The 288358-nt window shown below is 46.3% G+C and overlaps 2 protein-coding genes across 3 annotated transcripts; both read right to left on the bottom strand.

Annotated features, from left to right (window-relative positions):
- Positions 1 to 87472: 87472 nt before the first annotated feature.
- Edn3 (endothelin 3) lies at positions 87473 to 108744 on the bottom strand. 2 transcript variants are annotated; one of them, XM_036183068.1, is made up of 5 exons: positions 108322 to 108744; positions 107526 to 107829; positions 90728 to 90904; positions 89811 to 89876; positions 87473 to 87686 (listed from the first exon to the last, which is right to left on the bottom strand). In XM_036183068.1, exons 1-5 carry the CDS (start codon positions 108371 to 108373, stop codon positions 87650 to 87652), a joined length of 636 nt encoding a protein of 211 aa, XP_036038961.1. In that variant the 5' UTR covers positions 108374 to 108744; the 3' UTR covers positions 87473 to 87649. The 2 variants fall into 2 exon arrangements, with proteins under 2 accessions (XP_036038961.1, XP_036038963.1); XM_036183070.1 differs by lacking the exon at positions 89811 to 89876.
- A 56174-nt stretch (positions 108745 to 164918) lies between these two features.
- On the bottom strand, positions 164919 to 269876 carry Znf831 (zinc finger protein 831). Its single transcript, XM_036186541.1, has 6 exons — positions 269572 to 269876; positions 223435 to 227087; positions 221684 to 221823; positions 212224 to 212360; positions 167292 to 167449; positions 164919 to 166417 (listed from the first exon to the last, which is right to left on the bottom strand). The coding sequence occupies exons 2-6, from the start codon at positions 227050 to 227052 to the stop codon at positions 165608 to 165610; spliced, it is 4863 nt and encodes a 1620-aa protein (XP_036042434.1). The 5' UTR covers positions 227053 to 227087; positions 269572 to 269876; the 3' UTR covers positions 164919 to 165607.
- Positions 269877 to 288358: the final 18482 nt, after the last annotated feature.

Below are 288358 nucleotides of genomic sequence, written 5' to 3'. Positions count from 1 at the left end.
AATATTTTTAAAGACCTTTGGCATGACCAGGCAGGTTAGATGGACTGGGCTTAACTCAAACATATTGGGTTTGAACCCAAGACTCTGAGATGGTCCATGTAGATTCCAATGTGGGAGAACCTGATGGCAACAGAACATACATGAGCCATACAAATTTTGACAGCTAAAACTTCCCTTCTAAGTATCCAGAACATTCTCTCAGTCTACTTTTGTCTTCGTTTTTGAAAACTTGGGCAAGTACACAACCTGAGGTTTGTTCTTTTGTTTGTTTTTGATAATTTCCCATTGTTTCTGGCCAAGAATCAGGGGCTACACATTAATATACCTACCTGCAGGGTCCTGGCAGGTGGGCATACCTAAGAGAGGCAGAACCCTAAATGAGGGGTGAGCATAGGATGGATGGACCAAAAAATACACACACTACTTAGCCATATAGTAGCAACTGCCCTACATAAAGACATAGTCATTTCTGCTGAGTTCTCTGGCTTCTCAAAGGATGTTGTGTGCACGTGTGTTTGTGTGTGTGTGTGTGTGTGTGTGTGTGTGTGTGTGTGTGTGTGTTTTCTGAGACAGAGTCTCTAGGCTCTGGGTCTTTGTGCTTTGGCCTCCTGTGTACTAGAATTACAGGCACCAGACATGGGCACAGTGCTCCATTCCCCCATATTCTCAATGTAAATGATTCACTGGAAGATAGTAAGAAGAGGAAGGATTGGAGAAACTCCTTCAACACTCCCATTGAGAAGATACTGTGCCCATTTTCAACCTCCAGAGAAGAGCATGATGCAGACAGTACAGAGGGGTCTGTCAGGCCCCCGTCATGGTCTATTGAGTAGGTCAACCAACTTTTGTGATGGTCTCCAGTGTTTTGTTCCTGCCAGCAGGCAAGGGTCCATGTGGTATTGACCTATTTGCCAAGACAGAGGAAGAAATTATGATCATTGCCCAAGAAACCCTGGGAAGCAGCTCTTTCCTCCACCATGGTTCCATCTGCTTCATCTGAGGGTGTGTGCGCCATTCCATGTGTTGCTAGTGTTCCCATCCCTCTGCTAAGCCCTTGGCCTCCTCCCTGGGGCACACCGAGTACATGGCTGGCCAGGGATTCTTAGCTTTCTTGCACAGTGTTAAGTTCATTAAATCCTGCACTTTCCCCCAACCGCCAATAAATTATTTTTTCTCTTCTCCCATTCCCCTTCTCCATGGGGAGAAGATTTTCTTGCAATAATTTCCCATCGTTTCTCTTTTATTTTTAATTTCATTAGGGGGCCCAGCCAGCTGTGCAGCCCAGCCATTTCCCCAGCCTTTTGTGAGCATCATTTTACATAGTTCTGCTCAGGTCCAAGAAAACTAAACAAAGCCTAATCCTCCTGGAGAGGGCCAGGCCTCCCAGCAGATGCAGGGCGTTTCTGCTGCAGCCTTCTGAAGTAGTGGGGGCGGCCCAGAAAGAGGAGCCAGGAGCACCTCCCTCCCTCAGTGCCGGTCTCAGCAGTTTCTTCCAAGGGTCCTGAATACGTGGCTCAAACAGGAGGGTTGACCCTCAGACAGACTCCAGTGGACTTACACAAAAATAAATGTAGCTTAGTGGTGGAAAAACACTCTAGAATCCATGCAAAGGCCATGGGGAGGCTAAGCTCTTCTTCCCACCGTGGCCTCTCTCCTGCCAGACCTGGGTCACCTTCCCTTCCCCATCTTCTCTGCTAGCCTTTTGTCTAATGGTCTGCACAGACCAGAGGAACAGCAGTATGTACCACAGCAATGAGCTCTCTGGAATTGGCTTCCCTGTCTAAGGCTGTCCCACCAGAGAGTGACAAGCAAGGTAGCTAGCTAATTCAGTGCCTGAGCATGTGGATCCCACCCCAGTAAGGCTTAGACTTCTGTGACTTCCCAACCCAAGACACAGCGGGGGACCCTAACCTTCTCCAGAGTCCATTTCTTTCTTTCTTTCTCTCTTTGAAGGTCCTTATTGGAGGCTCCAGGAAACAGGATCCTTTCTCCTCCTTCATCTTCTCATCTCCTCCTCTACATCTATTCATGACACTCCTCTCTGTTTACTCATTGGTCTCACAATTCTCCACAGTCCTGGAATCATCTTGACCCGGATTGACGCTCAACAGTCTATGTCCAATCACTTTCAGGAACCCCAGGGGTTCCCAGGCATAGTAAGTCCCCTCTGAAACCCAAAGCCAATGAGAGGAAGCAGTTGAACCCTAGGAACAATGTGGAGAAGGCTGGGCGGTAAGAATCCCACCATGGGCCTTAGACATGGCTCTGCTACTTTAGGCCTCTGCATCAACTGCACAGCACTCAGCGGGGAAAGGCAAGTCAGGTTCCCTAATCTTTAGCCCCAGGTGCCCCATCTCAGACTCGGATAGCTTTTGCCCTTTAAATGTGTAATTTTGTGACTCTCTGGGGCTATATGGCCAACCTCTGGAATATAACCACAGCAATGAAATGGACTGCTAGATTAATTTGAAGAGGTTCTACCCACAACCATTTATGTAGCAGGGTGAAGGAGAAAACCAGGAAAAAGCAAGTGAAATTCAGGACAGTCGGACCAAAACAGTGATGGTGTCCCCAATGGGGACAAGGACACTTTAATGTGTCCACATTGTGATTGAAGTGTTGGGTAAGAGCCCCACTTTTGGCACCCCAAAATGTTAGGCTCAGTCACAGTCCCAATATGTCAAAGAGTAATAGTTGAAAGTAGAAAGAAAATGTGTTGGGAAGAGGAACGAACAGATGGGTCCAGTGACACCCAATCACTCCAAGCTGCCTTCAGGGCACTGACATGAACATAGTTTAAACAGAGGGAGAATAGAGCAGGGGACAGGAGATGTACACCATTCATTCATCAGTCTTGGTCAAGACGGTTGATAAACCAATTAACTGTTAATGTGTTAATATCCATTATCTCCCTTGTGTCCACAAGATGAATCTCCTGCAGGGTGAAGTTTCTCCAACATATGTAAATGTTCTCATCTTGGGGGTTAGTTCTAGGTGACTTCAGGCAGGTTAGTACAGTAAGTTATTTCTCAGTATGCATTTGGCCTCAAAGGGCAGTGAAACAAGTTAGATATACACTCCTCGAGTGACTTATAATGCCCATGCAGGGTCAGAGTCTGATTCAAAGTAAAAAAGATAGATAACTAAATGAAGGCAGAGGTGCCAGGTTCCCATCTATTTTTAATGATCTTGGGGCCCAAATGAAGAGTCAGTGCTTTGTAGGAAGAGTCCCAGGCCCCAGGAACACCTTCAGAGCCATGATCTTAGAGCTATCCAGCATGGGACTTCAGTCACACACGGGAGGCATTTCTTAGGAATTCGAGTCCTGCTCCATGAAGGCATGTAGCCATGGATCTCCAGGGAAGTAGCTGCTATTCAGTCACCACTCAACAAAGTCAATACTATCTTTGACCACTGACTTTGACCCTTGCAGAACTGGGTGTGGGGTCTAGAGGCAGGAGGAGGACTGATGAATGGACCATGCAAGAAGTTGGCAAACACATTGTTCCTTTGGTGGCCTTATATGGCACCTCTTGGCTTTATCTCACATCCCAACATCTTTGATGTGATGGTTAATTTAAAGTGTTGATCACTGATTGTAATAGCAAACACCTAGGACAATTGTGACACACATATTTGGGTATGCCTAACTTTTCTAAAGAAGGACAGAGACCTGTCCTGACTGTTGACACCACTACCTGCTGGGCTGAGGTACTAACCCAAATAAAAAGAAGGGAGACATGGGCATTCCTTTCCTGACCCCCTGAGATGTGTGTAAGCAGAGTCATATGCCCCCTGCCATAGAGCTGCCTGGTACCATGACTGACCCTTCACAGGGTGAGCTAAAATCAATCCTTCTTCCCTTAATTCGTATCTCAGCACATATTTAAATCACAACAAGCAGGGGAAAAAAATGCTTGACTTCATACTATCGCCAAGAGATCACCTTGAAACTTCAGACACAGCAAGCTTCAGAAAGACATGGGGAGTGGGGAGAAGGACATCAAGACATTTTTCTGAGTGAAAGAAGAAAGTCTGAAAAAAGGGACAGCTACAGGATTCTGTCTACAAACCATGCTGGCAAGTTAAAGCTAGGGAGAGAGTCAAAAGGTCAGCAGTTACCAAGGACTCATGGGGAGGGGCAGGTGGAGCACTGATTTCCCCACAGACTTTCTTCTGTCGCAAGGCATGACACAAGTGTCAAAACCTATGCAATATGGAACACCAAGAGTTGGTCCTAACATTAACAATGGAATTTCACTACAGTGATGCCTTGATGTTGGCCATCATATGCAACAAAGATCTTGCAAATGCAAAATGTCAGCTCAAGGAAAATGGGAAGGGTGTGTAGGAGAGGACACTGTACCCACCACTCAACTTTTTTTTCTAAATGTAAAACTGCTCTTAGAAAAACTCAAGTCTTGCCAGGTCTGGTAGCACTGGCCTGTGACCCATTGAGTTAGAGGGCTGAGGCAGGGGCATTGCAACTTATTTGGGACACAGAGTAAATTCACATCCAGTTTGGGCAATTTAGTGAGTAAATAAAATAGAGTGAAGAGCCTGGGGGTGTTGTTCAGTGGCACATCTCTGGCCTAGTGTGCATGAAGCCTTAGGTTCAAAACCCCAGGACCCAAACTACTAGAGCAACAGAGAGCCAATTGAGCCTTGGAGAAGAGGCCCAGAGGCGGGCAGCTCACTTCTGTGCCTTCTGCTCCCTCCAGGGAGCTCTTGTCTGGATTACCACAGTCAGTTATGACACCCTGTGAAACCTTACTCACTACCCAGAATAAAATCCCTCCCAGACCCAACACTCCCCTTGACCCCTGCCCTCTCCCCTGGTTACCTTTCTAGCTCAGTTCATGCTCTTCCCAGGTTCCCGGCCTCCTCTGTGAGAGTGCTTCACCAGTTCACTGTTGTTGGGTCCAGTGTGATGGACACAGGTCAGAGCTTAGCAAGGCCAGCCATGTGGACTCCTTCCCAGGCATACTAAGCTCTTCAACATATGGCTCAATGCCTTTGCTTACCGCCTGTCTCTGCTTACCTTTTGTCCTTCCCTGGAATGCATAATCAGGCTCACTTGTCCCCAATGGTCCTCAGAGAAGCCCCTGTCTTCCTGGCCCCACACCCCAGCACTCAGCATGACATAGCTTTAGTCTGAGGAGATGGGGACAGGAGAATCCCTGGGGCTTAAGTTCAGTAAGAGACTGTCTCAAGATATAAGGTGAAGAGTGAAGGAAGACATCTGGTGGCGACCTCTGACCTTCAAAGGCACTTGTATACACACACACACACACACACACACACACACACACACACTCATACACACAAGCCTGCACTCACCCTTCCTTTTTGGGGATCCAGTATTGGGATTTTTTTTTTATAACTGTACCAATGTTTACATGTATCCTTTAGTAAAGAGGGATTTAAAAATCATAACTAAGAGTGAGGAATTAACCATGGGGTTGGAAGTTGGGATGGACTCAGGCGTGGAGACCAAGCCCAAACCTTGAAGTTGTGACTTCCATGTCAAGGACTTGGCAGGTGTGACAAAATCACATATTTCTTATGAGATTGGCAGCAAGAGCCAGGTGCTGATACACAGTTGCAGCTTTGAAGTACTGGCTTTGAAGATGGAGGGTCTGACCCTGAGCCAAGGCGGGAAGCAACATGGAAAGGCTGGAAAAGGCAAAAACAAAGATTTCCCCCTGTGGCCTCCAGGGGGAGCTCTCTCTTGCCGACACTCGGCTGCTAGGAACTGTGACCTCCCAAAAGGGGATGATGGTGTTGGGGGCAAAATAATGGATTTGTGTTGTTTGAAGCCATTCTGTTTGTAGTTCTCCAAACAGTGGCCTAAAGAGACCAACACAATGTGTCTATTCGTGAGAATTCACTGGTGCACACTCACCATCTGCAGGTCTGGTCACCCCAGGGGCTGGCTGGTTGGGGTGTGCTTAGAGTCTTGGACACACAGTGGGCAGAAATCAGGCCTGCCGTGACCATCAGAAGTATCTTTAGGTTTTGCTCCATGTTTCCTGGAGGATGTGTGGGGACCTATTGCCGCAGGAATGTTGTACTTCAGAACAAAACATGAATAACTGAAACAACAAACCCTTCCTTCTGGGTTACCTAACTGTGGAACACAGCCCTAGAGAAGCACCCAGAAAACACCGTCTCCCTATGGAAGGTGAGAGTGGGTACCCTTCCTTGAGGAAGAACACATTTCCAGAGTGGGCTCCGGGGCCCAGGCTGGGGTGCCCCACGGATGAGAGTGACCAAGCATGAAGAGCGAAGTTCCCCCCAGCCAGGGTCCTTTCCCTTCCTCCCAAGGTAAATGGAAACACATGCTGGAGGCAGAACTGGCTGAAACCGGAGCCCTTTGAGTGAGCCTGCCATGGCAGGTCTGGGGGGTGAGAGGCTCTTGGGAGCCTTTGAAAGTTCCCAGGCAGCAGCTGCAGCAAGAGTTCCGGGTGGTTGATTAGCTGGAAGGAACACAGAGGTGAGGAGGGACAGCTTTGGTAAACAGTGTCTCACCTGGTCCCCCGCAATCCCTTACCCCCCAAATCCTGGGCTAATTTCAGGAAACCTACCTCTCCTAATTACCTAATTGTTGCTAAGTGACATTTGGAGAGCTCAGAAAGGCCAGGGCAGGGGTGACCGAGTTAATTCTGCTGGCTTTGCAGACAGGAGCTGCAGGACCCCCCCCCCCCCCACACACACACACCCCAGGGTAGGCCCCAGGGCGGTGGGAGAGAGAATGCGGGCTAGTTCGGCCCAGGCGCCAGCTCCTGGCCCTGCACAGCTCTCCCACTTGATGGGGGTCAGCTGGATCTCTGGGGAATTCAGAAGGGAGCAGATGCCAAGCGCTGGAAACCAGGAGATGAGAACACTGCAGGCTGTGAGCGATTGCCTTGGAAACGGGACTGGAAATTTCTGGAACGTTCGAATCCTTCCAATGCAGCATCTGTAGATGGCAGTAGAGCGCTTTCTCAAGCTGCCTGCTGCAGACATTTTCATGGAAAAGACTAGCTTCTTATTTTTACTGCGCAACAAACTGACCTTTTTTTTTTTTTTTTTTCCCAAGCTTCTGAGGTTGTTTTTCTCAGCGTTGAAAAGAGAACACAAAATGGGGCCTCTTACCTAGCCTGTGTGGGTGATGATCACAGCTCTCCTTTTGCTTAGATATGAGTAGGGTTTTTTGTCTGTTTACCCCACCGAGACAGAAAAAAGCCCCCCAGGAAAACAGAAAACTCAGAATCTGTCTCTGTCACTCCAGCCCTGAGCCCCAGTTTTGAAATGAAGCACTCTAGCCCTGTTAAATGGGTTTCATGGATGGAGAGTTCCAGGTTGGGGTCTGGGATCAAGCCATAGCAGCTGGGGTTCTTTGCCACCCAGGCCGTTTCTCTCTCCTTCCAGGCTGATAGTAAACCATGACAGCAGCCCAGCTGTTGGGAAGGCTTCCTGCAGGATATTTCACAGACAACAACTCATGTAGTGAGGTTGAGAGCAAGTTAAACAGACTCAGACAATGGAAGCCCACTGTGACCTTGGCAGCCTGGCTCATGAATCTGCATTTGAGCAACAGGCTGATGCACAGCCTGAATGACAACCCCCTCCCCGAATTCTGGGGTACCTTCTGTGCATCTTGAAGGTGACCCCTGACATGACAGCTGCAGCATTCTACAGGGAGAGGAGTAGGAAGAAACTGGCTCCATCAGAATGGTTAGGAGTTTGGCTTTGGGGTTGTTAAATGTTAAAAAATGTATGAAAATTCAGATATTGCTCTCTTATGCCCCAAGAATGTGAGATTTGTTAGGCAAAAAGCCTTTCCTGGGTTTGCTACCAACTCCCTGATATCAATGCCAAAGGGAAGTGTTGTCCCCTGACCCTGGCTTTTAAAGGTTTATTCAACCAGTTGCTTCAGAGAACCAAGAAAATCAACATCAGTGGATTGGGGATTTAGCTCAGTGGTAGAGTGCTTGACTAGCAAGCACAAGACCCTGGGTTCCATCCTCAGCTCCAAAAAAAGAAAAGAAAAGAAAAGAAAATCAACCTCAGCCGGCCAGAAGCACATGAAGCCTTTCTATGAGGGTCGGGGTCAGCCATTCCAGGGCTACCTCGGGCCCAAGTAGAGAGGGTGGTTGCTAAAATGAGCATACTCTAGGCAGAACCCAGCAGCAGTCTGGGTCAAAGTCCAGCCTGTTCTGTGTCTCTTCAGATGTGTCCCTGAACACATCCTTTTACCTCTCTCTGGTCTGTGAAATGGGTTGATGACGTGCTCACCTGCCTCAAAGACCTTTAACCTCTGTCTGCTGAAAATGACAACCAAAAGTACCTGAGGCTTCCCCCAGATGCCTGCCCTGCCTGACAGTGGCATCTTGAGCATTGGGGGTGGGGGGGGGGAGTGCTGGTAAGTGCTCTGGTGAGCCACGCTAACTTTAATAAAGTGCCCTTAGGGTCTGTGGGTGCCAGAGAGAGGGTTCAGTTGGCACAGTGCATGCCGGGAAGCATGAGGCCTTGTGCTGGATTCCCAGCACTGTGGCCTAGTCAGACAAAGTGATATGTCCTTGGAATCCCAGAGCTGGTGAGGCAGGGACAAGAGGATCTCGGTGAGTCAGCCTAGCCACTTGGTGAGTTTTAGGAGCAGGGAGAAGTCCTGTTTCAAAAGATAAGGTGGATAGACAGGCACAGTGGCGCACACCTTTAATCCCAGCACTTGAGAGGCAGAAGCAGGCAGGTTGCTGAGAGTTTGAGGCCAGCTTGGTCTATGTAGCAAGTTCAGGACCAGCCAGGGCTTCAGAGTCAGGCAGTCTGTCTTTCTGACTGTTTGGTGTCCATCCATTGCCCCCATATCACACAGGCACACACCAAAAGCAAACAAACAAAATGAAAAGGCAGAGTGGCTGAGGAAGACTGGACTCTACATGCATAATCAAACCCCGCACAGACACATAAAGGAAAAAAAAGACAGATGGACAGAAAGAAAAAGATGCCCTCAGGGCCTGAGTAGAGGGTTTGGAGCCTAGGTTCACTGTCCTCAGCTCCACTCTGTGAGGCCCCTGACTCACACTTTCATGGCTGTTCTTGGGGCCCAACATACCTGGAGGTGGCAGATGATGGAAGAAGGCTGATCTCTGTGCCCAGCTTCTCCACAGACATGAGGTTTCGCACACACCTAACAGTGCTGTGAGTGTGTTAGAATCATCTGAAGACCCAGATCCCACCCCAGGGCACATGGTGGCTGCTCCCATACATTCTAGTTCTAGGCACCAGGCAATTTCCTTTTGGGGACAGCAATTATCCAGGAGCAGAATCCTCCCCAAACTGAAACCGTTGAGTTTTCCCACAGGCCTTTACACAGGCGAGGCTGGGGGTGGTGATCCTGGGAGGACCATGGCCAAGACATAGAAATAGCAGCTGGAGACAGGGGAAGAGGGATGGACATCAGGGAGGCCTGTCCAGATCTCACGCTGCTTAGGAGGCCATGCCTCATGCTTGATAAACATCACTGTGCGTCAACACTTCCTCTGGCCCATTTCTGAGGGATAGCCATAGTCAGCCCTGTTTCGTGACACTGTTGTTTGAGATGAAGGCCCAGATGGAGTCACAATTTGTGGCACGTGTCTTTGCTGGGAAACCAAGAGGGTCCAGTCCTGCCATGCTGAATCAGTTCCCAGCAGCGGGAGGTGGGAGTGGGGAAGGTTAAGCCACAGCAGCTGCTCCAGCTTCCGTACTGGGGCCAGGGGGGCCTAGAGAGGGCCCTTGATCCAGGCAACCGTGGATATGAGACTGATTTCTCCAACGAGGGGCAGTCAGCCATGGCAGGGCAGACACTCAGAGGTGTCAATTCTCCATCAACATTTGGAAGAGGATAAATGAATCGGGTGGTGACAGCAGGGTAATGCCCCAATGAGGCCCCCCCCCCCATGCTTATCTCAGCTAGCCCGCTGCAGTCCCTGAGGCCCCCATACTAGGGGCTGTGAATAAACATGAGTCAGCTTCTTTAGGGGCAACTGTATTTGCTGAACCAACATGAACCCTGGTAATTTTTTTTCTAGATTGCTCTTGATGGAGACTCGGGGCCTTTCAAACACTCAGCACCTGCATTTACTTTAAAAGCCAATCTCTCTCCCTCTTGCCCTGGCCCCCACCTCTGTCTCATTAATAGAACTTGAAGATAGATGTCAGGGGTTTTAAACCTAATTTGTATGACTATCTTAGAGGCCGATCTGGGGATGCATAAGGGTCTTCTCACTGTTTTCTAAGCATACCATTTGGTGTTCATCTTTCTTGGATGCACTGTAGAACCTATTATCAACCAGGAATTTTATTTTCTCCTAAATATTTATTTTTGTTAATTTATTTATTGTATTTATTATTGTGGGGGTCAGAGGGCCTGCTACAACATACATGTAGAAGTTAGAAGACAACTCGGTATAGTGGTTCTTGGCTTCTACTTTTATATAGCTTCCAGAGAATCAAATTCAGGCCACAAGACTTGCATCCTTGGGTGGCAAGTGTCTTTACCCACTGAACCATCTTTCCAGCCTCAGAGCTTTCTTTCCTAATCCATTGGGTAATGGATTTGCTTTTTTCTCACAGGTGGCAGAAGTAACATGGTTTTCTTGCTTCTCTCCAAGCTTGTCAGGTCCCGTGATTATAGGTGATCTAGAAGGTTCTACCAGCTGCTTTATAAACTTTCCATGCTAACGAGAATCTAGATACCATGCACTCAGAGGTCTCTCCACTTCTCTTCTTTCTGATAAGTACACTTTTCCCCCAAAGAGCTCTGCCCGGTGGAGGTCAGAAGATAGTTGCAGACACACACTGGGAGCTGTGGAGGATGGCTCAGTCAGTGAGGCTTGATCTTTAGTACCCATGGAATAGCTGGATGTGGCAGTGTACACTTGCCACTCTGGAAACAAGGAGGCAGAGAGAGGCAGATCTGGAGTTTGCTAGCTAGCCATGTAGCCTAATATACACCTCTAGGTTTCAGATGAGACCCCAAAGTGAATGGCATCTGAGGAGCAACATCTGAAGTTATCCTTGGGCCTACACACACACACACACACACACACACACATACACATACGAGTATGTGTATGAATATCTATACATACACGTAAGCTTGTACACACACCTGCATACACTAACACACCTTCCCCAAGACTTGCTTGGTTGGGTGGTTGTATGAACTTCTGGCTCTCTTTTAAAGATGGCTTAAAGCACCACGGTGCACAGAATAGTGGTCTAAGTTGCAACCTTGTGCCAAGGAATTGTGCTCAAAAGATGAGGAGAGCTGGCACGTCCTTGGTTAGATCCATGGGTGGACTCCAGCCTACTTTTCCTCCTCTGTCTTTGTTGTCTGTCTCACTTTGTGCCCTCCCCTTTGATGACCTGATGACTGTAGAACTCAAGGACATCAAGAGCCAAAGGACCTGCTTCTTCTGGAAGCGCAGGTCATCTTCCAGCCTGCAGTTGGGAAGCCACATGCGAAGACCAGAGCCCTGTGCACCCGGTCTTGTTGTACTGAGTCACCCACTAATTGGCTGACAGTGAGAAATCATGACCTTTTACTTTTGCTCTTATCGACAGCAAGCTGATGAATCTAGCTAAGAAGAAGGGAAGGCTTGGAGAAATTCACACTGCCTGAGGAAGTGAGGTTGGAGGCATCCTTCCCACCTGAGAGCCCTCAGCTAGCTTCTGTCACCACAGACCCTCTGTTCACCAGCTCTGAGCACCACCATACCCTCAAATCAAAACAGCTTTCCTTCTTGCCACCTGCGTGCCGCCCACACCTGACCCTAGCTTCCTAGGTGGCATCCTAAGCCTATGTGTTTATGATTAATAAGTCCTACATAATTATAGCCAACGGAACTTTCAGTCTTGTTCTGGGAGGCATTATTAGACCCCCCCCCCCAACCCTAGATTTGAAAAACAGAATTTTTTTTTCCACCCAGGCACCATCTGTCAGAAACAAATAAATGTGTATGAAGAAGTTCAATGTACATCCATGGACTTCTAAATTAAAGAACATGAGAAATAAAACTCCATTCAGTGTATTCGATAAATAAATGCATATGTGTGCACCTGTCAAAGGTCAGAGAGCAAGTGAGGACAGAGTGGGTCACTGACAGGGTAAAGGAGAAGTAGAGAGTGAGAGAGAAAAAAGGATAAAAAGCCAGCCAATGGAAGAGAGAGAGAGAGAGAGAGAGAGAGAGAGAGAGAGAGAGATGCCAAAGAAAAACTGCTGTGTTTCTGATGTAACTAGTGTGGGTATCACAGACACAGAAGGTTCACTGAGGACCCAAGTTAGAACTGTGGTTATGGTCTCAGGATGGAGCATAGTACCCGGTATACAGTAGGCACTCAATTGTTGCTGCAGAATACAGTAGGCACCTAATTATTGCTGACAAAGTTCTGTTTCATTTTTGTAGCTAAATGAACTCCACTGTGACCCTTGACCTTGTCCATGTGAATGGGTTGAGAATCAGCTAAGAGGTTTGAATAGCTCATCTCTCTGGGGTGTCTGTGATGGTGCTCTCAGAGACAATCAGGATAGAAGGGTTTGGGACCAAGAGAATTCATGTCTTGATGAGCCCACAACATGACAGCATTACTGGGAGATGCTGAAATACAGGAGGTAAGACCTGGTTGGAGGAAGGAGGTGAACAAAGTCCTTTTCGGGAGTTGTTTCTTGCTCTGGCTTCTTCCTGCTTGTCCTTTGTTCCTCATGCCTGCACCAGGGAACCCTTTAGGGCAGTGCTCCCAAGGCCACGATGCTCTGTCTCAGTGAGCCCAGAAACAGAAACATGGATTAAACCCTACGAATCTGTGAGCCAAAATAAAACCCTCCTCTTTTTAGTTGTACTTTTGATAATGTGATCATAGTAGCAGGATCTATCACAGGAGAGCTCCCACCTCTGGAGAGTCTCTAAGCGCCAGGCAAAGCGCTCAGTCTGCAAAGACTCACACTGCCCCACCCCCAGCATGTTTACCAGGAGTGTGTTCCTGTGCCCACAGGGAAGCTGGGAACATGGCTTGTTCCTTTAGTCAGGTAAGGGCAAAGCAGAGAGTTGGAGCCTCGTCTCTAGTTCCTCGGAGTGCTTTGCCTGTCAATCAAGAGATTCAGGCTCTTGGTATGGGGTTGGGGGAGAGAAATGTGTTTCACAAACGTGTTAGACCTTCAGCTGGGAGGGAGCTGCACCTTCTCTCCTAAACGTTAGGACTTGAGATTTGGAACAAGCCTGTTTTCTTGGGGTCTCAAGAAAGCTGCCTGAGCCCTGAGAAGCAGGGCCTGATTGACTGCAAAAGGAAAGGCTGGTCGAAGTTTCTGGAAAGGTCTATTACAGTCTTGGGAATGAGCGTTTCCCAAGGGAGAACTGCAGGGAACTTGGCTCCCAAAAGACCCCCTGGCGGCCCTTTGGACGAGTTATCTCAGGAATCAGCTTGCCTGCAGCAGACTGCCTGGCTGCAGTTACGCCGGCAGCCACGTGGCTGCGCTGTTGTGCAGCAAGTGAGCGAGGCGAGTGGGGGTGGCGGCTATCCCCTGGGACTGCAGACCCTCTTTGTGCGTGACTCTCAGTCCGGGTCTGGGGCAAAGTCGTGACTAACTGTGTCGCCCCCCCCGAGAGAAGCCAGATACCGATGGGGTCTGGGAGGGAGGAGAAGGAAGGAGAAGGACAAGCTGGAAGACCCTACCTTATCCAGGCCGAGACCCCCTCCCCAGCCTGTCAGTCCTGATGACAGCCTAGTGTTCTGGGGGGGGGGGGTACTAGGCCCGCTGAGATGGAGGGAGGTGGGTTGTGAGAGAGTCTCCGGTTCCTTTGCGCAGTAGCATCTAGCAAGAAGGGACCCCTAGGGGACTATGCCCCAGAAGAGGAAGACAGGGGTCTCCTTGGCACAGACCAGTGCTGCTAGGGGGGTCTTTAGTCAGGCTCCAGGGAGATATGCTTCGGTCCCCTCTTCCTGTTATGAAGGTCACTGTGTGCCCAGGGTACTATAGTACAGGCTTTGGGCCTGCACAGACAATGACGCAGTTATTTTTCAGCTGAGGGAAAAAGAAAAAGAAAAAAAAAAAAAAGCTGTATGTGAAAAACAGACACACAAATACACACAGACCACGAGTGTGTGTGTGTGTTGGGTGTGTGGGGGGGCACTGGAAAAACCTATGTACTTGTAAGGAAACCACGCGAGACCCCAGCCCCCTTTTCCTCCTTCTGAAAGCTCAGAACTGGGACTTGCAGGTTTCTAGTCCCAGCAAAGCGTTAAAGAAGGGCCCCTGAGTCTGCCAGTGGCAGAGGGTAATAAGCCATGGTTTTCCCACCAGAGAGAGTGACAGAGAGAGTGAGCGATTACTTTCCTTCAAGGACACGCACACACATTTGCACGTTTTCTTGTGTGCAGGGAGACAAACCAACACATTTCATGTATCCTTCTGCATATGTAAAATGCTGTAGCTAGGGATTGAGTGTGGACGTGTGTTTTTCCAACTCAGTCTGTGTTTCTTGGCTGTGGTAGAGGAAACGTTCCCAAGAGGACATTTTCTGCCTAGATACACACACACACACACACACACACACACACACACACACACACATGTCCGTTTCTCCGGAAGTATGCAATTAATGAGAGGGCAGGGGGGCAGCCATGGGGGTGGGTAGAGCCCCGAGTGCCATGTTTGAATGTGAATGTGTGTCTGCCGAGAGACAGACAGTGAAAGGTTCCCCCCCTTTAGAAAACAGTACTTCTTTGGTTGGTTGTTTTGTTTTGTTTTTCAGCTCAGGGGGAAACAGACACAGAGTGGCATGTTTGGTTAGAAACATACACACATGAGCATACATTTCACATGTGTGTGTCACAGTTCACATGTGTTATTTGGGGGAAGGAGAATTATTTTATCCCAGTGATGTAAAGCTTTAGAGGGAGATTTTTCCGAGGAAGGTAAAAACAAAACAAACAAACAAAAAACTGGTGTTCTGCCTGGGAAGACAAATGTGTCTCCATGAGCTGGGAGTTATAGAATGCCCTGCTCTTTCAGTGGGGTCTACTGGGGAGAACACAGACTCACTGCCTAGGTGCACACATGTGTGCAACACAAGTGAGATTGTGTTAGTGCATCCGCACAGGCTCCGTGGACAAGCAGGAAGAGGGGTCTGACACACAGAGGTCCCCCTCGCTGGTGCACACACCACACACACACTCCCTGAGTATAGAAGGGAGGGGAAGGCAAGCTGCCCCCTCCCCCCATGGGGAACGATGTGTTCTGCATGTGATTTTTAAAAAGTGATTTTCTGAGTGAAAATGGAAATTTTTGTTTTGGGGCCTGAGATAAACATCTTTTAAATCTCTGCCGGCTGTGACGCAGCATCTGTTTGTTCTCCAGGGGGCACAATCAGAGAAGAGTCACACTTCCGCTGTGCTTGTGCATGTGCACCCACATGGGTGTGCTTGCACACATGTGTATTGGGTATTTTTCCTTCCTTGAAAAATAACATATTTTCTTTATTCCGGGAGTCATCCTAACACAGACTTTTTAAAAAAATCACAACCACAAGCATACACACAATTCTCTCTCTCTCTCTCTCTCTCTCTCTCTCTCTCTCTCTCTCTCTCTCTCTCTCTCTCTCTCTCTCTGTGTGTGTGTGTGTGTGTGTGTGTGTGTGTGTGTGTGTGTGATGGAGAGGGAGATATTTCTGCCTTGTCAGCCAAGCTCCGGAAAGAGGCTTTTATGAAAGACAAAGGGAATACTTTCTGCCTGGAGACACACATTTTTCTGTGATCCAAGAACCTGGTACCATGTTGTTTTTTTGTTCTCCCGTCAGTGGCCTGTCCAGAGAGAAGCTTCACATCCCTGAGTGTGTGAGAGAGACAGAGGTGAAGACATGGAGAGACAGAGAGACAGTGGAGTCTCTTTGCCTAGAAAAAGGCAATGTTTGCTTTGCAAAAAAAACAAAAAAACAAAACAAAAAAAAAAACACCAAGGAATAATTACACACACACACACACACACACACACACACACACACACAAAACTGCCAGGTGAGGGAGGGAGTGAGGCGGGGGCTGCTTCTCTCAGTGATGAAGGGCTCCAGCTGAAGCCCTTCAGGAGGGAGAGGTCGTTTTTTGCAAATATGCCCACACATTCTTAGGTACCGAGAATTAGAAAGACAGTTGATTCTTAAATGGCCACAGTTGGTGGGCAGGGGGACATTTCTCCCAGCGTGTGTGTGAATGTACATGACATGCATACATGTGAGCACAGAAGGGAGAAAAGACTGACACACACATGCACACTGTCCTTGCTGGGAGCCGGTATGCCGTAGGCCTCCGTGTGTTTGAGGGTGCTTTATTCTGCCTGGTGATGGAGGCTTCAGACATCTTTAGCCTGTGGGGCCATTTTCTGCCTGAATAGACCTGGGAACTACAGAGACAGATGTGGGGTTTTAGGTGTGCTACATTACAGAGAAAGGAGAGGAGCTTATGAGCGGGGATGGGCTTCAACCTGAAGTGCACATTTTGTACTTGTGAGGGGAGATAGACAAATAGATTATTTTTTTGGCTTGTGTTCATGAGTAGCTCATACAGCTGCGCGCGCACACACACACACACACACACACACACACACACACACTCCTATGGGGAGGGAGGGAGAGATAAGTGGCCTTTTTTTCTGGTGTGGGGAGGCGGTGAGAGGATCAGAGCAGACATCCCTGAGAGACAGGTTGTTTTTCAGTTGCAAACACAAAATTTTCCATGAGCTAAGATGCGGCATTTCAGGTGGTGAAGCCACGTTGAGAGACATGTGCACGCTCATGTGTGTGCCTGTTCATCTGACACTTAACCTGTGTTTTCTCAAGTGTCCTGTCAAAGGGAGGGAGAACAGTCATCATACACACACACACACACACACACACAGAGCAATTTTTTTGTGAGAGAGGCAAGGCACTTCCAGGGCTTGCTGATGGGTTCACAGAGGCCTGGGGCAATGGGGGATTCCTGCCCCAATGCCATGCACATGTGTGTGCATGTGCACGTGTGCATGTGTGATGAAAGGTTGCTATTGCTTTTTGTTTTTTCATCTTGACTGTAAAATGATGGGACGTCAGGAACACAGACTCAAGCACAAATGTTTTCCCTACTCACACCATTCAGCTCCCAAGTGTGAAAGAGAGTAGCCTATCTCCTGACCCTAGACACAGGAAAGAGCCAAGGCTCCAGTCCGTACCTGTGTGGAGAGGAAGCCTTGCCCTGAGTGTTCCTGCTGACCTGTGTTTTTGAGACCAACTCCTCTGAGGACTGAAGTACACATAATCTTCCTGTGCCCAGGAGACCACATACAGCCCAGCACAGGTGTGTGAGATGGTGTTGGGTCACACTTTGAGGAGGAAGCATGGAGATCAAAACCAGCGCCTCCTCTGAGACGACCCAGGACAAGCACTGACTTCAGAGGTCTATCCTGTAGAGACAGGATCCAGGTTTGCCCCTGGCAACAAAGCCTGAGATAGTGAGATAGTGTGTGTAAAAAACGAAAGAGAAAGAGAGAGAGAGAGGGAGGGAGGGAGAGGGGGGGGAAGAGGAGGAGGAGGAGGAGGAGGAGGAGGAGGAGGAGGAGGAGGAGGAGGAGAGACAGAGGTATAGAGAGACAAGCAAAGACAGAGAGGCAGAGAGACACAGGAAGTGACAGAGACAGCAACAGCAACAGAAATGGAGACAAAGACAGAAAGAGACAGAGAAACAGAGACAGAGAGACACAGAGATGGAGACAGAGATAGAAAAAGTGACAGACAGAAGGACAGAGAGGTTTTCTGCCTCCACAGTTAGACCCAGACATTCGAGTGCACACACACTTCTTCCTACTTGAGAGTGCTGAGTCTTAAACCTGTTGTGAGGGTATCATTGTGTGAGCAGTGCACACTGGATTGAGAGCCTTTGCACAGAGCCAGAGAGCTCTAGAGACTTTCCTCGGAGGGGAGCTGGAAGTTCTGCCTGGAGTAACACCTGCTGCAGGGTGCTGAGCAGAGCTAGTCTTTCAGGCTGTGTGGACTAGGAAAGAGGGCAGACAAGCTTGCCAGCACACACGAGTGTTTTCCTGTGGATATGGAGACCTAGTGGCTTCCCTTATCACATGGAAAGGCACAGAGCAGGAAGAGATGTGTCTGCACATGTGTGTGCCCCCTCCCCTCTTCTTACACAGATAGATTTATGTGTGTTTTTCTCTCTGGTACAGATTTTCTCAAGGGAGCTAGTATTTCTGCCCAGTGATGAGGTATTAGCGAGATTCTCAGTGAATGATTTTTCACGCGCACACACACAAAAGAAAAGGATCTTCTGACATAGAAGGAAAGAGACATACAGACTCAGAGAGACAGAGAAATGCAAGGAAACAGAAAAAGACAAAGATACAGAGGGGTGGGAAGAGACAGGGACAGAAAGAGACAGACAGACAGACCAATGCAGAGAGGAGAGAGAGAGAGAGAGAGAGAGAGAGAGAGAGAGCGGCAACACATGGGTAAGAATGAGGGGTGGTGTCTGGTTAGAAGACGTGTTTTTTCTGCTGGGGGGGGGGTGAGGTCTGCTGGGACACTGTAGAATCAGCCTGTCTTCCCCAACTGTGTGCCTGCAGTCCAGCCATTTTCCTTGTTGCACAAACAGGGAACCAGAAATCTCAGGATGTTGTGTGTTTCACATAGTAGGTGCTTCTTTAAGGCAGTGGGGCCATTCCATCCTGAGATGCCTCGGATGGACAGTGGCCTCTCTTGGGAGATGGTACTGCCCCTGTGGCTGCAGACTAGGTTGGGGCCTCAGACCAGTGATCATGGGGGCAGAGAGTTTTCATCTGTAGAGCTCTCTCTCTCTCTCTCTCTCTCTCTCTCTCTCTCTCTCTCTCTCTCTCTCTTCCTCTCTCTCTCTCTCTCTCATAAATGAAGAAATGTGAAGATAAGGAAAGTGTGGGTCAGTCTGATTGACTGATGTCTGATTTTGTGACAGGGTCTCACTACATAGCTCAGATTGGTCTTGAACTTGAACTTTTGGCAATTCTCCTGAGTTGGGATTATAGGCTATCCCACTATACCCAGCATAATCTTGCCTAGAGATAGAAATGGATGAAAAATTCCAAGCGCATGCACGCTCGTGTGCATGTGTGTGTGTGTGTGTGTGTGTGTGACAGACAGAGAAGAAAGAAGAGAGTGACAGATGGAAACAGACAGTGTCAGGGCAGAGGGACAGGAACAGCAAGAGGAAGACAGGGATGGAGACAAAGTGAGGGAAGTTATTAGAGAGCCTGGTGGTGATTGGAAATTGTTGCTTTTGGCCTACAATATTACAACATCAACAAAATATGCAGGGGAGGGAGCAGAGGGCAGAGGGCACCCTCCTCCATCCATCATGGCAGCTCTCTGCTTTTCCCACCAGATCTGGTGATATGTGGAATTTGGGAAATAGAGTAGGAGTAGGGCTTGTTAGTAGGCTCCACAGTTCTCATTCCAGCCTTGATTGACAGGTGGGGCATGGTCTCCAGAGTCAGGGAGGCTCCTGTAGGCAGCTAGTACCAAACACACGAGGAGTCATGTGTCTCCTGGCAAGGCAGAATTACAAGTAGCTGCTGTGACCAGTGAGATGGGTCAGTGGGTCGAGTCGATTGCTACACAAACCTGAGTTTGATTTCTGTAGCTCACAGCAAGGTGGAAGGAGAGAATCAACTGCACAGAGTTGACCTCTGACCTCCACACATGCATCATGGTACACTCCCCACCCCCAACATACAAATAATAATAAAAAATAATTTTTAAGTGTTCTTAAGGACAGTTGCTTTTCTGGATCTGATGGCGGGGCATGGTTGCAGCAAAGGTTGGCTGTAGTGCTGAGGATCAGCCAACTGGTCACTGGGTCTTGGTGAGCACGCTCAGCTCTTTCTTCATTTACACAGTCCAGGATCCCAGCTACAGAATGGTGCCACCCACAGTGGGCAGGTCTTCCCTAATCAATTAACTTAATCAAGACAATCCTCTACAGATAAGTCCAAAGCCCCACATTCAAGATGGTTCCAGACTCTGTTAATGTGATGATTAGCAACTGTCCCAAATCATGGCAATCCTCGTCCCTCTGTGTCAGGTGTGGGGGGTGGGGGTGCATTTCACCATCTCCCTAGCATGAAAATGAAGAAGAAAACTTGCAGCTGCTTTAGGAAGAGGTCGTCTCTCCATACAAACGCAACTTTGTGAAGAGAAAGCTTGTTTAAGGATGTGACCTTTGGAGCTTTGGCAGCCCTTTTGTGACTATGAGGACAGCGATGCAAAAGGATGGGGAGAGTGTGAGTCTGAGTCACTTCCCAGTTCTGCCTGTATGTGACTCACCAGCCCTGCTGCTGGAGTCACTTAGAACTGGTTAGTTCATAGACTCTTAGTGGATGTATCAGTCACATACTGTTGTGATCCCCCCTTGGATACTGCAGGTGGGTGGGTGTTTTGAACCAAGCAACAAGCTGGTGACTGAATTACCTTCCGGGTACAATTTCTGATACATGTTGTCATCTTACTTCTTTTTCTTCAAAATCTAAGTGCTGGAAAAAGCTGCAGATGAAGCCCATCCCCCTTGGGCATGGAGTCACAGGGCTAGGCAGTCCCTCCATGCAATGATGGTGCTCATGACTCTGATGGATCCTTTGGTGGCTAAGGTGACTTTCTTCACAGCAAATGGTTCTGTTGAACTTGAAGCCATTTTATAGCAGTAGACAAGGACTCCAAGGAAATCAGTGAGATACCCACAGGCATATACATGCTACTGCAAAGCTTACTGGTCAAGTTCAAGTTTAAAACTGTCTTATTCACAGCCCAGTGTCAACATGGCTGCTTGGGGTGCCCTTTAAAAACCTGCATGTCTCTTTCTTCCATCAGCAAATGCTTACTAGGACTGGGAAGGGGTCAGCAGCCATTGACAGATGCCAGAGTCACTGTAGTGGGTAGGGGCAGGGGGTGGTAAATAGAACTGAGAAGAGGGACCTGCAGCCAGAATGGCCTGGAAACAAAGGAATTATCTCATCATGTTGGCTGTCTGCACAGTGCTGGTCTCACATGGGACACACACACACACACACACACACACACACACACACACTTCTCATTTCACCCTGTTTAAAGTCCTGAGTAGAAGGGACATTGTGATTCACTCTGGGGCCCCAACTGCCTACAGGTGTATTGAAGTTAAGTATTGACTGTTCCTGGCTGAAGCCTGTGCCCTAAACCCCTTGTGGAGCCCCGTCCTGTCTAGTAGGACCCATCACCAAGTGAGTCACATTCTAAGGCTTTGTCATTATTCCATTGTACAAAAGACAAAGAGGAGTCCCAGAGAATTCAAGTCACCCACTTGAGGCCACCCTATTCATAAAAGTTGGAATCCAGGTTTGTCTGTGACTGAAGAGTTGGGTAAGGAATGTAGCGAGAAAGAAAGGGAGGGAAAAGAGAGAGAGAGGAAAGAGGAAGTTTAATTAAGTTTGAATTTTAAATGAACAATGAATTTTTTAAAAGTATACCCTATACAATGCTTTGCTGAAAAATTATTGCTGTCTTCTAGAAATTATAATTTAACATTTATCCACCGCCACTATGTACTCCAGCCTTACCCACAGGGATACATGATAAAATATAGACCTCAGCCAGGTTCGTTCCCTTGATTCATGGCTCCATTTCTTTAAAAGGCCTTTCATTTCTCTCTGCCTGTATCTTTCTTCTGTTCCATTCTCCTTCCTTCATTCTCCACATAGGGAAGAGGATCAACCCTCTTCTCACCTGCAGGGAATCCTTGTGGGCCTAGGCACAGGCAAGGCAGCTGTTCTCCAGAGGATGCTGTCCTGATTTTTCCCTAGGTCTTGGCTGACTATGTCACTTGTTAGTTTCTTAGCAATAGTCATTATGATTCCAAGAATGTTGACATAGGAGCACAGATAGGTGGGTGGGTGGTGAGATGTATGTATGTGGAAGTATGGATGAAGGGATGGATGGATGGATGGATGGATGGATGGATGGATGGAAGTATGGATGAAGGGATGGATGGATGGATGGATGGAAGTATGGATGAAGGGATGGATGGATGGATGGATGGATGGATGAGTGGTTGGATGGAGAAGTGGATATATGGGTTGATCTATAATGGATGGGTGCGTGAGTGATGGATGTAAGAAAGGATAGATAGAGGGGTGGATGAATAGATGGATCTTCAGATGACTGTATGAATGTATGGAGTAGATGGATGGGTGATGGATGGGCAGATGGGTGGTGTGTGTATGTATGTATAGATATAGATAGATGATAGATAGATAGATAGATAGATAGATAGATAGATAGATAGATGATAGATAGATGATAGATAGATAGATAGATAGATAGATAGATAGATAGATAATGGATGAACGGGTGGGTAGATAGATGAATGGGAAATGGATGGATGAGTGTGTGGGTGAATGGATGGATGAGCGGATAACAAATGGACAAGCAGCTGTGTGGAAGATGGATGACTGGGTGGATAAATGATTACATGTATATGTAATAAACATTGATGAATAAACATTGGCATGCAAAGAAGGGACATAAAAAATTGACCTCACAAGTCAAAGGATGAAGCATGGATGCCCCAGCCCTTCTGTGGTGTCCAGAGGGTAGAGCCATGGCTCTCCACTCTCTCTTTCTGGGCAGGCTATGGGTCTAGTGGTTTATCATTTCCTCTCCTGTGCTCCTGCATCATTTACTCTTTAGGAGGGTTTGGAGTGGCCCTCAGCCTGAGTGTGTCCCCAGGAGCCCTGGCTCCCCAGACCCCTGACTGCCCTTTGCAGTCTCTCCAGAGACTGGGCAGCTGAGTCTCTGGGTTTCAAGGAGCTTTGGCAAGGCAGACACACATGAACAGACTTTAGCACGTTGTCAAGAACTTAAAATTGCAGTCATTTGCATGACTTCACTTTAATTGCTGTAATAAATAATTTTTGGTTAATTAGGATACATAAACTTATATATCATTTATTAACTAAAATAATTCACAGGAGAAATTGATGTGTTTTTCCATTGGGCTTTCTCAGCCAGTCTTGCAAACCCTAATAAGTAAACAGTCATCCAAACAGTGGCAAGAGGACCCTAGCACTTGACTATTAAGTCTTTTCAGACCTACTGTGTGTGGTTGTGTGCTGGCTGGGGAGCCATTGACAAAAGAAAGCAAGAAAGCAGTAAGAGCAAAAAATGCACAAAGAGCTCTCTGGCAGGGCTGGAGCCATCCTATCAATTTTTTACTGTGCCTTTGGGCAAGTGACTTAAGTGGCTCTGTGCCTCACTTCCTTGTCTGCAGAATGTAGCAGAGGGTGTCATGATTTGACAGAACTCATTGTGGAGGTGGCTCAGCATGCATTTCCTTTTCTCCGATAGCTGCATGCCAATGCTCATTGGAGAATTAATTCTCTTATTTGGTCCCTAAGCTTTGACTAGGACAGAGGTAGGTTTGCAACCCATGCCTGGATCAGTTTGCACGGTCTTGAGCACATGGTCGAGGGGTGGGCATGTGACTAGATTGCCTGATCAAAGTTAGTTCTTAGTCTGTCTCCCCCACCCCAGAGTCCTGTGCTGACACTGGGGCAGCTAGGTCCAATCAGCCCTAAAGGAAGTCTACCCCGTGGAATTTTAGATCCATGATCTAGTAGCATCCAGGTGGATGTAAGCCAGCTTGAATTTTTCTTTCTGTGGGCCTCACTCAGCAAGACTTCATTATCAACTCTTGGAACCATGTCAGATTTGGGGGACTTGATAGCTAATTAACATTTAAAAAGCAAGAAGAAACTGTAGGGGTCTGGACATGGCTCAGTGGTAAAAATACTTACTGTTTTTGCAGAGGACCCAAGTTAGGTTCCTAGAACTTACATCTCAGAGCTGCCTATAAGTCCAGTTCAAAGGAATTTGATATCCCTTTTGGACTCTGGGGACACCTGCACTCACATGTATACATCATATACATATAATTTAAAAATAGTAAAAAAAACAAAAACAAAAAACAAAACACCACAAACAAAAAACAAACAAACAAACAAATGAACAAAAACCCCACCTGCTACAACTGCCTCCTGTGATTATTCCATGTAGGACAAGAAGTGGTCCCACAATTTGAAGTGATGAGATGCATGTGGGTTTGATGACATTTCATGGTGAAGTAATATCAAATATGGAGCCAAATCTCGAGAGTTGGGCAAGTTTTGAGATCTGCATAAGGAAGGAGACCTTCAATAGGCTAAGTGGAAAGGGAAATATGCTGTGGCCAGTGAGTGTTGGCAACACTGAATGCACCACACTGCCTTTTCCCTTAACTTTTCCCAGGTCATGGTCCACAAGAACCCATAGCCAGCTTGCTAACTGGATGTTTCCAACCATGCTGATGACCTGCCAGTGTCCACTCTGTTGAAGGACTTAGCATACAACTTTCCAGAAAGTTCACTGGAATGCAATTTACTTCTCTTCTCCTCATGGTCACGGTACTCCCTGGCGATACCACAACAGAAAAAAAGTCCTCAGGGTATCCCCCTCTTTCTGACCTTTCATGCCGAACCCCAACTTTTTTAGTATCCCCCCAATGACACTTGCCACTGTCCTTCTCAGAGAGGACAGTTAAATTGTTCTGACTCTACCAATGTCCTTTGTGTGTAATGTGTGGCCTTCTGGTGGCCACCGAGGTACAAATTCATCCCGAATCTGGTCCTCCTTTAATAAGTCAGCCAAGCGGCCTTTCCCTGCGCTCTTTCTTTGAAAGGATATGCTGTGGGTGCTGCATGGATGTTCCATGTCAACCCAGTGCCTCTTATGATGCAAAGAAAAAGGCTGAGGACCACATGTCTACTGAATCAGCAACTCCATGCCATCTGTCCCCTCTCCCTGTACTTCCCTCTCTCCTGTCCCTCAGCAGTGTGACTGTTGCCTTCAGATTAGATGTGACCATGGCTGTCTTGAAGCAGAGTGACAATGACAAACTACGGGAGGCCTCACAAGATCCTTGTGGAGGGAGAGAAAGGCTCACAGACTCCCAGGAGGTCTTCAGAGGCCCTCACAAGGTTCCGGCTCTCTGCAAGGATATGTAACTGCATATAACTACGTAACGGCAGTATCAAAGTCTCCAGAGAGCCTGTGGGGGTAAGGAGCCCAGACTGGCTGCTTCTGGGAACACTGCCATGGTCTGAAATTGGTGCTTTTTACACATCATCCCAAAGAAATGAGTATGGTGGGGCTTTAGGTTGCTGCCCTCCCTGCGTAATCTTTTAGGGTACCTGGGAACTTGGTTTACCTTTTTTTCCTGGGGTCAGTGTAATAGGAAATGTGTTTGCATGGGTAGGGGTTTGGTCAACATCTCATGGGGATGTAGGAAGTGCCAGGAGCAAGAACAATGGGCAGGTTTGACATCTTAGCCTCAGCTGAGAACCCACCTATGGAGGGTTTCCTGATGAAGAGCTGGAACCAGTCCTAAGGAACAGACCTTTGAAGTCAGTGCGAAGGGCCAGCAGTAGGGACTGCTGGAGGAAGAGGCTTGGAGGCTGAATGGGGCGGGGGCTGGGAGGGTGGCCCTGGGAGCTGGAGGGATCATTCAACACAGATCTGATCATGGGGACTCAAATTTGTTAAAGAGGGTCCCATATTTCTGGCCTAGGGAGATCCTATCCTCTGAGGAGCAGTGGTTGAGTCATGCCCCACACCACCCTGGTCAGAGGCTAAATAGCAGAAAGCCTTTCTTTCCCAAAGTCCAGAGGATCTGGTCAGACAGACAGATGTATGAAGGTACACACACACACACACACACACACACACACACACACACACACACACCAGGCCACACCAACACATCCACTCAGAGTCACAAGATGTGGGGATACTGGGGAAGTAGCATGGCTACCACCTGGTTCCTACTCTGATCCCTTGGAAACTCAGACAGCTGGTTTGTGCAGACAAACGTGTGACCGTTCAGCCCATCAACCAGGCCCCAGTGCGTGGGCTTCACTTCTTTCCGGAAGAGACTACTTCTGAGAGATGCCCCTGTCACATTCTCCCAACCTCCCTGTGCCAGAATCTTCAATGCTGGAGGCGAGCTACTCAATAGAACATTTTGCAATTAATTTGGTTTCCACAACACTGATCAATAAATCACAGAGAAGTCTTCTGGGAACAATTTGTTTCTCTCTCCTAAGGAGCTGCAGGATGATGTTGGCTTTACTAGAGGAAGCAAGTTCGGGTCACAGGTGTCTGTGTGGTACCGTCACCCAGTCCACCACTATGCCTCATTGTAACCACTCTTACAGATTTATATAAGTACACAATGTTTTCCTCACAAAAGTAAACTCTTGACCACAGAAAAAGCTACATACCGGATAGTGCTTATATGGGCATGACCAGCCTTAGCAGGTACCTGCTGAGCAGAGGCAAGATGGCTCTTAGCAGACTCATCTTTCCAGGAGAGAGAATGGGTGCCAGGTATCAGAGGGGTGGAGATGAGATCCTGGGCACCCTGGTGGGACAGAGCTGTGCTGTGTCCCTTTTGTGCCTAGTAGGAGTTGACAAACTCTTTCAGAGCACAGCACCCCTGGAAGTCACCCCCACTTACACATACACCCCAGAGTACAAAGAAACCAGATAACCCTTGCTCTGCTCTGGCTCTCAGGACCCAAACTCCATCTTGCGTTTTTAGGTATGGATCTTCTCCCTCAAGTGACTGTAGCAAAACCCCAAAACCCTGAGGCTGGGGATACAGCTCCAGTGATGAAGTCCTTGCTGTACAAGCATGAGACACTGAGTGTAACCCCCAGAACCCATGCAAGAATACTATGCATGATGGTATGTTTTCTTCCTTGTGCTGGGGAGCCAGATACAGGAAGATCTCTGTGGTTCACTGTCTGGCCAGTCTAATGGAATATGGAATCCCAGGCCAATGTCAGATCCTATATTTTAAAAAAACTGATGGTTTCTGAGGAACAATACCTAAGATTATCCTCTTTGGCCTATACACAGGTGGGGATAGCCCCCATACACAAGAACAACAACACACACACACACACACACACACACACACACACACACACACACACCCTGGCCAAGCATGTTTCCCGAGTCTTCCTGTATCTCCACAGAGCATTTTGAAGATGAAGTGGGCTCAGGGGTCTCTCTGCTCCCTATTTTTTGTGCTTTTCCCATAATAGTGGAGGCTGCAGCTGTCCTGGGAATGTATCTCAACATCCCCAGGAGGGTACTCAAGTGCCTTGGACTCTAAGTGATTCACCAATGATCCACTTTACTCCTCCAAGCACAAAGGCTCCAGGAAATTCTTAGAGTCATTTATGGAAAATATGGCGACTTAGTCCAACTACCAGGAAAATGTATTGGTGAAATAACTTTGAAGCAGATGTTAAGTCAGTTTCCTGTCTCCATCCTGAGGCCTGTTGGTAGCTGGTATCTGAGCTTTCATGGTCAGCTGGACTGGGAACTGGTTGATAATTGCCCCCACAGGAAACTCTAAGCTTGCTGGGGGCAGGCGTCACATCTGCCTACCACCAAATCACAGACTGCTCCTGTGGAAGAATGTCTGGGGTCTAGAGAATGCTTGGTAGCTATTGCAGGAACTCCTCAGGGACAGAGCTGATTAGGAGACACATGGGTGGAGGTTGTCTAGCCTTTGGGGTGTTCTGGAAGGTTCTCCCCCAATCATGAAGGACATGTTAGATAATTCAAGTTCCTTCCAATTGCTAATGTTCTAGAATTCTGCAAAACAAGAGGTCAGCTCTGTGCACTAGGAATGAATGTTACTAATTGGACCCTGAGTTGTTAAGAGCCCTGAAAAATGCCACTTGTGTGCTGGTAATGAAGGTGAGAAGCCGTCAGTGACGTCTGTCAAGAGGAGCCACCAGGAGCAAAGTGGGGGCTCAGAACGGATGCTGCTTCCCGCCAGGAACACTTTGAGCCCTGAAAAGGCCAGGTGTATAGCATAGCTGTCAACTTTCTAGATGACTTTGCCGAGTTCTGATGATCTTTCTTGTGCTCATTTGAACTATTGATTAAAATCAGCATTTCCCCTTGTGCTTCATCTTTTCAATAATGCTAATTTCAGTAATTCATTAAGTTAGACCCGACAGTGCATTTGCTCCTAACATCCATAATGAGCCAAGTCTTGGGATTCGGGCATGGGACAGCCCCAGGATGAGGTAGCACTCTGCCATGGACACAGCTGGCCCCATCACGTATGGAGCCCTGCAAAGACCCCAAGTCCAAACTGGTTCCAGCTCATTGCCAGAACCAAACATTCCCCAAGAGAACAAATGAGTCATCTTGCTTTCAAAGGTCTTTGCATTAGAAAGACATTCTGCCTTGGACTCCCTCATTCATTCTTGAATTTAATATCCTGAGACATCAGGAAGTCATCCGCAGTATCTAAATTAAATTCTTTTTTCTGAAGCACAGGTCCATTTCCTTCTCAGGAGATAGCAAACTGCCAGCCACACTGTCTGTGTGATAACCAGAGATACATCAATTCTTAGGATGACCTGACCTAACCTCTCTTCCAGAAGGAAGGCACACTTGAAGGTGGTCAAATGTTTCATAAAGACTGCAAAGAGAATTATATGCAGGGCTAGGATTAGGGGCCAAGATTCCTGCAAACCCTTTAAGGACACCTTCCCCACTTCAAGCCCACTCCCCATGGCCTCCTTCAAGGAGCCCCAAAGAGCATGAATATGCAATGTCAAAGATGCGAACAGCCATGTCACAGGGAAGGAAACTCAGCTGTCTGTGAGAGGATAGGAAAAGATACTCAGGTTTCCTCATAATAAGAGCAATGCACACAAGTCACTACCAGTGCAACTGAGGCATCCATCTGGTCGACCACATCCTGTGCTTTCTCTGCTCTGCAGGGCCTCCGACTTCTGCTGAGGAGAGGAGAGCTTCTAAGAGCCATGATGGTATCCACTGAGGTCAAAATGGGAAGGCCCTTGGACTGGAGGGCTCTTCTTCCAGGGATTTGTCACATAGCATGCCTCACCCTTGCCCACAGACATTGGAAACACAGATGTGCAGTGGCAGGGCACATCCTTCATGAATTGTGGCTTTCCATGCAAAGCCACAAGCCACCATTGAGAGCCAGTGCAATTCATCTGTACTAACTGGAATCTGAGAAAATCAAGATTAAGAAAAAGATACATTAGACATACCTATATGCACAAAACACAGTCTTCATGCACAGTCTGCATGGATACTTACTTCTGCATGCTGTATTCCTCAGACGAGCTCAGTGCTCTCTGTGGTTGCTTATCAGGAGTCTCTGAAATCTGTAGTACTTGCAGTCTCCTCTCTGACCTGGCCCTGGTCCCTTGTGGTTGTGTCTTGTGCAGGCCACACCCTCACCACTTAATCCTATCAGCTCTTCAACTTCTATCAGACAAATTGATATACCTACACATCCATATACCCATGTACCCTGTATCCCTTCAAATTTGGATTCTTTTGTCTGGTATCACTAACATTGCAAACATTTCCTTCCTTCTGGAGCCCACTCCATCTCATTTCACATCTTTCCTCTTCAGATGGCCTTCAAATTCTCAGATAGAGCCTCAAACCTGGACCCCTTGGAGATCTCAGGCAAGTTTCATCTTTAGCCATTTCTCCCTCCATGGACTATTATTGCTCAAGGGAGTGAGAACAATGTGCATTAGCAATCAAGAGAAGATTAGCAAGGTCACCACCACCATCTTCATTCTTCATTTCATAACTGATGTTTGTAAACAAGTGTGAGATGTCTCATTTGAGAGCAGAAGGAAGCCACAGCCCTCTGCAGTAGTCTGGAGATAGACCTAGGACCAGACCTTTCCCCTATGCCTAGGGACACTCAAAGCTTGACATCCTCCCATGTGGCTGGAGCCAGGGACAGACTCCTGGCATTTCAAAGGTATCTGTCATGATAGAGCTTGTGCTGGGTGAGCATTGCATTGATCTTGTCACTCACCATAGTCTCCTGCACTATGAATGTGATGCTCTTCTTGGCAGGAGGCCGCCATCTTAGTCAGTAGAGACCTACTTTCCACAAATGTATCCATGCAATAAGGACATAAAGGATGAGGCATCCAGGTCTCTAGTTGTGGTGGTATTGTGTTCCCCAAAATATTGTGCACCCTAATAAACTTACCTGGAGTCAGAGACAGAACAACCACACACCTTTAATCTTAGCATTCCAGAGGCAGAAATCCATCTGTTCAAGGATGATGACTCATGCCTTTAATCCCCAGGGAGTGATGGTAGAAAACAGAAAGGTATATAAGGCATGAGGACCAGAAACTAGAAGCTTTTGGCTGGTTAAGCTTTTAGGCTTTTGAGCAGCAGTTCAGCTGAGATCCATTCGGATATGAGGACTCAGAGGCTTCCAGTCTGAGGAAATGGGATCAGCTGAGGAACTGGCAAGGTGAGGATGCTGTGGCTTGTTCTGCTTCTCTGATCTTCCAGCATTCACTCCAATACCTGGCTCAAGTTTGATTTTATTAATAAGACCTGTTCAGATTCGTGCTACATCTAGGAGTTGGCTGTGGGGCTGTGGGATCATGTTCTGGGTCTTGGGATGGGGCTGAGTGACTCTGACACATGAGTCAACGAAAAAGGAATGAAATTAGAGAAGGGTGAACCCACCCCTTCCCATATCCCAGATTGATCCCTCAATGTGGAGGACTTTGAAGGTACAGGAATTCTCCCAGGCTGTTCAGAGTCAAAGATGGCCCCTGCCATTCCTGTCTGTACTGCATAGCACTTCAGAACTTCTGCTGAGTTTCCTAAAGGAACTTCTGCCTCAGTGGCCCATCAGATCTTCCCAACTGGTCCTCCCTGGGAGACTATCCAAACCTAACTGCACCCATCCTGGCCAACGTGCAGACATCCTGAAGAGATTCTTGAGCCTGTCCCTTCAGCTCTCAGGCTATCCGTGGACCCCAAATAATTAAAACATTCTCCAGGAATCTTCTTCTGGGAAAGAGAAAGGATGAAGCTTAGGGCCAGCCTGAGGAAAGATCTCTTTCCCAGAAAGAGAATGCACATAGTTCTGACAACTTGGAAAACAGCCTTGCAGTGTGGTTGAGACCATGAGGGTGGGCGGGACTACACACTGACCTCTCTTCCTCCAATTAACCCTGAACCCCATGGCAGGAACACAAAGATAGAGTTGGGATAGAGGTGGATCATCAGTGAGACTGCTTGTTCCTTGTCACAGTGTGGCCACACTGAATAAATCCCTTTCTCTACTTTTGACCATGATTTGTCCCTTTAATAAGGGTGTTGGGGCTGGAGCCCAGGCTTTTACCCCCAATTTCCAGAAACATGGTTACAAACCCACTTCTCCCATTAATGGAACCTCAGAGAACCATCCTTCCATTCCCACAAGAGTGACAAGAATTAAAAAGCTACATCCAAGTGTTGGCAAGAATAGGGAGCAGTAGAAACTCTTAGAAACCAAAGAGGGGGAAACAACACCCACACTTAGGAACTTTGCAACTGGTCTTAACATGTCTAGCCATTCCATCCTGGAGATCTACTTGGGGGGAAATAAAGGCCCACAGAAGAGTGTTCTTAGCAATAGGTCATCCATAAAAGCTCAGATGGCCATAACTGTAGGATGTTAAGTATATTAAGGGGCAGATACATGATGAAATATTAGCAAGAACACACAAATTCCTGACTCTGTAAGCATTATGCTGAGTAGAAGAATCCAGATGCAGGCAAGCACAGCTGTATCTTTTGAGAAAGGTGAAAAGCAGACAGAATTAATTATCACATTGGCATCAGAATATTGTTTGCCTGGGATAGGTAGAGGAGGGGTGACGAACTTATGGGGGAAGAGGGCTTTCTGCTGGCTCAGTTGTGACTGTCGATGAGAACATTGCCTGGCAGTGTTGTAAGGTGGGGCACAAGGGTGACCCATGGTCATGTTGGTGGCTACATGGATATGTACACATAGTAGAATTTATAGAGCTGTAAACTTACACTTTGAGCATGTTACTGATTGTAAATAGACCACAAGCACACAGAAATCTGGAAGGAAACCCACCTCATTCTACTAGATCCACTGTCAACTTCTTCCACTTTAAATTGTGCGCGCAAAGGTGGCACTGTTGGTGAGTTCTGTATTCCCAACGTCTGTATTTAAAGTGTACAAGCTTCATGCAGTTTGTGGCAAAGGCAAGAATAATTTCAGATTATTGTGAAGCTACAGTTGACGTGGTGTGGAATTGCTCTGCGTACAGGAACACTTCTGGGTATTTTATTGCCTAATAAGGAGAAAGTTATACATGCCATTTCTCAGCCCGGGGATTGCTGTCAGAGCAATATACGGAGGCAGAGGAGGGTTTGCATTATCAGTGGTGGAATTTTGTTTATGGAGAGACAGGTATCCTGGAGCCCGCCCGGGAGCTAGAGGTGTGTGGGCAGCCACTCAGGTGATTGATGGACCAGTTTAATTGCTAAGAAGCCTGCAGGGCTGCAGCTGGGGCCTGGGCCTCCATAGATACCCCAACACCTTAGCAAGAGATGGTTGGGCTGGCCTTGGCTACACATTCCTACTTTTGGGTACTTTCCTCTCCTACCCAAACTTTATCTTGTATACCACCAACTCTATTTTAATGGGGGATTTTTTCTGAGGGATAGAACTCAGGGCCTTGTACATGCTGGGTCAGCATTCTACCTACCACCCAAGCTCTGTAGTATTATTTCTTCTTCTTCTTCTTCTTCTTCTTCTTCTTCTTCTTCTTCTTCTTCTTCTTCTTCTTCTTCTTCTTCTTCTTCCTCCCCCTCCTCCTCCTCCTCTTCTTGTGTGTGTATACCTACCTTGAGTGTTGTTCCTCAGATGCCATCTACATTGTTTTTTAAGACAGGGTCTCTCATTGGCCTGCAATTCACATGCCAGTAAGCCCCAAGGATCTGCCTGTTCCTGCCTCCCTGGAGCTGGGATGATGGGCCACCATGACCAGCTTTTTTACTTGGGTTCTGGGGATCAAACCCAGCTCCTTGCACTTTTTTGTCAGCTATCTCCCCAGCACATATCCCCAATGTTTCACTGCTTCATGGTCTCCCTGAGAATTGGTAGCCTCTTTTCTGCTCCCCACACCCAACAGCAGCCCCGGGAGACAGTGTCAGAAGTGGTCATGGAAGAACCTGTGAGGTCTACCCATGTGGGACAGAGGCAGGTTACCACCCCGAATGGCCCCTCCCCTGTCATTGTCCTCTGACGTTTATCCTCTCATCCACTTTCCCTGCATGCCTCTGCTGATTTGTCTACCAAACTCTCCTCCTCCTTGCATCTGACCATGCCTTAAATCCTTTCCCCATTTGATATGACTGTGTCTTCCTGATGATGGAGGGTCTAGGACTATAGAAGTCTCCTGTAATCGAGACTTTTCACAGCACAAGGTTCAGGGCTGAACTGACTTGGGGGAGAGGTAGTATGTTGATGGGATGTTGGGTAATAAGCACCTCTTAACCAATCTTGCCAATCTTCTGTGGGTCCTCATTGCACACAACCCTCCTGGGCAGGCTTCTACTCTTGTCAGTTGAGGTCGCTGAGTGTGAGCATGTCACATCAGTCAGAGACAGATAGAGCATTAAGTAATGTTTAGTGCCTGCTCGGAAGGAAGGTTTACCTACTGAGCCTAGATCCCAGGTCTAGAGACAAGGCTGGGAAATAGCAAACACCTTAAGCAGTGCAGACATTCTGGAGTGGACCCACATGAATCAATGGCCCACAATGTTATTATCATTCTGCTGAAGACAGCTCCACCAGGCTTTTGCTCAATGGGCAAGGGCATTTGGTCTTCATTAATCCATTGATTATTTCCTACCCCAGAATTAAGCAGTGAAACATGCTGCCCGAGTGAAAACAACATGGTGAAGTATGTGTGGCTCCCCAGCTGTCAACTCAGAAGACAGGGCAGGTTGGGGCAGGTGGCTCTGCACAGGCAGTCTCATCCTACCTGGTGGAACCTACCGGCGAGTGCTGGGCTTTGTGTTGTGTTGGTATAGACTCTTTGCCTCTCCTTTAGCCCCATCTCTTTCTGGCAACCATGTGGTATGTGCACGTGGATGTGGGGATACTAGCCCCTTGTGTGTGCATGTGGAGGTCAGAGGTCAGTGATGGGTGTCTTCTTCTGTTGCTTTCCACCATGTTTTGTTGTTGTTGTTGTTGTTATTATTTTTTTTCAGGCTGGCTGGCCAGCAAGATCCTGATACTTGCTGTCTCTGGCTACCCTACCCAGCAATGGGGTTACAGATCACACCACCACACCTAGCCTCTGAATGGGTGCCGGCGATCCAGACTCAGGTCCTTATGTCCTTATGCTTGCAAGACAAGCACATTGCCAACTGAGCCATCTTACGCACCTTTCCATTTCTTGCTTAATACTTTCAAAACTTCACATGCTGAGGGAGCAGGCTGGAACAGACTGATGTGTCAGCAGATAGATCTGCTGGGCTGTGATGAAGCCCACTGTGCCTCAGACCTTCAGCACCCTCAGACGTTCGTCCTAAAGGAGCCCGGCTGAACCATTGCTCTGCTCAGTCTTGCTGGTCCACATTGGTAGCCTCCACTTTTTTGCTCACTCCTTCCCTGCCCTAGTGAGGAACAGCTAGACCCACAGGGAGACAACAGGAGCGTGCAGTTCCAGCAACCAACCTTATTAACCGCCTGAACTAGCAAATTGGATTCATGATAGTATAAATTAAAATTATGCTAACTCTTCCTTCAAAGCGCCAGCCCTAAACACAAACTTAAATTAAGATGCTTGCAGGGACAGTATGAGAGGAGGCCGTCCTGAAAGTGGGCCCAGTGAAACAGGAGGTGTGACACAGCAGTTCTTTTCAGCTCAGGAGTCTGACCACTCCAGAAAGTCCTCAAGATGCAAATGTCTGACCCCAACAGAGGAGCAGGCATAAACAAGGAGAGCGTGCCTAGCAGCCGTGCCTGAGAACATCCGAGGCTTCTTAGTTCCTCTGGGTTTAAGCAGAAGTCACTGTGAGGTGGGGAGATCTAATTGGGAATTTAATGAGTCTCTGGTCCTGGGCTAAGCAGTACTCTCCACAGGGGCTGCGGCTTGCTCTCTGCTCACCCCCCAGTTTACCCAACAAAAACACTGGCCCAAGTTTTTTGCTTCTCTCACCTACCAGCCATGGCTGTCTGTCCTCAGAAATTGACTTGATTGTATCATGGCCTGTCAGGGAAAGCATATCATCCCAAGTAATCTCCAGGCTGAGGCAGGGGGATTGCCAAGTTCAAGGGCAGCTCCTCTAACTTAGTGAAATCCTCTTTCAGAGTGAAATCTAAGAAGGTAGGTCAATGATAGAACACTTGTCCTAGGTTCAGTCCTTAGGAAAGATGGACAGACAGACAGGAAGGAAGGGGTAGGCCAGCCACATGAGACTGTCAGAGAGAGTAGGGTAGGGGTGGGGCTCAAGTGGCTCCCTGACAGCCAAGACAATTACTTCAAAAAATTTTGGCTAGAATGCTACCCTGCCCCATTCATGGGTATCTTCATTCTGTGTTCAGAACCTGTGCCCAGAATACAGTGTTTTCTAGCTAGGTAACTTCTGGGACTTTGGGAGTCTGCACTGCTCAGGGGTTCTTCCCCAGACCTGGCTTTGCTGTGAAGTGATTCAGGTGTGTGTGGAGGCGGTCTATGGAGAAAATATTAAGAAGAGAAGGTATATCCATGTAGGGTTCGAGGGCAGAGGGGGAGGAGAAGCATTAAGCTCTTTTTCTGACTGGACAGTGCACCCGTCTTCACTGGGAATCTGCCTGATCTCCTCAGTTACCTGAGATTGCATCCTCCCGTCCTCCCATCCTTCCATCCTTCACAGATGTGCAGATGTGTGACAGGCATGCAGAGAAGTATATAACTCAATGACGTCACTCACCCCAAACAAACCTGTGTTTGAACCTCCCTGGCCCAAGAACCCAGCAGGGTCAGGGCCAGAGGTCTCCCATCCTCCAGGGCAACAGCCACGATCTTCCTGCTCACAGTAATAGTTATCAGGTTGATGAGCTCTGTAAGTCTGCTGAATGCCATTCAGAACATACCATGAGTATACACATGTGTGTGAGCAAATGTGGAGAGTACATGCATGCACGTGTGCTCTACAAAGGCCAATGCTTTACTGACTGAGCTGTCTCCTCAGTTCCACATATGTTCATGTCTGTGTATTTGATCATGTGACAGACAGTTGCTGGTTGTTGGGTCACTGTAGACGCATACATTGTGTCACCAGAGAAAACAGGGTCCTCTCTCTGACTCAAAAGGAAACTCAAGGACAATATTATTAGAGTTTGAAGAAAAACTCTACAGCAAGCAAGCCTAAAACATACCACTCAGCAGAGGTATAAATTACACAATATTTGCGTAAAATATTTGCGTAAACTATAAAGATGTGACTCTGCGTAAGGCACTTTCTGATTGGTTTAATAAGGAGCTGAATGGCCAATAGCTAGGCAGAAGAGGATAGGAGGGACTTCTGGAGAGAGGGAGGAAGAGGAGGAGGAATCTAGGTGCAAGGTTTTTACCAGAGACTCTGAAGAGGTCAGGCATACAGTACAGAGCCGAGGTAACTGAGCCACATGACAGGGTGTAGATTAATAGAGACAAGTTAATTTAAGTTATAAGAGCTAGTTGAGAGAAAAAGCCTAAGCTAAGGCCACGCATTCATAATTAATATTGTCTCCATGTCTTATTTGGGGGCTAGCAGTCTTGATGAGAAAGCACTACTATACAGTGGCCATCTGGAGGTAGGAGAGGAGGAGGAGGAAGAACTGTGGGGTTTGAGCTAAGCTTGCTTAGAGGCCAGCCACCTGGAGGGGAGAGGAGCTGTAGAGAAAGAATACAGAAGCCCAAAATACCATAAAAAGCCTGTCCAAGGCTCAAGCCAGCATCCAAAAGAAAGACAGAAAAGAGAGAAAATTATACCAAAGGTGGGACAACTCAGTAGAGCCTCATGGTGCTATTGGAGCAGCTGCTCAAGGGTAGGGAACTCTGGGAAACGAAGTATGTCCACTCATTAAAGGGTGAATTGACCCTCCTATTTCTTTAGCCTGCTTGAGGTGAATCTGACTTTAGGAGCAGGGATCCCAGGCCAGGTGAGAGACCTGGCTGACTGGGTTACCCTGTGAGGCACGAGGCAGTGACATGTCTACTGTGGGAGGCAGATTCTATCCTCCGCTGCAGCAGCTGTTGCATGGAAGGTTGTATGACCCCCAGGTCTAGCTTGTCGGCACACGGGGCTATGAACCTTTAACACACGGCTTCTGCTGAGCCCATGCATACATTTGTGTTGGTTAACTGGTGCCTGACTGAGAAGCCGTTAGTCTGTTGGGGAGGTCACTGCCAAGCTTCCAGAAGACTAGAGCATTTAAAGCACCTGGGTAGCCATTTCAATCCTAGAGGAGCCTCCGGCCCCTGCTGACTAGAACTCCTCAGTAAGACTATGCCTCTTCCCCCGAGGCCTCATATCTGGGTGTCGATGGCTAAGGTCCAAGACTCAGAACACTCATCCTGCTGTAGTTAGTTATTTTTGTGTTTATATTTAAGGCCCCTCTGCCTACAACATACCTTCGTGGGGCTTGATGCACCCATATACTCCACCAGCATTCATTAAGCACCAGTTGTATACCAGGTACTGTGTAGTACTGAGGGTTAAACTATTCACAGCCAAGTTCCGTCTCCATGCAGCTAATGACCCCAAGCCAAGTAAACACATGAGAAACATGGTGAATATGCTTGGAGTAAAGGGACATGGAGACGTAGTGGAGATGACGCGACAGAAAGCTAGAGCACAGGAAACTCTGAGGAAGAGAAGTCCAGCATTCAGGGACGCAAAGGGCCTCGGAGGAGGAGAAAAAATATTCTTTACTATTTAGCCCTGGCTCACTTGAGCTCACTATGTACATCAGGCTGGCCTTGAATCCCTGAGTTATACATGTCTTTGCCTCCCAAGCTGGGATCATGGGCATGTGCTAACCATGCCAGGTCTGGCCTTTTAAGAAAGAGCAAGAAGTCCAGAGTGGCTGCAGTTGAAGGGGGAGAGACCCAGTAGGATGAGTGGGACTAGAGTGGAGGAGAGCCCGGCAGACCTGGCCAAGGGCCCGACTTGGCTGTGGTAAAAAGAGCCAGGAGCCTGCTCAGTGTTTGATGGGTATTTGTGTAGTGAATGAACAGCATCCTCCTCACTACTCACACTTGCAATAAAACCCTGGACTCTGCGATTCTGCCACTCTGAGGCCCATCCTTGCTCAGGTTTGGAGAGATGAGAGATACCTTGGCATCAAGAATAAGGATTTGCACCTAGATTCTTAGTGCCCACATAAAAATGTTGGGCATTAGCCGGGTGGTGGTGGCGGCGGTGGCGCACGCCTGTAATCCCAGCACTCGGGAGGCAGTGGTAGGCAGATCTCTGTGAGTTCGAGGCCAGCCTGGTCTACAAAGCGAGTTCCAGGAAAGGTGCAAAGCTACACAGAGAAACCCTGTCTCGAAAAACCAAAAAAAAAAAAAAAAAAAAAAAAATGTTGGGTATTGCCTGTTCTTAACCCCGGCACTGGGGAGGCAGAGACAGGAAGATCTCTGGAGCTTGCTGGCTAACCTGTCTAGCTATCAGTGGGCTCTGGGCTTGGTGAGAAGCTGTTAGAAAACAAGGTGAAGACTAGCTGAGGAAGCCACTGAGGTTGACTTTTGGTACCTACATGCACACACACACACACATACACACACACACACACACACACACACACATACACACACACACACACACACACACACACACACACACACACCTACAAGTGCATGCACTAACACATACACACAAAGAGAACACATGAAGCTCTAATTTAGAGTTCATTGAACACATTTGCACTGAAGCAGTCCCCAAGTTTACCTTGGTGGACTGTAGCATCCATGTCTACTATGCCCTCCTGCTAACACCATTACCAGTGATGTTGAGTGACCCAAACCTTTTTGCTAGTATTTACTAAAAAGACACACTGGCCCTGTAGATGTAACCATCTTGTTAAATAAGAAACACAGAGCCAATTGCAGAGTTAAATCCAAGAGGTCAGAGCAATAGCTGAGAGCTATAAACCTTACCCTTCACTGATGTTCTGTCTTTCCTTTCTGAAAGAGGCCTACTTCCTGTGTCCTGTCTTTTTTAAAGACTTTCTGTTCTGCCTTCTCATTGGTTGTAAACCCAGCCACATGACCTCCTCATCACTGCCTGTCTGTACAGACTTCCAGGTCTTCTATGGTTGGTATTGAGATTAAAGGCGTGTGTCGCCATACTGGCTATATCATTGAACACACAGAGATCTGCCTAGCTCTGCCTCCCAAGTGCTGGGATTAAAGGTGTGCACCACCACCACCTGGCTTCTGCTATAGCTTGCTCTGACCCAAAGGCAACTTCATTAACATACAAATAAAGTCACATTTCAGTACAAATAAAATATCACCATATGGCCCACTCTGTCCCAGGATGTATGAAGGTAGCGGGTTCCCAGGACCTGCCATATAGGCAGCTGTGACACCAATGCTGGCTGCTGCAGCTGAGGGGTCATAAGCTTTGGAGTGACTGCCCAGAGTCCCCAATTCTTGGTTGTCCAGTCTGTTATCACTGTACATTTCCATTTTCCAAAACCATGTCTGCATAGACACTTTCCATCAGGACCCTTGGAGGTAGTTATGGTGTTGGACTCCAGCCCTGTGGGCTCCAGACCCCCAGGAATGGTAACATTCAGCTGCCCCTTTCATGGGAAACAACCTCAAAGACCAAACAAAGATGGGTTGTTATGGCCAAGCCATTTTGGGAGCTGAAGGTCTCATGATAAAGGATGCCTGGTTTCATAGCTCTGGATAAAAGATTGTCTCCCGCCAGCTGAGGAGATCCAGGTCAGCATTTGGTTGTTCAGCTGTCTGAACACTCAGGAAGGCCCTGCTCCACCCTAGGATGTGATTTGTGGTTTGGATCCTCAGCCCAGAGACTGGAAGCCAGGATGAGAAGAATCAGGGAGCAGGAAGTGAAGGAAAAGCAGAAATAACTATGGACAGGAGACTGGAAGACATGGCCCAGGTGGGGAGGTGGAAGACAGGTAGAGTGTTAGAGCTGTAGGTCGGGAGGTGGGTTCTCCCGACACTCCCACCTCTCTTTTTCTCTTGCTTTTAAGAAACAGCCAGTGAATTTGGGCATGATAAAATGTGCTTGTAATCCAAAAGTGGAGGAGGCAGAAATAGACACATCCCTTGGGCTCACTGGCTGTCCACTCTAACCTAATTGATGAATTACAGATTCAAAAACAAGATATGGAGCCTCAGTGACACACATACACATACGGACACACATGTACATGCATATACACACGTACACATATGCATACACACATACACAATACACACACACACACACACCACCACCACCACCACCACCACCTCCACCACCCAATGGAAAGCACTCTGTTCAGGAATGCACAGTGATTTGTGGGTAGATGTGGGTGGAGAGCTGTGTGGATGCAGCCTCCTGGCCTCTGGCTTTCTGCATCTGAGGACCCTGGAGAAAGGCTTGGGCCATTCCCTTCCTGGTGCCACCCTTGGATGCCCAAGTCTTTCCAGAGCAGAGGCAGTGCCAGCTCCTCCTCCTGCAGCCTACAGGGAGTTGGAGAGGTGGGATTCCACAGAAACATGGCTCACTCACTGTCTACTTCATAATCTGGAGCTCTGGTTCACAGATACTCCACCTTTTACATATCAACTATTACCCTGAACTGAGAGCTATCAGTTGGGTCCTTGGCATTCCTGGTCACACCCAAGACATCCTGCTGCTCACACCCTCCTTTGGACGCCTGGGACACGCTCATCTCGGGACTTTCAGTCATTTCTTCTCTAGCAGCACATTTTTAAAAATGCTATTTATTCATTATTTCTACCTTGGCTATACAATACTTCTTCCTTAACTCACAGCAACTGCCTACAGAAGCATTCTTTACAGTCAACTAGGGGATGGGGAAGGAACCAAAGCTGTCTCATGAACATATTGTTTGGGCATAAAGTGGACACCAGTGCACCTGCAGCACCAGGCAGAGAGACTTTGACATAGAGTGGTGAACAAAAAGCATCTCCAGACAGCCCTGGATGGTGTGCCTGGTCGTTCATTTCTATATGGGAGAAAAATGTCTCCAAGTAAGAATATGTGTGGACTTACAGGCAGAGGCGAACAGTGTTACCTCTGACAGGTAAACATGGACATGGATATTTAGAACTAGGAAGTCCTTCAGCAAAGGAGGTAGGCAGTGCCTATATGAATATGGATTTTACCAGTTCTGTCTGTCACCCAGTGTGTCCCAAGATGCTACCAATGGCATAGAGTGAAGGAATGGCATTCCCAAGGGACCAGTTTACAGATCATGCCCTGATAGGCTAGAGCACAACCTTTCCTCAGACAGTGAAACCTCTGACTATCATGTGATGCTGTGGCCTCATCTGGGTTCAGAAGCCAGGGGTGAAGCTACCAGTGGCTCACTCTAGTCATCATTGTTCCTAGTCATCCACTTGGATGGGACTGTGCATCCTAGGTTGGGGCTCTGTGGATCAGAGCTTACACTAATAACCCCATAGGACTGCAAACTTCACTTGTTTGAGGTCGAGAGGGTAACAAGCTTGCAACCATCCATGGCTTCAGTCACTTGGAAAGCAGAGGTGTTACTCAAGGGAGTCAGGATTTGGAAAGGGTAACAGAGGACGGTGACAGCTATGCGTCAGGCCGTGGCAAGAATGGATGATTGCCCTGCAGTCCTGGAGGGCATGTACTTACATCAGAGTGGTGCAGGGACCAGCCTTGGGAACAAAAGTCCACCCCTCCCCCGAGGCTGCCAGTGTTAACATCCCAGGGTTTATGGTTGAGTTTCTCTCCAGGGTTGGCCTGTGGCTAGGAAGGTGCTCCCCTCCCATGAACAGCATGCACCCATGGCTGACTCACAGTAGTCACAAAGCCAGTGACTATTTCCTCTAGGGAGGAACACTCTGTGCTCCATGGCTGCCTGTGTTAGGACCCATCCTTGTTTGCTTCCACCCCCTCGATTGGCTTGTCTTCATTTTCCCGCAGGTGTCGGTTCTTAAAGCGCTTCCGGTCTTTTGTCTGTGTTTAAAACACCAGTACAGAGTTCACTGCCCAGGGAAACTGAAGTGGACATGAGCTATCCATAATTCATCTATCAATTCAATGTCTAATCACTGATCCAGCCCATCCAACCCTTTTTACTGACACTCTTCCATTTATCCACCTGACTATATCCATTGGTCAGCCCATCTAACTACCCAGCATCCGAACATCTGTTCAATCATCCAATCTATTCCAACAACAAGCGTTTCATCTGTGCTTGACTATGCATACATAATTCATCAATTTAACCAATGGACCACCCACTTTTTTGTTTTGCCTTTTTTCCATCCATCCATATACTCATCCTAGCCACTCACCCACACATTCTCCCACCCATCCATCCATCCACCCACAAACATCTGGCCAACTATGCAGACACTAGCCATGCAATCACCCACCCTGCCATCATACAAATGTGAATTTTACAACAACTGTGTATCAGACATTGTTTTATGTGTGATGGACAGGAGAGACCTAGCCCTTTGGAAGCATTTTTCCTAGTAATAAATAGAACAATTATTTTGTGCCTAGCTCTGGAAACACAAAAACAAAAATGGTCTGAGCCTGTAAAGGGTTCCTAGCCTAGAAGGTGAGACACAGAAAACAAGACTTTAAAATCCTGAGGTTCAACATCTATAGAATTTGAGTGCCCAGGGAGATGTCACAGTCAGTAACTGTTGATTGTTCAAGAATGAGGACCTGAGTTTAGACCCCCAGGCCATAAAATCAAGGCACAGTGGCAGGCATATGTCACTCAAGTGCTGGAGAGGCAGAAACAGGAGGATCCTAGAACATACTGGCTGGCCAGACTTGTCTAATCAGCTAGCTCCTTCATTGAAAGATTGTATCTCAAAAAAATTATATGTGGATAGATAGCTCAACAGTTAAGAGCACTTGCTGCTTTTTCAGAGAACTAGGTTTAGTTCCAGCACCTACATGGCAGCTCACAACTGGTTGTAACTCCAGTTCCAGGGGGACCTGTTGCCTCTCTGACCCTCTATAGGCTGCTCCTGCACACACATGGTGCACATACATACACTCAGACACAAACACATACACATAAAGTAATATATATGTGTGTATACACGCATGAATACATGAACAGGTGTACACACACACACACACACACACACACACACACACACACACACTCACACATTGAAGAAGACCCTGATCCTTTCTACCTAGTTCAGGAAAGCCTCTTGGGAGAAATTATGTCTAGGTTCTGAACCCAAATGAAGACATAGTACAAGCACAGGTGAGTGCAGTGAGCACCTGCAGGGTGACAAAGGAGGAGAAAGAGATGGACTTAGCACAGAATGCCAGCCATGTTTTCAGTAGAACTGAAGATGTTAGAAGGCAGAACACAGGCTCAAGTGGGGAGGTGGTTACCTACTTTACAGGGCTGCAATCAGAATCACAACTCTTGAGATACTGGGGGCTGGTCACATGACATGTAATACTACTATTAATAAATATTGTCAGCTAATCATTAATAACATATACAACAAAGTATAATGGTAATAACCGTCGATGACAAATTAGCATATAACTTCATCATACTGTAAGTCGAGGGCATTGCCTGGGTATTTGTGTACAACTTTGAAAGGAAAAGTTTGTTCAGGGACCCAGAAGGGCATGTTGCCTTTTGATGCCTCTTTTCCAGTAAGACAGTGTTTAAGAGAAGCCTGCAGGACTCACGAGGCTCTGGAGGCCACATCCTTGTCTCATGCTGTTGTTCAGAAGTCTGCAGGGATGGGCAGGGAGCCCCACCTGGCAGCAGTGGGCCCAGGCTTCAAGAGTTCAGCCCCCATTTTATCATATCATTATGGCAGCCACCCATGAATTTTTCTAAAAACCTTTTCGGGAATTGCTTATATTTTCAGATGAATGACCTCTTGGGGTAATGAGTTTCCATAACAACTAATGGATGACCAGTATGCTTCCGTCCTGGGCTGGGTCCCTCACGCTCTTTGATTCGCATCAGCAGTGGCTGATGGGACTCAAGTGGTTCCTGTTTGCCATCTCTGTGCACAGGGGTGGGCGATGGGGCAGGCGCGGGCTCCCAGGGCATCAGCTGCCCTGCCACGTGCTAGCCCGCAGGTGACAGCGGTCTTTGGCCTTGCCCCAGCCACCTCTAACAGGAACCTGCCCCTATGTAGGTTGAGGGGATCTACCTACAGCTAACTGGACACTTCCAGAAGATGATTCTGGGCAAAAGAGAAGCATCTGTTCAGCTGTCGCCCTAACCATGGACAAAGGGACCATTCAGAGCATGGGGGGCGGGGTAATCACAGAGTTTGGATGGGATTTTGGTCCTTGATGGGAGAGAGAGAGAGAGAGAGAGAGAGAGAGAGAGAGAGAGAGAGAGAGAGAGAAAGAAGAAGAAGAAGAAGAAGAAGAAGAGAGAAAAGGAGAGAGAAAGAGAGGAGAGAGAGAAGAGAAGAGAAGAGAAGAGAAGAGAAGAGAAGAAGAGAAGAGAAGAGAAGAGAAGAGAAGAGAAGAGAAGAAAAGAAAAGAGATTTACAGGCATCATAATAGGTCACCTAGGTGGGGACAGAGTGTCAGGACAGGGTAGCTTCACTCTGAAACACATGGCCAGCAGCCCTGGTGCCTAGAACAGTTCACTGGGGAAGGGAAGGCTGGGTTCAGTGTCCTTACAGAGCCCTCCCAAGTGAGGCCACTCACAGAGGAGGACCAACCGCAAAATGTTTTCAATGCAGAAATGAACTGGTGGACATCTCTCAGGGAAAAGGCTTAGGAGCTCAAAAAAGGCCAGACCCACTTCCCTGGCTGCAGAAGAGCCACTCTGTCTCCAACCTCCCCTGCCTACCAGCAGGACATGCACAACTGCAGTCCCAGCTGAGTCCCTGGCACCAGTCTAGCTCTTGTTTGTGATGGTGAGATTTTTATCATGGACAGGACCAAGTGTCTCCACAGGCTCCAAGCATCCTCTGGCTGGACTCAGAGGCTTCATAGCAGCAGCCTGGAGCTGCCCAGGGTGGATGTTCTAACAGCTCTGGAGGGGACATCTAAGTTAGACCTAGACCTACTGGGCCCTGGGCCTCCTCATTGTAAAAAGAAGCTGAATCCAGAGGAGTGAAATGTCATGGCTGAGAAAGATCTTCAAGGAGGATGCATCTCTTCTCCAGTGCTGCCAACAACTGCTTGGTCAGAAGCCACTCATATTTTCACTTCCCCAGCCCCAGGTGTCAACAAGGGGCACGTGAGAATTCTAAAGTCAACAGACAGAAAGCAGGAAGGCTAGGGCCAGGATGAGCACCATGAGACTCACATTAAAGGGCAGAGGTTCTTTAACAACATGACCGGGCCATGTGTGGAGGAGACCACAGGCCAAGGTGGCAAAAGAGTCAGAGGCCCTTGGTTGAGTGCTCAGCTGGGGAGTTGGGATGTGCCTTAGCAGAGGTGGTGGAGGAGGAGCTGCTTCAGATTGTAGGCTAAGATGGAGATGGAGACCCTGTGGTCTAAACCCCAACTGTGGGTTTCAGTTTGAGCAAGGTGGTAGCCCTGGAGAACTCCAAGCTGGATGGACAATTGAATGCAGGCTTGATGGAAAGGTGGGCCAAGAGAGCCTGAGACAGAGGCCCTGGCAAAGCCGGGCTGGAGATGATCCTGAAGATCTGAGACTTAGGCAAAGGTGGATATAGTTGCATCTCCAAGCCCTCAACTTTAACTTTGGAAGCAGAGATCTTGGGTTCAGGAGTGGGGGACAACAGCCCTGTAAACTTCCAAGGTCATCCCAGAGCTTCTGAAGTCATAGCATTTGCCAGGCACAAAAAACTGAGCTCGGCCAACAAAGGTGAAAACTCAAAGCAAAAGACTTTCTTGGCCCGACTTAATTACGCCTTGGCAATTGGGGAGAAAAGAACTCAGAAATGATGGAGGAGGGTCATGAGCAGCCTAAAATTGGGCTTATAAAAGGCAGAATCAATTTGTACTCTTTCTGAGGAAGAGGACTCTGTGCAGCCTGAATTATGCCTCTGGGTTATTTGGTTTTGCTTTCAAATCAGAAAATTGTAGATATTACATCCCCAGAATTGATTGGCATGGAAGCAGCTGTAAGTCCACACCTCGGCCTCTGTCTGCTGGGACTCTGAGTGGAGAGTGGATATGTCCCTTCTGGGAGAGGGACACAGTAGAATGGGAGAGAGAGCAGAGAGAGCTGATAACTTGGCAGATGGGGCCTTAATGCATCAGAGCCTTGCTTCTCTGAGTTTGATGTACTGTGTACTTTTGATGTTAAATGAGGCCAGGCTGCCCACCTCCTCTGCCCACCCTCCACTGCAATGGCCCCTCCACTGCCTGAGTAATTGCTCATTGATCCTCTTCAGAGTTCACCCTTAATTTCTCTAAGCTTTAGCAAATAGCCCCTCACTTACAATCACCTGAAATGCTATTGATTTTTTTTTTTAATTTAACTTGCTGGAAGTTTCCAGTCATACTAAGAATGAAGGCTTTTGATTGCATACATCCCTCCTAGAACCCCTGAAACATTCCTTCTTCCCTCAGAACACCCCTATCTCCTCAGCCTCTGAAGAGGCTCCTTCCTTTATTCTCATGGCAGCTCTGTCACCTTTCAAACTCACAGCTTGGTGAGCAGACCCAAGTAGCCATCGTGCACTTATTTGGTTATCTATTACTTGAGACCATCAGATGTCAACAATGTTTCCCCACAGTATGATGGACTAGCCACAGTGCCGGACTTCCCGGTGAGGTGGGTTTCATTTACCAGTGAGTCTTCCTGGATCTCAGGCTACCCCACCAGGCAGCCACACACACTTCCTCAGGCTGGAGCTCAAGGCTCCCCACTCCCTGGACTCCATCAAGGTCAAGCACAAGCTGGGAGGCATTTTGGGAGTGTCATGTTCAGAGAAATAAATCACAAGAAGACATTTTTACTGCCAGCTGTAGGTGGGGTTTTTCCAAAGGCTATGTTCATCTGTAAGTTGTCTTTTCATGTTAAGTCTGTTCTGGGAAGAAAGGGCTATGGAGAGCCTAGAGAGGAGGGTCTGACCTCAAGTGTAGTTTGATCTGTTACACCTAGCCTGTTATGAGCCATGAGGAAGGAGAGAAGAGACAAAGATTTTATTAAATAACCATATAAGCATGTCACGAACCAAACAGGAGTGCAAGACAAGGACTTGGGAGGCTTTTCCTCCTCACAGCCCCAAGCAGGGGCAGAAACGGGGTTTATAAGCACAAAATCACAAACATCTGTTGCCAAGTTATAGTCACAGTTTTCACCAATCAGGATTTAGAGATTAGGGGCTTCCTTGAATGTTCAATCATTGTCAACTGATACACAATACAAGCCTTTCAGTACAACCAACCAGATTCATTTATAGCTGTTCCTAAAACAGAAGGAACAAATGAATCCTTCTGTTTTAGGAACAGCTATAATGTTTTGTGTAGTTGGTTGTTTTTATTCTTTAGCTCTTTGCTCTTTTGGGGGGCCCACCACTTAAATTATCCCATCTATCTTTTGCCTCTGGGCTGTTATCTTTCTCTATTTCTGTATATCTTTTCTTTACTTCTTACTCTGTGGCTGGCTGTGAAGCTGGGTGACTGGGCCCTGGAGTCCTCTCCTTCTTCTCTTGCTTCCCAGATTCTCCTATTTATTCTCTCTGCCTGCCAGCCCTGCCTATCCTTTCTCCTGCCTTGCTATTGGCCATTCAGCTCATTATTAGACCAATCAGGTGTTTTAGACAGGCAAATTAACACAGCTTCACAGAGTTAAACAAATGCAACATAAAAGAATGCACCACATCTTTGCACCATTAAAACAAATGTTCCACAGCATAAATGAATGTAACAGATCTTAAAATAATATTCTACAACAGTTTCTAGAGAACTAAAGGTGCATAATAACTATTTCTATGGTTTAGGGACGAGGTTGGTCAGCCACTGGAAAGTTCTCAGCTCCCCTATGGCTTGAGAACCTGACCTTTATTTCACCCTACAGGTAAAATGGAGTCTGGAGCCAAAATGGCAGTACTCAGTGTGCTTTTACCTGCTCCCTTCAAATCACGATTTTAATCTGAAATGCGGTCCCTCCCCACTGGCCCATAGGTTCATGTTTCAAACACTGCTCTCTAGATAGTGGCATTATTTTGAGAGGCCTCTAGAAGCTGGGGTTGAACTGGAATAAATTGGCAACCTGGCTTTGAAGGGTATACCTCACCTTCTTTTGGCCTTGCTCTCTGTTCTGGGTTGACCTTGATGTGACTGGCCTCTGCAGTGTGCTGCCAAGTTCCATCATTTCTCCCCCATTCCCTAGAGCCAACAAACCGTGTATATATTATCAGAGGAGACTTTATTAAATTGTCTTGCACAGTAGGATCTAAGTAGCCCAGTAATGGTCCTCTGTCCACAAGGCTAAATGCCTTACCATTTGGGCACAGAAGGTCTTAGGTTCTCTGGAGAGTCACTAGTATTCAGTCTACATTAGAAGGCAAAAGAAGCTGGAGTCTAGTGGCCATGGATGCAGTAACATATGTGCTCAGAAAGAAGAATCTAGTGCAAGCAGGCAGGATTGACCTTCTTCACACTACTTCATACATGGGCTGTCTGTTGGAAGGCACCTATTCTGAGGTGAGTCTTCTCCCCTCAGACAAACCTCTTTGGGAAGGTCTCCACAGATGCACCGAGAGATTTGCCTTCTAGGTGATTCTAATCCTCATCCAGCCATCATGTCAGCCATGACGATCTAAGACCCTCTGAAATCATAAGCCAGAATAAACTCACCTACCTGCAAGTTGTTCTGTTAGGTGCTTTGGTCAGTGACACAAAAATAATAAATACACTTGGATTGATGGCCTTTGGGCCAACCCTTTCCACAATGTTTCTCACCTGTGAAAGGGGGCCAGTGGTGACCAAGCTGCATATAAACACACACACACACACACACACACACACACACACACACACACACACACATATGCACACCTGTGTAAACACAAATGGTTCCTATAAAATGGTGAGATCCAAAGAGTCAAGGGTGGGATGGTGTCAGTGCATGCATTTGATGATGCCCTGTGGTCATGTTAGATGTTACCATTAGGGGGAGTAGCAGGAAGGACACACACTGCCCTCTACTATTTCTACAATTTCCTGCAAATCTATCTTTACTCCTGAATTTTAGTGTTGGTCGCTTGTGCTCAGGTGTGTGTTCAGGTGTGTGCATACATGAGAGGTTGACATCCACTATCTTCCTCAATTGCTTTGCCACCATGTTTTTTGAGACAGGGTCTCAGAACCTAGAACTCATTGATCAGGCTAGGCCAGTGAGCTCCAGGGACCCTCTTGTCTTCGCTTCCCCAGTTTGTAACTAGGGTTACAGGCGTGCCCTGCCACACCCTGCTTTTATGTGGGTACTTTTGCAACAAACACTTTACCTGCCAAACCATCTCTGCAGCTCTAATGTTGGTGGGTGGTTGGGGAGGGTTAAAGGGAATGATAACAAAACCCATTTCACAATTTTTAAAAGGGATTTTTCAGAGAGCTAAGTCAATGTTGAATACTGAGTGCCCAGCCCAATATCCATATGTACTTAATAAATGGGATTTATTTTTGACCCTTAAGTCTATTTATTTAAGTCACCAGTGATTTCTTTTCTCATTAGGAGCATCCAGAACTCCCAAATGGGGTTTGTTAAAAGACTGTCTGTTGCGCTTGGCAAACATGAAACTTGTGCTTTGGGTTGGTTGGTTTATTCTCAAGGTTAATTGTTGCTAATTTCACTGCTAGATTGCCAACAGAAGTATCAACATACACCCAAATAAGAGGTGCTGGCTGTTAACTGGCTGAGAGAGGTGGGCTAGAGGCAGACCCTGTGGGCAGAATGTGGCTCACAAAACAAGACTAATGGAGTCCAAAGGAGAGAGGTTGGACACTGCAGCAGGGTGCAGTGCTCAGAACCTGCTTTCCCTCCAACCCTCAGGACTTCAAATCTCAGTGCCTTTGCACCACCACGGCCGACTGGACTCCAGTGAAGATCAGGCTCTCTGGCTCCCGAGTTCATGGCGCATAGTGAGCACCTGCTTCCTCCTTCAAAGCCTCTGGAAGACAAGGCTTCATGCTGGATGAGTGTCAAAAGCAGAACTCAACCCCATCCAGGCTCAGATCCCACCACTGCTGTGTGGCCTGAAGCTCAGCCTTCCCGTCCGTCCACAGATGGCTAACGAAAACACTTACTTCACTGGAGGAAGCTGGGTGAGGGGTCTAAGGAAGGTTTAAAATGAATTAACAAAAACATGGACTTTCTAGCGTGTCTGAAACTGCAGGTGACAAGGGCGCAATGCCCAGTGTGTCCACCGACTTTCATGCAGCGGAGGCTGCAGGAGGGCCATTACTCTGTTCCTTGTTCTTTATCATCCTTTCTCTGTCCTGGGTGTCTAGAGTGGGAAACAGATTGACCCAGTGCCAGTGGGCTATTAGGACTGAAGACCCATGCACACAAAAGAACGTGTTGACACTGGGAGAGGGGAACCTATGCCCCCGGAACTGTGATCACATCCTTAAACAAGTCGGGAAGACAGCTGGCTAAGCCTCCTGCTGCTTCTCTATCCCACTGAGGGCTGGAGGATACAACAAAGGGAGAGGAGGTGGCTTTGGCCAGGAGTCACATCCCTAGGCCAGCAGGAACAGAGGGGCTTGTCTCCTTTCCCTGTGTCTGGTCCCTTGCTGCTCCCTTGCAGGTCACCACATTGTGTGTCTATGAAGCTGGGGAAAAATGGTGGACATGGCAACTTGGTTTCAGTCATTAAGGCAGGATAAGTCCTTGACCATGATTTGGGGGGAGTTGGCAGAGAGAAGGCAATTCAATTAAGCCAAAGGCAGGAGAAGGAAGGTTGATGCTAGAATGTCTCATCCAAAGACGACTCTGCCCTCCACCTGGACACTGAGGAGAAGCAGAGGTGAACAGCACAGAGATATGCAGCCCCAGGCAGGACCTCTGTTGGCTATCAAATGGTGCTCTCTCATCAATATTGGTGTGAGCTGCTGGACTGTAGCATGGACTGATGCCCACTCAGAAAAGTCCCCAAGTGAGAGAAAATGCAACTGAATTGCATAATGAGGCCAGGTAATTGGATGGACTGGGCAGAATGTCCAGCAAGTATATTCAGTCTGGCGTGTTTGTTAAAAACCCAACATGACAAACACCACTCAAAGAAGCCCATTCATTATTGCTTCAATCCAAGAGTCAGATATAGAGGATGGATTATGATAAAAATTCTTGAGCTAGGGTGGGAGCATCCCTCACCTAGAAGCTAAGGACATTCCTGTCTTCCTGTTAGAAGAGGGACCGCAGCCCTCTGTGACCTGGGTGCTGTATTAGCCCATCTAAGGAGAAACCACAATGAAGAGGTATTGACCCCACACAATCTCCACACTTGGGGAGGCAGGGTGGAAAGATATCCTGTGGATTTACCCAGGCGGTGAGAGCTCACACATCTCAGAATGTATGAGAAGATCCCAGTGTAGTCATTAAACATAAGATACACAAACCAGTGAGTGGAGACATATATGGAAGTTTCTGGAATGTAACTTTAGGGTGAACACGATGGGAACATTTTTCTTTTTATTGTATTTCCTTTCTCTATGATTAATTTGTAGATGTACTATCAAAAGCACGTGGGATTTCTTTATACTTAGCTGGGGAAAGTCTAAATTTCAAAGTTCTACAGCTAGCTCCGCTTTTTTCTGGAAGAGATGCAATTCCTGTTTGCTCCCGCAGCAGAATTTCTCCTCCTGCTTTAGGGCTCATAGTGAACCCCACATGCCCCAAAGTTCAGAAGCCACTGAACACCCATCCCAAGCAGCTCTGAGAATGGCTGGCTATTGAGCCCACCACAGCACAGCTATTTATTTAACTGATGGCTGCTGTCCTCATTCCAATGATGTCTGCCTTGTTAGAGATGAACGCCATTGAATCTGTCACCATGACAAAGTGCACCTGTGTTTATCCTTCTGTTGCCAAGGCTGAGAGTTCAATATTTTGCTCATTAATTTTTAACACCTTTAAAAAAATGAGGCTTCAGCAAAAGAATGAGGGGGCTGTTGCTTTCCCAGGCTTGGAGCCTTCCTGCTTCCTCCCTCTCTGGGGACCCTGTTGGATACAGGGCAGCAACACATTCTCAGAGGACTTTGCTGTTCAAAGGCCATCTTCCTCTAAAGCTTAAGTGATGAGCAGACACATGCTGGTAACTTGCTGACTGCCAAGGATAACCTTGCTTAAATCATATGACTCTAGCCCCAAAATTCCCTCTACCTTTAGAAATACCCAAAGCTTGTCCAGGTGACCAGATGCTTGCTCTCCTTGCTCACCTGTGCTGCCTACCAAGACCTTTCACTTTTAGCCCACAGTGAATGTCTATCAAGAAACCAAGTTGATTCTATTTCCATGAGTTTTGCCATGGCTTTGTGTTCTATAAGCTTATGTCCTCTAAGGAATGATGTAGTGGTCCCCTGACATCCCAGCTAACAAATTCATTCATTCATTCATCCATCTATGTATTCATGTATCCATCTGCTGATTCATCCATGAATGAATCCATCCGTGAATCTCTCCATCCATCCACCCACCCATCCATACGTCCATCCATTCACCCATGCATGCATCCATCCATCCACCCACCCACCCACCCACCCACCCATCCACCCATTCACCCATGCATCTATCTATCCATCCATCTATCCATCCACCCATGCATGCACACATCTATCCATCTATGTACTCACTGACATATGTCACTTAACTGCTGAGTATTAGGAGCTGTGATAAACATATCACACGGAGCCCCCAATGAGCTAACTAAGTTCACCAATGGAGCAACAAAAGGAAGTGGCTGGACCAAGTGAAACCAGGTGGGACCTTGGTTTTATGGACTGGAAACAAGATGGTGACCAGGGCACACATGAGCCCAGACTCTGACAATAGAGAGTACTTCTGAGGAGCCTGCCAATGTCTGACCTCCTGGGCCACAAAGCAGGATTCAGAAGCACCTACATTGCAACAGTAGTGTTTGCCTTCCTCAGTATACATTGCATGGTGCTCCTTCAAGGGTATGTTCCCTGGCACCATTCCTTTGGAATTAAACCAAATTCACCTCCTATAACCTCCTTGGGCCTCCACTGCCTTATTTGTCTGATAGGATGGAAATAGCTACTGTTTTTGAGCATGGCCATGTGGCACATGTCAGTGAGCTCTCTCTGTGCTCGGGTTCTGATGTCCACATTGACACCTAGTCTCTGCTCTCCTGTATAACACTAACAAATAATCAAGACTTGTAGAGGGTGAGGGAGAGCCACAGCCTAGCCACAGCTTCCAGCTGGGAGAACTGGGGTTTGATTTTATCTATGCATGGAGGCAGAAGGCCCTCTAGAACCTCGCTCTCCAGGTGGGACAAGGCTTTCCTGAACACTGTGTGGCAAGGCCAGAGCTTCACCTGGGAAGGCTCTGTAGTGGCTTCTTTTCTTCAGATGGAGGGCTGGGCAGGCCATATGTCTGCTTGTGTCTAGTCAGCATGAAGCTGATGATCTCACCCATCACTCCAGTTGTATCCGGGATATGGCCTTGGGGGAGTATCCAAAGAGATCCTGTCTTGAGTTTCAACACTGAGCTATACTGTGACCCCCACGTTCTTCAGAGAGCAGTTTCAATCAACCCACCTCAGAACCCACCTGGCAACTCCAGGACACACCACTGGAAACACCAGGGTATTTGCTCACAAGTCTGCAGCACCTCAGAGGCTAGTCCTGGTACTGGGCAGAGATGAAATGGAGGAACAGAGTGAGATACACAGGAATAGAGGACCCCCATGAGGCTGAGAGGTGGGGAGAGGGCTGCATCCGCTACACAGACAATGGCCAGGAAGCCTGGGCCCTGGCCCCCAAGCCCCTACTTCCACAGAGGCTGAGCCAGCCACGGGAGTGGGGGCATGGAGGGTCAGGGGGCTGCCACAGCATTTCCTTTCTTCCTTCCTGGATTCCAGTAGTTACCTGGTAAATGTTCCTGAGCCTCTCATCCGCCCAACTGCCCTGCAGTCTGCAGATAACACCTGTGACAATGGAGGACCCTGGGGTGGTGTCTTCCTTTCTACCCATGTGCTCTAGCAACAACAATACTAAGCTATTAAATACAGCTCATATCAGCCTTTTGTGGGGAGTTGCATGGTCAGACCGATGTTAAGAGAGGAAAACTGCCCAAGGCTCTCACTGGGAGGTGACAGTGTTGAAGCCTTGTAGGTTGGATGCCCACCATGCACTTTTCCCCAGAGGTACCCACATCAGAGAGTCTGGAGGCCCATTCTTTCAGAGTGGCCACCTACTACTGGGACCCAATGGTATTTGCAGAACACATGCTTATGGGACTCACAGAGGCTGGAGACCTCTTTGGAAGAAAAGGCCCAAGGAAGGCCTGTCTCCTCAGGACTCCCACACTATGATTGACTACTGGCCTGCTTGGGAAAGGGGGCTGTCCCTATTCTCAGCTCCACCAGCTAATGTTTACCTGCACACAGTGATACTGGGTGTTTGCTGTTAAAGGTATTGATCTAATGTTGCTTGTTAATTTAAACAATTCCATTTGTTTAAAACAGCAAAAATTAAAAATGCCTGAGAGGTGAGATATTCGAGTAGAGACTGGAAGAAACATGCTCTGGTTGTGTAGGTCCTGTAGCGGAGAAGAACATGGAGGAACTTCATCCTAAGTACTGGTACATGGTTAGAGATGTGACATATCCTCCCCGGGCAAGCAGAGAGACATGTACCACTGTGTCTCATCCAAGTCTCCAGATAGGTCCGGGCCTGCATATTGAATTCCAGCCTTTTTGACTTGGCATCTCATGCATCAGGCAGGGAAACACAAGGTACCTCAAGGTGCTCAGAAGGGTGTAGTGGATAGCCATCCCAGCATTGGCCTGGAAGTTCCAACCCCCACTGAGGCTTCAGTAATGATCACGCCCACAAGGCGGGGCAGAGGGGGGAGCAGAAGACCGAGGATCAAGAGGAGGTCGCTCTCTTGGTTCGGGGACCCTGGACGCAGGAGGTAGACCGAGCAGAGTTCTCCAGAGAACACCGCCAGACTGTGCTATACCTTTGCCAGACCCTGAAACCTACCCCTTCATTTGTAAGTTACCCCACAAAATAGACCTCCCTTTTAACTACGTGGAGTGGCCTTAATAATTTCACCAATAGAAGGGGACAGGGAAGCTGAAATGGAGAAAGAGAAGCTTAGACTGCATCCACTCCGACCTATCTGACTCCAACGATGCATACCGTTAACAAGCAGCAGAGGACCTGTGTGAGCCAGGCCTGTGCACAGCACGAGACTGTGAGGAGAGAAGATGGCTGCTTCCCTGACTGGCACTGTATAGCTCTTTCCTCCAAATTTAAACATTTCCTCCTGGAGGAAGCAAGGAAGCTCCTTAAGATGCAAGAAGTAAATAATACTTAAAAGCTCCAGGAAGCTCCTAAAATTTACAAGACCTACAAGGCCCCTCCCCATGGTTATATAAGCAGTAGAGATTGCTGAGGCAAGGAGACTCTCAACAGATAGCAGAACTGCCTGCTAGTGATTCAGGGATCTCTGGAAACACAGCTGTCCTGGGTCATTGACCATGTTCCAGTGGGTTTTTCAACTGTTTTTGAGTCACTCATGTTCTTGTAAGTAATGCAGTCACTGGTGCACTAAGCAAGCTTGGGTGGGATTAGTTGTCCCTTTCTCTAACATTGGTGCCTTATTTAGGCTGGATAGAATTTCGTCACCATGTTCCCAGGAAAAGACACACAGCAACTGTAATTCAGGTGGCAGTGCTGGGCCTGGGCCACAACCAATGCAGAATGTGAGAGCCTCTCTGTCCGCTTCTGTGGTCAAGAGTTCCTCAGAGGCTGTCTGGTCACATTTAGAGGTACAGAGAGAGCTTTGATGAATTTTACCTTCACATGTCCATCTGCCAGTAGATGCACCCTGAGGCTACCCCACGGCTGTCAAGGTGTGAGCAGGAGCCATCTGTAGGAGTGACCTGGTTGGGTCTACCTGTACTGGTCACTATGGAAGTGCTCCTGTCTCTGACCACAAGCTCAGACTTCAGCTCCTATAGTCTCCTACCTGCTCCTCTCTGATCCACCTATCCCCAATGAGGGTGGCATGGCTTTCCTCATTCCTGCCACCCTCCCTCTCTGATAAATTACCCCTTGTCCCTCTTCCCAGTTCACCTAGGATGTCCAGTCCTAGTTCTATAATTGCCCACTGTCAAGTGGGGAATGCAGTGGTTGGACAAGGAGATGCTGTCTGAAGATGGCACCTGACCATTCAGATGTCCACTGTTGTCACTGGGAGACAGAGGGCAGCACTGGCCCTGGCCAGTTCACAGCAGGCTTGTTTGGATGGAAAGGAAGAGGGTGACATCCCTCAGCATCTATGACATACACCTTTCTGGAAAACAGGATCCAGACATACAAGAAAAAATAAGAGAAAGTAGCTTGTGACTTTGTGGCATGTGTGTGTACATGTACATGTGCATGTCAGTGTGCAAAACCAAGCGTGCATGTGGTGGAGAGGCCACAAGTCAGTGTTGGGTGTGTCTTCCTCAGATGCTCTTCAGCATATCTTTCTCTGAGTCAGGATCTTTCAACCTGTAGTCTCTGATGCAGCTGGTTAAGGAGGCCCAGGGTCCTCCGGTCGTATCCTCACTGCCAGGATTGCCAAGCACAACTTCTTATGTGAACCCCAGGCATCTGAACTCAGGTCTTCAGGCCTTCACAGCAAACATTTTACCCACTGAGCCAGCTACCCAGTCCAAGTGACCATTTAAATAAATGATCTGCCACATTGTCATAGTTCAGAGGAGAAGAGGGGATGCATCAGCGCTGGAACAGGATGTCCAGGGCCTCCAAACTGTCCTTGGACAAACTCAGATTGGAGGAAGGCTTTAGCTCCTGCAGAGGGCCAGAGGAAGCATCTCACTATCAAGGGCGTTTATCAGCTCCACCATCTCCTCCTGGGAGAGAATTATTAATGACTCAGATTCATTCCGGTGATGCCAGCCCCAAGTCCCTCTGCCGCTCCCACGCTGATGCCAAGGCACAGTGGATAAACAGCTCCCGCCTGGAGAGGAAGACAGTGTCTGCATCCTTCAGACGGAAGATTTCCAGATAGGCGCCCACGTAGTTATTGCCATGCTCCATTAGGTAAAGAGAGTCTAAACTGCTCAGAGCCCTCGGGACTGTGATCCTGCCGCAGTGGCAGACAGAGATAAAGCCTTTCTTCTTGTTTGTTTCTTTCTCTCTTCAAACTTTGTTCACCTGCTATGACCTGCATTAAAGTTTCTTGCTAACAGGATGGATCCAAACCCCACAAATTGGCTCACCGGTCACCGTAGTGTAACATTTTTTACCTGCTACCCAGTTGTCCTACCACTTATCTGCCCTTAGGACCTTGGGGGTCCCCTCCTCTGGACTCTATCTTCTGCTGCTACCCCTGTTCAGATAGAGTAGAAATGTAGGGTTTTATAAATTATCATTCCTCAGAATTATTAGCTAAGGACTTCGTTCATGAAGGACTCAGTATTGCATCCCCACAGGCCATGTACTGAGCTCCACAGACCCCCCACATACACACATTATGTAGGTATTTAGTGGCATTTGGGTAGGTAAATAGATGAAGGCATGGATGGATATATGGAGACTTCACTACCACTGATGTTATCCACCATCGTTACCAAAATCCTCAGCATTCCATCATCATCTCCACTGTCACTGCTAGTACCACTACCATCATAACCACTATCATTGTCATCATCCCTACTAACCCCATCACCAAGATTCATTACTACCATCAACACCATAGCCACCATCATCACCACCGTCACTACCACCATTCACAATTATCACCACCACTACCACTACCACTATTCACAACTATCATCACCATCATTTACCACCGTCACCATTACCACCATCCCTGCTCACAATTCTCCTCACCATCGTTTCCGTCATCATTGCTAATGCCTCATACAGTCTTTGCTGTGTGTCCAGTACTGTCCGGATCGAACCAGTCCTCACAGGACTCCTTTGTGCCAGGTGCTGTGCTTAATACCCCATACTTCATAGAAATGTGGAAAGCTGCACTGATTCTAGGCTCCAGGTCCCACATCTCTGCACTGGAAGACTACTGCTCTGCCCTGACCTCTCACTGCACTGCCCTTGCTGGCCTGGAGATAGCCATGGATCCAGGGCCAGTCCATCATCATGTGTAACCTCATATCAAGTATGGACCTGAGTTCTCGAATGGGGCCCAACCAACCCTAACTGAGTCTCCAAGCATTTCGGGACAGTCTTAGAGCCTGCCATCAACTCTCCTCAAAGCATGTTCCCCATTCTGGCCTCCTACCTCAGCCCCATCTTGTGTGGCTAATGCCCCTTCTCCAGGACTGCCCAAGGCATTCTCATTCCTGATCTTGTTGATACCCAAGCCCCATACCTCTTTAAAGAGAGGAGAGAAGCTGTATTTTCCCCATCATCCTTACCCCGGAAGCTCTGTGTCACCTAGATCCCGAAGAAAAGCTGCCTGAGTGTGGAGGTTCATAGCATCACTGTTATCACCATCCTCTCCCATCTGTGCCCTTCACTTCCTCACACCATCCTAGCTGGAGCACTATGTCGGGGGACCATCAAGGCAAGCAAAAAGAAGTTGCTGTCTGGAGCACAGCCTAATAAGTGTCCTGTGCAGAGCTGCCCTGACCTCTCCAGGAAGCTGGATTTTGACACTTGTTAACTCATAAAATAAGCGTCATCTCTGGAGGGAACACAGCAGCAAGGACCCAGCTACTCAGCTTTCTCTCTATGAGACCAAATAGAGAGGAAAAATGAAAGATGACCTTGAAACATTGTGATGATCAATTTTGATTCCTGAAGCTCACTGCTGAGTGTGTTTGAGGTGGGATTGGAGCTTTTAATGAGAGGTTTAATTGGGGAGGAAGACCTGCCTTGAAGGTGGGAAGCTTCATCCAATGGGCTGGGGTCCTTAATAGAGTCAAATGAGTATAAATAAAACACCAGTTGAACATAGGTGTTTCCTTATGCTATTCCCTAGTCTTCATGATGTGAGGGTCTCAGTCACATGCTGGGTCACCATTGCCTGCCATGCCTTCCCCACCATGATGGATTGCACCCTCGCACACTGTGAGCCAAAGAAAACCTCTACCCCTTAAATTGCTTCTTGCCAGGTGTTTGGGCACAGTGACGAGAAAGCCACTAGACAGCAAGAAAATACAAAGTACTATTGGATCATTCTCCCAAATGAAAGCAAACATCTGGAGACTGTGGCATGCAATGATTGAATAAATAAATATATTGGGGAAAAACACACAGCCCCCATGTTCTCAACAGTGTGTTCAGACACTGTGCCCCCAAAGAGGTGGAGAGTAGTGGCTGGCTTCCCTTGTGGAGCCTATGATGACCTCCTTCTCAGAGGACTGACCTAATTCAGCCCAGATCTGAGGTGAAGGCCCTATCTGGTTGTGTGGTCAAGATGGAAGGGAGGGTGTTACAGGCTCAGGGAACTGAGCAGGCTAAGATGGAGGAAAAGGGATAAGTGACTTGTAGAGGCAACAGCCAGAGGACCAAGCACACGACTCAAATCAGGGAGCATGCGTAGAACAAGGGGGCAAGCCATCAGTTGGGACACAACTGTGTCTAGGTTTGAGGTATGGCTTTAGAACTCCCTCCCCAGACAGCCAGGCTCTATGGATGAATCTGATGAGGTCCTAAATCTCCCACGGAGGAACTGAAGATGCTGACACCTATTAAGCACCCAGCATCCTTTCCCAGGGATGACAACATCTCATCAGTGCAGGACCACACACAGGGCTCCCATAAGGCTTTTCTTCCTGACAATGAGGTGTTTACATGATTTATGTCATCAAATAGCCTGCTTTGATTTGTTTTCCAACCTCAGTGGCTGATCAAAGAGCCAATATTTTATCTTGAAGGCCATCAGGAGCCTGAAGTAGGATTTGGGGTCACCAAGCCCATCAGGCCTCAGTCACTTGCCTCTCTGGCCCTAATGCTGCCAGAACAGGAAACTCCTTACCCCAGATTTTCTCTTTGGATTTTCCAGAACCCTGAGGATGGAAATAATATCTGCCTCTTTTAGTAAATTCCCAATGACAAGCCAACATTTTTTTTCCATAAAGCCCATCCTGGGGAGCCAGCAAGTTCATAGGACTTGTATGAGCAAGGGGTCACCTACTGCAGGAGCATGGGGTTCTTAAAGCAGCTTTACTGCCAAGTCTTCATCATGCATGGAAGGCAACCCTCTGCAGTCGACCTTCTCCAGACTATAGCATCTCCAGAGACCCTCAGGCCACAGGCAACTAGGTCAGAGTTTCATTTAGAAGCCTAAGAGGAGAAGCTTCAGTCTTGGGTGAGAATACAATGACCCTTCACCTCCAGCGTGCGCACGCACGCACGCGCGCGCGCACACACCCTCCTCTGAGGGACTATCAACATTCAACAAGCCCAGTCAATCCTGATGGACCCTGGCAAACAGGCACAACTGATCTTACGAGGAAGGAGGCTGTTTTGTTTGGAGGACCACATTCTACGACCCATGGAATGGCAGCAGAAGAGGCTCAGACTTTGTCAGGAGTCCCTGCTTTGGAATGCATCATCCAGCAGGGATCCTGGGCTGCTGCTGGCCTGTTAGTTTGCCACTTGACTCAATTCCATTATGAAAGGCTCTAGATGGGTCACCATTTGGCCTGCCTGGGAATCCAATGGGCTCTGACCCCACATCTGGAAGCTGTCACCCTACAGCTGCCCCACCCCTGATCTGATCTTATTAATCCTGAAACAACAAGGGCAGGGAGACCATCTGCCCCAGGAAGGTTTACATTGGAAGTTAATTATCAAAGGCAGCTTTTCTGACCACTGAAGGATATATCATAAGAAAAGTCAGACAAGAGAGACTCACATCTTCTTTGGTCCAGAGACCCCACCCCAAGCATCATCAGTCACAGAATACAGTTATTAAAGCTCCTTTGAAGAGATAGCATTCTAGGGTATCCATGTCTGATAACAGAGTGGGCAGGTGTGTGACAGCAATGTCAACATGTCCTTCCTTTGAACCTACATCTTAGACTCAGCCATCACCCTGCAGCAAGAGCCCTTGATCCTAGGACAAAGCTCTCATCCTGGCCACATATCTATCTCTTCACTCTTCCATATTGGTGAATTCTTTTTTTTTTTTAAGATTTATTTATTTATTATGTATACAGAAGAGGGTGCCAGATCTCATTACAGATGGTTGTGAGCCACCATGTGGTTGCTGAGAATTGCACTAAGGACCTCTGGAAGAACAGTCAGTGCTCTTAACCTCTGAGCTATCTCTCCAGCCCAATGAATTCTTTTGAAATGTCTCCTGCATAGCTGTCCTTGTACTCCACGGTTGCATCCTGACAACCTTCCTTTGCCTGGCTCACTCTCTATCATCTACAACCATCAGGCCATATGCAGAAGCCTCTAACAACTCCCATACTTTTGCCTCTGAGACCCCCATAGCATAACTGCTACTGACTGGCTAGCCACATCTCTGGAAATTCTTCTTAAATACCCAGCACCTCATGGCCGCAGGGCCTTTGCACCAGCTCTTGCTGCTGTTGGCCACCTCCTATTCTTTTGGTTTCCTTTCCATCCACAAAGACCAAGACTGTCTCCTGTAGCTGAAGTTTTCTCTAATCCTGCCTGGCCCAGGGTCAGGACAAATCTCTCTCACCTGCCAGTCCCGCAGCTGCTCAGACCCAACCAAGGAAACACACAGAGACTTATATTGCTTACAAACTGTATGGCCATGACAGGCTTCTTGTTATCTAGTTCTTATATCTTAAATTAACCCATTTCTATTAGTCTATACCTTGCCACGTAGCTCATGGCTTATGGGTATCTTACATGTCACTTGTCATAGTGGCTGCTGGCAGAATCTCTCTGACCCATCCTTTCTGTTCCCAGAATTCTCTTCTCTGCTTGTCCCACCTTTACTTCCTGACTGGCTACTGTCCAATCAGCATTTTATTTATACAGAACAATATCCACAGCAGTCTCCCCTGCTCTAGACCTCATGATCTCGAATATCTCCAAGTGCAAGCCTTATCACAATGGTCATCTAGTGGGAAATCCCCTCTTTTTCTGTTCAGCACAGATCTGGATCACATAGGAATACACATGTCCACTCTTCCAAGCAGGACAAGCCACTGCATTTGTGGGTCCTGGTACGAAATAAAAAATGTGTGTGGGGGGGACCTTTGCCCAAAATTATGGAGCACTACACAGTGTGGCAGAGCAATAACTTAGTGTGGGGACCTTCCAGAACTAGGTCACTGTATGAAAGCATGGGCCATAGTATTTGAAGTGGCCTCTGGTGGCAGCTTGGATAAAAGGACACAGAAGAAGGGAACTTGGCTTTTTGCCTGCATGCTCTTTCTCTCACTGGCAAATTCATCTACTCTGTTGCTGAGGTTCTCTTAGCTGGTATTAGATCTAACTTCTTAGAGATTCTAGTGTAGACTGAAGACCAGAAGTTCTCCAGGACTCTTCCAGGCCTCCAGCACCAGACTGAAACTGCAGAGACATCCAGCATGATGACCTGAACAAATGTCTTAGCCTCTCCAGTGTGAGACAGCTATTCTTGGTCTACCGGAAAGGCATCCCATGAGCCAATCCTATTAAATCTCATGCCATTATGTGTCTTAGTCACTGTACTACTGCTGTAAGAAGACACCACGACCAAGGAAACTTATAAAAGAAAACATTTAATGGGGGCCTTGCCTACAGTTTCAGAGGGTGAGTCCATGACCATTTCAGCAAGGAGTATGGCAGCACTCAGGCAAGCATGATGCTAGAGAAGTAGCTGAGAGCTTCTACAAGTTGGAGGCAGAGGGAGAGAGACTGGGCCTAGTATGGACTTTTGAAACCCCAAAGCTCACCCCCGGTGATACACATACTTCCTCCAACAAGGCCACACCTCCCAATCCTTTTCATTCTTTCAAAGAGTGTCACTTCCTGGTGACCAGCCAATCAAATATATGAACCTATGGAGGCCATTCTTATTCAAACTATTATATTATGTGAGGAACCTAATCCCTGAGTGACATCCTCTGTGTTTAGCCTGGAGCTGAGGTTTCCCAGGGTCTTGAGGTCCTCACAGATTACATTTCCCACCAAATGGACTTTGCTGACACTCCAGTCAGATCTGCTTTTGGACTCACTGTCTCTCTCATGTTCTCTCACATTGCTGACACCCAATCTGTTTGTCATCATGAGCCAGGAGCTCCTGTGAGGTGCTAAGACACAGTCTGTGTGGCAGGCATGTCTAAATGTTCTCTTGCTGCTTGGCTTGGGAACTCAGAAGAGGCTCCAACCACATGGTCAGGACCAGAAGCTTCTTTGTCTCATATTTTAAGGTTTCTACTCTGGCTGCAGTATCATGGGGATTGAGTCCAAGAGGATTAGGGTCTACATTCAGGCTTTCACACTGGTAAAATCAAGAATCTTCTTGTCACCGGTGAATGGGCACAGAGGCACAGATCTACACCATTCCTTCAGAGGAGCCTGAAGCAAGGTTCTCCCTTCCTTCTGGACCTCCATTCAAGCAAAGTAGGGAATCGTGGCCTCACCACCAAAAACAATTTCAGGATGAGACAGGACAAGCATATTGGAGTTTATTAAAGATGTTTTTGAAACACAAAGGATAAGATAAAGAAAGACACTCAGGAAAAAAAGAATTGCCCATTGTGGAGTGGGCTTCTCAAGGGAGAGTCACAATCAGGCATTTTTACAATGGGTGTTAATGTGACCTCGGGGGCTCTCAACTTCCATCTTTTAGAGCTGCTAAGACCCACCCCAGACTCTTTTAACATTTCTCAGAGTGTGGACAGCAGCAAGGTTTTTAGAAGTTAAGGTTTTTGTTTGTTTGTTTGTTTGTTTTTTTCTGAGCAGAGTTCATGGATTTATGGAGGGAATTGATGAGTTTCAGGGATGAGAGGGATATGACAGAAACTCAGTCATATCGTTTTGGCCCCAAGTAAATTCAGTTTAGTTACTGTCATTGACAAGATGGCTCTTGCCTCCATGGGTGACTGTGGACTCAACAGCGGTGTCTGGAGATTTTTGATCCTGTCGGTAGGACAGATGAGTCAGACTCCCTTTCATCCTGGTTTCTCTCTTGTGTCCCCATAACTTTTCCTGTCTTTTGATCTCACCTTACTCTGAGCCCACTTGTTGTGTATCAGTCAGCACTTGCTATGTAACAAACATGTCCAAATGGCTTATGAAGCAAGCACCTGTTGTCCATGAGGCTATATAGGCTAGCAGGCTTTCAGAACTCTAGATCTGAAAATTAATCAGTGGCCAGCTGCAGTTTGGAAGATAGCTCTGATGGACTTCAGCATCTTATAGTATGGGATTTGGCTGGCTGTTGGATGGCTGTCAGCTGGCTGTGGTAACCTTGTTGGGACTGCTGTGCTCTCCATGAGGCTCCTTGTCCTCTGTAGGTAAGGCAAGGCTGGTTCTCATGGCAATGGGGAAGGCCTCTTGATTCCTAGGATGCCAGGATGACTCATAGTGCATTCTGCCTTATTCTATTGACAAGAGTCACAGGATAGCTCACACTCAAGGGTGAGGAACAGTTGGGAGAAGCCACACAGTTACATTGCTATTGTTACAGCAGGAGAAGGCATGCAGCCAACAGCAACCATATGTATCCCTGGCCACAATATGTTCACCTCATTGACATCTCAGGGTAGAAAATTCTTTGACTGGGTAACCACAGTACTAATTAGAAAAACAATCCAATGGTCTGTGGTAATGATAATAGTAACAGAGATGTCTATACTCCCTGACAGAAAGAAGGAAGGAGGCTATTAGACCTTCCTGTCCTAGCCCCTACTCCACCTCCCACCCTCTGTAAGTGATCTTAAGAGATGCTGGAGTATATAGTAAGACTGAAGACTAACAAGCAGGGATCCATGACACAGCTTCCAGGAGGTGTCATCTATGATGGGGTAGGAGTTTGTGATTGTGCAGCTGTTTGGGGTCACCCACACTCCTGTAAATAACCCCTTCCCCATGCACTCTAAACAAACCCAAGAAACTCATGGCTCACCATGCCTGGCTCTGTTCCCAGTGTGTCCTTGAACTCACAGAGATCCAGATGGATCTCTGCCTTCTGAGTGATAGGATTAAAGGTGTGTGCTACCATTGCCTAACTTCTATGTTTTCTGTAGTGGCTGGCTTTTTCCTCTGATCCTCAGATAAACTTTATTGGAGGACACAGATAAAATATCACCACAAATATGGTGCTGGGATATCATTACTTCTGTAGAAGTCTTTGCTTTTCCCCATTGTCCGCCATTCTGATCTGCCTCCAACTTTGTGTCTGCAACATGACCCTGCCTTTTCTGCTAAGAACACAGCATCCTTCAACGGAATTGAACATCTTTGTCTTTAACAGTGATGCCATGATAGAGTTGGAATCTACCCATTTCTTGATTTCCCACCATGGCTGGGGGAAATAGCTTCAGAAAGACATTTCTGACCGCAAACACTCAATGATCCTGGACTTTTGTTATGCTCCCCACCTTTTTTGACAGTAGGACCTGAATGTGACCCAAGGCTTCAGACAATGGCATTTGAAGATGCTGGAAGCTTGTTTAAACACCTCCACACAGCTTACCTAGGAAGAAATGGAACAAATCCAGGTCAGATGGAAGGTAGAAGTGTCGGTATCCAGATGACCTTTGCTTCCAGCTTGGCTCTGGCAGGTAATGGAGTTCTGAGAGCTGATTTTCAGGACATTCATGTCTGATGATGGGCTTAGTCAAAAAGGGGGAGCCAGAAACAGTCAGTCATCTGAGTTTCTCCCTAAGGTAAAGTTTTTCAATTCCCATGAATGCTGCCTCAAAGGGGCCATTTGCCAATGTCTAGAAAGTTTTTGCTCTAGTAATTGGCCAAGGATGCTGATAATCAACTGAAGTGTGCAAAATGCATTCAGTGTCCTGGTCAGGAGTGATGGGCTGGAGAACTCCAGAGGACGGAAGCATGAAGGGCCAAGCTTGTGGGCTCCTAGCTTCCTCCTGTTAGGAATTAAAATGTTCTAAAGAGTCATGTGTATCCCTCCCTTCCAGTATCAAACTATTGAGAAAATGGACCCCCACCACCACCAAACTGGAATTTCTCCAAGGATCTCATGTTGAGCGAAGGGAAAGACTGAACAATGGGACAGACCAGAGGAACTTGTCTCCCAGGAAGAGATTTCAGTCAGACCTTCTTGCAGGAGAAACAAGAGCCCAGATAATGACGAGTCAGTGATGGGCGGGACCACACCTTGACCAGGAGTGTAGCATCTTTGGCCTCCAACAACTAGATGCCTCATGTCAAGGCCCTGAAGTCAGATGGGGTGGGGGGTACTGTCATGTGACCTCTTCATTGGTTTATCTTTGCAATGTGTCTCTTTTTCTCTGCTTTTCACCTTGACAGACAGGTGACTAAGACCAACTTGGATGGCTGCTAGGAGCTCTGACTCTGAAACTTGAGGAGAATGAGGTCAAAGGTCTTAAGGTCAAAGGCAACCTGAGATTGCTCCAGGACTCCTTTCCTGTCCCTGGTCTCTTCACCCATGGCATGTCTGGAGGAGAGCTATTCAAGCCATCAATATCCAAGCAGCCAGGGGCTGTTCTATAGAACCATCTCCAAGCCCGCACCCCACAGTCTGCTCCCCATGTGCAAGGCGAGCTCTTGTCAGAGATGATGACTGGCCAGATGCTGATGCCACTGCCACCACCACCCAGATGACAGTCCCCAAACCCTTGTCTTCATTTTCTTTCTCCACAGCATGTCCATCTGCTTGGGGTGGGATTGTCCCAGATGAAAGGAGGTTGCATGACAGAACCCAGGGGCATCTGTAGGGACAGCTGCCACTTCCTCTAAATCACAGCTACTCTGTCGAAGGATGGGCTCATTGTTTTCAAGAATGCCCCAGTGGCACTTGATATGACAAAAGAACATGGGGGCTCTGCTTGATAAGGTTCTAGAGTCTTGTTGGACAAACTGGACTCTGTACACACCCAAGCTCAGTAACAGCCAATGTCCCCCTACAGAGACAGGAGAGTAGCCACCAGCCATAAATCTCTCCTGAGGAGGCTTTCCCTACTAGCATGCTGAGTAGCCTGGAGGCCTAGTGGGGCAGCCTTCTCCTGCTTACAGTCCTGGCCATTTCCTAACTGTCTGGGTTATTGTCTCACAACTCTGGGGGACTCTGTATGATCCCACCCATACCCCTAATGTGGATGATGTCTCTTCCTAAAGTGTTAACCTAGCTGTCACCTTCCCTTTGTACCCCTTTTGCTTTGAAACCAGGCTTGACTTTCTAAGACTTGTCAGAAAAGCCAAAAACCCTTCTTCCTGGACCCTATATGGTCATAGTTGCCTCTCCCTTTTGTATACAGACAGACATACACACACACACACACACACACACACACACACACACACACACACACACACACACAGCTCTCAATCCTCAAGTTCTAGGAACACTGGCCTATATGTCTTCTCTCCCTCTTCCTTCCCCCTGTGTGAATTTCCTTCCATATTTGGACACACCAGTTTATCTTTTGAATTTTCCATCAAGATTCCCTTCTTTCAAGAGGCCTTCCCACCTGATGATGCTTGAATACCAAGGCTGAATAATGGTACCAAGGAGGTGGTTGCTGCATTAGCTCAGAAAAATCATACACAAGGAACCCAGAGCACTAGGAGGTTGAGCATCCTGCCTTGACCATCGGGCACTCAATGTAGAGCCAGGATTTGTCTCAGACCAAACTTTCCCCGGGCCAGTAGGCTCCAGAATAGCTTGTCATCCTAGACACTCATCATACCTCAACATCTTTAGCTTTTTTGCCCTACAGTGGGCTTTCTAGACACTTCTACCCATAGGACCAGATTCTAGTAGGAGAGCCATCTTCAGAGCCCTGGCCAAGCCCTAGGTCTGGCACCCAGTGTGTTTTACATAATTGTGGATAGGAGGCCCTTTTGGCTCCAGGGTCCATTGAGCTCTCTGGAGGATTGGCTGGAAGGTTTTCTTTTCATCAGCATCCATCTCTCCAACCACTCTCTGGCAGACACCCCAGCCTGCCTTGCTGAGTACAGATGTCCTTCACCGCCAGCAAAGCCTTTCCCCCCAACAGCAGATGTGCCCTAACCAGGCAGTTGTTAGCCTGGGTTCACAGCTCACACTCTGCTAATGCAACTGCTTCATGATGTCTGGTCTAACCTGGAGCATTCCCAAAACACAGAAAGCAATTTGAAGCCAGACCTTGTCCCCACAGGACTATAGGAAAGGCCTTTTCTCCTTCCCATCTGTTCATTGTATTTCTCTTGATGACTCCTGCTTCACAAGTGCTGTTCAAGGACTCATAGACCTTGCTTTGTTTAAATGGCAACACCATCCCAGACAAAAGGGTCACCGTTGCCTCACATCACATGTGAAGAAGTCATGGAGTGGTCAACAATCCTCCAACCCCACAGTCTGGGGCACTCAGACCTTCCCAGGCATCTTGGGCTACAGAGGGGCTAGCATGCCAGAACTAGAATATTTCTGTAACATTCCCTTCTTGGAATGCCCTTCTAAGACCACCCAATCGCCATCCAAGAAAGTGATGCTTTTATTTTCTCTCTCTCTCTGTCTCTCTCTGTCTCTCTCTGTCTCTCTCTGTCTCTCTCTCTCTCTCTGTCTCTCTCTCTCTCTCTCTTTCTCTCTCTCTCTCTCTCTCTCTTTCTGTCACTGACAATCATCAAGGGATACCTTGCTTCTACATGGAGATTCTCCCTGGAGAACCTAGAGGATGTGGGTCAAATTATTGACATCACTGAAGCAGTGTTTGCCCCTAACTCTTTTATGCTAGTAAGTAACCCGGTAGTTAGCTTTGTCAACAAAAGTCAGAGTTTGAATACTTTTGAGTTCTCCAATCATTTGGACAAACTGTTTCCATACAGATCCTTTCAGTTTGCACTGTTCTGGGGTTAAAAATGCCAAAATAAATTTTAGTACCAAAACAAAAAAAAGATGTGTCTTTCATTAGGGAAGAAAAGACAAAGCATACAGGAAACAGATGTCTCTCATGCTATGGGGGACAGAGTCTTTTTTATTTAGAATTGCCAGCTAAAAACACAGACCACCATTAAATTTGAATTTCAGACAGTGAGTGATTTCTCAGTATATATCTCAATTAGTGCATGAAACATACTTATACTTCAATTTTACTTATTCTTTATTGAAAATTTAAATTTTACTAGATTTGCTCTACTTTTATTGGTTAAATCTGAAACTTCTTTGTGAATATGTGTCTACATTAAAAAACAAAAAACAAAAAACAGGAATTTATGTTCTCACTGTCCTGGAGCATTCAGGGCCAAATCTAGCAAGAATGGGTTAAGGGAAAGGTTTTCTTCTTGGCCTTCTATTTATTTGTTTATTTACTTATTTTTAAGCAACAGAGAAGGCATAGTATTGCTCATATTAATGGGTTACCTGTGATTTCTTAATTGATTTTTTAGAACTTATTTTATGTGTATGCTGTTTTGCTGGCATGTACATCTGGGCACCACATGTATGCTTGGTGCAAACCGAGGTGAGAGGAGGGTGTCAGATCCCCCGGAACTGCAGTCACAGACAGTTGTGAGCTACCATGCAGGTGCTGGGAATTGAACCTGGGTCTTCTGGAAGAGCATCCAGCATCTCAACCACTGAGGCATTTTCCAGACACCTTCCCTTGTAATTTTAATATATATATATATATTGCAATGTCTAATCAAGGTAGACTATCCATTTCAACAACGGTTGAATTATTGTTTCTGATGAAAACATTTAGGACTTGTTTACTCACTTTGTTACTCGGTTGGTTGGTTAGTTCTGAGACCAGCTATTTCTGAAGTCCACAGCCTCTTGTCTCAGCCTTCCAAGTCCTGGGATTACAGGCTTGTGCCATCATGCCCAGTGAAGTGTGCCCACTTTTCTGTGTCTCCTTTTCTTTTTGAGCAGGGTCAGGTGTGTACTCCCCAGGCCATCCAGGAGGAGCCCTCACTCTCTGCCACAGCCATGTCAGCCTTCCTTCTGCCTTGGATTGCTTATCCCTGTGACCCTGTGTGCAGCGACTGCACTTACAGTAGTCATATGTGATCTTAAATATCTGTCTTCTGATATTCAGAGGACTTGACAGGTAAGTCTGACATGGGGTACTTCATTGTCTCATGGTCTCTATGTACCATCATGTTGGTGCCACCTATTGGCAAGAGGCCTCTGATCCCATAGCCACCCTCATTTTACATGTCAAAAGATGGAGACAGAGGCCCTCCACTCCTCCTCACCCTGTGCATGGGTGAGGAAGATGGCGTGGTACAGGAAGCCCTGTGCGCAGTCGTTGCCTGGGACCTTACTTATGACATCATCGTCATCGTTTGTTACTGTCTCTTGCATGTGGTATGTGTACATAGTCATGTGGGTCTGGTGCACATGAATATGCTTAAGGAGGCCAGAGGTCCACGTTTGGTATCTTCCTAGATTGTTCTCCATTTAATTTTTGAGACACATCTCACTGAACCTGAATCACCAAGGCTGGCTGACCAATGAGTTTCAGGGATCCTCTTGTCTCTAGCCCACCAATGGTGGCCTTTACCACCCCCGGCACCCTGCCTGGTTGTGGGCAGATGACGGAGACAGGTACTCATTATTGCACAGTGGGCATTTTACCAGTTGAGTCGTCTCCTATGTATGGCTTTAAAGCAAGCGCGAAGGGAATGCCGCCCACCAGAAGACTCACTGGCAATTACCTTATTAATTAGTGACAGCAACAGATGCTCTGGATGGCATCAAGAGTTTGTTCTTGTAAGTGGGCATGTCCCATGCAAGCAGGATAAGGCTCTTAATCTGCTTTTCATAGATAATTCAAAAAGATGATCCAGTCCACACCCTGTCAGAACAATTATGAACTCTGACTTTGGAGCCCACATCACACTGTTGACCACACACCACTGCAGGTATAGAGAGACGTCAGAAGAGTCTCCATCAACCACCACTGGAAACAGGACACATTCTGCTCTTCTGGCCCGGGGCTGTCAACCCAGAGTGCTGGAAGTCTTCCAGGATGAACGCCCATCTCCCTAATCCCTTCAGCAAACGGTCTTGCTCTAGTCTTCTCCTACATTCCCCACCCCTGGGAAGGGGGTAAAGACTAGGTCTCCGTGACAGGAGTGGGAGACACTTGGTAAGAGACACAGGTGCCTCCACCTGTGGCTGGCTCCAATTCCAGCCCCACAGCTGCTGCTCAGCTGCAAAGACCCAAATCCCAAGTTTTTCTGAGGCTTTTCCCACCATCTGGGCCCAGAAATTCCCATGTACAGAAGCTCCTTCCTAGGCCAAAGTGTCCTGTTTCAAATACTCCAGTGTCCTCCGAATCCGTTCACAGCCTGCCTAGTCCCTGAAACATTTTAATCCTTTCCCACGGAGGCCCTGCCTCCTCCCACACTCACATCTTATCTGTGTAAGAGGGGCCTCTGCACAGCTCCTCTTTCAAGCATTGTTTAGGATGATCATGGAGCCCCTCCAGGCACCTCCAGCAGCCTTGGGTGTCCACATGATGTAATTGCTCTAACAGGGAAAGGGTGTGTTTTGAAGTTCTGAGAAAAATGTATGCCCTTGCCTTTCCATTGTCTTGGGTTACTCACTTGTTAGCAGTGTAACAGTCTGGGCATTTGACACCAGGAGGGGATTACAGGGAGACTTTACTCCTGAGGAGACCCCAAACTGCCAGGCAAATTGCCTTCCCTTCTTTCCCTCACACCCTCTCCCCGCCTCAATTTTAGAAAACAGCTAAACTAGGCTTGTGTCACTAATTAATTAATTAGACATGTCCCTGACGGCAAACTTGTTTCTGGGCCCTGGACACCAACAAGCGCTGGAAGAATGGCTGCCATTTCCTGAGAAACTGGAACCAGAGAGGTTGGTTCCCATGCTCAAACAACAGCTGGATAAAAAATACTAAACTGTGGCAGCACATCCCATGTGCCCCAGGAGCCAGGACTTCCAGAACACCAGGGGCAGTGTTTGCACACTGGTTCCACACAGCTGGAAGCTGGGAGAGGCCATTCCAGCTGATGCACATATTACATTCTTGCCCTAAGATCAAGGTGGCATTGCCTGTGTTGTAAGGACCAAACAGAATTTGAGTGTAGTGGAGTCATAGTTCCCAGTGGGACCCAACATCCTCTTAAAATAGGACACACAATGCTACATTTGCTACTGGGCTATGACAAATACAAGTACGTTTAATTACCAATTCCCTTCTTTTTCCATGTCCATGCCTTTTATAATGTGATTGTGTGGCTCCTGCTACTGGAAGGTAGTTTCTTCCCATTCTTCTCAATGAGGGATGGCCTTTTACTTTGAATAATTCAAAGTAGAAGTATCTGCAGCCCATTTGCTCTTCTACTCTCCCTTGCCTCCTGTCTCAACCATATGGACAAGCCCAGGGAAGCATACTGGAAGAGGGTTGACTCCAGAAGGCTGAGCCAAGTCACCCCAGCCAAGGCCACACTAGATCATCCAGTCAAGCCACCAACTGACTACAGACACCTAACAAGTCCAGCAGAGATCACCTGAGCATGACTTAGCTGAGCAGAACCACCCCAGCACCTATAGTCTTGGGGGAGAAGAACGTTACTTTTGTAAATGATGTGTAGCTGTGTCTTCCAGGTTGCCTATGATCATCAACACCTTGAATCAGAGTATCTGTGATCAGTGATCAGTGAGAGGTGACCTTACCAGATGTGACCCTATTAATAATCTCTTGTGGAGGGAAGGGAGAGGCTCACAGGCATGTCAATCATCAAAAGACCTTCATAAGGTCTTGCCTTTCCCTGAGCTTATATGAGAAGTTAACAACTGGCCAAAGAGGGACTCCTCAGTGATGCAGCTTTTCCTTGATTCATCACTGCACTGGGTCGGGACTCAGCTGATCAGAAGTCACCCACACTTCTGTAAGCATCCCTAATGAACTCATTGTTTTCCAGGGGTTGGACTTGGGTGGAGCTCAATCTATGTTGGAATGGACAGGTATTTCATTAAGTCACCCAAGCACTTAAGCAGGAACTTGGTCCTTTTTTTTTTAAGTTGGGCAGGAGATGCTTTTTTTAATTAGATTTATTCATTTTACCTTATTTTATAACTGAGTGTTTCAGCTGCATGTATGTATGTGCAGCATATGCATGCTTGGTGCCCATGGAGGTCAAAGGAGAGTTACAGACATTTATGAAACACTGTGTGAGTACTGGGAGTTGAATCTGGGTCTTCTGCAAGAGCAGCCAGTGCCCTTAACCCCTGAGCCATTTCTCCAGTCCCAAGCTGTTCAAGGAAAAGTCACATGACCAGTAAGCCCCTAAAGTATAGGATGACCCAGAGTAAGGCAACATGTAAGTGACAGAAATAGCCTGAACATGAAGCATTTTACTTGATCTCTCAAAACTGACCAAGTGCTTTTAGGCAACATGTGGACAATAGGAAACAATACTGGCCACCCAGAGCCACTGCACCCCTGAGGCATGTCCTTGAAGGTCAGTCACCATGGCCTAGGAGCCCTTTGAGGTCTGAAATAAGTAGAGACTATTGGTACTGAAGTTCAAAACAGCAAAGGATAGTGCAAACAACCTTGCATAACAAAATTGAGAAATTCTTCATCAAGCCCCTTGAAAACCTAGCATTAAGGCAGCGAGCAAGCTGTAACTCTATTAATATGCAATCATACGAGTTGAATAAAATTTAATGTGTACAAGCCAAATGAATAATTCTTCCCTAATAAAATCCAAAATTAAAAGAAATCATGAGGAAATTCAAATTATTATCTTTGCCACTTGTACTGTGCCAAACTCCACACACAGTTACAAAGAAAAATAATCTACTTTGCAGAGAATTTTATGTCCCTTCCCAGTAGCTGCTCAGCGTGGTTGTGTGTGCCCTTTCATCTACTCAATGTGCCTTGGCTTCTGACAACAAGCAACCCTGTGGACAGTAATCCCTGGGGCCTGTGGGAATCTTACAAGAAGCCCCAGGGAAACTTCTTCAGTCCTCAGATGGAAACACTACAAACTTGGGCTGAGAAGAGATAGCTCAGTTTGTAGGGCTCTTGCCTTTGAGGCATAAGGACCTCAGCTTGACCCTCAAAAGTTAGGTAAAAGCCACCATTAAATATGGTGGCTTGTGCTAGTGATTTCAGTTTAGAGCGTGGAAACTGGAGAATCCCCGGGATTAGATAGCCAGTAGCCTACTCGGTGAGAGACTCAATTTCAGCAAACAAGGTAGATGGCTCTTAAGGAACAATTGAGGATGACCATCTCTGGCCTCTACGTGCATATACAAACATATGTATGTATACCCACCTCACCCTCACAAACCTTCACCCACATGACTACACACACACACACACACACACACACACACACACACACACACACGACATTTACTATGGGTATGAAGGGAGGGAGAGGCATGTGCTACGTGGACATTGAAGGTAACTGGCTAAGGCCCCCAAGGAGAGCCTCATCAGGGCACAGGTGTCTGTTCTGCACCTATCACAGAGGAGCCTTCTTTCATCTTGGCTGAGTAAGAGCCTATCAATCACCAAGTCACTGGTCTTTTTTGCTTGTTCCCTTTCCCACTAGACTCCAAGTCCCTCAAGGCAAGGGTCATGTGGGCTCATCTTTGTGTCTTCATTTGTTCAACAGATGCTCATGGAGCTCAACCAAGTACCAGGTTCTTGTCTAAACAACAAATGGAGCACACACCAGCTCCACCCTCAGTAAACTGGGAGGATGAGAAAGACAAAAATGACAAGATGAGCTTGATGGGGGCCATTGGTGAATTAGTAAGGGTCTCTGTCCTCAACTGACACTTTGCTCTCCCCTCTCCAGGGAGAATCTTCATGTCCATGCTGTCCAAGCCACCTGCGGTAAAGTCAAGGCATTAGCTGAAGATGAGGAGCTCCCTCTGTGGAGAGACTATGTGGTATAGGATGTTGGACGTGAGGATGAAAGTGTGTTGGTACAAGCTGCTGCAGGGCGTATGAAGCAGATCAGGGAGATAGTGGGAGAATCTCTTCCATGGCTGACCCATGAACCTCTCTGCTGGGCATTTGGGAAATCATAGTTGGTTGACAAAGCTGCCTTTGATCCCTGAACTGCTCCAGATATAGCTTTTCTCTGAGACCAGACCACACAACATAGGTGATGTTGTCACATGAAAAACCATGATGAATGCTGTTGGGACATAAAGCCACAAGGCTTCAACCCAGTTGGATAGGGATGGAGTAGATGTGGTCTGGGCAGAGTGGAGCTGGTGGAAAAGGAGAATATTCCAGAAAGGAAACAGTCTAAGTGAAGATCATGAGATGGGTAAGGATTTAAGCAATTTCAAGGAAGGAATCTCTGAAGTAGCCAGGGGAAACGAAGCTGTGGGGGCGGGAAGGGGAGCAGGGACTTTAAAGCTACCAGGACGTCTCATACACCTGGGAAAGAGGGGAGTTTACGAATGGGTTTTGACTTTTAAATACTGACTTGATGCCAAGTGAAGAAAGCAAGCCCATCAAACTTCACCTCCTCCAGTTTTCAGCAAAGGATCCAATGGGATGCATCTCTATTACCGTGAATAGCTTTGAAGAATATTCAATGACACATCTGGGTTGTTTCCTGATCTCTTCTATACCTAGGAGCTGGGCTTCTCAATCCTATGCCCAAATATAAATCATTTATTTATTTGGAAAAGATTTCCCCTGGTGTTTGAATGCTAATTAAATCAGTACTTAAGGCAGCGAAGTTTTGAAATCCAAGACACTCTGATGCCAGGGGTGACTGGGACCTAGCTGTAGATAAAGGGGTTTGGGGCATCCCCATGGCAGCCGTGTCATTGACCCCTGACTTATGGTTATGATGTGACTGCAGGAGGGGCTGCCCCTTCCATCACAGTGTGAGTTTTCCCATTGAATAGTTGCCACATACACACCCCAGTTCTTGGACCATGGGATGAGGAGAAAAATAAAGAAGATGTTTTGAATCTTTAGAAACTTTGGAAAGACATGCTTGAAGGAAGTGTCTGAATAAGCCTGTCAGGGTACATTTCCTATTGGTAGTCTGGAAATTGATGAAAACCATGGGTTTTATTATTTTTTTTAACAAGCACTCCACTTAATTCAAGACAGGAATGATGTCTTAATCAAGGCTCTTGTGTTGCTAGGCACCTTCAGTGGGCCCTTGGTGGTCTTTTCTGCCTGTCACTCATTTTCTTCTCTGGGAAAAATATCTTTTGGATTCCAAGGCTGGTTATCAGACCCACACCCTCTCTTACCTTGTGACTTCCTATGCCAGTGAGTAGTTCAAAGATGGACACGTGACCCACTTTGACACAATTACAGTGGAGCCAGAACCATTTAGGAGCAGCTGAGAATGATGTTTTCTCTTTGACCTTGGAAGTGGAGCAATGAAAGCCAGTGATTAGTGGGTTCTCTGTGAGTTAGAGGAGGAGGCCCCACTGGGTTGTTAGCCAGTTACTGGAGCAGAGGGGTCTGGGGGGGGGACTACCATTTAAGGAAACTGTATTGTTGCATGCAACCCATGGATAAAGTAGAGCCAGTCTTGCAGGGAGATGAGCTGGAGATGAAATGTCACCAAGGACCAAGGAATTCCTTTCTTTCCTTCCTCCCATGCCTGCTAGCCTATCTCTTCCACATGTGTGGATTCTGATGCCCTTTCACTATGTGCCACACCCAAGGGAGCTAGCTGGCTCATGATGCTATTAAACTCCAAAGACACAGATTTGTGAGGTATCCAGCTTTGGTTCAGTAGGTAGGCCAGGGCAGTGACATCATATAATATATCCTTTGTCACCCTGGGACAGAGATTCAACCCAGGGGTGGAGTGGGTGGAGAGGTGGGTAAATTGTTTAGGGGACTCTTGGGATAACACTCAGTATATCTGGTGTCCTTGGATATGGACCTGGTCTTTTGTATTCTTGATCAGAAATAGATGTTCTTTGTAAAACAAGACACAAGAGTGTGTGTGTGTGTGTGTGTGTGTGTGTGTGTGTGTGTGTGTGAGAGAGAGAGAGAGAGAGAGAGAGAGAGAGAGAGAGAGAGAGAGAGAGAGAGAGAGAGAGAGAGAGAGAGAGAGAGAGATGGGGGAAGGGAGAGAGGGAAGAAAAGAGAGAGCACACAGGCATGTCTATGTGGAGGCCAGAGGTTATCATCAGGTGTATTCCTCAATTACTTCTTAACCATAGCATTTTAAAATGTTTTATCATTGTATTTATGTGTATGTGTATGATGCATATGGGACACATATATCATGGTACATATGTAGAAGTCAGAGAGTCCACAGAACTCTGTGGATACAGTTCTCTCCTTTTACCTTATGCAGGCTCTAGGGGTCGTCACATCAGGCTTAGACAGCAAACACCCTTACCTACTGAGCCTTGTTGCAAACACACCATTTTTAAAGACAGGGTCTCTCACTGAACCTGGAGCTCAACAATTCAGACAGACTGGTTCTTTGGCAAGCTCCAACGTTCCTCTGTCTCTGCCTTCCAGTCCCGGGATTATAGGCACATGCCACCACGTACAGCTTCTACCTGGGTGTTGGAGATCAAAAGCAGAATCTCATGCTTGTGTGGTAAACACTTCACCAATTCAGCTATCACCCAAAACCTCGTGAATGTGCATGTGCATGTGCATGTGCATGTGCATGTATGAGTGAGTGTGTGCGTGCATTTGTTGCTATCTAGGAAACTCTGGTTAAATTAGAAATTTAGACCACAGAGGTACTCTCACCTTCACCTCCATAGCTCTGAGATTCCACATGAGGCACAAAAGCTAGTTCTGAGATGTAGACTGAGCTGGTTCGCTTTTGATACCCTGACACAGGCTAGAGTCATCTGGTAGGAGGAACCTCACTTGAGAAAATGCCTCCATCAGATTAGCCTGTATGCAAGTCTATAGAACACTGTCTTGATTAATGATTGATATGGAAGGGCTCAGCTCACTGTGGTGGGGCCACTCCTGGGCAGATGGTCCTGGACTGTATAAGAAAGCAGGCTGAGTAAGCCATGGAGAGCAAACCAGGAAGCAGCAGCCCTCCATGGCCTCTGCATCAGCTCCTGCTTCTAGGTTCCTGCTTTGAGTTCCTGTCCTGACTTCACTCCATGATGGGCTGTGACATGGAGGTATAAGACAAAACAAACTCTTTCCTCCCCAGTTGTGACTGGTCATGGTATTTGTCAATTTCAGCAGTAGAAACCTGACTAGGACAGGAATTTGGTGCTTCTGAAATTAGCTGCTGTCCTAGACAGACAAACTGACTAGTCCACTCTGAAAAGGTACCTGGTGGTAGATGAGTCCATGTCACAACAGTTATGTTGGGGTGTGTGTGGGGGTACACTCCCAGTTCAGTGGTGGAAGAGAGCTTCCTGGTTCAATGGTGGGAAAAGCAAACACTTTCTGGTTCAAAGGTCTCCCTTGTGCTTTGCCGTGTTATCAACACTACACAGAAGAATGGTCTCCAGGGACACTGTAGATCAGGGAGAGATTCTCGGCAGCCTTCAGGGGACTCTACCTCTTTCTCTCCTGCTATTTAAAAATACAATATCTTTTTAGTTCTTTGAGAATTTCATATAGTATATTCTAATCTTATTTCTCCTCACTCTTCCCAGATACACTCTATCCTTCCTAACTCTGTGTCTTCTTAAAAACAACAGCAACAACAATAACAACCACCACCAAGTCCAACCAGTGCTGTCCATATACCCCTGGGTGTGTGGCATCCACTATAGGATGGCTCCTACTTATAAAACTTCATCCCAGGGGCTGACAGGATGGTTCAGTGGTTAAGGATGCTTGTCATGCAAGTCTAGTGACCTGAGTTTGATCCCTGGAGCCCACATAAAGGTGGAAGGAAATAAGGACTCCACAACGCTGTCCTCTGACCGCCACACAGGCACCATGTATGTATGGTATGTTAACCCCCCCACACACACACACAAATAATAAATGGGATTTAAAAACAAAATTAAATTTAAAAACTTCACCTTGATTTAACCTGAAAGCTTCCTATTCTCCCTCATCACTCCCCGACTTCATAATCATCTGTCTATTTCAACTTCCTATTTAGTTAAATTACTTGGGGGGACATATTTCACCATTTGAGCCTCAGACAGACATCTTATCCACAGATAAAGATGACAGCAACACGTGTGTGAATCTGACAAAGTCTGTCAAAAGTGCAGATGAAAAAAAAGTACAGGTGAAGTTAACTTTTGATATATCAGTCTTGCTGCTGGGAATGTAGTCTTCAGATAGACCCTCACATGCGGAAATGGCATTACAGGCTTAGTCATTGCAGTATTAATTATTATAACAAAATATTGGGAACAATTCCAATGGCCACCTCTAGATAGCAGTTGAATAAACCTTGGCATAGTCATCCATTGCAAAACCATTGAGCAAACCAGAAAAGTATTTTTTAAGTATGTATTGTGATATTTTTTTAAATACATATTTTAAGCATTTGAGGCACTTGCTGCTCTTGCAGAGGGACCTGGGTTCAGTTCAGAGCACCCACATCCAGAAGTTCACAACTGCTTGTAACATAACTGCAGTTTCAAGGGTAGCCAATGCCTTCTAGCATCTGTGAACATCTGCACACATGTGGAGCACACACACACACACACACACACACACACACACACACAAGCACAACATGCATACACAAGAAAGAAAAATATATCTTACAAAAATGTTTATTCTTTGTTCATTGGTTCCCAGAAGGGTTCCCAAACCCCTGAAAACCCAGTCTTTTTGTTTGCTAATGAGACAACTAATGGAGCAGGGTACAGGCTTTTGACAGAACAGTTCTCAGAAAGACCTCGAGTAGAGGGCTGTAACTTTCTGTTCTCATGAATTGGTCTTTGAGGTTAGATTCAATAATGTATAGTTAATGGTGAACCTGGCGGAACCCTTACACATTGTATTCAAAAGGCTGCCATGCTAGGCAGTGGTGGCTCACGCCTTTAATCCCAGCACTCGGGAGGCAGAGTCAGGCTGATCTCTGTGAGTTCAAGGCCAGCCTGGGCTACCAAGTGAGTTCCAGGAAAGGCGCAGAGCTACACAGAGAAAAGCTGTCTCTAAAAACCAAAAAAAAAAAAAAAAAAAAAAAAGGCTGCCATGTTGGTGAATGTATCAGGGTATGCCAGAAAGTTCTATTCCATCCTGCCATACCTCGTCTCAGAACTCTTGCCTGTGTTTCTTTCCAAGCTGTCTCCTTTCTAATAAGGGCGTAACTACAGTCATACCACCCTGAATGTACTCTGTCTTGTCATTGGGGGCATGCCTCATGGAGCTAGGCAGAAACGTGGGTCATATGGAGACCCCACTTGTGGCTGATGTCTATGGTGAGAGCAGCCTTGTTTTGAGACTTCAGCTTGTAAGATGAGGTGCTACTTCTGGTAGACAACATCAGAATCGAGTTGCTGGACACTCAATGGTGTTAGAGACTTGGTGAAGAAAAACAGCATGCATTTGATGTCAGGAAAAAAAAAACTGTGGCAGAAGAAAAATAACATCACGTTGTTAATTCTTCTGTATGAGAAACAGGACATGTTAATTTTTCTGTATGAGAAACAGGATGAGCTTCTACATGACTTTTACTGGCACCAATGAAAGCATTTTCACCCAGACAGGGCACCCCAGTGATAGACCACAGGCACCATGCTATCCAAGTCTGAGGAACCTTACTGGTACATGGATGAAGAGTTACTTACTGGAGGACAGGTAACTCCCAAACAGCTGCATCACTGCAAAGTCCCACCCCAGGATGGGAGATGAACTCCCAGAAACTGCATAGATGGCATACCTCTTCCACAGTCCTTCTGTGGGTACAGAAAATAAAGAGTGGCTGGAATCTGCAGTCAAGCTCTCCAATGAGCGTCTGTTAACAAGTCTGATCTTTTGAGGGTATCCTGAGTGTGGACAATCACACTCTAATGTCAAGATGGCCGTGGCCATGTCATGCACAGAAGACAGGGTTCTCTGAGCATTGACACTTGTTCATACCTAGATGTTGAGATGGAGATGGTAGACCAGAGAGTCATAAAATGCTATCAGAGGTAGTAGTAAGATGGTAGCAGAGTCAGGGCTGGGCTCACAACTTCTGTATAGTTTTAGGGTGGTTTCAGTGTTTGAATCATGTGAGGGTTTTTACTTAGCTATTTGGCCAACACCATCTGCATAGAATCAATAGCAGCCTTAATCCCCCAGGGTCACTTACTCTAGCTAATTCCTTATTTCACAGAATGAGTGAGCACTATGTGTGCAGGTGACAAAAGGGTCTCTGGTGGCAGTTGTTTGCCCATGGAAGAGTCACCTTCCCAGACCCCCAGCTTTTGTGATTATTTCTAAAAGTAGGACCATAGCAGCCCTTAGACCATGGAATTATACTGGGGAGCTAATGATAAGATAGTGCATACTTTGAATAAATAAGAGGCTTAATATGTGATGAGCTCCTCCCACACACAGCACATGAGAAGACCTCCTAGGAATACCTGTGGATTGAAAGTTGGGCAGTTTGACACACACAAAAACAAAATGCTTACTTAAAATAATCTTGCATTTTTAAAGGTTTAGTTAGATTGTGTGTGTGTGTGTGTGTGTGTGTGTGTGTGTGTGTGTGTGTATACATGAGGCCAGAGGAGGGTGTCAGATACCCTGAAACTGAAGTTATGGACAGTTGCTAGCCATTCCACAGGTCCTTTGCAAGTGCAGCAAGTGCTAGAAACTGTTTAACCACCTCTCCAGTCCCATCACTGGATTTTTAGTGCTAAATTCAAACTCAAGGAAGAGAATACAGACAAACAGAAGAGAAATGGGGAAAGTATGCACTTTCAGTGGAATACATTTAATGGGTGCCAAGAGAGTGGCAGAGTACCAACACTGGGTCCAGAGCCAAAGGTCTCCCAGAGATAGAAGGGCATGACTCCCTTGGATTGAAAAGTCATCCCAGGTGCTTACTGGTATAGATGGAATGATACAACATAAAAGCTCTGCCTAGTCACTTTCTAATGCAGAGCATCAAGCATAAGAGGAAAAATATTTAAAGACACACAGAGAAAAAACAACCCCCTAATTGAGAACATTTCTAAGTGATGCCAAAAAAGAAGAGAATAGCATCCTCCAAGAAGAGTCATGCCCGCTGTCAACGGAAAATTCTATCTCCAGCTAAACTATCACACATACTGTACGAGATAAAGACATATGCAGACAGGCGAAGGTGTAGAAGAACATGACCCTTAGAGTGCTGTATTGACCCACTAGCCACTTGGTCCACTGATTAATGTCAATTAGAAACATAAAACATGACCAGGCCCATTCATTCACAATGGCTGCTTGTGAGTCTCCATGGCAGAGGGGTTGCAGTAGACACTATGTGACCCCAGTGCTGAGAATATTTACCTTGTACAAAAGCAATAAAGGGTCTGCCAACAGTAACTGTTCATCTTATTAGTGAGTCTTCTCATTGCTGTGACCAAACACTCCACAGGAAGCAACTTATGGAGGACAAGTTGCTTGTGGCCTGTGGTTTAAGGATATATAGTCCATTATGGCTGAGAAGGCACGTGGAGTTCACAGTGGTAGGAGTGCTGGGCTGAGAGTTCTCCAACTGCCTTGGATCAGGAAACAGAGATTGGAGAGGAAGTTGGGCTATGGAGCCTTAAGGATTACCTCTAGTGTAACCCTAGAGCTGGACAGGCGGATGTAGAGCTTTGGAGGAAAATGGCTAACAGAGGCCCATAGAGGATGGCACTATAGGAGGTGGCCTTGTTGGAGAAGGTGTGATTTTGTTGGAGGAAGTGTGTCACTGGAGGTAGATTTGGAGGTTTCAGATGCTCAAGCCAGGCCCAGGGACTCTCTCTGCCTGATGCTTGCAGATCCAGATGAAGAACTCTCCTCTACACTCCAGCACCATGTATACCTGCTTCCCACCATGACTATGATGGACTAAACCTGTGGACTGCAAGTCAGTCACAATTAAATATTTCCTTATAAGAGTTTCTGTAGTCACGGTGTCTCTTCATGGCAACAGAACACTGACTAAGACAGCAGAGACAGGTAGATTCCCTAGTGCTCACTGGCCAGCCAGCCTAGTCTAATTGGGGACCAGTAAGAGACCCTACTTAAAAAAAAAAAAAAAAAAAAAAAGCTTGGGGTAGGGGGAATACATCCCGAGGAACAACACCTGTGGTTAACCTCTGCCTCCATATGCATGTGAACACACAGGCATGTGTGCACTCACACACACTAAGGCAAATAAATAGCCAAAGGGAGCATTCACTATGATATCCAGAGCAAAGGATGAGGCAAGAACTCCTTATGGCCAACATGAGAGAAAGCTGTGAAGGAGACGTGATGGTCCTGCAGAGACTATCAGCCCCCTCCGTGTCTTACTGAAGACTCAGCCAGTGCTGAGCAAACCCAACCCTACTGTTTCCCATCAGTAAATAAGCGGTACTCATGTGATGGGTCCATTCAAGTAGAGTTGGTGGAGTGGAAGGGAGAGAGGAAGAGGGCAAGACAAAGGTGGAGGGGGAGTGCATTCATGTTCCTTGGCCAGCCTTCCTGGCCCACAGCTCTTGTCATGTCTTGATACCTTGTTCTGGAATGCTGGGGGAGGGGAGGATAAGGAGGTACACCTTGCAGAGGGACCCTTGCATTCATAGTCACTTAATCTTATAATTTCCCTGCATGGAATACCACTCAGACTGCAGAAGGCAGTTCCAAGCCTTTCTGTCAGCCAGGGAAAGAACCAGATGCTCAGTGAGGGAAAGGCCCTGGTGGGTTGACAAAGCTCCAAACAACAGGTAGCTTGATACACACAAGCTTTAAGATACCAAAGCCTCCACATCAAATAATTTGGGGGTTTGGAGAACTTACATCTTCCAGGGATGAAGGAGCAGGGTTTGCTGATCCTGACAATACCAAAAGTTAATTCCGTTACTTTAAGGTACATCCTAAACTCAAGCTATGAATCCACAAGAAACTTTTTGTTTAAAACAAAACAAACCAGAAGCCAGTAGGAGCTGGGAAGATGGCTCAGTGGGTGCAGCATGTGCCATGCAGCACAGGGACCTGAGTTCAGATCCCCAGCTCTCACAAAAGGATAGACATAGTGATGCACAAATGAAATCTGGGAGGTGGCCACAGCAGGATCCCTGAGACCTGCTGACCAGCTAGTTTAGCCCAGTTAACGAGCTCCCAGCTCAGTGACAGACTCTGTCTCAAAAAAGGTGGAGGTAACTAAAGATGACACCTGTCATCAATCTCTGGCCGCCACAGGTACATGTACCTAGGTGCACACTCAGCTGTTCATACATGTATACACATTAGATACCACGTACACGTGCACACATTCATTTTTAAAAAGGGTGGGGAACTGGTGCCTTGTTTTTGTGTGGGAGTGTTAAAGACATAAAGCTTAGATTTGACCTCTGCATCCACTTTGGAAATAAGGGAACTGAAGCTACAGTTGTTTGAGATGAGTCTGCTCCCTAGACTCAAGGCCATCCGGGCAGGCCTTTAGAAGAATGCCACTTGGTTTCTCTCTCTGCTGTGGCCATCTTGAAATCCTTCACCTTTATGAACTGGGACTCTGCAGCCAGCCCTGCTCACCTTCCTTGTGAACGGCTCCTCAGATGCTCTTCCCAGATGCCAGGAAAGCCTGGCCTATTCAGGATTAGGCTGTCCCAGGAAGCTCCTAGACCCTCTGGCCTGCTTGCTCTTGTGGCCTGCAGCCTCTCCAAGGGCTGAAGGATGCCAGGCCCCATCAGTGCCTCCCAGGAACACCATGGTCCCTGCTGTGTACATCCTGCTGAATAAATTAGTGTTCAACTCTCTCAATTCATCAGAGTCAATACTCTCTAAAATGAGTTTAATTAAAACAAGAGGCTCTCAGGTTCTCTCAGATTAGATAGAGATCCAGCCCACTCTAAACACTGGGTTTCTTGGTGTGTGTGGGGGGGGGGCAAGGGTGACCCATGTCTTTGTCTTGGTTCAATTCGTTTCCTCTGACGGCCTCTAAGAGTATGGATTCAAAAGTGGATTCAAAAGTGGATTCAAAAGTGGGGCAGAGACAGGGAAGAGTCCTTGCACCCAGTCCCTATAGATGCTTTAGAATCCCTTTTAAAAGTCTATTAGCATGGATCATACAAAGTGATGGCTTTTATAATGGCTTTTGCATTAAAATACAAGACTCATCCCTCCACCCTCCCCTCCCTTTGTCCAACAGTCTCACCTTTGCTTTTCTGCCCTATGTGGTCTTGATACTGTGCTCACTTCTGGAGGTAATTCTAATGTGAGCAACAGGCCTGTGACTGTCCCCCTGTGCCAGGGGAAGGTGTGCGGTGCCAGGGGAAGGTCAGGGGTGCCAGGGGAAGGTCAGGGGTGCCAGGGGAAGGTCAGGGGTGCCAGGGAAGACAACAACTTCCTCCAAACCTTCTTCCCAGCTGTCTTGATGTTTACATTCCAACACCCCACTCCACCCATGTCTCACGTTATACTTTCCCAAACTCTGGCTCCCTCCTGCCCTCTCCAGAGGCCTACAAAGTATGGATATGGAACTGTGTATGCAAGGAAAAGCCCACAAACCAGAGCAAACTTTTAGGTTTTTATTATTATTATTATTATTATTATTATTATTATTATTATTATGTGTTTGACGTATCTTCTGAGTGTTCTCACAGCGAGTGGATTTGTCTTTGAGATACAATCTGGCCACTGTGCCAAACAGTACATATGTGCTTACACGTACTCTAGTTCTAAGGAATATGAGTTTGGATCCTGAACACAATTTAAAATCTATTTGTCTGTCTGTCTATCTACCTATCTACAGTGCTTTTACTTTTAATAGATCCCATAAAGGAGTTAAGTAGAAAACAGTTCCCCAATAAATAATTGCTTCTCTACACTATACATCCCCGTCCCAGCAAGCAGTCACTTTCACACACACACCCCTGTCAAAAGACGGGCACGTTCACACCTGTAATAACTTAGGAGGCCCTCCTCTGAAGTTCAACATCTGGTTAAGGCCCCACTTCACACACCAGCTCAAGTGTCTCCGCATGGTGCCCTTGGCACACGCCCAAAGACAGGTTCTCATTGCTGGGAGGCCTGGTGGGGAGGTGGCCAGACTGTCCCCAGCTGGGTCTGCAGAGCAGTTTACATGGGAACTCACAGTCCACCCCCCAACACACACACACACACACACACACACACACACACACACACACACACTCACCATGAACACAGCAGAAAGAGTTCAGCTAAAAGATTTTGAACCACCAGGAGTCACAAGTCCCAGATGTTGCCAATTCTATAGATAAACAGGAATTTACACAATGTACAAAGAGTTTGTGTTTTCAGCCTATTTTGAAGCCACTCCCTAAAGAGCCACGTTTATTCATGAAAGCAGATATTCAGCCTAATAGTCTTGAGCCAGACTCTCCTCAGGGCAGCTCCCTGCAAGGCAGGCTTGGGAGCTCTGACACAGAGGCCATCCTCAGAACCCATGGTTCTTTGCTGCATGCCCCGAGTTCAAAACCATCAAGGATGCATTTTCTCTTGTCTCATGCACATCGAGGTTTCTTGTCTTCCTTCCCTTCCTGTCTTTGAGATCCACTCTTTTGGTGAATACCAAGCACAGATAGAAGTTTCTAGATCCTATGAACTGCAAATTCACAGAGCAGAGCATAGTGAGGACCCAGATCTCAAGCAGACAGATGCCTTGCAGCCTCTAACTCACACAGGCCTGGCAGGCTGCAGACGCAGGGCTGCTCCAGCCACATGGGTATCCTGCGTCTTCTAAGAGATGGATGCGTGTTTACTTCTGTAAGAGCCAGCCTGGTGTCCACTTACTCTCCAAGAGCAGCCATGTCAAAAGCCAGTAAGTAGCTTTCTGACTTAACATACCTCCCAAACAACTTCCTTGTGAAACTGGAGCCGAAGGCATCTGGCCCCCAGGGCACATCTGGGATCATTTTTCCCATTAAGGAAGCTGGGGTCCTTTGGACTTGGGCATTCTTGGAGTAGGGATGTACTGGTAAGTGGGGGCTCTTTAGATGGGTCTTTCTTTTTTTTTTTTTTTTTCACTCAGGTCAATTCTCCCCTTGTCCCTAAAGAGGAAATTTGAACCTTGTCAGCACAAGCACAATGGCTCTTTCGTGGAAGGCAGTTGGCAGGCAGAGAGAGCGAGGGTGAAGTCTGCTGCAGGAAGCAAGAAGCATTGGTAGTGGCCTGCTATGGCCAGCCTGCTTTATCTGTCCTTGACTTCATCCTATTTCAAGGAAAGAGAACAAAAGAAAAAAGAGAGATGTTAATGACAGCACACCAGCTCTTCCAACTTGAGGAGGTGATTTCTGACCACACCTCTAGCTGTCTTTTGCCTGGAACTTCCCAGTACCAGTGCTGAGCAACTTCAGAGACTGAGTACAAAGGTGTGAAAAGATTAATAGCAGCAGGTGTGGCCACTGGGAGCCCCCCCCCCCTTTTTTTGGGGGGTTCACTCTTTGTGTGACTCTGGCCTTTACTAACTCATGTCTTACAGGGAAGCAGGGAGACACACCGGCTGAATTAAAGACTTTGAATTAAAGGCTTTCCTCTGGCAGAAAGTGTCTTCCAAGAACTTTACATGAATTAGAAGGTTCTGGAAGGCTGCCTTACAAGCTCCAGTGGGACACCTGCTACGAAATCCAATCTCATTTTTGATTGGATGTGTAGATGGGGTGAGGGGGCACACACACACACACATGCCTGAGGAGGTCAGGGGGCAATCTAAGGTGTCACTCCTCAGGATTAGTTGCCTTTTTTTTTTCTTTGAAACAGGGTCTCTCACAAGGACCTGGGGCTGTTGGTTTAGGCTGGGCTAGCTGTCCAGAGAGCCCCAGGAGCTGCTTTTCTGCCACCCCAGCCGTCACCCTCACTCAGGCTTGCAACAGTAAGCACTCTGCTGGTTAAATCATCTCTCCAGCATCCCCAGCTCCTTGATCATGTGACAGATCATAGCAGCCTCATGTGACAGAACAGGCACACCAGCAACAGCCTGGAAGGAGGCATCTTGTGCTTTCTCTGCCCACAGCTCCTAGGATGGATAAGACCGGTCCCTCTAGTTCCCCGTCTCCCGTCTCCGTAGCTCATGCCTCACCTCCTGCGTCTGTGCTCAGGTCACCTGGCTGGTGAGATGGCTTCTGTCTACCAAATCACAAAGCACAGCCACTCTAGCACTTTCTATCCTGTTTTTCTTTGCTTGCTTCAGTTTGTATTGTATATATTTGTCTGTCTGTCTGCTTCTGCCCCTAAACAAACTAACAAAGACCCAGTGCCTCATTCTCTGTACATCTAGGATAGTGAGGACCCAGCATGTAGCAGGTGCACAACAGATCTTGGCTGAATGGATGCATGAGTAAATCAATAAATGATACAATGGATGGATAGCTTTAATCACACCAGACTTTCACCAAGAGAAGTTTGGTTAGGGGTAGAAAAAAAGTGATAAAGAGAGGGAAGGAAGGAAGGAAGGAAGGGAGGGAGGGAGGGAGGGAGGGGAGGGAGGGAGGAAGGAAGGAAGGAAGGAAGGGAGGGAGGGAGGGAGGGAGAGGCTGAATGGGACCAGCTGAGGTCTGGTGCACACTCCCTGAGGACCTGCTGGCTCCTCAGCCTCTCTGCTTCCTTTCATCTTCTCTGGACCACTGGAGGCCATCTCATGGATTTGGGAAACTCCTGTACACAGGAGTTGGTTTAATCTTCCCTTGATCATTCCCTGTAGGAACTGAAGCCACCTCCAGGCTATTATTATGAACATAAATTACCATCCCATTGCAGATATGCAGCTGAGCCATTATTAATAATGACTTCTGATTGATAGAATGTCAAATAAGCCCATCTTGGTTGCAGGAAGCCCTCAAGATTGCTCATATCAAAAATTAACCAAAAAACAAATATACACACAGATGCACACACACAACAAACAAACAAAGAAGCAGGTATTAAAACAATACTAAAATGAGCTGGAAGTGGAGGGGGCAGGGCCCCACTGCCCATGTGCACATCCATTTCTACTGAGAGAAAATGATTTAACAGGGATCACTGGGTTACAGAAGTAGAGGCCAGAGTGGTATTGGTTGTCTCAACTCAGAGAGCTGTGAGAACCGCAGGTAACTGGCTTTGCTGTGAGAGCAGAGCTGGTTACCAACACCCTGAATGAAGAGGGACACAGAGGGTTACTCAGGACCAGAGAGCTGACAATAGCCATATACATCAAGAGCTGACAGACCCAAAGTCGCCAGTGTCTAATGGTGGGGACCCTTGTGAGCTCTGGAGTTCCACTGGTCACTTAAAATTGAGATCAGATGCTGCGTCTCCATCCACTCTGTGCCCCTGAATGAATGTACCCCATCTTCACCTCTGGTGTGGGCCTCTGGTCTCCCCCTTCTCTTCTGCAGCTCGTCTTCCTGCTCTCCAGGAATCACTGTGGGGGACACGGCAGTTTTCAGGAATTGGCATTTCCATATGGCTGGTTTAGGGGTGTCAAATTATGACTTCCTCTTTCCCACCAACAAAGAAATTAGTGTATTGCCCAAGGACTAAGTCCCAAGCACCAACCATAGGATCAATGTCTGAGTACCAAACACACTCCTCAGTTACTCACTGGATTTGAAAAACCCCAGTAGGGAGAACAAAGCACGTAAGCACCATGTTCTCCAGACGGCAGAGCCTGCTTTGCTTTGGGGTCACCCTAAAGGAGGACACATGAAGCCCATCTACAACACACTCAGCCTTCCTTCAGTCTAGCTTTTGGCTGCTCTGCCTGCCTGGCTTGATGAATCTGCCCAATGTAAAGGGAAAAGGAGCCAGGAGCTTTTAGCTACCTAGGGAACAATAGTCCAGGTGGCTGCCTCAGGGCAAGTATGGTGACTTCCCACTCAAAATGGAAACATGTACTTCCCTGTGCAGCTGAGAAGACAAAGCAGTTTCAGACTCAGAGAGGAGATCCAGGGGCTACAATGAAACCAAATGGGTGACCCAGGACAAGGAGTCCTTTGTGTGAGGTGGTGAGAACATAAACTCCTGATGGTTGTTTGCAAAGAACTAAAAATACACATAGAGATGGGTGGGCTCCTCACTCGTTCAATGTTTCCAACTCTCTGGTGTGTTTGTGGAGCTCTAGGCTGCAGAAGCTGTGGCCACAGTTCTGGAAGGCAAGGGTGGTTGAGGATCTGGCCAAGTCACTCTTCACCCACCCTTGTGAAGCCCCGGGGTTAGCGTTGCCCATCAGTGACTTGTACCTCCATATGAGTGGGGCTAGAAGGTGTGTCATACCTGTTGACATCTGCAGTGTGCACACAGAAGTGTGCACAGGCCTTGTCGTCCATCCCTGTACAAGCACAGCGCAAGCGTGTCCGTGGAGAAGGCTGAGAGCTTTCTGGAAATGGCCCTGAGGACCGCTTTCCCCGAAGGCTTCTTCTGTAGTTGGACAGTCCATAGGGCACAGTCTGTCTGCAGGGCATGGAGAAGTGTGAGAGGTGTCTGGTCTGAAGTGAAGCACCCCCACTATAGCATGCTAGCTGGGAACTGTCTGGAATGAACCCAACATCCAAATGGTCTGCTGAGATGGAGAGATGTGCAGGAGGCCTACCGAAGAGCTGACTGCCCTAGTAGCCATGCAGAGCTGACGCAAGTCTATGAACTCAGGAACACCTCAACCTAATTGAGGTGCCTAAAGCCAGGTTGCAAGCTCCTCCAGGTTTCTCTCTTATGGATCAAACAATGAAGGCTCCTACATAGCAGGTCCTAAGAACCCAGCCTGAGCCTCTAGCTCATCCCCAGCCTCTCAGTTAAAATCCTCTCATACATGAGGACCTGAGTTTAAATGCATACAAAAAAGCTTCGTGTATTGGCATGTGTTTATAATACCAATGCTAGGGAGTTAGGACAGTAGGATCCTTGGGGCTTGGTCACCAGCCAGTGAGAGAACCTGCCCCATAACCAGGTGAGCGGCTTCTGAGAGTGACACCTGAGGCTGACAATGGCCTCCTCATACATATGCACACACACACACACATGAACTACTAGACTTTCCCACCAGGAACCTGTCCTTCATTTACACAATGCTCCTGACAAAGACATCTGATGTGACCCAAGTGCTGGCCCTTAGCTGGGGCCTGACTTGGTGTCTATAAGTGCCTTTTGTACCTGAGGCTGTCCCTGCAACTCTGTCCCTGACAACTTCAGTGCTAACTGAACTCCAGGCTAGGTCTCACAGCTGGCACTAAGGAAAAAGGGGCAGATGCAATTACAGTTATTAGAGATCCACCCTAGCCCCCAGCTTCCTCAAAAAGGCAAACCCCAGCGGGTATATCCGGTGCTCTCCAGGAGCCGTCGCCACCATCTAAGTGGGGTGGCTGAGAGTGGAATTCACCACAGGAAGGTCTTATTGTGCAGCAAAAACTGTCTGAAATGATCAACCACTTCTGGTTATGGTAGGGATTGGGAGGCATGTCATCTAGAGCAATAAATGTTTAAATCTGGTTTTAAGAGCGAGCACAGCCCAACCGTAGCTCATTCTCCAGAGAGGAAAGACGTCTAGAGTTGAGTGAGAAGGAGTTAAAACCACATGCTTAATTCATTAATGTAACTGGACATGATCTGGGGGATGAACTACTAAGAACTTGAGGATGCTTATAGGGCCAGAGGCCCTTTTCCAGTAAGTCTGGACCTTCTTATTCATCCCTGTTTCTATGAGTCCCACAGAGTATCACCAATTATCCACCTCAAAGGGTGGCCTTGAATCCTCTCTGTGTTTTCAAAATAAAATCAAATTGAATTTCTTTTCCTTAGAAGCATGCAGCTATGAAGCCTTTTTGGGGGTGTTGAGGAGAGTCAGGCAGGGTGGCCTGTGGGGACCAGATGCTTACACAGCAGCCTCTTCCCTGCTGGCTTGGAGACTTGAGAGTACCCCATCCATCCCATGCCCCTCTGCTTTTGCCCCAACTCCTCCCTACCAAGCACCCTAAGAGGCAGCAGTAGAGCGAGGTTCCCTGCCAACCCAGATAGGCCCAGCTGCTGAGCAAGGCAGAGGGAAAAGGAAGGTCCTGTTGGGACCTGGATCTTTTCTCAGGAACAGGAGGGGGTCGGGGAGAATAATGTGGTCATTGTTGTGGGCCCAGACTTGGCTGAAGGTGTATTTTTCCAGGAACAGGGTTACGGTAAATCTCTAAGTGTTGACATTAAAGCTAGTCCTTCGTTTCTTGGTGAAAAGTATACATGAGGAACAGTGATGTTCCTATTCCTCCATCAACATCAAGACCTGCAATTCTAAAATTGCCATCAGCTGATTTTGCATTGCTGGGTGTCAAGCCGCTCAGCTGAAGCAAAATGCTCTGCCTAAACTGTTTTAAAAGTAAGGAAATAAGATGGCTGGGTGTTTCTTCACAAAGACGTGTCAGTGCTTCCACAGCAACCTCAAGGAGTGCCAGTACATATGCCCCCAAGAGCTTCAGAGAGTGTTTACAGAGCTGAGCCCCTCCCCAGGGTATGGAAGGCTCTTAGGAGCTGGCCATGTGAACACGTACAGGGTGTGGAACAACTGTTCAACATGGAGGCCCACCTACTCTAGGTCTAAATATTAAAAGACTATTGGTCAATCTGATAAATGCTTATCAAATAATCCCGCCCCTCAACCTGGAAAGAGGACATCCATAATACCTCAGAATAGCAGCCTTACATTAGGAATCCAGGTCTTCCTTGGAATTCTCAGATGAAATATAGCAACCAAAACAACACTGGCAACTTCTCTTGCCTTCTGCTTCATCCCACACCAAGGCAGACTCATCCATTCCCAGGCCCTGTCCCAAGAGCTATCTACTCACCATCCTACAAGCACCTATTCTGCAGGTTGAGGTATATGTGCCTGGGCCCTTAGTGTCAGACACTAGATAATATCTACATACACAGGCCCTAGAAGGGTCACAGGCTCAGGGACCTTCATGTAGGAGGATCCCAAGACTCAGAATACTCCGAAGATTGTCTGAAAAAGGTGCTTTTTACTTTCAGAGTCTCTTTGCAATGGGTGGAAGATGCATGGCCAAAAGAGAGCCACCAGGGGGCCTCTAAATCAGAGCCAGGTCAGGGTGTTTCCTGACCAGATCTGACTGCCCAATACCTGTTCCTTAGGAGCAGGTAACAGAGCTGGGTGTGGGGCTCACAGCTGTCCTCCTAGCACTAGGGAGGTGGAGATGGGAGGATTGATGGTCAAGGCTAACTGTGATGACATAACAAGTTTGAGGCCAGGTTGGGCTATAAAACTGTCAGAATACCAAAGCCGACAATGCAGAGCTCAGAGCTGATTCTCTACTTCTTCCGTACCAGCTCAGGGACTGAAAGCAGATTAGAATTGGGGCAGGCGGATCACTTCCAGTTAGACCTTAGCCTCAGCTACACAGACTAGGATGAGCTACAGAGTGAGATCTTATCCCAAGAGAACAACCACAACAAAACACTAAAAGAGAAGTGGGGGAGAAGAAAGAAAGAAAGAAAGAAAGAAAGAAAGAAAGAAAGAAAGAAAGAAAGAAAGAAAGAAAGAAAGAAAGAAAAAAGACATTGACTTTGGTTGCTAATTGTGAGGTAATCCCAACTTGACAAGACCAGATCCTTTGCAGTTTAATGAGCTCAGTCATGAAAAACATCATTACAAAGAAACTTCACGGGCTCTTAAGCATCCACCATGTAACTAGGATTATTTTAAGTATGAAATATAGATACACCCATGCCTACAAAAATTCACATGCTCCTGGGAGATGAAAACTGATAAAAGAGAAACATCAAGCACTATGCTCAGGCATAGAAATGGTACACAGAGTGCAGGGAGATTACCTGGTAATTCCATTATTAAGTTGTAAAGCACTTACAGGACCAGCACTCCACCCTCTCGGTATACAAAATGATTGTTAGGCATTTGCTGGAATGAGATGCTGCATGGGTAAACGCTCAGCAAAGAGTTAGCAGTGGATGAAAATTAGCTCCTTTGATTATTTAATTGGTTTGAGAAGTTGTGTTTCATCAGCAGAATTCCACTCATCAGCCTGCTGTGTTTGTGACGTGTGACTAAGCAATAAAGGAACCAGAAAACCATAGCAATGCCTGTCCCTGCCCTCCCTCATCCTGGCAGGCAGGGCGTATACCACCGCCCACTTTGTAAGAGTCTGTACTTCATTTTTGTCATTGCCCTTTGTCACCATGCCCTAAATGAGCAACATGAAATACTTAATAGTGGAACCATGAAAATGAAATTAAATTGGTGGAGAACCTTGGACCAGTACACTCAACCCAATCGTGACAGCCTACAGTTGAGCAGTAGAGTTTGATAGTGCAATTCCTCATTGAGACAGGCAGTCCTTCCATCTGTTGATGTTAGTTACACCAGAGGCCCACACAAGAGAAGCAGATGAAGGGATGGATAAACAAAACACGCTCCACCATACCTACATATGCAATGTCTAATGCTCTGCGTGTTTGTATAACAAATTATCTCTCAACTTATGTACTGAGAACACTCATTATTTAATCAGCAGTGAAGATGCCAGAATCTTATTTATCACAGTGTCTTTATTTTTTCAAGTTTTCCCAAATGTCATACATAAATGTTATTAAATATTAAACTCCAAATCGCCTGCATTCAGCCTTCATCTGCAGCACCACACCAAACACCCATTTATCTTTTGATGAGAAGTTTTCAAACAAGGAAAATGACTTTAGGAAAAACAAAACAAAACAAAACACCTGTTTCTGGTTCTGGGGCTTTTTCCTAGAAAAATGAGTGAGCTCTGCCTCTCTAACAGTGAGGTTGGCAGCTGCACGTGATGTTTAAAAGGTGGGCACAGATATGACAAGGGAGCAGCTAGAAATCGGCAGATGGGCATCACCTGCTGAGTTCAAAACCATACAGAGAGTGGATCAAACTGAAAGAAAAATCACTCCTCATTTCCACACTCAGTGGCATTTAGCAACACTTGCTGGAGAAGGGTCTGGGCAAACACTAGGAAGCTGTTAGGAGGTCCTGCATGTGAAGCAAGAATTCACATTCAGGTTAGCATACTGGCATGGCCAGCTTCCTCCATCCAACAGTGTGCTGTTCATCTCCTCTTGCATAACTAAGGCTGCCTGCACAGTAGCCCCACATTTCACTGTGGAGGTGCCAGCCTTGAGCTGGCTGCAAGATAGCACCGCACTCAGCCCAGGCTTTAGTCAGTACTTGCAACAGTTCTGTGCCTGCCACTTCCTGCTCGGTTGTTGCAGATATAGCTATAGTGAGCATCTGAGTTTAGAGCTCCAAGGTTAGTGACTTCTCTCATGAGAAGCCAGCCAGGCAGAGGAAAACACTGGCAAAATTAGTACCTATTATTATTTGGGTATGTAAATATAGTTGTTGTTCTAAGTTTAAAAAAAAAAGAACTCAAGTTCTGGTTGAATGTCTCCCCAGCAGTAGGGAATGTTCATCTACTCTCGGAACGTACGTCAAGTTCATGATCTGTCTCCTTCTGTTCATGCTTTCCCTTCTGAAACAGGAAAGCAAAGACAGTGGGGTAGCACAGCATGCAGTTCATAGGGCTTTGGGGAGCATGCTGACAGAGAGAGGAGAAACAAATGGTTTCCACTAGCTAGTAGGTGGTCAGGAGGCAGCAGCATCACTGGATACAGCCTCCTGCCTCCCAGGCTCCAGACAACCCCCTCTGAGATCCTCACATGCTGTCTAGCCATGGCTCAGTTTGGATTCTGTTAAAGCCTTCCTTAGATGGAACCTCTTGGCCATCATCTTAAACCTTCAGGCAAGGATGGTGGTGTCTGCCATGTTGTTGACTAACTCTGAAACGTTAGCCAGTTGGAACTGTGTTCTTTCCAGTGTTACAGGATGCACAAGTGCCAGGAAGTACTTGTCTAAACAAGTGGACCTGAACAAGGTATCCCACCAAGCCTGCACTCTGTCCTTAGGAGGTGGCAACCACCTTCTCAGGTATGACAGGAAGGCCTCTATGTCTCTGAGATGTTTTTCACTGCACCAATATACTAAAGAATTAGGATGAAGCCAACAAATGGAGCTGAGTAGCATCCTTTCCTTCCATCTGTGCCACGGTGGAATGGCAAGTTCCAGGTACCATCCCTGAGCAGGTAGAAGCAAACACACTCCCTGCCCCCATCCTCCTGCTCAGAGCCCAGCTCCAGACAATTGGTTGAGTCAATCGGGAGCCTTGACTTGTACTCACACACTTCTTGTTCACTCATCGTGCACAGACAGCCCACCTTCCTTGGAGGCCTTCCAACCTCCACCAAGGATGAAACGGTACAGGGAGTCTAGGTTCTGCATGTCCTCAGTCAAGCAGAAAACATGCATGTACAGTTGCTGGCTGCATGGGCTCTCACCCACACCTCCGGTTTCACAAACGTGGGAGCAGATCAACGTTGGAAAAGCCCATGGCAGAGTTCTCACAGCCCCCTGGAAAAGCTAAAACTATAGAGAATTTAGAGCTATGAGACACTGAGGGTCCTGTACTGTGATTGACGGATGACATTTAAGACATTTCCAAACAATGGTTATCACTACTGAGCATTGACCCCCTTATCATCAGTTCCAATACAGACGGACATATCTTCTGAAGGTATGGTATCCTTGGGGACTAGCCTTGACACAGTCTTCTGGGGTCAAAACAGCAGAACTTTGTCCAGCTGAGTCACTGACCGTGTCTGCCTGGTCACCTCTGCGCAGGTATGTGGCTCATGCCCTTCCTCAACACTATCACAACACAATGTCTCAGTAACAGGTATCTGCTTGTGCCAAGGGTGACTCTCTGCTCTGTCTCGAAATGTACAGAATTCCTGACTGGCTGAGTGGCGTTCTACTGTTCTGGTCCTCCATCCATCCTCCCCTTTTGGAAGATATGCTTAGCTCCCTCCCCATACTGGGAATTGAACTAGGGCCCCATGCAACCAGCAAATACTCTTCAACTGACCCGCCTGTCCCGCTGCGGTTTCACTTTTCCTTCTTGCTGTTTTCACTAAGCTGCCTACTCCAGCCTTCAACTCATTCTATTGCCTTTAATTTCCCATCCTCTCATCTCAGCTTCCGTAAGAGGCTGAGATTATAGTCCTGCAACACCAAGCTGCGGTAATTAATCTTAACTGTCAGCTTTATTGGATTACAAGCCCCTAGAGGATTAGTGGTCAGAAGGGCTCTGACTACTCAAAGGATTAAGCCCTGGCTGGAGTCATAGTATGATGGTATCACTGAGAGTTGATACAGAGGGTTAGAAGTATGTGACTGAACTGGGGGGTAACCCCAGCACTCAGGAGGCAGACGCAGGTAGATCTCCAAATTCGAGTCCAGCCTGGTCTACAAAATGAGTTCCAGGACAGCCAGGGCTACCTGACTTGAAAAACAGAGAAGGAAGAAGGGGAGGAGGAGGAGGAGGAGGAGGAGGAGGAGGAGGAGGAGGAGGAAGGCCAGGGGAGAGAGGTGTGTCCCTTCCCATGAACAAAACAAATCCTTCCTCCTCCTGCTCAGGACTATTCTTGCTACGATCACATAGCTGACAAGAGCAAGTCAAGGAAGGAGAATCCTGTCGGGCTCACACAGACTGCTATGGCGGCAGGGAAGACCCTGGAGCAGGAGCGGGGCCGGCAGACAGAGGTGAACTCAGCTTGCTTTTCCTTTTTATATTCAGTCCAGACCCCAAGCCCATGGCATTAAGGGAGAGTCTACCCACCTCAATGAACCCAATCTGCAAACTCCTTCAGATATGCTAGAACTTTCTCAACTAGACTAACTGGTCCTAGACCATCAAATTGACAGTATGAATCACCACACCCTCTTAAGTTGTTTCAGATGGTTATTATGATGACAGCCAAGGCCAACCATTAGTGCTAAGAGGGGTCTCCCTGGGAGAAGTGTGATCTTCAAATCCCTCCAAGTGGAGGGTCTCCACCTCGGAGTAACCACTGTGCTCACACATACACCACATGTGTGGGCACCCAGGACAAGGCATGAACTGGACAGGAGGTGGCCCCCAATAGGGAGGCCCCAGGCTCCAGCCTGATGGCTCTCTGAGATCCTGGGTAAGGATCTTCCTTGCTAGAAGATCTGAGAAGTGGCAAGTTGTTTGTCTACTTAGAAAGGCCCACCCAATTCCACATTCCACCTGATCTTTTTAAGAATCCTTTTGCCACCACACAAGTATCAACGGCTCCATCTTCAGAGAAAGCCCTGGACTACTCCAACAAAACCACAACTCAGCAACACACACACACCATCCCACCACTCTGAGAGGTTCCCAGGATCTCACCAATCATATTCAGAAAGCTTTTGCCCAACTGGGCCTTAGAAAAACAAACAAGCAAAACCCAAAGCCACAGAAACCATCAGCTCCCAGCTCACTGGGACACATAACCAACTCTCCCTTCTTCATACAGGGGGTCAGAGGGACAGGGGAGACAGGAAAACACTCTGGCATGTTTATGAGGAAGCTTAAGAGTTAAAGTCTCTGTTCTCCCTGAAAAGCTAAGAGAAATAAAGTATGTAGAAAAGAAGACATCTAAAGGATCCTTGGAGCAGCAAGCTTGCCCTCTACTGTATGACCAAAGGCATCAAAGGAGCTAGAGTTTCTCCAGCCCCGCCACCCCTATAACCCTGGCTAGCTCCAAGTCCGATGTAGGCATGAGACCTGGCTTCATTACAACTTTATGCAAAGCTGTAGACAGATGAGGCTCAAAATAGCTGCCAGATGCAGAGCCAGGAGAGGCAAAAGGTACTGGAAGGAGGGGGCTCCCTGTAGAGGGGTTTTTCAAAAACGCTGACACCACCATGTCCCTTTAAATCATCTGTGGCATGTGAGTGGAGCCCACCTAGCTACTTTCCAGGGAAGCCCATGTCAGGACAGCAAAGGTGACCAGACTTGCTCAACGACATCACGCTGATGACAAGGTCTTACTTGTGGCCTGTCTCTTGGTGCCATCTTGCAGTGCCAATAAATCCAACACTTCCTTCAAACTAAAAGTATCTGGGTCCCTGTTAGAGAGAAACAGGCTTTATCCTCAAGTGGGAAGTCGGGGAGGGAACTGGAGTGAGGTGGGGCAGGCAGGCTCAAGGTCAGCAGCTAACCTGTTGATTTTTTGCAGGTATGGACTTTTGCACTCATTTTGACCTTATGAAAATATCTTGCCTTCCCATGCTGAGGTCCGGGGCCTCTGAACAGCTATACTTAAAAATATCTTGCCCTCCAGCACCAATGCTGTCATACAAGAAACACACAGAAATCAGATCTGTATTCTCAATTAGTTGCTTCTAACTTTCAGCAAAGCAATTTCCCCTCCGCTATCCACCAGAGGCCATTTGTCCCTCTGGCCATCCCTGTCTCTAGGCCTTTCCAACAGACTAGGAAACAAATCTGTTTCTGGTTTTAAACTTACTGGGTTGGGATACAGGGCTCTGAGCCGAAATGTCCCAGTCACTGCTTACTAGAACCTCCTGCTAAGTCTGCCTCCGAAGGCCATAAAAGTAGGGCAGGCTGAGTGCTGCCAATTTCTACAAGAGCTTTTGGCTCTAAGACTCTGTGCCAGGGCTGAGGCATATGCAGCATCATGGTCCTGTCCTGTTGGTCTATGCTAGGGAGACCTGTGGGCTGCTGGGAATTTAACCTTCTAAACTGTTCCTAGACAAGCAACCTATTCCTACAGCAATCATCATCCACCACATCCAGCCATTCTGCTCGTCAGTTTTCCCTTTGAGCACAGTTGATTCTAAACCCAATGAGGGGCATAAGTGTTTGCACCCATGTAGACATGTTGGGCATGCACACGTGAGTTTTTGCATGTGTGTGTTTCTCATCTTCAATACTGTTGTTCTAACAGAGAACAGGAAGGAGTAGGTCATCTTCTCCTGTGAAATAGACCTGAGTGATGGCTAAACAGGGTCTCCTACAGTGTGGAATGGACCCTGTAAAAGCTCCCCAGCAGACATGCTGAAATGCCAAGGGTGCAACTTGGGATTGAGAGCTGGAATGCTGAAGTCAGGCGGGTCCCAGCCATGGCCATGGAGCCTCCTTGAAGAAAGCATTGTTTACCTCCCAGCTTCCTTTGTTTTAAATTCTTGTAGGAATAAACCACACCAGAGATGTCAGGGACTCACAAAGGCCTTCAGATTTAAGGCCAAGTTCCTAGCTGCAACGCCCCTTTCATCTAGCAGAAATCCAAATGCTCCCTTGGAGTCACGTAGGGTCACAACCTTTTACCAATCTTTCTTGCTTCAAGTCAAGCTACCCAAGAGTTTCCGGCGGGATTCAGTGGCACTCCAGCCTAGCCTGACTTTGCTCCCAGGCATCTCTCATCCCCCTTGACCTTAGGGCTTTCAGCCAGTGGGAACTCAAGGGAAAGGTCACCTTGAGTGGCTGACCTTTGCACCTACTCTGAAATTGAATCCCAAGGTTCTCCAGTAAAGCACATTTCTGTCAAACGATCTAAGAACTAAGTTATTCAAACTCAAACTGACATGCAAGGTGTTAAACTCCCATGGGGGAGGTGGAAATGGATACATGCAAAAATACAAGCTCGGGAGTTGGGGCAAGTGTGAGTAGTCAGAACCTTGAACTTGGCATCACTGCATCTGGCCAGCATCATTTTCTACACATCCTTCTTGACAGTATACCATGGAATTATCTCTCAGCAGGCCTATGTGCACAATCTTCTCTGCATCATTCCTAGTGACTCCCTGTCTCTTGTACCCACTTCAGGGCCTGGGTCTGAAGAGAGATGGAGAACGGAAGTTCTCAATCCTGGGGGATCGTCAGCTACAAATTCCTTGCTTGGGAGTTCACTAGACTCTCCCAGGTGAAAAAGCATTTAACAGGGAGACTCCAAACAGAGCCTTCATCTTTCTCTGAAATGGCAAGGTGCCACCTACAGTGCCAAGGGAGCTGGCACCAGGGACCTCAGAGAGCACCATGCCCTAGTCCCCAAGCCTTCAGATTATTTACCAAGAACAAAGAGAAGCAACAGGAAATAACAGAAGAGGGTGGAGCAAGAATCCCTTCCCACCTGCAACAACCTTTGGCCACAGGTGCCTTTATCGAGCTAGTTATCAGCCACTGGGACAGCCAGACACGCCTTCTCCCAAGGTCTGGAAACCTTTATGCTAACTGGACACCAGTAGACTGTGAACAATGTCTCCAGAAATGCTGCCGGTCGGAGAGGGAAAAGCGTAGGCACTTACTGCTGGGGACTCCTGGCCAAGAGAGAGATTAGGGTAAGATGGTCCAAGAAGTCCACTTCCCTAGCACCAAAGAAGGGATTTTTCTAGCCATTGATGCCTTCCAAGCATGAGATGGGGGCTAGCAAAGCAGTCACTTTGTAGAGAGGCTTGTCTGTACTGATGGAAGTTGTTCTGGATGGAGATGGCTACATTTTTAAGACCTTGCGTGTGACAAGTCAAAGCACCGTGCTAACCTGTCCCCAGATCCTTGTACCATTCACCTTCATACACTCTTCACTTCCTACTGGCACATAGGGGACTGAGGCCCATGGAGGGACATCTTCAAAGTGGAATATACAACAAGTTTAAGCTCTCTAATGACAGGCGGGTCTGCTTCTCCTGGTTGTAGAAATGCACCTGAGGGAGCCCTGAGGTCCCTCTTTCTAAATGCCATAAGTCTTTCACCCAAAGTGCACAAGAATCTGGACAGCGAGGAGGGATGGAGTGAAGCAAATTCATCTCTCTTCTATGCATAACCTTAGTGATGGCACCAGGCAGTGAGAAGCAGGTCAGGGCATGGACTTAGAGTGTGAAGTGCAGGAAGCCAACAGTCAGAAAAAAGAAAATCCCACCCGGAAGATAGAGCCAGTGGGCTAGGAATCCCTCAGACCCAAAGAACAGAAGCGGCCAGAGATAAGAGCCTTGTCCCAGAGCCCAACCCACTGCCACAGAGACATGGCCTCCATGAAAGGGAACGGGGCGACGGCTCAGCCAGTGAAGCAGCCCAGGCATGAAGTCCTGAGTTCGGATCCCTGCACCCACATAAAAAGCCAGGCGTGGTGGTGTTGTGTCTGTAATCTCAGCATTGAGAAGATGAAGACAGGGGGACCCCCTGCTGAGTAGATACTCTAACTCAATCAGTGAGCCCCAGGCCCCAGTGAGAGACCCTGTCTGCAAAAAACGAATATGGAAAGTGACTGAGGACAACATATAATATTGACCTCTGGCTCCCACCTCTACAGCCATACACATATTAACATGCACACACACACCAAATGCATGGATGAAGGAGTTAGTCATAGTACATAAGGGAGGCCTGTGCTGGGAAAGGAGAACAGAGGGAGACTGGGAGAGCAGATCTAGAAGCCACACAACTGTCCTGAGTGTCCCTATAATCCCAGGCCAATGGCTCAGCCTCCTGCAAACTATGGAAGACACACACTTACACACACCACAGTTACACAAAATGATGTATGACCATCCCACATTGCCATTGTTATCAGGACTGGTCAGTCACTCACTACATGTTCCCAACACCAGGAAAAGACACTGTCCTTTCTGTCTCAAATAAATGCATCTCCAGGCTTGATCCTATCATGGCTGACTCACAGAACAGGGGGACAATGGTGGGTGTGCAGCTGGCTCCAATCTGCAGGAAATCATGGCCCCAGACCAACAGGTTCTATTGGGATCCTCTAACAGTTGGGTAGTCTCTCTTAGAAACCTGGTAAAATGCCTTTCTTGAAGAACACAGATGGCGAAAGCATGGCTTGTGCTTTTCTGTGGTAGAAGACATTAAAATGCAAGTTCAAATGTTGTGTTAATTATTATTATTATTATTATCCGTCTACTCTTCACTTCTTTGGGGAAGGAAAGAACACAAAACAAATGTGTTTCATTCCTGCAGGATTAAGTCAGTGTGGCATGCTTTGGCAAAGGCCAGGCAGCAGGCTGGACATCCTTAGGAGAAGTCAGAGAAACTCAGGGAGACCCCCTTGGGCACTGCCTTAAAGCTGGACGAGAATCTGTATCCTACAGAGGGGAAGCAGAGAGCTGATGCCACCTCCTACCAAACAGAGAAATATGGCCATAACTCCAGGGCATAGCTCTGGGCTGCTGGAGTCTGCCTCGCGAGCCAGTGGAGATCAGAGTTATCAGGCTTTCCACCATACTAGTCACGATTCCCAACGTCTTGCCCTGCTCTTTCCATAAATACATTCCTGCTTGTCAGCCATGTGGCTCAGATTTTTGTTTGGGAAACATAGTAGCCATCACAGCATCACAGTGCCTCTCTCAGATGTCCCTAAGGGATTAACAGATGGTAGGTCTCCTGGTGCAGAGGTGGAGAAGCACACATTGGGCTCTTTGCTTGGTGTCCTGTCTGCTCTGCTGCTATTTGTAGGGCTGGTTTTCAGTCAGCTATCTACCTCAGAAGGAAACTACCTCTGTGTGGTATGTTAGAGGCAATGTCCCAAGAAGGTTAATTTTGTTTTAATGTCCAGCTGTTTAGTCAACCACTGACCTAGACACTGCGACTGGGAGGGTGTTTTTCAGATGTCCTTGTCCCTTATATAGACCCTCTGAGCAGAGAAGATTGCCTTCCACAACCTAGACAGGCTTTGTTTAGTCAGTTGGCAGCCTTAAGAGTCAAGAGTGAGGTTCCCTAACAAAGATGGAATTTTGATTCTGGGCTCCCTTTGGTCTCAAGTCTATGTCACTGGAATTTTCAGTCATTGGTAGCCTTCAGCTGTGATCACATAGTAGCATTTTCTCTGTCTCCACACAGTCATACATGCATACCCTATTGTTTCTGTCTCTCTGGTGAAACCTGAGTGGTACAATCTCCTGCCTTAAAAGGAGGATATATATTTTTTAAGTACATGTATGCAAGGAAGCCCCAAGCATGCAAGTGTGTATACACATGACATCCTATGCATCATCTCCCCACTCACTGTCTTAGGCTTTTCAAAATTTCCAGGACAAGATGGGATGGGTTTTCCTTGGTTTGGATTTTGTTTCTTTGTTGGCAATGTTGGAATTGCTCATAGCTTGTGGGGAACTGAGGTTCCTCACATGTCCAAGGCAAGTTTTAGGAGGAGGCTACTGTGTCATTTGTTAGCTATGATCTCAGATGCCAAAGAGTACAACTGATAAATGGAGAATATACTTCTTCTTCAGGACTGTGGGTTTTGTTGGAGAAGGTGAAGAAGTTACAGGTAAGGTGCTTGGAAAGACATGCACCTTCACAGTGCAGTGAAGTGCAGGGTCTCTAAAGAGGGCCACACACCCTGGACAAAGAGACCTCCTGGGAGAGAGAAAGCCCTTCAGACTGGAGCCACAGCAACAGTTAATTCAAGAAAACCAAACCGGGTTCAGGGGTTAACCCAAAAGTCAGCCAACATCGATGGAGCATCCACAGCATGCTGAGAGATGCCAGAAAAGGATGACTGGGCTCAGGGTATGAGGAACATGGGAGAACCAGAGAATCTCAGATCCTCTTGGAAATATAAAGGTCCCTTAAGCCTAAATTAGCAGTTAACCTCCCATGAGGATATGAAATGGGGCTTGATGGTAACTTCCGACATTACTCCTGCAGAGTGTTGGATGTAAAAGTAGGCCTACTGTCAACACGATTTTCAGAAGGACCTCCCTAGTGTCCCTCAAGGACAAAGGCAAGGGGTGGACTTGGTCTCCACAAAGCTAAATGGGCAGGGAGAGGAACACCATGAAAAAGCAAAAACACCCAAAGTTTGAGAGGTTCTTAGTTTAGGAACAAGGGTCAAGGCTCCTCCTCCAACCTGAGCAAACAGCCACAGGGACCAAGAGCAACCACATCCTGGTGAGGACATTTGGGGGAGTGAGAAGAGGAGGTCTGCTTGGGACAAAGATGGTAAGAGGGAGGGACCACTGGAGAGGAGAGGCTGAGACTGGGGGATAAGGAGTAAGCCACAGACCTGTGTGCCAGTCGGTACCTCTTCTGGAGGCCCACTGAACTCTTTTTCTCTCATTGTAATATTGTTCCAAGAATTTTAAAGATAGCAACTGGATCTACTTACTGGAAGGAAGGAGAAGAGGAAGGGAATGAAGAGCGTTTGTGTGTGTGTGTGTGTGTGTGTGTGTGTGTGTGTGTGTGTGTGTGTGTTTGCATGCATGCACAGAAAGAGAATAAGTCCATTCAGGAAACATCTCCCCACTAACATATTTATCTTGTCTGAATTCAAAGTGCTCAGGTCTGGCAACTGTCGTTTTTCTTTCCCAAGAGGTTGAACGGGACACCAGACACTGGGTCACCCCCTTTCTCCCCACTGGCTAGAATAAAACAAGGTGGGGGGAGACAGGAAGAGATCAACCAGACACTGAGAAAGACTCCTCCAGGTGACTGGTAAAAGCAGAAGACCCACAGCTTCCTTTCCGACAGCCCAAGACAGCTCAGAATTCCAACACAGGACCTCAGATATCGCTGGGTGTTTATGGAGCCTCTGGGACACGTCCCAGGTACTCACTTCCTGCCCAGGTGGTGCTCAGCAGTCTGGAGCAGAGGCAGAGACCCCAGTCACTTACTGCCGAGTTTCTTCTTTCTCCTATGGGATTCTAGCCAAGACCAGGACCCAGGGCCACTACTGACTGTCCAGTGCCCCTGTCTCTGCAGTGCTCATTTGGTGGGATCATGATGGCAGATGGTTAGGAGTCAAGGAGAACAATGGTCAGGGTGCTGGTGGCTCTAAGAAAGGAGGGGCCTGAGGCTCTCTGAGAAGAACAATCACTCCATGACTGCATCCTTGTTATCCTCCCATCTCCCCACTGTGGGATGACAGGTTGTCCAAGGGCCTCATCAGACACAGCAGGAAAGCAAATGATATCGTTAGGATCATCTCCAGAACTGGTGAGACCTGGGCAGCCCTTGGTTCAGTAAGGGACAAGTTGCAATCCAGCAGCAGCCATGATTAAACAAACCCAGGGTCCAGCTGAGCCCAGGACCTATACAGGAGTCTGGGTGGCTCATCACTGAAGCCAACTCTGCCATTCAGGCAAAATGGGGAGACTTTAGACCTACCTGGATGTGGTTAGAGATCTTGTCACCAGGTCCAAAAAACACTGGATCCCACAGGGGACCCCCTCTCCTGTATACTTCATCATTGGGATGTCTAGGTGAGTGAGTGACCCCTCAAAGCCACAGGAGAGAAGAAGTCACAAAAGAGAATAATTAGTTGCCTTTCCAGACTGAGGCTTTGTGCTCAGCCATCTCCAAACTCCCAAACAAGAATCCCTAGGCAAGTTCAATTAGATGTCCCAGGAGATGCAGAAAACACCCAAGGAACTGATTTTAGTAGCATCCAGACCAAGTCTAAGATTGAAGCAATCAGAGAGGCAAACACTGGAGATAGTGGCCTGAACAAGGTCAAGCCATCTATCTGCTTACAAGCTGCATCTTAGTGCAAGATGATCCTAGACGTTGAGTGGAAGTCATGTGGAAGATAAGATAGCCAAACCCTCCCTGTAGCCCCAGGGGAAGGTGGTCCTCACCAAAGGCTGGTGCTAGACTTCATCGGCACCCTACCACTAGGTCCTTATAAGAGATTTTAAGGCTGGACAGAGAGGCCTCTGTGGCTCTGGCTGTGGACTCTGGGGTCAGCCATGGGGAATGGCAGTCATGTGAGGTTCGTGTGTCACTCTAGCTTGGCATCCAAGATGGGCAGGGAAGGAAGAAGCCATTTCACAGGATGGATGCCATCCGGTCTGCCAAGCCCACCTTCCTGCTTCCCCTGTGCCCCAGACTGCTCTTAGAGAATTCCAAGGAGGCTTCAGAGCAAGGCTCAGACCATTTAGCCCCCTAGGGCAGGAGCTCAGACACTTCTCAGGCATCTAAAGCCCCTGCTACCACATCTGAAACCCAAGATTGAGTTTCTGCAGGGTTAGGTCGTCAGAGGGAAGGTGGGTCACCCCTGGCCAGGGATAGGACTTGTGCTGGCTGGGGACACTGCAAGATCTGAACTCTGCACCATGGCAGATTCGGGGTCTGACTGAGGTGGGCTGAGGGCCATGCAAAGAACCTGACACCTCAGGCCTGGCACAGAGCCATGCTCCCTACCCCCCAGGCCAACTCACTCAGGAGTGTTGATCCAGATGATGTCCAGGTGGCAGTAATAGACGCACTCCTTGTCCTTATAAGTGAAGCATGTGCAGCGCCGAGGACGGTGGGGCGCAGGGGCCCCCTGCTCCCCAGAACTGCCTGGTCCCTGATCCTGCCCAGAGCTTCCAGGATTTGCAGGCTGTGCAGCTGTGGAAGCAGCAGTCCTCTCACCGGGGCCAGTCACAGTCTCTTCACAGTCCCCCTCTGACCCAGCTTCAGGGGGGCCCTGGGACACGCTGGTCCTGCCAGAGCCCCCAGGCTGGGGGCAAGGGACAAATCCTGCAGGAGGCAAATTGAAGGGCTCCTAAACAGCTGAAATAGAGTTCTTGGCACCCACTACCCCCGCCCCCAAACCGGAATGAGAATCAACCAAACTTCTGGGATGTCTAGGGCTGGCTTATGGTTGCATGTCGCCTGCGGTCTCCACACTAAGCCAAATGCCTAGAAAAGTTTACAAAGCTCTGTAAAAACTTGCAAGCTATTTTCAGTCCCTGTGAAGTCTGAAAGCTGTTTGCCCTTCTCTGGTGAAAACTCGATTTTGTATAGTCTCTGAAAAGTGCCCAAAGAATAGCCTAAGTCTCCCAGACTGAAACCCCCAGACTCAGTCAGTGGAAGTAATCGTTGTGTCTTCAGGGCCCTCTGCCCGCCCCTGGGAGACTTCAGGGTGCAGAGCTGGGCTCATTTAGCTTTTCCACAGCACAGACCCGCGCCTGGTTCCTTTTGTGTGCACTCCCGCGTGGAGAGGCGCGCCGCCCCGCCCCTCCCGCTTACCTGCAGCGGAGGTCACTGTGAGCCCGAGAAGGAGCCACAGCCCGGGCTCCATGAACCCTGATCAGGCGCGGGAGCACCCGGCCTAGATGGTGGCCGCTTGTGATCTCGAAAGGGCACTGGGACCGGGTACAGCTTTCGAGTCCTGCCGCTGCCTGAGCTGTGCGACCCGGCTAAAAGTTAGTTGGCTGCGGCGGTCACGAACTTTCAGAGCTCGCTGCCCATCCCTGCGCTGGGCTGGCCGGCTGCGGCTCGGGCTTTTCTGGCTCCCGCACCACCCCCTTCGCCTCCCCGCCCCTCTGAGGGGCTGGAGCTGCCGCGTCGGGCCTTTGAACCCGGGGCGCACGGGGGTCGCTTTCCAAGCGCAGGGGAGAGCCGACCAGAGGCGCATTTGCCCCAGGCGCACCCAGGGCCAGTTAGAGGCGGGCGCCGCGCTCCCAGTGGTGGGTGGGGTAGGGTGGGGGGCCCTGAACAGCTGCACGAAGGCCACACCGTCTGCCCCTGTGCATCCTGGTCACTTACACTCAGATTCACACGTGCAGCACCCTCCCCAGCCCAAAGCAACCCTACCCCACCCCAGGAGCTCCAAGATCATGAAAGGGCCTCAAGACAGAGGGTTGCTGGCTTCTTGTTTGTTTGAAATCAGTCTAAAGACCTGTTCACCAATAGCTTACCCTTGCCGAGGCCTACTGGCCAAGGCTTTGAGTGTACTTTACACTTCTGATTCATGGGTGTCCCAGCCAGCTCCCTGCCTGTTGAAGTTCTGATGGTGGGTAGGGCAGTGGGAGCAGAGCAAGGACACAAAGATTTCACTCAGCATGAGTAGCAGTCCTGGGGAATCGAATTTCCTCACTGCTCCCTCAGTGAGGGGCAGGTGCCTCTCTCTAGAGGCATACTCAGCCCTCAGCTGCCCTCAGGAGTCTCAATTCTCAGGTGGTTTCATGGGTCTGCAAACCTTTGACCTCATAAAAGGTGGATTTTCAAGGTCATCCCTGCTAACCTCCTCCCCACCCCCATTACTCCTGATGACTGGCATTCTAAAATGTAGAATCCTCAGAGGTGACCCAGTTGGCTCCTGAGGCAAGCCGCGAAAGGGGTACAATTTTCACTAACTGGCTGAATCTCTCAGGACATTTGCCCACTGAACACAGTCACCATGCCAGGAGGAAGCCCAAACCAGCCAAGCAGAGAGGCCCCAGAGAATTCTACCTGAAGGGAAACTGAGGCCTCACAACCAATGCCAGCTACTGACTGGAAACAGGGAGAGTGACTCAAGGGCCTGCCTTCAAAGATGCCAGCCAGGGTCAGTTGGTTATGGTTGGTTTATGTCACAAGACACTTTTGACTGAGGTACATACAAAACAGAAATGTACTGCTCACAATTCTGAGGCCTTGGATGTCCAAGCATGCTCTATGTCTATCATGGGTTCCCTTTCTGCCTCGTGGATGGCTCTTCAGTGGCCATTTGTGGTGGAAGGCCAAAGGTGCTCCTGGGGCCTTATTTATCAGGTCACTAGTCTATCCTCGAAGGCTTTGCCCTTGTGACCTGGCCACCTCCAAAGCTCCACCTTCTAACACAGTCATCTTGGGAGTTAGGATTTCAACAGGTCAAGGAATGTATCTATTATTATTTCTTCCCTTGGAGTTAAACTATCCATCTGCAGCAGTGGGCGCTGACAGACCAGTTGTCTTCCCTGGCATCTATAGGTGGGGCCAAAGCAAACCACTGCCTGGATCAACATGTGCCCTGGATCTTCACTCCAGCTGAGATAAGAAAGGTTAAAGGTGAAGAAGCAGGGTTAAGAGCAGAAGACATTGTACAACAGGGAGGGCAGAGACAAGGCAGCTGGCTCTCAGGAGAGGCACTTTAATTGGTCCTTACACTTTAATTGGTATACAGTGACCTGCACACCATCATTGTAGGAATTCCCAAAGACCCTTCCTTTCCTGTTCTGCTCTTGCTGCTGTCCCAGGAGACTAATGGGCATATCCTTAACAAGTTTCCAACCAGCACCACCCTCTCTGAGCCCGAGGAGAGCAGGCAGTGGCTGGGCTGGGCAGGACTGGGGTTCTTAATGGTGTGCTCATTTTTTATTTATGGCAATCAATGGTGGCTTTCCTTGGCTCATAGAGATAGAGCATTCCTTTCTAAGTTAATTTCGTTAAATCAAAGGGAAGTAAACTGGGTTGGAACTCTGTAACTCACAGCTCAGATGGTTTGTTGGGGCAGAAAAATCATGAAGCTACTCTGCCTGCCACCAACTCCTGGAAAGACAGGCTCTAATGGGTGGAGACTATAAAACCAGGTGAACGGGACATAAGGAAGCTATGGGGACCAGCTGATGGCGGTGTCCCTAAGACAGCAGTGTTTACCACCAAAGAATTGGCATTGGGAAGGGAAAGTCACATCATATTTGTAAGTCGACCTTCAGGATCTGTGCAAATTAACAAAACATTTCATATATTTTGACAAATTAGTATGAAGGAACTCTACCAACCTAGCAGTCCGTTTCTGGTTACTGGCTGACCTAGGAAGGCTTTGGGCAATCAAAGACTTCATCCTCATTCTCTGTGCTTTGACAAACCTGGAGGCCTGTCATGAGGAAGGCAGACCAATTAATCTTCTCTCTATACCCACACAGTCAACGAAGCAGCCACTGACTCCTTAGCAGTCACCTTGAAGGCCACAGTGGTGAACCTTGTTTACTGCCACCCCAAGACCTTCTCTCTGCCTTGCCATTACATCTAAAGATTCCGATTCCTCATTAAGACCCTGCCCACCATTTGGTTCAGGTAGATCTTCTACCTCCTGAGTCTGAAATTTTAAGGTAGGATACAACTGACACAATCCATCTATCTGGCTCCAAGTTCAAGTCTGAATTAGGCATGTGTCTATTTGTTGGGCAAATCAAAGTCAGTCTCAAGACCTAGGCTAGACCCTTTAGGAAGTTCTTAATTCAATGGTATTATAGAGAAGAAAGAACTCATACTCACAGTTCCCATGAGGCACCTTAACACAAGACTGCCTGAGGATGAACAACCCCAACATAGAAGAAATGGGAGTTCAAGAGATGGAAACACTGGGTTTAAGCTTTAATTCATCATTGAAGTTCCTGGATCCAGTTAGACCTGAAATCTATACTGCCTGTGACTTATTTATAATAGGTTATGATTCTTTCTTACATAGCTTCTGTGGGATTCTATCACTTTCAACCAGAGGAATCCTGGCTGGAACATGCCCCATTCTCCAGGACTCCAGTCTAAGCAAGATGTAAAGGAAGCATGCGCCTTCAACAGTTCAGCTGTAAACTGGCAGTGAGGGTTTTTTTTAGTTCAAATGTTTAGACAATCTGGCCTGCCATTACAACACTGTTAATTATCAGAGTCTGGATTCCAATTCAGTTCTATCTCATTCCAGGTCAGAGTCATACCCATTAAGCAGTGCTAACTCTTGAACTCATGCCCTGAATTGATACTTGGTTCTATCCTATCTAGTGTGTTCCTGGCGAGTCATGGGCTCTGCATCTCTTCAATGTCCTGATTCATCTCTCATAAAAAGCCAGGCTGAGGAATGATGACCGTGTGTCTCCTTCAGAGGATACTAGTAAATGGTCCTCTCCCCTCTGAGGTCCACCAACATCCCTTGATCTTCCCTTGGCGGCTCTGCCACCAAATGTGTCCCCAAAGGAGTCATCTATCAGGACACTGCAGAGCCTCTGCCAAGGGCATGCCTCAGCCACTTGGTTTTTCATCTGCTTCCTCTCAGTCGGCAGATGTGTGCCATTGCTTTGACACTGTACCTCTTATGAGTTGATTCAAAACCCAGAGTTGAGAACATTGCAGTTTATCTCAGTTAAACGTCCCTCCAGTTGCCCTGGTCTGTACTTTATGACTCTTTTGAAGATTGTTTTCCCTTAAATTTAGGGGATTTAAGAGACAGGAACAAAATACATTTTGTAGTTTTCCATTATCCTAAAATTTCTCCCCACCCCCACCCATCCTGAAGAGCAGGACATGCCTGGGACTTGCTCAGAAGTCAGCCAATTAAGTTCCTTTCCATGTTCTTCAAGCAGAGTTGTGTGTCCTGTAGTCATTATAGTTCATCCTAAGGCTCCAGATTTCTGGCTTTAAAAACAATTTACATTGCAATTACGATTCAGTGAAATAAACCGTCCCAACAAGCCAGACTTGGTGCTGCAGCACATAAGCCCAGCTACTTACTCAAGATGTTGAGTGAGGCAGGAGAATCAATTCAAGGCAGCCTGGCTAACTCAATGAGACCCTAACTTTTATTTATTTATTTTTAAGCCTTGAAATATATCTCAGTGGTAGATCACTTTCTTACCTGTGTGAGTCCTCAGATTCTATCCCCCAAACCACAGACAGACAGACACACACACACACACACACACACACACACACACACACAAACACACACAGAGAGAGAGAGACAGACAGACAGACAGAGGCAGAGACAGACAGAGAGAGATCACAGTGAATTTTAAACTTTGGTCAGAAAACAGGCGATCTCCAGGAGAAATCAGACAACTCCAGCCAAAATTGTTCAAGAGAGCTGGCTAGTCAGCCCCATGAGCTCTATTGTGGACATCAGCTCTCACTGGCCTTCAGTATCACATTCCTATGTATCATTCCCCCAACTTTCTTCCACTTCTGATGGCACTCCAGGATCAGGCTTGAGACTCTGTACCTACCAATCAGAAAATCCTGTTCCCTTTGATGCAAGCAGGATAATAGGTCCCCAAAAGTCTGCATCTTAGTCCCCAGAACCTGTGGTCATGTCACCTAAAATGGAAAAGGAACCATTGAACAGGAAGCATACAGGTTTACTGGTGGATGCCAACATCATCATACATGTCCTTGTACGTCAGAAGCAGGAGGCAGGTCATAGAAGGAGACGTGAAGAGGGAAGTCCAGGGATGTGGGGCCAAGAACCCTCCCCTGCAGAATCTATAATTGTTCCTTCCAGCCTGGTTTTCACCCTGACCCCAGAGTGCAAGATAATGAGTTCATATTGTTTACAGCCACTGTTTGTGGTAACTATAGAGCAACAGGACTCAACACAACCTACAGAGATCGCTCCAGGAATGCTCCTAAGAGCGGAACCCAGCAAGCCAGAGTCAAAATGACCCTTTGTCTCCATGGAGTTCCTAGGCACACTAGTTGGAGCCTGGGGCTGCTGGTAGCTATGCACACCATATGGTGAGATGTCAACCCGTGAATGGAAACGAGAGAGAGAGAGAGAGAGAGAGAGAGAGAGAGAGAGAGAGAGAACAAATGGGGTGGAGGGAGATACAGTAGGGAGGACAGACTAAGATATGAGTACTTGGACCCAACATGGCTCCACAGAACTTATCATCCACTAGCCGAGACACCGCCTCTTTGCTTCCCCCACCCTATTGGGTTACTTCCACTTTCTTCAGAAGTCTCTTACTGTAGTTATCCCACATTATGGTTGGCCTGGAACCCAAGGACCACAGGAAGGAAACGTAGCAGTGGAAGCTGTCAGGAAGCAGGTTGGCCATAAAGGAGAGAGCAACACATACCACGAGTCTAGGATGTCTACAACTCACACTTATGGCCAGCAAGATCTATGTACTCCTTCAAAACCCCTTCTTGTGGGAGTCAACCATACTCAGAGGAAGAGAGAAAGGTTACATAAGCCCTGAGGCTCATACTCTAGGGTTATCAGGTACAGTGCTGAGCTGACCACAGGCACTGCCCGGCACAAGTACCCATACCCAGATGGGACTATTTCCATCCTTCCACAGATGAGGAAACAGTCTTTAGGGGGAAAGTCTGCAGGGGATAGCTTTGGTTTGGGAATTAGAGACTTCTTCCTCAGCAGCATCTCCAACTTATGTCTTTCCCAGTCCTCCCAGGAAGCCCTACCCAGACTTCAGGCATAGATGTGCTCATGTGCACACACACACACACACACACACACACCACTCTTCTCAACATACCTCAAACACTTGTGCATTCTTTCTGGCACCTCTGGCTAAAGGTGAGAATTTTAGGCATTCCAAAAGATGAAGAAGAGGACGCTTCTGTGTAAGTTAAGTTGGCACGATGCAAACACACCTGCCTGTCTCACCTCTTTGAAGCAGCATTGGTTTTTAGCACAGGAAATTTTTTCACCAAATGCATCTTTCTGAGGTTGATAGACTGGTGGATTCCTGTGTCCTCCAAATGAGCCCAGTTACTGGATTTGGGAAACCTGATTCCAGCAGTTCTTGGATACCTTGATCTGTTTGCAGATGAAAACTGTCTATGTACATGCTTCCTGCTTCTCACCTTGTGGCAGGAAACCCTACGCAAAGCCACTGCAAAGCCCAGTTCTTGAAGTCCCCATTGCCCAGCTGTGCAGTCTCTCTCAGTCTGTGAAATGGGCTAATGATAGAATACACCTAGGAGGGTTGTACAGATTATAAGTGTATATGGGTATATGTAGTGTATATGTATAGTGTATATACAGTGTTTGTGTGTGTGTGTATGTAGTGTATATGTATTCATGAGTATATATGGATAAAGTTTTGAGTTTACACCTAGAACAAATAAAACAAGCACTTAATAAAAATTACTCAGCACTAGCAGCAGACACAGAAACTGTATTTCTTCCACTAGAGTAGAAGCCCTTTGAGCAGTGGCACAATAGTCATTTTTTGTTCATTTGACTGAATGATTCAGGATCTTACTATATACAGCATATATACCAGGTTGGCCTCAAGCTTGTGGCTCTCCTGCCCCTACCACCTGAGTGCTGGAATGACAGGTGTGCACCACCACCTGGCCCTAGTTGTCTCTGGACACAATAATGGACATTGCAGTGTTCTCCAGTGTGGTAGTGATGGTCATCAAGGCATCTGTTGTCTGAGTGGACCCGTGACACTCAAAGCCCACTTATCTGTCTGAAGGTCAGCTGCTGGAGAACTCACAGTGTCATCAAAAGAGACCAGAATGATCCAGCTCTGTTGCATGTATCCCTCATTCTCCACAAGCTTCCCAGAAGTGTCCTTAATAGGCAATATGGACAAAAAGCCCAGTGAACAATCTATTGGCAAGTTCATCTGGTTGCCATGCCTAGGAACATCCTATAGTCAATCCCTTGTGACCCAGGAAGACACACATGGGAAAGGATCACATGGTATGGGAAGTTTTATGAAGAATTGGGGCAACCTCCAACCTACCACACCAGGAAATGAAATCTTACAACATGATACTGAACTGGGGAAATCCATCTGCAAATAAATGTTGAATGAGTCAAACAAGGGTCTGGGAGCCTCCCACACCTAAGTGACCGATGCTAAACATCAGAGTCAGCGGCTAAAAATAGAGGAACACAAAGGTATAGGTGACTCATTGCTCCTGAAATGTATGGTTGGCACCTTTTTCATTCATACAACACTTCTTACGGTTTTGTTGTTTCCAGTGTGACGAGAATGAGAGACTGGAAGGCTCAGCACCAAATGGCACACTTACATACTCCCTCCTCCCAAGGCTCTGGGATAATCAAGGAAGAATGGGCAGAAAGAGTGTAAGAGCCAGAGGCAGTGGCCATCAAGTCCTACCCCTAACTGAAAAATTATTGACAACTGATGGCTATAGGGAGACTGGAAGTCAGTTTTTGTGAAGGGTGTGAGCCCTGGTGGATGGCCACATACCCAAGAGTATATGAGCAGCACAAACTGAACTTGATGGGGAAATCAAAAGAACAGAGTTGTGTGGGTTAGGAAGAGGAACTGGGGGGAAGGAGTGAATATGATTAAAATACATTGTATGAACTTCTCAAAAAAGTAATAAAACCCTTTAATTAAAACAAAGAGAGAGAGAGGGATCCTGAATTTGCCTACTAATCTCCACCTCACCTGAGAGACAGTCCAGGGTTCTAGAAGAAACCACTGGCAGGAAGGAAAAGAAGGAGTGGGGGCTGAAGGCAAGACAGTGTCCTGTGTGGCCGCTGGTTCTGGTTCTCCTAAGACTCAACCCAAGTCGCTCCTCGAAGTGTCTCAAGCTAGGGGCCTGATGAGTTTTTTCAGAAAGAAATTTCACAATTGTGCTTTTAATGAACTCCACATTTTCTCGTGTGAAAACCATTTCCTTCCAAAAGACTGGAGCAACGGCCCCAGCAGGACAGCAGTTAAACAAAGGAATGATGCTGTTCAGTCTGGAAGTCATAACTCAGGTTCAGAAAGCCGGAGAGGGCAAGGTTTTGCCCTGCCACCTTCTCAGAGCCCGGGAGCCGGCCAGAACCCTGGGAAGGATCAGAGCAGCAGCAGAGAGTTTGGTTTTATTTTTCCTAAAATCTTCAGCTTAACCTCACAGTTTACAGAGCTGTCAAGCGGAGTCACCATGAAAACACATTCATTGGAAAGACGTCTTCTGTGTCTGTTCCTTTGTTCATCCCCCTCTTTGTTAAGTACCTACAGGGAGCTGGCACTGTGCTAGAACAAGAAGAGCCTCTGTGGAAGAAAGACAAGGAGGCAAAAACAAATACTTAATTAACACGATGCCAGGGCTGGCGTCTTGGCTGTTCCTTTCTGTGATGGAGAACTGAGAAGAAAAGTTAAGAGAAAATGGATTTTGTTTTGTTCATGATTTCTGAGGTTTCAGGCTATGGTCCCTAGGCTCTGATTCTCCTGAGCCCCCTGTGCTAAGCTGAGCACCATGGCAGATGAACATAGAATCCAGCAAAGTGACCCACCTCACCTCAGTATCCAGCCTTTCAAGGCTGTAGCTACAGTGATCTTCCACAGCCAGACCTCACCCCTAGCTTCTAGGGTCCCCCAACAATGTCATCAGTTTATGACTCCATCAGTATGTTAACCCTTTATTTGGAAGAGAGTGCTGATGATCCGGGAACCAGAGGCTTTTGCCTATGAGCCTTTGGAAGGACACCTCACATCCTAACCAGAACACCTGGATGCGTGCTAAGGAAGAAAGGATTGGGCATTAGCATGGGTGGAAAGCTGTCAGTGGGCTGAAGAGAGGGATGCCATTTTGAATGAAAAGGAAGAGAAACCTCAAGGTAGGCTGAAACCAAGGTAAGCACCATAGGGGAGCATGTGCCCCAAGGGCTGGATGGCCACAGCGCTCTTTTTGATTTGCTCCAGGAAGCACTGTGAAGTCAGTCTACATCACACCTTCCATCACAGATGATGGGCTGCTTACTGGGAAAGACTCCACCAGCCCCTCTGACTGCACTGTGCCCTCCATTACTGGCATCCTTAGGAAAACCCAGGACCTTTCCAGAGGCCATTTGTGGTGGTCTGAATGTGAAATGCTCCCTCCAGGCTCATGTGTGTGCACACTCGGTCCCCAGGTAATGGCATTGTTTTGGAAGGCTGTGGAACCTAGCCTCACCAGACATCATGGGGGGCCGGGGGTGGGGGGAAGCTGTGGTTTTGTTGTCTGGCTCCACTCCATGTCCCTGTCTGCTTCCTGATTTCAGAGACAATGTCAGCTGCTTTAGGAGTCTGCCACCAAGTCTTTCCCACCAGAATGGATTGAGTCCCTTCAAAGTGGGAGCAAAAATAAATACATTCTCCCTTACGTTGCTTCTTGTCACATATTTAGTTTCAGGACAAGAAAAGTAAATGTTAGTGCACTATTCAGAGTCGTTACAAAATGCCCACTTCTGTGATGACTAGTGATGTCATTGGGGGACATGGCTCCCACCTATCTGTAGACGTAATTCTGAATGGTTTTATAAAAGAAGAAACACAAGCCAAATGCAGAGTTAAAAGCCCCAGAGGTCAGAGAGCAGTAGCTAAGAACTGAGACCAAGATCACCTTCTTACCCCTGAGACTACCTACCACTGCCATCCTTCCCCTGAGAAAGAGACCTGCTTCCTGTGTGTCTGTCTTTTTATTGACTCTCTGTTCTTCCTTCTCATTGGTTGTAAACCTGACCACATGATCTCGTCGCTGCCTGTCTATGCAGATCTCCAGGTCTCTATGGATGGTATTGAGATTAAAGGTGTGTGTCTCCATGCTGGCTGTATCCTTGAACACACAGAGATCCGCCTGTCATGTGATCAGGATTAAGGGCATGTGCTACCCTGCCAGACTTCTGCTAAATGGCTTGCTATTAGCTCTGACCCCCAGACATTTTATTTATTAGCATACAAATAAAATCACACTTCAGCAAAAATAAAATATCTATATTACTAAATATAAAATAACATACCTATCTGACCCCTGCTGTGCCCCAGACCCCACCCCTAAACTTGACACTTAGTGGGTACTTCTTAGTTTGCTCACAACCCCCATCTACCAAGTGGGTGCTATTTCTCAGGTAAGAAGACTGAGACCTAGGAGGAGGTGAGTTGGCTAGAAAGGTGGTGGAGGGGCCCATGGGTACTATACTAGGTGTTATGAACCCCAAGGGCCAATAAACATTCCTCGCTCTCTAGACAGGCACGCCACTCATTTGATGCCATGGACATACCAGGAGGCACTGACTGGGTATTCAGGAAGAAGTCAGCTCTCCACCTGGGACCTAGGGTTAAATGCAACAGAACACAGTGGACAACAGCATGGGGAGCTGGGTCCACGGTGGTACCTAACTTTGAGGACCCAGATCAAACCTTACTTGAAACAGACATGCACCTGGACATGCCTCTCTTTGCCTCCTGAGACAACTTCAATCTGTGAAACACTAAAGCCTTTATATTTCTACCTGTTGTACCTTGCTGGTTGTCAGTGCCCATCACCAACATCACCACCAGGGTTACTTTTTACAGAAGAAACTAAGATACAAAATGGATTAAGACATTAGATATGTATTTTACCAAAGCTGCTTGCACATTATGTTTTCTAGAAGAAATACCCCTGGTTCTTCACCTCCCCTTGCCCTCTAGAGCCCAGAAGCCCTGGTATGTTGGTCATTTCCACTCCTACCCTGGCCACCACAGCTCAAGCCAGGCCTTTAAAGGGAGGTGATGCCTGGTGACTCCTATGATAAGCTCCGAGCCTGGTACCTGTTTCTGTTAAGGTGCTGTCACGTGACTACAGTTAGGCCCACCAGAGATGAATCTGTCAATCATCAGGGGTCCCCGAGCTCAGCGCCCTGCAGCTTGTAAGGTCTGACACACTCTGCACTCTAAAAGCCTGTGATTTGCCAGGGAACTAAAGGAAAAGGTAGAGAATTTCTCTCAAACAATGGGAGACAGAAGCAATTGGAAGAAAGTGCAGTCTCTGTCTGTGAAGGAGGCATTCAGCAGAGGCAAGGCTAAGTCTCTGGGTTCTTGGGGCTTGGCTGTCTCCTACAATCTACCCAGAGCTTTGCTGTAACTGGGTGCTCTCCTGACCCTGGCCACTTTGAATTTGTCTTTCACTTAAAAAAAAATCCCCTTCAAAATATTTGCTTTAGAAAGAGATGGCATCAGTTGCACAGATGGAAACCAGTCTCACGTGTAATAACAGAAAGGATTTATAAAATTAAATACAATGAAAGCCCAAACCATGACTATCAACTGACTACCTAACCGGATATCATTGTGTACTAAGGATTAAGGTTTTAGCTGGCCTTTTCCACCTGCTTTTCCAGGTACTGTGGGTGAAGGCTTTAGCACTCCAGCTTGGGTTCATTCAGGTGTCCCCTGAATATGAGCATGTGGCTCAGTTCCCCAAGCCTTAGCTTCCTCCTTGGAAAAAATTGGTAGCAATAACAATGCCTCAGTGGCTCACAACATTGTTGGGAAGATTTTAACTGAAATGACATGTGTGTGATAATATGCTCCTCAAAATAACTCCACATATGGATACCATCATCCTTTTTGCTACAAGGCCAATGCCAGTACTAGTCTTTGGAGACTTCCTGCCTCTGCTTGATGGTGGCGTAGCAGACCTTAGCTCCAACAGCACTCCTTTCTCATCTAGCAAACACTTAGCCATCATTCTAAGAGCTAAGACTTTAACAGGAGGGCAACTTTAGTCTGGCCAAAGTCCAGGCTAGAGGTGACAATGGACAGAAGGCTGAGTCCAAAGGGCTAGTACCAGCAATTCAGTCTCTTCTGTGGAAGCAGAGAAGGGCCCAGCTCATTCCTTGGTGCTGAGATGGAAGGAGAACCCAGAAGAGGGAACAACCTGCATGCCAATGAACAGGTACAGGCAGCCAATGGAATAGGAGAACAGCCCTAACAATCTGTCCCAGTGTGATTGCTTCCAGACAACTCTCAACTTGAGTCCTGGGGATCTCCACCCAGTGCCCTCCACTCTGGGCGAAGGCCAGTGGGGCCTCCCAGGTGAAGGTGTGTCCACACCAGCCTCCTTGGCACTGGTTCCAAAGGGCTGCTGGGGTGTGCCTCACAGTCACCTAGCAAAGTGCTGCCACAGCCTCTGTTCCCATCACCCAAGGACCCACGGCTGCCCACAGAGAGCTCACGCTTGACCGGATAACTGTAGGTGATGGAAGCCGTGTTCAGGTACTACTAGACAATCTCTCTAAACTATCTCAGCTTGCAGAGTAGTTGGGGGATCACTCCTTTTGCAAAAATCTAAGAATTAACTACAACACTAAAAATGTGAATAGAATGAATCTGCTTCAAGGAGGTGGAACTTGTAGGCAGTCTACTTCAAACTACAAGTTGGACTTTAGCACCCAACATGCACTGATGTGAGTTCTTCACAGTAGCACTACTTATGTATGGGAAAGGGTGCATCCCTTCCCCTGGCCAGGGGCAGAACTAAAGGAAGGTTTTGCATGTTGTAGACAACTCCATCTGATGAGTCATCCTTTAGCTCTAACATCTACACAAAGCAGATGTTCATGAGCATGTCCACCACCAGGGAAACCCAGCAACTCAAAGATTCAGTGACTGGACTTGGGTCATAAAGCTAAGAAATGAGATGCTGGGGCCAGAGCTTAGGTCTGTCTGCTGCCAGACTCCCACGTTTCCTCACCTTCTCCTGCTCTGTGGTCATATCTCTTCACGCTAGCATGACCCTGGGATGTGAAAGGACCTCTTTGAGGGTCAAGTGCATACTCTCATCATTTTTATGACTCTAGCACTTGTCAGTATTGGGTAGCTCATCAAATGATTTTGCAGAGCTGAGCTGATATCTGCGCATGGATAAGATGTGCTCTGACACCTGAGATGAACTGAGTGCCTCCCTGAGGACCCTGCAGGAGTCTTCTGGACTTGGGGGACCTTGTGCCTTTCTCCACTTGAAACTGACTCATTCAAAGTGCATAGGCTGGGAACCTGCACTCTTGAAATGTCACCAGAGGATGCCAGGGACTCCCCACCGCTACCCAACCAGGTGTACTGTTTATGAGACTGACCCCCAACTACTGGTTTCCATGGTCATCTGAGTGTTCCTCCCATCCCCAGCTAGCCTGTGTTTATCCCAGAGATAAGAGGCAGGTGAGTCACAACATTAGACCACTTGAGAGCATGTTCACACCCTGCTAAGTATCTGTGGCATTTGTTGGTCTGTTAACACATAACACACTCCCTTCTGTGTTCAGCACAGGTGTCTGGCAATGACCTCTCAAAGTGGAACTATACAGTCTTAGACAAAATGGAGATTGGTGACTATTAACTTGTTAGTCTGAATAAGGTGATCTCGACTTTCAGGGAAACTGCCCCTGTGAAAGAGAAGAGCAAAAAAAAATTGATCAAGGCTAGACAGGATTTCTTAGTTAGGGTTTCTCAAAAGCAAATTGTAGAGGAACTGGTTATTTTGCTTATACTTACATATCACTTTTAGTCATCAAAGAAAATCAAGGAAAGAGCTCAAGAAAGGCAGAAACCTGGAGGCAAGAGCTGATACACAGGCCATGGAGGGGTGCTGCTGACTGACTTGCTCCTAATGGCATGCTCAACCTGCTTTCTTATAGAACCCAGGACCACCAGCCCAGGGATGGCATCACCCACAATGGGCTGGGCCCTCCCCCATCAATCACTAATTAAGAAAATGCTTTATAGGCCTGCTACAGCCCTGATTTTATTGAGGCATTTTTCTCAATTGGGGTTCCCTTCTCTTAGATACCTATAGCTTTTGTCAAGTTGACATAAAACTAGCCAACACACAGGCTAAGAACAAATAACACATCATACGACCTCACCAAACTGACAATCAGAATCCAGGCAGCCATAAGTGACCGGAGTATGGGAGAATGGGACCTCTGCATCCCTGAGTAGGCTTCAGTGCCAAGAGAGGAAAGAAGAGAAACATAGCCCAGTGAGGAGGTGGATGCCTTGCAGGTTCCCAGGGTCCTCCAGGTACACTAATAGTTCTGCCATATCCCTGTGCACATCTTTCCTCTGTACACACTGAGGAAGGGACAAAGGTCTCTGATCTCATCCATTCAAGCCAAGCCCCACTCACCAGGCACTGTCCACTGCACAAGAGAGTGAGGCTGCAGCCCTCTGGGCGTGCTTGATGATGGTGGAAAGAGATCGGGCAACAGGTAGGTAAATAATGTGGAAAGAAAACACAGACCTGGATGGGACGAGGCAAGGTGGAGCAGCTGAGGGAGGCCACTGACCAGGCGTGGTCTGCAAAGATCTCCCTAATGGTAGACATTTGAGAGCATCCTAACGATGGAAGAGCCAAGCATTTCCAGACCTGCCAAAGGTGTTCTCAGCAAAGGATTGGTGAGTATGGAGAGTCTGGTTGGGTGGAGTTAGGTTTAGCATAAGGAAGAGAAGAAAAGCTGGAATAAACCTGGTGACAGCCCAGGCTGCTGTCACCAATGACCACACAGTTGGTGCCTTAAACAGAACACTTCTCCCACTGGCAAAGATCTAAAGCCAAGGTCTCCACAGCTGAGCTCACTGCAAAATCCTAGGGCAGAGACTTTCCTGTCTCACATCTGGCTTCCGGTGGCCCCAGAACCACCCCAATCCCTGCCTTCATCCTTGTCTGGCTTCCTCCTCCTCCCTGCCCTGTCTCCTCCTTAATGTAAGAACATCTGTCTCTGGGTTTCAGCCCCATACTAACGTAGAATGGTTTAATCTTGGTACTTTATTATATCCCCAAAAGATCCTTCCTCCGAGTAAATCCACATTCCCAGGTTCTGGGCACATCTTTGGGGGAACCACCATTTCACTCACTATAATCTTCCCTCTGGCTCCCCAAAATGCATATTCATCCCACATGCAAAATGTATTTACCCCTTCCCAACATCTAAAGTCTAAAATCTACCCTGTGTCTAAAATCTCATCTGGGTATCATCAGCTCAAGAATCGCAAAGCTCATGGTCTAACCTAGGCAAAGGTGAGAGACTGGGCATGCTCTGATCTTCAAGTTACAGTTCAAAAATGTGGTGGTGGGACCAATATAGGAATGACATTCCCATACAAGAGGGGAGGCCTTGGAAGAGACACTGTCTCTGAGCAAGTCAGAGATGTGGGAGGGTAAGGCCATCTGGTTGAAGTCTCCATCTTGTAAAGTTAGGAACTGCTCTCTGAATCTTGGCTCCTCAGTCTTGGGTAAGGCTGGTCCTCAGTAGCTCTCAGCCCACTTTCTGGGCCAGACCCTACCCTTGGTGGCTCTCAGAAACTCCCTCTGGATCCTCTAGGGCAGGTTCTTAACCTTCCTAATGCTGTAGCCCTTTAATACAGCTCCTCATGTTGTGCTGACCCAACCATAGAATTACTTTCATGGCTACTTCTTAACTGTAATTTTGCCACTACTGTGAGTTGTATTAGAAATATCTGTGTTTCCTATGGTCTTAGGAGACCCCTGTGAAAGAGTTGTTCAGCCCTCAAAGGAGTCGAAACCCATAGGTATGAGAACTGCTGCTCTAGGATGTAAGAGAGTGGACTGTGTCGACTGAAGAGAAAAGAAGCCACTTGGGATGCTGGTGCAGATAAAACAGGAGCTGCTGATGGCTTCGTCTGGAGTCATCAGTGGTCAGAATACAGGTCTACGGTCAGATCAAGAGCATTATATGGGCAGAGACAGCTGGGTCTCTGCATGGGTTGAAGTTGAAAGACAGAAAAGATTGTAAGGAGGGGGTTGGAAAGGTTTCCAGTACTGAAGGACCGTTGGGAGGAGAGACTGCTGGGGAAATGTGAGCTGTGCCAGCAGAGCTCCCACCCTGCCCCCTTTCCCAGCAGCTGAAACTAGAGTAGGCCCCTCCAGCCCCTCTTTCAGACTTGAACATAAGAGGTTTTGGGGGGAAAGATCAAAAGAGTTCTTCTCAAAGGCCAGTCACAATAGCCTAGCTTGCTGAGAGGACTTGCCCTAAGCTCTCTGTGTTCTCATACACACTCAGCTCTTCTGATGCCTTCTAGAACAGGCTCAGGTTTACTCCAGGAACCCATGGCTCCCACCAGGCCACCTGCTCTCACTGACTGCCACTAGCGTTGTGAAACCAGTCATCTTAATGTCCTCTAACACTGCTGGGGACAGAAGAAAGTGACAAATAAACCTCTGGAGAGAGGAATGGAGTGAGTGTGAAGACACACATCTTCTACCCAGAGGCACCTGGGAGCTGCCTGCTCTACACACAGTGTTCAGAGGTTCTGGAATCTGCTGTATATTTATTCTTGCTCTCCTTGTTCTCAAGACCTCCTTCATCAGGCAATGTCTGATGACATCAGTGGTCTTGGAGGGGTGCCTCCACTGAGCCACTTCTGAGGTGCCCAGCACTACTGCCCAGCCTCTCTTGTACACAGTAGAATGGTCAATCACTATTTTATGGATAAGGAGACTAAAGGCTCAGTGGAACCACTGCAGAGGGACAAGGAAGAGGTTGGGTCTGGAGACTTGGACTCAGGACCTGTATGCAGACAGATTTCACTTGAGGCTTCAGGACAAGCTCACCTGCCAACAAATCAGTACAAAAGGTGTCTGGACACAGAGGCCTTAGCTGACCCAAAGTCCAGAATAGGAAGAGGGAAGAGATCTAGAAAATTAGGACTAAGCGGGGCGGTTTTTAATCCCAGCACTCAGGAGGCAGAGCCAGGCGGATCTCTGTGAGTTCAAGGCCAGCCTGGGCTACCAAGTGAGCTCCAGGAAAGGCACAAAGCTACACAGAGAAACCCTGTCTCAAAAAACCAAAAAAAAAAAAAAAAAAAAAAAAAGAAAGAAAGAAAGAAAGAAAGAAAGAAAAGAAAAGTAGGACTAAAGAGGAGAACCTAGCTGTGGCCCAACCCTGTCACATATCCTCATACAGTGGCCACTTCCACTGTCCCAATAGCCATCTGTCCTTGGCTCATTTGTTTGTTCAATTTGTTAGGAAATGAACCCTGGGCAGCCACCCTTGCTGCTCCCTGAGTAAAGGAAAGAGCAGTCACCAAGGTTCCTTGTGGAGGCTGTATCCACAGGTCCAATCAACCATGGATGGAAAGTGTTTGGGGGCCAAATGCAATCATAGTGAATGTGGATAGACTTTTCTCCTTGTCATTACTCCATAATCAATGAGTATAATGACAACTTATGTAGCACTGACATGGTATGAGGTGTTACCATACTCTAGATCATTTAAAGTATGCAGGCATATCTATCAGTTATGTGCAAATACCGTGTCATTATGTATGAAAGACTTGAGCATCTGAAGACTTTAGTGCCCTCAGGAATAAGGGGAGTCTTCAGACAAATCCTTGTGATCCCAAGGAATGCTGAGGGATAGCTCATTAGCTGCGTCCAGCATGCCAAGTACCAAATACTGATTACTGTAGCACACTCAACAGGCAACGGGCTGATATGGTCCAACAACACTGATCAAATTAACTCTAGCAAATAAAAGGAGAAGTGCTCAGTTACACCAAGGTACAAAATAACAAGAAAAGCCCCGTTCTCAGTGTCTGTAATAGAGTGGTACAGTTAGGTGAATGTGGAGATGCCCTGGGATCTATGAAGAGGAGAAACCAAAGGAAGTCTCCATACAAGAGTTCCTAGGGTAGGGAAAAAAAGCCCTAAACAGATATTTCATCAAAGTGCCAAAAACTTTCAATGGAAAAGGACAATCTTTTTGACAGATTTTAGTGGGAGAGCTATCTATGAGCATGAGAATGAAGGTGCACCTTTACTGACACTACTTGCCAAAATTAGTTTAACCTGTGAGCTATAGGAATGACCAGTGTGGCAAGAGGTGTCCATAGGTACAACAGTGGCATTACTGTTATAGGAGTAACTGTTTTAGTTGCTTTTTGATTAGTTCTTATTTATATTTATATTTCTTTTTTTTTTTGTTACTTTTCTATGACAGAACACCATGAACAGGTAACTTATAAAAGAAAGCATTTAATTTGGGGCTCATGGTCCCAGAGGGTTAGAATCCATGGCCACCATCGAGAGCATGACAGCAGGCAGGCAGGCATGAATGGTGCTGGAGCAGTGGTTAAAAGTTTATATCTGAACCAAAAGCTTGAGGCAGAGAGAGTGAGAGACAGAGACAGAGACAGAGACAGAGAGAGACCCCAAAGCCCACCTCCAGTGACATACCTCCCTCAACAAAGCCATGTCTCCTACAACTGAGGTCAAGCATTTAAATATATTAGCCTATGGGAACCATCCTCATTCAAATCATTAACATGACCAACCACTTTCTCATTGGGTTTCAACCCTGTCTCGCAGTAGGAAACGCATACCTGATACAGTACATCTCACCAAGAGCCCATGGTTGAGGAACTCACAAGCCCCTGGGAAGAATCAACAACTGTTATTTTGTTAAGTGGACATATAATCAAACTGCCCTTTAAATTCATGTCTCTAGAGCCACAAATAAGCGCAGCACTCAGATCTCATCAGTGAATCTTTGTTGTGCAGTTGATGGTAGTTATGAAGAAACTCAGAGCTGGTCCAAGTGCAGAGAACACATGCTAGAGAGTGCTCAGCCATGGGACATCTGAATCTCTGCGTTCAGAGACCATTGAGGAAGAAGGAGCCCAAGGATTTTAAGAGTCAGAGGCTGGAGAGGACTAAAGAGAAACAGTGACTTCAGATCATGTCAGACTCATGAACTCACAGCAGCTGTAGTTGCCTGTGTAAGACCTGTGCAAGATCAAGGCCGCTGACACTCCATCATGGAGGCAGAAGCCACTCCTAACTGAGGAGCTGTGAACAGCCTCTAGGAGGAGAAAATCAGTTTTCTTTGAGGATTTGAGGCCCTTGGTAGGTCAACCCTGCTCCAATGGGTAATCCTACACTCAAGAGTGTGTGGGCAGCACCAATTGACCTGTGGGCTAATAAAGAAAAAAGGAGGACAAGGAGTTGGGAGGGAGTGGGGCTTGAGGGTAGGAGTAGATCTGGGATGGGTAGGTGGTGAATATGATCAAAAACATTGTGTTTGTGTATAAAATTCTCAAAGTAGTAAAGTATCAGAATAAATATTAGTGCAAAATGTAGCAAAGGTTTGAACACATAAAATGAAACTATAACACTAAAGCCACAAATTTCTTAGAAGAAAATGTACAGGCAACAAAAGCAGAAAAAAAGCTAACCTGAACCACGTGAACTCTAAGCCCTTTAATGCATTGAGAGCCGCCAACAACAACGAGAAGCAGCAAGGCATTTGCAGGCCGCTTTTCTCAGGAAGCAGATGTCCACAATAGGCCAGTGCGTCCTACAACTCAGCTATCACCACCGCCACAACAACAAATTTTAAAGTGGCGAAGAACTTAAAGAGACGTGTTTTTTTTTTCCTCAGAGAAAATACACAAACAGCCAATTAGCACATGAAAAAGGTGGCTATCACTGAGCATTAGAGAAACGCAAATCAGAAGAACAAGCGGGGTAGGTGAGATGCTCAGCAGGTAAAGGCACTTGCTGCCAAGGCGGAGAGCTGATCTCGGTCCCCGCCCCCAGCTGGTAGGAGAACAAGTCCCTCCAGGTCGTTCTCTGGCCTCCACAGCTGTGGCCCATGGCCTCCGCCCAGTAAATAAATGTAATTTAAAAGCTTTTTAAAGGAGCCACAGTGAGGTGCTCTTCTGTGCGCATTAGGACGGCAGTCATTTGTTTTGAAGGGAGAGGCCAGCAAAGCAGGAGGGGAAGGGAGGGGAGCAGAGAGCCTTGGGTTCTTGGTAATTTTAATTTCACATCCTAGTTGGTACATATATAACGGAAGGCCTCCCTCCAGCTCAGTGTTTGTTTGGAATAAATATGTCATTTAATAACATTTTTGGAAAAATATCTCAAGTTAAGGAATTCTTTTGATGTTCAAAGAAATTAAATGACAAATTGTTCCAGGGAGCTGGCAGAGATGGTGGGGGGGTTGATTCTATGCTATTTACACTTTTTTTTTTTTTTTGGCTTAACTATTCTGTATCGGTCCCTCAGATTTCCTTGAAAAATAAATCAGTTTTTATAAAATAGATGTTTGCATAGGTTCATCCAGGCAGGACCTGGGCTCAGCCACTGATTTGATCAGGTCAGTTTAAAAAGCTGGCATATTGACCAATTGGTCTTGCGGGCCTTCTGTCTTCCTGAGTTGACCGATTCAATTAATTTAAAGTCAACCTTTTGGCGTGTCACAGAGGCACACAGGATTGCCTGTGACATTTCCTTTTGACCACTGCCCTGCTGCTCCTTCACCCAACCCGTGTTTCGGGTGAAGAGGAGGCAGAGAGATGTCTGGAGAGCTGGAGATCTAGGAAGAGCCTCAGCAAAGTGGGTGTGATGAGATTAAAGGCTTTGCTGAGAACAAGTGCCCTTAGCAATGAGATGTTTAAGTTGTCCTTTGCCATGGGACCATGTTTACAACGCTTTTCTGAGAAACAGAAAAGCATTGTGGGAAAAGGTTGGGTGGGCCTGGAGCTGCTTTTGGCCTCTGCTGAGGCCATGTTGACTTGGAGCCTTTGTTCTGGCTCACAATGGAATCCCCAATAAGACTTCACGTTGAGCAGTAGCCTTAGACACTTGGGAAAACAAGGCGTGGGGCTCCGGAGAAAACACTTACATAAAGCAAAAAGCAGGCCAGAGGTTGTCTAAATAAACTTTGGGAAACAGTATTTCTCAGATCCACTGGGACCAGATCTGGGGAGCAACAAGCTTTCAGAAGCCCCAGATTCAAGAGAGGAGATAGGTTGTAAGGGGAGAGCAACATCTGCATCAGAAGCCAATTAAAGCATCGAGGTGTTGAAGGTTTGGCCTGAAAGGTCTGCTCTCTTCAGGCAAACACAATGGAAACATCCACCTTGCAAGGCCCCTTCTGAGATTTTTACACACACCAAGCAGAGGATGGAGGACATGCACCCCAGTGACAGGGGCCAATTAATTACAGGGCCCATTATAAACAGCCTGAGCATACCTTCAGCACAGAGCAAATTTGTCATCGCAAGAGGAATTTGACGGTCCAAATAAATAAGCACTATTAAGATGGCAAGCAAACTTCCACCCCCTTCAAACCTCTCCATTACAGAGAGAGACCGGGTGGAAATGAGAGTAGGGTGGGAAGCACTCAGGACGGAAGGAATTGAGTCCAGGTGGACCAGCAGGCAAATGGTGATGAAGCCTGGGGCGAATGAAGCCAATTTATCTCCCAGAAACTTCAGTAAGGCAAGTGGCTGGGTCAGCAGCTGCTTCTGCACATGACAGCTGCAATCTCATCAAAGCCATTAAGTAACAGTGAGAACAAGATGTGACTTTCCCATTGCACGGCCTCTCATCTGATTCTATTTTCTTTTTTTAATATTTATTTGTTTATTATGTATTACAATATTCTGCCTGCATGCCTGTAGGCCAGAAGAGGGCACCAGATCTCATTACAGATGATTGTGAGCCACCATGTGGTTGCTGGGACTTGAACTCAGGACCTCCAGAAGAGCAGCCAGTGCTCTTAACCTCTAAGCCATCTCTACAGCCCCTGGTACCATTTTCTTTTCTGGGATGGAGTCCAATCCATGTAGTACTGTTTTCCCCACTCTCCTTCTTATGTATATGGTGTGTGTGTGTGTGTGTGTGTGTGTGTGTGTGTGTGTGTGTGTGTGTGTTTGCATGCATGTGGGTGCATGTGAGTAGTGTGTAGGGGATGTTGAGTGTGCACATATACTGGAAACCCAAGATTGACATCAGGAATCATCCTTAATCATCTGCCACCTTATTCTTTGGGGCAGAGTCTCTCCATTGAACCCAGAACTAGTGGATAGGACTAGTCTAGTTAGCAAATTTGCTCAACTGAGCACTATCATTACAGGTAAGCTGCTAAAATCCATAGCATTTATATGGATTCAGAGGATCCAAACTCTGGTCCCCACAATTACATGGCAAGGACTTTCCCTGCTGAACCATCTCCCCCAGCATCTCTGCATAGGAGTTTTAGGGACATGCTCAGTAAATTACATTTCTTGTTAGTGAGGTACCTTCACATATGGGCACATGCATGTGGAGGTCAGAGAATATTAGTGGTCTTTCTCTATTGCTTATATTTTGAGACAGGGTCTCTTCTGAACCAGATACATACCTGTCTCTCACTCCCCAGTACTGGGATTATAACTGTGATGCTGGGAATCTGAACTAAGATCCTCACTCTTGTATGGCAAGGACTTTACCAAGTGAGCCAACTCCTTAGTCCTGGTAAGTTCCTCATGATAACATACTTATTAAGTGTGCTTATATGACAGTGATTTGCTCCTTTGGGGACAATTGGCAACATCAGAATACACTTTGCATTGTCATATCCCTGTGTATTTGGGCATTGTTGGCTGCTGAGATGTCATGGGTAGAGAGCAGGGATGCTGTAACCACTTTACACAGAAGAGAATAAAGAGGCATCTGGCCTAATGTCTACGGGCAAAGGTCTGGAACCCTAGTCCATTACAGCATCCAATGAGTCAGGTAGCAAAGCCTTACTGGGCACCACTTTTCATTCCAGGGTCTGGGTACACCAACCAGAAGAAGGACAGGGATTGAGCACCACCTAGGAAAGCTCAGGCAGATGAGACTTGCCATGCCCAGCCACTCCCATCTGTGATGGTAACCTCTGTAGTCAGTGTGCCTGGAGCCCTCGGAGGAGCTCTGCTTCGATAGGCCACCACATTAGGGAACCAAACTGCATATAGGCCTCCCTTCTATGTTCCTTGTCCTGAAGGCACCATCTGACCCAGGCAAGAGGCTTCTGTTTCTCATCAGAAGCTGGCCCTGTGAGCTTCCTACTGTCTCACACACTGGGACTGGTTAGTATCTGTCTAGGATCTGGACCTTTCCCTGGAAAAGAGTGTCAGAAATAAATGCAATACACCGTGCTTTACAAAGCCATGCCTAGAGATTGTGTGCTGCCTTGATGAGGAAGACAAAGCTGAGAATGTCTGTGAAGCTCTGGAGAGTTCCCAAGTCCTGAGAGACTGTTGGATCTTCCTTCGCCCGCCCTCACCAATATATAAGAACTTGGTTTCTTTTATGACCCTGGATATGCTGTAAGGTTCTTTCTTTAACAAATAGGAAAATATAACTTAAAATGGATATTTGTGAGGGGGAGAAAAGGCAGATCACACATCTGCTACTTCTAGCTCGAAGATAAAAATCTCATTTGAGTTCTTGAGAATGAGAGACACCCCCCCAAAAGCAAAGGGACGATAATGGTGGGACAAGGTGGTTTTTTTGTTTGTTTGTTTGTTTTTGTTTATTTATCTATTTATTTATTTATTTATTTATTTTTGAGCTGATGATTGAACCCAGGGCCTTGCACGTGCTAGGCAAGGGCTCTACCACTGAGCTAAATCTCCAACCCTTTAACACATTTGGAGACAAAGCATTCCATAGGAAGTGTACCTTCAACATGCAGGCAAGCACTCCATTTCACTTCCTCCTTTTAGTGTGTGGTGTGTGTGTGTGTGTGTGTGTGTGTGTGTGTGTGTGTGTGTGAACAAATGTATGCAGGCTTCCCTGGAGGCCAAAAGTGAGTGCTGGGTCCCTTGGAGCTGTAGTTACAGGCATTTGTGAGCTGCCTGATATGGATGCAGCAACCTAAAATCTTCCTAATAGAGCAGCCAGTGCTCTTAACCCCTGAGCCATCTCTCCAGCCCCCGTTATTACTTGAAATACAGTCTTCGATATAATAGCCTTTGTGAGAGATGATTTTGCCCAGTTTGAGGCTAATGTGGGTATTTTGAGTTAAGGATAAGCTAAGAAGGCTGGTATGCAACTTAGAAGCTTTCAATTTCTGAGTATTGGTTACTTTTCCTGTTGCTGGGACAAAATACCCAATAAAAGCAACATAGGAAGGGGAAACTTCGTTCTATTTCACAGTTTGAAAGCAGAGCTCAGCATGGTGGGGAGGGCGCAGTGTCAGGACCACAAGGCGACTGGCCACTCGTATCCCCAGTCAAGCGCTCAGGTTCACTCAGTCTTTGTCACCAGTAGTTGTACCCCAGTCTATGCATGGTGTCAACCCACATCCAGGATGAGTCTTCCCTCTTAGGGTAAACCCCTCTGGAAACGCTCTCACAGATAAGCTGGGATGTGTCTCCCAGGGGACCCTAGATCCCATCAAGCTGACATGATCAGTTTATTACGGGGATATTTTCCTATCATGAGCTGAGGAGTGCCTGCACATGCAACCACATGTTTAGACGTTTCAGGCTCACTCTGTGGCCCAAGCTTCCCTCAAACTCCTGGTGAGCCTCCTGCCTCAGCCTCCTAAATTCTGGAATTACAGTGTGAGTTGCCATTCCTAGTTTAGTTGCCTTGGAAACAATGAAGTTTGCTGTGCTGACGTCATTGAACTATCTCCTGAGAGCAGACATGCTGGACTTAAACATAGCATAGTCTAGCAGACTGTGTGTCTCGGGAAGAAGCTGGTCATTCAAAAATCCTTTACTTCTGGTAAAAAGTGGAGGTAGGGCTTGTTCACTGTGTTCCTATGGTTACCTGGGTATGGAGATAGGTCCCCAGCAGAGAGCTTTCTAGTTGAAGGTGACTTGGAGGACAGTGAGAAGATGCTGTCAGAGGCCAGTGAGGCCTCCTCTTCATTCACTCCGTGTCTCACATTTGTACAGAAGTTCCTATTTTTCAAAGTGACATTTACATGTTTTGTGCCTTCCAGGACTTACAGTATTGCAGGACTGACACATCAAAGGGACTTTGTCTTCATATCTGTACGCATCAAAGACCTTGGGTTTCAACTTAGGTCGAAGAAAAGCTGATGAGAAAGTGTTGCTTATGCACCAAGAATGAGCTGCTTTGCACAGAACCTTCCACAATGGTCTGAGAAGTTAAGGACAGCCGCAGCGGGTGTCCCTCCTGGCCACACTGTCCTCCTGAGAGCCATTCTGCTATACAAAGGATCTCCCTTCTTGTGGCTTGCTGTCCCCACCGCATGCTGGGCTGTCGTTCTAAGTGTCTGTCTTTTGTCTTCTGGGCTGTTCATCCCAGGCCAGAAACTGCTATGCTGGTTCACATTCTGGGTCCCCACAAACCCCGGGTGCCAACAGCTCCAGCTTTTGCTCTGAGCAGCTACGATTGTTCAGGAGCTGTCAAACAAAGAGAATAGAACATGCCTAGGACAGAGGTGAAGGCGCCATGGAGTCCCTGATTTCGGGTTCCTTGAGGATAGGACTCAGTCTGACTGATTCATCCTTGTGGGAAACAGAAATTGAGGTTTTCACCTGAAAAAGTGAAAAACTTTTCAAACCCACTTGCTCCATTTACCCAGTCATCATAGACTTGCTATGTGATCTTCTCAGCAAGGAAATTCTGGGACAAATCTTAGATTTGTCTAGTTAGTGGCTTTTTCCTCCAGAATTTCCTTACTTTTGACGACTATGTTGGACTTTTTGTTGCTGTGATACACAACCAGGGGGTCTTCTAAAGGGGGAAGGTCCGTTTTGGTTCCCCGACTAGACAAATCTAAGAAGACATTATACCTAAATATAATATGGTGTCCTGGATGAGGCCCCAGACCAGACACGAGACATCAGGAGAAAACCAGAGGAAGACAGATAAGTATGTGGTCAATGGGAATGAGCCAGTGTTCTATGCAGTCTGTAACAGATCCAGCCCACAGAAACAGGGGTCATCAGTGGAGTAAACTAGATGAAAGGTTTCTGGGAGTTCTGCATTGGCTCAGGAACTTATTTTGTAAATATAAGATGATTTTAAGATAATTTGCTAAAGAATTAATTAAACCCTCAAGGATGGGGAAATAGCCCATCCAGCCAAGTGACTGCCCTGTAAGCATGAGGACCTGAGTTCAATCTTCCAACAGGTAAATAAGATAATTTTTTTAACTGAGCATGATGCATCTGGAATCCTAGCACTGAGGAGACAGAGACGGGTGGATTCCTGAGGCTCCTGGGCCAGCTAGCCAAACTATTTGATAGAATCTGATGGAAGACCCTGTCTTGAAGGAAATATGGCTATCACCCAAGGAACAAGACCTGTGGTGGTCTTCTGGTCTACACACACACACACACACACACACACACACACACACACACACACACACACGAACACATACATACAAAGGAATCTATCATCCAAAGGAAGGTGCTCTATTTCATTCTAACTGACAGATAAGCAGACCGTCCAGAGGAGTTCAAATCATTGTCTCCTAACCTGATTATCATTATGGCAATTTCTCAGGCCCTACACAATGAAGCTTCTCTTTACCCTGGAGCTCCCAAGAATTAGATCATGAAAGAAGAACTTGACGAGGCAATATCTCTGCTCAGAAGCCTGAGTGACCTAAATTGCTCCAAGGGAAAAGAGAAGTATGTCTGTAAGCTCCAGATGCCGAGAGTCTCTAGTGGTAATCCAGTCATCAGAGTGCTCCATGGGAGAGAAACATCATGACATTGTTTAGAGGGACGTTTCATTACCATCTAGAACCTATGTAAGTCCTGGCTGCCTGAGAAAGTTTAAAAACGGTTGTGATTCAGTAGGGTCTTGGTGGCAGGAAGTTGTCTGGAATAACCTCTAAGTCCATAAAGACACCAAAATTTCTGCTCTTCCAAGAAGTCAAAAGCCCACAGCTGCTTCCAATCAGGAAAGTCGGCTTTCCACCAGAGCCCCAAGTTCTCACACATTCCCCTTGCTGGATCTTCAAAGCACAGTTCCCTTGTCCCAGTGCAAGGAAAAACACACATGTCCTTCTGAGACCCTGGCTGCCCTCACTACGATACCTATGATACCTCCCTAGTCTTCCGACGCCTTGGAAGGTCTCTCCATCTGGACACTTGCATCTGCCCACCAAAATCAAACAGTTACACCTCCCTAGATCATGTTCCTTCTGTGCACTGTAAGAAAATGGTCATGACTCTCTCCACTCACAGGCTTGCTCCTGTCCCTGAGGTTCTGACAGAGGTTGGCCCCTCCCTCCTCTAGTCCTGGCTTCGTCTGAGTCCGACTGAATGATAGAATCAGGAGTGGAAATGTGAAGCCACCAGGTTTGTCTGGGACTTACCACCCAAAGAGGAGAGTCCCAGTGCAATTCAACAGAAGGCCCAATCCCTGACATACATATTCAAGGTGTCCCAGGTTGTCGCGTGGCTTCGGGTCACTGCCCACTGCACTAGGTTAGCCCAGGCTCCTGCCTTTTCTGCTCTTAGGATTAGCCCTTGTGGGCCCACTAGGCAACAGCAGAATCTGAGAAAATCTGCACCAGCTGTTGACACATGGCTCCCCACTCTCCTGTGTGCAGCTTGGACATCTTATTATTTCTTCCTTATTTCTACAAAGATCTGGCTATGGAGAAAGGACTCATGACAGGCACCTATCCACTCATTCTCTGTGATGCTGCAGACTTTCCCATGGCACTTTGAATGACTGTCTAACACTGCCCTTTGGAGGAACATGTCCTCGTTCCTACTCTATTGTAGTTAGATTTTTCCTGCCTGGCCCAGTCAGGACAAATCTCTCTTACCCGCCAGTCCCATGGTTGCTCAGACCCAACCAAGAAAGCACACAGAAACTTATATTGCTTATAAACTGTATGGCCGTGGCAGGCTGTTTGTTATCTACTTTTTCTATCTTAAATTAACCCATTTCTGTTAATCTATACTTTGCCACATGGCTCGTGGCTTACCAGTGTCTTTACATGTTGCTTCTCATGGCGGCAGCTGGCGGTGTCTCTCCCCAGCCTTCTACTTCCCAGAATTCTCTTCTCTCTTGTCCCGCCTATACTTCCTGCCTGGCCACTGGCCAATCAGAACTTTATTTACACAGAGCGATATCCACAGCACTTCCCCTTTTCTTTTTTTTTTTTAAGGAAGGTTTTAACTTTTACATAGTACAATTACATATAACAAAAACAATTATCAAGCAAGAATTACAGTTACAATATTAAAGAAGATATCCTATCTATCTTATATTTATGAGTCTAAGGTTTTATATCTAACGTACCTTTTATCATAACTGAGGAAATTATATCTAGTCTTCAACCACATCAAAGACCTCAGAAGGATATAATATTACCTGAGAACCGGGAGAAGGATGCAAGCATTTTTCGGGAGTCTTGCAAGAGTAGACAGAGACAGCTGGCAGCCTGGACAGTCACCTAATGTTCCTTTGTAAAGTTGGGGCATTTGTCTTCAGCCCACAGGGCTAGAGTCTCTCGGTCACTTCTCTCAGTGTCCTGTAGAATGTCTGGCAGTTTCCTCTGCAAAGCAGGAACCTGAAGGACCATTTTGTCAAGCAAAGTTTAGTGGTCACCTTTCTATGGGTCCTGCATGTCAAGTTGATCAAGCAGTCCAGGCAAGAATAGTTTCTTGTCCAAATGGCTATTTTTGCCAAGGTGAAGATAAACTCCATATGAAGTGTCTTCAATGCCCATCTTCCTCTCTGAAGTAAATCGGTGCTGCCAGGAGCAGACATACATGTCTCACTGTCCAGAAAGTCTAAATTTTAAAAGTATTTTAAATGCCATATTCTGTAGGTCTTTGAAGTATTTGAAGATTACCTATCTATCTGAAATATGTCTATGTATATCTAGAAGACTTAAACATGGCTACAAGTATGATTATCATAGATGACTAATTATTAATCTATTTTTAATTATCCATTACAATTCTAAATGAGCTATATAAACATAATACCTTAAACAAGAGTAGAAATATACACACAATATAACACAATTAACTTTAAGTTTGTATCAATAGACTAAAATCTATACCAATGCAAAACATTTTAAACAAGTTGTTGCTCTTTAGAAGTAAGTTCCCTAATCTACACTTTCATCCTATTATATCTATATCATATCCCCCTTTCTTCTTTAGAAAGAGATCTCATTTATAATCAACCTGCTTTAAAGAAAAATATTGGTTTTTCTCTGTCCCACACCAGAGTCAGCTTGCTAATTTTGGGAAATTAGGCGTAGTTTCTCTTACTACTTCCTGCTGGAGGGGGGCACTGTATCTTATGGGGACACAAAGAAAATTTTAGGATTGTGGAGTAGTCCATTAGGGTGAACCTCTGAGCCAGTTGCCTTGAAACCATTCTGGATATCAGATCATCTGGACCATGGTGTCATCGGAGACCTTTCAGGTGGTCTTGGCTGATCAAACCTGATATATCTTAATCTGTAACAAATCCACAGCCTCTGGCTTTCTGTGGAAACAAAAGCAGAGACTCTTTTCCAAAGCAACATATCCTTATATCCAAATTTTGAAGTCAAAGTACCTTTAAAATTTACATATTTGTTTAACTCAACAGCTTTTACAATCAAATCTTTTTCTGTGGTTAAAAATCCCAAAGACAACATAAACCAAATTCTCTGTGTAATATCCATCTTTGTAAGACTGAAGCGCGGCTGTGGCTGCTGGCTCCGCCCACCTCAGCTTTCCAACATGGCGGTGGTACAGTTTACTGCCAGCTCTGGGTCTGGAGCCATGTATACCATCAACTATCAGAAGCAGTTCTATCAAAGCAGTGCATAGCCCAGAAACTTTTTTTTTTTAAACTGGCAAAGACTAAACCTACCACGCAGCAGAGTAAAGTGCCACTTGTAGATTCCTCATTCCCGCCACACTGCAGGTCAGACGCACACGCCAGGAACCCGCCATAGTAGCTCAAACCTGCAGGCTGCTGCTAACTTGAGAGAGACAATTAGGAAGCTGTTTTTAGCTCTGTCTTAAAATCTTTTTTCTCAGGTTTTAGGTGGAAATTCTTGCCAACACGTTGGGCGCCATTTGTAGTTAGATTTTTCCTGCCTGGCCCAGTCAGGACAAATCTCTCTTACCCGCCAGTCCCATGGTTGCTCAGACCCAACCAAGAAAGCACACAGAAACTTATATTGCTTATAAACTGTATGGCCGTGGCAGGCTGTTTGTTATCTGCTTTTTCTATCTTAAATTAACCCATTTCTGTTAATCTATACTTTGCCACATGGCTCGTGGCTTACCAGTGTCTTTACATGTTGCTTCTCATGGCGGCAGCTGGCGGTGTCTCTCCCCAGCCTTCTACTTCCCAGAATTCTCTTCTCTCTTGTCCCGCCTATACTTCCTGCCTGGCCACTGGCCAATCAGAACTTTATTTACACAGAGCGATATCCACAGCACTCTATCACTGTTACTACTCATGACACGGTCTCGGAAAAGCATGTCAAGCACAGACATGCACGTCAGTAAACACATCCCGTGGAAGGGAAAATGTGCAACCATATCACTGTGGGTCACCCTCAATGGCTCCAACATCACTCATCCAACCCTAGCAAGTGGCTACTACCCAATGGGACCATGTGTCTGTCCCTGTGAAACCAGAAAGTTCATATGTGGTGTGCTGGGTGGAGCAACGGTGCTGAAATCCAGGACTTAGAGTGTCTTTAGCTCGGGGAAGCAAAAACATTCTCACTCATTTTATAGACAAAGACACTAAAGGTTGGGAAATGGGAGTCACCATCCCCAATCACTTCAATGTTGAGGAAAGGCAGATTTGGCTGAGTCTTGTCCAACTCCAGGTCTATCACCTCCAAACTTGTCTACCAGTATCCATGTGCTTAGAGCTGGGTGCTACTCTAAGGCTTGCAAGGACCCACTCCACCTTCAAGAGGTCTGCTGCTGTCACTGCCACAGCAGCCAGATGGAAAGGCCCAGGGCTGGGTTTGAAGTTCTCCTCATCTGGCTTGAATTATCCTGAGATTGAGCTGTGTAGATGCTGTTTGTGCTGTCTGGGGAACTGATGATTATTTTCCTTTATTCATTTATTTTCCTTTGCTATCAATTCAGTTACCAAATCCTCTTTTGTAGAACCTTCCTGATCTTTCCAAAATTACACAGGATGAGGAGGATTTGCTGCTTCCTCAGAGAGTCAGCCCTGAAGGGCTGGGTTCCAGGGTCTCTAGGACAGATGGGTGGAGGCAGAGGCCTTCTTGACCTATGCTCTACTTTTTCCATAGCATCTGGCTTGGTAAGGATCACCCACGGCTCCAGCACCACTATCCACACACCTCTGTAAGTGGTTTCCCCAACTGGATGCATTGAAATCCACCTGTATTAACTATGTTTCTCATTGGGTTAAAAAAAAAAAATTAAAAATTAAAAAAAAAAAAAAAACACCTGAGAAAAGCAACTTAAGGAAGGAAGGATTTGTGTTGGGTTCTAGTTTGAGGTTACAGTACATCGAGAAGGGAAAAGCAGGATGGCAGGGCAGGGAGGCTGCTGGACACAGTGCATCCACAGTCAGGAAGCAGGGGGAGATAAAGGCTGTAGCTCAGCTCATTTTCTCCTTTTCATTAAGCCTGGAAACCAACCCATGTGCCAGGACATGGAGAGGTTTAAGCACTTGGTACACAAATGTGAGAACCAAAGTTCAGATTCTCAGGAACTCATGTTATTACCAATATGGCAACATGCCTATAATTCCAGCCCAGGAAAGCAGAGATGGGACTCCCCAGAGTAAGCTAGTGAGCAAGACTAGCTATATCCATGACTTCTGCATTTGACTGAGAAACCCTGCTTTGATGAGTAAGGCAGAAGAGCCATCAAGATGTGTCTTAGTTAGGATTTCTAGTGCTGTGATAAAACATCATGACCATAGAGCAAGTTGGGGAGAAAAGGGTTTATTAGGCTTACACTTCCATATAACTGTTCATCACTGAAGGAAGTCAGGATAGGAATTCAAGCAGGGCAGAATCCTAGAAGCAGGAGCTGATGCAGAAGCCGTGGAGGGGTGCCACTTACTGGCTTGCTTCCCATGGCTTGCTCAGGCTGCTTTCTTATAGAACCCAGGGATGATACCACCCACCAAGGGCTAGGCCCTCTACCATTGATCACTAATTGAGAAAATGCTTTACAGCTGGATCTCATGGAAACATTCCCTCAACTGATGGACTCTAGCTTGTGTCAAGTTGACACACAAAACCAGCCAGTACAAAATGATTCCCAACATCAACCTCAGGCTCTATAAGCATGTACATACTAGTACACACATACACACTCCATGCATGGGTCCACCCATATGCAAACACACGTATACACACCAAACACAGGTAAAAAATGGGAGGAGGGGGAGGGGGAATCTGTGTCAATGATGACAGCCAGAAAGTGTCTATTTCTGAGTAATGGACTGAGAGGGGCATGAGGGAGCCTTCTGGAAGCTGGGGGTCTCTTGTATCTTGACTTGAGTAGGGCTGTGCCTGGAAACAGGTAAGGTCCAACACGGGATGCACTTGGATCCTTCTGCATGTGTGTCGGTGTCTGCATATGCTCAGCAACAGCAGAAGCAAAGGACCAGTAAGTGTGTTTGTGTGATAAGAGCCCTAGCCAATGGCAGTCCTATTAGCAAGGAAGAGTATTTACACAGTCACCCCCCAAAGGGGGGCCCAGATCTCTGCATTCTCCAAGGCCAATTCTGAATAAAAAAGCGGGAGGGGGGAAGTTTGATTAAGTTTAGGAATGCAATAAAAAAAAGTTACATGTTAAATATTAATGGCATTTCTCCTGCAGGTGCTACTGATTGAAGCTGCAGTGTTTACTCATGTTTGGGGCATGGCGGTAATGAAGTAAAATCCCCATGCTTCCTTCTGGTCTCACCCAGGGCAAAAACTCTATTCCACATAGTTACCAAAGTTAAATGTGTGGAGGATATGACAGGGCCTCGTAAATTGCAAAGCATTATGCAAATGGAGAGAGATATTATCATCATCCCCGAGTGTGAAGGTCTCTGGTGGGATGGAGAGTGTCTTACGTGACAAAGATATATGCTTTTTCTGGGCTGAATTAATAATTCCGCTTATGCTAATAAAACAAAGAAATGCAGTTGCTGGTGTTTCAAAAACAATCTCATTTCTCCCATGAATTCTAATGTGACTTTTCCCCCTCTCCTATTTTTCTTTTTGATTGGCAAATACAAACATGTAAGGTGCGGAGGCTGTGAGGTACTTGAGGCTGAAGAATAAATGGTCCATGGGCGAGGGAGGGGTGCTGAAGAAGGAGAGGGGATGGGGGGAAGAGAAGAGGGGACTGGATCTGAGGGAAGAGGGAGGGGTAAGGAAGAGGGAGAGGGAGAAGAAGGAGGGGGAGAAAGGGAGGGATTATTTTGCTTGGCTTCCAAATGCACCCCTAGTTGCAAGTCATTTTGATAAACTACCCACCATTTTTGTCAAATAAAGCAAAGCAAGAGAGATCCACGCTCCTTGCTGGAATGACATTTTATTCAGCCTTCAACATACCTGCTTCTGTTGTTTGCTGTGAGCACATCTGGAGTCAATCCTCCACAAAGCAAACCAAGGAAGAAGCTGTCTAGTGACCATGGGGTTCTGAAACTTCAGGATGGGTAGATGGATATACTTATCCACTGTGAGTGGCGTTTGGTCCTTAGGGGTGCTCTCAGATCGGGATTCAGGTCATTAAAGAAATACTCAGATACTTAATGACTCTCACTTCCAAAGTGCTATAGCAGTGACTTTGGTGGACCGCGAAGGGGTTTTTGGAGGCCCAGTAGGGGATAACTCAATCTCCATATCAGAAAGATGTCATAATGCTTCATAGCTGTTCCAAGGTATTTACAGGAACCCAGACCTCCCTTTACCTGCCAGCATTATACGTGAATGGTAGAGGTAGAAACAGATCCTACAGGCCAAAAGTTGGGTCCAAAGGCCAGCTTAACTGTTCCTCCTCAAGTAATAACACAGAAGTTCTTAGGGGTGGCGTGGAGTCCCTACCCCACAACCTTTTAGGAAGCTGGTCCACCACTTGTCCAGAGTTGGTAAGAAGTAACCAATATTTAATCTATGCACAGAGTGGTGTCTTCCAGAGGCAACACAGAATGAAAACTTGCAACAGACATTAAAGAGAAGTACAGGGGCTGGAGAAATGGCTCAGGGATTAAGAGCACTGGCTGTTCTTTCAGAGGACCCAGGTTCAAGTCTTAGCACCCACATGGTAACTCACAACTGTCTGTAACTCCAATTCCAGTGGATTAGACACTCGCTCCTGAGGGTACTGCATACACACAACACACTGACATGCATGTGTGCTTGCAAAGCACTCACATACACAAAATAAAACAGAAAAGTGAATGCATCTAGAAAAAGAAGAAATTAAAGATATGTGCAAACACAGTGGGCAGTGCCTGTCTTTTCATGAAGTTGTTTTGAAAAGTGTTATTTTCTATTTTAAAATATGTGGTAGAGTTAGCATTGTTAGCTCAAAATGGATTAACAAACAAATTTACATGTTACCATTTTAATTTATAACCTAATAAACGCAAGTGGCTATTCCATAATAGAGATCTCAGAAATTATTATTCTTCATTAATAATCTTTAGTTCATCTACAAAATACAATAAAGTTTTTGTTTTTGATTTAGCTGATGCTCTCTGAGGTTCTTGGTTGTTTTTTAAGGTATTGAGGACCACAGCTGTTTCTGTAGGGATGTCCTTAACCTGGGAGGTGTTTCTTATGGTTCCTTTTTCACTGAGGCACAGAAGAGGCTCAGAACCAGCCTAAGCCCAGGGTGGGCCTGTGGTGCCAGACATCAAACCCAGGAGAGGTGCAGTGAGATCAGGTTGGATTTTAGAAGGAGGTCCTCTTCTCTCTGGAAGCAAAAGTCTTTCTTGGTAGAGGAAACCAGCATCCATCCCTAGAATTAACTCTGTCACAGAAATCTCTATGAACACAAAGAAAATTCTGGAAGCTTAACAAAGGTTCCAGTGACATTTGATGCTGAAGAAGTCATAAAATTAGAAAAAGCTCTCCCATGCTACATTTATCTTGACATTTAGAGAACTCCTGAATGCCATTCAAAGCCAGACATGATCTACCTTTTGTCCCTGTGACTTCCAGGGGACAGACTGGCTGAGAACAACTTTAGGTGCTCATGTGTAAGGCAGATGTGAAATCTATTCAGACCAGAGCTACTGCAAGGGTGTGTAGGGAGGGAGGGAGCACTCTGCATGCTTTCACAGAGCACCAGCACACTGGGACCCTCACAATGGTGAGCTATCCATGCCCCCACGGCACCTACCTTGTTCTCTAATTGCACCTCTTATAAGGCTTATGGCTCTGTTCACACCATCAGGAGTGGCTGAGGCTCAGGGTTGTATGCTTGCTCTCAGGTACACCAGGTAGTCATTTGAAACTCATGTGTCTGTAATTGAAGGCTACATTTCCTCTTGCTGTGTAGGAAACCAATAAGGAGAACCCACCATGGTGATTAACGATGTAGCCCTCACCTCCATCCCAGCTCCTTGGTTTGGGGTTGCAGTCAATTCAATTTCCACCTTTAGGCTCCCTGCTGCTTTGAAGCGTATCATTTTGTTCAATCTGTCTATAATTTCCAAAGAACTGATTATAAAGTCAGACTATTATCTGTAGTGTTACCCCCACCCCGACACACACACACACACACACACACACACACACACACACACACACATTCTATTTTCCTGCTGGCTCTTTCTTCCTTCAATAAAAGATGATGAAATCCACACAGTGAGGTTCTGATGATTCAGAGTTCTCACCTGCACCCCTGTCTACAGGCCTATCCTGGCCTAGGGCCGCAACAATCTCTGGCTCTGACAAGGCACTGTGGCAGATAGGTCCCATGGGGTAGACCTCAGCTTTACTTCCATTGCCACTTGAGAGAACTGAGTTACCTCAGCAGGAGCTTGCTGATCACTTATAAGGCCCCATGGGGGAGCATCAAGCTTTGGGTTAGCTGCTCTAACCCAGTCAGGGACCTGGAGGCTGGGACAAAGAGCCCAGCCCATCTTTGTTCCATAGACTGCCTGGGAGCCACTGATGGTTAGAGATGCTGAACAGTCTGGATGCTCAGCAGTTCCTCGTAGCTAGACACCAGTGTCCACCTGCTGCTCTTGGGCTCCTAGCCTATATGCACTGAAGACAGAGCACTTTTAAAAGTGTGTGTGTGTGTGTGTGTGTGTGTGTGTGTGTGTGTGTGTGTGTGTGTGTAGGTTGTAGGACAATTTGTGAGCATCCATTCTCTTCTTCTCTCATCATGTGGTTCTCAGGATCAAACCCAGGCTGAGCCTTGGCAGCATACATATTTCCTCACCTGCTGAGCTAGCTCACCTGCCCAAAGCTAGCACTTCTTGAAGTGCCTTTTCCCCTAGAGCCCCTTGGTGGATATGGACCGTTTTTGATAAGCACCAAATAAAAGACGAGCCAGAGACAGTGACCTATGAATTGGATTTTTAATTGGATGATCTCCACAGGGAAGAGCTCAGCTACTAATTGAAAAGATTAAGCTTTTCAAAGCCTAAATCTATGTTAAACAAAGTGTGAGCCGAACAAAATAAATCAGCCAGCAAAGGCACCGAGTGAATCCCAAGCAGGACTACAAACCCTCTTGGCCTGCTTCCCCCACCACAAACAGGTATTTCCAAAACTCTCTTCTGCCATTCTCTGAAGAAAGATTGTTGAGAGCAATGGAGGACATAGACAATCAGATATGAGTCTAAGCTTCTAGAATGTTCTTAGATTTCAATTCATGTAAGTTCTGTTCCTAAGTCCCCAGAGACATCATTAGATTGTGAGACCTATAAGACACAACAGTTGACCAGACATTTGGAATATTCTCCATGTCAGAAGAACCTTTCCTCTGTTCATACAGATGAAAGCAAAAACTTCAAGGCCATCCAAGCCATGTACACTTTTATTAGGTAGATTATGAACTGAGGTTTTCAAATCTTGTGGTTGACCAACCCTTTCTGAGTTTCACTTCATCATCTAGATTGTTCCATTTTAGATGCACTCTTGTGAAATTATACAAATCAGCATACATGAGATAGCAAGACAAAAACCTCAAAGAGGTCTACAGGGAATTTTGCTCAGTTTCTCCAATTACTTTGAATGAAGATGTTTTCAGCTCAACTACGTTCCTTCAGAGGAACATCACAATCCATCTAGGATTGTCCATTGACATTCAAGCCAGGACTAGAACTTTTCTCAGTAGAGTAACTGCTGAGCATGCTCGAGGTCCTGGCAGCACTCAGAATGACAACAGCAAACTTGAAGCCAACTTCTAGATTTCCAACTTCATGAAAATGTTTGTCACAGGTCCCCAACCATGGTATAAAGTCTTGGCCACAATGTTCAGGATAAAACTTTCTCAATCTGCCCTCAATGTTCTCCAGAACTGGCCCTCATCCCTGAAAATCCACCTCCAGCTCCTCAGCCCTGTGCTATGCCCAGGCCATGTTGCTCTCTAGTTCCTCCAACTCCAAGCTCTCTCTACCTGGAAAAACCATTCCCTTCATTTTAATTCCTTTTTCAGAGTCAGGCCTGAAGGGCTCCTTATTCTGTGGGTGACTCCAGTGGTCTCCTCTGCTCTCACATGGCATGGTTTCTTTCTAGAATTTACCATATGCTGTAACATTCTGCTTAATGGTGTCAAGTGTAACATTCTGCTTAATGGTGTCTCCATGAGACTGTGCCTGGGTGACAGATGGCAGATCCTTGATGGGTATTGGCTGGATATCTAGAAGCAGGGAGGAGAGGGGGAAGAAAATAAGGAAATAAAAAGGGGAGGAAGGAGAGATGAAAGGTGGGAGAAAGGAAAGAGGACTGGGAGTGATGCTGAGTGGAAGTTCATTACAGTGACACACACGTACTGTGAGATGCCACCGTGGTTCCTCTTAGCAACAGACTACAGCCCCAGCTACTGGGAGGGCTGTCTGCAACCTGCCTTCAGCCACTGGCTTCTTCAAATACATAAGGCTGCCTCCCTAGGGTGTAGCTAGAGTTTTCCTGCCTGGCCCAGTCAGGACAAATCTCTCTTACCTGCCAGTCCCACAGTCGCTCAGACCCAACCAAGAAAGCACACAGAAACTTACATTGTTTACAAACTGTATGGCCGTGGCAGGCTGCTTGTTATCTACTTCTTCTGTCTTAAATTAACCCATTTCTGCTTATCTATACTTTGCCACATGGCTTGTGGCTTACCAGTGTCTTTACATGTTGCTTTTCATGGCGGCAGCTGGCGGTGTCTCTCCCCAGCCTTCTACTTCCCAGAATTCTCTTCTCTCTTGTCCCGCCTATACTTCCTGCCTGGCCACTGGCCAATCAGAACTTTATTTACACAGAGCGATATCCACAGCAGGAGGGTTAGCAGGTCTTTCTAGGCGATCCCAGAAGCCCACGTGCTGTGAGGGACAGATGCAAAGGTCTGGAGTTCAAGCTCAGCCAGCTGACAGAGCCATTTAGGCCCTGGAGCATCCTTGGTTGGTCAAAACTGTGGTTATCCATGTCAGCATCTCTTTCCACCCATCCTGCTTCCCCAACCTCCTTTGCTAAGGTGTGGGTATCAATAAGCTCCCCGATAAAACTCACAGACATACTGACTTTTCCTTTACCCTGATTCCTTGAGAACTTGACCAGAAATCCTCATTAATCCTAGTAAGTAATCCAGGGTCCTTCTTTAAAAATGGGTGCTCCCCAAGGCCTAAGATAAACCAGCCCCTTCCACACACTCACAAGACTCAGGCTCCAGGTGTGAAAAACAGTATATAATATTCCCAGCTGCACCCCTAGGTTGAATCATAATGATTTTGAAAGAAAAAAAAACTGAGAAGAAATGACCTTCCCAGAACCACTTTTGGAATCAGTAATGAGACATCTAGAAGTTTCTTTCTCATGGTTGAAAGTAATTTTAAGAGTAGAAAAAGTCACAAGAAGTGTAGCCTGGTGCCTGGCAACATACTAAATTACCAATCAATGTTTGTTGAAACAATGGAGGCTTCTTGTTCTTTTTCCTCCCTTAAAAATTTAAAACCAGAAAAACATAATAAGATGAACCTATTCAGCCCTGTGTGGTTATTTTCTCCAAATCACTTGTTTTTAGCACAAAGGGGATAACTACCTGAGATGCATTTTTCCATTATTTTCTTTGTGCAGGAGGTTTTTAAAATTAATTTATGCTATTTCAGCATCAGGTTGCCTCATAATTGAGGATGCGAAGTATCTGTCTTCCAAAGGCTTTCTGGTGACGTCTACTTCTCACATCTTCTCCCTTTGTCTACTCTTGTGGTCTCTGTCAAAGAGCCAAGGAATGTCAACTGAAGTACATAAATTATGAGACTGCATAGGAACCATGGACATCTCCGTGCATCTAAATGTCCTCAGAGAACTTTTATTTTTACAGAAACAAGCACAATGGGATCTTGATGAACTGGAGCATTTTGGGGACAGGGGAGAGTCCAGAAGATTTAATTTTCTGGGTAATTTCCAGTTGACCAGAAATCCATCGATATTTTCAAAGCCCAAAGCAGAACATCTCTTTTAAAAACGTGTCATTTCCACACAGTGGAAAATCTGAGAGGGTAAATGTGGCCTTTGCAGAAATGGTAGACACAGCAACAGCTTTGCTTCATACTCAGGGTGACAGCAAACCCCTCTTGGCCTCAGTTTCCCCTAAAAGAAGGGAGGCACCAACCAAAGTCATGGGTCATCACAACCAAACCCAAAGAACCCATAGGTGCTCAGGACCAGACCGTACCCACATGCATTTCACTGACGAGATCTGTGGAGTTTGAGTTGCACTGTTTTTCTTGGGCACACTGGGCCTCTGACGTAAGCTGTGTCAGACATGTCTACTTGGTGTTTGATAGTTACCACTAATTGTCAACTGAATAGTGTCTAGAATCACCTAGGAAACAAACATCTGGGCATGTCCATGAAAGGGTTTGTGGTGGGAGTGAGAGGACCCATCCTGAATGTGGATGACACCATTCCACAAGCTGGAGCCCTCAGCTGAATGAAAAAGAGAAAGACAGTAGCGAATTGGCGCTCATCTCTCTCTTGCTTCTCCGCTGCAGACACAGTGTGACCACCTGCCTCACTTCTGACTGTCCCATCATAAGGGTGCATACCTTCAAACTGTGAGTCACTTTGTCAGGTGTGCTGTCACGATGACAGTACAGCAGCCAAGGAGCAGTTGTTGACTGTTCAGTGGTGGGAAAACAAAAGCAGCCCTTGAGTCACCTTCATTTCACCTGAAGTTTTTTTCCTCAAGGAAAAATGGAAAATGGCAAATCAGTAAGTGAGAGTTGGAGTTAGGTCTGGGGACAAGGAGCCTGGACACTCCAGAGCATATGGAACAAGCTGTTTGGTGATGCTTGGTAGACTGCAAGCTTGACTCCTTATTCCAGGACTTCTTGGCTTGTCACCATGGGCAGTGCAGTCCAGGACCTTCTTCATTACTTAGCTATTTCAGTTAGATTGCCTTCATATATGTGATATTTTAGGGAGGTTTTACTGTATTAGGTTTCCAAACTACCCCTCAAATGGCCCTTAATTTTATGTTTCTCCTTCATCTCCCTCTTCCCTCGCCCTCCCCATGTGATCCTCACACTCCCGATTCTTCAATCATCACTAACTATTCTATTTCCCTTTCCTATGGAGATCTATCTGTCCTACCTAGTGCCTTACTCTGTCCCTAACCTCTGTGGTTCTACAGATTGTAGTTTACTTGTTATTGACTTAACAGCTGATATCCACATATAAGCAAATGCATACTGTATCTGTCTTTCTGGGTCTGGGTTACCTATGATGATTTTTTTCCTAGTTCTGTCCATTTACCTTCAAATTTCATGATTTCATTGTTTTTTAATGGCTGAGTTGGTGATGGCACACACCATTAATCCCAGCACTCAGGAGGCAGAGGCAGGTGGATCTCTGTGAGTTCAAGGCCAGTCTGGTCTACAAAGTGAGTTCCAGGACAGCTAGGGTTTTTATACAAAGAAACCCTGTCTCAAAAAAACAAAAACAAAAACCAAACAAAAAGGCTGAATAATACTCCATTGCATAAATACACCATGTTTTCCTTATCCATTTTTCTGTTGAGGAAAATCTAGGTTGTTTTCAGTTTCTAGCTATTATAAACAGAGCGCCATAAACATAGTTGAGCAAGTGTCTCTGTGGTAGAATGAAGAGTTCTTTGCATGTGTATCCAAGAGTAAAAGAGCTGGATTCTGAGGTAGATCATTTTTCATATTGCTGAGGAACTACCCCACTGATTTCCATAGTGACTGTACAAGTTTGCACTCCCACCAGAAGCTAGGAGTGTTCCCCTTCATCCGCATGGCCACAGCGTGAGCTGTCACTTGTGTTACTGATCTTACACATTCTGATGGGTGTGAGGTGAGATCTCAGGGTAGTTTTGGTTTGCGTTTCTCTGATGGCTAAAAAATGTTGAATGTTTCAGTGTTTCTTGGCTCTTTGGGTTTCCTCTTTTGAGAAATCTCTGCTTAGCTCTGTACCCCATTTTTAAATTGGGTTGTTTCCTTCTTATTTATTTATTTGTTTGTTTGTTTGTTTATATTTTTCAAGACAGGGTTTCTCTGTAGCTTTGGAACCTGTCCTGGATCTCGCTCTGTAGACCAGGCTGGCCTCGAACTCACAGAGATCCACCTGCCTCTGCCTCCAGAGTGCTGGGATTACAGGCGTGTGCCACCACCACCACCTGGCTATTATTTTTTAAAGTTCTTTCCGTGTTTTGGATAGTAGTCTTCAGTGGATCTTCCTATTCTGTAGGCTGCTCCTTTGCCCAAATGATGGTATCCTTTGCCCTGCAGAAGCTTCTCAGTTTCATGAGATCCCATTTATTAACAGTTGATCTTAGCCCCTGTGTTAATGGTGTTCTGTTCAGAAAGTTTTTTCCTGTGCCAATGAGTTCAAAGCTATTCCCCACTTTCTCTTGTATTGGGTTCAATGTATTTGGTTTTGTGTTGAGGTCTTTGATCCATTAGGAGTTAAGCTTTGTGAAGGATGATAAACATGGAACTATTTGCCTTCTACACACAGCCACCCAATTTGGCCAGCACTGTTTGTTGAAGATGCTGGGGTTTTGTTTTTGTTTTTGTTTTTGTTTTCAGTGTATATTTCTTGCTTCTTTGTCAAAACTCAGGTGTCCATAGGTGTATGGATTTGTATCTGGGTCTATTGATGAACGTGTCTGGTCTTGTGCTGACACCAGGCTGTTTTTACTATTGTAACTCTGTAATACAACTTGCAATTGGAGGTAGTGACACCTCCAGCAGTTTTTTTATGATTCAGGATTGTTTTAGCTCTCCTGGGTTTTTGTTTTTCCATATGAAGTTGAGAATTATCCTTTCAAGATCTGTGATGAATTGTGTTGGAATTTTGATAAGGATTGCATTGACTCTGTAGAGTGCTTTTGTTAGGACATCCATTTTTACTATACTAATCAATCATATTGGTCCATGAACATAGGAGATCTTTCCATCTTCTGATACCTTCTCCAATTTTTTTCTTCAGTGTCTTAAAGTATTTTTTTTTAGATTTATTTATTTATTATGTATACAGAAGAGGCACCAGATCTCATTACAGATGGCTGTGAGCCACCATGTGGTTTCTGGGAATTGAACTCAGGACCTCTGGAAGAGCAGATGGTGCTCTTAACCCCTGAGCCATCTCTCCAGCCCATCTTAAAGTCTTTGATCATATAAGTCTTTCACTTGTTTGGTTAGAGTCACCCCAGGATAGTTAATATAATTTGAGGCTGTCTTAACTAATGTTTATATTGCTGTGATGAAACACCCTGATCAAAAAACAAGTTGGGGAGAAAAGGGTTTATTAGGCTTACACTTCAGCATTGCTGTTTCTTGCTGAAGGAAGGCAGGATAGGAACTCAAACAGGGCAGAATCCCAGACGCAGGAGCTGATGCAGACAGAGGCCATGGAGGGGTGCTGCTCACTAGCTTGCTTTTCCTGGCTTGCTCAGCCTGCTTTCTTATAGAATCTAGGACCACCAGCCCAGGGACGGCACCACCCACCAAGGTCTGGGCCCTCCCCCCTTGATCACAAATTGAGAAAATGCCTTCCTTACAGCTGGATCTCAAGGAGGCATTTCCTCAACTGAGGCTCCTTCCTCTCTGGTGACTCTAGGTTGGATCAGGTTGACACACAAAACAAGCTGGTACAGAGGCTATTGTGAAATGTTTTGTTTCCCTGATTTCTTTCTCAGTCTGTTTGTCATTTGTGTATAGGAGAGCTATTGATTTTTGTGAATTAATTTTGTATCCAGCTACTTTATTGAAAGTGTTTATCAGCTGCAGGAGTTCCCCAGTGGAATTTTTAGGGTCATTTAGGTATACTATCATATCATCTACAAATATATTTCTTCCTCTCCAATTTGGATCCCCTTTATCTCCTTGGGCTGTCTTATTGCTCTAGCTAAGACTTCAAGTACTATATTGAATAAGTATGGAGAGAGTGGATAACCTTGTCTTATTCCTGATATTAATGAAATCACTTTGAATTTCTCTCCATTTAAGTTGATGTTGGCTATGGGCTTGCTGTAAACTGCCTTTATTATGTTAAGGTATATCCCTTGTATCCCTAATCTTTCCAGGACTTTTATCTTAAAGGGGTGTTGGATTTTCTACATCTCATGAGATGATGATGTGATTTTTGTCTTTCAGTTATTTTATATGGTGGATTATATTTATCAATTTACTTATGTTGAACTATCCTTGCATCTCTGGGACGAAGCCTACTTGACCATGATAGATTATATATTTGATGTATTCTTGGGTTTAGTTTGCAAGTATTTGTTGAGTTGTTTTTTTGTTTTTGTTTTTTTTTTTTCATCTATGTTCATAAGGAAAATTTATCTGTAATTCTCTTTCTTCGTTGGGTTTTTATGTAGTTTGGGTTTCAGGGTAACTGTGGCCTCATAAAATGAATTTGGCAATGATCCTTCTGTTTCTATTTTGTGGAATATTTTGAGGAGCATTGGCGTTAATTCTTCTTTGAAAGTCTGGTACAATTCTGAGATAAAACCATCTGGCCTGGGCTTTTATTTTATTTAATTTTTGGTTGGTGGACTTGTAATTACCACTTCTATTCCATATGGGTTATAGGTCTGTTTAATTTGCTTGTCTGCTCTTGATTTAACTTTTTAGTAAGTGGTATGTAAAAAAAATTATTCATTTCTTTTAGGTTTTCAAATTTGGTGGAATATAGATTTTTAAAATATGTCCTTATAATTCTCTGGATTTCTTCAGTGTCTGTTGCTATGTCCCCCTTTTCATTTCTAATTTGTTAATTTGGATATTCTCTCTCTGCCTTTTAGTTAATTTGGATAAAGATTTGTCAATCTTGTTGAATTGTCAGAAAGCAACTCTGTTTCATTGATTCTTTGTAATTTTTTTGTTTCTATTTTATTGATTTTAGTTGATTATTTCTTGCCATCCTTTCCTTTTGGATGTTATTTTTTCTTTTCATTCTAGATCTTTCAGATGTGCTGCTAACCTACTAATAGGAGATCTTTCCAGTTTTTTGTTTTTGTTTTTGTTTTTGTTTTTGTTTTTAATGTAGGCACTTAGTGCTATGAACTTGCATCTTAGAACTGCCTTCATAGTGTCCCATAAGTCTGGATATGCTGTGTTTCCATTTTCATTCAATTATAGAAAGTCTTTAATTTACACACACACACACACACACACACACACACACACACACACACACACATATTTTCTTTCTTTTTTTTCATTTTTCTTTATTAAGAAATTTTCTACTCACTCCACATGCTATCCACAGACACCCCCTCCTCCCTCCTCCCACCCCCAGTCCTCCTTCCCAAGCCACCCCGCATCCCCACATCTCCCAAATTGAAGTTTCCCACAGGGAGTCAGCAGAGCCCAGTACACTGAGCCTAGGCAGGTCCAAGCCCCTTCCCACTGCACCAAGGCTGTGCAAGGTGTCACACCACAGGCACCGGATTCCAGAAGCCTGCTCATAGACCAGGGATAACTCCTGGTACCCCTGCCTGGGTGCCCCCTAAACAGTTTGAGCCCAAAAACCTTCTTCCATATCCAAAGGGCCTAGTCTAGTCCCATGGGGGCTCCACAGCCACTAGTCCACAGTTCATGGGCTTCCACTAGTGTGGCCAGTCATCTCTGCATGTTCTCCCATCATGATCTCAACATCTCTCACCAGCAGTATCTCTCCTCTCTCTCATCAGTTCGATTCCTGGATCCCAGCCTGGTGCCTGGCCATGGATCTCTGTATCTGCCTCCATCTGTCACTGGACAAAGGCTCTATGATGACAGCTAGGTTATTTGCTAGGCTAGACACCAGAATAGACTGGTCCAGGCACCCTCTGGACCACCAAGGTGGGGTCAACCTTGTGGATTCCTGAGAGCCTCCCCAGCACCCTGCCTCTTCCTATTCCCATGATGTCCTCATCTATCATGGTATCTCCATCCCTGCCCTCCCACTCTGTCCCTGTTCCAGCTTGACCCTCCCATTTCCCTATGTTCTCATCCCCCTCTCCTCGCCCTCTGTCCCCCTCCTCCAGTACGCTCATGTAGATCTCATCCACTTCTCCTTCACAGGATCATCCATGTGTCCCTCCTAGGGTCTTTCCCTATTAGCTAGCTTCTCTGGAGTTGTGAGTTGAAGTCTGGCCATCCCTTCCCTCCCATTTAGTATCCACTTATGAGTGAGTACATACTATCAAAATAACTCGGAGATACCATCTTATACCTGTCAGAATGGCTAAGATCAAAAACACTGAAGACAGTTTATGTTGGAGAGGATGTGGAGCAAGGGGAACACTCCTCCACTGTTGGTGGGAACTCAAACATGTATAGCCACTCTGGAAATCAGTATGGTAGTTTCTCAGAAAATTGGGAATAAGTCTTCCTCAAGACCCAGTTATACCACTCTTGGGCATATACCCAAGGAATGCTCAATCTTACCACAAGGACACATGTTCAACTATGTTCATATCAGCATTATTCATAATAGCAAGAACCTGGACACAACCTAGATATCCCTCAACTGAAGAATGGATAAAGCAAATATGGCACATAAACACAATGGAGTACTACTCAGCAGTAAAAAAATAATGATACATGAAATTTGCAAGCAAATGGATGGATCTAGAAAATATTATCTTGAGTGAGGTAACCCAGACTCAGAAGTACGAACATAGTATGTACTCACTCATAAGCGGATTTTTTTTCTAAACAGGCTTTCTCTGTGTAGCAACCCTGGCTGTACTGAAACTTGCTTTGTGGACCAGGCTGTCCTTGAACTCACAGAGATCTGCCTGTCTCTGCCTCCCAAGTTAAAATAGGTCTGTCTTGACCTATTTTTCATTCAAGAGAGATTTGTTTGATTTCCACGAATTTGTAAGCTTTCTGTTGTTGTCGATACCAGTTTTAGTCTGTAGTGGTCAGATAGGATGCAGAGTATTATTTCAGTTTCCTTGTACCTATTAAGACTTGCTTTGTGTCCCACTATATGGTCAGTTTTGGAGAAAGTTCTGTGAGGTACTAAGAAGAACATCTATTTTTTTGTGTTTGGGTGAAGTGTTCTGTAAATAATTGTTATGTCCATTTGGTTTATGACATCAGTTAGCTCCAGCCTTTCTTTATGTTGTGTCTCGATGACAAGAGTGGGGTATTGAACTCTCCCACTATCAGTGTATGAAGGTCAATACACATTTAAGCGGTATCCTTGCGTTTGGTGCATTCATGTTTAGGGTGGATTTTTTCTTTGGTGAGTATATAGTGTCCTTCTTATATCTTCTGATGAGTTTTGACTTGAAGTTTACTTTGTCAGTAATTAAAATGTCCATGCTGACTTTTTTTTGGGTTGATTAGCTTAGAATGTCTTTTCCAACCCTTTGGCATGGAATGATCTCTTTCTTTGATGTTGAGACGTGTTTCTTGTATGCAGCAGAAGGTTAGGTCCTATTTTCACATTCACTCTGTCAGTCTGTGTCTTTTTATTGGGGAACTGTGATCATTAATGTTGAGAGATAGCAATGACCAGTTATTGTTAATTCCTGTTATTTTGTTTTTATGGTGTGTGTGTGTGTGTGTGTGTGTGTGTGTGTGTGTGTTTCCCCTCTTTTGATTGCTGGTCTGGGCTTCTTTATTCACTTTATTTTCTTGGGTGTGGCTAACCCATCTAGATTGGAGTTTTCTTCTAGTACCTTCTATAGGGCTGGATTTGTAGATATTGCTTAAATTTGGTTTTATCATGGAATGTCTTATTTTTTCCATCTATTGTGATTGATGATTGCTCTGAGCTCGCATCTGTGGTCTCTTAGGGTCTGTGTAGAACATCTGTCCAAGTCCTTCTGGCTTGTAGTATCTCCATTGAGAAGTTAGGTATTATTCCAATAGGTCTGCTTTTTATGTTACTTGGTCTCTTTCCCTTGCAGCTTTTAATATTCTTCCTTTGTTCTATATGTTTAGTGTTATTATTATTATGATGTACTGGGGGGGGACTTCCTTTTTCTGGTCCAGTCTATTTAGTGTTCTGTATACTTCATATACCTTAATTGATATCTTCTTCTTTAAGTTGGGGAAATTTTCTTCTATGATTTTATTGAGAAAATTTCTGTGCCTTTGACCTGGGTTTCTTCTCCTTCCTTTATTCCCATATATTCTTGGATTTGATCTTTCCATCTTGCCTCAGATTTAATGGATGTTGTGCCAGAATTTTGTTTTAGATTTAATATTTTCTTCAACCAAGGTACCCATTTCTTCTACTGTGTCTTCAATGCCTGGGATGCTGTCTTACATCTCTTGTATTTTATTGATGAGGTTTTCTTCTGAGGTTCCTCTTTGAGTTCCTCAATTTTTCATTTCTAGGTTTCCCTAAGTTGGGGTTTTCTTTATCAATTCTATTTCCACTTTCAGGTCTTGAACTGTTTTATTCATTTCCTCCCATTGTTTGTCTGTGTCTTCATAGGTTTCTTTAAGAGATTTATTCATTTCCTCTTTAACAACTTCTGTCCTATTCATAGAGGCTGTGTTGAGTCCCTGTCTCATGCTTCAGCTATGCTGCTTTTCTCAGGGATTGGGGGTCATTCTGGGCTCTAGTGGAGACATTCTATAAAGGAATTCTTCTGGGCTCTTGATAGGTGTGGCCACTGGGTGTAGATGAATTTCTAAAAGGTCTTATTAATAAAAACAACCCAGAAACCAGGTATTGGGGTGAATTCTGAAAGATCAGAGAAGCAGAACAAGCCACAGCTAACCTCACCCAGACAACTCTTCATCAGATCCTATTTCCACAAATCCTCAGCCTGAAAGCTTCTGAGTCCTCAGCCAAAGGGATCTCAGCTGAACTGCTGCTAAAATCCTCAAAGCTTAAAAGCTTCCAGTTCCTAGTCCTCACGCCTTATATACTTTTCTGCTTTCTGCCATTACTTCCTGGGATTAAAGGTATGTGTCTTTCCCAAGAAAGACATGAGATCTCAAGTGCTGGGATTAAAGGTGTGTGTCACCATGCCTGGATGTTTCCAATGTGGCCTTGAACTCACAGAGATCCAGATGAATCTCTGCCTCCAGAATGCTAGGATTAAAGGCGTGTGCTATCACTGCCTAACCTCTATGTTTAATATAGTAATTGTTCTGTTCTCTGATCCCCAGATAAGTTTATTGGAGTGCACAATATATCAATCACAACTGGGGGGTTCTGGGTAAAATGTGCTTCCAAGTATTGGGAGCTGACATTTGGGAATGGGAATGGGCTAGGAGCAAGACTAAGGGAGTTTATAGGAGGGAGGAAAGAAAAGTGTTACATCAGGACCTGATTAGTCCTCTGGAAATTAGGAGAGAGAGAGAGAGAGAGAGAGAGAGAGAGAGAGAGAGAGAGAGAGAGAGAGAAGAGGTCACAACAGGTGCCACAGAGCTGGTGATGAGACTGGGGGATTGGATTTGGAGGAGAGAAGAGAGAGTGCAGAGCTGAAGATCGCCTACCTGCTTCACAGGTCTACTTGCTCTCCTGGCAGGCTTAGCTGGTGGGTTCCAAGGAATGCCTGCCAGAGTCAGGGCTGTAATAGAAGAATGAGTGCAGAGGAAGGTTGGGGGAGAAGATCTGCTGGTCCACTGGAGATGGGGGCAGAGAAGTTGGGAAGGTCTGCTAGAGAGATAGGGTAAAAGTTGGGGATTGAATTTGAAGGAGAGAAGGGAGAGGTAAAGATCCACAGTTAGCTCACCTCAATCCCTGGCCAGAGTGGCCTATGGGTTCCCAGGGAATACCTGCAAGAGCTGGTGGCTGGGATAAAGCAATGTGGGGGTAGTTAGGAGGGGAAGATCTGTGAGACCCACTGGAAATGGGGGACTGGAGTGGGTGAAGGGAGGCTGCAGCAGATGATCTGCAGAGCTGGCGATGGGATTGAGGGGTTGGATTTGGAGGAGTGGAGGGGCAGGTGAAGATCTGCAGTTCACTTAGTGGCCTTTTAAATAATTTGTTATGTAATATATTTTGATAATATTCTTTCCTTTCTCCCAACTCCTCCCAGATCCTCCTCACCTCTCTTCCCACCCAAAACAAACAAACAAAAAATTCAAACTCAAAACCCCAAAAGACAAAATAAGAAAGTCAAAACTAAACAAAAATCATACAAAAAAACAAAAAACATGGAGTGCATTTTATGTTGACCAACTATTCCTGAGCATGGGGCCTGCTCCGGATTGTGGTTGATGTACCCAGTAACATTCTGTCTTAATCACAGTGCTGGGTGGGTTTTATGTCAACTTGACACAGGCTAAACTCATCTGAGAGGAAGGAACTTCCATAGAGAAAATGCCCAGACAGGTGGTAGTGGCCTATGCCTTTAATCTCAGCACTTTGGGACGCAGAGCTCTGTGAGTTCAAGGCCACCCTGGTCTACAGAGTGAATTTCAGAGTAAACAGTCAAGGCTACACAGAGAAACCTTGTCTCAAATTTAAAAAAAAAGAAGAAGAAGAAGAAGAAGAAGAAGAAGAAGAAGAAGAAGAAGAAGAAAAAAAAGGAAGGAAGGAAGGAAGGAAGGAAGGAAGGAAGGAAGGAAGGAAGGAAGGAAGGAAGGAAAGAGAATGCCTCTGTAAGATCAGATTATAGGCAGGTCTGTAGGGCATTTTCTTAATAAGTGATTGATGGGGGAAGGCCTAGTACATTGTGGGTGATTCCATTCCTGGGCTGGTGGTCCTGGGTTCTATAAGAAAGCAGGCTGAGCAAGCCATGGGGAGCAAGCCAGTAAAAAGCACTCCTCCATGGCCTCTGCATCAGGCCTCCAGGTTCCTGCCCTGTTTGAGTTCCTGTTCTGACGTCCTCCAATGATGGACTATGATCTAGAAGTATAAGTCAAATAAACCCTTTCCTCCCCAGCTTGGTTTTGGTCATGGTGTTTTTATCACAGCAATAGAAACCCTGACTGTAGAGTAGTCACTGTTCTATTGTTGTGAAGAGACCTCATGACCAATGCAACTCTTTCAAAGGAAAGTAAGGCTGGGAACTTACTGACACTTTCAGGCCTTAGTCTATAATCATGATAGGAAGCGTGGTGGCATGCATGTGCAGTGCTTGGAAAAGTAGCTAAGAGCTACATCCAGATCCATAGGAAGGGGATGGGGATAGGCAGGGAGAGCACACAACTGGGTCTGTCATGGGCTTTGGAAACCTCAAAGCCCACCATTCAAATAGTACCATATATTTGAAATAGCATTCAAATAGCTGAGCCTGAGGGGCCATTTTTATTCAAACCACCACATACTCCATTGGAGAAAACTGTTTCCCCTCTCCCAGGAGCCTTCAATTGTAAATAACTTCTAAGTGGGACTTCTTCCCCACCTCCCTTCATTTATGCTGGCATTTTGTCCAGTTTGAACCTGTGTGGTTCTTGTGTGTGCTGCCACAGTCTCTGAGGATTTATCTGTGTGCATCAGCCCTCCTGTGTCTGGGAAATGTTGTCTCTTGGAGTCATCCTCCACCTCTGGATCTTACAATCATCCTAACTCCTCTGACGCGTAGACCCTCCAAAGCCTCAAGGAGAGGGGCTTGATAAAGACATCCCATTTGGCATCAAATATTCTAAAATCTCTCAGTTTCTGAACATTGTCCAATTGTGGGTCTCTGTGTTAACTACATCTACTGCTTCTCTAATGGAGACTGAGCCATGTATTGACCTATGGGTATAGCAATGTGTCATTATGAGTTATTTTATTGCTCTGTTCATTTAGCAGAATAATACTAGTAGGTTATCCCCTAGCCACATACACCCAAAAAAAGATAATAATGGGCTACAGGTAAAATAAACTCTTTTTTGTTTTCTTTTGAGATAGGGTATCACTGTATACCTATCTAGCTGGCTGGAACTTGTGGAAATCTGTCTGCCTCTTCCTCCTGGATGGTGGGATTAAAGGCATGCACTATAACACCCATTTATTTAGTTATGTATTTTTAACTACATGCATGTGTGTGAGGCTGTGTATGTGTATGTGCATGTGAGTACAGGTGCCAATGGAGACCAGAAAAGGTCACTGTTTCTTTCCTGTACCTGGAGTTATAGACAATAGGGAGCCATATAATGTGGGTGCTGGGAATTGAACTCAGGTTCTCTACAAAACTAATATAGCACTCTTAACTGCTGAGCCATCTCTCCAGCCCCTCAGCTGTAAATTTTGATGGAGAAAACTCATCTGTATATATACAGTTGTACATGAGGTCACCATGTCAGCATCTTGGAGAGAAAACAGATAATGGCAGAAACTATGCTTACTAGAATAGTTGGCGACTCTAACTGCACCTACACCTTTTATATTATCTCAGTTTCCCCAAGTGTAAGAAGCACACCAGTGGCGGCATAAAGCTGATATTTAAGTGGTACATGGATGAAAGATTTTGATGACTTTGTGTTTAAATGTGTATTAGAACAGATACCTAACTATTGCACTAAACAAGATATTTCACAGACATTGTTGCTTAAAGCAATAATCTCTCCTGCATTGCAGAGATTTTTTTTAAATAAAAAGATTAAGTAAATAATATGCCCATGAGTGTTGTATTGAAACATATCACCAAAAAACATTGAGATGGTTTTCAAATGGCTAAAGTTTGAAAATTAATGGACTAATTTCTTATAACCAGAGTTGGAGGAGTTAGGAAATAAGCAGTTAAGAACCATCAATTAGTACGTGTGTTCCAAGTTTCTTCCAAAGCAGCAGACCCACTGACATCACAAAGCTGTATGTGCAGAGGGATAACATTGTGCTGGGCTGGAAAACATTCTTGCAATGAGCACATTTGCTATCTTCATAAAGAGGTATGATTTTGATGTACAAATGTTTTCTTTGTTGGTGAATAGCATCAAGCTTCCAAGAAATATTAATTCCAAGGGGGAAAGTTTTGGATTATTGCCCTGTGGATAGTACTCTCATGTGGTTTCAAAGTTTAGCTACACTTAAGAATCTTAAAAAGCATTCTTAAGTTAAAAACTATAAATTAAGGCAAGTCATATGACAAATGAGGCACATGAGGACAAGTAACAGCACAAGAAAATAGGGTAATTTGCTATTATCTCACCTTTTTGTTGACTGAAATGAAATTCCAATATGGCAGACAAAGTGTCTGGTTAATGAGTTGGGAATAATCAGAAGTTAAGTCTTATAGGAAGTTGTTGTTTATGGTGGATGGTTTGGGTTAAAATTAATAAATCACACAAGACATTTTCATTTCTAAGTTTTATTTTTATCAAAACAAAATAATTTAACCATATAAAGAAGGGGGAATATTCATCAACCAAGAAGCCAAGCACTTCCTCATCATGAACAAAGGGTAGAGCAGTGAGCCCCAGCAAGTGAGTCACTCCCTAGTGCTCCCAGTGGCCAGGACTGGCTCCCCCCCACCAACCGCTCCCCTGTTCCTTCTCTCCATAGTGATGCAATATGCTCACAGGTTTATATATCCCTACAGAACAAATTACACATATTACCACATCAATGCAGAGTATGGAAAAGATACACACAAGGGTTGAAATTTTGATTGGTCTAGACCCTGACATCTATACTCAATGAGTTTTGAAAGAGACAGTCAGTGTTTCCAAAGCCAGGGCTTCTTAAACTAAGAACCGGAGTAAAGAGAAACACAGGCCCCTTTTGTTGCAGTTGTAGGAATCTGACTGCCCCAGAGCCAGGTGGGCCATTTTCCCCTCTGCCTATTAAACGACATCTAGGGAGCTGAACACTCGCACATTGCCATAACTATAAAAATCTGCTGTACCAGGCAAATTTTGTGCAAAATGCAAATTTCTATGCTGGGCAAAAAAAATGAATGATGCTATCATTCTAAGTAATGGATGTGAGTGCAAGGAAACACTTCATAGTATGAGACTGAGAATCGTTTATCTTTCATGCTGAGGACAATGGTCACACCACACTGTTGCAAAGCTAAGCTTCCTTCAGATCCCAGCTTTAGAAGGCAGCATTTAGCAAAGGGTAGCTCCAGCTGGTTCTCAGTTACCCACCAAGTTATTGGCTGTGCTTTTATTAAATCCAGAAGATCTCTCTCATTCCTCTCACCCTCCCCCATCTTTCTCTCTCCCCTGTTCCCACCCCCTCTCTCTGTCCCTCTCTGTCTCTTTCCTGCCCTCACCCTCCCCTTTCTCTCTTCTGTTTCTCTCCCACAAACACTTTGAAAACAAATGACAGATTGTCCTGGTTACTATGAGTTGTGAGTCTTGGGTCTTGAGTCTTTGCTTCCTCTGAAACACCAAGCCTATACTTAACAGGAGGCAAGAGCTGTTCCCATGGCACCTTACAACAAGGAGGGTAAGACTGGCAAAGAAAACTCACAAATCTTTGAGTTGGCCAAGTGGAGAGGTGAGATCTTGTTACTCCATGCATCTCAAAATTCGGCCAGACACAGCAGTTAAGGAAGACAGTCAACAGCCAGTGACAGTTATCATGAACAATGGCACTTGCATGGCAAAGAATCTGAAGCCTCTTTCTCACAGTCCATGCAGGTATCCCTGGAGCTAATATCCATGCAGGAAGTTGGGGCACCAATTGCTTAAGACTCCTACATGAAGGTACATAAGGGTAGCAGTACTAGCCTTGTTGTGAAACATTTTTTTTTCTGTGTGGTGCTGGAAATTGAACCCAGGGCTGCATGCATGCCAGGCAAGCACTCTACCACTGAGCTCCATCCTCAGCACTGAAAAGAGATGTATTTTCCCTGATCCATTATGTGATATGTGCTTATAATATTGTCAAACTGCAACAATGATCAACTGGTAATACCAGAATTTTATTTTAATAACGCAAGCTGAGTTTTGGGTTTTATGGGTAAATGTTTTCTCATAATTTTCTTATAATTGTATTTTGCCTTAAGAAAATTAGATTTATAAAAACCAGTGACTGTTTGTTATATAATATATATATAATAAAAAGGACTTCTCATTAAAACCAAACCAAACCAAACCAAACAATATCTTACTTTACGATAATTTTCAGCAGCTAGCTCCTCCCAAAGTCACTCAAAATAATAGTTTGATTTTAAAAAATCTACTGAAATACAAGGTTCACAAATTCATGTTGATTTAAAGTAAAGGACTCCTGGGAAGATTGAAACTCACTAAATGACCAGGTGAAGTGATGGGTCTGGTGAGCTGCCTGTCTGTAACAGACACAGGGCTTTAAAGACTGAATCAATATCTCACAGTGTTGCCTATAGGCTTGGTAGTGGCAGCTGGTTATGGTGGCCCAGAAGAGGCAGAACTCCCACTGTGATATGTGGAACAGTGTGCTTTTTAGGGCTACAGTTATGACATGGGCATGGTGACCCTCTTAGATGTCAGTAGTCAACTGGAAATAAGGATCTAGGGCAGTGGTTCTCAACCTTCCTGATAGGGTGAGCTTTAGCACAGTCCCTCATGGTGTGGTGACCCCCAGCCATAGAATTATTTTCATTGCTACTTCAAAACTGTGCTAAACCATACTGTTTATGAACCATAATGTAAACATGTGTTTTCTGATGATTTTAGGTGACCCCATGAAAGGGGTCTTGACCCCCAGGTTGAGAGCCACTGATCTTAAAGGTAATTTGTCTTCTCTTGCCTTGTACCTGCTGAGGCAAAGGAGCCAGTTCCTCCTACATACATGTCCTCTTCCACTCAGTCTATGTTCTTTGTTTTATGATTCCGATTTATAGGGTGATTGTACCCCAAATCAAGAATTCTGGTGGGGGAGGAACTTGATGAACCTTCCCTCAGCTCATATACTACATAGCAGTAATATCCTAACAGTATTTGTGAATCAGTCCCCCAAATGACAACTCTGGAGCAATAGCTTCCTTGGGGACATTTCCAAGCTATGAAGGCACAGATGTAAGGGAGCCATGGTCTCTCTATCAGCTACTCCCACCAGGACTCAGCCCCCACAAACACAGTTAGCTCCTGTGTCCAGGTCTCATTCTCATCCAGGGAAACATGCACAGAGGCAGCTGTCACGAGGTCTCCCAGCCAAAGATCTGATCAGGATCATGTCTCTCTTCCATGGGGCTCTGACAGCTTCCTCCAGTGCCCTTCGCAGGCACAGGCCATCCAAAGGGCAGCTGATCACCACATCACTCTTATTTGATTTAAGAAGCATACAGAGGTGATGTCTAGTTTTTCAACTCCTGTTGGCTGGATTTGAGATCAGTGAGATATTTCTGAACATGTGTATGATGAACACAGACATAGGTACATAATAAGAGGAATCTGCTCTTGCATTGAAGCTCTCTGTGGATAACAGCAAAGCTGGAAAGGTTACATGAAAGTATCTGAAATTGTACCATACTTCCTCACAGGTAAGGACTTAGGAAACTATGTTCACGAGTGTGAGATGCTTCTCATGGCTGCCTTGCCTGAGAGCACAGGATGTCACATGAGCATCATTACCTCAGAGTTAAGCCGAAAGTTTGGCTAGAAATCACAAATTGTACAAAATCTTACCAAGGCAAATAGAAAATCGTAGAGGAATGAGCAGTGTAAACTTCTTGAAGTTTCCCTCTCAAATAATTAAGGGGAAGGAGAGAAAGCCTGGGAACCCGGGGCCTGTGTGGAGGGCTGGCTGACACAGACCCATTTGCCTCTACACAGGGGTGCACCAGCTTGGAATACTGGGAGATTTGATCTGTGTTGTTCTGAAATGCACAATATAAGGCTGATTTAATTAGACAGCAAAATAACACCAAGTCCCCAAAATAAAATTACCAAGATGTAAAACAGCGTCAAAACTCCAATTAGTTTTATGTCCTGGAAGCTTCTGGAGGAAGCCTGAAAGACTCCATCATGAGGCACAGGCATCAGTTCAAGCTGTACAGATTACTAAAATGTAACCCTCTAATTGAAATTGCTCAGAGCCCAATATGACAAAAATAATCAGAGGAAAATAAGTGAATTTTCCCCCTTTAAAAAAATGACTCATTCCAGTGACTATTTTACTGACTTAATGCAATGTTCCTTTGCAAGATCTAAAAAAAGAAAAACAAAAACCACCACGCTTTTTTTTTTTTGGGGGGGGGGGGTCTATCACAGAAAAGGCACCAGGTACAAGGGCCATACATGCTTATGTTTGGGACCAGAAACAGGTATTGACCATCTGTGCAACATTGAAAAAGGCTTTAGGTATGGTGAGTGTATTTACACTGTCCATTGGGGTGGCTGGCCATGACCAGTTTTTGAATGCATCTGGATTTAGTCTCCAAAGTTTGCAGAACCATCCTGATGCCCAGCTCACACCCCATCCTTTTTCCTCAAATCCCACCCCCCCAACCAGTGACCCAAGTGTGCTTGCCACTCTTCACGTTGTGATGAAGAGGTCAGGGGCTTGACCTTGCAAGGTCTCCCTGGTCAGGAGCAGTGTCACATATGGCTCTTCCGGTCAGTGTCATTTTACTGGATGAGGCAGTGCAGATTACTACATCAAGTTGGAGCCCCTTGAGAGTGTACTTCTGGCCATCTTGACTCTTCCAGGTGATAGTGGGAAGAGGGCAAAGTCTGTCTGAGAGAAGCTAAAGAAGGTTTGCCTGGACCTGGGCATGCCATTAGTTAGAGCTGGTTTGCAGGAATCTCAGATGGCTTTCAGAATCTGTGGATGTTTTATAGAGCTCAGTGCCCATTCCACTTGGTCGTGTTGTCTTGGAGGACCTCCAGTCCTTGGCCATCACCACCATCTTTCTCTGGAAGCGCATCATACCTCTATGACCAGTCTGTCTTCATCATCACTGCTGGAGTCACTGAACTCCACCCGAGTCTGCTTTCTCATTCCTTCCAAACTCCTTTTTCGGATAGATCTCAAGGGGGCTCCAGAGACTTCTGAGGGTTGCCCTTGGTCAGAAGGAGCCATGACACTCTTGGGGTTCATTAACCCTTCAGTGTAACATGCCCTACTCTCACCCCCTAAAGCAGCACACTGCATGGCCGTTTCCCCATGTCCATATTGGCCCCGGGAAGGAAAATCTGCCTGGGGTCTCACTTCCTCCTGTTGTGAACTGGTTGAACTTGAGCCTGATGGCAGTATTTCTAAATGGGTTTCTCCAGGTAATATTTTACCAGATGAAGGTCTCCCTGGCAGAAGCGCTTGTGCTATGCTTTCTGGTACGGCTCTCCTATCTGGGGAGCTTTGTGCCAGAGCCTCCTCTGCATAGGACTCTGCACTGTGAACCCCCAGTGTTTTGTGTCCTGTTCCTGTCCCTGCAGAAACACAGATGGCAGCCACAGAGGTAACAATGTCATGGTGGGGAAATGTCCCTTTAGATCGAAAGGATGGAGGCGGCTCTGAAACATCTGGGGAGACACACAGGTTGGGAATTATGGGGACTTGTTCCTGGGAAGGTGGCAGTGGCGTCCCTGGGGGTCCAACATCAAAACTCTTGCCCTGGAGCAGAGGATCTTCCTGAAACACTGCCAAGTATGCATTACATTGCAGAGATAGTCCTGAGCCATCAACATACTCCTCCTGAGAACAGTCATTATGCTCACCAGCAGATAGAGAAACATCCTACAAGAAAGTGCAAAGGAAGAGAAATGGGGGGAAAGGTTAATTGGCATAAAGAAAACTGTGGTCATAAACACAGTCCACAATGAAAGCAAAGTCTTGAGGTCCTGATGACTCCTCCCTGAGCGTGAACCTCAATAGGATGCCCTCAATAAGTTTCCATTAATAACTAATCAGCACATTAACCTCAGCCAAGCTCCTGATTGATACAAAAGAGGTCTCTGCGTAAAGCCGAACAACTCTATTATCCAGCTGGTCCCACATTTCCTGTCTCTGCCTAGGGAGCTTTCACACTGCAGTAGCACTCAACATGTACTAGCATCTTTCTTCTCAGGGGAATTAATTACACGGACTTGGAGTTTTCAAGAAAACTTACCAACAGTTTCAAAGCCAGCCAATTGTACATGTGACACATGAAAGTCAGCGGACAGCCTCAGGTGTGTGTCAGCCTTCCACCTGGCTCATACCAGGCTCTCTTGGTTGTTTTTCAGTGTGTATACCAGACTAACTGGACCCAGAACTTTTAGAGTTTTTCCTGTCTCCACCTCCCATCTTCCTGTAGGGCTGAGGTTACAGACCTTCAAGATGTGCATCCAGCTTTGATGTGGGCACTGGGGATTTGAACTCCATTCCTCACACTTGAACAGCAAGTGGTTTACTTACTGAGCCATATTCCCCAGCCCCAAAGTTATCTAATTTTTTAGTGTAGTCTGTTTGGGAATGTTTTCTTGGTTGCTTTGTTTTGTTGTCTTGTTTTAGGTTCTGGGGAGCCCCAGAAGGAGACCAGGAAATTTTACCACATAGATAGTGATATGGAAATAAAGGCACAAGTCTAGATGATAGGTAGATAGCAGTGCCTCAGAATGGTGGTTCCCACCTTCAGAGTTGAATTGTCTCGTTCCAGGATGGTTTTAGAGCTTGTGTCAGGAGAGATGGGTTCTGAAGTCTCTTGGGAGTCACGTTCCTTCTCTTTGTTCCCATGACCAACAGGCAAGTCTGTGCTGGCACAAGATGGCTCTCCCTGCAGATTTAGACCTGAAAGAGAGAACATGGTCTTTTTTTTATACATCTAGAATCATGAAGTGAGTCAAGAATGACTAGTAGGCTGTCCAAGTCTCCACAGTGAGCCTCAGCTCACATAATGTATACAGGACTCTGGTTACCTCCAATTCACACTTAGCAAACGCATTGTCCTCACTTCCTCCAAGGAAGAAAATGATAAAACCAAGGCACCAAGTTGATAACTCCATTACCATATACATTGTAAATAGTGTTTGTCATGGTGTCTGTTCTCCTCACAGAGCCACCCTCCAGCTAGGCTTCTTTGGATTAATTTGAGATCACTTTGAGTCCCTTGGTCCTGGAGCCAGGTGGCAAGATTAGAGAACTTGCTAGACCACAGGTGAGAACACCTTAGTGATGACACGTCTTGGTGTCTACCAGAATGTCAGGCAGCAGGGGGTGAGGTGGGTACCTGGGATTTGTCATTTGCTGTGGCAGTTGTCTCCATGTGGGAAAGGAAGAGACAGAATGACCTCTTAGACCTGCTCTCCCTTGCCCCCCCTTCCTTTTTTTTTTCCATTTCCACACAGAAACCCACAGTCAGGCCAAAAGAACCACAGGGTAATCCTTTCCAAGAAAGTAGACTGCATTATGAGATGAGCTGAAAAGAAAAAAAAAAAAAAAAAACTTTCTAGAATGCCTGGATCCCTGGAAGATGCACTGGGCACACTCTCAAACCTGCTCTTATTTTGATTAAAGTTCTATATGCACAGAGTTTGAAAACATCAAACATTTCTACTTATTAGGAAAGCTATCAACCTGTCAACCCAGCCATCTTTTTTTTTTTTCTTTCTTCATTTTGGAGTCTTCTGAGACTTATCTCTCTCCCTCTTGGTTCTATGCTTACAGGCTAACTTAAGACTTCCCTCAAGGCCAGGAGAGAGTAGCTATTCCTCTAAGGCCCTCCCTCTAAGACTTCAGCTCCCTTTCACACAGCACACCTGTCATGCTCCATCCTCTTAACCTTCACATGCGGAGCCCTGACTCCACGCCTTGTTTAGATGGCTAGTCTAAGCCAGGTACACACCTGTCACAACTGAGCTGTGTTGAACATTGAGATTGCATTGCCTTTTTTAAACAAAATTGTCTTCCTCAGAGTTAATAAGTTTTGAAGTCCCTGACACTTTCTCTGTTTACCTTTCTACAGACATATTAAAACCACTCCCCAGACTCCCCAACTGTCTAATGCTTGATTTCTCTCTGGATGAGCTAAAGCTCATGCATTAAGCTTGTAGTAAATGTTATGGGTTCTCTATTCCCATTTTTAAAAATGGAAGGAAGGAAGCAAGGAAAGGAGGGAGGGAGAAGAGACAAGAAAATTGAAGGAGTAAAGAATGAATGGAGGAAGGAAGACAGAAAAATTATGATAATAATAATAATGATAATAATAAATAATTTGGCAGTCTTCACAGGTCGTTTTTCCACTGTAGTCCTCACTATCACAGGGTCACCTGGCTACATTGTCAAGTTAGAGACCTAAAACCAATGTTGGGTACATACTATACACTTGCAAACCCTGCACTGGGGAAACTGAGGCAGGAGGATCACTGGGTCCTGCTTGCTGGCCAGTCTAGCCAAGTGAGTGAGCTCCAGGCCAGGGAGGGGGGTGCTATCTGAAAATAAACCAGGTCAATGGCACCTATGCCCTCTCCACAAATGGTGCCACCTCCTCAGTCCATCTCCTATGGGCATGGCTATCACAAACCCATTGATGCCTAAATTTTCCTGGGCTTCTAAAAGCAAACAAGGTGTGTAGAAATATGCCACCCCTTATATTTAATCACAAAAATCTAAAAAGATTTTCCATCTGCACAGGTCAGCTGCTAGGTTTACTGTGCACACTGATCCTGAACAAACCAGCTTTGAAGATGAGCAGGGAAGCACAAAGGGTTAAAGAGTTGTGGGCTTCCCTCCTAGGCCACCTCCATGAGCGGGTGTAACAGTGCTGTGAAGATGGGGCAGCCAGCTGCTGGCACACCTCCTCTGGTCTCAGCAAAGCAGCTGATGCACTGCCCAAGAACCCAGAGCCCCCACAACTGAGAGGGACCTGGTCCTCAAGGGACTCTGCTCTAACGGGGACAGGGGACCTGTGACGAGGGCAGGGACATGGAAGAGTTGTAGGTGATACAGGGCTCATGAAGACACCAGACAGAGGGTAGGGATATGGCAGAGTGACATAGGAACAGCTGTAGACAGAAGAAGACACAGGAGGTAATGGAGAACCATCCACAAAGGTGGGGAAACACTGGAGAGATGGTTAATGCATTGAGAGTGATTACACTGTCCACATGCCAAGGATATTCTAGAAGATGGAAGAACAAACACTAAGAAAGAATCTAGGGACTAAGAGACTATAGCAAGGCCACTGATACCAGTGTGGAAGGAGGGTGTGAGCAAAGGGGGTGAAGTAAAGGTAAGGTGTCAACAGGGATTTTTGTCTCAGAGTACAAATGCCTTCTGGGAAAGAGCCTATGTTTTCATTGTGGGTCAACATTTGTTTTTTTAAAGATACATGTTGATGAAGATTGGCTTGGTAGGAGAAAAGCATCTGAGGTAAGAAGCCAGTCCCCAGGTCTGTAGGGTCTCCAGGGGGCCCAGATTCTATGTCTCAACTAGGATGATGCATGTCAATGTGAAGAAAGTGGGTTGATTCGGGATCTGCTTCCATCCTAACCAGGAAGCTGTCACAATGGCCGACATGTCTATAGCTCCATGGTCTGCCAAAGACAGCTACTCACTCTTAAGTGGATCAAGCTTCATCCCCACAGTGACGAAATGACCAGGCAATTCATTAAATTTAATGAAGAAATAAAACCAATTAGTATAGAGAAAATAATCAGATTGGCCAAACGTCTTCCCAACAGGTTGTTTGGGTTTTTAAGCTTAAGCAGAAAGGTCATATGCACATTTGACTGATAACTTCTGGCTCATCTGAGAGAGCAAAGGAAGAAAATCTATTGATTTAATTTGCTTTCAACCCTACAGTCTACAGAGAAAAGTGAATTATCTCTAATAATTGTGAAAAATGCCCAAAAAATGTCACTGAAGTGTGTTAAACTAATTTGGATTATTGAAGCAGGACACTAACTTGCTTTGAAATGAATGGCCCCTTCCCAAAAGCAAGCCTTGCTCTGGTCAGATCTTAAAGTGCAAAATGCCATCCTGTTTAGGCTTCAGGTCCATACCCTATGAATCACTTCCCCATCTTCAGAATTACAGATTCTACCATCTCCATGCATCTTCAGAACCCGTCTGCCCACACTCAATTACAGGAATCTTATTAGAGAATTCTCTCACCAAGGCTCTCTGCTGCGTGTTCTTCCCCTGATTAAAGGCCGCACTCTTAATAATTTCTCTCAAAAATAATTGCGGTACCACGTCAGGAGGAAGAGACTGCTTAAGCAGTTACAGCAATTGCAAATTTAGCCCTCTTAAGAAGGCTACAAGAAACTGTAAAATAATTAAAAAGAAATGCAGGCAGCGACACCACGACCAACTGACAGTGGCATCGTCAGCCTCTTTAATGTCAAATCTGCTCCGGGCTGTCTCATTTCCAGGCCTTATTAACATGCTAATAAATGTATTACTCAAATATCATTATCTCACAATGTGAGTAATTTGAATAATTTCTTTTGGTTCATTCCAATAGCTCCCCAAATTCCATTCATGTGTAGTCCACAGACTCAGAAATCTGAAGTTGGAATGTAAGCCTCCAGTATCAGCCTGCTGCCCTTCTAAGCGAGCGGAAATTATAAACAGGAAGGTGGGTTCATCTCTGGAACTCGTAATTGATTTGAGATTAAATTGTTCAAAAGTGTCTCTGCCATTAAAGAACACACAATGTGCTGGCAATTAAAACAAGCAATCGCTTACAAAAAAAGCTGGGCAGATCTTTAAAACTAATCACGTTTTGAATGGTTATTTGCTCATTTATTCGGGTATTTATTGAATCCATTTTAAGTCTATATTTTTGAGCCCTTATTGTCAAGCTTGAGTATTGACTGAACACTGGCCAATATTGTTCCAAGAGCTAAGGCGTTCATTCAGCAGTAAGGGAGGCTGATACCCCTCATGGAGATTACTACCTAATAGGGACAGAGATTTGTTTTATTCTTAACATGTTGTTATTATTATTGTTGTGGGTACATGTACCACAGTGCACATGCAGAGCTCAGAGGGTAACTTTCAGAAGTTGGTTCACTCCTTCTACTGTGTGGATCCCTGGATTGAACTAAGATCATCAAGTTTGACAACAAATGCTTTTACCCACTGAGCCATAATCACACACACAAAAATGTCACCAAGCAGGTGTCATTAACACTGTGAAAGATGTAGCAAGAAGATGCTCAGACATCAAGGTGACGTCCCAGCCCCACCGCTATCCACAGAAAGACTTGAAACCATCCAGGCAGTGCCTGTCCCCAGGGCCATGCCACTCATAAATCTGACTTATTCAGCCATGTAATTATCCCACCATTTTCTTGAAGTCCCTATTGTATAACCTGGTGCATTGTCTGAGGGGCCCTTTGTTTGTTACTGACATGTGACTGTTTATGTAATCTCTCTAGGAAACAGTATGGTGCAAAGTGGTGGCAGAGGGCCTTTGGTCCTCTCAGCAGACAAGATGAGCGATGTTGGATGCTGACAGCATCCAGGAAGTAATGGGAAGGCCAGAAGCTGGTGGGTGGTTGGAGAGCTGGCAGAGACAGCTTCAGCCTCCAGTTCTACCAGCAGGAGGGACCCAAGAGAGGACCAGAAAAGTGCATTTAGCAAGGGGAGCCTCTGGTATTTCTGTCCCAATGCAGTCTTTGGAAAGTTCTCAGAGTCACCACGAGTCTTTTCGATCTAAGGTCACTTTCTTGGCAGTCCTCATCACTGCAGTTTGATGAACGGCAATCAGGCTCTCCTCACAGACATCCTGTACCTTGACTATGTTTAGGACAAAATGGTGCTTAAAATCTTGCCTGGAGTCTTTAAAAAAAATTTTTTAACATGTCCATTCTCCAAAAGTGCACCTTTCAAATACAGAGTCAAGATAGGCTTCTGAGATCATAATGGAAAGTGATTAGAGAGATGTCAGCATTGAATGCTGAGGTGAACCCAGGCTGGCACTCCACACGTTCTGATTTTTAAAGTCTCTTGTTGCTGAGTGGAAATTGTGTATGGGTCTCTTCCTGGGATGCAATCAACATACCTGTGGCATAGAGTCATCACTCCTTAAGATTTATACAGACAGGAATGGGGAAAAATTATTCTGTCTCAGCAATTTCAGAGAACTGTGATTTAACCAATAGCTTTAGAGATAGAATTAATACTCCTCCATTAATCCTAATAATAATAATAAAAGTGTAGGGAGGTCATTAGAAGAGATGTAGGAGGGCCTGTTGGAGAAGGACAGTCCTCCATACCTCAGAAACTCCTTCTGAGGACAACCCCACAGAACCCCAGGCCCAAGCCTAGAGGCCAGCCCCCAGAGCAGGTGAGATGCCCAAGGCAGGCACAGCGGTCAACAAAGGCAGGGCCTAGTTTTGTACCGGGTCACCTCAGCCATCTGTACACAGTATTTAGAAAAGTGTGCTCTTTATATGTGTAGAGTTAGAAAACTTAAACTTTAGGACCACCTGCCATTGTCACGATCCACAAGTCTTGTTCCCAGGGTGAACCAGCATGTCTGGATCACACAATCCTCTTGGCTTGTTTCAATTCTGTGAATGGGGCTAGTTTGAAATGTTTTAAAAGCTACTTGTGAGATCGAATTCAACCCTGCCAGTGAATTAATCAAAACTTCCCTAGCCCCATCACTGGATTGCTTATCTTACATTTGCTGAGGAAAATCACCTACACAGTCTAGGTGGTCTGTGTAAAATGGTGGTTCATAAGCAGAAAGTAATCAGAGTGTAGGGCGCGTCCGAGGTGTCCTCACTGGAAAAGACCTAACAAGTAGCACATTCAGAGAGACTACCTGGGTGCAGGGACACATGACCAGACCCCTGGAGAAGCTGTCCTGAACCTCAAATCCCCCAGAGAAAGACAGGGGAGGACGGGGGCTCTTGCTCAGCACATTGGCCCAGAGCTTGCAAGGAAAAGACTAGAAATTGGTATTTAACTGCCTTTTATCATCACTATTTTCTAAACATCAGCTGTGTTTACCCTACATGCCTATGGCCTGAATTTGGTCATCAAAAGTCAGCACTATGATCCAGCTTCCTCCCCCTAGTATCTAAGATGTTCAAGAACAGGGACCATGAAGGCAAACTCAGCCTTGGATTGCTTTTGAAAAAATACTATTTAGCTAGGCATGGTGGGCCTCTGGGACTTGTGAGGTAGAGGCAGGAGGATTGAAAGTTTAGTGCCATGCTCAGTTAAATAGTGAATTTGAGACCAGCTTGGGCTATAGGAAGCTTTGTCAAAAAAAAAAAAAAAAAAAAGTCAAACACCCAAATAAAAATTAAAAATCATCTTATAAGCAAACAAATGCACAAATACTGGTGAACTCTTATTCACTGCTTGTGGTAATCAGTATTTAGGTTCCTCAAACAACTAAAGACAGACCTACCATAAAACCAAACTATTCCACCATTGTATATTTATCCCAAAGATGCCAGGTTAACTTGTCACAGAGATAATTTTATGTTGATGTTTGTTGCATAAGTAAAAAGTTTACAATGGTTGTGGAACAAACCAAAGTATCAAATCAACAATGGACTGGAGAAAGAAAACGTGGTGCATATACACAATGGAATAGTTTCAAGTCAAAAAAGGATGAAGTTGTGTTGTTTGTTGGAAAATAGCTACAACTGATGACAATCACATTAAATAAATTAGGTCAGCCTCAGGAAATAAAACAAATACTGCATGTCTTCTCTCATTTGTCGGTCATTATCTTTGAATAGACATGAAATTATATATGACATTTGATGTGAAAGGTAAAGCAACATTGTCTAGGAGAATGGGAGCAGGAAGAGAAAGCAATGGAAAGTTCCAGAGCATAGAGGGAAGTGTGCACATAGACTATTGTAATCTGGCATGAAAATAGCCTTATGTAGCTGTATAATGTAACAAAAATAAAAGTAAAACAACAACAAAAAAGTAATCTAGAAGATATTTGCCAGACTATGAAAACTGCTGGTAGTGTAATAAAGTGGGATAATACTCACACCACTATCCAAGAGACAAGGGCCATTGGTTAGAACAGGAAGGAGGGAGACAGTAGGGACCAACATTAGGAATAGCTGGCAACAGAGTCAAGAAAGGTTGGGTAACTAAATGACAGGGCCCCCACGTAAGATTTGTATGCCACTATATAAACAACCAATATTATCTATTATGTGCACAGAAAGAACGTCTTATAAGATGTGGGAAGAAGGAAAGAACTGCTGGCCTCTGCTAACCTTAGCTTCCTTCCCTGCTGCCATGACGACTACACGTTCTGACAAAGGCAACTTAAAGGAGAAAGGGTTTGTTCTGGCTCACAGTCAGGTACAGCTCATCACACAGTCCAGAAGCAGAAAGCAGTGAGCACATGCTGCTCATCTGACTGTCTCCATCTGAACCGATCACAATACCCTGTCCAGGGAATGGAGCCACTGACAGTGGTCTTCTTACCTCAGCTAAAGTGTATCTTCTTCGTGTGTGTGTGTGTGTGTGTGTGTGTGTGTGTGTGTGTGTGTGTGTCTGTGTCTGTGTGTGTCTGTGTGTGTGTATGTGTGTATGTGTATGTGTATCTGTGTGTGTATGTGTGTATGTGTCTGTGTGTTTATGTGTATGTGTCTGTGTGTGTATCTATGTGTCTCTGTATGTGTATCTGTGTGTATATGTATCTGTGTGGTCTGTGTGTGTCTGTGTCTGTGTATCTGTGTGTGTCTGTATATGTATCTGTGTGGTCTGTGTGTGTGTGTCTGTGTATCTGTGTGAGTCTGTGTGTATGTGTCTGTGTGTCTATGTGTGTAATCTGTGTGTGTCTGTATGTGTATCTGCGTGTCTCTGTGTCTCTGTGTGTGTCTGTGTGTATCTGTGTGTATGTGTCTCTGTGTGTATCTGTGTGTATGTGTATCTGTGTGTAGACACAGATTACACACATAGACACACAGACACACACACACAGACCACACAGATACATATACAGACACAGTGTGTATCTGTGAGTGTCTGTGTGTGTATGTGTATCTGTGTGTCTCTGTGTGTGTATCTGTGTGTGTGTGTCTCTGTGTGTGTTTATACTGTGAGTGAAGCTGAGAAGTGGTGTGTTTTCCTTTGCTCCTTGTCATTACTGTTTATTATAAAGAAAAAAACTAAAAGGCAAATTATGATGTTGCCTCTAAAATTGGGGCTGAAAACAATGAGGATACCTCCCAGCAGGTGCCCTTATGTGTTAAAATGTACTTAAAAGTCAAATCAGCGCCCAAGTCACCCAAGGGCCAGAACAGGTTGCTGAGAGTGAGATAGACCCTCCCAGGCCAGTAATTAAAGCACAAATTCTCTAGCAGAGTTGAGAGGCTCATGAGAAGAAGAGGAAAAAGTGTTTGTTTGATTGTTTCATCTCCGACCGAATCTGTGGTATTTTTTACTGCTTCTTTTCAGCCTTGCCTCTCCTGAACTGTCTCTTTATTCTCTTGTATTCCTCTTTTCTTTGATGAAAGTTAATCAGTATGAGAAAACTTCACTTACTAACCTTCCTCTACTTGGCCAAAAATCACCCATATTTGAGTGGGAAAGCATACTTAAATTCTTTTGCTAAGTCAAAACTTTAACCATGCCCAGACAAAAAAGAGAATGCACCAAAATAAAGAAAGGACAAATTGTAGAGAAGAAAGGAATCCAAATGAAGGGGGATGTTAATATTATTTGAATCCTTTAGTGTCAAAATTAATTCAAGAGAATCTACTTTATGGGTCATTAATTTCAAACTTTCTTAACTCTAAATGAAAATGGTAGAGGGAAAAGCTCAGGCTTTGGAATATAATTGATGTGTTTAAGCCATTGCTCCATCGTTTCTGAAGATCTACACCCTGCAGAAGGAGGGGGTCCTGCTTCAGCAATCCTGTAAGCAATATTACTTCAATAATAGCTTTGGGAAAGAATATCTCCTATTAATTCTGACAGGAAAAATAATGTTGCAGATCCATTAGCTCTCGTCGGAGAAAAGGGAGGGAGTCAGTGGGTGAGGGAGCCCTGCAGTTCAGGCTGCCATCTTGATTCTGCTAGAAAAAAAAAAACATTCTGGGATGGTGTGTGACAGTACGGGCTCCAACCCATAACCCCCATGTCTTCATGGTACACACAGGTTGTAACACACACACATAACACTTGGTTCTTTGTCTCTTATGCATAATAGGTAAACATTTCATCTCTGAATGTGCCTGTCAGAGCAGATAGGCAACTACATGAGGGTGTTTGTGTGTGTGTGTGTGTGTGTGTGTGTGTGTGTGTGTGTGTGCATATGTGTGTGCATGTGCACGTACATCCAGTTAAGAACTTCAGTTATGTGATAATTCCAAAGAATACATGCAGACAAGGAATAAGGACAGAAGACCTCCCTCACCCCACCCTGCCCTGGAGTTAAATATAGGTTCATTGCTAATGATTGAAGGAATGGAGTTCTGCACAGTTGATGTAGTGTTCACATGACTGAAGAGAAGGAATTAAACCTAATTATACAATGATTGCTGCCATGGTAAATGCCACAAAAAGATGGGCTGCAAATTATGCCTTAAGAGCTCCTCATCTGATTCAAGTGTCAGAAGTGGACAGCCTAAGGAATCATGGAAATGTCACCTCCCAAAACCATTCAAGGAGAGACATCATGGTCACAGAGCCTCAAGCCCAGCTCCCCAGAGAGATGGGGTCAAAGGAACAGAAAAACACAGTTTTCACAATCTCACTTTGTAGCAGAACATTCCCTCTTCTGAGTGTCTGAAAGTTTGTCTCTCTGAAGTAATCACACATTTTACATCAGAGTCTGCCTTTCTTAGTAGTATTCAGTTCCTTGTTATTTAATTTAACGTTTACTTTAGCCAATTGGTTTAACATTTCTCTTTTGAGGGTTATTTTTCCCTTTTTCTGAAAGACATATCCATGTATGTAGAGTCATGTTCAAAAATCAGTCAAGTAGGGGCTAGAGAGATGGCTTAGTGGTTAAGAGCACTGAGGACCCTGGTTCAATTCCCAGCACCCACATGGCAGCTCACAACTGTCTGTAACTCCAGTTCCTGAGTCCCAACACCCATGGCAAAAACACCAATGTGCATTAAATAAATAAATAAATAAATATTTTTTTTAAAAATCAGTCAAGTTAAAGTTTTTGCCCAAATCATAGCCTGTACCTAAAATTAACAAGAAGAAGGTGGAGGAGAAGGAGATAGGGAGGAATAGGAGGAGGAGGAGGAAGTAGAATTTTTTTTTTTTTTTGAGACAGGGTCTCTCTGTAGTCCTGGAACTCTGTAGACCAGACTGGCCTCGAACTCACAGAGATCTGCCTGTTTCTGCCTCCAGAGAGCTGGGATGAAGGGCAGCTGTAATAGCATTATTGAAATGCTCTTTGAGATCTGTAACACCACAACTGAGCTCCAGTGACCCTCCTCCAGGCTGAAGGGGTAGCTCAGGAGGAAGCGCTTGACTTGCAAACATGACGACCTGAGTTAGGACCCCCAGCACCACATACGCCAGTGTGCACTTGTAATCCTATTGCTGGGGAGGCAGAGACAAGCAGCTTGATGGTTTAGCCTAATGGTTGAGCCCCAGGTTCCAGGGAGGGAGATTCTATCTCAAAACATAAGGTGGACAGCTACTGAGAAATGACACCTGAGGTTGACCTTTCACCTCCATGCTCATATGCCCACATACACATGTTTTCGCACAGACACATGCAGACAACACATGCCCTTCACACACTCATACACACTTAGTCTGAATCATTACTTTTTAATGTTTCTTACAGCTGAATGAGCCTGTGAAAGGCAGGTCCATTTCTCAAAATATAACTGAGTTATTTGGAAGAGCTCATTTTTCCTTGCATCCTTAAAAAGGAGAAATTGATCCATTTCAATGATAATAGCCAGGGAGAAAGATCTTCCCTTGGCTCCCCCATTAATCCTGAGAGGGCGTGGGTGGGGGGAAGCTTAAGTCAAAGGAAAGGCAGAGGCAAGAAAGGAAACGTGGGAGCTGGCCCATCAATTTTGGTTTTCCAATCACCTTAGGGAGAAACAAAATTAGGTGTAGTCTTTTTGGAAAGATAAATGTTCAAAGAGAACTGTGGTCTTTGATCAATCCCAAATTTCAGAAAAGGGGGGGGGGGCGTTGCTTTCACTTGTTCCAAGTGTAGAGCTTGGTGATTTTTCCTCACTTACACGGCTCTCATCATCCCTCCTTTCTGTGCTGTAGGAGAGGGGCCTTGGGAAAGCTGGCACAAAGAAACTTCTTCTAAACAGGATTAGTGGAAGAGTGGGAGCCTGAAATATTCTTAGGAGTGAGGGACTGAGATAAAGGGAGAAGAATAAAAAAGAAGAAATGTTTACGCCAAAACTCACTCAAGGACACTTTCTGACTCGGGAGTGTGGGAAAGAAATTAAGCGGGTAGACAAAGGGACCACTGAAGTGTTTTCGGCTTGGCTTCATCTTGCAATACAGCTGCGCAACAACCCACTGAAGTAGTGTTTTCTCAGCAGAAGCACGGTGTGGTTTCTATGGATTCCCATAAGAAAACAAAGGGGGCAGTCACGAGTTCCTCCAGACCCAAGTGGAGAAGACATATCAAGAGCAGCGGAGCGGGACTGAGAGTGGGTCACATGGTCCTGAGCTTGGAGGTTGGGTCTGTTGCTTCAGAGCAACAAGAGGGATGGTGGTGAAGATGAGCCCTGACTCCTAGAGACTCCTACACAGTCACTTTGCAAACTCACACCAGCTTTAGGAATTTCATCTTTTGTGACATGAAACTGTATGGAGTGCTTTCTTCCCCTGGGAGCTCTTTGTTAGACTCACTCTAAATGCAATCAGTCTGGTTAACCTGAACTTGCAATCCAAAAACTCAGTAGTGCACAAGCTGGCAAGTGAACTCAAAAATATAGGTGGGAAAAGAGATACAATGCAAAATTGAGAGAGAGGGCCAAAAAATCTTAGAAAGAATCTTTAGCCCAGGCTGGAAGACGGCCTGGGTGATAAGGTGCTGGTCCTGCAAACAAAATGACCTAAGTTTGGTCCCAAAACCCACATTAAAGAAAGAAAGAAAGAAAAAACAAACAAACCTGATATGGCAGTATCTGCTTATAATACTAGATCTAGAGAGATGGAAGACAGGCAGGTCTGGTCTTTGGGGCTCACTGGGTATCTCCAGGCCAATGCAACACCCTGTCTCAAAAACCAAAGTGGGCTGGGCATTGGTGACCCAAGCTTTTAATCCCAACACTTGGGAGGCAGAGGCAGGTGGATCTCTGTGAGTTCAAGGCCAGCCTGGTCTACAGAGCTAGTTGCAGAACAGCAAAGGTTACACAGAGAAACCCAGTCTTGAAAAAAGAAATGAGGGTAAAGGGGAAGTGAAAGGAACTGAGGAACAACAGTCTGGATTGACCGCTGACCTTCACATGGTGCGTGAATGTATACCCAACTGGTAAAATCATAAACACATTTCTAGATTTTTCCTTTTCCTCTTTTTAAAGAGCAGCAGTTAGAGGCAGGTGGATCTCTGTGAGTTCGAGGCCAGCCTGGTCTACAGAGTGAGATCCAGGACAGGCACCAAAACTACAAGGAGAAACCCTGTCTCAAAATACAAAAAAAACAAACAAACAAACAAAAAAAAAGAGCAGTAGTTGACATAAGAGAACCACCTAGAAGTATACACAGAGGCATGTAAAAAACAAACAACAAACAATCAATTCAGAACAGCAAAATGATTTGCCTGGTAAAGAACTTGCTACCAAGCCAGATAACCTGAGTTTAATCCCTGGAACCTACAAAGTAGAAGGAGAGAAACTTGTCCTCTGACCTCTACATATTCACTGTGGCACGAGCAATACCCCCCGTTCCTACATAAAAATAAATAAATGTGCCAGGCGGTGGTGGTGCACACCTGTAATCCCAGCACTTGGGAGGCAGAGCCAGGCGGATTTCTGTGAGTTTGAGGCCAGCGTGGGCTACCAAGTGAGTTCCAGGAAAGGCACAAAGCTACACAGGGAAACCCTGTCTCGAAAAACCAATCAATCAATCAATCAATCAATCAATGTAATTGAAAAAATACATCTGATCTTTCCCAAAAGATTTTACTCCAACACGCAACAATGGAGTTTGTTTTGTGATTGATGAGGCTTGGAGGAAAGAATGCAGAAGGGGTCTTTTCCTTGGTGAAAAAAATGTAAACGACACAGGTGCCCTGAATATTCCCCATGGGGAGGAGCTGGCAGCTGTTCTGAGCTGAACTTTGGAGATTATATAAAGAAACTGAAGGCATATGGTCAAAAAAGAAGAAGAAGAAAAACAACAACAAAGCCAATGCTGAGGCCTTCCTAGAGAAAGAGAAGGCAACAGGCAGCAACTTCAGCCTGCTCCCAGACTCCTCTCATGGTAATGGTCTTGGGCAGAGCTCAGGCACCATGGCTCACCTGAACCTACAAATATCTGTCCACTTGGATGTTGTCACAGTGTAGAGACAATCGTGTACACAAGATGACCCTCCTCATCTCACAACTCCCTCAGAGAACACTGACGCCTGAATGGACCAACTCTAAGATCCCATAAAGGCAACAAAAGGAACCCCGAAAGTCAGACATGGCTGCCGAGGTTTTACGGAGGAATTCATCCTGGTTTTCAAAACACAGAAGTCATAAATTTAACCCAGAAAAGGAATGCACAGCTCAGGGGCTCCTAAATCAGCACATTGGTCTTGAAATAAAGTAGCTTACCCTGTGTGCCTAAATGCTGACAGAAATATAATGAGAAAATTCACGCGTGACCATCAAGGAATGAGGGCTGAAAACACAGGAAGTGGGTTGGGCTGAGCTTCCTCACTTAGGCCTTTTATGAACTTCGATTGGGAAAGGGAGGTTTGGAATGGACAGCAGGAGGGACACCCCCAAGGCCTTCTGGGGAGCAGTGTGGTAAAAGTGACACTGTCCCCTACATGCCTGCTTGTCACTTCACGAAGTTCAGCTATTAGCCTAGGTTATCCCAGCTACTTGTCCCCTACAGAGAAAAGCAGGGCTAAATACTTTCTCATAAGGACATCTTCCAACTCTGCAAATGACTGTCAAGCATACTTCATTATTGCAGAAGTTCCATCCAGGAAAGAAAGCCATACCCAGGTCTAATAAATACAAGGTAGAGAGGGTGCAAGGAGATGAAGTAGTGTGAGATGGATAATAAAACATAGAGTAGGCTTTCCTGCAGAGATCTACCTGGCGATCAGAGTCCCTGATTGCTGCTTCTGAGTGTCTTTCTCAGCCTGGAGTCACACCTTTGATGTTCTCCTCATCCATTTCAAAAAGAACTGGCAATTAACCCTTTCCCTTCAGCATATTAGCTTTTAGAAAGGAGGAAAAGGGATGCAGGGTGGATATCTTCTATCCCTTGGTCAACCACAGAGCCTTGCTGAGGTGGCCACATCCTGAGCAGGCAATAAACTCATCAGAGCCTGGACGTCCAGATGGACAAAAAAGAGAGAGAAATCAAAAGCACTGATTTCAGAGACCCCAGGAGGTCAGGACGCCCGGCAGGTGGGAAGCAGTTTCCTGTCTCATGAGAGGTAATCAGCTATGTGTAGGAATAACAGCCTAGAAATCAACCTGGCTGGAAGAAAGACCCCAGACAGCCTGGGCAGACATGAGCAAGAAGTCTCCAACAGACCTGGACGAAGAAGAAGAAGTCAGATTTGAAACTCCCCACAGGGGCAGCTGCACCCAGAGATGAGAGATGCCCTCCCCCTCTGTGTTGCTATAGCGATGAGTTGCCAACAAAACATAAATGCTCAGTCCACGTGAATCCCAGGCATGTAACAGTTCATGGTGAACACAGGCGTATGTTATATAATATTTGGGACACATTTATGCTTAGAAATACACATGCCAGGGTGGAAAGTTGGCTCCATAGTTAAGAGCACTTGTTGCTTTTGCAGAGGAAATGGACTTGGTTCCCAGCACCCACATGGTAGCTTACTGCTATCTATAACTCCAATTCCAGGTAAACCAATGCTCTCTCCTGACCTCCATGGGTAGCAGGTACACAGTGCACAAACACACGTTCAGGTGAAACACTCACACATACAAAATAATCAAATCTAAAAATTTGAAAGAAATATGTACATGCCTGTTGTCCATTTAGAATTCAAATTTAATATCTAGAATTCAACTTTAACTGGTACTGGTATTTTTTTTTCTAGATCTAACCACCCTACCTTCGGATGGAGGGCAGGGACATGGGTCAAAAAGAAGTCTGTTAGAAGACTGAGTTGGACAGCCGACCATTGTACCCACCCTTGCTCCAAGCTCTGTATCATTGAGGGACTGTTGGCCTGGGATTGGCTATGGGGGACCCAGTTAACTTGGAATGAGCAATAATTATCAATAAATATTCCCTTATTGAAGGTGGCACTTAACAAAAACTTCTAAGTGGGGGAGTTTTTGATGGGCCTCAAAAGAAAACAGCTTATGGAGAAACTCAAGGCACCATGTTGACAGGCAAAAAAGCACGGTGAAGCCATGCATGGCCAGCATAGTATTCACATCCTTTTGCAGTGGAATATGTGTATGTGTGTATTTAAGACCAACATGAAACACAACCTTCAAAAAGTCCAGTTTGTAAAATGATTAGTACATCTGATCTCAAAATACATTTCTGTTCTGCCCTTTATTAGAGAACCCAAGGCCATCCATTTTCTTCCCAGATGGCCCCTAACCACTAGGAGAGACTGTTAAACAGGGTCTATTACTTTGAAGGTTCTTTCAGGGTAAAGAGCCCGAACCAGCCTCCCCTAAACTCCAGGGAAAGGATGAGAGAGTCATGGTGGCCAGATGGGAATAATAACCTTTAAAAAGCACATTAGAGAGAAACAAGCCTGCAGGTTCCAAACAGGGCGGCCAAGCTCCAGTAATTGCAGGTTCGAGGACATTTTCTACATGAGAGTTTTGTTATGCTCCTAACTTTCCCCTCAAGATCTTTAAAGTGGAGGAGAAAAAAAAGAAAAAGAAGCGAACAGCCTTCTCTTAAACTAGGATAGACCCCCCCCCCCCAAAAAAAAAATCCACAAACTTTAGCTTTTGTGGTAGAACTTGTCCACAGCACATATTTCAGAGACTGGCAAGAGCAAATTTTTTCCCCAGCAGAAACATCTTTGCTCAACATCTGAGGTCAAGGGGCTCATAAGAAAAGCCCCCACACTCACAGGAAGAGGAAGGATTGGTCCTGAAGAAGAAAGGCTTTGAAGGGCTAAGTCAAGACCCCTCTGCCAGCTGGGCCTGATGGCTCACTCTGTAATCCCAGCACTCAGAAGGCTGAGGCAAGAAAATTATTGTGAGTTCCAGGCCAGCCAGGGCTCTGAATAAAACCACGTGTCAGCACAAACCAAGACCCATTGGTGGTCATTTCTCCCTCCACACCTGGAGAAGGGACAAGGGAGAAGAAAGTTGTGATATAAAGTGGAGTACTGGCTGGGCTAAAGATATATATATCTTGTGGCTGTATATATACCGAAAAGGTTGCAACCTAGCCTAAACAGAGAGACCTTGGGTGGGAGGGATTTATCTATAAGGATACCAAACAGACTCAGGTAGGTTGATGGTAAAGGTAAGGGCTCACCAATGGCCAGGATGAGAAAAGTCAGTGCTCTGTATTCAGGAACCTAACTCTGCTGTCTCTGAGTCATTTGAAATTTCTGTATACAAATTCAACCTTCAAAGGCCCTATCTTTAAAAAGTATTAGTCTATTTGCTTCCAAAACATGTCTCCCTCCTTATGAAGACCGGGGCTATCCATCTTTGTGCAGTAAACATCACTAGCCCCTGTTTACTGGGAGAGAATCAGCTCATGAGCTGCTATTAGGATGCTTGTTTGAGGGAGAAAGCTATACCTACCTTCTGAGAAATACGGAGCAAGGAGATGGGAGCTGCTGAAATAGTATGGGGTAAATAATAAAATCTTAAAGAAATGTACCCCTGGTTCTTTACGTTCTATAGACCTCATCTCTCTGATTATAGGTTTGGGGTATATTTTCTCAGTGAGGATTTTAATGTGGTTCTTATCAAATAATTTCAAGGAAAATGTAAGTAATTTACTTCTCCAGTCACAGTTTGTTTGGTAAAGACTGTGGTGACCTCAACTTCACACCATTGTTCTGAAAAAGTGTGTATTGACATTGCTGCAGGGATACTAAGTAATCTCATATCAGAGGAAACAGGAATGGGGTGCAGGGGGAAAACCCCAAGGATGTAGGGCAGAGTGTGTCTTTGAAGGAAAGCTGTAGAGTAGGAGAGAATGACCCTGGCATTGGATGTTTCTAGGATACACACACACACACACACACACACACACACACACACACACAGAGCAGAATAAGAAGCCTGCCTGTGGAGAACCCAACAAGTGTGACCTTGGCCAGGTGGTCAGGGACAACAACCACAGAGTTGGTGAAATGGCTTCCCTCTCTGTGATCCCTCTCTTAGCATCACAGGCCCTATCTGATCATGAGGGAAGCATCAGACAAACCTGGATGGAGGGTTCTCCTACAAGATTACCAGTACACTCCTCAACCATCATCACAGAGACATTCTGAAAAAATAGTTCAACCAAGAGGAACCCAGAGATACAGCTGTATGTCACATGGCACTCAAGATGGGATTCTAGGACAAGGAAAAGATTGTGAAATTTCTTAATGATCACAGTTAATAGAATGTCACTAGCTATCCCACAACTGCCATGCTCCCAGAAGATGTTTACAACAGGGGAAACCAAGTTCTTCAAAGTACTGCCAACCTCTCTCAAAGAGTGTATTTAAAGATGAAGAACAATCCACAGCCCTAAATGTCCTTCAAAGGACTATACAAAACCCTTTCTCTTGGGGAAGAAGATGAAAGTAGCATCTTAGAAGACATACTAAGAATCTTCAGAAATCCACATCTTTTCTTTGTTCTCTTCTAAGACATGATCATGACCCATCACTCCTTCCCTGATGGTCTTCCAAATAAGCACATGTTTGCTTTCTTTGTTTTTAGCGGTCTTCTTTAACAATCACAGGACATTGTACTGTCAGGACCGTTCACTAGTAGGGCTCCCACAGCAAATATGGGGAAAGCAGCAAGAACTTCAGGGCTGGGAAGATGACTTCACTGGTAAAGTGCTTGCCTTGCACACAGGATGACCTGAGGTGGAGCTTCACAATCCATGCCAAAAAACTGGGCATGGTAGGATCTCTGGACTTGGACTTGGTGGAAACCAGCCTAGCCCCTTGGATATCTCCAGGCCAGTGGAAGACCCTGCCTCAAAAAACAGGGTGATGGTTTCTGAAGAACAAGATCTAAAGTGATCTCTGGCTTACACACACACACACACACACACACACACACACACACGCACACGCACACGCACACACGCACGCATGCACACGCATGCACAGAGAGAGAGAGAGAGAGAGAGAGAGAGAGAGAGAGAGAGAGAGAGTGAGTCAGCAACAATCCAGCAGCAAATCTAGTGGAGTCTTGGACCTACCCCTATGAGACAGCTAAGGTAGAAGAAGGGATTGGTTGCTTATGATGAAGGTCTGATGCCTGCAATGTCAATTAACAAAACAGGAAGTGCAAGAGCTGTCCCAAGAGCACATGGCACACAGGCAGACCACCCCTCCAGCCACTATCACAAACCACAGGGGGTAAATTTCCCTCTACTCTTTTTCAAAAGGATGGGAGGTGCAACCCTCGAAACATCTGCCCTGAATTAGGTCGTCAACTACAGACACATGAGTACAGTCGTGGTTTCTGGCCCACAAGATTGAAAAGGCCCCAGGATGTCCTTTAAAGATCTTCCCTTGGTGCCTGTTGCACATTCAGCTTAAGCAGAAGTATGAAGTAGACTGTGGCCACCGTACACACAGAGGGCTAGTCACTTGGGTAGGTCTGCTTACTGGTCTTGTTGCTTGCTTCAACAAAATGTCTGACAAACACAATTTAAGGACAGTTGATCTCAACTAACAGTTCAAAGACCCAGTCCATCATGGCAGATAAATCGTGGCAGTAGGTACGTGAGGCAACTGGTCCTGTTGTGTCCACGGTCAGGAAGCAGAGAGAGGTGAATGCTGGTCCTCGCTCACTTCACTTTTTCATTTAATTTGTCTCTGCCCATGGAATGGTGCAATCCACATTTATGATAGGTCTTCCCATCTCAATCTGGAAATGCCCTCATAGACATGCCTGGGAATTTGTCTCCTCAATGGTTCTAGACCCTGTCATGTTGGTGATTGATACCCTCACATCCAAACCCAAGGTGGAGAGCATAGAGCTGACACTGTGGCTCTTTCTTCCTTATTCTTCAAATGCGACCTCATCATGGATAATCTCAGGAATTTCCTTCTAGCTCATCAACAGCTACCAGAGTGCTTTGTCTCAGTCAACACAGTTTCCAACATGGGTGCTAACTCAAAAACAGTTCAGGGCTGGGGGGATGGCTCAGAGGGTAAAAGCATTTGCCATCAAGACTGAAAGGGTTATCTCCTCTCCTCAGGACCTACATGGTGGAAGGAGAGAGCCAAGTCCTGAAAGTTGTCTCCTGACTGCCTCATGTGTGCTGTGGCATTCAAGATGCCTTGCACACACACGCACACACACACACACACACACACACACACACATCACATCACATCACATACATAAATCTAATTTTTAAAAGCAGTAAAATGAATTTAATGGATGGCAACTAGCCTGTCTAGTTATTTCCAGAATTCCAAATCCAGTCTCTTCATGGAGCACATCCCCCTTCCCCACGTTTATCATGACCTATAGATTCGGAAGGAGGCTTGTCCCAGGGTGGACCAAAAACACAGCATCTGAGGGAGCCCAGGGCTGAGGTGGGCTCTAGGGAGGAGGTATAGTCAGATCAGCATTACAGAAAATCTCGTTTACTGATTACTTTACAACCACTCTCCCCTCCCATCCATGCATGAGCAACAGCGATAATGACGGACTAGGTCCCTCTCTTCTCGTTGATTATAATGATATTGTAAACCTTGATCATTTTTTTCAAACTCCATTTAATGTCAGTGTGCATTCATCAAGGGTTGTTGTTGTTTTTCTTCCTTCTTTTAAAGAAGTAGTTTTATTTAAAGACTAAATCCGAAGTTTAAAGGTAACAGAAGGTATTTGAAGAGCGGCTGATTACCAGCTCTAGGATAGCAGGCACCCGCTGGGATAGGAAGTGCCATCCCACCCAAGCCTGTTGTACCCTTGCTGATGGTGGTTCTAGGGAGGGTCTCCCTCTTCAAATCCCACACAGTGTAGACATCTCAGCAGCTCTCCTTGAGTGACAGGTGAAGGGGGGGTGGCTGGGAAGGAGAATAAACATGAAGGAATCATAGGACGCTTTCCTAAAGTTTTGACGACATTTCATGCCTTGTTCCACATAAACAAAATAGCAAGGTGTTTCTCTGCTGTTATTACTGAGGCTCACCATATCATTTGAGGCTTCTTCAGTGGTTTATAGTGGGAAGCAGTAGCAACTTTATGGAAATGGCATGGCAGAGGACCAACCATGGCAGTGTGGAGACAAAGAAGAGACTTCACTCCTGGGGTACAGGAGGGGAAACAGGAAGAAGGAGGAGGAGGAGAAGGAGGAGGAGGAGGAGGAGGAGGAGGAGGAGGAGGAGGAGGAGGAGGAGAAGGAGAAGGAGAAGAAGGAGGAGAAGAAGGAGAAGAAGGAGAAGAAAGAGAAGAAGAAGAAGAAGAAGAAGAAGAAGAAGAAGAAGAAGAAGAAGAAGAAGAAGAAGAAGAAGAAGAAGAAGAAGAAGGAGAAGAAGGAGAAGAAGGAGAAGAAGGAGAAGAAGGAGAAGAAGGAGAAGAAGGAGAAGAAGGAGAAGGAGAAGAAGGAGAAGGAGAAGAAGAAGAAGGAGAAGAAGAAGGAGAAGGAGAAGGAGAAGGAGAAGGAGAAGAAGGAGAAGAAGGAGAAGAAGGAGAAGAAGGAGAAGAAGGAGAAGAAGTGAGCAGGGGTCCCCAATCTCATGACCCATGTAGCGCATTTGATAACAAAACTTTTAAAGTGGTTTCAAAGAATGGTGAGAGGTGGTGGTGCACCCCTTTAATCCCAGCACTTGGGAGGCAGAGGCAGGAGGATCTCTGTGAGATCAAGGCCAGCCTGATCTACAGAGCAAGTTCCAAGACAGCTAGTGCTACACAGAGAAACTTTCCCTCTCTCTCAAAAAAAAAAAAAAAAAATGAAATGAAGTGTGTGTGTGTGTGTGTGTGGGGAGAGAGAGAGAGAGAGAGAGAGAGAGAGAGAGAGAGAGAGAGATGTCAAAGAATCAAACCCTTCAAAGCCCTCTCTTTCTCCAGTTTGACCTTCACTGAAGAAAAGTTTGCTGTGCTTGGGCAGACACAAGGCCCAGGACTTAACAGTTTGGGCCAAAGAAATGAGAAGTAAAGCCCAGTGCTGTTTAGAACTTCCTAGAACACCATTCTGGACTCTTCAGCCAGTATAGCCAGCTGACCTTCTAACCAGATCCAGACAGCTGCCAATGTAGGTATTACTGGAAGTCCTACAGAAAGCCATCTCCCAGCAGCAGTGCACCACTGTGGGGCTAAACTGTTGTTTCTCAGTTTTCCTTGTAGCCAAGTATGGCCTGCTAGCTCCTAGAGTTCATGTCCTTTCCTCATCTCACACACAAATACGAGTGCCTCAAGAATGCCACAGCAACCCTGCCACACATAGGAAGTGCACCACAGCACAGGTGAGCTGAAGGATGCTGGGCACTGGTGAGACTGCCAATCAGCTGTCCTGGCCATTTCTTCATCTTTAGGAGTCTAAAGCACCTGTATTCTTGTCAAAAGAAAGAAAGAAAGAAAGAAAAGAATGGAAAGAAGGAAGGAAGGAAAGAAGCAAGCTTTAAAATGCAACTGGAGGGATAGCACAGTGGTTAAGAGTGCTTGCTGTTCCTCTGCAAGACCCGAATCCAGTTCCCAGGACCTAGATCAAGGAGCTCCCAACCACCAGTAATTCAAGCCCCAATGAGATTTGATACCCTCTTCTGGCCTCTACAGATAACTGCACTCTTGTGTACACACACCCCATACACATACACATTTTAAAAAAATGGAAAAAAAGGTTTAAAAGTAATGCTGATAGGGCTCATTGCTATAATCATTCTAGAGTAAATGCTCCACGGACATTAACTAAGAGGACCCCTGCTTGACCCTTCTTAGAGCATATAAGACAATAGATACTGATGACATCATGTTGAACAGTGGACAGCCCTGAATTACGATGGGGCTGGGGAGATGGTGGTTGATCAAGCTCTTACCATGCAGACATGAAGATTTAGGTTTAATCTCCAGAACCCATTAACAAGCACTAGGGAGTCAGAAGCATGCCCCAAGGCTCACTGATCAGCCATTTAACTGATCAGCAAATTCAGGGTTCAGTGGGAGCCTCTACCCTAAGGTGGAGTCTATGAGGGAGACACCTAAGTCAACTTCTTGCCTCTATGTGCTCTCATGCACATTTTTTTCTTTTATTGAGAATAGTTTTTTTTTCATATATTATATTCTGATTACAGTTTTCCCTTTCCTAATCTTCCCAGTTCCTCCTAACCTCCCTTCTTCCAGATCTGCCTTTCATTAGAAAACAAACAGGCATCTAAGGAATAATAATAAGATAAGATAAAAACAAAAACAAACTAATCAGAAAGGACAAAACAACCAAACAAGAAAAAGAAGCAAAGAAAAAGCACAAGAAATACAGACAGACACAAAGACACACATGTTCTCAGACATCGGAATCCCAGAAAAACACAAAATCAGCCATAAAGTATACACAAAGGATAAGTAATGTTTTTTTTTAATGCCCTGACAAAATTATGAAACAAAGTACCTACAAAGATAACACTGAGTTCATTTTGTATTTGTTCATTACTGCTGGGCCTGGGGCCTATTCTTAAGAGTGGTTTGTGAGCCAGGCATTGGTGATACACACTATCCCAGCATTCAGGAGACAGAGGCAAGTGGATCTCTGCAAGTTTGAGGCCAGCCTGGTCTACATAGTGAGTTCCAGGACAGCCAGGACTACATAGAGAAACCCTGTCTTGAAAAACCAGATGATGAGAAAATGATAAATAAATAAATAGAGTGGTTTGTGTCTCCAGTTAGACTCCCTTGAAGAACACTGTTTTTCATTTGCAAGTGGCTATCAATTGGAGATAGCTTCTGGGATAGGGATGGGGTCATGTGCCTACCTCTCCTTTCCGCGCTAGGATCTCACCTGGTGCAGACCCATGTAGGTCCTGTGCATGCTGTCACAGTCTTTGTGAGTTCATCTGTGCATCAGCCTTGTTGACATGCACATTCTTAAGGAAGGTTAAAATGGGTGATTATTTAAAATAACACACAGATGTAGAACTGATCCTGAACAGACATGTGCAGGGTACTGTTTAAGTGGCAGGTCTTCTGTTTATATTAGAATAAAGCAAGCATTCTTGCCCCATGTCCAGTCAAATCTCATCTGACCTTCAGACATAGCACTCTAGTCTAGCAAGAGCCTCCAGCCCCATTTCAGTCCATAGGAACTCTCAGAGAAAATGTTGTGCTAAAGACTCTCCACAAAACCAGGTTCTCCCCCCCAAAGAAGTTACCCTCAGAAAAGAGAGCATGACCAGATCCATACAGCCTTCCATTTGATAGGGAGTTCTCTCAACTACCAAATAGTTCACATCTTACAATGGGTTGCCTAGGTGACTTTAGAGTTTCACATTGGTGAAAAGGTAAGTAAGGTGCATTCAGTAGCCACTGAGCATCCTCCATTTTGGTGCTGATTCTGTGGGGTCCTACAGTCTCTTGAAGGTGACTGTAACCACTTGTCAGCCCCACCTCCACAAAGGACAACTGCCACCCCACAGTGTTCCATGTCAAGGATGGGTGTTTGGTAGGTAAGGTAGGAATTCGGTGCACACGTGGGCTTCAGGTGTTCTCAACTTAGCCGTGGGCATATCAGGACACAGCCCCATCCTGAGCCGAGGAACATGAGTCCTTTACTTTGAATTACAAAACGCTACTCAGAAAAACACATTAGCCTGATATGACGCCAATGGATGCTGGTTTGGTTTATTCAGAGACATTATCTGAGAAAATTAGTTTTGGAAAAGGTAATGGGGGTGATTTTAACACAAATACAGTCATTAGTCCAGACATTTGGGATACAATTATAAGCCCTACATGTTGCTCCAAACAAATCTCTTGAAGGCCGCCTTAGAAAAGCAAAATAGAACATATTTTGTGAAAATTGCGAGCAGGCATCTACTGGAAAAATGGAAGTGACTGCCCTAATGTTGAGTGAAATGGGCTCTTAGGCTGAGGATAAATCTCTATGATGGCATTGTCCTCGGGATCTAAAGGTTCTAAATCTCAAAGAGCTGGGATGAAAGCAGAGAGCTGTGCCCTGAAAGCCACATTAGGTGACTCAAGCCAGCAGCTCCGGTGATGACAAAGACGTTATTAAAGACGCACATTGCAAGTTCAGCTCAGCTGCCTCATGAAATGTGAGCAGAACACATGTCACCAACTAACACTTTATGTAACAGGGACTTAAAGGGACCCAGGCCACCACGGTAATCAATACAGCGTCAGAAGTGGAAGTTGGCCTGTTTCCTCTAATTTCTGTTGTGTTTTAGTTTGTCCCCCAGACCCTTTGCCTTCTTTGTGTTGAGAAAAAAAAGGGGTATGGTTCCATCTTGGGACTTATAGATAACTGGTGTCCAGTTCTCCTGGAGATGATTTTCCAGAGGTGCACTCCTGGGAGAAGTACAGGTCAGGAAGAAGCTAGAGAGAAATGGCTTCTGTTGATCAAAAGCAATCCTTCAGAGAGGTGAGGGCTATAGACAGGACAAGGAAATAAAAACTATCTGGGGCAGTGCTCTCCTTTGCCAGAATCTACTAAGACCCCCTTGACATATGGTCCATGGTGTGCAGAATAGAATTCACTGGCTGTGAAAGTTCCTGCTCTCCTCTACCTCTTTGGAGGTGAAAGTACCCCCAACATCTGTTACCCTATGTTCAAATTCCTCCCAGATTCTTCTTTAGAAAACACCTTTTCTCAGAACACTGTGGCCCACTTGACATCACCTCCTATTTGGTGAAGGAGTGGATCCAGGGCACCCTACAGCTAGAGCTTCCCCAAATTAGACTCCATCTGGGGACTTTGACTAGTAATCTCCCTACTGCAATTACTAAGTGGAGAGGATTCTGTGGAGTCACTAGAAGCCACTGGAAGCCATCAGAGATAGGATAGCCTAGAGATAACCAGAGGTATCCAAGAAGGACACTAACTCTGATTTTATGAATGACATGTAGGGCCATGGCTTAAGTCCCTAGTCTAGCTAAATGCCCTCAAAACAAACAGACTTGCTTAGTGCTTAAGTCTTTTTGAGTTGGATTTTAGACTCTTGGTACCAGGAGTAGTGATGGATATTCAATCATTCTCCCAACCCACAGGAATACTGATGTTTCCTGAGACCCTAGAAGATGAAATGGTTGTTTACCCTGCATGTCAGGTGACCCCCAGCACCTTATGCTCACACCAAAAGTGAGATAAAAGATTTACCTAACATTACCTAATGGCAGACACAAAATGCAAGGCTTGGTAATCTGCTCCTGTCTCCCAGGAAGTATCTAATGGATCTGCATCTGAAAACAAATCATAGACTTAGGGAAGAAGCTGGTCTTTTCTAGAAACAGCTGATTCCAGCCGGCATTGATTCCTCTGGCTTCCCATTCTGCTCTGCACACTGACAGAAACCATCAATTCCTTCCTTATCTAACTCTTCAGATGACTGCACAGCAGATCTCCAAATTTATGGAGAGGCTAGATGAGGAGTGAAGAAGTATGCTCCATGTCCTCGGGAGCTTCTGGAAACTCAAGCTGTTGAACCTCAGTTGTGGCAAAGTAAACACAAAAGCAAACAAAATGAGAAGCTTAATCCTGCCCTTTAGAGAAGCTTCCAGAATATGCCAGATCTGGTTCATTTTGAGCCTCAAAATGCAGTTACTCAGAATGGACCAAGAAGGTTTCTCATTTTTTCAGTTTTTCTAAATTATGCATTGCATCTATAATGAAATGTCACTTCAATTAATTAAAATTAGATACAACAGAACACAACAGATAGAAATTAATAACTGAAAATGAAGAGCTTCCTCTGCCACTTAGCAGCATGCAGCATTTCTCTCTACAGAGGGGTGGGCAGGAATGACAGAAATGAAATCCCTGCAGAACCCGGAAGCAACTGTAAAAGAAAAATAGTTGCTTTAAGATTAAAACATATACTACTAATTCTTCTGAGTCATTAACCTGTGGGTTTGTGAGAGTCAACAAGATATTCTGCATAACTCTTTTGGGCAGAGGTAGATGCAATACATTCCCTTGGTTAATGGTCTCCATTGCAACGTTCAATGATTTAGGATACAATAAGATGTCAGGTTGCCTTTTGTGAGAAACAATATATAAAGCCCGGTGGGGTGGCAACTATGAGGCAGGAGGATTGTCACAAGTCTGAGGCAGCCTGGACTACATAGCCCTCACGTCGAGAGGGAAAATGGGGAAGGAACAGTTAGAACCTAGTTCCCTAGGAAATGGCTTCTGGACCAAGCAACAGGGTGCTATGCTGGAGTCCACCACTAGAGGCATCAGAACACCAGGTCCTACCATCAGGAGGCACAGAGAGAGCCTAGGCTAGATCAGAGCCCTTCTCTCTCTCTGGTGCACCGGCACCGGAACCTTCAGCATACTCAGGAAGAGTCCGTCTTAGGAAAGATGCCCCCAAACCACAAATGAACCTTTGGAGCCAAGGGCCAAACTTGAACCGGGCCTGGTTCAATGAGAAGCTGGGAAGGAAGAACACATGCCCCCGGGGGGTGGGGGTGGGGATAACAGATTTTTCCCGGATGACAAGAGGAAGCACCCCTCCCCAAGGGCAACCGCATCCCCCAAAGGACTTCTAAAGAGTTGCGGCTATGGAAAAGCTACTGTCTTCCTACAGTCTCCCAGGCTGGGGTAGGGGGAGAGGAAAAGGAACGGTTTCCCCTCAAATCCAACCCATGGACCCCAAAAAAGGGCACAACTGGACTTGCCCTTTGTCTTTCCTGAGCCGGATGCTGGATGTGTGGGTGTCAGGTGACAAGGAGAGCCCCCCACCACAACCTCAGTCACAAAGATCTCCTGACAGTGTTGAAATGGGGGGGGGGGGGTTGCAAGGGCGCGCACCATGTAAACACTGGAAGATCAATCTAGTATCAAATTCTAGATGTTTCCATAAAGATCAGATCTGGCTTTCTCCCTGTTATAGGAGCTGAGCTGAGGTTACCGGGATTTTTTTTTTTTCTTTTTTCTTCTCCTGGCACTGTCATTGTCTTTCTCCGGCGAGACACTGAGGCACAGAAGCAAAGCTCAGTCTTCACCTACAGGACTCCAGGTGTGAGGGCCCAGACGCCCTGAGCCTGCCTGGCTGCTTGCTGCTGCCTCGGCTGGGCAGGCTGCAGAGCCAGCTCCTCTCAGCCCCAGCTTTACATTTGCTTTCTTTCCCCCCTGTGTACTTCGTAAAAACATGGCTAGTTCTGAACGAAAGCCGATGTGTTTCGGGGGGGAGGGGGCGCTGGCCACATCCAGCATTCTCCTCGCAGGGACCCTCACCCCATCTCCAGGTCGTTCCCACCTCTCACCCTGCTCTCTGCAACGCTGAACTTCTCTGGGTCTCGGCTCCAACCAGGCCCCCCGCCTGCACCCCTGTCCTTTCTTCCTCTTGGCGGGGGGTGGGGGTGGTCATCATTCTTCCTTTAGTACATCTGGGTGGCATTTACGTGAAAGCAGTGAAAACGAATAAACAAGCAAGGGTCGCCTGCGTGCTCAGACTGTGCGTGTCGCCTGTACTGCAGGGGTCCAGCTCAGGCTTGCAGTACAAGCCCAGCTGGCGGTCGGCCTGCTCTTAGTTTAGCCACGTGAACTCTGACGAATGTAAGCTAAGGCCTAGCAAGGGGTCCGAGTTTGGTTCGGAGCAGCCCCGGGATGCAGTGGTGGGGGTCCAGACACCCGCTGGGGACCAGGTCCCCAGCAGCCTGCAGTCCTCGGCTCCTGCTGCAGTCGGCACCCGCTATTGCTCGCAGGCGGCGGTAGGGGGAGCCGTTGAAGCTTGGAAGACGATTTTCCAGCAAATACAGAGTCATGCTTCGCTTTTTTTCCAGATAATAAATCCACAGAGCTTGTTTTTAACCCCCACCAGAGGTTAAAATAGTTTCATAAAAAGTTTTTGGTAAATTCATGGCTAACTTTTTGAGGTTATGTGAGGTTGTTTTTAAAAAAATAAAAAGAAAGGGGAAGAGAAAAACAGCTTTTAGTTGTTGTTCTCTCTGCTCATGTAAGACCAGTCACAGGAGAGCGGATGGGAGGGGGCTCGGAGCTTCGTGTTTTTCCAGAACAGTCCACGCACTGCCGCAGCTCCCCAGTCCCCCCGGAAGCCAGTCTTGGGGGGGAGCTGGGGCCCGTGGGCGGCTGCCCAGGATGTGCTCTGTACCCAGCCTGCAGACAGCTGCCCCCAGTCTCTGCCCGCTCCCCGCTCCTGAGCTGCTGCGCCACAGCCTTCTCGATTTCCCTACAGCTTCCAGCCCGCAGCCCCCTGCCCAAAGCGAGTGGGGGTGTAGAGAGAGCTGGTCGGGGGCTTTTGCATTCATTTCTCGAGTGGAAGTCGGAGTAGGGGTTAAAAGGAATAAGAAGATTATCAGATTGATAGGAAAGACGACAGAGGAAGCAGCGGGGAACAGTGCAGTTAAGGGAGGGGGCGTCGCACATTAACTATGATTCAGAGACTCAAATGCGTGGAGTTCGTTTTTCGTCTGCCTTTAGCTAGAAGAAAAAAATAAGGAAATTACAGAAAATTGAGAAGCAAACATCCCTGAGAGTGCTGTGCACCCGGGGGTGCTTTAATGAACACTTAATAATTTCAAACGTTTGTGCTTAGAAGTGGCTTTTGTCTGTCTTCGGCATGCCAGGTGCCTTGTAGCCATCAAACACTAATGCCTTTGAGGCTGGGACACACAAAAAATACTTAGGAAAGTTAAAGAAATAAGCCAACATTTTAAGAGTTTTTGGGGGGTGGGAATCTAAGCACCTATGTTTTCCTCCACGTATGAACTTGGGCAAGACTCCCTGCCAGTGAGGATGGGGAGGGGGTGGCCTCGATGGACACCTCTGACCCCATGGGCCATATTGAAAATCAGATGAGGGAAAACATTGGACAAAAACCCTCAAATGAGGAAACAGGAAGCTGCTTATTGTTGTAGCTGATTCTCCAACCTCCCTGCCAGCATCCAAGGTTGGGGTGAAGGCCAGTAGGAATCGGGGCGCCTGTCTGGAGGCTAGGGACCTTGAACAGAGCACCTTGGGCTCCCTCTGGGACAGCCATCGGAGATGTTCATGAAGCGTAACTGGCCTTCCCTGCATCTCCCTAGATACCCACTCCCTGGTCCCAGAATGAGATTCCATAGCTCACTCCTATGGGCGCAAATCATTGTCTCTGGGGTAAAAACGGTAGTGCGCCCCCTACTGTCTACCACCATGGTCACCATGCTACTGAGTGCCATAATTCTATAGACAGCACTAGGACCTTGAGGACCCCTGAAAGGTGGGCCTCTCAGCAATCCTCTCTGCACCACCCCCCCTCCCTTGGTGTGAGTCAGGACTCCTAGACAAGAGCCAGATTAGATGAATCACAGGAGCGGTGACTATACTCCATTTTACAGATGAAAGCCTCGGGCAAAAGAGACAGATGTCCCTTGACTTAGAAACAAATGAATTCTAAGTCCACAAATGAAATTACCGGTCTTTGTGTGCCCCCTCCACTCCCGCCCCCGCCCCCGCCCGCGGCTTCACAGGAAGCTGAGAGGTGAGGACAGCGGCTTCCCAGGTGAGCTGGGTACAAGTTGGGGGATTCAAGGCAAAGCCTTAGGACAGCAGATGCTCGGGCAAAAAACAAGTTTCATCAAAACAACCTGTTCTCAGCTCCCAGCCAGATGTGGACACCTAACCCCTCGTGATGCAAAGGGATTAGGAAAAGGTTAGGCAGGTGGCAAAAGACTATTAGCATCAAAATCAAACGTTCCCCATGACATCATCAGGGCGCTTAAAGGACTGAACTGCAAATCCCCTTCTCCTTGTGATTCTGTCACCTAAGGTTGGTGGCACATCACCTAACTTGTCCCCTCCAGGACTCACTGTCGAGGACGTTTTCTGTCTCGATTTTCTGCTAGCATCTTAGAATTAATCCTAAAGGTTCTAACCAAAAAGGCTGCTTGGGAACTAGAGGGGTGATGGTGGATGAGAGTGGGGGGCCCTAAGGGATGAGGATGCTGAGGATTCATCCTACTCCATCCTCTGCTTTCATTTGGTTGCTTGTTCTAACATTCCACATGAGAAAATTCTAGAACAAAATTCAGACTTTGATTGTAGTACCTTTGGGAAGGGGACTCTCCTAAACCAAAGGTATAGTTTACAGAAAGGCTTTCAGAAGCCCTCTCCCATCTCCATGAAAACATGCTTGTTGTTTCAAGTAACCCCCATCTCAACCACTCCTTCAGACTCCATCCTACCTGCCCATCTCCCAGATGATCTGGTCGTTAATACACAGGGCATTTTTGCCTTCTCACTTTCTTGGGGCTTTGGGGCAAGGGGGAGGGAATCATCAAAATTCTGAGGGCTGGGGATGTGGCTCAGTTGGTAGAGTGCTTGCCTAGCATACACAAAGCCCTGGGTTCAATTCCCAGCAGCACATAAACAAGGCATGATGGTGTACATCTATCATCCCCTGCACTCTGGAGGTGGGAGGCACAAAGATCAGAAGTTCACAGTCATCTTGTACTACATAGGGAGTTCAAAGCCAGCCTGGGCTACATGAGACCCTGACTCAAAAAACAGGGAATGAGGAAGAGAGAGAAAGAACAAGTTACCCCAGTACACAAGACTCTATTAATGATTCTAAGGAAACAGAGCTTTAGATAAACAAGTAAAGAGTGGTTACATGCTATTTGCCTCCATTGGCTGTGTTAGCAGTAAAGTTTAAAAAAAAAAATCTTTATGGTTCAAGGAGGAAAGCGAGGAGGATGGAGATAGCAGCCATCCCCCAGGCCTCAGCCCTCCATCTGCAGTGGGGACTGGATGGAGAGGCCTTGGGGATAGGTGCGGCACTGCAGCCCTGCCCCAGTTCCTGTTTGGCCAGCCCCTCCTTCTCTTCTAGCCGGCCTTGTCAAGACCCCTCATTCAGAAGCTTAATCACATCAGCGAGCTCATCCACATTGCATCTGTAATGACTTGTTTACCAGTCTCTGTCGGCTCCCCTTGCCAGACCCTGCTTTCCCAAAGGACAAGGGCCATGCCGCATTCTCCTTTGTCTGTCTTCTGCGCCCACACACTACCTGGCACACAGCAGGACCAGTAATTGCATGCAAACCTCAGGACTCATCTCCTTCATAAAGGTGTCATGGTCCTCTAGCTGGTCTCTGAGCACCTACAGGAGAGCCCTCGGCATCTTCTGCCGCCCCCCTCCCATGGGTGTCAAGGCAAGCACCTGCTCAGAAGAACTTGTTTCCTTGCATTTACCTAGGGGCGTGATGCCATCCCCAAATTTGCATGGATAAACAACATCATCTCTTGTCACCCTCCTTTTTTAGGCAGCTCCACAGAGGTGATTAAATCCCCACGGCTGGCCATACAACATCTCAGTGGCTGGATTAAAGACAGGCAGCGACCCAAGCTAGGCTCCAAGAGATTTATTTTGGGACTTAGGCTGGGGTGAGCAGCTGAGGTCACAGAAGCATGGGGAGTCTGTGGAGGTTCCTGTTGCCCAGAGACAAAGTAACCAAGTCCAGCAGACATCAGTAAAAGCTGACCCAGGCAAACCTGAAGCCGTTTTTTATTTTCCTTTTACATGAGGAATGTAATGACTCCTTCCTTCCTTCCTTCCTTCCTTCCTTCCTTCCTTCCTTCCTTCCTTCCTTCCTTCCTTCTCTTGCTGCCCCCTTGCTGGTGTGTGTGTGTGTGTGTGTGTGTGTGTGTGTGTGTGTGTGTGTGTGCGCGCGCGCGCACAGGCACACTCACACACATGCAGACAAACTGGAGTCTCCTTTCCTCATAACAGAATCTTCCTTACATAGGTATACAATGTCCAGTGTTAAAATCATACAACAGGCATCAGCTAAGCAGCAATGAAAGCTTTAAAGGGCTTGGGAGATGGTTTAGGCTCTAGGTGCTTGCCCCTCAAACAGGAAGCCCTGAGTTCTACTTCTAGCACTCCCAGAAAAATGCCAATGTGAATTTTAATTATTTATTAAATATTAATAGAGAGATGAGAATTTGAGAGGAATTTCTAGTTAGTCTGCCTAATGGCCCTGACTCAAAAAATAAGGTGCAGAGGGCTGGAAGAATGGGTCAATGGTTAGAGGCACATACTGTTCTTGCAGAGGACCAGAGTTCTATTCCCAACACCCACACCAGGCCTGTAACTCCAGTTCCAAGGGATCTGAGAGCCCTCTCACCTCCTCCTCCTTCTTTTCCTACACACACACACACACACACACACACACACACACACACACGTCATAATTAAAATTTTAAAAGAAAGAAAGAAAATGGCTCAACCGGACTGATATTATACGCTTTTAATCCCAGCACTGGGGAGGTAGAGGCAGGCCAGCCTAGTATACACAGTGAGTTCCAAGACAGTCAGAACTACATCATGAGACCCTGTCTCAAAAAGCAAAAAAAGAAAAGAAAAAAAAAAAAAGGTGGAACATGTGTTCATCTGCACACATTGGTACACACACACACACATACACACACACACCACAAAAAAAAAAATTAAGAAGCCCACATTTTCTATGGCCAGTCTTCTTGTTTTATTCCAGAAGTCCCTTCTATGAGCCCTACATACAACCCTGATCCAGAAAGGACCAAGATAGCCATGTCTAAACTCCTGTTTGTGATGAAAAATGACCCCCTCCCTAGTCTTTGCTCACAGCCTTCCATATTGCTGTTGGCTCTCTTGGGTTCCCAGGGGTGGCCTGTGCTTCTCTGAGCTTGCTGCCAGGAGGGGGCTGACTAACACTCAGGGCTCAGCAGCCTGCAAATCAATTAATCTCGTCTGCAAATTGCTAACCGGGTCTAATGAATTGGCCAGGCACAGAGGAAGTCCTGTGTGGCTCTGTGTCCTTAGCAGTGACAAGACTGTCCCTGAGCAGGGCTGAGACATCATGCCTCTGCTGGAGAACAAATCAATTAATATTTGGAAAGAACATCAAATTGTGCCCAGTGGACTTCAAGTTTGCTCAGGAGAAACTTCTCTGAGATCTAAACAGAAAAAGATTCTGAGCAGAACTCTCAGGTTCCTGCCTGTGATGATGCTCACTACTCTGAGGCATGGGGAGGAGACCCTGGGAGAAGCAAGCAGAGAGGCCTGGGGTTTATGGGTTCCAAGGGCAGCATGCTCCACATTGCGGGGGGGGGGGGGGGGTCAGAAGACACAGCTAGGTGAGATGAAGGGGCAGAAGCATCTTCTAATATGCTATAGGCAGAGATTAATTAGCAAGCAATTTGGAAGTCTCTGCTGAAACTGTGCAGCAGGAGGCTGAAGGGAGAGTTCAACCACGGACCAGAATTCACTCCTGCACACAAGTAGAAGCCAGGCATAGCACCATGCGCCTATAGACCCAGCTCTGGGCAGGCAGAGGCAGGCAGCTCTCTGGGGGATTGTTGGCTAGCTGCCTACCCAAATCTTCAAGCTCCAGGTTCAGTGATTAACCCTGTCTTAAAAGTGAGATGGCGAACAATTGGGAAAGAGACCCAACATCAACTTCTGACCTCCACACCAGCACCACATGATCCCTCAGGAGGCATAGATCAGGGCCTGTGTCATTCTCCAAGCTCCAATCTTACCGGCAGAGGTGCTGGGTGGGAAGTGGTTGCCAAGCCTCAGCCTCATTTACTGTATTACAACATTCTGGAGGTAGTGTGGAAGTCATTAAAGAGAAATCTCAATCAATCTCTCTCTCTCTCTCTCTCTCTCTCTCTCTCTCTCTCTCTCTCTCTCTTTAAATTGGAAGACAAAGTCTCAACTCTAGCTCCCTCCAGATCATTCTGAACGTGTGCCTGGAGATTGCCACCAGTGTTACAGGCAGAAATTGGGGTGCAGGGGGCACACAAAACTATCACTTCCAGATCCCTGTGTCCAGAACAAGGAAATTGGACCAGGGACACATGGAGAACAACAGACAAGTTTTATTAAGGATGACATATCTGAGGACCGATGGCCAGTGCTGCTGGGAAGACCAGGACCCACTTTGGGTTCATTCTCACAGCATACGATTTTTCTGCTCATCTCTGTCCCCAAGAGCCTTGGTGGTGGTGCTGGTGGGGCCCATATTTCTCTGCCAACAGGAATGTTTTCATATGCTAATTTGACCATTCTCTGTATCTTTCCCTCCTGCCATGCCAACCTAGTTCCTCTCCACATTCAGATCATACAGAAAGGTCTCCACTGGTCTCTGGTGCTCCCCACATTAGCCAGTTTCTTCAGAGGCACAATGTAACTTGAGCTCATGGGCCTGAGCCCACAGGACTCTGGCTAGAATGTATTCACCAAACACCTTGTTTGTAGTGCTTAGCTGTGTTACACTGCCTTGGAGTATACCACATCAGTCTTCTACTTGCTGAAATGGTAAAGAGTTTCTGTTGTAAATAACTGTAAGGTTTGGAATGGTTTTTTGTTTTGGTTTTTTGTTTTGTTTTTTTGTTTTGTTTTGTTTTGGTTTTGGTTGTTTTGTTAGTTTGGTTGTTTTTGGTTTTTGTTTGTTTGTTTTTTGAGTGATCTTGAAACAGAACATAAGTAAATAATTACTTAGGGGTCATGTGGATGCAACCCTATTTTTCTTTCTTTTCTCTTTGTTTTGTTTGTTTCTGGCTTTGTTATTGTTGTTTTTGTTGTTGTTGTTTTTTGAGACAGTGTCTTACTCCATAGTCCAGGCTGGTCTCAAACTCACAATAATCCTCCTGCCTCTGCCTTCTCAGGTCTGGGATTACTGGTGAGTGTCACTACCCACTCCAATTCAACACCATTTCTGAGGGAACACGTGAATGGTTTGAACTGAGTAAAGCCCACTTTTATGCTGTCCACCAGATTTCTCATCTGAGGGATTGCAGACAAGTCAGTAGACACACATCTCTGTCTGCAGTTTTCCTATCTGCACAATGAGGACAAGAGTCATTCTTCCCAAATTCGCCCAGAGATGACAGAGATGAGCCTTCTAGACTGCGGAGATTGCTTCCTAAACTTAAATTTCAGAGCTGTTTCTACAGACTCCCTTTAGAGATACAGCGAGAACATCACCATGTTTACTGCTGTAAGCCATGCTGACTGCCGGAAACGGCAGATCATAAACCCAATGTACTTCTTATCATTCCATAAAACATCTCCTTCGATCAGTATGACTTCGGATGTGTCATCAGGCACAGGCCACACTCGGTTCCTCTTCAGTGTTCCAATTTTAGTCTGTGTACTGAGAAGAGCGGCAGGCCTTCCAATCCACCCAGGGGGAAAAAAAACTCAAATAATTAACCTCCATTACATCAATGTTCTCCCTTCGCTTCCGCAAAATTCGTTTCTAAGGAAATATATAAGAGTAATCTTTCTACCACAGAATGTTCTAATGTACCCCTGCCCCAGCTCCAGAGTAAACAGGACAGGGCTCACTTAATGGAAAAGGCCTTTTTACTGCAAAGAATCTCAATAATAATAATAATCAAGGCGGATATGTCATCCATTCGAGAGAGATGCACATAGAAACACAACAGCCGCCCAAACTAATTAACAGATTCTTTTTGCAGCCCTGGGTCAATAACTGCAATATTAGGCGAATGATAATGAGACTGGAAGTGGCTTCATTTCCAGCTCACTGAGAAGAGAATGTCCCACTGGAAACACAAACAAATCCCAGGGATGCAGCACCCATCGCCCCTCCCCCTATTATGCTATGAAAGCCAGGTACAGAACATTGAAGCAGTGCGCATACTGTGCCACGCAGCAAACACCTCAACAGCCTCGCTCAGGTGGGGTCTGCCCTTTGTTCAGACAGATTGACGGGGTTTTCAGATGCGTTTTTTTCTTTTCTTTTTTCCCTTTGTGTGTACATGTGTGCAGGTATAGATATGGGTGTGCATGAGTATGTAGGTACTCATGTGTGCATGCATGTGAAGGCCAGAGGTCAACCTGGGGGTATTATTCATTCTCTCTTTTGAGACAAGGTTGGACCCTAATTAGGCTGATTGGCCATTGAGCCCCAGAGATCTTCATGTCTCTACCTCCCCAGCACTGGGATAGGTGCACCCCATCACACCCAGCTTTTCAAAAACAAGAAAGTGCTATGTGTCTGTGCAAGGGTATGTGCATGTAAGTGCAGATGCCTGTAGAGGCCAGAAGAGGGTTCAAGATCCCAAAGCTGGAGTTACAGACAATAGCCAGTTGCCTAAGGTGCATGCTGGAAAACCAACTCAGGTCCTCTACAAGAGCAGGCCACAGTCTTAAGTGCTGAGCCATCTCTCCAGCCTCAGACCCAGCTGGGGATTGAACTCAGGTCTTTGCACTTGTGTGACAAGCACATTATCAACTGAGCCATCTCCCAGTCCCTTCTGGAATATAACACCAGAACCTGTGGCTGAAATGTTCATATATACACACAAGCTGTACCCACAGTGCTTCTCAAGTGAGACCCCAGCTTGGGAAACACAGTGGAGAAATCATTTTCAGAACAAGGTTTTTTGGTGAACTTCCCCCATGGCCTTGAAAGGTCAGTCTTGAGCGAGACAGTTCTAGCTGGCTCAAGCTGGCACTTGGTGGAAAATTGCCCCCCTGTCTCCAAGCTGGTAAGACTCAGATGTGCAGGGGAAAGGCTAGACCCCATCACATATACATGTAAATGACAAATGACATGGTGACACCTGAGTCTCACCACCCCTGACCTGGGAAGACTTGCAACTCTATTATCTTGCCTAATCCCCATCACAACAAACCACTCCATTAAGATGTCACAGGCCTTTCTGAGGCTTAGTGCTAAAACCAAAGGCCATGGAGAGAAGCAGGGACACCTGAGACCTCCTCAAGCCCCTGTCTTCTGTGGCTGGATTTACTGCTTAGCATCAGAGCCACTGGGTGGGTGGATGACCGGATGGCCTTTCCCTTCTTCTTTTAGCTTATCCACCAACGCACTGTCTGTGGACATCTCTGCTTTCACTTGTACACACAAATTCATACCCAAGCATGGATTTTCAGGAAAGACAATTTTCATTATAGGTTTTTTGTTGGTGGTGATGGTGGTTTTTGTTTTTTGTTTGTTTGTTTGTTTTTGTTTTTGTTTTTTGGCCTTAGGGGCTGGCCCACCCTTCAAAACTCTGGTTCCCACCACAGTGTAGGATAGGCCTGGAGAAGATGAAAGAGGCGGTCACAAGCTGGTACTAGCTACCTTCATCTCTCCAGAGTTTTCATCTGTGAGAATGAGGTGACAGCTGATGAGCCCTAAGATTGAAGATTATGTTCGATCCCCAGCTCAAAAAAAAGACTGAAGATTATGATTCTGTGAAATTGAATTATGCTGGTCTGCCCACTGCCATCCAAGACACCCGCTGTCAGGATTCTTCCTTGATTGACAAAACTTGAAAGCACAACTAGAAACCAAATGTCCAAGCCTACACTTGGTCTTATTCAATCTTACTTATATACTAGTTATTTATTTATTGGAGGCAGGCTCTTCTATATCCCAGGCTGACCTCAAACTGGCTAGATAGCCAAGGATGATCTTGAACTCCTGATCCTACTACCTCCAACTGAGTGCTGGGATTGCAATCATATGCTGCTATGTATGGTTTGACATAGGTTTCCTGAAAAACAGTGAAGCCTAAAGTGGGGGGGGGGGACAAACAAACAACAAAAAAACTAAGACATGGGCCCACAAAGTTAAAATGAAAGTAAACCCACTGTTAGAAGTTATAAAAGCAAGCTCTGCATTAACTAAGAATATCAATAAAAGCCAATTAGGTATTGATGAATGTGGAATCCATTTTGACACCCTTCATTGTCAATTGACTTCCATAGCAGGCCCCCCTAGAAGGATGCACTTTTTATTTCCCTTCATAAACACATTACAGGATTTCATCAATATCTTTGAGGTGCTGAGTCTGAGACCCCTGAGTCTCTTTCCCCACTGTCATCCTTGCTGGGTTTCTCCTGTTCGCTTTTCACCTGGCCTGACTCCCCCATGAGTGTGAATGAAGTGGACTTCCCATGGTCACTTCCATCAACTCCACGACCTTCAACATCCTGGCTGTAATTTTCACTTAACAATCAATTCACAGCTGTCCCCTTACTCACAGGGAATATGTTTCAAGACCCACCATGGGTGACCAAAACTTCAGACAGTATCAAGCCCTAAATTGACTCTGTGTTTACCTGGACACCATTGCCTACAATTGTGTTTGGCTTATAAATTAGGCCCATGAAGAGATTAACTAGAAATAAAGTTGAATATTTATAGCAATATGATGTTATAAAAGTGGCTAAGAACTTGCAAACTGTTTATTTCTAGAAGTTTCCATCACTCCAGGTGATAGGTAACTGAAACAGCAGAAGGTGCCACTGTGGAGAAGGGATGTCTATTGTGAAAATGATTCTGAAGGGCATGTGTGAGTATGGGATGAAGACAAAGAGGCGAGGCAGAGAGAGACGAGGAAATGGGGAGATAAACTGGAGGGAGACATGGAGGGGCAGAGAGATGGGGCTGCATTTGCTGGCATTCATCTTATTAGAGGCAGTTGGGGAGGTTCTCCTGTTCCCAGCTAAGCAGCCACCCTCATGGTTGGGGCACACCAACCATCTGGATTATAAGGTAGATATTTGCTTTCTTGAGATATTCAGTGACTTACTATTTAAAAACCAGTCTTTTTAATGAGGTAGTTCAAGCCTGCACAACTAAATCTACATAACTGTTTCTTGTGATTGGATGTAGACACACACACACACACACACACACACACACACACACATACACAGAGAGAGAGAGAGAGAGAAGAGAGAGAGAGAGAGAGAGAGAGAGAGAGAGAGAGAGAGAGAGAAATACACACATTGGATGTACATGCAGACACATACATAGTCTTCACATTTGTTGGACCAGGAAGCCTGGAAAATCTTGTATCTACCTAGGAAGTTCTAGATCCCTCTTTGCCTTGCTGAACAGTTGGCTGAGATAGTATTGGGTTTAGATTTAAGGCAGTTAAAAAGGGCTCTGTTCTCAGGAGTATCTCACTGCCTGGAATCAGTGTAGAATCTTTTGCCTTGGGTCTCCCTCCTTGCTAAGTTTACTGGCCTTCTCTTATAGACAGCTTCATCCCACACCATCTGTTAATCTGAATGATTAACTCTGAGCTATTGGAATGGTTTAGAGAGAAATGAAACATCTTTAAAAATATTTTTTAAAAACATCCTCTCACTCTGTCTCATCCTAAGTTATTGACAAGAAGAGTCTTCAAAAACTAAGAAAAAAAATTAAGTCTAACTTGTGCTTGGAAATGTGTGCTCTTGACCAGTATTTGAAATGTCTATTTCTTGGGTGCCTCCAGGGCCAGAAGCCGTGATTTTCCTATCTTCCAACTAGCAAATTCCTTACCCCAACGGTGACATTCTCCAGTTCTTCTCTTGATCCCACCAGTTTTCTCCATTTCCAGGCTTTTGGGCTGCCCACACAAGTCACCGCATATCACTCTGCTCTGGGATGTAAGTTCCTCCTCTCTCACCCCCAAACAGACACACACAGTCACAGGCACAGCTCTACACAGTTCCAGGGACACATAGTCATAGGTACACACAGTTGTAGGCCCACACAGTCAAAGGTACACACAATCACAGGTACACACAGTCACAGATACACACAGCCACAGGTACATACACAATCACAATACTCACAGTAACAAGTACTCACACACCACAGTTGCATACATAATGGCAGGCATACTCCCAAGTCATCTTGATCACTGGGAATTAGCTCAGGTCTCTTCGTCCAGCACCCACTCTGTCAATGACACTCAGCACAGTCATTTATAAATGGCAGACCACCAAGGCCCTGCCTGGCTTCCTTTGAAGTTAGAGCATTTTGTCTTCCACACCTTTCAATTCTGAGTGCCCTTCACTTCTCTAACATGGACATACTGGTGAGCAGTGGTAATGAAACCCTTTGGCCCCTCGGTTTCCAAGCAGTGTTTATTTTGACATGCTTTCCCATCCCCCAACTCAAGTGTCCATCATACTCTGTCAACTCCAGCTTGCTGGGCTGCCCTGCCACCCCTTCTGAGGTCCCCTCTGACACTTCAATAAAGACACACAGTGGTTAATTCTTCCCAGGCCAGTGTGTAAACTTCACCCTGCAGGCTCATGCCTGCCCTGCAGTGGCCATGTTTCTGGCTCTTCCTAATTGCAGGGGCAGGAGGCCTTTGAAATGGGCACTAGGGACCCCATTCCCAGGCTCAGCCTGCTGCTCAACTATCAGACAAAAGAGAGCAGACACCTGAGAGCCCTGCAGGCTGTTCAGGGTACTGTTACCTACATGGGGTGCAAGCAATTCCCCCTGGGATAATTAACTCAGCACCCTCAATCCTTGGTTTCTGTTTCTGTTGACACCTGGTCTTATTCATTAGCCTACAACTTTGTTCTTGGGACTTTATCAAAGCCATGGAAGGCTACTGTTGAGTTTGGACTATAGAGAATAGATTACCCCCAAGTGGAGGGATATGGGGGGGGGATGTCTAAGGCCTCACAGATATCCTGCTGGGTAGATACAGAGCCTCCCTCTAGGTTGAGAGGAGCCTTTAAGGAGATCAAAGTGACATCCTGCTCTGACCATCCTAAGACCCCTGTATCTTCACAGTCAAGCCAGTGCATGCACACCCATGAGCAGGGCCAGCACTTCCCAGGTGTGCCTAGGAAGGCCTAGTAGAGGGTAGGTGCTCTTTTCTTTGCCTTACATAATTCCCAAGGCTGAGGCCACAGGGTAAAGCTAGGCACACTTTCGGGGAATGTTGAGCTGAATGTCTATTCGGCCCACAAAGTCACAGGCTGAAGCCCTGCCTATGGCTCTCCCAGCCAGTCTCCCAGCCTTCTCTTGAAAGGGACACTGATTTGTCCCAAGGTTCCTGAGAGGGATGCTACCTGAAGTCTGAGAATCCTGCATCCCAAAATATTACAGAGCCTGCTGCTAAGGGTGTGTGGAGGTGGGGACGTGTGTGTGTGTGTGTGTGTGTGTGTGTGTGTGTGTGTGTGTGTGTCTGTCTGTCTGTCTGTCTGTCTGTCTGTGTGTCTGTGTCTGTCTGTCTGTCTTATTAGATATTGGTAGATGCCTGGAGTCAAGTGTCCCCTGCAATTACTTGCCACCTTGTCTTTTGAGACACAGTCTCTCATTGAACCTGTAGCTCATCAATTTGGCCAAATTGGCTTCTCAGTGAACCTTAAAGAGTCTCCTGTATCCACCTGCCCAGTGCTGAGATTATGTGCCTGGCTTTTATTTGGGTATCAGGGACTGAACTCAGACATACACCTTTACCCAGCAAGCACTTCACCTAGTGAGCAATTTCCCCAGCCCTGTGAGTCTGTTCTTATGGCATAGATGAACTGGAATGTTCTAGCAAGTGTGTTTACTATCAAGGAGACCCCAAGTGGTGTCCCTGTCTACACTCTGATGTCCACACGTACCACGCCCTTTGTTTATTCAAAGACAGTTACAATCACTCTTGTGAGATTGGATGGGGGTGAATTATAAAGGCCTGAACACCTCTGGGGATCTGTGAAAATGCTGTTGGTAGGTCTGCAGAACTTATTAATTAATTAAGATGAGGTGACCCTGGGTTTAGTGAGGACTCTGAACATAGTAACAGGTGTCCTTGTAAGTAAAAAGCTGAGGGTAGTTTTACCTATGATGACACCAGAGATAAGGTCATGTGAAAATGGAGTCAACTACTGGAAAGAAAAGGCCACAGACCAAAGAAACTAGAATCATGGGGCTTGAAGAACAGGGAGAAGTCTCTCTTTTGAACCTTTGGGGAACACGAGGCTCCAGGGCTGCCCGGAAGAACCATGAGGGGACAGGAAGCACTGGGCTTGTGATGGCATCATATGGGAAACTAGCACAAGCTTCCGACATCCAATAAGCATGCTAGGTGAAGATGCACCCTTAACTGGACCACCCCACAGGGCAGCTCCCACACTCTTCCCCACACTCTTCCTTCCTGGCCAGTCTGCTTCACATGCCCAATACCCAGGCAGAAAGCCACACCCACCTTTCCAGAAAAAGGCCCTGCTCTGCAAAGGGAACCTCCTACCAAGACTCATGAGAGTGGTCTTAGATTATTCCTATTAGCATGAGCACTAGTCACTATGGGTCTCTCTTTCACTCAGCGTTCTGCATATGCCACTGTCACACACATATGTGTATTAACAACCAACATCATTGGCTACTTTGGATGCTGCAAAGTAAGGCTGCACCCAGAAGCCACTGTGATCACATACTGAGCATTTGGATCTATAGGCCAGACCTTATGTGTCTTAGCTTTACAGTCAAAATCCTCCGTGGGGAAGTGAACAGGTCACCGATGCCATTCCCAGTGCTGTCAAAGATGGACAAGGAGCCAGCCAACCTGTCCTCCCTGTTAGCAAGAGCAGGGATTCTCTTTGGCCCTCCCACCTGCACAGCACAGAGCCTAGGGCTATAACTAGGCTGGTGTAAACACCCAAAACAGCTGGAGTCACCATTCCAACGTTGTTAGGGAAGAGAGCTGGAGACATCCATTCTGGAGGACAAACGGCAGAGTTCACCTGTGACTGCTAGCAACCTCTTGCCTATAGATAGCCATGACCATCAGCTCCTTGACAGATCAGCAGCAGAGGCCAATCAGGGATGTTACTGGAGCTCCATGCCACATGAAGGAAAACCCTAGAACCAAACCCTGATGGGAACATATGAAGATGGGGCACATGGAGACAAAGAATGAAGAGCCAGACAGCAGGGGCCACAGTTCCGACATGGGGTCTCTTCAGTGTGGGACTCCTCTGTCTATAGTGCTCTGAGATCTGGGTTCACAACAATGGGATGCAAACTGAAGAACCTCTCAAGGAATGGGAAGAGGCATGCCCTAAAAGTCTAGAAAGCACAGGTGCCATCAATACTGTCATATGAAGGCACACTGAGAAAGCATAGTCACATAGTATCCTGAGGCCCTTGTATGGAAGACTCTTCTCTTGTTCTGATATACAGACAAACCCATATGTAGCTCTGAGATGTCCTCCACAGAGGATATCACTGAGCCTAGTAGCTGATTTCACTGAATAAAGAACAAAGGGATGGAGATGAAGATGAGTGCCATGGGCAACTGAGAAAGAGTAGGGTTGAGTTCCTTCATCCTTCTGTAACCCAGCCTTCCCCTTGAGATTCTTTCATAAAAACAGCATTTTGCCATCTGCAGCTGGCCATCCAACAGTAAGAGTGAATACCTATATCGGGTTGATTCTGAGTAGCAAAACATTAGGCCTCATCTTCCTCTCTACATGAAGAGAAGACTTTGGGGACAGGGGAAGGGGGAAGAAGGGTGGAACAAGTGCCCTTTGCCTATAGGGGGTGCTGGAGCTACACAGAGATGGGGTAAATGCCCCACCGTGGATTCTAAGAACAAAGCCCAGAGTCAACCCTTGAACCAACCAGTCAACAACTAGACACAAAGAGATGGTAATTCAGATGCTGCTGGCCAGATGGGCCCCACAGCCTCTCACAGGTAGCTCCATTCTTCCCAGCCAAGTCTCTGCAAGCAAGACCAAGTCTGGAGTCATCACTGTTGGGTGGAAGGAAGGAAACATGTTGGCCCAGAGTTCACTGACTTGTCCTAGCTGCTTAGGGATGGGAGCTTGAAATGTCTCTTTTCCAGGAAGTAGCCTCTGGGAGTTTAGGCTACATTTTCCTCTGGGCCTGGTCCTCACTGCTGCCCAGGTAAGCATTGGACATGTACTTCTCACAGAACTATCATCCTATCTGTGGGCTCTGACACCAACCACAGCCCCTACTGCCTCCTCCCCAGAGCCTTACAACAATGGTGTTGTGCAAAGAACTGAGCTCACTTCCTGTCCACAGATGGGGGAGATAGAAGCACCAGGAGTCCTAGTGTGTACATTCCCAGATCATTCCCAGATTCCAGACGGGATCTGTACCTTTACCCACAGGACCTGTTGTTGCCTGGCTTGGCCGGTGCTGTGTTTGCACTGCCCAGAACTAGCATCTTGACGTCTTACCCCATGCCATTTCCATAGATTGGGACTGATTGTCTCACAGATAAAGACCTCATCATGGCCCTTCACACATGTGACCCTCTGGATCTGGCCTGGCACCTGCCCATTTACTGCTATCCCAACACAAATGCCAGAGCCTGGTGCCTCTGTGCTCCTCAACTGGATTCACCTCCAGGGAAAGTGTTACCTGATGCTTCTGCTGAAGCTGTCCCAAGGGTCCCTCGTGGCTCCAACCCTTCAAGTTGTTGGGGTAGACAGCTTCTTCTTGGCAACCAGGGTGGCTTGCACAGTCGTTTGGTTCTCTGCCAGAAACGTCCTTCGTACCTATGGGGCAGAGTGGTGCATGTTTAGCATGTGCCAGGAAAGCCAGAGAGGCCCTGACAGTAGCTGGGAAACTTGGAGCTAGACTTGGAGTTGATCAGCTCTGAGTAACTCCTCACCCACCCACCCCCACTCATCTTCTCTCCTCACCTCACTCTCCCAACTCACCTTCTAACCACAGGATGTAAGGATTGAAATCACACAACTCACGAGGCTGTGTAGGGACTAAGTGAGATGGGGTTGATATTTTGTTTTGAAACATAGTCTCATGGAGCCCAGCCTGGCCTTGAACTTCCTACATAGCTGAGGATGAGCTTGTACTTCTGATCGTCCTGCCTCAACCTTCTGAGGGCTGAGATCACAGGTGAGCACCACCATGCCTGGTTTGTGCGATGCCCAGGCTGGAATCCCTGAACTTCGTGCATGTGAGGAAGGTACTCTGCCCACTGAGGTACATCCCCAGCCCAAGATCATGTTTAAATGTTACTCATGCTGTTTAGAAACATCTTGGGAAAATGATGTTGTGGGTAGATATTGACGTTAGATTCTAGTCATTCACTACTTGTTAACCAGATCACCGGATAGAATTTTGTGTGAAGATGAAAATGTTTTATAATCAGCATGGATCTGCATGATAGCTACTACCCCCTGGGGCTACTGAGTGTGTCAACTACAGTTGTGTTAAGAGCCACACGTGGTCACTGCCACCATCATGGGTGGTGTTGACAGCTTGCATCTTGAGGTCTGTACAGAGTCCCCATCAGAGAGTCCCTTCCAGATCATCTGATCTAGTAGTCCCAAAAACAAAATGCACTCACAACCCAGAGGAACTCACCACAAGGATGGAGAAAGAGAAAGGGCTGGGAGTTCACTTTATTGATTGTCATAGAGATTGTACACTCCTCTTGGCACGTGCCCTTTGTAATGCATGCCATGTATCCAGCGAGTAACCCGTTAAGGAACTTGTACCCCTTTCTTAGGATGCAGGTTCCCAGTGTTCTACTGACAAGCAGGTAAAGCCCTAAACAGACCAGCCATCTGGTCTAGCACCCATATCTTGTGGGTGAGCAAACTGAGACGAAGGTTCACTGCCACATGCCTGAAGCTCTTTGCACTGGTTGCAGATGCTGTGGGAGACCCCCACCCCCCACAGGCTTCAGCTTCCAAGCTCTTAACTCCCATGGAGAGCCACAGACCTCCTGGAGAGGAGACAACGTGCTTAGCCACTCTCCTGCCTTGTTTGTTTGAGCTTCTGCCAAGACCCTGGTACCGGACCTAGTCACAGGGGCTGATTGTAGAACTTTATTTAAATAAGGGCTGAAGAAGGCAGCATCCTCTCAGACACTGACATTCTCTGACACCGACAATAAGACACTGGCTTTTAGTTCATCTTTCCAGGTGTCTACATTTGAAAAAACTTGTCTTGCTCACCTGGATCAGGAGCTGTGGCCCCTGGGAATTGGGGTGGGAGTAACTGGCTCCTTCCCTGAAGCCTCTGTCCCTTTTGTCAAGACCATAAATTCCCCAGAGCACCGTCAGGGGAGGGAGGGCAGGCTGCTACTTGACTCCTACCCACCCCCAAGCCCACTGGAGCCCCAGCAGAGTGATTTCAAAGCACACAGACAAAGGAAGGAAGGAAAGTGGGACTTGTGGGAAACAGGCTGCCAGTAAGTGTGCAGGCTCACCTTTGCCCCTCTGCAGGCATTAAGAATGGCACATAACCTGAACCTTGGGGACTGTCATTCAATCAAAGTTGCTGGGGGACTGTCAGGAGAGTTCCTGGCCCCCAAGGCAATGTTACCAAAGTGGGATCTGGTCCCCGTCATTCTTGAGAAGAGCCCACATGGACCCTGGTGCTATTGTTGGCTGGAGCTGTTCCTATCTTGCTTTGGTCTTCTCAGAGGAGTCTTTGTGTGGAGCCCCTCCCCCAAGCAGCTACATTCAGAAAATTAGCCTGACCAGGCAGTTCTTCATCTCCTGTCATTCAGGGACCCCCAAGGCATGCCAGGTGCTGTGAGGCAACATCTAACAGTTCTCCCTCAGGGCTACACATCTCTTCCCCTGCTATTGGTGGGGGAACATGCATATCTTCTGGGTCAGTGGGGACTCAACTTGCTTATGTATGCCTAGGAAACTTCCCACCTCACCTCCACTCCCTTGTGGCAGACTGGGTGGTGTAGGATGAGGTGGTTCAGTCACACTTACCTCTAAGTAGGACAATCTAAATGGTACAATTCTCTCTCTGGAGTCCCTGGAGGCCCAGGCTGAGGCCCCCATTACATTACAACATATCTCTTCTCCCCTTTCCTTGCCCTTCTCCTCCTCCTCCTCCTCCTCCTCCTCCTCCTCCTCCTCCTCCTCCTCTCCTCCTCCTCCTCACAGCCTTCCTGTCCTAAGAGCTCACCCTCTTTAGTCACTTAGCCTTAAACCCTCACCTCAAGCTCCACTTTCTAAAGAATCCCACTCAAGGGTTGGATATGAGGGCCCTTCTCCTCCAAATGCTTGCTTTGCTTTGAAGGACCACAGCCACTCATGTGGCCGATAGTAGGTACACGTCAACCTCGTACGTGATGTTAGACCTGTTCCTTCTCGCTTTGTTTCCTCAAGGCTGAGTTTAAGATCAACTCAGTTTTCCAAGATCACATCTAATTTGCCACACAGAGCTGATCCGTTTTCTCATTTATACTTCTAAAAAGAAACCCCTCTTGATTTGGATTTTGAACTGGACTCTTAGGCTCCATGCAAGCTTCTTCTCTGTCCTTTGGGTCCTCTTTATGCATTTCATGGTCCATTTCTTCCTCGGTCTTATGGAGATCAGTTATGGGGAGCATTTCTTGCCCAGGTCAGTTCAGCAAGAATTCCTGAAGACTGTTTGGTTAAGTTACTGAGCTCAGGGGCTTCAGTTTGGACTGGAGGTCCTTGGTTGACTCAAGAAAGGGAAGGCTGAGGTTGTTGTCATGAATCTTGACACTGGTTGGAATGTATTAACCCCTGGTTCCTCTAAACATCACTGCATGTTTAGCTATCTAAGGGGAACTGGCAGGTTGGTGTGTAGGCCAGCCTCACATGTGCTCACTCAGGCACAGACCACGTTCCATCCTGCCATTTGTGTCTCTGGGCCCCTGTCACAGCCCCAAGGACATATCAAAGCAAAGAGTAGAAGCTGGGACATGTATGTGACCATGCTCAAAGCTCTGCTTCTGTGGCTGACAGGTCAAAGGGTCTCAGACATTTGTGCAGCAGAGCCCATGTCAGCTTAGGACCACTATCTACCTGCCTATATCCCATACCTCACAGACTCCTCTAACTGAATACATTGCATCATGACTGAAGAATACCCCCACAGCCCTCAACAGGAACAGCAAATGCACAAGGAAGGCCCTCATGATGACTAGAATCCTGTCTTCAGGGCCTGGGGTGAGCTTCACTCCTTTAGTGGTGAGTGTACCTTTTAGGACTGTCCTTCTCCCACACAGCCTCACCCATCTCCCATCACTTGGGGCTATCTATGTAGCATGTGCCGGAAGCTTCCTTAGCCAAGCCTCTGAGCACTTCATGCTTGTACACCGTCACAAATTCATCAATAAAACCCAATTCCATGGTCCAGTGCTTGCTGTAGGCCCAGAACAGATAGATTCTGAGAACTTTATGAACCTCCAGGCCTCAAGTTAACACAGGAGTAATTAGGCATACAAGCATAAAGTTTCTATGTGTTTTCATTTCTACTCTCAAGATGGACCCCATGCTTTTGACTCCCTATCCCTTAACATGTGTAGTTTCATTAATGAAACCACCATTTTCATTACAGTGTTGAGAGAGAGAGAGAGAGAGACAGAGAGAGACAGAGACAGAGAGAGACAGAGACAGAGAGAGACAGAGACAGAGAGAGACAGAGAGATTAAACAGAATGGAAAGCCCTGAGATGAACTTCAAGTATAAACAAGGATCTAAACACAACAAACAGATAAGGTACCATATTTATATATGGGTCTGAGAGGTTTTTATATAAATTACACATAATGTATTAGAGTTTTCCAATAAAAAATCTCTATATGTGGAATATGCATGAGCAATATATAAGCATATATGTATTTTCAAACATACGAAGTCATACCTAGTTGCTAAAAGAAATGAAAAATCACATTTGATCCATGTTCCCTGGTTGTCCAGGTCACAAAAAGCAAACCAAATCCTTCCATATATATAAATGCATATATTTATGTATGTTAGAAAAAATATCAGAGGGAGTCTTTATATGCTCATGACATTAGAAGATTGAGAGTTAGGGAAGGCTTCTTAGACAAAACCAACAATGAGTAGCTGAAGAAGAAAAGGTAGCCTTGTGGATATATCAAAATGTGCAACTTTTCACACACTATCCCAACTCTCAGGAGCTCATGAAGGAAGATCAAAAGTTTGAGATCAGCTTGGTCAAATTAGTGAAATCACAGCTTAAAAAATAAGAAGAACAAAAACAAGCTCTTTTTTTATTTCCTTTTTTGGTTTTTTGAGACAGGGTTTCTCTTTGCAGCATGGCTGCCCTGGAATTCTCTTTGTAGATCAGGCTGGCCTCAAACTCATAGAGATCCACCCGCCTCTGCTTTCTGAGTACTGGTACTACAGTTGTGTGTCACATGCCCAGCAAATAACTCCTTAATGATAAGGCACGGGAAATTAAGTGAGAACTCCTGACCTGACACTCTAGTCATATCACAGCCCTCCTTACACTGAAAATACAATTTTGTTCTTTTTCTTAATGATTTATTTTTGTTTAATGTACATTGGTGTCTTGCCTGCAGGTATGTCTGTGTGAAGGTATCAGATCCCCTAGAACTGGGGTTATAGACATTTGTGAGCTGCCACATGTATGCTGGGAATTGAACCCAGGTACTCTGGAAAAGCAATCAGTACTCTTAACCACTGAGCCATCTCTCCAACCCCAACCAAGTTGTTCTTAAAAATTAAATATACTTAAATGTATTAGTAGACTGATTGGAAGGTACCAAACAGTTAAAATTCACAAGAAAGAAAACCTGGGTGGGTAGGGTTGTTTTCATCCCAATGGTTTTGCCAGACCAGGCAAATTCTGAATGCATTCCCTTGCTCAGGTAGGACAGGACTTTAATGGAAGTCAAAGGGCAGTTTCTGCTACTATAGAGAGTTGAGGCAACATCAGGCCATGCACTCACCACACAAGTGACTAAGAAGTGAGTGCTCCTACCCTCACATCCTGCCCCAGAGAGAAGGGGGAGAAATCCCTCCAGTCAATTTTATAAAGAGAAGAGACCTTCCTCAATTCATAGGGTCTCAGACGTCAAGAACTTTGCTTAGCCTAGAATCTGACAGGTACTTAGCAGGAGTAAATCAAGCATTCTCCCATCCACTACGTGAATAGTGCTTTCCACTCAAGTCTCAGAGTTCCCATACCATGAACATGAGGGATTCAGATGCTGGAAGTGAGAGTTAATATGTGGAGGCTTTAGACATTGGGGTCTTCAAGAGCGAACTCAGCAAACTCTAAAGTATGATTTAAAAAGAAAAGGATTGTGGGACTGGGGAGATGGCTAAGTCAGAAAGGCACTTGCCATGGAACTTACTCAGTTCAGATCCTCAGCACCAGCACAAAAAGTCTGGTGCAATGAGTAGTGGGAGTCTGCAATCCCAGAGCTGGGGAGGTAGAGACAGGGGACTGTGCTGGCCAGACGGCCAAGCTGAATTCATGAGCTCTAGGTTCAGTGAGAGACCCCCACCTCAAAAGATGAAGTGAAAATACTCTGAGGAAAAGGCTGGATAGCAACTTCTGACCTCCACATGCATGCATATACATACAGCACATGTGCACGCGCGCGCACGCGCGCGCGCACACACACACACACACACACATATGCACGCACATACACACACATGTTTGAAAATAAGAATAAAGAGCAAGAGAACAAAGCAGATTTTTACCAAGCAGGTTTGAAAATTAATTAAACTTCTGGGAGATAAAACAATATCCATGAACAATTACATTTAAGTATCAGTAGACCTGCCTTGCAAGATGGCTCAGCAGGTAAAGGTGCTTGCCACCAAGCCTGGCAATCTGAATTCTATCCTCAGGATCCACACAGTGGAAGGAGAACATCTGTTCTGCACATTGTACTTTGACCTCAACAGACACAGAACAAACAAACAAATACATATAATAAAATATTTAAAAATCAGACCAATAAAGACAGGATGTTAATGAAGAAGAGGCCACACAGGAGACTACAGACTTCTGATCAAGATGAGAGAACATTAATTAGATTTGTATCTCAAATAAAACCCTGGAAAAATGTATAACCTGATGACATTGTATGAGGAAGCCATTGCTCCCTAGAGCAGAGTCTCATGAGATTCCCTCTCAAGGCTTCCTTCCACTTACCACGGAGATGGTCTCCAGGCTGGACACTATAGGTTGAAAAGACCATCCTTCTCCCTGTCTCCATTGATTTTCCTTAAAATCTTATCAAAAGTCTCTCTCCACCTTCTTATTTCTCCAAGCAGTCTTTGTCTATCCTGATAGAAGCACTACACTGTCTTGAATTCATCAGCCTTATATAGAAAATCCTGGGATTAGGTGGTTTAATCAAAATGGTGTGATATTTATACCAAAATAGACAAATGGGTCACATTAGGGCAACCAGGTAGCCACCTGCAAAACTCAGAGCATCTATCTATAACTCACATCATAAATAAAAGTTAGGCGGAATTTGAAAAGGCTGGAATTTGAAACCTAAGGTAGAGAGTGACAGAAGAAAATGTGTGATTGTGGTTAGTAAGAGACTTCTAAGTTCTCCTACTATGTGCATGCTCAACAGAAGGGAAAAGGGAAGAAAATGAGTCATTAAAATTAAAGATGGTCACTTTTTAAAATAAATGTTATGAAAATAAAAGGGTGGTGACTAGAGATGTAGCACAGTGGTAGACCATTTGGCCAGCATTTGTATGGCCCTGGGTTTAATCTCAAGCACCCAAATAAATAAATAAACAAACTAATAATTAAAGAAATAGAACTATTTGGGCCAAGCATGGTAGGTAGCACATACCTATAGTCCCACACTCAGATGACTGAGACAGCAGGATCATAAGTTCAAGCACTTGTCTCAAAAAACTTAAAATATTTAAGCAGTCATGTTGGTGAGACCAGAAAGCAAGCAAGTAAGCAAGTAAGAGAGAGGGAGAGAGAGAGAGAGAGAGAGAGAGAGAGAGAGAGAGAGAAAGGAAGAAAGAAAGAAAGAATATAGATAGATGGAATAGATGATTGATAGACACATGGATAAATGGATGAATAGATGAGATAAATGACTGACACTATAGGAATGGATGGATGAAATAGATGACTGACGCATGATGGATGGATGGATGGATGGATGGATGGATGGATGGGATAAATGACTGATATATACATGAGTGGATATGTAGATAGACAGATGAATGAATAGATAAGCTACTACTGTAGTTCCATGCCTGCCTGCTTGCTGCCATGTTCCCCATCAAGATGGTCACTGAACCTAACTCTCTGGAGCCATGAGCCCCAAATTAAGTACTTCCTTTTATAAGCTGCCTTGGTCATGGGGTTTTATCAAACAATTAAAAACTTACTAAGACAAGGCCCTTGCTTAGAACTTCTTTGCTTCCTTTTGACCAACTCCACATGTTCACCTTTAAGGCACTTATAAAGTACTTCTCTAATAGAGATGCCCTCTCTTGGCTCCCACAAGGTCAACTATTAAGATCTTCAAATTCAAGTGTCTGTGGAGGTAGGCATATAACACATCTAAGAAACACAGATGAAAATCCAATTCTGGAGAGAGATGGGGTCTGAGACATTTACAAAGCATAGCTCTCACAGCGTGGCTACTACTCCTCTCTGGCCACCCATGGCCACTCAAGAGGGCAAGTCCCATGTTCTCAGAACTTCTGATAACTTGAGAGGAGTGAGAGATACAGACACTTGTGTGAAATCTGATTTTTATGATGTGGCTGCAACTTTAAGACAGACCCCTTGCTTGATGGACTTGTCCCAAGAGCTGCTGCTGAGCTTTTAAGGCCTCCTGAAAGATGTCCCTGATCTTGTCTAGAAGACAGTGATTCTGAATGTTCAGAGAATTATCCCCAATCTTGGGATTATTGAGAGATTCTCTTTGCTTCTCTGAATTTTTATTTTTTTTCTCAAAAGGCACATTTGCTTGCAAATATTAAAAGTGTATTAAAAACAATAATTACCACATACTCTCTCAAGACTAAAATTAGATTAATGTATTTTCAACCTGGTTATCTCAAATATTTACTGTGTTCCTGCCTTAGAAAGACACCAATAAAAAATTACAAGGTCAGTGTGATCATGCTGGCTATAAAGGCAGGTTTGGAGCAGCAGAACTTCAGACCAATGGAATAGAAGCCTCCCTCTGGGGGTGAGATGCAGTCAGAAGGTTTCTCTCATCCAGCCTGGCCCTGACCAGCCCTACAGTCCCACAGCTACTTATAAAAAAGTCACTCAGAGGCTTAATATTATTTACAAACTATATGGCCTACAATAGGCTTCTTGCTAGCTAGCTCTTGCTGTGGGATGTTCTGTATGCCAAATGTGTTGATCTGATTGGTTAAAATAAATAAAGTGCTGATTGGCCAGTAGCCAGGCAGTAAGGATAGTATAGGCGGGACAAGAGAGAAGAGAATTCTGGGAGGTAGAAGGCTGGGGCAGGCAGACACCGCCAGCCGCCGCCATGGCAAGAAGGATGTAAGGTAATGGTAAGTAATGAGTCACATGGCAAAGTATAGATTTATAGAAATGTGTTAATTTAAGATAGAAGAAGCAGATAACAAGAAGCCTGCCATGGCCATACAGTTTGTAAACAATGTAAGTTTCTGTGTGCTTTCTTGGTTGGATCTGAGCAACTGTGGGACTGGCGGGTAAGAGAGATTTGTTCTGACTGTGGGCCAGGCAGGAAAAATCTAACTACAAGCTCCTATGTCTTAAATGAACCCATTTATATTAATCTATGTTTTGCCAAATGTTCTGTGGCTTACCGGTCTGCTGGCATGTTCTTCCTTGGGTGGCAGGCTGGCGTCTCTCTGCTTTTCTTCTTTCTGTCTGTCTCTTAGATTTCCTGCCTTGCTATAACCTGCCTCACCATAGGCCAGAGCAGCTTCTTTATTAACCAATCATAGCAACACATATTCACAACATACAGAAAGACATCCCTCAGTAGTGAGCTGCCATTTGAATGCCACATTCAGTTCCTGGGTTCCTGAAATCAAGCCAGCATGGAAGGGGAAGAGAAGGCCACATATTTTACCTCTTGGAATGAAACCTCAGTTTCTTCTGCTTGCTGTTTTCATGAGATATCTTCACCCTCCTATGGCACAGTCCTTTCTTCCACTGTGCACTGGATACCTGGTCCTGGGACCTTGTCCCTGAGACTGCTGGGTAGGGAAGCTGAAAATACCAAGCATGTTGTCATCATGTCACTCAAAGTCCTCATAGTAGGGAACACCATGATGGGTTCTCTCTCTAAAGAGAGGATACTTATCTATGAAAATCAAGGCACCAAAATGCTGTGTTATCAAATAGCCTGAGCCTGTGAGATATTCTTACCCAGCAACTAGTTGTACGCCACATGGAACCTTCCAGAACCATGCCTAGACTGGATATCCAGTGGAAATGCTGGAGACTTGAAATGAGTGAAGAGTTACCTAGAGCCATAGTCCATATCACCCACCGCAGGAATCCCTACAATTTGGAGGGAGGAGATATAAACCAGACCTTGGATCACCACCCCCAGCCCCTGGGGATTGCTTAAAAGTCTCGGGTCCCATCCTTGTCTTTGTTCCATAAATCCCAACTAGAACTGAGGCCTCAAGGCTCCTTTTAGCTCCCTGACCCAAGCCATCTCCTAACAGGATAAGACCTCAACCCTTTCAAGATGGGGCCATAAACTCATAGCTTAACTCCCTGGAAAGACCCTTCTTAAACTTCCGTCACATTCTCCTTCTTATCATTGCTCCTAAGGACCTCAGATTTGATCTGAGACCGGTTACTGTGATGGTATCGGAGCTATTTCTCCAGCGTACCCAAGATAGTGAGCTTCTCCATTTAAGAGCTTTCCTTAGTTTGTTCCATTTTTATTCTGCTCTGGTTTTCTGTCTGGAGTTTATCTGTTAACATGAGTTTCTAGTTTCTGGAGCGATGACTCAGTAGTTAAGATGACTGAGCTGAATGTGAGTCCCAGCACCAACATCAAGTAACTCACAACTGCCTGCAACTCTAGCTCCAGAGGAGCTGACAACTTGAGAATCGCCTACCCCACATACATAATTGAAAACAAATATATATATTAAAAAAGGATAGTTTTGATTCTTAGATGACCTAGAGAGTTAAGGACAGTGTGATTTTTTTTGTTTGTTTGTTTTTGTTTTTGTTTGTTTGTTTTGCTTGTCACCAGGAATAGAATGAAGTTTCATGTCTAATCACAAATATCTTACCTGGCTGCTCTACTGAGATATTTCTGTTTGTGTGTGTGTGTGTGTGTGTGTGTGTGTGTGTGTGTGTGTGTACATGCATATGGAGGCCAGAGAGCAGTCTTGGGTGTCTTCTCTCAAGAGTCATCCAGCTTGTGTTTTGGGTCTCTCATTGGCCTAGGATACACAGCTTAGGCTAATCTAAGCCAACCTCAGTGATCTTCCTGTCTCCACTTCCTCAGTGCTGGGATTAGAAAGGCCTGCCATCACTCCAGGCTTTTTAAACATGGGTCCTCAGGTCTTCAAACTTGTGAGGCAAGCACTTCAACTCAGCCATAACCTAGACCCTTGTACAATAGATCTTTATCATTTCATTTTTATGAATCTGTTTGGTTTTGTTCATATCTAGGGCCTTTACTTCTTCCCACCCCATGTATGACCACCTGAGCCTCCTTTAGAAACAGAAAACATCATAATGGTGGTGATACCCACAGGGATAGATCCACTGCTTTTCCTTTCTCCCCACTTCCCTACCTCTCTCTCCCTGTATCTTTCTCTTGCCCAAGTCCCCAGGCCTAGCTGGTGTTACCTCAGATGCCTTCGAAGTCCCTCCTCCTTGGCTTGTCTTAGTCCTTCTTCCACTGCTCTTGGGCAGCAGCCCTTTGTCACTCTTACTCTGGAGGCTTCTATCAGGTGAGTATGAAGACACGGGCCCTGGAGCTGCCTCTGCCAGGGGCAGGTTGTGACTCAGGCAACACCATGTGAGCTGGGGCTCAGCCTTAAGTGAAGGGAAGGAGCTTGAGGCCTCACGGCTTCTGGGGGTCCCTAAGTGGTGTGACAAGGCCAGTTTCTGCTGGCCCAGGGATAAACCCTGGGGCCTTGTGAAAGATGTAGGGAAATAATGTGCTTGGGAGGGAAAGCAGGCAGGCAGCCCTTCCTTGGTCTCTGAAGAAGGACCTTCTAGGACATTCCTAGGTGTTCCCAGCTTCTGGAACAATGTCCATGGGTTCAAGAGATTCCCATATGTTCTAGCTCTTGCTGGTGGGCTGTCTGTGCAGAGGCAATCGATAGCATGGCTCTCACCCACTACATTCTGGGTCACATGACTGTCACATGTGTGAGCAGGCACAGTGGAGGCTGTCTCCTGGGTGGTGCCAGTGTTGGGGTCAGAAGAGTGCTCAGCCGTGGGGATGCTGCTGTTGGACCTGTCTCTTTTCTCTCTTCCTATTTGTGCCTCTTCTCTTCCATCCAGTGACCTGGACCAGCTAGGATCCTCTGAGCTGCTACCAGCCTCACCTGGGCCTGAGTGTGCTCCAAGTAGCTGGAGCATTCCCAATTCTGATCCAGCAAGAAGTGTCTGTTCTGCAGGCTGTGCACTTATACACAGAGAGTTGGGGCCTTTCCCAGTCCCCAGAGCAACATGTGGTAAGGGGTTCTTTCCTTGAGGTAACCTGAGGAGGTACTTGGGAGCAAAAGAGCCCCCTGAAACAACAGTGGGAACACCAGGATCCTGGGGCTGGGCAGGCAGCAGGGAGTGGTACCCAAGAGTCCCAGGTACAGAAGGCAATGTGGGATCCTTGTCTCCTAGCCCTGGCCACCTCAGGGCAACAGCAGAAAGAGCTGAGGAGGCATCAGAGGACTCCAGGGTCACGGTCACATGCCGGATACTCTCAGCTGAGCAACCCAGAACCTCCTCAGCATCACTGACCTGTGTCTGGGGTGGCTGGGAGTCAGCCCGCAGAAAGCCACTTGAGGCCTCAGCTTCCAGAGGCCTTAGCTGCTCCTGATGGTCCAGCTCTCCCACCTTTAGTCGCTTTCTCTCTGAGGGTGACTTGTCCTCTGCAAGCTGGGGACTCTCAGACCCACCACTAGGCTGCCAGAGGACAATTTGGTCCCCAGGGCAGGTTTCTTTTACAGCCTCACCAGGGTCTGGCAAAGCCATTTCAGGAGCTTTTAAGTCTCTTCCTTGGAGGGGCACAGGCTCTGAAGGCAGCTGGCATCCCAGGTCAGATTTCTCACATGGAAGGAGCAGAGGGCTCTTGCTGCTTAGACAGAGGGCATCTGTGCTGCCAAGGGTAGGAGAGGACTTGGCTCTGGCCACTGCCTTCAGTTGTTTAGGAAACTCAGTCTCCAACAAGTCCTCCAGGGGTAGTGGACTTCCCCAAGATCCTGGCTTGGCCCCTGCTGCGGCATCCCCCAGGACAGGGATTCTACTGTCTGGAGACAGGTTTGCACCCTCAGTCCCTACTACCTCTTCCTGGAGAGGCAGGTCCAGTTCTGACCTCTGGCCCTGCTTCACCTCCCTGTGTTTCTGTCCTCCCTGGTGAGTGGTCTTCATCTTCTGGTATATTCTCTTGAACGTCTCATTCCCATATACCCGCCATTTCTCCTGGGAGAACATCTTTTGCTTCTTCTGGTTACACTTCTTACCGGCTCTGCCCTTGCACACCAACCCCTCCATTACTGCACCTCTCTTTCCATTGAGGTCTTCCGCAGCAACCCAAGGGTCTCCAGTAGGGGTGCATGGCAAGTCCTCCACAGCAGCCTGTCTCACCAGGGCCCGAGGGTGACCACTGGGGATACCTGCCAAGGTCAGTCCTGGGCGGTCTCCCAGCCGAGCTAGGGTGAGCCTGGGGCTCAGGGCCTTCTGCATCCTGGGAAAGGCATCCTGTGGGTCCTGTGGGTCCCGTGGCTCTGGCCACAACTTAGAACCCTCAATGAAAGGCAACGAGTTGCTTCTGGTGACAGGGACACACTCCACAGTGGTGGAGAGCTGTGTGGGAACAGAGTGGAAGAAGAGGGGTCTGGCCTTCTCCAGGGGTGTGTAGGTAGAACGAGCTGGGCTCAGGGCAGCCCTCCTGCGGCTGGGCTCCAGCGCCCGGATGTCAAAGTGGAAGGAATCCTTGTAGGTATATGGCATGGGCAGGTCGATGCTGCCCTGCTTGGACAGCACAGTCTTGCGGGGCCGCACGTGGTCCAGCTGGGGGTCATCTACCACTGCCTGGTTGTGGGAGATGAGCTGGGCAATGCGTTCCTCCAGTCTTTTCTTCTCTAGCTCCAGGGTGGCCTCTGGTGTCCCCTGCTCCATCCTGTTGCCCGAAGACCCACAGCCAGGACCTCCTTCCCCTTCAGACTCTGCACTGTGCTCTGACAGACTGTGCAAGGGGCTGGAGGTAACAGGAGGCTGCTCCACGCTGTCTGAGCGGGACAGGTAGCCCGAGTCTGTGCTCTCACACTTCCTCAGCTGGCCCTCCAAAGCCTTGGAGTCCCAGGGCTTCTCTGCGCATGTCTCCTGCTGTCTCTGCAGGGAGGATGGCTTTGGTTCTAGAAGCTTCCGCCTAGGCTGTGGGCTGGCTAGTGGGAACTCAAGCGACACCATCTGGGGCTGGTCCACAGGGCCCTCCCTGTGGGAAAGGGTGGCCCCAAGAGAGGGAGTTGTTTCTATCATCCTTTCCCTGTTCTTGGTAGCAACGGTGGGATGGGCACCTGGGGAAAGAGGTCTCTCTGGCGCTCCTTCATCTCCCCGGCTATCCACTGAGGCACTCTCTCCAGGCCTGTCTCCTTCCTCCAGAAGGCTGCTCCCACTCCCCTCAGACTCTAAGGACAGTCGAGAGTTGTTGAGATGTGTCTGTGTCCGCCTGTGTTTATATAGGTTGCTCTGGGTCTTAAAGGCAATACCACAGGTGGTGCACGGGAAGGGCCTCTCACCCGTGTGGGATCGGATGTGTTTCTCCAGCACACTGGGCTTCAAGCAGTCCCGGCCACAGTGCGGGCACAGGTACTTCCCAGCATTCTTCACCCTGCCTGTGCTGACCAATGTGGACCCCACACCCGGGGAGAGTACAGGCAGTGTGCCCACAATGTTCACAGTCAGGGCCGGGGTGGTCGGCTTGCCCATCTGGGTGGGACTGGGCCCTTCAGGCTGCAGCAAGGGGCTGAGGATGAAAGGTATACTAGGCCCCTCCAGGCTGCCTGTCACCAGGGGTGCACGTGGCTGGAGACCCCCAGGAGGAACTGTGTGGTACAGTGGGACAGGCAAAGCCTTCAGGAACACAGTTGGGGGCAAGCCCTGCTCTGGTGGCAGGATGACAGGGCCCAGGGTCAGGCGAGGTGAGGCCTGCCCACCTGGGCCCCCTGGACCACCAGGGGCAGGAGCTGGCTGGTCCCTGGAGGATGTGGTAGGATGGGTAGGTTCTGAAGCCTCCATTCCTCATCATCTGCGTGGCCCAGGTTTATGTCAACCTGTGAACAAGAACCACAGTTACCATGGGTGTCTCTCTTCTCCCTGTCAGAAGTCAGAAGGCGTTATAGTACCCTCTATGAGCACTAACAACAATCCCACAGCACTCTTGTTCCCAGGCTAAGAAAGGTGTGGTGTTGCCAAATGGTAATCCTAACTCCTCAAGAGACTGAGCAAGAGGATTACAAGTTCTAGTCCTGTTTGGCTAACAGAGTGAGATCTTCAAATAAAACATACAGAACAGGCTGCGTGTATAACTCAGTGATAGAGCTCTTGCCTGGCAGGCAACAGGCCTCTCAGTTGAATCCCCAATTACACACATACCCATGTGCGCACACATACATTCACACACCCACCACACACACACACACACACACACACACACGCACGCACGCACGCACGCACACACACGCACACACACACACACACACACACACACACACACACGCACGCACGCACGCACACACACACACACCTACACACAGGCACACACACACACACACACACATGTACACACAAGTCCACAGTTACTCATGATGGCTAGTACTCTAGTAGGTTCAAATCCCTTCCTTGCCTACAATGACATGAAGTGTCCAGAGCCAGGCCCTTCTCACTCTGAGGTTCTGAGCCTTCAGCCAGGAGGGTATCAGTAGGAATCAGAACTGACCTTGGTGGGGACTTCCTGGATTAGGAGACTAAAAGGCAAGACCGTGAAACAAACTTGAATTTCAGAAAAATTATGCTCCATTCTTTCAACCCACATAGTGTAGGATGAATTCTCACGGTATAAGTTTCTCCCCAAACCCGATGGGTCACATGTGTGCTAAACATTATGATGTTGTCAAGTTCAAACGTGAGCGGGAACCCTGGATTTGGCCTCATGGCATTGCAAGGAGCTCTCAGCCAACCTCAGGATGAAGATTAGGTCTCTACTCAAAGTCCTGCCACATGCAGTTGAGATGAAGTCAGCTGCCGCTAGACCAGGAAGAGTAGATAAGCTAATACCAGGCCACATTCTGTCCTTCAAATTAGAGAGGGAAAGTCAGGCACTGGAGGGAGATGTTAGGTGGGCTGATGACACCCATCCCCCACCTGAGCTTCTGTGACCACTGTCCCCCCCTGAGAGTGCCTCAAGGAAACTCCAAACTTCAGTCTTCTGAAAGTTGTCTACAGTCTGGGCAGCAGTGCTGGGGTGACAGGGCCAGTTTGAGCAAGCACTGGTTTGAGAAAGCTGGTGTTAGATTTTCCAGGAAGTTTGCAAGCCAGCTGTTAAACATAGCCTTACTTAAAGTCAAATTGTTCCAGATGCAGTGCTACATGCCTGTGAACCTAGCATCTGGAGGATCATGAATTCTAGGCCAGCCTGGGCTAAATAGCAAAGCCCTGCTTTTTAAAAATTGGGAGGGGGAGGGGATTATATAACTATGATTATATATGCTATGAAATAAATTATGTTGTGGTGGTGGTGCATGCCTTTAATCCCAGCACTCGGGAGGCAGAGGCAGGCGGATGTCTGTGAGTTCGAGGCCAGCTTGGGCTAAAGAGTGAGTTCCAGGAAAGGCGAAAAGCTACACAGAGAAAAAAAAAAGAAGAAGAAAGAAAGAAATTATGTTGAAAGAAAGATACTACAACTACATATATTCTTAAAAAAAAAAAAAAACTATTAGTACTGTGTATGCATGTGTGCATCATGTGTGTGGAAGCAGAGAGGTCAAAGGGCAACTTTGAGGAATCAGTTCTGTCCTTCTATCTTTCTGTGAGTCCCAGGGATTGAAATGACACCAGATTTTCACAGCAAGTCCCTTTACCTGTTAAGTCTTACAACTTGAGGCCTTACAGCTAGATATATATGCTAGATATATAACTGAAGTTAGCCTCACCTTCATGCCATTTGCAAGAGAATAATTCAAAAACAGATCAGAGACATAAATGAAAGATCAAAAGTTCTAAGACTCTTAGAAGACATGGAGTTAAACCTGGGCTTTGCATTTGGCAGTAGCTCTAAGATATGATGCCAGAAGCATGGGCAGCAAAAGGAAAAGTAGGAAAAAAAATGACTCATTAAAACATCAGTGTATCAAAAACACTATCAAGAAAGAGAAAGGATGCACAATGGGAGAAAGCGGACCATCTGATGTGTCTGAGAGGTATGAAGAAGAACGTGATTAGCTGAGGTGATGGCTCAGTTGGTGAAGTGTCTGCCATGTAGGCACAAGGGCCTGAGGTAAAAGCCAGGTGCAGTGATGCACACCTGCAAACCTGGTACAGGGAAGGCAGAAACAGGTTGATCCCTGGAGCTCAGTGCTCAGCCATTCTAGCCAAATCAATGAGCTCTGGATTCAACCAGAGGTTCTGTTGTGCATGATAAGGTTGAGGGCTCAGCAATCCTGTTCAGAAGGTGAGGATACTGGTGGGACAAGTTTGATGACCTAAGTCTGATCTCCAGAACCAACAGAAAGGTAGAAAGACAGGACTGACTCCACAGTTCTCTTCTGGCCTCCATGGGCCCACTGTGGTACATGCACACCACTCCCCATGATACATATAGTCACATAATAATAATAAATAAAAAAGTAAGAAGCTTCAAAATAATAAAAATAAATAAAGCAGTGAGATGTTGTATAACAGGAATCTTAACAGTTCTTATTAATAAAATCAAACCTGAGGCCAGTTATTGGGATGAATGCTGGAAGATCAGAGAAGCAGAACAAGCCACAGCTTCCTCACCTCGACAGTTCCTCAGCTGATCCTGTTTCCTCAGACTGGAAGCTTCTCAGTCCTCATCCAGAATGGATCTCAGCTGAACTACTACTCACAGCCTGAAAGCTTAACCAAGCCAAAAACTTCTAGTTTCTGGTCCTCACGCCTTATACACCTTTCTGCTTTCTGCAGAAACTCCCTGGGATTAAAGGTGTGAGTCACCATGCCTGGCTGTTTCCAATGTGGCCTTGAACTCACAGAGATCCAGAGGGATTTCTGTCTCTGGAATGCTGGGATTAAAGGTGTTAGTGCCACCAATTTCTAGTCTCTGTATCTAGTGGCTGTTCTGTTCTTTGACCCCAGATAAGTTTATTAGGATGCACAATATTTTGGGGAACACAATACCACCACAATGTTGAGGAATATTCCCAGGGTTGACGTCTGACCTTCACATGCATACACACATGTGATCACGGACATGTACACACACATACATGCACAGAATTTTATAACTCAATGAAAAAAGTCCAAACAACTCCATTTTAAAATCAGCAGGACTTGCAAGATGGCTCAGCAGGTAAGGGTCCTTGCTGCCAAGGCTGACAACCTGAATTTCATTCCTAGGACCCACATGTGGAAGGAGAGAGAATTGTTGACTCCTACAAATAGTCCTCTGACCTCCATACATGTATCATGTCACACGCACATGCCCACACACACACAAAGAAATAAATTAACTAAATGAACAAAGGCAGTGGAGAGGATGAGATGAGATTATCCCAAGATTGAAGTTAGTCTAAGCTATCTAGAAAGAGCCTGCCGCAAAACAAGGTTTAAAGTAAAAAACAAACAAGCAAACAAAAACAGTGGGATGATTTCCCATTCACTAGCATGGCATAGTAAGGGCAATAGACTGAAAATAACAAATCTTGCTGAGAGTTTCAAGGATGAGAAATCCTCACACACTGCTATAGGAGTAATCCCATATGGCTTCTGCAGAACACAGTTCTTTAGTTTCGTGGCTACCTCCTCTGAATTCAAACACTCTCTCCTGCAGGAAGGAAGCAGGCTCCTTGGATTCAGGGTTGGTGAAATGAGAGGAGACTCTTTAGTGGAGCTGCCCACAGGCTGGGAGTGAGCTGCAGGGAAGCAGCAGCTTTCTCCACTCATCACCCATGCTGGGCTGGGCTTTTAGGTGGTATGGCCTTTGAGTCACTACACTGCTGTAACCCCAGCAAACTCACTGGCTCATGTTTTGTTTAATTTTGTTCTATTTTTTTTTTGAGATAAGGTCTTCAGTCAATCCTCTTGCCTTAGCCTCATGATTTCTGAGACTACAGGCATGTGCCACCATGCCCAACTTAATTCATTTTTTTCCTTGCTTCCTTCATTTGTTAATGCTGAGTTAAGGTCTTACTGCCATAGTGCAGGCTGGCCTAGATTTCACCATCCCCCTGTCTCAGCACTCTGGATATTGAGATTACAAGTGTGTGCCACCAGGCCTGGTAGATGAAATAATTTATGTGAAAACACAGAGGGCTATCTATGCCTACCATGGATAAGAGCTTGATTCATTTGTGTTTTCAGTAACATACCATAATATTTTGAATATTAACCAATGGTTCTTCCCACCTTTGCCTCTTCCTCCACCCCTCAGCAAAGCAGTCCCCGTTCATTACTGGGATGTGTCTCTAGTGTGGTTCCCAAGGAAAGGTAATTTTTGGGACACTCCAGAGGAGCAAGAAGGCTGTAGTGGAGGAGGCTGCCAAGTGTATGTCACCCCATGGGTCCCACCGAGGGCAAGCAAGGTGGACTCCATGGGGGGACACCCACCAATCTGAAGCTGACTGCCTCAGACTGTCTTGGGTGACCCTGTCACCTGGCACATGAGTACTACAGCAGGCTTTGGTGTCCCTCCTGATTGGCAGGCAAGGCTGCCCTGGTCGGTCCTGAAATGGTGTCTGAGGGTTGATGAATGCACAAGGCTACTGTTGGAGTCCTTGTGGCAGAATCAGAGTCAAGACATCTGAATTCTGAGCCCTCATCCTAAGGAAGGAAGTGTAATGAGTAGAGACTTACTTAGTACTAACACTTCTCTGATAGTCCCAGTGGGCGGGTGGGGAGGAAGTGGAAGGGAGGGGAGCCAGAAGGAAGGGAGGAGTGCTTCCCACCTCAGCCTGCCTCATGGGGAGTTGAGAGAGAGGTAAGTGGGACCCCATGCCAGGCAGTCTGCAAAGAGCTGCAGAGAGCAGCAAGTGTCCTGATGGGAGGGGAAGACAGCCCACAGAGCACTCTGCTGGCGAATAACCCAATGTCCTCCTCCAGAGCTGCATTCCTGCCTAGTGGGAAAGATGCTGCTGAATGACAGGATCTCAGCAGGTACCCAGGGAGCTGAAGCTCAGTGACAGGTGGTTCCAGCAAACACAAGCCCATTATCTGGGAGAACAAAAATCATAGCCAGAACTGACTGTCATGGGTAGGAAGCTCAGCCACTTGAAACACTGCAGACCTACCTACCACCCTTACAGCTTTGCTCTCTCAAGCCTGATCTGTAATTATAATGGATCCCTGCTGGGACCTCTTGGGAGACCACCACTCCCGTCCCAGGCAAACGTCTATGGATGCAGCTGATTTTAAACGAGGGACCAGTGGTGCCACCCTGTTGGACAGATGGTGAAATTAAGGGGATGGGATAAAAAGGAAGAGCAGGATCCAGATTCCCGTCACCTCAACTGGGCCAATGTCAAGTGTTCACACAGAAAACAGGACTCCCACCCCTGCCCTGCCAGTGTTTGCCACTGCCCACTGAGGGTCACCTTCTCCAGTACAAACATGTGGCTTTATGGAGAAGAGGTGGTCCAAGAGAAGACATGTGGAAGAAAGGTGAGGGGTGGGGAGCAATGATGATCTTCAAAGCTTTCAGGAGCAAAAACAGCCCCTCAGTGGGCCAGGGCAGAGAGGAAACCTAAAACCCCAGACCGGTTTGCAAAAATCCACATTCAAGGTGAGATACAGGAGAGCTGGTGGAGAAACCATTGAGTTGCTCAGCGTTTTGGGGGAACTGGATGCAGAGGTAGTGGCTTCTGAGACAACGGTTACCTAATTTCAGTTCATCTTGTGCCACAGTCACCCGCTTGGCCACCGGGTAAGTGCTCTAGGCTTTGACAGCTTTCCATTCCTGTATAAGTCTTCTTTTTTTTTTTTTCTAGAAAAATCTTTTTAAGAAGGAAAGGCATACGCAAAAGAGTGAATGTGATGTGACCCTTTTATGTTACATAGCCTCTACCGTGACCTTCAAAAACAAAAGCTCACTGTTCCACAATGGGTTGGAAACTTGATGTTCACACAGAAACTCTCACTCAGATGATTAATGTTGGTTTATTCATCACTATGAAAATAGGGGAGCGCCTGAGACGTCCTTCAGTATGTGAAAGAATAAACACACATTGGCACAGCTAGACAATTGGGTATTATTCAGCAATAAAAAGAAATGAGCCATCAAACTACAAAGAGACAGAGGGAACCTTCAGTGTATGTTGCTAAGTGAAAGAAGCCATGCTCAACAGGCTGCTTCCTGTGTGGCTGCAGCTGCAGACACTCTAGAACAAACAAAACCGTGGGACAACAAGATCTGTGAGTGCCACAGTTGGAGGGAAGAAGGAATGAACAGACATAGTCCAGAGGATGGTAGCAGCAGTAAAACCATCTGTATGATACTGTCAAGGGCTACCAGGAAGACCATTGTCAAAACGCAGGGAATGCGGAGGTGGCTTGGTGGATGAAGCATTTGCTGATGTAGACATAAGAACCTGAGTTTGGATTCCCAGAAGCCACTTAAAAGTGAGGCATGGCAGTACTCAGCTGTAATCCCAATACTAGGGCTGGGGGTGGAGACAGGAAGACCCCTGGAGCTCACTAGACAGGTGGTCACCGTACCAGTGAGCCTTAGGTTTGGTGAGAGACCTTGCCTCAAAATATAAGGTGGGCAGCAACCAAGAGATACACCTGTCATCAACCCCTGGCCTCCATGTGCACATAGACACGTGTATATACACAAACAAAGCCATAAAATATACCACAGCAAGAGTGGACTCTCAGGTAAAGATGGACCTATGTGACACGGTGGTGGGCTCACCAACTGTCACATGCACACCTCACTAACACAAGATCCTAAAACAGGAGAAATTGCAAGAAAGATGGACTTCAACACAGCAGTTAGGAACTCTCTAGCCTTCTCTTCACATTTTTGGATTGTTTTTGTTTTTGTGAAGTGGGATCTCATTCTGTAGCTCAGGTCAAACTAGAACTTACTATGTAGCCCAGGCTGACCTCAAACTAGAAGCATTCCTTCTACCTCAGTCTCCCCAGTACTGGGGTCCCAAGCATCACCCGCCCCCTGTGTGTGTGTGTACTTGAAGAGACTAGAGGTCAGCTGTCTTTCTCCATCACTCTCCACCTTTTGAGGCAGAGTCGTCCCCTGACTTTGGAACTTGCTGATTCAGCTAGGCTAGCTGGCCATGGAGCCCTGGGGATCTGCCTGTCACTGTCACCTGTATTACAAGAGTTTCCAACACATACCACCACACCTAGTTTTATATGTAGGTCCTAGGGATTCAAAAGTCAAACCCACTGGCTTTTAAGATAAGTATACCACCAAGGGAGCTCTTTTCCCAGCCCCAGCCATTTCCCTAGTCACTTGTTAATTGGCCTAAAATGACTCTAAAAGTGTGTATCAACTTTTTTTTTTTTTTAATCCATGCAATGTTTAGGAGAGTTATACATGAACCGACATCCATCCTTACTACAACAACATGCAGAAGCCCCACGTTGCTGTGCTTTGTCAGTATAGGGACCATTAAAATAAACATTCAGCTTCTAAATCTAGCAGTGTGTGTCAGGGGCCACTGAATGTGGTTGTGGGCTCCTGTGACTTCTTCTCTAATTTAAATCCTAACCTGTGACAGTCTTCGTTCCTCCCACCCCTGAGCACTAACAGTAGTAGTAATGGCTTCCTAGTCAGTCATCTGGCACTGTGCTGGGTTTGCTCTGTGGGAGACACTGCAGATTAAAAAGGCAAAGGTGGGTACTGGCTCTGATTGCCTCTGGCCCTCACTAGAGGCCACACTTCTTTCAGGAGGTCCCCTCCCATCCTAATCATGGTTCTGAGATGACAACACCCTTCCTCAACTGCTCTGTTACCCTCTAAGCATCCACACCCCTTAACCAGGCCCACTCTGTACAAACAGTCCACCCCACCAAGCTCTGAATTGCCCATGAGGACATGCCCCTCCTCCACTTCCGTCTTTCTCTCTCTCTCTCTCTCTCTCTCTCTCTCTCTCTCTCTCTCTTTCCCTCTCTCTCTCTCTCTCTCTCTCTCTCTCTCTGTCTCTCTCTCTCTCTCTCTCTCTCTCTCTCTCTCTCTCTCTCTCTCTGTGTGTGTGTGTGTGTGTGTGTGTCCTTCCAGGGCCCATAGTGAATTTGGAACTTAAATTATGTGTATATGTGAATCTTCCCACAGAAAAGGGGCCTCTGTAACTTTTGGCATAGTCAAGAAGAACCTAGAAGAGTCTATATAAGGGTGGGGTTTCCTGGTTCTGTATACCATCCCCTGAACATGAGAACCCATCTCTAAGGATGCCCAGAACCTGTCAGACTCAATTGCTTATTAGTCAGACTACAGCTTCACCTAAATAAATTCCATTTGGTGATGAAATTATGTTTTGCTTAAACAAATTAAGATAACTGGGCAGGCCAAGAGAGAGTTTACAAAGGCACAATGTGCAGAAAGCGAGCGAGTGAGTCCAAGCCCGAAGACACTCCCTCGTTCTCATGCACAAATGGCATGGCTTGCACAAGGATAGGCAATAGGTTGCAGATGTTTGGAGGAGAAGCCTGAGTCCAGCTGACTTTGCCTTAAGCAGGGTCTGGGTGTTGGGCTCAGTAGAGAAAGAAGGAAATAAGTTCAAATCCCAGCTTTGGCCTGTGCTAGTTTAGGTTGCTTGTCAACTTGACGAGATCAAGAATGTCCTGAAAGATGAACCTCTGGGCACCTCTGTGGCAGAGTATCTACACTGAGTTAATCGAAATGGGCAGCCCCACCCCAAACGTGAGCGGCTCTATTCTCTAGGTCTGGGCTGCAGGACTGAATAAAAGCCTTGAGCATCAGCATCCATCTCTCACTGCTTCCCAGCTGCAGACGCTGTTTGACCAGCTGCCTCAAGTTCTTGTGGCTGTCACTTTCCTGCCATGACGGACTATATCCCCTCAATACGGGGGATTTGAGCCAAGACAAACTCTTTCCTGAAGTTTCTTTCATCAGACATGTTGTTGCTACAGAGAGACGAATAACTGGTAGTCGATACTGCCTTGCAGAGCTCAGGAAGCTTCTGGAGCCTTAGGGGTCAGTGAGAGTTACGTGAATGCCCTCCTAAAGCACCTTTCTCAGCCGAATGTGAGCCATCTGCTGAAAACTATTCACACACTTTGCTTTTCCCAGGGCATTCAGTTTTCCCACAATCACCTTGAAGGTGGCCCTCCTCTGTTTGCATGGAACCATACAGCTCTCATCTCTTGAGTTCCTGGAACTCCCAAACTCTGTCCACCAACAATGAAAACTGAATTCCCCAGAGTTCATGGAACACAAAAAGGAGATAGTCATTTCCACCAGGTCAGCAGCCAGTAAGCACAGAGCCAAAGGAAAGGAGGAGATGCTGGCCCAGACTCCCTAAGTGGAGTCCCCACTTCCTCCTGGTACTGAATGTTGCTCCAGTGTACATTGTATTCAGGCTACAATGAGCATCAAACACAAGCCTTCACTACATCTGTTTAACTGACAAAGATACAAGGCAGGACCTGTTGCCAACCAAGCCTGATAATCTGAGTTTTATCCCTAGGACCTACTTAGGATAAAGATAGATCTGACTCCTGCAAATGGTCCTCTGAGCTCCACATAAGAGACTGCTACCCTCTACACACACACTAAAGTGAATAAATACAGTGAAAAAATGTTTTAAAGAATATGGAGAAATCTACCATGGAGGGCAGCCCCGCTGGGTCAGAGTACTAAAAATTACTATTTGTAGCCAGCCCCAAACAGCCCCAACCTCCACTTCTCCATTCCTACCTTACAGCCTGGCTGTTCCTGGCATAGAAACATGGTGGCTTCTTCACCACTCCTCAGTGCTGGCTGGTCCATGAGCATCATGATGCTGTACCTGGGACTCAAGATGCTTATAGTATTCTGCCCTGCCTTGGTCAGAAGAACTAGCACAGGCCAGTGCACTAGGTGGTAAGTGGCCACATGAAATCCCAGTAGATCTGCCCTCAACCACAGGCATTCCCATAAGTCTAGCCACACAAAAACACAGCTCTGAGAAAGCCACTCTGAACTTACACATGGGTCAAATCCAAGATGGTCATTCCATTCTGTGGTGTTTAGGATGTTTGTCAGACAGCAAGGTCCAAATGAATTACAAGAGCATGGCTTCCTAAAGAGCATTAATGGTCATTCGGACTAAGGGTGTCTTTGCCTTACCACCAGCTGACACCCACTTTCCCAGGATGCATTGCTAGAACAGGTCACAAACCAATGGATGTTAGAAGGCATCATCAGGTCTGAGAGCCCCCTGGACCATGGAGATGGCAGTGTGCATCTTCATCTGTCCCAAGGGCCTTGTACATAAGCCCAAGTAGAGTTCCTTCAGCCTGTGGGAACCCAAGGCCAGTGCGGCAGCCTGTGTACTCCCATCTGCTTCCCCAAGAGCCTTGGACACTCTACTGATAGCATTTAATATCAGCAGCATTCTCTTCTTTGGTTTCTTGTCTCCATCCAGCTCAATCACATGTATCCTTTTTTCCTTTGGGGGGTTGGTATACGTGTGTGTGTGTGTGTGTGTGTGTGTGTGTGTGTGTGTGTGTGTGTTCACATGTGTGCAAGAATAAGGACATATACATACATGGAAGTCAGAAGTTAATCTTGGATATATCCTCAGGTACTGTCCACTTTATTTGATCAAGTTGGGGTCTCTCCTGGAACTTGTCCATCAGACTAGGCTGCCTTACCAGCAAGCCCCAGGGATCTGCTCGCCTCTGCCTCCCTAGCACTGGGGTTCCTAGCACATGCCACCACACCCAGCTTTCATATGCAGGCCCCCTGCTAGCATAGCAGGCATCTCCTCAGCCAATGCTTAGATACTTTTTAAAAAAAAAAAAAAAAGATTTATTTATTTATTTAATGTACATTGGGGTTTTGCATATATATATATATGTCTGTGTGAGGGTGTCAGGTCCCCTGGAACTAGAGTCACAGACAGTTATGAATTGCCATGTAGGTCCTGGGAATTGAACCCCAGTCTTTTGGAAGAGCAGCCAGTGCTCTTAACAGCTGAGCCATCTCTCCAGCCCTGCTTAGATACTTCTAGACATCATTTTAAGTCAGACATTTTGCTAGAATTCAAGAAAGCAAGAGGGAGGGACAACAAGAGGCAGCATGTAATGCCAAGTGGTTTAGTGGAGCTGGTGGCCTAGAGATGACAAGGCTTAGGTCCTGCAGCTCACACAGCCTGCTGTACTGTGGCTCACTAGTTGGGACCAGTGCAGGGCCACCAAGGACTCTTACTTTCACAAATCACTAAGTTGATATAGTGGCTCCAAAGGACATTAAACAGGCCTGTGACTTATAAAAACCAGACAACCATTTTAATTTAGCCTCCACCCACAAAAAAAAAAAAAAAAAAAAAAAAAAAAATCCGTCCATTCTCTTCCAGTGTTTGCTGAATGCCCGCTTAGAGCAAAGCACAGCCTTGTACACTGACGGTCCTGGGTCCCATTTTTGCTGGGACAGAGGAAGCTCCAAGGATATGGAACTTGTCAGATTATGAGTTGGCACTACAGGACAACACTAAATAAAAGAACTCCTGCTGGGAGACTCGTGTTTCAGAGAAGCAGCAAGAGACCGCTTTTTCAAAATAATTATATAATGTGCTGGAAAACATCTAATGGAAAAGGGATGACCAAAGGCATGGTAGAAGTGTGAACAGAGAAGGAAGGATTTGAAGGTGGCAGTTTTAAATGGCATGGGTTGGGTGAGTCTCACAGAGAAGCTGAAACAGAGCTGGTGGAGTCTGGTAAAGGAGCAAACACAGCGCTTGGGGGAAATACAAACGGGAGACCCGAACCAAATGCAGACAAGGACCAGGCAATAACCCTGAGTCACAAGTATGCCTCACATGTTTGAGGCATGTACATATATCATGTCATGGGGATTTCAGGCCCTTACACATGCTAAGCAAGTAATCTTCCACTGAGTCACATCTTTGGCCATGAGGCTTGGCTTTCTAAGTTAAAGAAACTATCTTTGTAGATGCTAGACAATATTTTACCCTTCTTTCTGGCCAGGTCTTTCATTTCTATGGGCCTTTGGGAAAGAAAGGAAGAGGGGAGGGAGGAAGGGAGGGAGGGAAGAAAGAAGGAAGGAAGAATTTTGAGACTGTGCTGTATTCAATGACAAGGGAGGGGGACCAGCCTCAGGCCTGGGTAGCTAGCTGTTCTGAGTGGTAAGTGGAGAAAGCAGGTAGGTCTTAAGCCTTCCTACTTGATGGAAGAGGGTGCTAAGACCAGAGCCACCACCCAGGGCTGCCCTCCTTCCTCGAGTGAATCCAGAGCCTCACAGACTCCTAGGCCAGCTGGAGGCCATCCATATGTCCCTGCAGCCTAGAACATGTCAGATGAAACGATGCTGCTCCCGATTGCCTTGGGCTATAAGCAGAGTTGGGAGATAATGTAATTCAGAGTGCTGTATTAGGGATGGTTATTGTTTCATATAATTAGAATAATTTGCCAGGAACCCAGCAAACAGATAGCATGCTGAGTTCAAAGGAGGATGGGACCAAGTCCCCAGAGCCTGTGTGAGTCAGAGTTCTAGAAGCGTTAACCCCCTGTGGTGACTAATTTCCACAGTCAACTTGATTGGATTAAGAAAAAAACGTTTGGCTTCTCTGGGCCATGTTGTCATCTACAAAGTTTGTGCTTGAAAACTGGGCAGTCAAGTTAAAAAAAAAAAAAGTCTCACTTTAAACAATGTTTAAGGTTTTGTATAGTGCCTTTACAGTTATCCTGGGCCTCATGTAGCCCAGAGGCTAGGGCTGACACTCCTGCCTTAGAGTTTCTTAGCTGCATGGGTGGCTCTAAGTATGGCTTGGGTGGTTGAACTTCGATTTGACTGGAATTGCTCAGAATTGCCTAGGGGAGATGTCTCTGGGTCTTTCCACCTCTGAGAGTCTTTCCAGGGGACTGACTGAGGAGGGAACACACACCCCCATCCCGAATGCAGGAAGTACCAGTCCAGACTGACTAAAAATGGAAATGGAGAAAGTCAGATGAACATTAGCATTCATTTATCTCTGGTTGTTTTTGTTTGTTTGTTTGTTTTGGTTTTGGTTTTTTGTTGTTGTTGTTTTTTTAATTCATCCAGAGGTGAGCAAGCAGCTGCTCTCTCCTGCTGCCCTGCCTTATCTGGGGTGATTGAACCCTCAAACACTGAGCCAACACTCCATTACTTCCATCAAGTATTCTGTCAGAAGGACATGGAAAGTAGTTAGTACACCATGTTAGCTGTCCACTCTGGAAACACAGAATGTCATAGGTACGTCCCATACAAACACTGCATCTACAATAAACACATCACATAGAAATGTATCATGGGAGCTGAGGGTTTACATTTGAAAAGCTGAAACCAGGATCCTTTGACTACAGACTGAGAGAGATAAGTAGTCAGCTTCTCAAATTCCCCCGTCCCTACAGAAGGCTGGTCTTTAATTAAGCACCATGCATATACAATGAAGTCTATTTTTCCAGGTATACAGTTCTGTGTGTTTTGACAAGCAGGTATGGTAGTGTAACCTCCAATACAATGAAGACAAAGAACATTCCGCCTAAAGCTCCCCAGACCATGCTGTGGTGAGCTCCTTCCTCCCATTTCAAACCCTGGTGACCAAAGATCTGCTCCTAGGCCCAAAGTTTGCCTTTTCTAGACTATCATATAAATGGAAGCATGGATGAAGTCGCTTGCTCAATCCAGCCTCTGTTGTTTGAGACAGTGCTATTAAGACTCGCCCATGCTGTAGTGTGTTTCAGTAGCACACTCCTTTACATTGTCAAGTGTAACTCCACTGGGTGGGTGTTCTCCAGCGTGTTCACACTGTCAGGGGGGGCCACATGGGACAAGTCAATGCTTTCTGTCTCAGACAAGAGATGAAAGAGCTGAGCAGGGAGTCTGCACCTCAGCCACCCTTCCCCTGCAGATCAAAGGAAGACAGGGGTTAGCACTGTTCTTCTTATCACTGTGTCCAAGCACCCGACGGGAAGCAGTTTATCAGGGAAAAGACTTGACGTGGCTGGATGTGATACAGTACTGTCCACCATGGCAGGGGAGGCACAAGGGGGGTACAGCATGGAGTTACATTGCTGAGATCCTGTATCTCCACCATACAGAAGGTGTTTGTACCAGCACTGCCTCCATTTTACTTCAGTCTGGGCCCCTAGCCCAGGGGATGGGGATTCCCACGTCCAAGCCAGTTTTCTACACTCAACCAATCCTCTCCAGAAATACCCTCACAGGTGTGCCCAGAGGACCCCTTCCAATATCTCAGATGTTTTCATTGACAAAAAGTGACAGTCATACCACCAGCTACAGTGGAGGGCTCAACAAACCCAGACTCTCACAACAGAATCCTTTAAATGCCCCCAAAATCATGAGTCACATCAAGACCCAGGAATGCCTCAAAGTGAGTGGGAACAGAGAGTCAGAGAGACAATCCCAAAGATGAGAGGCATTGGTTATCTGGCCAGTGGAAAGCCAACTGTGCTAAGTGGCTTCAGTGTACATTTGCAAATAAATCCTGAGCACATGGAAAATGGGAAGACTGGCAAAGAAATAAAAGATTTTTAAAGTCGTCATTTTTAGAAGGGAAAAACACTATCACCGAGCATTTCAGTGCTCAGTAGGCAGCTCACCAGCAAACAGAAGAGACCAAGCAGCAAGAAGAACTAGAGCTCTGGAAACAAGACAACCAAGACAAACCTCTTTGAACAACATAAAGAAACACATGAGGAAGCAGAGACAGGAGTGCCAGGGACCCAGGAGACTGAAAAGGATCTGACATTTGTGACATGAGAATTCTGGAAAAACAGGAAAAGGAAAGTGGGGCTTACAAAATGCTGAAGATGGCTGAAGATGGCTGAGTGGATAAAAGTCCTTGCCGTGCAATCAAGACCTGATTTTGACGCCAAAGGACCTGTGTAAAGCTGGGTGTGGTCGTACATCTACTAACTTAGCCCTCATGGCAGGGGGTTGGGGCAGAGACAGGATAATTGCAGCAAGGTTGAGGGCTGCCTAGCCTGGCCAGTACAACAACGAACAAAGCAGATGCTTCCGCAGACAGAGTAGAACGTGATGACTGACACCAAGCTGCTCTCTGACCTCCACAAGCACACCGTAGCATGTGAGCTTCTGTATTCACACACATAAACATGCAGACACATAAACGTCCATACATATGAAAAGATGCATTTATAAACTGATTTTTAAAAAACGGGCTTATTTCTCCTGCAATTGTACATAAAATGTTTTTATGTTCAAAAAATAAAATAAAATCAGAGCAAAAAAAAAAAAACTGGCTTATTAGTGAGTTCAGTAATCCTAGCATGTAGGAGTTTGAGGCAGGAGGATTGCAAGTTCAACATTAGCCTGGGCTATAGGGCAAGAGTGTCTCTCAAATCACAAAATTTAAAAATAAAAGAAAGAAAGTTTTCAAGAAAGAATAAAAGAAACTCCAATATAGCAAAAGGCATAAATCTGTATTTGCAAAAAGCAAAGTGAAGACTAACCCAACATTTTCTGTAAACATCAATCCAAATATAAACCTAAGCCTAACCCATGCCCTGCCCTGCCCTAACGCTAATCCTAACATCTAACCCCAACCCTAACTCAAAGAATCCCTCACCAAATCACCCAGAATCAAACTTCTGCCACTGAAGATGGAGAAATTTGACCAAAGTGAGTGTGAAGCACCTTTACCGTGGGTAGCTGGGGAGGAAGAAGGGTTGGAGAGTGGCCTCTCAGAATCCAGAGACCAGCAGGAAGGGTGAAACATTTTCCATGAGATGAAAGAAACAACCAACTCTCTCCCCACATCCAGTGAGACTCTTCCAAATCAAGAAGAAATCAAAATGATCTCAAATAAGGGAACGAGCCAGAGCAGTGGTTCTCAACTATGAGTCAGGATCCCTTTGGAGGTTGCATATCAGATATCCTGTATGTCAGATATTTTTATTATGATCCATCACAAGTAACAAAATTACAGTTATGAAACAGCAATAAAATAATTTTACAGTTGGGGGCCATCAGAACATGCGGAACTGTATTAAAGGGTCACAGCATAGGAAGGTTGAGAACCACTGGGCTAGCTCTTCAAGAGGAGTGGGGATAAAGGTAATAGAGGAAAGAATAAAGTAATAAAGGAAAACCCCCAGAGTTTCGGAAAGGAACAAGAATGATAGAAGAAGTATGGGTAAATACACTTACTTTTGCATTTTTAAATTATGTTTGATGGCAAAGACAAGCATTATACTATGATTTCATATGGTTTTAAGTGTATGTGCAGAAAATAAATGCAGTGACATACAGGGGAGACAGGCTATGGGTCTGACTCAGCAGGTTAAGTACAAGCACGAAAACCTGAGTTTGGTCCTCAAAACCCACATAAAACACTGAGCATGGCAGTGTGTTCCTGTAACCCTGACTTTGAGGATCAGGGTGATGGAGACAAAGATCATTGGCCTGAAGCTCATCAGCCAACCAGTCTTGGCTTAGTCTCCAGGCCAGTGAGAAACTCTGTCTCAAAAAATAAAGTCAGAGAGCAACCAAAGAAAGACACCTAACACCCACCTCAGGCCTCCACGTCCATGTGGATAACATGTGCACATGCATTCACACACACACACACACACACACACACACACACACACAGACACACACACACGGAACCAAACATGCACAAAAAATTAAGACGTTTCTACGCTTTGCTCCAACAATGAATCAGTGACACTCACCCACTGCGGCAAGTTGCACACATGAAGACCAAGCCATCCTCCAGAGTGCACAGGCATCAGTCCAAGGATATCCCAATCTGGGGGTGCTCAGCTCCCTTGTGTAGACCTACTGTGGCTTTGCATAGAAGCCATGCACCTTCATTGCTACCTTTAGGTCATAGCTGGAGGACCTACAGTACATAGCACAAGTAGCCACTACGTGTTATGCTGTCTTGTTTGAGGATGTCAGTTCTTCCTTTCTTCATGTGTGTCTGGTGTTTGTATAATACATATGTAAGCAGACATATATGCAAACAAACATGGAGTCCACGGGTTGAAGTTGGGTGTCACCACTTTTAGTCATTCCCCACCTCATTTTTTGAAGCCAGGTCTCTCACTGAACCTAGAGCTCACTGATTTGCTAGGCTGGCTGGCCAGTGAACTCCAGAGATCTGCCCATCCCTGCCTCCCCACATGCTGCTGTATCAGACATTTTACAGAGGTGCTGGGGTTCCTAAGTCAAGTCTTCATGCTTGGCTAGTAGGTACCATACCCACAGAGATGTCTCTTTTTCCTGAGTTACCTCTCAGAGCCTTTTCAAACATGTTCTAGTCAGAGCTGTTTGAATCTGCAGATGCTGTGGTTTCAGAGGGCAGACTGTACCTAATGTGACACTCACAACAACCATGTCACTGGTGTAGGACCATCCCCCGAAACCCACTTGCTGGGACTCCTTTCCAGAGGCAATGATACTCATTCCTCCAGCCCTATCTGCTCAAGTCAGGACCAGCACCCATCTCTGGTAGTCTAAACCACAGCCTCTCCAGGAGTTCAGAAGCCCACCCACGTGTGCCCTTTCAGGGTACTACCTAGAGCCCCTTGACATCTAATAGGTGTTCTACGATCATCATTAATTTTTATATGTTACATTTCCCAACATGGCTTCCAGGGTGGCGCTAATCTCTTGATTGGATACAGACTTGGTCTTAAATATGTAGTCCCAAAGGTAGATCCCTACAGGATACTGGGATGGACTTTATGATGGCTATGGACTCAAACAGGATACTAAGTTCCTTTCCAATGAGAAATTTGAGTCTTGCAGCCCCTGGCATGCCAGGGCATTAAAATTAATCAAGCTGTCAATTGGGGTCAATTGAGATAAAGTGACAAGTAGAGCAGGTGCCCTGGGAGCTGGAGTGGCATGGCCATGCACACGGCAGTAGTGGTGAGTGTGAGGACTGTGGTGTTAAATGGATTTCCCTAAGTGTCCTTGAGTGCTTACACAGAGAAAATGACAATCTCAGCTCCATTAACTTGCACCTCAAGTCATGCTCTGAAAGTCAGACAGTTTCCATGACAGCCCTGAAGAATCTCTTGTTCCTTGGAGCTGGGGGGCTAATATAGCTGAAAAATCACACACAAAATTTACTGGTGCAAGTTGATAAGTTCAAAGTCTTGCCAAGCTTTTCATGTGAGAATTGAGGAGGGGTGGGGGGAGGTAGTGTGAATCCTGAAACTTGAAATAAGGGTATCTTAGACTCGTGAGAAAGAACTGGGTTGAGTCAGTTGCTCTGAACCTTCCCGTGTCTCCCTGTCTTAGAAGAGTTACCTTCTAGAGCTGGGGATCCCTGTGAGACCTTCACCTGGGGCAGAAACCTTGTAAGAGATGGAACTCACCATGACCATCCCCTGTGTACACTGAAACTCATGAGCAGGATGACTGGGGCCAGGCACTCAGAATAACCCAGGAATAAATAAGGGTACAATCAAGGAGCCCACGCTTGTAGCACCTACCAGCAGACACCATGTGCCATATGCAAATGAGTCTGAGAATTTCCATGAGGGAGAGCAGGGACCCACAGCAGTTACCCCCCAAGAGTTCACTGACACAGGTATTTTCCCCAGAGTCTTTGGTTTAATGTGCTGGCTACATAGCAAGATATATCTTTGACTGTGTCCTAGGCTAGGAGACAGAGATCTGGAAGTGACAGTGACCTCCAACTAATGAAGTGAAAGCACCAGGGCTTCCTTCACATGACAAGGACAAGGGAATCCAAAGGCCTAGGTCAACTACATTTCTCATAAAGAGCTACAGGTGCTCCTGGACGGAGCACTGAGAAGTTCAAGACAGCACCCATGTCCCCCAAAACTCTGTGGACAGGGAGAGCTGTGGGTGATGTCATCATGAAGAGTAGTTCCATCATCACAAGGTGGAGATGATCTCAAAACAGCAGAGGAAGGGCCCTGTGTGGTAGCACTTGGTTGTCAAAGGCAAGATGGGCGTGTTGACCATAGGCAACAGTGGCACACCAACAGGGCAAGCTCTCTGGCACATGGAGACCTGTAACAGCAACTGCCAAGCCGTGGTATCTCTAGCAGTGAAAGAATGATCAGCCTACTGGAGGGTGCTACTTATGTATGAGAAAAGAGCAAGGAGCCTGACTCCAGTCCCCCGTGGGGAGCCACAGCTTTCAAGCCCTGCCTTCTCAGGATGAAGTCACAGATCGATGGACCCTCCACTGAAGGCGAGCCCAAGTGCCTTGGAGAGAGGCCCTCCAGGGCTACACAGACACACAGTCTTGCTGTAATCCTCACAAAGGCTGTCTGTGGCATCAGAAGAGGGATTCCTCAGACTCTTTCGGGATTACTAGGTTCTCCAAAAGGTAATGAGCTAAAGGAGAGGAAATTATGGGATGGCTACTGAGGAAGGAAGCCAAATCGGTGTACTGTAACTCACAAGTAGTTACACAATTGGTAACCACTGGGATGACTCTGCATGGGTTTTCTATGAAAGCTTTGCATGGATATCTTCATCTCTATGTAACTAGGCTACACTTCTTGGCTCTGCTTCTAATTGTTAAGTTTTATACATGAGATGCTGGCACTTAAATTCCTGACGTGGTCTTCAGCGTGGAAAATATTCAGTGTGACCCTTGCTGAATTAGAAGTGAGGAGCACAGTCTTTGCAGCAGACAGCACCTCTACCTTCTCACCCTGAAGACAGGTAAGAACCTCTTCAGCAGGAGAGATGCCTGCTTCTTGTGAGGCGAAAGCAGAGATCTGCACTGTTGGAAGGAAGGTCAACATGTAGAAGGGTGCATGCTGCTAAGCATCTGTTGTAGCAGTGTTAATTACAAACAGCGTGGCTCAACACCCTACACACCCTTCAATCTGTGCTATATGGGAAACAGTGCAGTTCTATCCAGCTTTTTCCCTACACTGTGCAAAGAGCTAAGTTTTCCCAGCAGAGAATGTTGGAAGGACACTTCAAGAGAAAGAAATTTCCCGAACATTCCAAGTTGAGGGTCAGTGGTGTGGGTGTGGGGTGGGCCATGGAACTACCCTAGCCATAGGCCTCAAAACATACTTCCTGAGCACCACAGCAGCCCACATCACAGACCCAGAGCTCAGCATCAGCAGCCTCCCAAGGTCCAGCAACTCACAAACAACTGCCATTCTGAGTAGTCTGTCTCTGGTTAGCATATCCATGGAGAATAGCCCTGTTCTCACCTGTGACCTGTGAGCTTAAGAGACCTGTGTGCCGCATACTCAGGCTCTAAGCACACACCTATGTCTCTAGCTGTGAGTGGGCTCTCTCCAACTTACATGCTGGAATGTTACCTACGTTTGCCTAGCAGCTCCGTTGTAGTCATGCTAAACAAGCCAACAGCTCTGCTTCCCCAGGGTCTAGTTTCTCTCCATATTTCTCTTTCCTTGGTGCTCTCTTTGTCATCCACAGGGATACTCTTGTGTCTTACAGTGACTCTTGAAGAGCTAGTTATTCTTACACTAAAAGTTTCCTATGACACCCACTATGTGGCCTCTGCATCTCCAATAGATCCAAATAGCTATACAAAGAGACAGTGCATCCTAAGTCATGAAGGAGCCTAAACAGACTTAAAGAATTAAGATAAAACCAAGTATGTTCTTAAACCATAATGGAGTAAAACTAAAAATCAATAAGAGAAAGGAAACAGGAAAAACAGATGCTTGGGAACTAAACAACATACTTGAAAACAACTTACAGGTCAAAGAAGTCATCTCAGAGGCAATCAAAAGTACATTGCTGAATAGAAGCAAAAACAAAACAACAACAACAACAAAAAAACCAAAAACAGCAGCTCAAAATTGTGGAGCACACCTTAGAGAATACTGAGGGGGAAATTTGTAGATGAAATGTTAGCATTAGAAAAGACAGTTTTAGGTAAAAACTCTAAATTCCTTCTGCAAACTAGCCACACATACACAAAAGTATAATAATCCTAAAGCAAGAAGAAGGAAGAAAATAATAAAGGTTGGGGAAGAAATCAATAAAATTGAAACAAAAATAACAGAGGGAAAATCAATGAAACAGAAAGCTTGTTCTTAGACAAGTTTAATAAAATTGATTTAGAATCTCTTCAAAGACAGACAAAGGAAAAAAATCAGACAAGACACAAACTATCAATATCAGAAATGAACCAGGGGCTATCACAACAGACCCCACAGACTTCAAAAGGTTCCCAAGGGAATCGTTCAACCTCCATGCATTCAATAATGTGCATGAAATGGACCAGTTCTCCAAAAGGCATAAACAGCCACAATCCACCTCATCTGAAATCAATAATATGAACAGTGCTCTAACTATTATCAAATTGAATTTGTGATTTCAAAACTCACAAATAAGAAGTCTCTAGGTGCTGGTGTAGAGAATTAATTTCACAGATAAATTAATACCAGCTCTATCCGAAGGCTGGAAAGAAGACCATGTTTTATGCACCCAGATAGCATCCTGACATCTATAGTATGAAGAAAGTCAAGCAGAAACAACACCCCTCATGTATCTAGATACAAACCCTGGGCAAAGCCTTATTAATTAAATGCTAAGATATAAAAAGAATCACACACCATGACCAAGGGTTTGGGATATATATATATTCATGTGTTCCATCACATTAACAGAATAAAGAAGGAGACCACATGATTATATCTAATACCTATTATTGGAAGAAAAATGTCATCTTCTCAGTGTGACAATTACCATTCATAATGCTGCAAAGTGAACATTAGCCAGCAAGATGAGCTAATGTGGGAGAGAACTGAACCAATACTTCTCAAGCTTCAGCCAGTGAATGAAAGTGGGGAAAAAAATGTTACAAAATACAGGCAACAGAAGGACATACAGACAACAAAGGAAGAAATGAAAGTGTCCTCATTGGCAGGTGACATGACTGTCTATGTATAAATTCCTAAAGAATTAAAGAACAAACCTTCAGAATTAATAAGAAGTTCCACAGGCACAAGATCAACATACAAACATTAATTATATTTCTATCCTACCAGTGAATTCCATCAAAATTCAAATTATAATGTCATTTATACTCAAATCACTTATGTAAAACTCTAACAAAAAATGCCAAGGGCTCACAGATTGCATCTTACAGAACACTGATGAAATAACTCAAAAAACATAAATAATAAAAAGACTTACTGGGTCCCTGGAATAGAAGATTCAATCCAGTAAACATTTCAATTATCTCCCTAATTGGGATAAAAGTGTAGATCAAGTATTATTAAAATCCCAGTAAGAATTTCTTAACATCTGAAAGGACAATAAAAGAAGAAAACCCTGATTTACATGGTTTGAAAACTCATTAGAGAGCCATGGTAACCAAGGCTGTGTTTTCAGAGGAATAGACATACTGGTCAGTGACATGTCATCATAATAACACAAAGTAGAAATGGACCGGTATAAAGTACCCAACTGAGACAAGGTCTCAATATATAGACCAGGCTGGTTTCAAAATCACAGAGATCTACTATTATAAATAGACTAGATATTGTAACTGTAATTCTTGCTTGATAATTGTTTTGTTATATGTAATTTTACTATGTTCAAGTTAAAACCTTCCTATTTTGGGGGAAAAAAAAAGAAAGAAAAGAGGAAGTGCTGTGGATATGTTCTGTATGCTGTGAATGTATTGCTCTGATTGGTTGATAAATAAAACTCTGATTGGCCATACAGTTTATAAGTAATATAAGCTTCTGTGTGTTTACTTGGCTCTGAGTGGCTGTGGGCCCGAGCAGGACTAGAGAAAACTCCAGCTACAATCCACCTGCCTCTGCCTCCCTGGCACAGGATTAAAGGTGTGCACCACCACACTCCAGTCGATTTTGACAAAAGTTCAAGGTAATTCAGTGGAGAAAGCCTAGCCTTGCCACATATGGTACTGAGGAATCGATTCTTTATGGAATAGGGAATCTATTCTTGTCCACAAAAGCAAAAGGAGAAATTCCAGCCTGTGCTTACCTCAGTCACAGTAAAATTAGCTCCAAATGTAGAGTAAAGAAGTACAGATTGTGAAACTGTGAAGCATTGGAGGGGGGAAGGGCCAGAGAAACCCTGCACATCTAAGGCAGGAGAGTCACCCACACAGCAGATAACTATGAGATAAGGTTAGATCTTTGCTAGGTTAGACCTCAACAAAATGAAAGTTCTTTGCTCTGTGAATGCTTCTGTTTATAGAAGGAGAAGAAAAACAGAGCCACAAACGTAGGGGAAATGGTTGCAACCAACAGAGCTACCAAAGCATTCCTGTCTAGAATTTATAAAGAGTCATGAAAACTTAACTGTGAAAAAAAAAAATCCAACAATAATCCCGGTAGAAAACTAGTGAGAAGCTTAAGAGAGAGGTCACTAAAGATGTACTCATGGCAGCCAGCTCCATGAGCATTCTAGAAAATGTGGTTGCAACAAACATGCAGCCAGCTACCGTCTTATACTAGTGCTTCCCAAAGAGAAGAAAGCATGCTCTCACCAAAGCCTACACCATACATGTTTACCCTAGCTTTATTCCTCATAGCCAGAGCCAGTAGCAGCTTACTTGGTCTTCTACACATGCATGTTTAATCTAACTGTGCATACCTGTGTCATAGAATCCTCCTCAGCAATAAGAAGACACACACTGGGGGCTGGGAGGGACCTCAGGTGGTTAAGTACCTGCCAGGCACGAGGACCTGAATTTGATTCCCAAACCCAACTGAAGAAAGATGGGTGTAGTGATATACACTTGTAACCTTAACACCAGAGAGGCAAAGACATGAGGGTCCCTGGAGCTCACTGATCAACTATCCTAATCTATTTGGCAAGTTCTAAGCATGAACATGATGCCTCTTCCAGCCCTACACCTGCACATGCAGGAGCATACACACCAAAAACAATTTAAAATAGAAATAAAAATAGGAAGGTGAAATAATACCTTGGGTGAATCTCTAGAGAATTCTCTAGAGAATTAGGGTGAATGAGCAAAGCCAGAGCCCAAGAGCTACACACTATGTAATCTTTATAAAATATTCTTTTAAAAATTTTATGAAGTAGAACTGGAGTTTAAATACATCCGTTTGTTTGCTTGTGTATTTATCTTGTGTGTATATATGCAGGTGTGTGGGTATGAGCATGCTGCATCACAAATGTGGAGGCCAGAGGAAAATCTTCTTCCGTGGGGATCCCAGATACCAAGCTCAGGTTAACAAGCTCACCCACAAGTGCCTTTACCTGCTGGGCCATCCCACTATCCCACTATAACATCCCTAAAGTGACCAATTCTGGGGCAAGGAGACAGAACAATGGTTGCCAGGTTGGGAAGAGGGCAGGGGATGGGACAGCAGGGGAGAGTCAGTTGGCCACTAGCAAGTCGTTGACAGGCTAGGAAAGTCTGTACCACTGCCAGTGTGGAAACACATAGGGAGTCTGCTCATTTCTTACAAATCTACAATTATTTCCGCAAAAGACTGATTCATTAAAATAAAAGCAAGTTAATAAATAGAGTCAAAATGAAAAGAAAGTTCCTGCTGAGCACACGCTGTTTAGTGAACCTGCAGCGTTTAGTGAACCTGCAGCGTATTGACCGCAGTCCCACTGACTGACTGTGACAGGCCATTTTCTGTAACATAGGCAAGTTTATAGCCCAGGCTGGCATGGAACTCCCCAGTGATGCTCATGCCTCAAGCTCCCATGTCAGAATAACTGGCAAAATTCATGTCCCACTTTTGATTTCCTTAATTCTAGTTCACTTTACCTTCTTTTGAGTCCCCTTATATCTAAAGGAAATCTACCTTACTGCCACACATGGAAATACTTCAGTGTGGCTATAGATTGGAAACCATCACAAACTTCCCAACCTAGAGTAGTTAACCATTGCCTCGCCTGCTCTGTAGACCTGCTGAGAAACATAGATACATCCATCTCAAGACCATTTGTAAGCCATTCCCATGGTTCAGGGATGACAGAGTCCTGAGACCCCAGAGACAAGCCCTGTCCTTGCATCTTCTCTACCTACAAACCTCGGGACTCCTGCTCTCTGGGGTGTTCACCATGTCTCACAATAAGCTCTCAGGCCTTTGTTTAAAGGGTTCAGTGAGACAGCAGCTGTGACTGGCAGCCCAGGCTCACTCCCCCTTGGCTTGCCCCTGCATCTAGTCAAGGTCTTCCCACCTTCCTTTTCCAGGCCTGGCTCTGTGTACACAATGTTTGTGGCCTCTGCCAGGGAAAAGGTGTCTCTGGCTAGTGACCCCTTGCCCCTCATCGTGAGCTCATTTCCCCAGGCAGCTGTGCAGCAGTCACTCAGGTCCTTCTGGGTAACCCTGAGAGTAGAGAGCTCCTCCTCTGTGACCATCCCTCTCCTGGTTGCCCAGCCAAGTGCTGAAGGAAGCCAGGATTCCCACCCCAGCCTTGGAGTCTCCTTGCAGATGCTGAGATTGATCCAGAACTCAAGGTCCACTCTGATTGGCATTCACCTGTGATCACAAACTTGCTCTTAGCAGGGACAATGGGTAGGGTGGCTAGGGGCCACAGCATTATTTTAACTCAGCCCAGACATTTACTCTGCCTGCCTGTGAGCTCATGCGGCCTCTCTCAGTTACATCCTGTCCTTTGCTGGGTCAGCAGTTAGCAGCTCGACCTTAAAGTATGTACTTTCTCCAAGGAGAGGGGAGGTTTGTCTCCCTTAGACCTGCCTCCCAGGCTTAGCTGAGATTCCCTCCAACTCTTAGCCATCTGGAAGTCTGGGAAGGCAAGCATGTGTATAAATGTATGGTTTGTTAGCCCTTGAAAATCTCACTGAAAAATGATTCTGCCACGTGGCTGATCAGAATGCCTGTAAATACTATCAAGTCCTTGGATACTTAGGGGTTGATGTGGGGATATGGGTGTGTATATAGGGGTGTATTTTCCAAACTCTTGGGCTAATGTATTTTTCTAGCTGATTCACATCTTTGGTTTAATTAGGCTACTTTCTATGAAGTTCAGCTTATCAATGCGTTTGTTTATTAATCCTTAAAAATGTCAATCACTTTACTTTCTGTGTATGAGTGTTTTTCCTATGTGTACGTATGTGTACTATGTGTCTGCTCTCCAAAGAGGATAGAAGAGGACATTGGCTCCCTTGGAACTGGAGTCACAGATGGCTATGATCCTCTTTGTGGGTCCTGGAAACCCAACCCAGGTTCCCCGCAGGAGTAACAAGTGCTCTTAACTGCTGAGACATCTCTCCAGCTTCCTTCCTTATCTTTTTCTGTTTAGCAGAACATCAGCTGTGGGCCTGGTTTCTGACAGCCATTATGAATTACAGTAAACATTTTGACAGACACAGCCATGGAGGTAAACACACTGGAGGCAAAGGAATTTGTTGTTTAAAAACACTGCAAGAAGCTTCTTTATGCTGATGACCTGCAACATTCACATACCTTTACGAAGGGTGGTGGGTTCTCAGCCAGTGAAGCTCTGTTCTAAAGCCTGGTGGCCCAGGCCAGTCCTGAGAGATACAGCCACAGGTCCATGGAGATGAGGGGAACCTAGAAGTTTGCTCTTGCCCTCTCTCCCTTTCTCTCCCCTCCCCCCTCATCTTCTGGGGAAGTTGCTAGTCTGCCAGCAAGGTATCTTGTCATTCTCTATTGGTGCCTGATGCATAAGCAAAACCTCAGCACAGAGAGATGCCCTGGACACACCCCACACACCTCAGCAAAGAGGAGGAAAGAGAACAAGGTGTCCCTGAAACTAGCAATTGAGTCAGCTCCATGTTCCCCTGAAGAAAAAAAAAAAATAAAGCATCTTGAGAAACCTGGAGGACACTCCAGTGGAGATAAAGCTCTGTCTGGCTCAGAAAAAGGAAGTAAATTGTTTTCTATGCATTACTCAACACGGCAGCGGGGGCAACACTCAGAAAACAGGAAGAGGTCGAAGCAGAGACTTCAAAAGTCTCTGGGGACCGTGACTATTGATCTGAAAACCCAAGAGGCCCAGAAAGTGTTCATGCAGCACTCTGCTCTAGAGATGAGGCTGTTCCAGGGCTGAGAGAGAGCCAGAGTGTTAGTCCTTCTGGAGATGGGGTTGACATGAACATCAACAAGGGTCAATGTGAGTATTTCCATTGTAGATGGCCATGGCAGGGGAGCAGGGAGCATCCCTTAGTTCCTGTGGTTCCATTTTCAGTTAAAATGTTGTGAATTTGTTCAACATGGGTATGTTTGCAATCATTTTTATCTTAGAATATTGCACCAAAATGATCTCCCCCGAGAGGAGTTTCTTCTTCTGCCCCAGTCTCCACTCTGCTCTCTCTGACCTTGTCAGGAGTGAAGCAGTAATTACTCTACTGACCTTCAAACATCAGAGTTTCTCTAGGTGCAATCTGAGAAGCAGAGAAGGGTCTAGTCAATAGAAAATGTCTCGAAACATGGTAGGCTAGAAGCCCTACTGGCTATGAATGATTGCAGGCTGAATGGTCATGACTTTGAAACTCAAAAGATGGCCACAGAGTTGCTCCATTTTGATATCAGTTGTCTCCAGGTGGTTGTAAACTTCAGCCTTGTTTTCAGCTAAATTAGGAGAGGGGGCATTTCCTCTGAACCTTGGAAGGATCAAATTGAGCAAATGCCCATGGCCTCATGTTCAAGCCAAGCAAGTTATCACAGGTATAAGAGCCTCAGGAATGTGAAGTTGGGGCAGTTAGGTATAGTATCCTTGGTTTGTGCAAAGGACTTTGATGGAGCTACAGTATGTCTCATAACAGCCTCCAGTGTCTCCTCTGCAGCTCAGCACAGGAGGAAGCTACCAGTCTCTTATATCAGCATCCCCTTTGATTTATTGGTACTTGCTATGACTGTGTGTGTGTGTGTGTGTGTGTGTGTGTGTGTGTGTGTGTGTGCTTGAGTGTGTTCATGGTTCACATGTGTACATGGTATAAATGCATATGAGGTATTATGCATCTGTACTCAGTATGCATTAGCCCCAGTACTCAGGAGATAGAGGCAGGAGGAGACATCAAGGTCATCCTCAGATACACAGGGGTTTTGAAGCCAACTTGAAATACATGAGACTCTATAAAAAAAAATCTGATAAAATAAAACAATAAAAATTAAAGAGTGAGTTGTATAATATGTGAGTTCTATCAGAATATTTAGTAATTCTTCTAAGCACTACCATAAAGCTTGTCTACAACATGTAACAGACACCTAAGAAACTTGAATGGCCACAGTCATCAAAGAAAAAATTTTCGATTCAACTTGCTTTCTAAGGTCATTTTTTTCCCTTGAGGATAAAGAGAAACGGCTCTGTACTAAGACCAAGGTTCTTTGGTCAAATGCAGTTCATATAGACGGTCTTTAAAGGTAGAACTGTTTAATGCTGCTAAATGAACAGGTCACAGGCTATGAGAGGACACCAGAAGCCTGTGTTCAAGGTTCACAGCTGGAAGGAGCATGCTCAGTCCAGGCTATGCTGTTCTCACATCATGGCTGGCACCTTCATCCCTATATTGGGATGCAACTATATTGGGAGCACCACTGGGCTACCTTGGCTTTGGGAGCTTGGAGTTCAGTTGCAAGGCTTCTCTAATCCCACAGGGACAGATGCTGAGTATGGGCATTCAAGATGGACTCATGAACTGGAGCAATGAGCAAGGCTTCTGGTGTCCCTGTGAGTCAAATCCATGGTGACTGTAAGACATATCCCCTGTGTTCTTTCCAGGAGCCAGGGCCTAGTCACGACCTTACTACTGTCTCTCCCTATTGGTGAAATTATTCAGGCCACTCCACATAGTTAAAAGGGAGGTTTATTTTGTGGGGTAACTTACAATGAAGGGGTAGGTTGCAGGGTCTGGGAAAGGTATGGCATAGTCTGGCGGTGTTCTCTGGAGAACTCTGCTCCGTCTACCTCCAGCGTCCAGGGTCCCGCAACCAAGAGAAGCCTCTCCTCTCGATCCTGGGTCTTCAGCTTCCTCCCTCAGCCCTGCCCTGTGGGCGTGACCATTACGGAAGCCTCAATGGGGGTTGGAACTTCCAGGCCAAGGCTGGGAGGGCTACCCACTACACTACCCACTCTTCAAATACCAAAAAAAAATTCATGCCCTCCAAAGTGTGTGCTCAACAAATGAGTCAAGTGGGTGCTCACACCACAGGACAGTTTGAGAAGAGCCAACACACTCCACATCCGGCTGTGAGGAACAGCCGCTCATCCTCTTCTGGATGACCAGTGGTGGACCCTGAGTCTACGTCCCCACCTCTTTGCTGGTTTACTAAACCTATGTGCCATCATAGATTTGAGCATCCATCTCACACACAGGGCTGCCCACTTAGCTCTGGGGTCCCCCGTACCTCTTCCGAGAACAAAATTAACTCTCAGGCAACATCCACCGAACAAGGCTAGGTAAAAGCTCTCCTTTCCCTGACATGATTTGGAGACACTTAGAATGGACACACCAGGTGGAAACTCTGTATATTGAGAGACCTCAAAAGCTTCAAAACACGGTCAGGTAACAAAGACAAGAGCTGTCAAAACCCTGTTAGGCATCCCTGTGGGGCTCGACAACGCCCTACCTTGTAAACACATATATAAGGACTTCACGTTGAGCTGGAGCCCTTTGGGGGTCTGGTCCCCCTGACAGCCTCTGCAGGGTTCCTTCCAGTGTCAAAAGCAGGTTCTAATCACCATCCTTGTGTCCTGAGAAAACAGGGTACGCCTGTGGAGTCTCTTTAAGAGAAGCACTCCACAGATGTGTGACCTCGTGCTGAGGGCTGTTGTTCACCACCACACAGAAAAGTGCCTCTCCCAAAGTGTAATTGGACCAGCACCCCATGCAATTACCTGTCTGCTTGTTCTCCTGTCAGGGAAATGATGCCTTTATTTAAAGCATGATGCATCCAGCCGGTTTTTGATTACCCATGGAAATGGGGGTGAAGGGTCAGCTGGATAATTGAAACAAACTCTACTCCTCCTGAAAGTTTCTCCCTGCTCTCGCCTTCCTGCTTTTCATGGTTCCCCAACAAGGGCTCAGGTCCCCATGGAGCAAGGAAGGGACCTGTGCTGTGTGCCCAATCCCACCCCAGCCAGGACACAGCTCCCACCTTGCAGAGTGGTCCGGAAGCAGCCTGACCTCCCAGGGGATCTGTAGAAGAAACAAGTGTCCCGTTCCAACATTCACTCTCTGTGACTTCTTATTTGTATGTATGACACCTTTATTCCCACTGACTTGCTTTTATCATTTCATTTGTCCCAAGCGGTACTTTTGTAATAACCATGGAAAATGTTCCATAATGAGTGTGTGTGTGTGTGTGTGTGTGTGTGTGTGTGTGTGTGTTCGTTCCCCTGTGTAGGAAGACACACACTTGCATGCACATGTAGATGATGAAAGTTGACATTGGGTATCTTCCTCAATAGCTCTCTGCCTTGTTTTCTGAGACAGGGTCTCTCACTGAACCTGGAGCTCACTGAAGCGGCTACACTGACCAGCTAGCAAGCTCTAGGGATCTGTCTCCCTGAAATTATAGACACATGCCACTATGCCTGATATTTTGCATGGGTACTGGGGATCAGAACTCAGGCCTTTGCACTTGCAGGTCAGTCACTTAATCCACTGAGCCACCTCTCCCCTGCCCTATGTAGCACACCTCTTTTAAAGAGTTATGTTGTATGGGGTTTGAGAGATGGCTCAGTGGCTACTCTTACAAAGGACCCAGGTTTAATTCCCAACACCCACATGGCAGCTCACAACTGTCTGTAACTCCAGTTCAAGGGAATCCGATGCCCTCATACAGACAGACAGGCAGGCAAAACACCAGTGCAAATGAAATACAAATATATATTTTAATATATATATATGAGTTGTATTGTAAAAGGCACCATCAGCTGCAGCTTGGAGTGAGAACCAGAGGTTAACATCCACCAAGGCTGGTGGTACACATGAGAAGGCTGGGCCTCAACCTGTATATTCCTCAGCCATGGCCAATGTCACATGAGGGTCACAGTGTCAAAGAGAATAAGGACTCCTGTGATAAGTTGGCAAACTTTCTGTAAATCTAAAATAATTCCAAATAAAAAGTTCAAAGACAATAATAATTTCTATATTTAATACATATAGGATTATGTGTTTATTAGTAATAATAATTATATAATAATTATTGTTATTAATAGAAATTCCTACTAAAGTTAAAAAGAGAAGTTATAAAAGCAAAAAAGAAAAATTTACCCAGTACCCATAGAACTTTGCAGATCAATCTTGGGGGACTGTCAGACCAGACTGCATATCTGAGATCCCATATACATCCAACAACCAGGTAGGGTTGGTTTCTCTTGCCCAAACCCCCTGTAGGGACAGTGATGATGGACAGCAGAGAGATGGACACTCCACACTGCCATCACAGAGACCTAGTGGGGCCAGAATGGGTAGAACCTCAAAAGACAGGATCTTTCTGACCCCAAAATAGTCAACTTTACCCACAATGCACCCACTCACCTCCTCTGACCTGGGGCCCCATCCTGTCCCTGGGCAGCCAAGGCTGTTTGGGAAGTAAAAGCCCCCAGGGTTCATTTTGGAACAGTTCCCTTCACGTTGGCAGAGCTGGCTCCATCAAGAGGGAGGCTGTGACTGATTCTCTAGGGAAAGGCACAATGGCCCACCTCCCAGGGCTGTACACCAATGTTCTCTTGCAGGTAATTGCCCAAACTATCACTGCAGGCTGAACTCACACAGCGCCACATGTAATGAAAGTGGCTGAGTGACAGCTGAAAAATCAGGGGAAAGCAGAGCATTTATGTCTCTAAGATTGTGTCCCTGTTCAGGAAGCTGTAATGTGGCTCCTGAGTGCTTGGCTCTCCCATTTCTAATCACAGAGTGTAAAAAATGGAATTGTTTTTTTCAACACCGGAAGTGATTTCGTTGGCATCACCCACTGTTTGGTAGATTAAATTTTTGAGGCCAGAAAGAAAAAAAAATCTTGAAATTTTAGTGAAATCAAACAAATAAACAAAGCCTTGCTCCCTTTACTTATGTTTACAAAGTTCCCTAAGTAAGGAGTTGTTTTCCTTTTATTTTTAAGAAATGAGTTCATAGTCCAGATGGGGAACAATATGGCTGGCTAAGACCCTGCCACACCCGCCATGGTGGGGTGGGGAAGCTGGTTAATCAGTGCCTGTTGGGTATATTTATAAAGCAGCATGTTTTAAAATTTCAATAAATGGATTAAAACACAGATTTGTGTATTAGCCTCAGCCAGCCATCTCTACAAGCCAAGAAGCCTCCCATCCTTGAGAAACCCATTAACAGGTCCTTGAATCAAAGGACTGGTCTTGGAGGTCTTGACCCTTCTTGGGACCTTGATTTGTGGTCTCTTAGCTCTTCTTGTAGTTTATTTCCCACTGTCTGTCCTCTGGCTGTGTTCTTACTCCAAGTCCCTTCAAATCTTTTTTTTTTTTTGAAAGAGGAAGACGACAGACCAAGCCACTCAATTTGGCTCCAAAGCAAAAGAAAGTTCAGAAGCACATCCCCCAAGAAGGGAAGCACTCGGGAGACATCAGCCCATCTCTTCCCTAAGCACAGGGCTCACCAGCTGTCTCTCACTAGGACTTTGTGTTTGTTTTCATATATTTTTATTCTTCATTAAAAGAACTTTATGGAAACATTCATTCATTCTTTAAAAACCAGAAGGCATAGTGGCCTTCACAGCAGGGCAAAGACTCTAATGGCAGTGCACTAAGGGAAACAAGCCAGGCATGAAGATCAGGAAGTTCTGCATCCTGTCCCATGGGCAATGGAAGACACTCAGCCGAGCAGAGTTAAATGGTGATGAGCAGGGGATGGTGGCAGAAACAGTCAGAGGGATGGATGCTCTATTAGCTAATTAGTTATTAGTTAATTTTCCTGTTTCTATGACAAAATAACCTGACAAAAGCAACTTGAAGGAGAGTTTATTTCAGCCCATAGTTCAAGGGTACAGTCCATCACTGGCAGCAGCTTGGAACAGATGATTGGTTAGGTCACATTTACAGTGAGGCAGCAGAGAACAATGCATTCTTGTACTCAGATTGCTTTGTCCTTTTGTTCTGGCCAAGACTCACGTCTATGGAATGGTGTTGCCCACACTCACCTGTCTTCCCACTCAATTAGCCAAATCTAAATAATATCCTGCAGGTGTGCCCAGGGGCTTGTCTTGTTTGTCATTCTAGGTCCTTGCATTTGATGACCAACATCAACAAGTGTCATCAAAAATACATTCCAGAGAACTACACAAGATGGCCACTGCAGCTAACAGCCCTGCAGTGTCTACAGAGAAGGGGTGGAGCTAAGATATGCTTTCTACTGCCCCTGTCACAATGACAGAGGAAACTTTAGAAGATGGCAGATGTTCCAGTCACCTTAATGGTATGAAGATTTCATAGTGTGTGTGTGTCCCAAATTATGATCCAGTACATAACGTTTTTCTAGGGACTCATTTTTCAGTACTGAGAATTTAGAAAAATTGTGAGATTCATCCCTTCATTATCCAGATGACGGTCACCTCCCACTGTCCCCAAGGATCTTCCTCCTACGTCCTCCAAAGCCAAGCCCTGGATATAGAGAATCCCCCTCCTCTCAGAGTCTCCATCTTAACTCTAATTCCCAGGACATGATGGAGTCTAAAATTGAGCACCAACATGCTCTGGGGGTCATCTAATCAAGCAAGGTCAAGTCCAGCCCAGCATTCCTTCTTCCTTAAACACTTAAGGCAGATGTTGCTGAGAGACATGATTTTCCCTTCACTTCCCAGTCAGATTTAGCATATGAGCTAAAACCAATTTGTCGCCGGGCAGTGGTGGCGCACGCCTTTAATCCCAGCACTTGGGAGGCAGAGCCAGGCAGATCTTTGTGAGTTCGACGCCAGCCTGGTCTACAGAGCGAGATCCAGGAAAGGCACAAAGCTACACAGGGAAACCCTGTCTCAAAAAACAAAAAACAAACAAACAAACAAACAAAAATTGTCACCTTCTTATCTTAAAGGCCATGGAGCAGAGAAGAAAGTTGACCAGCTAATGAGCAAGTGGAAACAGCCCCACCTCTCACCAGAGCCTCAACCGTCTATCACAGCACCATCATTCCAGTGCTCCTGTTCAGACCAGTGTATTCTGAGCACACGTGCAAACATAGACACACACACAGGTGTGTACGCATAAAAAACATCAGTGTATTTTGTGTCCAGCTTTGCCCACTTCCTTGTGGCTAAAAGGGGCTCTGACTTTTTCCAATTTGTTCCAATTCCTTCCTCCCACCAAGGACACTTTTGTCTTTGCTAAACTCTTTTATCATCTTTTGTGTGGTGCATAATTAGGATAATTAGAGAGAACAATGGATGGCAAGAACCTAAACAGGCAACCTCTAACCCAAAAAACTCCACAAGAGAAGAATACATACGCTGTCCCAGGCACCCTGCAAGGCACATTCAACCATCACGCACTTGCTCAACAAATACAGGTGGAAAAGCAAATTATTCCTAAGTTTCCTTGAAGCCAGAGGACCAGAGGGGAGGAGGATGGGTCGGGTGCCTATTTATATAGACTGACAGTCCAATGGAGACATCCATAAATAAGAAAATATATTAAATTAAATAAACTCCAGTGGAGGTGAATGCAGGGGAGAGGAGTGGAGTTGAAAGTCGGCACAGTGGGACCATCACAGTGAACCTACAAGGCAGGAGGCCCAGCCACAGGCATCTGAGGACACACAGACAGCAAACACTAAGACCTTGAGATGGCCCATTGCTTACAAGTCCCAAAAGCCAACCAGAGGCTAGTGAGGACAATGTTGGGGGAAGCCAGGAGCTTGTGTACAGAGGGCAAGTGGCGCAGTCTTGAGGTGAAAGGAGACACAGTCTGCCAAGTAGTACAGGGCTCAGCGTGGAGTGGGGAATGGTTGAAATGCCTGGGTCAGGACAGCAGGAGAAGAACACAGATGTTAGAGTTTCCATGGGATGAGCAGACAGGGTGCTTAAAGCTGATGTTCTGGAAGGTTGACATGGACCTGCTTCTTCACAAGAGACACTAGAAAAAACCAGAGTTGTCGAGTCTGTTTGTAGTTCTGAGTTTGTTGTTCAGAGAACAGTGCAGAGGCTGGAGTTCCACTTCCTGTAGGGCTACGTGGACATTCTATAGAGCTCACCACCATGTGTGGATATGTATATCAGGTATCTTTGGAGAGGTGCCAGTTTCTGGATGCATCTGTTTCCTCCCTGTGAAGTGAGAAAAACAGATCCAGACCCCAACTGTTCCTCTCTATAAGGCCTGACGCAGTCAAAAGACATGGGGAGTCACGCCTTCCTCTAGGGTCTCATTATCCCTGGCACATTCTCAAAACTTTGACACCTTAGGTCAACCTCCCCACCAAAATATGCACTCCTTGACAATGCAGACCAAAAAAAAAAAAAAAAAAAAGAGAAATATAGCTTGCTTCAGCTAATTCCAAGTGGGCACATGGTAAACAATTGCCCGGGGAAGCCCACGGTACATTGAAGTGAAGATTGCCTGTGACTTTGTCTAAGAAAGAGTTCACTATCAGACAAGGAACATGGAAGTCACCTTCTCTCCTCTTCTGCCCTGTATTTGAGGTCCGCCATCACTGCCTGGCACTTTCTAAAACACACTGATGACCCTGGGGAGAAGTGGTCACTTTTCCAGCCTCATGATCTGAGATCTTGGCTGTGGGAGGCCTAGATAGGCCAGACAGTATGGCACAAGTAAGCATTTCACCCTGGATGCCTCCAAGTCCACTCTGCGTGAAGCAGCCACAACTTCTGCCAAACCCCTTGCTCCTCGGGGACCCACTCCATGAGGATACAGCCAGGCCAGCAAGAAGGGCCAGACAGAAATCAATCTCTGACCTTCGTGAAAGCATGTTTAATGTTTTGTGGACTTCCTGTTCTCTTTGGGTGAAGTTCCTTGAGACTTGGCTCAAAACTCAGAGCTAAATGGCCAAATGTGTTCTCTGAAGCAATGGTGTTAGGAGCCCAGTGGGACAGAGAGCTTAGGGACAGAGTTTGTCCAAGACACTGTCTGATGAGCCTCTGATGACACCAGACTGAGGATGGTGCTGGAAGCCGAGTGAGGCAGAGAGAAGCCTTGTGCAAACATAAAGCCACACCTCCATTCCAGGGAAAAGCTCTCAACAGCCCCGTTGCTCTGTGAGGTAGTGATGGTCCCTGGTCCAGATGCTTCTACACTTGCTGCCTCCACTTGCCTCCCACCCCCTTTTCTGGTCATCTACAGCAAAGCCACACACTGGCTTCTAGCTTCTTGAACTCCTGCCTGTGTCAGAGTCCCCAGAGAGCCACACTCATGGCCTGGAATGCTCTTTCCATCTCTCATTACCTCCCACTGACCTTTCACATCCTTAGGAAAGCCCTACATCAGTGGTTCTCAACCTTCCAAATGCTGCAACCCTTTAATATAGTTTCTCATGTTGTGGTGACCCCAAGAATAAAATTATCTTGTTGCTACTTCATAACTTTAATTTTGCTACATTATGAATCGTAAATATCTCATATGCAGGGTATCTGATATGCGACCTCACAGGTGGAGAACTACTGCCCTAGATGCCACTTCAGCCATCTCAGATCCCCATGTACCCATCTCAGTGACAATTTCTAAATGTTTCTTGGGTCCCATGGAGCGTCATATTCTCTTACCTGTTCCACACTCACAGCCGGAGATGGATGGTGGGTAGATGCATGGTGGAGAGATGCATGGATGAATGGATGAATGGATGTTAGATGGATATGTAAATGATGGCTGACTGGATGATGAGTGGATAAGCAGGCAGGTAGGTGAATGGCTAAATGGATAAGTAGATGACTACTAGGTGGATGGATAAATGCACCTTCCAGTCAAGCAACAGCTTCTCCTCTCCCAAATTCTCCTCCACAGTTGTTATCCACTGCCCTTCCACCTGAACTACCATCCTTTCCTAGACTCACATACTCAAAGCCTATTCCCCTTGCATGGTGGACCCCAAGGGCTGCCTCCTCAAGAAAGGCCTTAAGGAGCCTCTTCCCAGCTAGGACTGATCTTTTCATCTCCTGAACACTACCAACACCACCTCTATGTGTTTCTTAGGTGAATGTTTGCCTATCTTGGGTTGCAGTGGGCTCAGCTTTGTTCACACACCTCTAAGATCTTCAAAGGTGGGGGACACTCCCCTTTTAATTGCTACACTAATAAGTGTGACCAGCTAATGGTATGCCCGTGAGACCTCCAAGCTTTGTGGGACAGAAGTACCTTACCAAATTCATCGCTTCACAAATGAAGACAAGAAGTCCACAGCTGTGAAGTGGGTTGCCCTAAACCAAGGGATCAACAAGAATAATCATGGCCCAGGCTTCCTTCATGGCCCATTTTCTTACAGAAAAGTAACGCTGATCTTTGGTGGAGACCTTCCCCTTATACAGTCAGATGGAAGCACCAGGAAGGGTCCTCTCCTGGGTGACCTCCTTCCAGCCCAGCCTCCCATCCAGGAGAATATCTCCCAACATAGGATGTCAGTGAGAATCAATATTGGAGGCCAATCCTAATAACTCTAAATGTACAGATAAAAAACAAAACAAAACAAAACACATCTTTGTCACAACTAATACAAACTACCATAGAACCTTCTGTCTGTGGTGAATCCACACCAGGATGCAGCATGTCATACTTTCCTGCTCCTCCATGGTAAGATGCCTGGCCAAACCACAGAGCAGCTTCTAGAGTTGAATCTTTGCTTACCATGCCATTAATTGTGGTCAAATGGCTCTTCCTTCCCCAGTGTCTCTGTATCTAAGTATCAAATATCAAGTACTGGATATTCAGTTAGGACAACACAAACCCCCGACCCAGAGAATTAAGTACAAGGTGTTCACCCCAGGGCCATCAATCCCTGCCAATGCTAGTGGTAGTGTTGTTGTGGTTAGGATTATTTTCCAAGGGCTCCAGTCCTAGGTACCTCAGTAGAGGAACACCAGAAAGGAGGACTGCTCCCTTCTCTCCATAAAGCAATGCCAGAGCTTTGGGGGAGGTTATCCCAGGAGACAGGAGCCATGAGACTTGCTGGGAATACACAGATCAAGGTGGCAGGTCATGCACACATCACCACACCCCACAGCCTCGTGCACCCACCTCCACGTCAGCCCCCTCATATCCGCATCCACACTGAGAGAACATGAGAACACGTGTGTGCGTTTACCCCAGCCCACAGGCAATGGGATCTCAGGCCTTCCAGGGAGCCAGCAGCCCCTCCTAGAAACCCACGGACAACTGGAGACTGTGCTCATGGGTCTCCTACCTAGGTGAGCTTGCCAGGAGGGCCAAGTGTTTTTGCATATAATTTGCATGTGTTGACACAGCCCTCCCCATCTCTGCACAGAGCTTTCCCATGCTAACCTGCTATTACCGCCTCTCTGAAGTTGGCGCCGCTTACTACCTACCCACTGCCAGTGAGTACTATGCATGGAGACAGGCTGGGAGCTGGCAGATCAGTGATTCACATCAACCTCACAGCCTCAGTTTCTCCTCTGGACAATGGACATGGAGAGTACTGCATATAAAAACTCCTGACACACAGCACTCAGAGAGAAGTACCACTACTAACATGTAGAGCTCTGTATGTGTGTCAGAGGGCCAAGAGTTGCATCTAGGTGAAGAAGTGGGTCCCCTAGGCTTCAGTGACTAGTTGTCACAAACACAAAACTTTAGGACTCTTGGTTAAATTTATTTTTCAAGGGGAATCAAAGCAAAATTCACTGTTGAACTGAAATTCATATTTTAGCCTGGTGACCTAGATTTTATAAAAACATCATACCTGGGGCCGATTACTAATATCCTGTTTTCTCACTGCTCTTTCAAAGCCCAAGGGTACATGGTCTCTGTTTCCTAAATGTCCTGTTTCCTACTCGGGGATAGGAAGGGGTGGAAGGAGGCTTCATGTGAGCAAATTGAGAATTGCGGAGGGGGGAGGGGAGAGAATATGTACTTCCTAATCTAGGTACAAAGCTAGACTGTGCTCCCCTCTGCTCTCTGTGAGGAGCCTGGCAGTTATTACTGAGAACGTGCGGCCATGCTTCCTGTGGTGAAGAGCACGCGTGTTTTCATCAACAGAGCCCGTTTCTAGGGCCTCCACACAGGATGTGAGGCCCGTGGCAGGTCACAGAGGAAGAGGCGAGCCATGGCAGGGGTTGGAGCTTGTGGGGAGTGGGGCATGTGCGCCAGGCTGTTTCAGTTCAGGGAGTCCAACCTGTGGTTACCTACAGAGCCCTGCATCAGCCTTCAATTCTCTGGACCCCTTCAGAGCATTCAGAGTGATACTAGATTTACTTGGCTACAGTCTTTATCTTATCTTGGCACCGTGCAATGTAGGACAGAGCTCAGCACCTGAGTTCAGGCCCAGCTTGAACTCCATTGGTTACTCAGAACCACTATTAAAGGAGCTAGGGGATTGATTATGTGGCTCCAATGGTAAAGTGCATTTCTAGCATTCACAAGCCCTGGGTTAGTGATCTACAGCACCGCCTGTCACATCCATCATCCCAGCACTGGAAAGTGGAGGCTGCACGACCAGAACTTCTAGGTCATTCTCAACTGCATAGCAAGTTTCAGGCCATCTTAGGCTGCCTGAGACCCAAGAAAGAGAAGGGAACACGCATCAAGCTTGGGCATGAGCCTTGTGTGGTGACTAGAGAGGGTGTCAGCTCTGCACCTAAGGGCTTTGCCAGGCCAGGCTTTGCATACTGGGGAACAGGGACACTATTGGAAAACATGGGCCTCACCCAAGGTGACAATTTTCTTTCAAGATTTGTAGAGGAGAGACTTGTACAGTAGGACCAGTGGATATGTTATGGAGTGTAGTACCAGATAAAATCTAAAAAGTAAAACATAGGATCCTACATTCTTCCCCCTAACGTCATGCTGGGCAGGCTCCCACCCTTCAGGCAACTTGCAAAGATGACACAAACCACCTTCCCTGCTACCTTGATGAGACCTTCCTTCTTGGAACTTCTATTCCCACTGAATCTGAGCCAGTAGTCATCTGCTTAAACCCATGAAACAAAGGCAGCCAGGCAGCCAGGAAGCCACTGGGCTCCCACCAGGGTTGTTAATGGCGTGCTATGATCAGACCTCCAACAGAGGCCAAGCACCTGAAAGCCACTTTCCTCTTTGGTCTGGCAAGATGTAACCACATATCTGTGGTTACAAGTATGGCCAGTCTAGAAAGGACTAGAGACTTTCAGGACCAATGGAGACCCGTCCTCTGCCTCTGCCCCTCATGGACAGTGTTCCTGGCCTACAGCTTCTATCAGGGTGCTTCTCCTAGGCTGAAAGTGCTTCAGAGGAGGATTATGGGAAAGTGACCAGAGAACTGGTGGGTGTCTAGGGGGATAAAACATACTCAGGCCTGTGAATCTGGGATAGCTCAGGGTCCCTGATATAGCCATCTAAATGCCAGGCTAGAACGGAGGTAAGGACATGAAACCAAAGCCAGTGTCCTGCTGGCTCACACTCTCAGTTCTGTCCATTTTCTCGAAGGCATCAGAAGTTTAGGGAAGGCAATTCTTCCCTAGGATCAGGAAATAGAACTTGCCATGATCATCGGCATTTCTGTACACTCCAAGACTCTTCACTCTACAGAGGCCTCACACGCCTCTGGGCACAACGGGACTCCTCCCATCCTGCTCTGAAGAGTTCATCGGAGGCCTGGCCTTGGATTGGCCAACTAGAAGGTATTTAATCACTGATGAAACCTGTGTGTGGGCCTCCACAGATGTAAGACACAACCATGGGTGGTTCAGGCTCATTCTTAGATTGTAGGAAAATATTTGAGATCCCAGAGGAAAACTTAAGGGGTCTCTTCAGTCAGACTATAGTGGAGAGATTGCGGTATTTTCATTAGTCTAGTGATGGTGTAATATACTGTGGCAGCTCTCTCGGATACTGGATGCCACCTGGTCTTTATTTCTCCTTCCGCCTTATGCTCAACTTGACCATTGCCTACATTTCCCCACAAAGCAGGGCTCCATGACAACGGCCTCTCCTGCTCTAATATGGTTCTTTATAAGAACAGACTTACCTCTTGAAACAGAAACAGGCTTGGGGATGTGGTGGTAATAAAACTGACTTTGTCAAAATCAGTGCCCTTCTTCCTAGCAATGGTAGAAATGCCCCAGGCCCCCCTTTCTTATTCCAAGCTGTGACCCAACATCTCCCCCCAACACACACTAATTTCAGCTTGTACAACCTTTCCTTTTGGAAAAACAAGGCATAACAATTGTAGTTCTCCCTTGGCCCATGGCCAGACAGCTAAGAGCTGGAGCCAAGAGACAAACGGATACACCCGGAGAGGCCAAGGGCAGGGGGCAGGACATTCTGGACACGTTTTTTTTTTCAGAGACCAGCCCAAAAGGTCTTGTGGAGAGTCTGTGCTGAAGATCAACACCTCTAGTCTTAATGGCACGCCAAGGCCCTTCAGAACCTAGTGTGGAACATGCCTGTGACATTAATTAATGCCAGGCAAACTGCAACAGCAGAGTCTGAAAACTAAAAATAGACCTTTGCCAACTGACTCATCTCTGCACAGAATTCAGAGCCTTTCTCTCAGCTTCTCCTCTACATGTGCCTTATTCTCTGTCTCTCTGTCTCTGTCTCTCTCTATCTCTGTCTTTGTTGTTCTCTTCTTTGTGTTGGGAGGTCTCACTTCCAGAAGTGATGGTCACACTCAGCTACCCTCTGACCCATAAACATGCTTAATAAGCAAGGAAATCATTGCTTTTCCTGGCTCTCATGGTCCTAAACCATGTCATTTGTACTTAATATTTTCCATGCGGATGCCCCTGCCTGTTACATCACATATAACTCTATAGCTTCGTTTCCGATCCTAGTCCCATCTATTTTAAACTTTGTTGATTTCGGCAAGGAAGGAAGCCTATTTCATACAGATTAGCTGGACAGCTGGGTCTGATTGCTTCTGATTATCGGGCTTGGGGCCACTAGGGAAAGAGGTTTCCCAAAGCCCCTTGGATGGAGGACCATTCCATATGGCCCCCAAAGTGTGGGTCACTGCTCACTCCAGGGAGGAAGGGCCAGCAGCCTTAGTCGGAAATCAACAGGTCAAGGAGAAGGCAGGCTCACACATTGCTCCACACCTCAGGGTTTGGAGGCTGTGTTTGAAGGTGGAGGAGGGGTACAGGGAACCAGGAGCCCCTGGGTTCCGAGCTCCTGTGTGCCCCTGAGTGGGGGATTGTGTCAGAAACCACTGCGTGTGTTGGAAGGAGGCATCCATCATGCTTGCCTCACAGACACTCGGAGGCGAGAGACCAGGCATAAGGATCAGAGCCCTTTACCTGGCCTTGCACCCCAGACCTCCAGGTGCACAAAGAAATCCCAAAGTCCTCTCTCACCTTTCAGTGGTCAGTCCACAGGCAGAGGGAGGCTGCCGCGCTCTCCTGAAAGCTGGTGGCTCCGATGAGGGAGGAGTACTCTCCTGCTCGTCCCATCTCTGCCTTCTCTTTGTGCCTCCTCTAGAGAAAACGGAGTGCTGGAGGTTTAAAAAAAGAAGGATGGTGTGTGTGGAGGGTGGTGGGAGTCGGGGGTTCCGAAGCGGAAGGGGGGGTGGCAGAGGGACACTGGGGGGTGGTAAGCAGCCTGCCCTGGTGTGGGTTCGGGGTAATGGCCGACACAGGGGAGATGGCTTGCCTGCCGGAGCTCAGCGCCACGGCAGCTTTGTGTGGGCGGCGGCAGCTCACGGCTGGGTTTCAAACCATTACACTGAACATTTGCAAACAGATAAAAAAACAAACCCATTGGGCACAAATGGAAACTTCTGCTTCCCTTCTCCCCACACTTTCCCCTTCTCCTCTGCTCCAGAGATTCCCCAGAGGAAGGTCAGGGTGGTTGCTGGCCCCTCAGAGCTCCCCTGACCCCATCTCCTCCACCATTCCATCCCCATGACCACCACTGTGTGTAGACAGGAGCCGGTGTGTAAGATGGTCACCAAACCTTGGGATCCATTCACTTAAACAACTTTCTTCTCCAGGGTCCCACTCGAAGCCATGCGGCTGAAAAAGGTCTTAAGCTTCCATATTGGAAGGTGTGTCGTCTTTCTTGGTTTCAAAGCTACCTTAGAACAGATCAGCAAGAAGTTAGGTGAGAACATTGTCATTGCTGAGTGACTCTTTTTCCGAAGGACGTCCCATGAACAATGGTAGTGGATACTGCTTGAAAAGGAAACAGATTCTATGTTCAAACCACTTTGAGAAATGCCACATGCCATTGTGCCCACAACTGATCATAGTTCTTTGCAGGAAACAGCTCTGAAAAGTCCTGCAATAAAGACTTGTCTCACTTCACTTAGTTATTTCCAAAATGTGTGAGACCCTAGATGAGAGAGGTCTTAGTGCCAAGAGGCAAGTCAGGGTTCACCAGTTCAGGACTCTCTCTGCTTGTGGCCACAGTTATCAATGAAACTTGAGAATCTATCATGAACAAGAGCAAAATATGGATGACTCTGATTTCTCACAGCTGTACCTCCCTTCCAGGTGGGTCTCTGCTTCCTTTCTACAGTTCAGAGCACATGGGAGGCAGAAAGATGCTCTCTGATCACTCTATTGCCATCTCCCAGCCATACACTATGCCAAAACTGGGAGAAATTATTTCAGAACCTGTCTCCAGGGAGGCAGAAGATCAGAATCTTGAAGCACAGATCCTAGAGAGGTGACTCTAGGTAACAGATAGATCTGTACTGCAGTAACAATGACAGGAGAAAGTAGCTGGGGATGTTAGTGCAGCAGGACAAGAGAGGAAAGAACAGGTTCCCATGAGCCTGAGGATGTCTGAAGGTCATCAGTACATGTGAGGGCTCCTTGTTAGTTACTTCCTACTGCTGTGATAAACACCATGACCAAAAGCAACCAGAGGAAACAAGGTTTATTTCATTTTCCAGATTATAGTCCACCATCAAGGGAAGTCAAGACAGGAACTCAAGACAGGATCCTGGAGGCAAGAGCTGATGCGGAGGCCACAGAGGAGTGCTGCTTACTGGCTTGCTTCCCATGGCTTGCTCAGCCTGATTTCTTATAGAATCCAGGACTGCCTGCCTAGGAATGGTCCCACCCACAGTGGTCTGGGACCTCCCACATCACACATCAATTATCAATCAAGAAAATGTCCCACGGTCTTGCCTACCAAAGAATCTGATGGAGGCAGTTCCTCAGTTGAAGTTCCCTGTTTCCTGGTGACTCTAGTTTGTGTTGAGTTAAGGTAAGAGGTGGTCCCCCAAACCCTCAGGGCCACTCCCTTCTCATGGGTGCCTCTCTTTAGCACAGAATGGTTTGAGTCAACTGTTGACAATCACAGGTAATTTTGTTCCTCAGGAGACACAAATGTCTGAAATCTTTTGATTCTTTTGGCTAGGGGCCAAGAGTACAAACTAGGGCTGCTGCTGAATGTCTCCCAGGCAGATGACAGCCCCACAAAGAGTCCCCAGTATCACTAGTGCTGAGTGGGACCCCTTGTGGGGTATAGCTGAGGAACATGTGAACATTCTGTGCACCTCGGAAAACAACCATGCCTTAGGTAAGAAAGAAACTTCCAGGTCATCCTGAGAGCTTTCACTCACTTGGGGGAAAGGATGGAAGTGGGTAGGAAATAAAATCTCCCTGTTTCAGACCCAAAAGAGAAGAGCCAACCTTCCTTGTAAACAGTCCAAATTACATGATTAAAAAAATAAAGAAAGAAAAGGAAAGAAAAAACTGCCTCATCTTTTATAAGTACCTCCAACAACTTGAACTCTGTGAACAGAGTGAAACAGTACAGAAAAGCTTAGTAAGGCTTTGAAAAGCTAGTGAGCTCTTCAGCAGATAATCACTCATAATGAGAGCATTTTCTAGACTCCATTAAAAAGGCTTTAAACAAAGCTGAAAATTATTTGTTGACCTTCACTCTGAAGGAGGCGAATGGTCATGTTGACAACACTAACGTGCCAGGCCTGGTTGAGGATTTTCTTTTAAGTCAAGCGCTAGCAGGAGTTGCAGTAATGCCTAGCACATGGCAACTATTAATAGCCAATCAAAGGAGGCCATAGCACAGACTGATGTTCTGGAGAGTGCACAGCCTCAGAGGAGACCATGTCACACTCTTGCCTCCCTCTTCCACAGAACCTCCAACTCAGGGTCCAGGCCCAGGAAAGAGTTTTCATCTTGAGTAGTGAAGAAAGCAAGTGGTACATGCCCTATAGAGTTAGGAAAGCCTAGGCCAGTGAGGTACAGAAAAGCCCACTTGGACATAAGGAAAAGAGACTGTGTGAGGGACCCTCAAAAAGAGACTCTGGAGAAAGAATGAGCAGCCAGGTTCCTAAGGTGGCTCAGCACAGAGCTAAACAGCCTTCAGGTGTTGCTGGTGACCCTGCACCAGGCTGTGAGCTCCATTGCCATGCAGCATCCTCTAGCATGCATGTGTTCCTGTATGGAACATGAAAGGGTGGTTGGTTGGTGGTTAAGCAGTTGGTCTCCTACACTTGTGCTTTGCTAGGCCCCAAGAACACAATTCAAAAGAGGCACAATTGGTTGGGATGAAGAAAATCAACAAGGAGTCCAAAGGTGACCAAGCCAATCAAAAGTGACCCAAAAGTGGCTGACAATTGTAACCTTCACTCTGTACTGCATGCTACCTAAGGAGGGAAACATGGGCTGCTAAACTACTGTAGAAACATTGAAAGCTCAGGGGTGTTTACGTAGTAAAGTGCCTGGCCAGCAAGTATGAACACCTGAGTTGGATCCCCTCATGAAAACAGCAAGCTGTGTGTGGTGGTAACCCCAGCCTTGGTGAGGAGACAGAGGGATTTAATAGATCCCTAGCTCACTAGGCAGCCTGTCTAGCTTAATCCATGAGTTACAGGCCAATGAGAGACCTTGACCCAAAGAAATGGACAGTGCCCAAAGAACAACATCAGAAGTTGATCTATGACCTTTCCACACACGGCAACATGTGCACTAATATACAGAAACATGAACAAACACATACATGAGTCTTGAAAAACCACACTATTATGACAGAAGAGTCTTGTTAAAGTTCAGCTTCAAGAGCCCCACTCTCTCACTCTGCCCCTGGAGCCTTTCTGTCTGTGCTGAAGGGCATGAGGAAGGGCAAGGTCTTGACCTCTTCCCACTGCTCTTGGTCAAAATCATTGAACAGGGTAACTTTTCCATCATTCGATGCTCCACTCATTAATGCCAGGTCCTCTGGACGCCGAGATTATCCTACCCTCTCCCTTGGTGGATCTGAAGCTAAGGAGTCACTTTCTCAGTGTAGAGGGGCTGAGGAAGGACAAAGACACAGCCAGCTCTCAGGGACTTCAGAGACTGCTCAGGACCCAGGACAGCACCAAGGCTTCTGCCAGGATCCAGCAAGCACCAGCTTCCTACCCTATGAGTCTGCTGCTCTTTCCATGGAAGGGGACTGCTTTCTGCATGCCCTGGACCCTCTTAGCCCTGATTATTAATGGCTCCCACCAGATCCCACTACCAGCTATTGCTTGTACTTCCATTATGCTGGGTTGTGCTGAGGGAAGCCCTGAAGGGCTCACTTGGCCCATGTGGAGGTCCTTGGCTGAGCAGAATTCTCCCTCGGCATTCCATCACCGGAAGCCATCCTCATTTGCCTACACAGGACCACCAGCTATACTAAGTAAGCACAAGACACAGATAGAGCCATGCAAAGAGAGCTTCCTCAGAGAAACCAGCTCCCATAGGCTTTTCTAACAAGAGTGATGGGAGATGGGATCCTGGGAAACCAATCAATTCCTGGGGTTGTTACACATGGCTCAAAAATGAAATCTCAAAATTATAATAGTTATGTATACTTAATGTAACTTAGACAGTATGGATCTGACATATAAAACTGGTATATGGCCCTAAAGTATTAACTATCAGGTTTTTGGTTGTTGTTTGTTTGTTTGGTGTGTGTGTGTGTGTGTGTGTGTGTGTGTGTGTGATGTTACACTAAAGCTTACATGGACAGTCAAAATGTATAAAAATGGTGTTAAAAAATTGGAAGGATCTCCTTGCCATCTAATTTTAAGTCTTGCTTTATTGCAATAGCAATCAAGTCAGTGTGGTGCTGACAGACAGACACCCATCTCAATAGCACAGAGCAGAGGGTACGGAAATGAGTCTAGACACTATGCCAGACCACCTCAAAGAGGCAGGAATTTAATTCAGGACGCATAATCTTTTCAACAAACAATGCTGAAACAATTTTACTTGGTCAGGGAGGGATGGAGGGAGAGACGGAGGGAGGGACGGAGGGAGAGAGGGAGGGAGAGACGGAGGAAAGACAGGGGGAGAGAGGGAGAAAGAGAGAGATTCTTTGTATAAAACATAGCTCAACATAGACACAGAGTTAAGAATTAAGAAGAAAACTTTGAGATGTAGGTTTAAAGACAAGCATTCTTAGAAATTACATCAAAAATACAATCAATGAAAAAGCATCAATAAATTAGACTTCATCAATATTCCAAAGTCTGGTTTGCAAAGAATCTGGCTTAGTTAGGGTTTCTAATACTTCATTGAAATGCCATGACAGCTGGATCTCATGGAGGCATTTCCTCACCTGACACTCCTTCCTTGCTGATGACTCTGCCTTGTGTCAAGTTGACACACACACATACCAGCCAGTACAACTGACCTCTTGTCAACTTGATACACAAATATATCACTATTAAGCTGCAGCACTTCCTTCCTATTAATCCCCAAGATCTCACATTAAAATCATAATCTTAAAAGTCCCACAGTCTTTACAAATTCAAACACATTAAAATTTCAGTCTTTAAAATATCCAATCTTTTTTAAAAGTTCAAATCTTTCATCTGTGGGTGCCTTAAAAATTAAAATTAAATTGAATACCTTCTTCAAGAGGGAAGAACCAGAGCTCTGTCACAATCTGAACTAAGCAAAACCAAACTCCAGCAGTATAAATAACTCAATGTCCAATGATCTGGGATTCACTCATGATCTCCGGGACTCCTCCACCCTCTGCAGCACAGAGCTCATCTTCTAGGCTCTGACTGCTCCACCCCATGGCTGCTGCCATTCTTGGTGGTCATCCCATGGTACTGGCATCTCCAAATCACTGGGGTTTCTTGCTGTGACTGGGCTGCACTTTCACCAATAGCCTCTCATAGGCTGTCTTCATGGTGCCAAGCCTCAACTTCTTTGCATGACCCCTTCAGTCCTGGGCCTTCAATTGCCACAAAGACCAGACCTTCACCAATGGCCTCTCCTGGCCTCTCACAGTGCCATACCTCAGCTGCTTCCCATGACCGCTTTATGCCTTCAAAACCAGTGCCACCTGGGTAACTCTGACACATTACCTAGTCCAGCTGGGTACAACCGTGGCCACTTCTAGAACACAGCTTCTCTGTGCTCTCAGGAAACACTATGATTCAAACCAGTACTATCTAGGTGACTCTTATACTACCAAGTTTGGCTGCAAATAGGAGGTACAACCTCGACCACCACTGGAACTCAGCTCTTGGGTGCTGTCCCTGAGGAAATGTTTCCAGAAGAACTCACCTCAGTGATGCTGGTCTCTTCTTAACCACAGCTGGTTCTCAGCCCCAGTCAACCATATCCATTGTCCCAGCAAAGCAAAGGTTTCACTTCAGTGGTCTTATCTCTTGTTAATCACAGCTGATTCTTCAACTCCAGCTGACCAGACACTACAGATTCACCATGCAAATGGCCCAATAGAATCTTTGCTTCCTTCTAAAATTTCACAAGCCAGGCTTTCATTGTCTGTACTGCTCTAAAAATTCTTATTTTCCAAGCTCCTATGGAACAGCCCACCAAATTTTCAACATTTAATGGCTTCTCTAGCCCAAAGTTCCAAAGTCCTCCCCCCAAATAATATGGTCTGTCATAGCAATATCCCACTCCTGGGATCAATTTGTATTAGTCAGGATTTCTATTGCTGTGATGAAACACCATGACCAAAATCAACTGAGGGATGAGAGGGTTTATTCCACTTACACTTTCAAATAGCAATTCACCATCAAAAGCAGTAAAGGCAGGAACTTAAACAGGAAGGAACCTGAAAGCAGGAGCTGATGCAGGGGCCATGGAGGGGTGCTGCTTGCTGACTCGTATAGCCTGCTTTCTTATCAAACCCAGGACCACCAGCCCATGGGGAGCCCCAGGCATAGTGGGCTGGGCCCTTCCTCAATCACTATTTAAGAAAACACCCTCCAGGTCTGCTTACAGCCCAACTTCATGGAGGTTTTTGTTGTTGTTTGTTTTTTTGTTTGTTTACTTTTTGGATTTTCAAGACAGGGTTCTTCTGGCTGTACCCAAACTCACTATGTAGAGCAGGCTGGCCTCAAACTCAGATCTGCTTGCCTCTGTCTCCTGAGTGCTGGGATTAAAGGTGTGTGCCACCACTGCCTGGCTGGAGGAATTTTCTTAATTAAGATCCCTCCTCTCAGATGATTCTAGCTGTGTCAAGTTGACATAAAACTAGCCAGCCCATATACCTTACCAGACAATTCAGCAAAATGAATATGCATTTCATATCCAAGGAGCCAGCAAGATGGCTCAGGGGGTAGAAACCAACACTAACGATGAGTTTGATCCCCATTTCCCAAAGGTGAGGGAGAGAACCAACTCTTACAAGTTATACTTTCTCCTGCAGGGGAGTTCTGCACGTGTGTGTGTGTGTGTGTGTGTGTGTGTGTGTGTGTGTGTGTGTGTATCCAAAATACATAAACAGAATATAAGAAAAGTTGCATCTGAACATTTATGAGTGCTTTGATTTCAACAGTCCAAACTTAAAACAACTCAAATATCTTTCCACGGGTAAGGGATTAAGTTGGGTTATGCTGCACTTAGATTGTGGAAAACTGTTCAAAACAAAAGAAACCCTGAAGACATCCCCAAGCAAATAGTGAAATCTCAAGAACTGAGTGGAGAAGAGCAGTCACACAGCATGTTCAGTGGAAATCTGTCCTCATGATGACACACTGAAGGAGACAGAGGAGCAATGGGAGTTGGGTATGACCATGAGGTTGTAGGCCAGGAACATCTTCACTTAGAAAGGCAGCTCTGGTGACTGACAGAACCTAATGCCACATGACTCCAAATGAGTGGCAATATGGCACAGAAACACACACACACACACACACACACACACACACACACACACACACGAGAGTATGAACACCTGCATGCTGACTGAAGCCTGTAGGAACAGTTCATTGTGTGGTACCCATATCAGTTTCCTACTTTTGGTACTATAGTATTGTAAAACTGTGACATTAACCAGGTGTGCTGGTGCGATTCTTTGATCTCAACATTTAGGAGGCAGAGGCAGGTAGATCTCTTTGAGGTCAAAGTTATCCTGATCTACATAGAGTTCCAGGCCAGCTAAGGCTACATAATGATGCCCTATCTAAAATACAAACTGTTGACATTGGGGAAGCTGGGTGAATGATCTGTGAGATCTCTCTAGACTCTTAGAATTTCCAGTGGGCCTATAGGCAATGAGAAAAGCATTCACACAAAAAAGCTACTATTGAATATGCTTCAGATAATTTATGAATATAGAAAATAAAAACTGTAGGGTTGGGGTATAGTTCAGTTGACAGAGTTCTTGAAAGGCATGCATGAAGCCCTGGGTTCCATCTACAGAACCATATTTTTTTAAAAAAAGAGGAGGAGGCATAATGGAACATACTTTTCATCCCATCACTTGGGAGGTGGAAGCAGGAGGACCATAAATTCAAGGTCATGCTTAGATATATATGTTTGAGACTAACTCGTGATACATGAGACTCTGTCTCTTAAAAGAAAGAAAAGATGGAAGTTCAGGAGAAGGAAGGGAGATGGGAAATCAAAGACAGTGAGAGGGAGGGTAAGAACAAGAGAAGGGAAAAGAGGAAGAGGGCAGAGAGGAACGGAAGAAGGACAGGAGATGTCTGTGGTGGAGGCACCCACATGAGTGTGCTCTTCAATGGCTGCTCTTGGGTGCCCTAGCTGGGGCAGGATCTCACAGCAATTGTGTCTCAAGAGCCCAGCTGTATCACGGGTAAGACATTAACATCTTTCTCCAGTGCAGCTGAGTCAACTCTAAAGCCTCAGGAACCTCACAGTCTAATGGAACCAACTTTCCAGTCTTCCAGAGGCCCTGTTTCAACTCAGCTGAACTTGAATGGAATGACACAGCAGATGTCTTCATGATAAGGCAAGCCTCAGATGAAATGCCTCATTTCCTCAGCCTGAGTCCCACAACTGCAAGAAGCGTCATTAGTGTTTGTTCGCCTATGAAAGAAAAAATATGCTGTCAATTAACCGTGACACAATGATTTCTTATCACTGAAAATTTTTTAATTGTACTTATTGAAAGAATTCTTTGAGACTTAATTAGACAGCTTTTGATCACCTATTACTATTGGGTGTACATAAAAGCCCAGATGCGAACAGAACTGATGATCATAGTCCTTTCAACTGAACTCAACTACTAGTCACTCTCAGCTCAAACTCATGCCAGCAGTTGTCTGTCCTCTGTTCTCATCTGCCAGGACTCCTGATGCAGCCATCCTTCATCCTTCAAAGACTTAAGAGAGGGGCTGGGTAGATGGCTCAGTGCACGAATTATGAGGCCTGATTCAGAACCCCAGGACCCACATAAATCAATACATAGTCAGGTGGGAAGGGAAGGCTCTGGGAGACAAAAGGATCATGGGACTTCACTAGCCAGATGTCCTAGCCTAAATGCTGAGACCCAGACCCAGTGAGAGACTCTGTCTCAAAAAATAAGATCGAGAATAACAGATGAAGGCACTAGACATCATAAATAAATAAACAAAAAGATTAAAGATAATGACTACTGAGCTCCTAAATAAATTTTTGTCTGTGTTTCTGCTTTGTGTCTCCTCTTAGCAACATACCCAAACATGTCCACCACTCTGCTCCTACAACCAAGATGCTCACAGAGACGAGAGGGTGCTCCACAGTCAGACTCTGCATGCTCATGCCATGTTCTGATGCTGCTCTGTGGTACATGAATGGTACATGTCAGCTGTAGGATGGAGCTTTCAGGTCTCCATGTGGCCACTTGGATATTCACACACACTACAATTCAACTATGCTATGGTCTGTGTGTGCCTGTTCCTGCACCAGAAGGCGGTGTGCATGAAGAGGGCAGAGGTCAACCTCATGTCCTTCCTCAAGTATTATTTAGCTCTGTTTGGTTCTGTTTGATTTTTAGAAAGGGTCTCTCACTAGCTTGGAATATGCCAAGTAGGCTAGGCTGTCTGGACCTAGGGGTCGACCTCTCTCCTCCTTCCCAGCACAGGGATTACAAATGCATGCCACCAAGCCTACCTTTATTTATGTATGTATTCATTAATTTATTTTCCATAGATTCTAGGAATCAAACTCAGAGTTTACATTCAAGCTATCTCCCAAGCCCCTACATCATGATGTTAATAATATGCCATGGACCACATGAGCCAGCCTAACTGAGAAGGACAAATATGGAAAACCATGTTCATCTTTGAACTAATGAAATGCAGACACAATGGGCAAATTAAATAATTTCAGAGGGCAAAAAGTACCATGAAGGAACAAAAAGCAAAAATAGAGTCATGTGTGGCCCAGAGGAGGTGGACAGAAGAAAGATGTGCTTGGCTGCATTTATCAGATCATATTAGATCCAGTGGTCACACAAAACAACCCTCAGTTCTCAGTGTCTTAAAATAAAAGAGGTTTGCTGTGTACTCCCTATCACAAACAGACTTCAACATCCTGGTGTCAAGACCAAGGCTGATGAGGAACTCCTGTCTGGGGAACCTCTAGTTGCCATGGCAAAGGGAAAGAAATGGGGTAGATTCCATGGGATGTGCAGCTCCTGCCCAGAAATGGCGCATGTCCCTTCTGCCCACGAAGCCTTGGTTACTAGGGATACCCAGCTTTATGAGGATGGGGGAGTGGATCGTTGTCCACCATGTACTTGGGAGAAGAACCAAAAATATGTGGAGAGGAGCAGTTAGGATGTAACAGAGGGAGGAGCAGAGGTAGAGGAGAGGGAGGAGCAGAGAGAGAAGAAAGGATGGAGCGGAGGGAGAGGGGAGGGAGGATTGGAAGCAGGAACAGAAGGAGGGGGAGGCAAGAGAGAAGCAGGAGCAGAGGCAGAAGTGAGCACAAAGCCAGTGAGGTCATGAGGAGCACTGGGGTGGACAAGATCAGGCCAGCAGACTGGAGGAGCCCTGTAGCCTGAGTTTGCTCTAGAAACCACAACTTCATCCCAGCCAGAACAGACAGAATTACACAATTAATTGTGTAATGAGATGGTTGTGTTACACCTAACTGCCACACGTGCTTTCATTGAGCAAACAGTGCAACACCAGAACATGGTTCTCAATCATTTAATTAGTCTTCCAAAAATGTTCCCAAATCAGTATTAATCACAGTTTCAAAATAATACATTTAGTGTGTCCTTAAATCCATCACTGAGTCTCAGCATTAATCCTATAATTAAATACATCAAGTAATTGATGACATTTGATACCTGGTGGCTGGGAGATGAAAAATAATGTGTTTTGAAGAGCAAGCGACCTGTGAGTGAAGTTCGAAGGACCTTCACAACTCTCCCTGAGATGGCCAGAGGGGAGGGTCGGGGATCTTGAACTTGAAGTAGAAGCGACACATGCCTTGAAGTGGAGGGCTTGGACTCTGATGCAAGGCTAGAGGAAGACTGTCTTAGTTGTTCTATTGCTGTGAAGAGACACCATGACCAAGACAACATGTAAAAGAAAGCACTTAATTGGAGACTTGCTTACAGTTTCAGAAGGTTAATTCGTTATCGTCATGGCAGGAGGATGGCTGAAGGCAGCCTGGCACAGTGCTGGGGCGTTGCTGAGAGCTCACATCTTATCCAGAAGTTGAAGGCAGAGAGACACTGGGCCTGACACGAGCTTCTGAAACCTCAAAGCCCATCCGCAGTGACACACCTCCTCCACAAGGCCACATCTCCTGATCCTTCCCAAACAACTCCACCCGACTAGGGACCAAGCATTCAAATATATGAGCCTATGTGGCCATCCTCATTCAAACCACCACAGAGACTAACTTAGAACAACAAACAACACAAGTGAGTCCCACCACAGCCTCTACTCAGTCCCATTTGCCGCTCCCACATGCTGCTCAAACCCTGTGGTTGGAGACTACAGACTTCACCAGTCTTCCTCCACATAAGCATGCTGGTCACCCATGACTTTCTGTCAGTCTTGATATCTGTGAAAGCTTGAACCACTGAGTGAAGCTGAAAAAGCTGAAGTTTGAGGTTGGCCACTTTGGGGGACCTACAGACATCAAGAAACATGTCTACATTCTGAGTTTTCCGCCTGACTTTAGCAGTGACGAGCAAAAAGGGGGCCTGAGTGCATATGACACAGTGGAAAATGCAAGGTGCTCTTGTCTTTAGATAGTCCTTCATAGATGCATGCACAGAAGTAATCAATCATAAGGTGCACTGGGAGTGTATCAAGAGTATGTCAGGGTGAGTGACCCCAGCAGTCTGGGTACTGCTGCCTGGGGAGAGTTTGGACTTTTGTCATAGACACAACCCAACAGTGCTGCAACAATCAAGAAGCCAGTGCTGCTGCCACCGATGCACATCCCCTCCCCTCCCCCTCCCCCTCCCCTCCTCCTCTGCTTCTTCTCTTCCTCCTTCTTCTATATAAAAGTACAATACAGGGACTGGGGCGATGGTTCATGGGCAAAGCACTTGCTGTGCATGCCTGAGGACCTGACTTCAGATCCCCAGAACCCATAACGCATAAAGCCAGATGTGTCTATAACCTCAGTATTGCTGTGGAGAGATGGGAGGCACAGGCAGAGTCCCCAGAAGCTTGAGAACCAACTAGTCTGGTGTATGCATTGTCAAATAACAAGAAACCCTGCCTCAAGCTAGATGGAAAGTGAGGTTGTCTTCTGAGTGCCAAATGTATGCACCTGCGTGCGCACACGCGCGCGCAAACACACACACACACACACACACACACACACACACACTCACATACACACACCTCCAAGCAGTCTGATAATGGACCTGGACGGCTTCTCATTAGTGGTGCTCCCTTCTTAACAAATGGCCAGGCACCCATGGACTGAGATGGTGCACCACCACATTCCAGGATGGATAGAAGTGGAAGGAAGGGATGTGACTGAGGGTCAGATCTCATCACAGCACATCCATGCCCAGAGAACGGCCTCTCACGCACACTTCCCTCTACTCTGTCTAGTGTGACTTTACTCCACATCCTCAGTCGATGTGGTCCTCATCTGCCAGGAAGCCTTACTCAATGTGGCAGTGTTACCTGTGTGACTCCTTAAGGGCTAGCGGTAGACATGCCGGAATCACACGTGTGTGCAGCTCTTTGCTCAGAATCTAGGCATCAGGCTATAACTGGCAGAAGAGAAGTAGGAAATGTCTTTAATGTTTACTTTTATTTTATATGTAGGTCTGCCTGCACCTGTGTATATGTGCTATGTGCATGCAATGCCCCCAGAGGCCAGAAGAATGTGTTGAATCCCCTGCAACTGAGCCAAGTGTGGCTTCTGGGAACCTGACTCAGGTCCTCTGCAAGAGCCGGCAGGTGCTCTTCACTGTGGTACCCTCCCCAGCTTCTGAAAGTTTTATTTCTGTTCTGTGCAATCATGGGTCCAGCTAAACTCTGGGGATTGATTGCTGTGAGAGCCAAAGAGACATTGGGAATGACAGACAGTCTGCAGTGTGTTACCTTCCAGGAGCCTGGAACCTAGTGAGGAAGAAGAGAATACTGCCCAATTCAACATTTCACCTACAAGTCCAGAGGGTGAAGGACTTCAGAGGTTGAAACCAAGGGAAGAGCTAGCTGTCTACCACAGAGGAGTGTGGATTCAGTGTCTACTCAAGAGCTCAGTGTGATGCTGAGGTCACATATCACCTGGGCTCCAGGGGCACAGGACAGAGCTAGGGTCCTGCCCATTATTTACTGAGGAGGGGTGAATGTAAAGGCTGGAGTTCTTAAGATGGCCCCAAAAGATTTCCAGCCTGTGTTTAGCTTACATACAGAGACCTCGGTAATGACATGAGGTGACTAAGATAGAAAAACTCTAGGTTATCCACTGAGACCAGTGAAATGCCATGAGCAGAAGAAACAGGATACAAGGCACAGAGCATGGGAAGTGCTGTCAGTTCTGACCGCCTTCTTGGTGGGGCCAGAAGACATCAGTGTGGCCTCTAGAAGCTTAGATATCTCCAGGTACACAGCCAGTAAGAAAACAGACTTCAGTCCTCCAAGTACCTAGAACTGGCTTAATCCAACAGGGAGGGACTTGGGAACATCTTCCTCCAAGACTCTACAGAAAGGAATACAGATGTCCCCTTTTCAGCTTAGAGAGAGTTGGCTCAGAGAACCATTGAGAAACTTTCTAACAGTGTCCTGAGTGCTGGGTTTCAGGGGTGAGCAAGACAGGCCTCACATGAGAATTCTAGCAAGAAAGTAACTGTGGATGAAGAGAGCTGGACCACCATTTCTGGATGTATAACAAGATACCCAAATCTAGAAAATGTTTAAAGAAAACAAGTGTATTGACTTTCCAGGGTAGATGGTTCCAGGGGATGGTACCACACTGAGGCATCATGTTGGCAGGAATGCCTTCAAGAATGGTGACAGACAAGACCAGGAGGGTCCAGGCTTTACCTTAATCTCATAAGCATGGACCAGGATTCTCAGAAATTTGCATTGATTCTTTCCAAGGGACACACTCTAGTGACCCAATTACTTACCATGGAGCCCCACCTACTAGAGGCTCTGCCACTTCCCAGCATCTCCCTGGGTGACAAGTTTTCCAACAAACAAGCTTTGGGAGGCCACACTCAGCTGTAACTCAGTCATGGCTGGGTCCTATTGGTCTGTGTCACAGTACTTTCAGGCCCTCATGGCAGCAGAGAGAGAGTCTGGGAAACTGTGGACTGTCACAATGACCCTCTGTCCATGTTCCAGAAAGAGTCTGAGCATCACTGTGTTAGAGGGCTCTGCAGCAGACCTAAGCCTACTTGGTGGCCTTGTAGGAGGTCACTGAGAAACTTTGCCATTGCAGACAAAGAAGGTGGCCCTGGGCAGCCAGTTGCCCCATACTAAAATGTTGGTCACCCCACAGTGGCTTTGTAGCATCAAGTCTCAAGTCTTGGAACCTGAGACCAAACAGAGTGGAAGTTTTGTGAGAGAAGAGGAGGGACCAGAAGAGCACTTAAGCTCTGGTTGGTTGACATGGCAAATTAGAAGCCCTCTCTGAGCTTCATTTTCCTGAGATGTGAAGGGGGGTGAAGAGGGGAGATGAACTCTGAAGCCTCCTGGAACTTTCACGCTCACGTGTGTGAGAATTCTTCATCTGTATCATCAGCCTTCATCTGTGCTTGGTGTGAAGCCAGACCTGTGCCTGGAACTATCCATCAGCCCTTTCTGTATACTTTCTCTACTTGGCAACTGCTAAACTGAGATTCATGTGGGCCCCTCAGCCAGTCCACAGAGAGGGCTGTCTAGCTTGGCTGAGAGGAGCCTATGTACAGATCTGCATTGCATTTTCTGCCTTAAGTCATCTTGGAAACTGACTTTGGGTGAAGGTTCCACGGGTGTGTGTTTTTTCCATCTGGAAAAATAAGCACAGAAACTACCCGAGACTCTGGCAGCAGTCACATGGGACCAGAGGGTGAATGCAGCCTAACATACAGCCTGAGCAGCAGCACAAGGGGGCCCTTTCTGGCTTTGGGGGAGGCAATACAGCAGTGCTTTAGTCTGGCGAGTTCTTGGCCTGTCTCTATGAGGCCAGCAAGGCTGGAAGTAGCCTACCAACTCCTCAGCTCATCTCACACTTGAAAGTTGCTGAAGGCTAATCTTGAGGTTTACAGAGAGGACTTGACTAGCTTGGTGATCTGGAGGTTTCCAAGGAGTAGGAACAAGAGCTAGAGATAAGGTTCAGTCACTAAAGTGCTTGCCTAGTAGTCATGAAGATCTAAGTTCAGTCCCCAGAATCCATGGAAAAAGCTGGGCAGGGTGGTGCACACTTACCATCCAACACTGGGGAGGCAGAAATAAGTATGTCCTTGGGACTTCTTGATTAGCCAGCTTGGCCTTCCTTCACAAGTTCCAGGCCAGTGAGAGACTCTGCCTCAAAAACAGTGTGTGAGGAATGAATGATACCTGAGGTTGAACTCTGGTCTCTACTTGTGTGTGCACACACACAAACATGCACAAGCACACACACAACAGAATAGGAAGAAGAAAAGGCATCCTTCTCAGTAGGCAGTGAGGAAGGGGAGAATGAGCAAGACATTTCCAGATGTGCCACCATAGCCACAGAGAATATGTAAACACATGTCACCTCTCCACTCATTAAAAGGAAGGCAGATAGAGCAATGTGGTCATGTTTATATTTCAGAGTAACAGCAAAGTACAGTATTTCCCAGGTGTACCTACCCAGGAAGGGGGAGGTATAGAATGTGCTTCTACCCTATGGACAGTGTGTCACATGATATTAAAGTTTAACATGTAAAACATCCCCACAGGTTCATGTGTGTGAATGTTGGCTCCCAGCTACCCAGGAAGGTTGTGAAACCATGTAGAAGTGGGACCCAGCTAGAGTGGATCTCTAAGGGCTTGGCATTGGGCATTATATATTCTTTCCTGTGTCTGCTTCCTGGTCCCCTGAGATGTGAGCAAGCAGCCACACACTCCAGCTGCCACAGCTGTGAGCTATGCTGTCCATGATGGACCATACCCTTACAAAACATAAGCCAAAGTAACTCTTTGCTCTTTAAGTTGCTTCTCCTGTATTTGGTCACAGCAACAAGAAAAGTAGTTCACATACAGGGTAAGCTTTGGGGAGACCAGCGTGTCAACACCACCCTGTGATTAACCATGGGAGATGATTTAGTGATATCAGACAATTTCTAGAATAAAGAGAAGAGATGGTGAAATTTCCAACAGAGGCTGGCTCAGCTTGTGATGGCCATGATATAGTGAAACACAAAGCAGCCACTGAAAATGCTAATAAAACATTGCCTTTTTTGTTGTTATTACTTAGAAAGATGTCGTATTATTGAGAAAAAAGAAAGAAAAAAAACCAACAAGTTACAGAACAGCACAGAACCATGTTCCCATTTATGCAAAATTGCTCCCACAATGGGGCATGTGTGTGCCCATACAGCGAGACACCAGAGTAGCAGCGGACCGATGTTACCCTACAAGAAAAGAACCAGAGCAGTTTTAATTTTCATCTTTATGCTTTCCTGTGTGGTTTGAGTTCTTTACAATGATCATGCATCATTTTTATAATCAGAAAAAGTACAATAAAAACCATTTCCATTTTAAAAGACGGGAACAAACTTAACGAAGCACGAACAGCACCATTTGCCACTGGCTCTCACCAGGTCCAGTGGGAGATACGCCTGGAGGGCCATTTACTGCTCAAGGGCAAGCTGTGCCTCACACCTCCCTGTGGTTGCACAGGAGCCCTCTGCCCCACCTCTCTCCCAAGTTCAGAAAAACAGGACTCCCTGTTCTAAGCCAGGGTTTCTCATGGCAGGGCATGGGGGAGTGGGGGGGGGGGGTTGGAATGTTGGACTGTGAAGTGGAAAGGAAGAGTTCTCAGACCACTGTTGGGCACAGAACCTCTGAAAGCAGCCCAGTCAGTGCGGATGGGAAGCCATGCTCTTTCCATCAGTCAAGGTGTGGGGAGCCTCTTTGTGGGAGTCTCAGAACCCCCTGAGTTGGTCTACATGTAAGTTAGTATGTGGGGACTGAAGTTTGGGCATCATCACAAGGGACCACCACTGCCACTGTCATTAGCCTGGGTCATGTCTCTTCAGGACTTTTGGACTCCAGCTAAAAGGCAACTTTAAGTAGAGCAGTAGTGGCCCCAGTGGGTGGCCAGGAAGCTACACTGAAGAAGAAACAGAAGGTAAGGAATGAAGGGGCAGGCCAGTGCACCTTAGAGCATCCTGCCAGAAAGCAGACCCCAGCCAGTGTGAGCACGTCACTGTGAGCATGTCACTGTGAGGTTTGGTTCCCTGGGAGGTGTCCCACAGGAAGAGTCAGAAACATTTCCTGTTTACTGAGCTCCTACTGTGTATCACACAGGTCCTATTTGGACCTTACAACAACCTGAAAGGAGCAAATAAGCCGCTCTCAGTTCAGAGCTGAATGTTGAGGTCACAGAGGTGAGTGATAGCTAAAGTCATGTGACAGATGCAAGCAAGAGCATAATCCAGAATCCACACTCCAGGGTTCTAGAAGCAAAGACTAGAAAACCACCCCCATGATCCTTGGCCAGCTCACCTAAAACAGAAGTATGATGGGCCCTCACAAGCCCCCAAAGCCTGCATATCTCCATGCCCAACAGGGTTCCATGCGGTTCCAACCTGGGTTCATCTCTCTGCCAGCAGCAGCTCCCAATGCCACTGTCAATCTGTGCCAAAGAGAGCATCACGTATCTCCACAGGAACCCATGTCCACAAATATCCAGGTTCATAAAGCTGAGCTTATTCTTCCAGAGGGAAGGAACTAGACAGCCTTAAATATATTTTTCTGGCTCCCACCCCAGCCATGTTAGATAAAAGGACCCACATCTGGTCCCTCTGTGCTCAGAGCTCCAGGCTGGACACCTACAAAAGTTGAATGGAACCCTGAAAACTGGGAGTCTTTCGTATTTGGGAAACACATGCATCTTCCAATGGCCACATCAGTTCACAGCCTGTTAAACAAACACGTGAAGGGAAGGCTGGCCGGAACTTCAATGTGCTTCTTGGCCCTGCCCAAAGGCCATGTCTCTCATGGAAACATGGCTGCTCTCCCAGCCCTTGAAGCTTCCAGCCTCACGGGTCCTTTATTTTTAACGTTGCCTGGGTTCTTTCTATACCAGGGCCCCTCTTGGCTCACTATCTTACACCCCAAGCCTGTGTGAAAAGATTGTTGTCACGCTCCTGTTGAATAAGAAAGCCAAGGCTGTAAGGGTTAGTTGCATGTTGCATCTCTCTCTCTCTCTCTCTCTCTCTCTCTCTCTCTCTCTCTCTCTCCCCACCATGCTCCCAGCCCCAGTGTCACGGGCTCCATGACAGTCTTCATACCTTGAAGTCTGCATGAAGTAGGCATCT

Source organism: Onychomys torridus, chromosome 4, assembly GCF_903995425.1.
Source record: "Onychomys torridus chromosome 4, mOncTor1.1, whole genome shotgun sequence".
NCBI classification, from domain to species: Eukaryota; Metazoa; Chordata; class Mammalia; order Rodentia; family Cricetidae; genus Onychomys; species Onychomys torridus.
This window is presented reverse-complemented; position numbering and strand designations above follow the sequence as displayed.

Coding starts and splice junctions, on each gene's coding strand:
- Edn3 (XM_036183068.1), bottom strand. CDS start 108,373: ATGGAGCCCGGGCTGTGGCTCCTTCTCGGGCTCACAGTGACCTCCGCT. Junction 107,830..108,321: donor CACAGTGACCTCCGCTGCAG/GTAAGCGGGAGG, acceptor TGCCTCCTGCAG/GATTTGTCCCTTGCCCCCAG. Junction 87,687..89,810: donor ACCAGAGGCCCACACCAGAG/GTGAAGATGGGG, acceptor TCCTTGAAATAG/GATGAAGTCAAGGACAGATA.
- Znf831 (XM_036186541.1), bottom strand. CDS start 227,052: ATGGAGGCTTCAGAACCTACCCATCCTACCACATCCTCCAGGGACCAG. Junction 212,361..221,683: donor CTGAGGTTTCATTCCAAGAG/GTAAAATATGTG, acceptor TCTGCCCCATAG/GTACGAAGGACGTTTCTGGC. Junction 166,418..167,291: donor GAGACAATTCAACTCTGAAG/GTGGGAACCACC, acceptor ACTTTCTTGTAG/GATGTTTCTCTATCTGCTGG.